Source organism: Rutidosis leptorrhynchoides, chromosome 2, assembly GCF_046630445.1.
Source record: "Rutidosis leptorrhynchoides isolate AG116_Rl617_1_P2 chromosome 2, CSIRO_AGI_Rlap_v1, whole genome shotgun sequence".
Taxonomy (NCBI): domain Eukaryota; kingdom Viridiplantae; phylum Streptophyta; class Magnoliopsida; order Asterales; family Asteraceae; genus Rutidosis; species Rutidosis leptorrhynchoides.
Genome location: NC_092334.1, coordinates 562,911,510 through 563,199,867, shown reverse-complemented (window position 1 = coordinate 563,199,867; position 288,358 = coordinate 562,911,510). Strand labels below are relative to the sequence as shown.

The following is a 288,358-nucleotide window of genomic DNA, read 5'->3' as shown; positions in this document are numbered from 1 at the left end:
TGCACATTAAAGAATTCGGCACCATAAAACTTAGTCTCTCCCAAATACCGCTCTAAAATGAAATCATCCATGTCGGGGTATAAATCCAACGATCGACAAAGATCCATCCTACTCATCTCCCGTTCCATTCCTCCTAATCGAAACTGTAAGAAACTCACATCCGTAGCCGCACGACGAGGATTAAAAGTTAACGTGGAAAAGAATTCCCACACCAACTCATCATAGATAACATCCGTACACATAAACGCCTGCTCCCATGCGCGAATAAAATGATTACCCGGTTGTTTAGCGCATGTCAGCACATTTTGGAGACGAGTCTTTAAATGTCTTCCCACTTGAACTAAGGGGGCCCAGTCCAAATACCAAGTACCAGTGATCAGACGCCTTCTAATATACTCAAATCTTCCGGCATACTCTTCATCATCTCTTAACGCTTGTAACCAATTTTCAGGATTTGTTTGCATTTCTAAGAGCCTTTCTTCCTCCCTTTGAGCAGCTGTTATTCTTTGCCTCTGTATTAACAAACACAAAACAAACAAAACACAAATGCAAACATTGCCATTAGCATTGAAGATTAGTCCCTGCTCATATTCAAAACAATCCACCTTTCAAGCATAAGTCAACCGTGGTCAACAAATTTCTACAAGCATTAAATTATTCATGACTAACGTTAACATCACAAACTATCAACCATAACAAATCATCTTTTCCAAATACTCGAACAATAATCATTCATTGGTAACATCTCAACATAAACTTAAAATGTTCGATGTAATTAACATTAGTGGAAAGATAATTTTAAACCCCAAAATTAGCAATTCAATTCCAAATTTGACAAATAATCTAGCAACAAGTCATCATAGCGTCAATGTCATGGCATCTATATCATATAGAAGCAAGTTAACATAAGAAAGCCACTCAATTAAGACTAGGACCCTAATGACCCAGCCAAATTACCACACCCCACACTATCATTCAAGCCAAACCATATTTAACAAAACCATAACCAATTCTCCCAATTACTCATCTCTAATTCTAAATCAAATCAACCATGAACCCTAGAATCAAAGATATGCATTAAAAACACAAAAAGATTATGAATTTCATACATACTAATCATATTCAACAAAGACCCATGATTTATTTAAGCATTCAAGACCAAAATCAACAACCCCACACTTATTCTAAACCCAATCCAAAATTAAACATCATATAAGCATGTAATTAGGCAAGAACAAGAAAAAGAGAGTCAAAATCGGACCTTAGGTGCCATGGATTAGAGATGTGATGAAGAAATTAAAGCAAAAATTGAAATTAAAGATTAGGGTTTTGAGAAGATTTGTAATCGTGCTTGAGTTAGATAGGATATGTGTGTTTTCAATCAGCAAAAATACCCTAAATATATTGAATTTCCGTCAGGCATAAACCTTGGGTCGGGTTTGACCCACGTTCCTTTAAAAAAAAAAACGAGTTTGGAATTTCCCACAGACGCGGCCCGCGCCGTGGGTAAACTCGCCGCGCCGCGGCTTATAACCTAAAAAAAAAACTGAAATTTTAAAAACCCTCGACATCCATTTGTAGTGTTAACCCGCACCGCGGTAATCCAGGCCGCGCCGCGGCTTATAACGTGGAAACACCCTTCAGATTTTAAAACTGTCGACATCAAAAATAGGCTTTACCCCGCGCTGTGGCCTGTGTCTGGCGAATTTTCCTTCATAAATTTTTAATAATTTCGAACCAAAAACCCATTTATCCGCAACCAACGCACTTAACCAATGATCAAATTGTCGTTTCAACTTTAAACACACACCTGCAAGCTAAAAATACATTAAAATACAACAAATGTGATTTTTATTATCGAGTCGTTCACTCAACTCGCTCCCCCAAATTTAAGCGTTCTTCGGACCGAAGTCGAGGTTAACCTCTTCTTCGATTTCTAGGGGACCATCCACATAGTGCTTAACCCGGTGGCCATTCACCTTGAAACCTTCACCATTCGAATCGAACAATTCCACTGTAACATATGGGTACACCTTCCTAACCACAAACGGTCCCGACCAACGGGACTTAAGCTTTCCCGGTGACAATTTAAAACGCGAATTATAAAGAAGGACACGGTCGCCTTCCTTAAATTCTTTCGGACTTTTGATCCGATTGTCGTGCCACCTCTTTGTCTTTTCTTTATAGATGAGTGAGTTTTCATAAGCATCGTGCCTCAACTCATCTAACTCGTTCAATTGGTTCAATCTAAGGCGACCCGCCTCATGATAATCGAGATTGCATGTCCGAAGAGCCCAATGTGCTTTGTGCTCAATCTCCAATGGGAGATGACATGCTTTGCCATAAACCAAACGAAAAGGAGTTGTCCTGATAGGAGTCTTGTAGGCGGTACGAAATGCCCACAATGCATCATCGAGTTTGTTGGACCATTCCTTGGGATTCGAACCAACGGTCTTTTCAAGAATTCGTTTAAGAGACCGATTGGTGTTTTCAACTTGCCCACTAGTTTGCGGGTGATATGAAGTAGAAATCTTATGGATGACTCCATAGCGTTTCAAAACCTTCTCCATTTGCGCATTGCAAAAGTGGGTGCCCCTATCACTAATTAGGGCTTTTAGAGTACCAAAACGGGCAAAAAGCCCCATCAAGAACATGATTACAACTCGTGCATCGTTAGTAGGAAGAGGCTTCGAATCCGCCCATTTAGACACGTAATCATTTACAACGAGTATGTATAGATAATTATGAGATTTCGGAAACGGGCCCATAAAATCAATTCCCCAAACGTCAAACACCTCACATACTTGAATGCTTTGTTGAGGCATTTCGTCACGTTTGGTGATTTGTTCGGCCCGTTGACAAGCATTACAAGAATTAAAAACGGCATGGGCATCGTTAAAAATACTAGGCCAATAAAAACCGGCCTCATAAACCTCCTTCCCCGTGATTTGGGGACCAAAATGCCCACCCGTTGGACCACGATGGCATTCCAACAAAATACGAGTGCATTCCTCACCGAAAATGCACCTACGAATGACTCCATCCGAACAACAATGAAAAAGATAGGGGTCTTCCCAGAAATAGTGTTTAAGGTCACTAAAGAATTTCTTCCTCTTTTGATGTGACATGGCTCATCCACCTTGTCCAACTTCATGAGGTACTCGTCGGGAAAATCATCATGAATACTCGACTCACGAAGGACTTCGAGATTTGGATTCTCGAGTCAAGACAAGTGGTCGGCCGAGAGATTTTCAGCACCCTTCTTATCCCGGATCTCGATATCGAATTCTTGCAAAAGCAAGATCCATCTAAGCAGTCGAGGTTTGGCATCCGGTTTCGAAAATAGGTACTTTAGAGCAGAATGGTAAGTAAAAACAATAGTCTTAGACAAGATTAAGTAGGACCGGAACTTATCGAACGAAAAGACCACCGCAAGAAGCTCTTTTTAAGTTGTAGTGTAATACAACTGTGCTCCCTGCAAGGTCTTGCTTGCATAATAAATGGGTCGAAAATGTTTCTCGACCCTTTGGCCCAAAACAGAGCCAACAGTAAAATCGGATGCATCACACATAAGCTCGAACGGAAGAGACCAATTCGGAGCAATTATGATAGGTGCATTGATGAGTTTCTCTTTAAGAAGTTCAAATGCCTTTTGGCACTCTTCGGAGAAGTTCTAAGATGTGTCCTTTTCGAGGAGTTTGTTCATAGGGTTAGCGATTTTAGAAAAATCCTTAATGAACCGCCGATAAAAACTGAGAAAACTCCGAACACCCTTAACATTGGTGGGAGGTGGAAGGTTCTTAATAGCCGTTACCTTTGCGGGATCCACCTCAATACTGTTCCTAGAAATCTTGTGCCCGAGAACTATGCCCCCTTGTACCATAAAATGGCACTTTTCCCAGTTGAGCACAAGATTAGATTTCTCACACCTTACCAACATCCGCTCTAAATTAAGAAGGCATGAATCGAAAGTGTCACCAAAGTCCGAAAAGTCATCCATGAAAACCTCCATGCAATCTTCTATCATATCATGGAATATGGCCATTATGCACCTTTGAAAAGTGGCCGGAGCATTACAAAGGCCAAAGGGCATGCGACGGTATGAGAATGTGCCATACGGGCACGTGAAAGTGGTTTTCTCCTGATCCTCGGGCGAGATAGGAATTTGAAAATAGCCCAAAAAACCACCAAGAAAACAATACAAGCTATTTCCCGCTAACCTCTCTAGCATTTGATCCATGAAAGGTAACGGAAAGTGGTCTTTGCGTGTAACGTCGTTCAACTTACGATAGTCAATACAAACACGCCACCCTGTGACAGTCCGAGTGGAAATTAACTCATTTTTATCATTGGTGGTAACAGTCATACCACCTTTCTTAGGTACACAGTGTACCGGGATGATCCACGGACTGTTAGAAATCGGGTAAATCAGACCTGCATCGAGGAGCTTAATGAACTCTTTCTTCACGACATATTGCATGTGCGGGTTCAACCTCCTTTGTCGTTGAACCACAGGTTTGGAGTTATCCTCCATTAGGATTTTGTGGGTGCAATAGGAGGGACTAATACCCTTGATGTCGTGAATTTTCCACGCAATGGCCAGTTTATGGGCCTTTAGCATGGTTACAAGCTCAGTTTTCTGACCTGTAGTAATAGAAGAAGAAATAATTACCGGGAGCTTAGATTCCTCCTGCAAATAAGCGTATTCCAAGTGATCTGGAAGTGGCTTCAATTCTAACTCGAGAGGTTCTTCAATTAAAGACTTGCTCCTGTAATCATCATCACGATCGAGTTCTTTGAACTCCTCCTCAGTCGGCTCATAGCCGTTTTCCATCAAGGCGGTTAAAATGTCCACCTCCTCAAACTGCAACTCTTCATCAATTTCAACCAATGAGCATTCTCCTGAACCCTGTAACTCTGGGAATTCCTGTAAAAACTCAGACTGGACATCTACAGTGTTAAGAAAATAACATGTATCATCAGTGTAGGCAGGGTATTTTAAAGCATGGTCAATTGAGAATGTTGCACTCAAGTCATCTATCCTAAGGGTCAACTTTTGGCTATACACATCGATGATACACCTAGCAGTATTCAAAAATGGCCGACCCAAAATAAGTGGAATCCTTTCATCCCCTTCTATATCCAAAACCACTAAATCAGCCGGGAAAACCAACAACCCGGTCTTAACTAGCATATTCTCTATAATTCCACGAGGGAATTTAATAGAGCAGTCAGCTAGCTGAATAGCCATACGCGTGAGTTTTAACTCACCGGGGTTTAGCTGTAAATAAATAGAATAAGGCATTAAATTTATGCTAGCCTCCAAATCCGCCAACGCCATCACACAATCTAAATTACCAAGTAAACAAGGAATGGTGAAACTTACAGGATCCTCAAGCTTCTCGGGAAGCTTGTTTACAACTACCGCTGAGCATGCGGCATTCAACCTGACTGAAGACACGTTCTCCAGCTTTTTCCTGTTAGTTAGCAAATCCTTCAGAAACCTTGCATACTTTGGCATACCTGCAATCACATCAATAAAAGGCATATTTATCTTAACTTTTTTAATCAAGTCCATGAACTTGGACTTTTCTGCCTCCAGCTTCTCCAATCTCTGCTTCCTCGGGAATGGGAGCAGTAGTTGATACTCTTTAACTACTGATTTCGCAGCAACGGTTTCCGGTTCCCTCACAACCTTCTCAATCACCTGTTCCAGCTCCTTTTCCCCCCTCCGGTTCACTAACAACAACCGGTTCACTATCCTTAGCTAACGGCACTCGCAAATCATACTCATCGGGCTTCCTCGGTGGATCATATGCTAAACACTTCGGGTGGTGATAGCATTAACATACCCATTCTTCGGGTTAGTATCCGTTTTACTCGGTAATTTCCCCGGTTTCCTCTCATTACTCTGATTAGCAAGTTGACCAACTTGTTTCTCCAGATTCTGAATAGCTGCTTGTTGATTTCGAAACATTTGATCATTCTTCTCATTGTTTTAGGTAATAGTAGTAACAAGCTGAGTCTGAGATATCACAAGCTTTTTGATGATAGCCTCAAGGTTGGCATTTTTCTCTTCGGCTTGGGGTTTCTGAAAATATCTGGGAGCTTTATGTTGATAACCTCCACTAGATCCTGGCTGGAACCTCGAACCTTAATTACCTTGAGGGTTATAGGGATTGTTGAAATTCCTATTAAACTGAGCACGTCCCTGAAACTGATTGTTGTTCTGTTGACTAATAAAAGCGATCTCTTCTTTCTGATTCATAGTCAAACCTGCATCACAATATTTTGCTAAATGTAATCCCCCACAATATTCATAACCAGCCTTCATACCATGAATATCCTTATCCAACTTCTCTAAATGCCTACCAAATTTATCTAACTTAGCATTAATGACCCATAATCATCATAAGCACCAGTGGTTTCGGTCCTCTTTACTGAAGCTGAACGGGGTAACTCATAATCTTGATGCCACTCGTGAGTGTAGGCAGCTTGCTTTTCAATAATCTCTAACACTTCCTCTTCTGTCTTATCCATCAAAGTACCTCATGCTGCTTGATCAATACTCTGACGAGTTGGTATGTCATAACCTTTGTAGAAAATCTGGACCTTTTGTAAATCATTCAACCCGTGTTGCGGACACGAGCGTAACATATTAGCATAAAGGTCCCAAGCATCAAATAATGTCTCTGATGTTATGCGAGGTGTATATAAAATAGCTTTATTTTTACTAGGAAAAAACTATTAAATATGATACAATTTTACACAAGATATTTATTTATTTATAGAATGGATATACTTAAACCTTGCTACAACACTTATAGGCAGTGTACCTAATCGTACAGTAGTGTAGTTTTTAGTAAGTCCGGTTCGTTCCACAGGGAATCTTTAAACAAAGCTTAACGCTATATTAGTTTAATTTTATAAAAATACAAATATATATATAAGTACTATTATTATTATAAAGGGGGGTTTTTACCGTTTAATGACCGGTTTGTCGATTTTAAAACTTTAGTCGCAGTTAAAACTAAAATTAAAAATAAATACAAGACTTAATGTAAAGTAAATAACGATAAATAAAAGTGCAATTAAATACAATAATAATAAATAAAAGTGCGATAATTAGAAGTGCAATTAAATATAAAATAAAGGAAATTAAATATGAAATAAAAGAATTATGCTTATTTAAACTTCCGTAATCATGATGTTTGACGTGTTGATTTTAGTTTTATGCCCATGGGTTAATTGTCCTTTGTCCTGGATTATTTAATATGTCCGTCTGGTTTTTGTCCATAACAGTCCATCAGTCATAAATATAAAGTGCGAGTATCCTCGTCAAATTATCCTTATACCCGAAGTTAAATATTCCAACTAATTGGGGACTTAAACTGTAACAAGATTTTATTACTTTTTTTAATAATTACACCAGGATATCGACTGCGTGTAACCCAAGGTTTTAATACTTTGTTATCAATTATGCCAAGTGTCCTTGTACATAATTTCACCCCTGTTTTAATAATTCTAGTGACTATTAATCCATTCCCGTGTCCTGTTAAATGAACGATTATTCGTACATATAAATACCCCGCCCATCGTGTCCGATCGAGTGTATATGGTTATTTATAGGGACGTCCAATTGTAAATATTTATATTAAAATTAACAAACTATCATTTAGTTAAACAAATATAAAGCCCATTAATAGCCCATAGTCTAATTTCCACAAGTGTCGTTCTTTTGTCCAAACCCCAATTATGGTACAAAGCCCAATTACCCAATTTTAGTAATTAGCCCAACATCATGATTACTTCGTTTTAAATAAGCATAATAATAACTTAGCTACGAGACATTAAATTACAAAGGTTGAACATAACTTACAATGATTAAAAATAGCGTAGCGTTACACGGACAGAATTTCGACTTACACACTTACAACATTTGCTAACATACCCTTATTATTAGGATTTAAAATTAAAATTAAAATTAAAATTAAAATTAAATATTACGTATAGATATATTGAGATAGAAAAAGATGTGTTTTTGTGGTGCACCAAAGCTCGATTTTTATAGGCATGTGGGCTGGAACTGTGCACCATGCGATCGCATGGATTTATGCCTTCCAGGCCATGCGATCGCATGGCCAGCTGGGGAGAGTCACATTTGATTGTTTTCTTCTGCCGACGTTTATTTAAATATAATATAATATATATATTAATTTTAAGAATTAATTATATATTATATTATATTCATAAGCATAGTTGACTTGTAATTTTTAGTCCGTTGCGTCGAGCATTGAGAGTTGACTCTGGTCCCGGTTCCGGATTTTCGAACGTCCTTGCGAATAATTTAATATCTTTTACTTTACGTTTTGAATCTTGTACTCTTGTAATTTTGAGACGTTTCTTATCAATAATTGGAACCTTATTGATTGTATTTTGTACTTTTGAGCTTTTTGGTCGTTTGCGTCTTCAATTCGTCGAATCTGTCTTTTGTCTTCACCTTTTATTATTTAAACGAATATCACTTGTAAATAGGACAATTGCAACTAAAAGCTTGTCTTTCTTGAGGAATAACGCTATGAAATATATGTTCGTTTTTAGCATTATCAAATATTCCCACACTTGAGCGTTGCTTGTTCTCAAGCAATATAGTCTTGAAATACAAGAATCACTTCTTTATTCTTCACACTTTGTTCATTAGTGATTTCTTTACGGCGGTATAAACAATGGTAGTAACGATATGGTTTACAGTCCCACATGACTATAAAAATTTAGATCCATTAAGGAAATTGGATCTTTATGAAAACATTTGATCTTTTTAAAAATTCAATCTAGTTTTTACCCTAGATAAGTTTTCAGGAATAACCCTTCACCGGTGTTTGCAAATTATTTTTGTGGGTTTGGTGGGTTTCAGATTTGAAAATTTTAGCTCAAAACTGCGGTTTTGTGTCACCCACTTGCTAACTTTGTATTAGGAAAGCAACACGTCCAGTATACTTGCTCCGAATATTACCTTTCGGTAAACTACCGTCCGGTTGTAAAGGAAAGCGTTGAACAAGCAACTGTTAAGGCAATGTCCCCTGGCATGCTTTTAATTATGGTCTTATAACGTGTTGGATGCAATTACTATCCTTTGTAGGAGCAATAGTAAAGCTCGCCCTTATAATTTTTCGGTCTGGCACAAGGTCCTATCTTTGACCATGCTATGCAACCACCGTTCTTACGGTTGACACCCGATTTGGTTCAGGTGACCAAATGAATTCCAGGTGAATTCCTAGGATTTTACGTTCAATGGTAATGAACGCATTGAAAAATGGGTTTTCAGAAAACAAATCGATTTGTAATTTTGATCAAAATATTTTCTCGTTCAAGCTCGAGTTTAGATATCATTGAATTCCATGAGTTTGTAATTCTCAATCTTTAAGGTCAATCTCTAGGATTGAGTAATATCAGGCTTAAAAGCTGATTTTTGATCTTTTAAGGAGATTATCCTTTCTGGGGGTCTGATTCATTAGTCTTATCAAGCTAATTTGCATGGTGCCCCCATTGTACGAGATAAATCCTTCTCATGGTTAGGATAAATCTGACCACTTGGCGACCCTGTTTTATGCTGAGGTCCGTGGATTTCCTGCTGATTTTAGAGATGACTTTTCTAGATTTTTCATCAACCTACAGCTGGTCTGGACGACAACTTTATGACCTAAATCAAGAAGCGCGTGTCTTTTTCGGAAGACTTTACTTCCTTTTAATGATGGAATTGATTCATCGTGTAGATCCATCTTTTCTTTTCTTTCATCGGGTAAAACAGTTAATTATCGTCCAAAACAAAAGTATTTTCAATTATTTGTACAAAAATATGTGATATATATTTTGAATAACTCGGTGAAAATTTTCCACACTTGACTTTTATTTTCCTTTTTATTGTCCTCTATTCCATTTTAAATGAATTCTAACATTTTGGTTTGTTTCTCAATTTATGTCCTTTCCGAGGTAACAATAATTTCGGTGTTAACACCTAGTTTTATCGTTCATAAATATGTATAAACATGATTTTGAGTTCATTTAATTGAAAATTTTACTAGAATTGGGTAGTCAGTATATAAGAATAGGACTGTTCTTTATTATCAGAGAGCACTAGATTCTAATACAACTACTACTTTACTAGTATTTCTAATGGTAACAAAGTGTATAAAGTAAAAATTTTAAAATCCAAAAGAATTTAACCCCTTCCCACACTTAAGATCTTGCAATGCCCTCATTTGCAAGAAATCAGTAACAATTTAAATTATTGAGGGTGATTAGCGTAAAAATGATTAAATTTTACCAAAGTTTCCAAACATATTGGCGTTTGTTTGCTGAATGATAAATGGTGCATATCATTTGTTCATTCCTTCTTGTTGTTACATCACATTTGTTTTTCGTTTTGTCGTCAAAACTAGCTTTTGCTGAACTTAATGCCAGTCTTTGAAAATGTGATGTTTTACCCTGTTTTGTACAATCGACAATATACATACATACAAATATAAACATGCATGGCAATTTGAAATGGGACTTAATATCCCACTTTCAAATCCTAAATGTGAAATATTAGTACACAATAATAATAAAAATGATAAAGATTACATAAGTATATTCAATAACATAAGTTTAAACATGAATAAGTAAAAAGATAAAAACATAAAAATCATATAAATAACCAAATGGAACTAAATCAGTCTGGATATGGGTTCCAGTTCATCTCGTCAGGTGGGTTCCATTGTTGGTTATAGGTGTTCTGATAGGCTTGGTTATAGTCATACCGGTTAAAGGGTGGTTGGATATCGGGGCTGTGTGGCAAAAAATGAGCAGGTCGAGTAGGTACATAGTTATTTGGTACCTGATATGATAGCTGGCTCATGATTTGGTGCTGATGAACTAACCAGCTATCGTGTTGGCGTCGCCTATAATCCTCGTATACTCGCTCGGAGTTCCACTGCTCATACATACTATGTCTGGCCGCGTTCGTCATTGCTTCCTCATCTATACGAATGTGGACGTCAAGAATAGCATCTCGAAAGACATCCCTAATGTCTTCTGCCTCCTCCATTTCCTCGTCTGAGCCTCTCTCTACCTGAGGATGAGATCCCTCATAGGGTACTGCCTGGTTACGTCTACTTTTCAATACCTTAGCACCCACGTAAACTTTCAATCCTAAGGGTTCAACATGTTCTCTACAAAGCTGTAATGGACCCCCTTGGTTCCTATCAACACCTAAATACTCTCCAATGAGAGTAACAAAAATACCTCCTCCTATTATACTCCCGTCCTGCATTCCCTCTACCATTTTAGATAAATAAAAAGCAACACAGTAAGGGATATTGACAAAGCTTCTAGGATCCCGAATACACTTTAGGTAGAATAAATCATGTAAGGTAATTTTTTCTTTATTATGACCTCTCTGTGTAATCGAGTTAGCCAAAAATCTATGAATAATACGAAGCTCGGCTCTGTCAATATGTGTATAGGAGTGTCCTCCTGCTCGTGTAAAAAGATCAAAATGTGACATACGCCTCCAAATGGCGTCAGCGTCAAAGTTGCTATCTACCCTTTCACCATAATGAATCAAGTTTGTACAATCGGGTAGTAGCAACTCACCAGGAGTATATATCTGTAAAGCCCTGGCCATGTCCAGCATGGACATTCTATACATCCTACCGCCAAGAATAAACCTAAGAAATCTTCTATCATCTATTCTAACTATATTTGTATCAAGTGATATAATACTCATCAACTCAACACACCATTCCTTATATACAGGTCTACGAATGGTGAAAAGACGTTCCCAATATGTAAAAGAAGAACTGCCATACCTTTGAACTAAAAGCTGTCTAACACGGTCAGCTAGATGGACTGTTTCCAAAGGAACCCAATCGATTACCCTTGGCACCTCTACATTTTTTGTTACTAATTTGAATTTGTTCCTTTGATATGTCTCGTAATCTCTCCATCTCCTATCAAATCTCAGATTAGGATGCAGAGTGTGCTCAGGAATCGTTGGGAATTCTACTGGCGGCCTCATTGGGAATACTATGAATTCATTAACAAACTGTACCGGATCATAATAAGGTATGTGCTGATCAGGCTGTTGTTGTGGTTCTTGTTCGTGTTGCATTTCTGGTTCTGGTTCTGGTGCTGGTCGTCTAGATGATGATGCTCCTGAACCTCCAGTATCGACTTTCTGCAAAACACATTAAACACAAAATTTGTGCATCCAAATATGCATTAGTGTTAGCAAAATAACAACTTAAAACAATTACTATAACATGTTAAATCATAATTAAACTTATACACATTTTCACAATTTTTCACAATTCTACACTTTTCAAATAAGCACATATGAAAATGTGTACAAAGTTCATAAGCTTTTAACTCAAATAACATGTCAAAATAGTCATTACTAATAATTAAACAAGTCTCAAATGGCAATTACATCAAATTAATCAAGTTCATGAATTCTGGACTTAAAAAGTCCACTTTAATCTCCAAAAATCATGTTTAGGATCAATGTTTGGATCATTTAACTATCTAAACATGTTACACTACTCAATTTAGCAATAATTCATGACAAAAATCGGCCATAACCTGTTTATATCAAAAAGCCCCAAATTGCTCAAGAACATAAACCCTAGATTTCTAAAAATTTTGAAGTTTTTGGCATACTTTAATTCAATAAGATTAAAAATAATGATAATAAAAGTTCTCGTCCCTCCATCGGGTAAAGCAATTTCGATTCAACGACCTAGTCTTCAACTCACGACGAATTTTAAAAATCATATTTTTAACTTAGCGAAATAAAGTAAATTTTTGTTTTTAAATTCACACCAAACTTAAATAAAAAAATGTATAAAATTAAAAATTCACACCAAACTTAATTAAAAATTCATATTATAAATTCACACCAAACTTATATTATATTTTTGTTGTTTTTATACAAACTTACTTATATTAAAAATATTAATTGTTCAAATATTGACAAACTTAAATATATTGATTTTACAAAGTTCACAATATTAATTTAATATTAATTTTAAAAATATGGTAAAAATAAAATTAAAAATCTTTTTGGCTTTTATCCCACTTTAATCAATCAAATATTATCAAAAATATGCGCCCCTTTTTTCGGTAAAGTAATTTGGGTTCCATGACCTAATTTAGCTCATGACAAATTTTTGAAATATTTTGTGTTGATTGATTAAAGATATTTATACCTTAAGAATAAACGTTAAATTTCGCAGTGATGTAATAAATTTTTGAATGATATCAATAATTTCGGTCGCCAAACCTAATTTTATTGTATATCAATTTACTACTTTATAGCGAAGAAATTAGCGTTTATTATCAAAAGGGTAAAAATAAAAATAAAAATAAAAACTGTACAGACTTACCTGTGAGATAGTATTCTTAGTGATACGATCTATCCCATTCATAAGATAGTCGGTTTAATTGGTTTTCCATAGCTACATAGGCGTAACCTCGAGCATTCAGTGTTTTTTCTTCTAAACATATGAACGATCCGTCTCTGCATAAAGTAACAAATTCGGTATTTGAATAGGTTTGATTATTTGAACATTTACCTCAATGTGACCATTTTCCGCATTTGTGACATCTTTCTAGGTGTCGTGCTCTTCTTTTCGCTGCGGATTTTGATTTTTCTTTACCAAATTGTAACTTATTATCTTCGCATCTGGATTCTTTTCTTACTCCGTCCAATCTTTCTCTGATTACTGATACTATTTCACTCAGAAGTGTGTCATTATTACGTTTAGTGATCAAAGCGTGTAGCATTAGACCATGGTTTAGTTCACAGGAAGTCTTCATTTCGTAAAAACCTAAAAAAAATAAAAATTCAGAATGGGGGGAGAAGACTAGTTCTTTAGGGTCTGCTAGGGAAAGACCATTCGGGTTCCATTTTCGAGAACTATAAGAAAACAGAAAATCTAACTCTAACAGAAATACATATTATCCTTTAAAGACTTGATTCTCCCCACACTTAGTTAGCTGTGGTATCGAAATTGTGATTAACTTCGTTGTCGACTTCCATCGGACTATCTATGTAATGTTTAACTCTGTGACCATTAACCTTAAATTCAATCCCATTTGAATTCATTAATTCTATCGTTCCGTATGGGAAAACTCTTTTGACTATGAATGGTCCAGACCATCTTGATTTCAATTTTCCAGAAAATAGCTTGAATCGTGAATTGAAAAGAAGAACTCTGTCTCCTTCTTTAAATTCTTTTAAACTTCTGATTCTTTTATCATGCCATTTCTTCGTTCTTTCTTTATAGATTAATGAATTTTCGTATGCTTCATGTCTTAATTCTTCTAATTCGTTTAGTTGACTTAACCGTAGACGTCCAGCTTCATGTAAATCAAGATTACATGTCTTCAAAGCCCAAAATGCTTTGTGTTCAATTTCTACCGGAAGATGACATGCTTTTCCGTAAATGAGTTTAAAAGGTGTGGTTCCAATTGGAGTTTTGTAGGCTGTTCTAAAAGCCCAGAGTGCATCCTCCAATTTTATGGACCATTCTTCGAATTTGATCCTACGGTTTTTTCTAGAATACGTTTTAAAGCTCGGTTGGTATTTTCAACTTGTCCACTTGTTTGTGGATGATATGCAGTGGAGATTTTATGAGTTACTCCATATCTTTTAAGAACTTTCTCAAGTTGATTATTACAGAAATGAGTTCCCCGATCACTTATTAAAGCTTTCGGTGTTCCAAACCTTGCAAAAAGATGTTTTAAAAAGTTGACTACAACTCGTGCATCGTTAGTTGGGAGAGCTTGTGCTTCCGCCCATTTAGATACATAATCAATGGCAACGAGAATGTAGAGATTATTATGAGATTTTGGAAATGGACCCATAAAGTCAATACCCCAAATGTCAAATACTTCACATACTTGAATGACATTTTGTGGCATTTCATCACGTTGACTTATTTTTCCGGCCCTTTGACAAGCATCACAGGATTTGCAAAGAAGGTGTGCGTCTTTGTAAATTGTAGGCCAATAGAATCCAGCATCATAAACTTTTCTTGTTGTTAGTTGCGGCCCATAATGCCCTCCTGTTGGTCCTGTGTGACAATGGTTTAAGATTTTACTAGCTTCATCTCCGAATACACATCGGCGTATTATTCCATCTGGACAACTTTTAAACAAATGTGGATCTTCCCAGAAATAGTGTTTTATATCACTGAAGAATTTCTTTCGTTTTTGGTACGACAATCCTTTTTCAAGGTATCCACATACTAAGTAGTTTGCATAGTCTGCAAACCATGGAATTTCAGTATAATCTATCTTCAATAGATATTCATCAGGAAAGTTGTCTTGTATGGCCGATTCATTTAGAACTTCTAATTCGGGATTTTCAAGACGAGAAAGATGATCAGCGGCGAGATTTTCTGCACCTCTTTTATCTCGGATTTCAATATCGAACTCTTGTAAGAGTAAGATCCAACGGATTAATCTTGTTTTGGCATCTTGTTTCGAAAATAGGTATCTAAGAGCAGAATGGTCGGTATAGACCACCGTTTTTGCTAGAACGAGATATGATCAAAATTTGTCAAAAGCAAAGACAATAGCAAGGAGTTCTTTTTCAGTAGTTGTGTAATTCGTTTGTGCTCCTTGTAACGTCTTACTAGCATAATATATAGGTTGAAATCGTTTTTCAATCCTTTGTCCTAAAACGGCTCCCATTGCAAAATCACTTGCATCGCACATTAGTTCAAACAGTAGATTCCAATTTAGTGTTATCATGATCGGCGCATTAGTGAGTTTCTCTTTAAGAATATTAAAAGATTTGATGCATTCATCTGAAAAGATGAATGGAGCATCCTTTTCTAGGAGTTTATTCATAGGAGTGGCAATTTTTGAAAAAACTTTTATGAAACGTCGGTAAAAACCGGCATGCCCTAGAAAACTCCTAACTCTAACATTAGTGGGATGTGGAAGTTTAGCAATTACATCTACTTTAGCTCTATCGACTTCAATTCCTTCCTTAGAGATTTTATGTCCAAGAACGATGCCTTCTTTAACCATGAAATGGCATTTCTCCCAATTAAGTACTAGATTTGATTTTTCGCATCTAATAAGCATTCGTTCCAGATTAACTAGACATGATTCAAATGTATCACCAAAAACTGAAAAGTCATCCATGAAAACTTCCATGCATTCTTCTATCATGTCGTGAAAAATCGCCATCATGCACCTTTGAAAGATTGCAGGGGCGTTGCAAAGTCCAAATGGCATGCGTTTGTAAGCAAAAGTACCATAAGGGCACGTGAACGTGTTTTTCTCTTGATCTTCGGGTGCTATTGGAATTTGAAAATATCCGGAAAATCCATCAAGAAAACAATAATAACTATTTTCGACTAATCTTTCCAACATTTGATCAATGAAAGGTAAGGGAAAGTGATCTTTTCTGGTGGCGTCATTTAATTTTCTATAATCAATACATACACGCCATCCTGTTTCAGTCCTAGTAGGAATAAGCTCATTTTTCTCATTTGTGATGATAGTCATGCCACCCTTCATAGGCACGCATTGAACTGGGCTTACCCATGGACTATCAGAAATTGGATAAATTAAACCTGCATCAAGCAGTTTAATAATTTCTTTTTAACAATATCTTGCATATTAGGATTTAGTCTTCGTTGGCGTTGCACATACGTTTTATGACCTTCTTCCATAAGGATTTTATGTGTGCAATACGAAGGACTTATTCCTTTAATATCATGAATCTTCCATGCAATGGCTGGTTTATGAGCTTTCAACACAGAAATGAGTTGTGATTTCTCATTTTCAGTAAGAGAAAACGATATTATTACAGGTAATTCAGATTCACCATGTAAATAAGCGTATTCCAAATGGTTTGGAAGTGGCTTTAACTCTAATGTCGGAGGTTCTTCTATCGATGATTTGTATCGATATCTGTCTTCTTCTTTTAACATTTGAATTTCTTCTATTGTTGGTTCATATCCATTAGCTATAAGTGTAGCTAACATTTCAGCTTCATCAGTTGGTTCAATTCCTTCTACTAAAGAACATTCTCCTGTTCCTTGTAATTCTGGAAATTCTTCTAACAATTCTGCATGTGAATCTATAGTTTGAATATAATAACATGTATCATCTGCAGATTGCGGTTGTTGCATTGCTCTATCAACTGAAAAGGTAACACTCTCGTCCTCTATACTTAGGGTCAGTTTCTTACCGAACACGTCTATCATTGCTTTAGCCTTGTTTAAGAATGGTCTTCCTAATATGAGAGGAACTTGAGAATCTTCTTCCATGTCCAGAACAACAAAATCTACTGGAAATACTAAAGTACCAACTTTAACTAGCATATTCTCCATTATCCCTCTAGGATATTTTATTGATCTATCGGCTAGTTGTATACTTATTCTGGTTAGTTTCAATTCTCCAAGGTCTAGTTTAGCGTATAGTGAATACGGCATTAAATTTATACTAGCACCTAAGTCTGCCAATGCTTCTATTGAACTAAGACTACCCAGAAAACATGGAATTGTGAAACTTCCTGGATCAGATAATTTTTCTGGTATCTTATTCAACAGCACTGCTGAACAATTAGCATTCATAGTAACGGCCGAGAGTTCTTCCATTTTCTTTCTATTTGTGATTAGATCTTTCAAGAATTTAGCATATCTAGGCATTCCTGAAATCACATCAATGAAAGGAAGATTTACATTTATCTGTTTAAACATATCCAAGAATTTGGATTACTCGGCTTCAAGTTTCTCTTTTTTCATTTTACTCGGGTAAGGAAGTGGTGGTTGGTATGGTTTAACATAAGGTTTAGCCTTAACTGTGTTATCTTCATTAACCTTTTCAACTACCGGTTCTTTTTTCTTATCTTGTTCAGGTTGTGGTTCTTGTGGAGTAGGAATAACTTCATCAGAATTTACAGGTATTTCAGGTGGTTTAAGTGTTGTACCACTTCTTGTCGTAATAGCTTTAGCTGTTTCATTCCGGGGGTTAGCATTTGTATCACTAGGTAAACTTCTCGGTTTTCTTTCACCTATTAACCTTGCTAGGTTACTTACTTCTTGTTCCAAATTTTGAATAAAAGCTTGTTGATTTCTAAATGCTTGAGCATTTTGTTCATTGGTTTGTTTTTGAGATGTGAAAAACTGCGTTTGAGTTTCAACTAGCTTTGTCATCATATCTTCTAAATTCGGCTTTTTATCATCGGGTTGTGGTGGTTTGTTTTGAAAATTAGGTCTTTGCTGGTTGTAAGTATTGTTGGATACTTGTTGATTACTAGGACCTTGTTGGTTGTTGTATGGAATATTTCGGTTATAATTCTGATTTTGATTGTAAATCGGTCTTGGCGGTTGATAATTATTCTGATAATTATTTCCAGGCCTTTGGTTTAGATATGAAACATTCTCTCTTTGTTCCATTGTTAGTTCAATACTGAGACAATCTTTTGTCAAATGTGGTCCTCCACACTGCTCACAACTAATTCGTATTGAGTGAATATCCTTAGTCATCTTTTCCATTCGTCTCTCGACAACATCTGTCTTTGCAGAAATGGAATCTAAGTCATGGCTAGAATCGGCTCTAGCTGCTTTAGATGATCTAACGATATCTTTTTCTTGGTGCCACTCATGTGAGTGGGAAGCAGTGTTATCAATAATTTTATAAGCATCAGTTTCGGTTTTCTTCATAATAGAACCACCAGCTGCTATGTCGATGTCTTTCCTTGTAGTGATGTCACATCCTTGGTAGAATATTTGTACTATTTGACAGGTATCTAAACCATGTTGCGGACATCCTCTTAATAACTTTCCAAATCTAGTCCATGCCTCATATAGAGTTTCATTTGGTTTCTGTGTGAACGTAACAATTTCTCCTTGAAGTCTTACGGCTTTAGATGCCGGAAAGAATTGTTTAAGAAAATTTTCAACTAAAACATCCCATGTATAAATCGCCCCTTCAGGTAACGATTCCAACCAATCTTTGGCTTCTCCCTTTAAAGTCCAGGGAAATAACATGAGATATATCTGTTCATCCTCCACTTCTCTTATTTTAAATAGTGTGCAGATCCTATTAAAGGTACGAAGATGTTCGTTTGGATCTTCCTTCGGCGCACCACTAAATTGGCATTGATTAGTCACCATATGTAAAATTTGTCCTTTGATTTCATAATCTGGTGCATTAATGTCTGGATGAGTAATTCCGTGACCTTGGCCAGTGCGTTTAGCTCTCATTCGGTCTTCCATACTTAAAGATTCTGTTACTTCCATAATTGAATTTGTTGAATCTGAATCACTAGAGGATTCTGATTTAATGGTTCGTTCCTCAACAATTTCTGTTTGAATGATTGGTGGTTCCGGAGGAAAATTTAATGGTTCAGGATCTATGAATTGTCCCTGAATATTCTCCGGATTCTCAATTGTGAGGTCGGGTTCAAAAAATGGATTATCGGAAATTTGAACTGGAGTACTTGGTCGACTGGATGATGATTCTAAAGAAAAATCAACGGCGGTAATATTAGCTAAATGTTTTGATCTAGTTACAGGTGGTGAGCGTACAAAAGGTGGTGAACGTCTTGCTCGGTGCATTCACTGAATATCCTATTAGTTTTTTAAAAGGAAAGAAAAATTATATAAGTTATCCAATTAATAGACTTTTCTGATTTTGCCCACGTTTCGAATAGCCAAAAGATGCAGCAGAGGGGCAGGATTCGTTTGGTCTCAATATAATTGAGGACTATTTGGCTCCAATAACCCGGTCCACGTACAAATCCAACTATTACTACGAACCAGAAAATTTTGATGTCTATCAATTTAACCACTTAAAATAAATTTTCGTAATTTTAAGAAATTTAGATAAGAAGTAGAGAAAATTCTAAGTCCTAAAAACTAGAATAGCGAGAAATAAGAAAGAAAAAGAGCGCGTCGAAAAAGAAAAGGGTTGAAAAATAAAAGGCGTCGAAAAATAAGAAATAAAAAGAGTGACTTATAAAACTTTAAAACACTCGACTAACCCAACCTTATTACTACCACTAACTTAAAATTATAATCACAAATTGAGATTACTAATTGGAATGATAATTGATACATAGGTAAAAGGCGTCTAAAAATATTAAAGCTTATAAGAAAAACTATATCCCAAATGGCAATAACTTAAAAAGGCACTAAAATTTAAAAAGGCGTCGCAAAATTCTAAAGCACCTAAATCTTAGTCTAAAGAAAAAGCACTTAAGGGATTTTACGGCAGAGCCTAAAAATCTAGAAATAAAAATAACTATGGCAAAAACTATGAATTAATAACTAAATACGAGCGAAAAATACAAAACTTACGCTAAAAACAAATAAAAAGGGACAAAATATAAAAATATACTAATAGTTGTAAAAATTACAATTTTTATAAAAATATTATTTTTATATTATTTATTTTATAAAACTATTAAGTTTATATAAATTAATTAACTAATTAAAACTAAATAATACAAAATAATAAAATTAAAACTAAATATTATAATAATAACCTAATTAGGGTTAAAGTAATAATAATATAAATAAACCCCGTAATAAATGCTGAATTAGGGTTGCAGTTGGCGTGTCAGACACTCTCATGCGATCGCATGAGATTTTGCCTTCGGGCTCATGCGATCGCATGAGCTGAGGTTTTGGGCCAGGATACGGGCTGTAACAGTATCTGGACTCGAGTGTTTTTTTTTCTTCTGGTTTTTGCTGTAAAATATATTTATAAAATATATTTATAAATTAAATAAAACTTATATTTTTATAAACTAAAAAAATAGAAATAAAGAAACTTTATAAAACTTAAATATTTACCAAACTTTATAAATCGTATTTTTTTTTATAAAAGTAAACTAAAAAGAAAAATCTTTTTTTTTATTTAGCGTTGCGCTTCCGACTTTTAAGCTAGATTTTGAGTCCCCGGCAGCGGCGCCAAAAATACTTGATGTTATGCGAGGTGTATATAAAATAGCTTTATTTTTACTAGGAAAAAACTATTAAATATGATACAATTTTACACAAGATATTTATTTATTTATAGAATGGATATACTTAAACCTTGCTACAACACTTATAGGCAGTGTACCTAATCGTACAGTAGTGTAGTTTTTAGTAAGTCCGGTTCGTTCCACAGGGAATCTTTAAACAAAGCTTAACGCTATATTAGTTTAATTTTATAAAAATACAAATATATATATATAAGTACTATTATTATTATAAAGGGGGGTTTTTACCGTTTAATGACCGGTTTGTCGATTTTAAAACTTTAGTCGCAGTTAAAACCAAAATTAAAAATAAATACAAGACTTAATGTAAAGTAAATAACGATAAATAAAAGTGCAATTAAATACAATAACAATAAATAAAAGTGCGATAATTAGAAGTGCAATTAAATATAAAATAAAGGAAATTAAATATGAAATAAAAGAATTATGCTTATTTGAACTTCCGTAATCATGATGTTTGACGTGTTGATTTTAGTTTTATGCCCATGGGTTAATTGTCCTTTGTCCTGGATTATTTAATATGTCCGTCTGGTTTTTGTCCATAACAGTCCATCAGTCATAAATATAAAGTGCGAGTATCCTCGTCAAATTATCCTTATACCCGAAGTTAAATATTCTAACTAATTGGGGACTTAAACTGTAACAAGATTTTATTACTTTTTTAATAATTACACCAGGATATCGACTGCGTGTAACCCAAGGTTTTAATACTTTGTTATCAATTATGCCAAGTGTCCTTGTACATAATTTCACCCCTGTTTTAATAATTCTAGTGACTATTAATCCATTCCCGTGTCCGGTTAAATGAACGATTATTCGTACATATAAATACCCAGCCCATCGTGTCCGATCGAGTGTATATGGTTATTTATAGGGACGTCCAATTGTAAATCTTTATATTAAAATTAACAAACTATCATTTAGTTAAACAAATATAAAACCCATTAATAGCCCATAGTCTAATTTCCACAAGTGTCGTTCTTTTGTCCAAACCCCAATTATGGTACAAAGCCCAATTACCCAATTTTAGTAATTAGCCCAACATCATGATTACTTCGTTTTAAATAAGCATAATAATAACTTAGCTACGAGACATTAAATTACAAAGGTTGAACATAACTTACAATGATTAAAAATAGCGTAGCGTTACACGGACAGAATTTCGACTTACACCCTTACAACATTTGCTAACATACCCTTATTATTAGGATTTAAAATTAAAATTAAAATTAAAATTAAAATTAAAATTAAAATTAAAATATAAATATAAATATTACGTATAGATATATTGAGATAGAAAAAGATGTGTTTTTGTGGTGCACCAAAGCTCGATTTTTATAGGCATGTGGGCTGGAACTGTGCACCATGCGATCGCATGGATTTATGCCTTCCAGGCCATGCGATCGCATGGCCAGCTGGGGAGAGCCACATTTGGTTGTTTTCTTCTGCCGACGTTTATTTAAATATAATATAATATATATATTAATTTTAAGAATTAATTATATATTATATTATATTCATATGCATAGTTGACTTGTAATTTTTAGTCCGTTGCGTCGAGCGTTGAGAGTTGACTCTGGTCCCGGTTCCGGATTTTCGAACGTCCTTGCGAATAATTTAATATCTTGTACTTTGCGTTTTGAATCTTGTACTCTTGTAATTTTGAGACGTTTCTTATCAATAATTGGAACCTTATTGATTGTATTTTGTACTTTTGAGCTTTTTGGTCGTTTGCGTTTTCAATTCGTCGAATCTGTCTTTTGTCTTCACCTTTTATTATTTAAACGAATATCACTTGTAAATAGGACAATTGCAACTAAAAGCTTGTCTTTCTTGAGGAATAATGCTATGAAATATATGTTCGTTTTTAGCATTATCAGTCTCACTGCCCTTTTGCCTGAATTCTGAAATTTCTGCTTGAAGTCTAGCAGCTCGAGACGCAGGGAAAAACTTTGATAAAAACTTATCCACCAACCCATCCCAAGAGGTAATCGCTCTCTCGGTTACTTATCTAACCATCTCTTAGCTTCTCCCTTAAGGGTCCTGGGAAAAAGCCTTGTCTTGATCGAAGTATCAGCAACCTCATTCAGCTTGAATAAGTTGCAAAGATCATTGAAAACACGAAGATGCTCGTTAGCATCCTCACTATCCTTGCCATGAAATTGGCAATCAGGAGAAATCAAACTCAGAACTAGATCTGTGATTTGGAAAGGCTGAGTGATGTTTGGTTGAGTAATTGAATTCCCTTGGCCAGCTCGGGTGGCCTTCAACTTTTCTGCCATAGTCTGAGGACGAGGTGGATGCTCAGCCATCTATTCAATCTTAAATATCTAATGAAACGTAAGTGTCTTCCTCTTCGTTGATTTCGGGTGGTGTATCGGACACCACAGTCTCAGAACTTCTACCCAAATGAATTATATTATCACTCGAAGAAACGGGTGAATCCACTGTAGACTGTTGCTCTTGACTTAATGCTCTAAATAACTCTCTTTCGGGTTCGTCAAATGGTTGAAGAATCGGAGAATCTGAAGAGCGCGTATGTGACATACACTACCTGTTATCTTGCAAAACACAAACGATAAAACGCACCGACTCAAGAAATATCTAAAATCTAAGAAAAATAATAATAAACTTCAATTAAAACTAAACTAAGAACAATTAGATAACAATCTTAATTTTCGACACAACTAATCCCCGGCAGTGGTGCCAAAAACTTGATGTGTAAAATCACGTATATAAATTTTGTTGAAAAATACCGCTTTAAAGATTACTACACACTAACGGGCAGTGTACCCGATCGTGCAATAGTATAAAGTTGGTAAATCCGAAATTGTTCCAAGGACAGTTTACGCGTGTGAATTAAGATTGTTGCTAATGAAAATAAACTAAGTTAATCTAAGAAAATGGAAAGTACGAAATAGTTTTGTTGGTGGCTATTTAACGATTAGCAAAATCAAGATTTGATTTGAAAATAAAAACAATATTTTTGAATTTTTAGATTTATAAAACTTAAAACAAGAAAGCAATTAAGATAATTTGATATCAATAGAATAGAAATGCTCGTCTAGACCTTTTACCCTCGGAATTGGATGTTTTTATATTTGAGCCCAATTTAAGACTTAATACATGCAAATTACTCAGTCGACTCGCCAAGAGTTCTCTTTAGCAAGTACTCAAACTAGAATTACTAGATGTAGGGTTCCCTGGCACCTAAAACCTTTTCGTTTGTGACTAATTAATTAACTAGATCAAAGATTTGAATAACAATTGCCTTTGCGTTCGCTCTACACAATTCACCCCGATATCGTCTAATCGTTTAAACTTAATTTACCCCCTTGGTCCGGTTTAGCAAACAATCAATTAAAACAAATCAATTGTAAACTAGTGTATTAAATCAACGAGAGTTCTCTTTATCAAACAAATACACTAATCAATCAAGTTCATAAAGTTAAACATCAATAGGAATCGATCTTTTATTCAAACTATTGAAATAATCATGCATAAGTTCATAAATTATAAATCATAACATCTAAAACCTTGGTTATTAATCTAGACAATCATTGAAAGCTTAGCCAACAATCATGGCTGAAAACAAAATCATAAATAAACAATTAAGATAATTCATTATGTTGATAAGAATTAAACCTAGTTGAAATTGTGATCTTGAACGATAGACGAATCGAAACGCGTTCTCGGAATGATTGAGTTGATTAATTAATGTTGGGATTCCCCAAAAGTCACCAAAAATCGAGAGTTGTGCTTCACTAAGCCTTTTCTCGAAATCCGGTGGAGATCCAATTTACAAGTCTTGTACTCCTTTGTAGACAATAAACCTAATCTTTCTCTCCCTTTGAAAGATTACCTCTAACTTAGATCAAATTGTCTTCACCTTGGACAAGTGTTAATCCCTATTAGAATTAATCAACTTTCTATTTCCCTTTAAGGAAGATGATAGCTAAGCTAGCTTATGCTTCAAGTTGCAAAGTACAAGACTTACCCTTTCTAGTGATGAAAATCCTAAGACAATTTAAAGGATAATACAACACTAAGTAACCTCACAAAGATAGTAATTTCATAATAATTTTACAACCCATCTACAATCTATGAGATCATTGAACTTCTATTGCTAATCACAAATATATGTATGAATTATGATCTTGTGATTCTCTAATGAAATTGAGTTGAAGCATGAAAGAGAGTCAAATCCTCAAAGCTCTCCAAGTCTTGCTATTTATATATGTAGAGAGAGAGATAAAAAACCAGCCGTTGTTGCGGCTCAGCCCACAGTCGACCGGGGTCAACCACACGTTGTCAGGTCATTTTCATCTAGCCGTTGTATGGTCGTTTGAATCCATTCAAACCTGGTTCTTTTGGCCTCTTTACTTCATTTCATACCTGCAAAAGATACCCAACATCCTATACAACTACTATATGCGTTAAGTGTATGATTCTCCTTGGTTATATTCTTTTAATAGTGACTTGTCATAATCAAAGAGGGAACCCTAACATTCTTGGATACAAGTCTTGATAACCAATTGAAGTAATCTCAGATTTGTCATAATATTTTGTTTGTTTTTAACACACTTTCTTAAGTCCTATTGGTTGATCAACATTTCATTGATGAAAAGAACCTAATTAATCACTAAGCATGTCATTTATTCATCTTTAGGTTACACATGGATTATTTAGATGTGTTAATGGTGTCTTACTTAGTGAAACAAATAAGTTCAATTAAGCGTGTTGTAAGACATCATGTTAATCAAGGCTCAACCATTCTTAAACATGTTGCTAAACTAAAGCACGTCTCTTTTGATATCTCAATATGTGTGTTAATAATTCTTTAAGCACTTAAGACTAATTGATTATGACATATCAATTGTTATTAACCAAGTAACACTTAATACTTTTGGGTAGGCAAAGCATACATCTGTAAATCCCTAACCTATGGCTTATAGCAAGACAAAGTTCATACATATAAATATTAAGTAACTACTAGCAAGTTGGCATTTAGCACATAGTCAAATAATACTCATGTAATAATAGTAAGTAGTCAAGTAATATTTATGTAATGACTATCAATAGATCACTAATTAATCTATGATTAAACATATAGTGATGACATAGTGATATCGGCTAAAAACTCACATTTTTACCCCAGTATTGAGGCCCAAAACAATAAAGTTCCGGACTTTATCGCCAAAATACTTGCTTTATCAGTTAAAATTGAAGATCAAGTAATTAAAAAGATGATGCAAGAAGAATCAAGTGAAACGGAGCTAAAATGAAGATTCTAGAGCGAAAACGGTGAAAGACAAGTTACGACCCTGTAAACCAAGTTACGATCCCGGGAATGAGCAAGACGATCCAAGCAAACAGCAAACCAGGAAGCAACACCGGCCTCCTGAGCCGGCTTGCCACATCGGCCTGCCACATGGGCGACGACTTGCAACTTGACTCGGACACCTGGCATGGAAAACGGCCAAGGCAAACGGCTTGCCTGTCACCGGCCACCCACGTCAGCCTGTGGCGCCGGCTTGCCAGGCCGGCTGGCAGCCATTTCCCAGCCAAAACTCATCTATTTAAGGGCCATTTGTCATCCATTTTTACACACACTTCAATTCACTTCTTTCTCTCTTTCTACAATAATTAGTCATAGTTTCAAGGTCTTCGACTCCGAGCGGGAAAATTAGTACCCAGAGAAGAACGCCGAAGATTGTATTAGGAGCGGTCTGGAGTTTGAAGTTGTCACTTTTATATTTTCGGAACTTGTTTAATCTACTGGTACTTATATCCTTTGTCTTTATATAATGTCTTCCATTATTATGATTTATGATATTGTTACCATGATTAGCGAGTAGTTATCTTTAGTGTATGCTATGATGTAATTTGTTATAAAGCCGAAATAATATTATGGTTTGTGTATGTTGTTGAGATGCTGTCTGATTATGCTTTAAACTCAATCATTTTTCCAACTAATAGAACGTAGTTATCGGCTCTGTTATTGGGAAGTTGCGAACCCCAATTCAGAGTACACTATCTGTGTCACCCCTTGGTAAGAGAAGTCTGTCGAATACAATGCAAATTTGACTGAGGCACACCAGTTGTAGTAAGTCCACCGAGCTTTGGATTCCGACTGAGGAATCTTTCGTTGTGAAACATCTAACTAGGCCCATAGTACATTGTCGGTCTTAGACTATGCTAGTGTAGTCACCAAGCATATAAACTTCGTACATGCATGTTGAAGCACAACGGTTGTTGTAAGCTGTACCTCTGCTAAGTAAGGCCATGGAACCCGGTCAGTACTGATTAGTACACTTCACCTTAACGCGGTCTCAAGCATTGTACCCCGATTGAGGGATTAATAGTTAATTAAGGAACTGTTTGTTTAAACTCATACAGGATTGGACCGTTAGGATAACCGGACGTGTTCATAGAAGTCAAACCGACTTGGCCATGGTGTTATTTATGGTTAAACTCTTTTTAAGGGCCTAACTATCTTTTAAACCCAATTATTAACGAAAGCATCGACACACAGAACGTCTCTCGGATATGGCATACCTTGTACTTCATTATGCTTAAAAAAGTTTAGACCTCTTGGAATGTTAATACGTCACCTAACCGAGTCGCGCAATTGGATGAGCCGTTTAAACGTATATGCCTGTAGTCAAGCTGCACGGGCGTCGGGGGTATGGGACGTTGCTGTCTATTCAAAATCTTCAAGCTAACGCATTACCTAGTGACATGTCTTGTAAAAGGCGCGGTAAGACTAGTGTAACAAATACAAGGTCACTACCTATTCATGAGCCAGCATTCCATAATCTCGGCAAAGTAACTAACGAAATCATAGTATGCACTTGCTTTAACCTTATCTGAATTACAAATTTTATCGCATTTACTTTACTTTATCTTATAAACTAGAAAACCCAAAATTAGGTAATTTACAACTACTCCTCTACTTTAGGATTATCTTAAGTTATATAGGTTCGATTCTACTGATTTCTTAAAAATTCGACTCTAGGTCATACTTCCCTTACTCACCATAATAAGGAGTAGTACGATTTAGGCCCCACCAAATATAAACTTAAAACTATCACCCCTCTCCTGATAGCTGATTCTGACATCTTGTGACCTAACAACACCACATAAATAAAACCGTTCATTTTGGTCATATCAAGACGGAGATAAAGTTTTTGGCGCCGCTGCCGGGGAACTGTTATCAGACAATACTGCTTCTGTGACGCCCCGTAAAAAATCATCGTGTACGGATCATCAACAACAGGATCATTACAAGGTCAAACACTATATGCTGTTTAAAAACCAGTTTTGCATTCATGAAAAGATAACGTCAAAAGTTTTACAAAAGAAAATGTGCTTCTACGAATAGAAAGCATAAACATAAGTACGTGACACAAGGTTCATTACAAAACCATTATTCAAAAATAACATAAGTTGTGAATGCAAGATAAAAGTTCCATGATTGAGACATCTCTAAACAATGCAGCGGAAGTCTAACACACCAGTCTATTACAGCGGAAGCAATAAGCGTCTTAGTTACCTGAGAATAAAACATGCTAAAAAGTCAACACGAATGTTGGTGAGCTATAGTTTTTGTAATTAATTATATAATGTAGACTACGAGATTTTGTTTTCAAAAGAGTACGAAAAGTATATGCTTATCCATGGGCACCCGGTAACTAACTTAACGTAAAAATAATATATTACCCCCTAAAAGTACACAGTATTAAACACCCGTTAAATGCTTACGCGACTAGCCCAAGTGGGGATGTCAAAGCCTATGTATCCATATCTAAGATTCGCGTCTACCGGTTCAAAAATCAATAGTTAAACGTTACCGTGCTAAGGGGAAAGTTTATGCCGTTATATAACCCAAACATATATAAAGTTTAAGTACTCTTGTCAAGTAAGTAAAACATAAAAAGCGCATGTATTCTCAGTCCCAAAAATAGTTAAAGTAAAAAAGGGTGCTATAACTCACAGTGATAAATGCGGTAAAAGTCGATATGAAAAGTATGCAAGTAGTAAGTCGGTTCGAAAGGTCCTCAACCTAAGTCAAATGTTACTAAGTCAGTATATTGTCCCAAAAGGTTTTAAAGTAAATAAATTAAGTCTTAAGTATCATCATCATCATCATCATTCGTAAAAGATAAAGTAAGTTTTCAACAAGAATAGAGATTGAAACAAAAGGCTGACTTCGGACAGCTGTTACGACCTCTATACAAACTCAAAAGACGCGTGGTCAGTGGCCAAGGATCCGTATGTGAGTCCTTGTACCGCTGTCCAATTTTCAAATCCTAACTCGATGTCGTTTGACCGTGGCTAAGGTTCAAGCGCGTAGGTCAGAATTTTCAGCACGTCGTTACAAAGGCGTAGTGATTTTCAGAAGGCTATAAATCCTAAACCCTATATCGGATTTAGGCGAGTCTTAAACGAAAAGTCATATAATCGAACCGAACTATCTGAAAATCAACTTTACAGAAGTCTCAGGTTTCTGATCAGACCCCGAAAAATAGTAAACAAGTGCTCCGGTGGGTTTCTTGGTGCTTGATACTCATCACGGTTCTCATCCTTGATGCGTGTAAGCTTCAAGTGTATAACTCTTTGATGTTTTAGCATCATTTTGACCAAGTTTCAACCATCAACACACAATGTCAAGATTAAGAAGTAATACAACTCACTTAAGAGTTTTAGAAGGATGATGGACCAATGTTACATCATGTTCTTAGTCTTAACACAAATACAAGTTCTATTTAAGATTAAAGCTACAAACTTTGATTCAATCAAACAAACAAGACATAAATTTTATAAATCAAAGTAATGGAACCATAAGCTAGAGAGCTTGGATCCTTTAACAATTAATTATGATATTTCAAAGCTAGAAAGCTTGAATCTTTTATGTTCTTGAAGATCTTTAAAGCAAGAAGCTAGATCTTCAAGTTTCATGAAGATCATAAACACAAGTTTTGATCTTTTAGCAAAAACAAAGTGACCTTAAGCTATAAAGTTTAGATCCATCAAAGTAATGAAGATTCAAAGCTAGAAAGCTTGAATCTTTTATGTTCTTGAAGATCCTTAAAGCAAAAGGCTAGATCTTCAAGTTTCATGAAGATCATAAACACAAGTTTTGATCTTTTAAACAAAATAAAGAGATCATAAGCTAGAAAACTTAGATTCAACAAAGTAATGAAGATTCAAAGCTAGAAAGCTTGAATCTTTCATGTTCTTAAAGGATTCAAATCAAAGTTTGAATCTACAAGATATAACAAGATCAAAAAGCTAAAAAGCTTGATCTTTCTATGATGATGATGTCGTGATTATGAGAAGAAGAAGAAGAAGAAGAAGAAAATTTAAAACTTACAATTTTTAGTGTGAGAAATGCAAGAGAGAAAATTAGAGATCAAATGTGTGTAAAATGAGAATGAGATCAAGTGTAAAATGGGTGGAATAAGCTTGGTATTTATAGTGGTGGTGAGGCCTCATGTGTAGTGACCCGAAATTTTCCATGTTTTTATATATTAAATGAAATTGATATTTACATGTTTAAGTGTTTCCAACATGTTAAGCAATCAAACTTGTTAAGACTTGATTAATTGAAATAGGTTTTATATAGACAATTGACCACCCAAGTTGACCGGTGATTCACGAACGTTAAAACTTGTAAAAACTATATGATGACATATATATAATTATATATATAGTTAACATGATATTATAATAAGTAAGTATCTCATTAGGTTTTAAAATGTGTTATATACATAAAATTGAGTTTATTGAATTAAGAAACTCGAAACGATATATATAACGATTATCGTTATAACAACGTCTTACTAAATACATATGAATCATATTAAGATATTGATACACTATGTTTAATCATGATAAATGATAAGTAAACATGTCATTAAGTGTATTAACAATGAACTACATATGTAAAAACAAGACTACTAACTTAATGATTTCAAAACGAGACATATATGTAACGATTATCGTTGTAACAACATTTAACTGTATATATATCATACTAAGACATATTAATATATTATAATATCATGATAATGTAATAATTTAACATCTCTTTAGATATAATAAACAATGGGTTAACAACATTTAACAAGATCGTTAACCTAAAGGTTTCAAAACAACACTTACATGTAACGACTAACGATGACTTAACGACTCAGTTAAAATGTATATACATGTAGTGTTTTAATATCTATTTATACACTTTTGAAAGACTTCAAGACACTTATCAAAATACTTCTCCTTAACAAAAATGCTTACAATTACATCCTCGTTCAGTTTCATCAACAATTCTACTCGTATGCACCCGTATTCGTACTCGTACAATACACAACTTTTAGATGTATGTACTATTGGTATATACACTCCAATGATCAGCTCTTAGCAGCCCATGTGAGTCACCTAACACATGTGGGAACCATAATTTGGTAACTAGCATGAAATATCTCATAAAATTACAAAAAATATTAGTAATCATTCATGACTTATTTACATGTAAACAAAATTACACATCCTTTATATATAATCCATATACCAACGACCAAAAACACCTACAAACACTTTAATTCTTCAATTTTATTCATCTAATTGATCTCTCTCAAGTTCTGTGATGACCCGGAAATTTCTGACCAAATTTAAACTTAATCTTTGTATGATTAACATTTTCGACACGATAAGCAAAGTCTGTAAAACTGAATCTCAAAATTTTTGAACTACTTTTATATATTTAAATACCCTTCGGTTATTTTCGACGATTCGAGAACAATTATATGTAAATAGATACATATATACTATAACATGAAAAGGTAACAATGTATTAATTGTTTGATACCATACATTAAACTTATTGGTTTAAATATCTATTTGAATGTATATGATAAGTTGAAATATTTATTATTAAAATTTATTTATAAATAACTTCCAATGTGTATTTAAAAACTGATTTATGTATATTAAAAAGATATATACATATATATAATAAACGATAGTACCATTCGTTTATTGATTCAATTGATATTTAGATAAGTTAACTAAAGCGTTTAAGATGAACCAGTTAAACACTAATTTGCTACAGTGTTTTCAAATTGCCACATTACTCAAAATGCTACAGTGTTTTCGAAAATCACTATTTGCTACAGTGAAATTGACTTTGCTACAGTGAATTGCTACAGTAAAAATTGACTTTGCTACAGTAACTTTGCTACAGTAAAACACTATTTTAAAAATGTATTTTAGCAAATAGCGAGACGATGATTTATAGAAGTAAATGACCAAAATACTCGAAAGTTTAAGATATACTTTGAGTGGTATAGTTTAGGAATAATTTAAGGCTATATTTTAACAAAGGTACGAGTCACGAAATGTAAAATGCAAGTTTTCTCAGCGTACGAAAGGACATTCGAGAAACCGGAACCGGGACCCGAGTCAAGAAGAAACGCCCGACGCAACGGACCAAAAATATCTAGTCTACTATGCACAAGAATAAAATATAATATATAAATAATTATATTAATTATTTATATATTTATATTTATTTTATATTATGTCGACAAGCTAGGAGCCAAAACAATGTGAGCTGTCCCTGGTCCTCATGCGAGTCGCATGGCCAGAAGGCCATTTCCATGCGAGTCGCATGACTCCAAATTTCAGGCCAAGTGCTATAAATTCTCGAGTTTTGGCCAGATAAATCACACACACATATATATTATTTTTACTCCGTATTTATTTATTTTATTATTATTATTATTATTATTATTATTATTATTATTAATAATAAGATTATTATTAATCTTATTATTTTTATTATTAGTGTTATTATTTTTGCGATACAAAAATAATAATGTACATAAAATATTACGACGGAGTGCTGTCCAAGTAATTTTTCAAAACGAGTTTCCGAGAAAGCTAGAGCTAAGGAAAATATGGGTTATTGCCAAGAAGGTTATGGGTAATATTCGGGGGTATTTTTGTGAATCAAACCTCGTACTTATTATCTCCAATGCGTCTACGTGCTTTCCTACAATATTGTATATCAATATTTAACTGTGAGTTTCATAAGATCCCTTTTACTCTCTACATTTTTGGGCTGAGAATACATGCAAATATTTTATTAACCGATATACAATATTTATATGTGTGAGTTTCATATGCTTCCTTTTTAATTGCTTTTGCAATCTATATTTTTGGGCTGAGAATACATGCACTTTATTTTAAACGCAATGGATACAAGTACATACTAAATTCTACACCGAGTTTGAACCGAAAATCCCTTAGCTTTGGTAACTAGTAACTGCCGGTTATAAGAACTGGTGGGCGCGAGTAGTATTATATGGATCCATAGGGCTTGATATCCCCGTCCGAGCTAGAGCGCTAGCCTTTTAACGGACGTATGCTATTTGAGAAGCGTACACGTTGGTTTGCGTGTATTATTAAGATGATTATACAAAGGGTACAAATAATATAAGCATTAAAGTTTAGTTACCAGGGTGCTCAATTTTGTAGAACCGATTGATAAACGTTTCGGATGAAACAACTGAAATCTTGTGATCCACCTTTTATGTAAAACCTATTGATAAACGTTTTAAATAAAACAACTGAACTTTTGTATTCCACATTGATATACGGATTATGTGTAATATTAAAACTATGAACTCACCAACCTTTGTGTTGACACTTGAAGCATGTTTATTCTCAGGATTCTAGAAGTCTTCCGCTGTTTGCTTATACGTGATACAAGATATGTGCTTGGAGTCATACATGCGATATACAAGAAACTTGCATTCACCAAACCATTACCATGTATCTTATTTTGACTGTATTGTCAACAGATGTATTATTGTAAACCATTAAATGGTGATTGTCTATACGTAGAAATCATCAGATGTTAAAAACCTGGAATTTATATATTCATTTGTGAAATACCTTTTCAAACGAATACAATGTTACAAAATGTATCACATAGAGGTCAAATACCTCGCAATGAAATCAATGAATGACGTGTTCGTCCATATGGATTTGGAGCGATCGTCACAGTTGGTATCAGAGCGTTGGTCTTAGTGAACCAGAATTTGCATTAGTGTGTCTAACCGGTTATTGTTAGGATACATTAGTGAGTCTGGACTTCGACCATGTCTGCATGATAAAAGTTGTTGCTTATAATTTTTTGTTAGAAATTACCTGCTTATCATTCCTTGTGTGGAAAATTACCTGCTTATCATTTGTAGTCTAGACACACCTTATTGCATGGATTGCATGACTAGTGTATAGACAAAATGAATATCTTAGCGTATCTGTTACTGTTACCTTTACTTGACAGTTTCCGAAAGTTTCTCCGTAATTTGCGGATCCTTTGTACTATATAAAGGTATTCTATGTAATTAGAATATCATCCGATATCCGAAAATCATTTCACATCGAAAATTCTTTATCTAACCGTATAAGATGAATTCTACAAGTAATTCGAGTTCTTCGGATTCCGATATGAATTTCCACCTAAGTTCCGAAAGCAGTGTAACCGGAATGAATCAACCAATCAGTCATCACCAATTCTGGATGAATTGGGGATGGGTTCGTAATCAACTTAATCAATGGAGACAAGAGGAAGGCGATCCTTTCCACCAACCGAATTCACCTCTTGGTGAGGAACCTGACGCACTTACCGGCGAACCCGTTCGAAACACTATCTTTACCCTAATTTCCAGGATATTTCGCAACGATTATATGATAACTAGAATTTTAAACTTTATTCATCCTCTCGTACCAACCGCCAATCATCCCGGAATAATAGAAGAAGTTAACGAGCTTCGCGCTCGAGTTGTGGCTTTGGAGAATATGATGCACAATTTGCAGGCATCACAGGCAGCACCGGTAGCACCACCAGTACCAGCAGCACAACCAACAACAGTACCATTACCACCAACAACAACATCCGCACCGGAAACCTCAACCTCACAATCTGTTCCACGAGTATCAACCTCATATGCACCGTAGGCACCGAAGAATACTAATAACCATAAACGATGAAGTATTGATTCATAACTTCATTGGAGAAATATCCTGCGACGATTATGTAATCTTTAATATAGAAGAGATTATTCGTTTCTAGTTCCAACCGAAAATCAAATGAGTTTAATAACTCATTAAATTTGTATTACATCTGAAGGAAATATACATACATATATTTTCATAAAGATTGTAATTGAAAATCCTTTTGTACAAACTGTTAATGATGAGAATATTTTAACGGGTAGGTAATACCCTAGAAATATATAAATTCCACATTAATATGTTACACTATACATTCTTCAATTTTGATTCAACAATCATTAACTATACTGCTCAAACCTATAGATATACGTATCTGTTCATTGCAGAATAACCATTTTCATTCAATTTCATATTCTGATTTCGATAGATCAGAATCCAAGTCAAGATTAAACGAAAAACATCACTCTTAGATTCCTACATCTTTCAAAACCATGCTTCGAAAACCATGCTTTGAATTCAGAACAGTACTAGAACATCATATGATTACATTTTGCGTTCAAACCCATCGAAATTCTTGGAAACACTTCAACTAATGAACAAACGAGAAGACAAACCAACTACACGATATCTACGAGAAGAAAGATTTGTAATTATAATCATATATCTGGAAAGCTCTCGAAACCTAAGTAAAACTTTAACACGTATCTGTGATAAATCCTTCGGCATTATCATTACTGAAAATAACCTTGCAATTCCTTTTTAAAAGTATCCAGTATTATCACCCATTCAACTAGTCAACGACGACCTTTCAGACTTATAACTTTGGCATATACGTTTTTGTTACTGGGGAACCTTTTATGTTCCACCATATTAGCAGTAAATGTACCAGCGACTCCGTCACTCTGCTATTTGAAACTCTCCGGAAATCACTATATATACATTGAAACCCTATCATGTACTCATCCACATCTTGTAACAATAGTTGCCATTCCAACTATCGGGAATTTGCAATCAGTATTTTGAAATCTTGCAGCACGTCTACGCCAACAGTTATATGTGTACATATAACGTCTACCTCCTCGAATTACATACTTCGAATGTGAAGTTTTTGAAAAACACCCCAAACTATGAAACTAGTTCTCTGAAATTAGAACAATGCTGATGAAGCAGCAAAAAACTGTAAACGACCTTAACAGTCAAAAGTTTGATGATAAAGAATAATATGATGGTAAAGCTGAGAAAAAAAGAAGGTTTGAAACTGGAAAACGGATTGAGCAAAGTATGAAGGAGGGCTGTGGATAAATCACAAAGACTAAACCTGCCTTCAAAGAATACAAATGATTCAGTATCTGCTGAAGTCATTAACGAATACCTTGCTACTAACTCAAAATCCGTTACGAACAAATCTTCTTCATCATTCTTCGATATTAGAAATTCTAAGATATCATCGTATCTTTTAAATATCCTCGATATTTCTGAAGATATTTTCATAAGCATTCTTATCTGAAATCATTCATCTCTTCGCGCTATCTGTATTACATCATAAAAGAAACTATTTTAGTTTCTAAATTCTGAAACCTTCAAGTTTAAAATTTGAATGTTTTGAAGTAGTGTTGGGAACTGAAGCATGAATTAGTATAATATAATGACACTTGATCAACGTGATTATATTACAGTAAGTCATGCTGAGTTTCTAATGGAACGTGATAAAGGTTCACAGATCATACCCTCATCATGAACCATGTTACATAAATCTTTCATTCTATTTAACCTCTAAACATATCAAGAAAATATTTTTCTTGATGATTAAGGTCTTTTTCGAGGTATTCTGGTAATTTGACAAGTCAGATTGTGCCATTACCGTTTCTTTCTTAGAATATTAATTATGTTCATTTCAAAATCCATACCTACGAATTTTGGACCATTATTCGCTTGACTTAAAGTCGGGAAAAGAAAACGAAAGCATGAAGCTCCGAAATATAATGGAAAATATAAAGCCCGAAAACAACCCCGAAATTACAAACCGTGTATATCAATGCGTATAGCAATATAAAGACACGGGAGAATGAAAAACACTATAACCTCAAGGTAATAGTAGAAGAAAATAACTTCCTCTGGTGGCAGATGAAAAAGAAGAATGAAGGATACGATAGCCAGGAAAATATCAAGAATCAGAACTGGATTAAGCATTTTCACAATCTATTGGGATGTATGAAATAATAAAGAAAATTATAGGAGTGTTAAAAATAAATGAAACGGAAGAGGTCAATTTATAGCAAAATATCGGACGCAGTAATAGAGTCAGATTACGCATTTAATCAAAGAAAATCCTAATTTCCGCAAATTCCGAAAAATCAAATCTTATTTAAATTATGAAGATTTTCTATTCCTTAAAATCCGGAAATCAATCGTTACTACATCAAGAGATAAGACGCATCTCTATTCTCCATTTCACTTGATTACGATAACTTCTCTCATACGCTTCGAGTAACTGGATTATTTTATCCATATTATTCAAACATAGATAAAACTCTATTATCAACTCATATTCGTCATTAAAACATTTTTATTGTTAGCCATGACGACCTCACTCAAATTTCGGGACGAAATTTCTTTAACGGGTAGGTACTGTGATGACCCGGAAATTTCTGACCAAATTTAAACTTAATCTTTGTATGATTAACATTTTCGACACGATAAGCAAAGTCTGTAAAACTGAATCTCAAAATTTTTGAACTACTTTTATATATTTAAATACCCTTCGGTTATTTTCGACGATTCGAGAACAATTATATGTAAATAGATACATATATACTATAACATGAAAAGGTAACAATGTATTAATTGTTTGATACCATACATTAAACTTATTGGTTTAAATATCTATTTGAATGTATATGATAAGTTGAAATATTTATTATTAAAATTTATTTATAAATAACTTCCAATGTGTATTTAAAAACTGATTTATGTATATTAAAAAGATATATACATATATATAATAAACGATAGTACCATTCGTTTATTGATTCAATTGATATTTAGATAAGTTAACTAAAGCGTTTAAGATGAACCAGTTAAACACTAATTTGCTACAGTGTTTTCAAATTGCCACATTACTCAAAATGCTACAGTGTTTTCGAAAATCACTATTTGCTACAGTGAAATTGACTTTGCTACAGTGAATTGCTACAGTAAAAATTGTACACCGAGTTTGAACCGAAAATCCCTTAGCTTTGGTAACTAGTAACTGCCGGTTATAAGAACTGGTGGGCGCGAGTAGTATTATATGGATCCATAGGGCTTGATATCCCCGTCCGAGCTAGAGCGCTAGCCTTTTAACGGACGTATGCTATTTGAGAAGCGTACACGTTGGTTTGCGTGTATTATTAAGATGATTATACAAAGGGTACAAATAATATAAGCATTAAAGTTTAGTTACCAGGGTGCTCAATTTTGTAGAACCGATTGATAAACGTTTCGGATGAAACAACTGAAATCTTGTGATCCACCTTTTATGTAAAACCTATTGATAAACGTTTTAAATAAAACAACTGAACTTTTGTATTCCACATTGATATACGGATTATGTGTAATATTAAAACTATGAACTCACCAACCTTTGTGTTGACACTTGAAGCATGTTTATTCTCAGGATTCTAGAAGTCTTCCGCTGTTTGCTTATACGTGATACAAGATATGTGCTTGGAGTCATACATGCTATATACAAGAAACTTGCATTCACCAAACCATTACCATGTATCTTATTTTGACTGTATTGTCAACAGATGTATTATTGTAAACCATTAAATGGTGATTGTCTATACGTAGAAATCATCAGATGTTAAAAACCTGGAATTTATATATTCATTTGTGAAATACCTTTTCAAACGAATACAATGTTACAAAATGTATCACATAGAGGTCAAATACCTCGCAATGAAATCAATGAATGACGTGTTCGTCCATATGGATTTGGAGCGATCGTCACAAGTTCTATCTTCAAGTTTTAAGTGTTCTTCGTAAATTCTATAAGCTCTAGTTTCATAAAATCAAGAATACTTCCAAGTTTGCTAGCTTGCTTCCAATCTTGTAAAGTGATCATCCAATCTCAAGAAATCTTTCTTATTTACAGTAAGATATCTTTCTAATACAAGGTAATACTCATATTCAAACTTTGATTCAATTTCTATAACTATAACAATCTTATTTCGAGTGGAAATCTTACTTGAACTTGTTTTCGTGTCATGATTCTGCTTCAAGAACTTTCAAGCCATCCAAGGATCCTTTGAAGCTAGATCTATTTTTCTCATTTTCATTAGGTTTATTCACAAAACCTGAGGTAGTAATGATGTTCATAACATCATTCGGTTCATATATATAAAACTACCTTATTCGAAGGTTTAAACTTGAAATCACTAGAACATAGTTTAGTTAATTCTAAACTTGTTCGCAAACAAAAGTGAATCCTTATAACTTGACTTTTAAAATCAACTAAACACATGTTTTATATCTATATGATATGCTAACTTAATGATTTAAAACCTGGAAACACGAAAAACACCGTAAAACCGGACATACGCCGTCGTAGTAACACCGCGGGCTGTTTTGGGTTTGATAATTAAAAACTATGATAAACTTTGATTTAAAAGTTGTTCTTCTGGGAAAATGATTTTTCTTATGAACATAAAACTATATCCAAAAATCATGGTTAAACTCAAAGTGGAAGTATGTTTTTCAAAATGGTCATCAAGACGTCGTTCTTTCGACTGAAATGACTATTTCTTACAAAAACGACTTGTAACTTATATTTCTGACTACAAACCTATACTTTTTCTGTTTAGATTCATAAAATAGAGTTCAATATGAAACCATAGCAATTTGATTCACTCAAAACGGATTTAAAACGAAGAAGTTATGGGTAAAACAAGATTGGATAATTTTTGATTGTTGTAGCTACGGAAAATATTGTAACAATTCTATACAAATGATATCCTAGCTAACTTATATTGTATTATACATGTATTCTAATATATTATGTAATCTTGGGATACCATAGACACGTATGCAAATGTTTTGACATATCATATCGACCCATGTATATATATTATTTGGAACAACCATAGACACTCTATATGCAGTAATGTTGGAGTTAGCTATACAGGGTTGAGGTTGATTCCAAAAATATATATACTTTGAGTTGTGATCTAGCCTGAGACGTGTATACACTGGGTCGTGGATTGATCCAAGATAATATATATATCGATTTATTTTTGTACATCTAACTATGGACAACTAGTTGTAGGTTACTATCGAGGACAACTGACTTAATAAACTTAAAACATTAAAACGTATTAAAAATGTTGTAAATATATTTTGAACATACTTTGATATATATGTACATATTTGTTATAGGTTCGTGAATCGACCAGTGGCCAAGTCTTACTTCCCGACGAAGTAAAAATCTGTGAAAGTGAGTTATAGTCCCACTTTTAAAATCTAATATTTTGGGATGAGAATACATGCAAATTTTATAAATGTTTTACGAAATAGACACAAGTAAATGAAACTACATTATATGGGTGAATGATCGAAGCCGAATATGCCCCTTTTTAGCTTGGTAGCCTAAGAATTTGGGAACAGACCCCCAAATTGACGCGAATCCTAAAGATAGATCTATCGGGCCCAACAAGCCCCATTCTGGAATTTGGAATGATTTAGTACTTCGAAATTATCATGTCCGATGGGTGTCCCGGAATGATGGGGGTATTCCATATGCATCTTGTTAATGTCGGTTACCAGGTGTTCACCGTATGAATGATTTTTATCTCAATGTATGGGATGCATTAATCTTGTGGTCTATTATTTCGATTGATAAATATATAGGTTAAACCTCTAACTCACCAACATTTTTGTTGACGTTTTAAGCATGTTTATTCTCAGGTGATTATTAAGATCTTTCGTTGTTGCATACTAAAATAAGGACAAGATTTGGAGTCCATGCTTGTATGATATTATGTAAAAACTGCATTCAAGAAACTTATTTTTGATGTAATATATTCTTATTGTAAACCATTATGTAATGGTCGTGTGTAAACGGTATATTTTAGATTATCATTATTTGATAATCTACGTAATGGTTTTTAAACCTTTATCGATAAAATAAAGGTTATGGTTGTTTTAAAAATGAATGCAGTCTTTGAAAAACGTCTCATATAGAGGTCAAAACCTCGCGACGAAATCAATTAATATGGAACGTTTATAATCAATATGAACGGGACATTTCATCATGGCCGTGGGTTACATGGAGGAGATAATGGGACAATTTTTGCTTTTTGCTTAGTGGTGGTCTAAAGGTGGTGCTTATTGTTGGGATCCCATGCAACATTTGTAGTAATGATTAACAAAAATGCTAGTATGTTGGCTCATCTTAATGGGTTTTTCTCCTACATCTTAATGGGTCATAAACTTATTAAAATTGGACTAACTTAAGATTCCATTAGCTAGAGTAGGGTGGGCTTAAGTCCAATAAGGTAGAAAGTCCAACAAGACTAACTAGTGTGCATTAGTAAATTACTAAGCGTAATTAAGCAACCAAATAGCCAAGTAATTGACATTAGAAAATAACAATTAGTATTACGTAGTCATAATATTCCAATTATGACAAAAGTTAAACTTGTACCAAAATACATAGCTCGTTCTAAACGTCAAGTGACACTAACGGTCATAAAAGCATTCGAGGATCAAGTTAAGTAACTAAGTACTTAATAACACGCTCTAAAATATAAACGAAAGTAATCAACATGAAATAAGATCCCAGAATATAATCTAACACAGTACACACAAATACGCAGTTTCGTGAACATAACAAACACAAATAAAAGTCGAAAAATTCAGGTCGTTACAGCTTCTATCAAACCTATTTGCAAGCTTGGAGTGGTGTCTGAGAAAGACAATTATACACGAACTTGGTTGTTGGATTTTTCGAACAATCGCCAATTATATTGGGACCAAAAGGATCCTGCCTCTCCATAGTCGATCTAACGGACTCGGACAATTGGAATCTTGTTGTGTTTCAAGTTTTTGACCTCACGGTCCATGATCTCAACAGGTTCTTCCACAAAGTGGAGTTTTTCATCAATCGTAAGCTCCTCGAGTGGTATGACAAGTTCTGGTTCAGTAAGACATTTATTCAGATTCGACACGTGGAAAGTGGGATGAACTGCGCTCAACTGAGTCGGAAGATCCAAATGGTAAGCAACGGGTCCAACACGCTCCAAGACTACAAAAGGACCAATGTATAGCGGATTTAGCTTCCCACGCTTTCCAAAATGGATTACACCTTTCCATGGTACGACTTTCAACATTATGCGGTCACCTACTTGGAATTCGCGATCTTTACATTTAAGGTTGACATAGCTCTTTTGGCGATCACGGGCCGTCTTGAGCCTCGCTTGTATTTGGACAATCTTCTCGGTTGTTTCATGGACGAGTTCGGGTCCGGTGATTTGCTTTTCACCTACTTCGGCCCAACAGATAGGAGAGCGGCACTTGCGGCCATACAAAGTTTTGAAAGGTGCGGCCTTAATGCTCGAATGGTAACTATTGTTGTAAGAGAATTCGGCCAAAGGCAAATGCATCTCCCAAGCTTTCCCGAAATCAATAACACAAGCTCGTAACATGTCCTCCAAGGTTTGAATCGTGCGTTCGCTTTGTCCGTCGGTTTGCGGGTGATACGCGGTACTCATATCTAAACGTGTTCCCAAAACTTCTTGCAAAGAATGCCAAAATTTAGAAGCGAAATGGGCATCTCGGTCTGAAATAATCGATAAGGGTACACCGTGACAAGATACAATTTCCTTTATGTATAGCTGTGTGAGTCTCTCCATCGTATCGGTTTCCTTTATGGCTAGGAACTGAGAAGATTTGGTCAGACGGTCGATAATGACCCAGATGGTATCATAACCGCCTACCATCTTCGGTAGCTTCATGATGAAGTCCATCGTTATTCCTTCCCACTTCCATTGCGGGATTTCGGGTTGCTAAAGTAATCCGGATGGCCTCTGATGTTCAGCTTTGATCTTTGAACAAGTTAAACACTTTCGACGTAAGTAGCAACATCCCTCTTTAGGTTTGGCCACTAATATTGTTCTTTGAGGTCGTAGTACATCTTACCATTTCCCGGATGAATCGAATACCTTAACTTGTGGGCTTCGTCTAGAATTAGGCTTCGTAAGTCCCCATAACTAGGCACCTAAATTCTTCCGAAAAAATATCGGAGTCCAGTTTCCTTAACCTCGAATCGAGAGACGAGAATGTTCAAGTGTTCATGAGAAATATTCTCCTCCTTGAGAGACTCCTCTTGAGCTACACAGATTTGGCTATTGAGATTGGTGTGAATTGTGATGTTTAAGGCTCGGACACGAAGAGGTACCATTCTTTCCTTTCGGCTCAAGGCATCGGCTACAATATTTGCCTTGCCAGGATGGTAACGAAGTTCACAATCATAATCGTTCAACGTCTCAATCCACCGTCGCTGTCTCATGTTCAGTTGCTTCTGATCGAATATGTGTTGGAGGCTTTTGTGGTCGGTGAAGATAGTGCTCTTGGTTCCATACAGATAGTGTCTCAATAGTTTGAGTGCAAAGACCACAGCTCCAAGCTCAAGATCATGAGTTGTGTAGTTTCGCCCGTGAATCTTCAGTTGTCGGGAGGCGTAAGTAATAACCTTCTTTCGTTGCATCAATACACACCCAAAACCTTGTCGGGAGGCATCGCAATACACAACGAAGTCATCACTACCTTCTAGAAGGGATAAGATAGGTGTGGTGGTTAACTCCTGCTTCAGGGTTTGGAATGCCGACTCTTGCTCGGTTGCCTAAACGAACTTCTTCACCTTATGAGTTAGCGCGGTCAAAGGATGTGAAATCAGAGAGAAACCTTCGATGAATCTACGGTAATAACCGGCGAGGCCTAAAAATTGGCGGATATGAGTAGGAGTAGTGGGGGTTTCCCACTTGCTGATGGCTTCGATCTTTGTGGGATCGACTTTGATACCCTGATCGTTCACGATATGACCTAGAAACTGAACTTCCTTCAACCAAAATTCACACTTGGAGAATTTGGCATAGAGTTGCTCTTTCCTCAAAAGTTCTAGCATGAGTCGAAGATGTTGCTCATGTTCTTCTTCGCTTTTGGAATAGATTAGGATATCATTTATGAAGACGATAACGAACTTGTCTAGGTATGGCTTGCATACGCGATTCATGAGATCCATAAACACGGCAGGTGCATTAGTTAAACCGAATGGCATCATCAAAAACTCATAGTGACCATAACGAGTTCGGAACGCAGTCTTCAGTACATCGCTCTCCTTCACCCTCAACTGGTGATAACCTGATCGCAAATTAATCTTGGAGTAAACGCTGGATCCTTGTAGCTGATTGAATAGATCGTCAATCCTGGGAAGGGGATACCTGTTCTTGATCCTCAACTTGTTCAATTCATGATAATCGATACACATGCGGAAAGATTCGTCCTTCTTCTTCACGAACAAAACAGGTGCGCCCCAAGGCGATGAACTCGGTCGAATATATCCACGGTCTAGCAATTTCTGTAGTTGACTCTGCAACTCTTGCAGTTCGGAAGGTGAAAGTCGATAAGGTGCGCGAGCTACAGGTGCAGCTCTCGGCACTAGATCAATCTGGAACTCCACTGATCACTGCGGGGGTAATCCTGGCAACTCTTCTGGAAAGACGTCGAGAAATTCGTTCACAATTCGTACATCATCCACGCTCTTCTCCTCAGCTTCCAACTTCTTTACGTGCGCCAAAATAGCAAAATGCCCCTTTTTCATGACCTTTTGTGCCTTCATGCAACTAATAAGGTTCGGCTTCGGGCTACATCTTTCCCCATAAACAATTAGTGGCTCACCATCTTCGCGAGGGATACAAAGAATCTTCTTACCACAGATAACTTCTGCCTTTACCTTGGACAACCAGTCCATACCGACTATCACATCAAAGCTCCCCAACTTAATAGGTATCAAATCAATCTCGAAATCCATACCAGCTAAGTTTATAATACCTCCTCGACCAATTTGGTCAACTTTCTCCTGTTTCCCATTGGCCACCTCAACAAGTATACTCTCATCCAAAGGAACTAGTGACCAATCTATCTTAGAGCAAAAGTGTCTACATACATAACTCCTATCGGCACCAGTATCAAACAAGACAGAAACTAAGAGTTTATTGATAGTGAATGTACCTGTGACCAAGTCAGGATCTTCGCGGGCATCTCTGGCGTTCATGTTGAAGACTCTTCCACGTGCTGGCCCACCATCCTTCTTCTTGTTAGGACATTCATTCTTGAAGTGGCCCTGCTGACCGCACTCAAAACACTTCCTTGGCCCATTCGGATTTGTCCTCACAGCTGGGGTGTTGATCTTACAATCTCTGCCGATGTGTCCAGTCCTTTTACACTTCTCACACACTACATTGCAGTATCCAGTATGATGCTTGTAGCATCTCTTACACTGAGGAAGGCTACCTTTGTAGTTAGGGTTAGGGCTAGGGGTACTCCAGTCGTTGTTTCCCTTGAAGTTCTCATGCCTCTTAGCTGGGTTATGATTAAAACCTTTTTCCTTACTTCCGTCCCACTTATGTTTCCCATTACTAGCTCCCGATTCTGATTTCACCTTCTCTGGCTCTTGGCGGGTAATTTGATTCATCAGGGTGTGCGCCATGCGCATAGCTTCCGGAACATTTGCTGGTTTCGAAGAGGACATTTCCCTGGATGTCCTTGGGGAGTCCCCATAGATACCGTTCCATTCGTTTGAACTCAAGAGTAACCATTATAGGGCACATCAAAGCTAACTCTAAGTACCTTCGGTTATAGCCATCAAGGTCATTTCCTACGACTTTCAGTTCCCAAAACTCCGCTTCTATTTTCTGAATTTCGGTTCTGGGGCAGTACTCCTCGATCATAGTCCTCTTAAAATCCTCCCAGGGTGTTGCATTCGATTCATCAATTCCCCGAGCCTGGGCAAACGTGTTCTACCACGTCAAATCACTATCTGACAACGTGCAGGATGTGAACTTGGTCTTATTCACTTCGGAGCAGTTACTCACACGGAACACAGATTCCAACTTTTCAAACCATCTCGTCAGCCCAACTGGCCCTTCCGTTCCACTGAAATTGTGGAGCTTGCTACTCTGAAATTCCTTATAAGTGCACCAGTTCTGAGCAATCCAGTTCGCCATTGGAGCTTGTGCAGGCTCGGCATTCGCCATGGATGCGGTTGAAGCGACTCGTCCTAATCCATAAGGACGAATACAATAATATATGATTACATTGCGAGGTATTTGACCCCTAAATGATACATTTTACAAACATTGCATCCGTTTTTAAAAGACAAACTTTCATTTCAACGAAAGTTGACAGGCATGCACACTATCCCATAATATATCCAGACTATGAATGACTTATTATCAATCTTGATGAACTCAACGACTCGAATGCAATGTCTTTTGAAATATGCCATGAATGACTCCAAGTAATATCTTTAAAATGAGCAAATGCACAGCGAAAGATTTCTTTCATACCTGAGAATAAACATGCTTTCAAGTGTCAACCAAAAGGTTGGTGAGTTCATTAGTTTATCGTAATCAATCATTTCCATAATTTTAATAGACTACAAGATTTCTATTTTCATTTTTCATAAACATCATCTCATATCAGGCATTTTGCACAAACTGCATAGAGATAAAAATCATTCATATGGTGAACACCTGGTAATCGACATTAACAAAATGCGTCTAGAATATCCCCATCATTCCGGGACTCTCATCGGACATGATAAAATCGAAGTACTAAAGCATCCGTAACCCGGATGGGGTTTGTTAGGCCCAATAGATCTATCTTTAGGATTCGCGTCAATTAGGGTTTTTGTTCCCTAATTCTTAGATTACCAGACTAAAAAGGGTGATATTCGATTCGATAATCCAACCATAGAATGTAGTTTTGATTACTTGTGTCTATTTCGTAAGACATTTATAAAAGCAGCGCATGTATTCTCAGTCCCAAAAATATATATTGCAAAAGCATTTAAAAAGGGAGCAAATGAAACTCACAATACTGTATTTCGTAGTAAAAATACATATGACGTCATTGAACAAGTGTAAGGTTGGCCTCGGATTCACGAACCTATACTAAGTGTGTGTATATATATATATATATATATATATATATATATATGTTGGTCAATATCTGTCTAACAATTTAGGTCAAGTCGTAGTGTATCACAATCCTAATGTTCGAGACTGATATGCAAAAGTCAACAAAAGTCATCTTGACCCAAAATGACTTCCAAAATCCATACATGTTTATTATATAACTTAAATTTAGTCATTATATATATTTAAATATATTTATCAGATTTTATTAAAGTAAATAATACAAGTCATTTATTAATAAATAAAAATTTATATTAAAATTTATATATGATAAAAATATTCTTTTATATATCTCAAATAAAATTTATAAAGCTCAGTTAATATCATAAAAATATAGTGGTATGTATTATTATGTTACGTGTGATAAAAATATCTTTGTATCACATATTTATTTGATAAATTAAATTGATAATAATAATAATGAGTAAAGGTTGTATTATTTTATAATAATAATATTAATAATTATTATTCTACTACTAATAATAATAACAATATTTATTTTTACTAATAATGCTATTATAATGAAATGATAATTCTGATTATGATAATTTTAGTAATAACAATACCTTTTAATATTAACTGTAATAATATTTTATATAAAAATAAATCTATTCAAAATGATAATTTTAATTATAATAATACTAAAATGATAATAATAATGATATTTTATAATAACAATGATATTTCTATTAAAAATGATAATTTCAATAAAAATGATAGTTTTAATATTAATGATACTTTTAATAATAATAATAATGATAAAAATAATAAAAACGATATTTTTATCTAATTCAATATCTTACAATATTTTAATTTCATCATGATACTTATACTCATTATTTCCTAAATCGATTTGTTTGATAGCTTTTAGTCATCTTTTATATCACATTTATAATAGTGATAATAATAATAATCATAATAATTAGATGATACTAATATTAGTTTTTAATGATAATGATACTAATAATAATAATTATAATAATACTAATGATAATACTAATAATAATAATAATAATAATAATAATAATAATAATAATAATAATAATAATAATAATAATAACCTTAGTGATAATAACGATAGTATTAATAATAATAATAACAATTTTAATGATAATACGTATATTGATAATGATAACGATAATAATAATAATAATAGTTATTAGATAATAATAATAACGATAATCATAACGACGATAGTAATAATAATTATCATTTTAATAATAATAGTACTACAATTAATAATAATTCAGTTGACCATATCTTTTAATCCGTTCATCGAAACCATAAGCTTTCTAAATGAAAAGTTATTAATTTTTCACCAGCTTTCCAACGACATGCATATAATATACCTTATCTTAGTAGCATATGTATCAAATTCATGATTTATCATAAACTATTTAACGATGAAACTAAGCATACAAACATGCATAATCATATATACTCGAACACTAGTCAGGGATACACTATTAATATATAAAAGATAAGATATGAATGCTCACGTATCAATATTGAGATTCAATATTGCAGGAAAGTACGTAGACGCAACGGAGATGATAAACACTAGGTTAACCTCACGAGCTATACCCCCGAACAATACCCATAACTTCTATAGCTATAACCCATAATTTCCTTAGCTCTATCCCATTTGAAAACTTATTTTGAAATCGCCTGAACATAACTCCATCGTAGTATTTTATGTATACTAATAATATCTTGAAATAATACTGAGTAAATATATATATGTAAATCGATTGAGAGAGTTTAGAGAAATATATTTTCAAGTTTCTATGAAATAATGAAACCTATTGAATTCTATTTATAATAGATTTTTGAATTATTAAAGTAAATTATTAAAGTAAATTATTAAAGTATGAATTATTAAAGTGAATTATTAAAGTATGAACTATTAAAGTGAATTATTAAAGTATGAATTATTAAAGTGAATTATTAAAGTGTGAATTATTAAAGTGAATTATTAAAGTATGAATTATTAAAGTTAAAGTAAAGTAAAAGTAAAGTAAAGGTAAAGTTAAAGTATAGTAAAAGTATAAAACTATATACGTATAATACGCGTATAAATATATATAATATTAATTTAAATAGTTATATATATTTAATAAAATAAAATACAAATATCGTTATCTTTATCATAATGGTTAAGAAATGAGTTGTCAAAGGTGGTTCTAGATATTTATAAAAGTTATATAAGTTTTAATAATAAAGTTATTTTTAAACTGAAAACGTTTTTGTACGTTTAAAACTAAATCAAATAAATATGATAATTTTGTTTTCCAAAACTAAATATATTTAAGAATCATTTTGTTAAAAAGTTAAAATGATGGAAATCGTTATATCATAAAACATTTTAGAAAAGTAGAACTATATATATTCATAATAGGTTTCAAGTTTTTAAATTATAGTCTGTTAGTGAAGCATGTGATAAAGTCCAGAGGTTAAATAAACATATGAAACCATCTTAATGAAAAATATCGAGTTACCTAACTTGTCGATATCCATCATCTAAGTTATTAACACTCCACGTTCTTACTTTTACATTAAATAAAATGAAAGTTAACATAGTTATCTTATCAAGGTCATGAGGAAAATATTATAAAACATGAATTGGAAATTAAACAAGAATTTCCACTAACCCTTGTCTAGTTCCCGTTAATTGACACATTTGTTCTTACTTGTAAATCACTTTACCAATTATTTCGAATACCGTTAAAAAGAATAGATTTCTTAATTCTCAGTGGACCTTACAATAGAGACCCGTAATCATATCACAATATATCTGATAATTCAATCATTTGATATTATCTTATAATCTCGTCGATAATTATAATAAACTTATATTGAAACAAATACGTTCATGTAAAGTATTATACATATAATACTTTGTTAACGTTTTCAATTAATATAACCATATATATATATATATATATATATATATATATATATATATATATATATATATATATATATATATATATACACACACACACACACACACACACACATAAATGTTCGTGAATCGTCGAGTACGGTCAAAGGGTAATTGATTACATGAATGTAGTTCCAAAATTTTGAGATTCAACATTACAAACTTTGCTTATCGTATCGGAAACATATAAAGATTAAGTTTAAATTTGGTCGGAAATTTCCGAGTTGTCATAGTACCTACCCGTTAAAGAAATTTCGTCCCGAAATTTGATTGGAATGGTCATGGCTGACAATAAGTATGTTTTCATGACTCATACGAGTTGGAGATTAGAGTTTTATCATCAGTGAGTAATATGGATAAAACAATTTGATTTTTGTGAAGAGTACGAGTGAAGCTATCGCAAAAGAATGAAATGAGAAGAGTAAAGGTTCGTCATATCTTTTGACGTTGATAGAGTTGATTTCCAGAGTTTAAGGGATTTGGAGAAAATCTTTTGGATAAAATTTGATTCTTCGATAATTAAGGAAATTAGGATCTTCTTTGATTAAATGCAATGATCTATTTCGATTGCTCTGTCGGATGTTTCACTATAAATCTACTCCCTTCATTTTCTTATTTTCCACAGCTCACATCCTCTATTCTTTCTCCCTCAACTCATACTTTAAAGCATTTTTCAATATGCTCCATCCGGTTCTAATTCTTGATATACTACTAACTTTTATATCCGTCATTCTTCTTTTTCATCTGCCGCCAGAAGAATCTATTCACTTCTACTACACTCTTGGTTTTATAGTGTTTTTAGTTCTCCTGTGTCTTTTCGTTGCAATAAATATTGATATACATGGTTTGTAATTTATGTATTGTCGTCGGGCCTTATATCTTTCCTTATTTTTCGGAGTTCCTGTTCCTATTTTTCCATAACCATTGACATCTACGGATAATGATCTTTTCTGTTTGCTGCGATTTATACCCCCTTCTATTTCAGAGCATCATGCTTTTGTTTTCTTTTCACAAGTAATGGTCCAGAATTCGTAGGTATGGAGTTTCGAATTATCATAATATACAAAGTAGAAAGGAAAGGTAATATCACGATTTGATTTGTCAAATTACCAAAATATCCAGAAAAGACTGAATCATCAAGAAGATATTTTCTTGATTTTTTTAGAGATTAAATAGAATACAAGAGTCGTGTAACATGGCACATGATAACGGTATGGTCTGTGAATCATCACGTTCCATTTAGAAACTCAGCATGACTTACTATAATATAATCACGTTGATCAAGTGTCATTATATTATACTACCTCATGCTTCAGTTCCTAACACTACTTCAAAAATATTCATATTTTAAACTCGAAGGTTTCAAAATTTAGAAACTAAAACAGTTTCCTTTATGATGTGATACAGATAACGCAGGGAGATAAATGATTTCAGATAAGAATAGTTATGAAAATATCTTCAGAAATATGGAGGATATTTATAATGAAAGATATGATGATATCTTAGAATATCTAAGATCAGAGGATGATGAAGAATATTTTCCGCAAGAGTTTTGAGTTAGGAGCAAGGTATTTGCTGAGGATTTCAGCAGACACTGAATCATTTAGATTCTTTGAAGGTAGATTTCGTCCTTGTGATTTGTCCACAGCCTCCTTCATAGTTTGCTCAATCCGTTTTCCACTTCCAAACCTTCTCTTTTTCTGAGCTTTGCCAACACACTATTCTTTATCATCAATCTTTTGACTATTACGGTTGTCTACAGTTTCTGCTGCTTCATTCAGCTTTTTCAAAACTTTATAGAACTAAATCATAGATTGGGGTGTTTTTCAGAAATTTCACATTCGAAGTATGGAGTTTTAGGAGATAGACGTTATATGTATATATATAACTGTTAAAGTAGAAACGCTGCGAGATTTCAAAATACTGATTGCTGATTCCTGGTAATTGATATGGCAATTCTTGTCACAAGATGCGGATGAGTATATGATAGGATTTTAATGAATAAATATAATGACTTTTCGAAGAGGCTAAAGTCAAAGGGTAATGAAGTTGCTGGTAAATCTGCTGATAATGTGGTGGAATATAAAAGGTTCTCCGGTAACAATAGGATAATCGTATATGTCAGGGTTATAATAAGACTACTTCGGATGAAAATCAAAGTTGATTTGTTGGAGCTGTGACAAAACTGACTAAATTGAAAAGGAATCGCAAAGTTATTTTTGCTAATAAATGCCAAAGGGTCTGACACATATACGTGTTAAACTATGACTTTGGTTTCGAGGGTTTTTCAGGTACAAGACTGTGGGTAACATGTGGTTGAATCATCATCTCGATTGTTCATTGTTTGAAGTGTCTTCAGGAATTTCGAAGGGTTTGAACACATATCGTAATCGTCCATACACATATGTTGTTCTAGAATTTTGAATGATACGAATATTTTTCTGGACTCTATGTATAGAAATGATGTTCTAGCATAGTTTTAAAATCAAAGTATATCTTTGAAAACTATAGGAATCTAAGAGTAATGATTTCGGTTATATCTCGAATTGAATTCTGAGATTTTAAAATCAGAATATGTAATTGGATTTGAATGAGTATGGTTGTTTTGATTTCTATAAAAGGATGTATTTTGTTGTGAAAGTAGTGAGTATAGTCAATGATTGCTGAATCAGATTCGAAGAATGTAACATATTAATTGTGTATTTATATCTCTCGGGTATTACCTACCCGTTAAAAAAAATTTACAATTAATATTTTGTACAAAAGAATTTTATTACAGTCTTTATGAAAAAATATATATATATATATATGTATATTTTCTTCAGATGTAGCATAGATTTAATGAGTTAATATTAAATTAAACTCATTTGGTTTACGGTTGAAACTAGAATTGAATAATCCCTAAACTTTAGAAATTACATAACTTTTACGGAGTATTTATTCAATGTGATTGAAATTATGAATCAATACTTCGTTATTTGTTGATGCATGATGTTGGTATTTGTGAAATCCTTGTGAACTTCGCAAGGTACGAATGATGTTATCTGAAAAGTTTCGAGTACATCGATAATGAAAGTGTAAAATCAAACATATATTCGATTAATACACTTGATTTATTATGAGTTGGAATTTATTGAATTGAGACAGAGATTGTAATTATCGATGGTTAAGTTGCGGACGAAAGACGTACATCATTGCATATTTGTAATATGAATTAACCGAGTAATATCTACCCTTATTTAATTCATACATAATAGCTTAGTACGAAAAGATTATTTTGATCTCAAAATTCATATGTATATAAATAATATATACATATAATATCTTCAGAGGGAATGAGTTAATACTTCATAACTCATTGATACAATATACTTCGTTGTTGATTCATATGATGTCCATGATGATTCTTGAACTGGCGGAGCTTGTGATGTTATGGGTGCTGATGATGCTGAAGATGCTGACGGCACTGACGGTGTTGGTGATGCTGATGGTACTGTTTGATGCTGTTGGTAAAACGAGTTCAGCTTGTAAATCGTGTACCAATCTAGTCAGGGTTTCATTTTATCATTTCGCTCACTCATCTGGTTTATAATTAGAACTAGAATAAATAATTTCTAAAACTTTTAAAAACTACATATTCTCTGCAGAGTATTTCCTCGATGAAGTTATGAATCAATACTTCATCGTTTGTTGTTGTTGGTACATCCTGGTATTTACGGTGCATAAGATGTTGGTGCTTTTGGGACAGATTCTAAAGTTGAGGTTTACGACGCAGTTGTGGTTGGTGGTGGTAATGGTACTGTTGGCGTTGATGATGGTGATACTGTTGATGCCGGTGATACTGCTGGTGCTTGTAACCTTTGCACCATATTCTCCAAAGCCACCACCCGAGCGCGAAGCTCGCCAACTTCTTCTATTATCCCGGGATGATTGGTGGTTCGGACGAGTGGGTGAATAAGATCTAGAATGAGAGATAGTATATAATCGTGCCGAGATACTCTGGAAATGAGAGAGAAAATGGTGTCTCGAACAGGTTCGACGGTAAGTGCTTCAGGTTCATCATCAAGAGGGCAATGTGGTGGATGGAAAGGATCGCCTTCTTCTTATCTCCAATGATTAAGTAGGCTACGAACCCATCCCCAATTCATCTAGAATAGATGATGGCTAATTGGTTGATCCATTCCGGTCACACTGCTTTCGGAGCTCGAGTGAAACTCCATATCGGAATCCGAGGGACTTGAACTAGTGGCGAGTTCCATTTCGTACAATTGAATAAAGGATTTTTCGATATAAAATGATTTCCGGCTATCGGATGGTATTCTAATTACATAGAATATATATATATATATATATATATATATATATATATATATATATATATATATATATATATATATATATATATATAACAAAAGATTTCGTGGATTACGGAGGATTTTACGGAATATGTCAGACAAAGTTTACAGTAACAGATATGCTAAGATATAGATTAGCAGATACACTAAGATATGAATTTTGTCTATACACTATTCATGCAATTAATGCAGTAAGATGTGTCTAGACTAAAAATGATACGCATGTAATTTCCGACAAGAAATGATAAGCAAAACTTTTTGACATGCAGCTAAGGTTGAAGTCCAGACTCACTAATGCATCTTATCAACTATCAGTTAGACACACTTATGCAAGATTTGGTTCGCTAAGACCACCGCTCTGATACCACATGAAGCTACCCGTCCTAATCCATAAGGACGAATACAATAACATATGATTACATTGCGAGGTATTTGACCTCTAAATGATACATTTTACAAACATTGCATCCGTTTTTAAAAGACAAACTTTCATTTCAACGAAAGTTGACAGGCATGCACACTATCCCATAATATATCCAGACTATGAATGACTTATTATCAATCTTGATGAACTCAACGACTCGAATGCAACGTATTTTGAAATATGCCATGAATGACTGCAAGTAATATCTTTAAAATGAGCAAATGCACAGCGAAAGATTTCTTTCATACCTGAGAATAAACATGCTTTCAAGTGTAAACCAAAAGGTTGGTGAGTTCATTAGTTTATCGTAATCAATCATTTCCATAATTTTAATAGACCACAAGATTTCTATTTTCATTTTTCATAAACATCATCTCATATCAGGCATTTTGCACAAACTGCATAGAGATAAAAATCATTCATATGGTGAACACCTGGTAATCGACATTAACAAAATGCGTCTAGAATATCCCCATCATTCCGGGACTCTCATCGGACATGATAAAATCGAAGTACTAAAGCATCCGTAACCTGGATGGGGTTTGTTAGGCCCAATAGATCTATCTTTAGGATTCGCGTCAATTAGGGTTTCTGTTCCCTAATTTCTTAGATTACCAGACTAAAAAGGGTGATATTCGATTCGATAATCCAACCATAAAATGTAGTTTCGATTACTTGTGTCTATTTCGTAAAACATTTATAAAAGCAGTGCATGTATTCTCAGTCCCAAAAATATATATTGCAAAAGCATTTAAAAAGGGAGCAAATGAAACTCACAATTTAGGTCAAGTCGTAGTGTATCATAATCCTAATGCTCGAGACTGATATGCAAAAGTCAACAAAAGTCATCTTGACCCAAAATGACTTCCAAAATCTATACATGTTTATTATATAACTTAAATATAGTCATTATATATATTTAAATATATTTATCAAATTTTATTAAAGTAAATAATTCAAGTCATTTATTAATAAATAAAAATTTATATATGATAAAAATATTCTTTTATATATCTCAAATAAAATTTATAAAGCTCAGTTAATATCATAAAAGTATAGTGGTATGTATTATTATGTTCCGTGTAATAAAAATATATTTGTATCACATATTTATTTGATAAAATAATATTGATAATAATAATAATGAGTAAAGGTTGTATTATTTTATAATAATAACATTAATAATTATTATTCTACTAATAATAATAATAACAATATTTATTTTTACTAATAATGCTATTATAATGAAATGATAATTCTGATTATGATAATTTTAGTAATAACAATACTTTTTAATATTAACAGTAATAATATTTTATATAAAAATAATTCTATTCAAAATGATAATTTTAATTATAATAATACTAAAATGATAAAAATAATGATATTTTATAATAACAATGATATTTCTATTAAAAATGATAATTTCAATAAAAATGATAGTTTTAATATTAATGATACTTTTAATAATAATAATAATGATAAAACTAATGAAAATGATATTTTTATCTAATTCAATATCTTACAATATTTTAATTTCATCATGATACTTATATTCATTATTTCCTAAATCGATTTGTTTAATAGCTTTTAGTCATCTTTTATATCACATTTATAATAGTGATAATAATAATAATCATAATAATTAGATGATACTAATATTAGTTCTTAATGATAATGATACTAATAATAATTATAATAATACTAATGATAATACTAATAATTATTATAATGATAATAATAATAATAATAATAATAATAATAATAATAATAATAATAATAATAATAATAATAATAATAACCTTAGTGATAATAACGATAGTATTAATAATAATAATAATAATAATAACAATTTTAATGATAATACGTATATTGATAATGATAACGATAACAATAATAATAATAATAATAATAATAATAATAATAATAATAGTTATTAGATAATAATAATAACGATAATCATAACGACGATAGTATTAGTAATAATTATTTTAATAATAATAATACTAAAATTAATAATAATTCAGTTGACCATATCTTTTAATCCGTTCATCGAAACCATAAGCTTTCTAAATGAAAAGTTATTAATTTTTCGTCAGCTTTCCAATGACATGCATATCATATACCTTATCTTAGTAGCATATGTATCAAATTCATGATTTATCATAAACTATTTAACGACAAAACTAAGCATACAAACATGCATAATCATATATACTCGAGCACTAGTCAGGGATACACTATTAATATATAAAAGATAAGATATGAATGCTCACGTATCAATATTGAGATTCAATATTGCAGGAAAGTACGTAGACGCAACGGAGATGATAAACACTAGGTTAACCTCACGAGCTATACCCCCGAACAATACCCATAACTTTCATAGCTATAACCCATAATTTCCTTAGCTCTATCCCATTTGAAAACTTATTTTGAAATCGTCTGAACATAACTCCGTCGTAGTATTTTATGTATACTAATAATATCTTGAAATAATACTGAGTAAATATATATATGTTAATCGATTGAGAGAGTTTAGAGAAATATATTTTCAAGTTTCTATGAAATAATAAAACCTATTGAATTCTATTTATAATAGATTTTTGAATTATTAAAGTGACTTATTAAAGTATGAATTATTAAAGTGAATTATTAAAGTATGAATTATTAAAGTGAATTATTAAAGTATGAATTATTAAAGTGAATTATTAAAGTATGAATTATTAAAGTAAAAGTAAAGTAAAGGTAAAGTTAAAGTATAGTAAAAGTATAAAACTATATACGTATAATACGCGTATAAATATATATAATATTAATTTAAATCGTTATATATATTTAATAAATTAAAATATAAATATCGTTATCTTTATCATAATGGTTAAGAAATGAGTTCTCAAAAGTGGTTCTAGATATTTATAAAAGTTATATACATTTTAATAATAAAGTTCTTTTTTAAACTTAAAACTAAATCAAATAAATATGATAATTTTGTTTTCCAAAACTAAATATATTTAAGAATCATTTTGTTAAAAAGTTAAAATGATGGAAATCGTTATATCATAAAACGTTTTAGAAAAGTAGAACTATATATATTCATAATAGGTTTCAAGTTTTTAAATTATAGTCTGTTAGTGAAGCATGAGATAAAATCCAAAGGTTAAATAAACATATGAAATCATCTTAATGAAAAATGTCGAGTTACCTAACTTGTCGATATCCAACATCTAAGTTATTTACACTCCACGTTCTTACTTTCACATTAAATAAAATGAAAGTTAACATAGTTATCTTATCAAGGTCACGAGGAAAATATTATAAAACATGAATTGGAAATTAAAAAGGAATTTCCACTAACCCTTGTCTAGTTCCCGTTAATTGACACATTTGTTCTTACTTGTAAATCACTTTACCAATTATTCCGAATACCGTTAAAAAGAATAGATTTCTTAATTCTTAGTGGACCTTACAACAGAGACCCGTAATCATATCACAATATATCTGATAATTCAATCATTTGATATTATCTTATAATCTCGTCGATAATTATAATGAACTTATATTGAAACAAATACGTTCATGTAAAGTATTATACATATAATACTTTGTTAACATTTTCAATTAATATAACCATATTATATATATATATATATATATATATATATATATATATATATATATATATATATATATATATATATATATATATATATATACACATACACACACATAAATGTTCGTGAATCGTCGAGTACGGTCAAAGGGTAATTGATTACATGAATGTAGTTCCAAAATTTTGAGATTCAACATTACAAACTTTGCTTATCGTATCGGAAACATATAAAGATTAAGTTTAAATTTTGTCGGAAATTTTCGGGTTGTCACAGCGACTACTCGAGCAGCTATCATCTCCTCAATTTGTGCTGCGGTGGCCTTTTCTCTTGGACCTCTTCCGTTTGCCATCGATCTTCCAAGCAAAAATTTCGACTTAAATGAAAATCCATTTACCAACAACGTCATAGCAAAAGGAAAACAACATGGAACCAACACAATACACGTTAACTAAGCATGGCAAACAAGCAGCAGATAGCACAAAAGCCAACATGTAATAACTTAAATAAAATGCCGTACAATAATTCAGACAACAGTAATTCCATTCATAGTAAGAAAATTGCATACAACTTCATAAAGTTCGTACAATACAAGAATGAAAAACATGAAACTACTAGCGGAGTACATAATGAAATCTAATACAACAATCCTAGGGTGAGGGTGGGTAACCTGGTCCTCGAGCTCAGTCACTCGAGCACGTTAGGTATGCACTTCCCTCGTCAGCTCCTTGATGGTGGGTGGTGCCGGTGGTGCAGATGGTCTAGATGGTGCAGATGTAGCATTAGAAGTAGATGGCATAGTGCGGGCGACCTTACGCACAAATGGATCAGCAGAGTACGGCACAACCCTCTTACGGGCTGTGACCCTAACCCACTGTCCATGTGCGTTCACGAACGGCTTACCTCCATTAACCCCTAGAATAACGGTACCATCGTAGTGGTACAGCTTCTTCGGCGGGGTAGAGGGTGGCTGCACGGGCTCCTCCTCGGGGTCCTCCTCAGAATCCTCCTAGGGATCCTCCTCGCTGGTGTCATCGGATGATGATCCGTCTGAATCGTCTGAAGGTAGTGCAGGTACATCACGGGCAGGAGAAAGCATCTGGCCGATGGTCTTGGCCCAGTATTTGCCAGGTGGAATCGGCACGACTCGTCCGTCAGCGGTGCGTCTAACCCAATGTCTACGCCCGTTACGGAAGGGACCGTCCCCTTTTCCCCTAGGGATCACAGTACCATCGGAATGATGTTGTGGCCCCGGGAGTCTAGGGCTGGGTGGAACTGGAATCTCCTCGGGATCCTCGTCTATGTCTGAGTTGTCCATTAGGTCAGGTGCGTGTCTACTATCTCCAGAAAACGAATCACCAGAGTCGCCGGAGGGTAGCGGTGAGTCAGTAACAATAGTAGGCGGGGTAGCAGACGTATCTGAGTCACTCTCGAAGTCAAAGTTCATGGGCGGCATGTCCGACATCTGAACAAGGAAAAATAACTTTTTTCATGTCAGTAAGACATATAGCAAGCACGTAATCAGGCATAACTACAGCAGCCTAGATCGTCTACAGCAGTACATAGCATGGCAATATTAACAGTATCAAATAGAAGTAACATGCAATCAAAAGCAGATAGTAGCATGCAGTAACGAGAATAAGCAATAGCATACAGCAAATTCACATAGCAATAAAAGTAAGCAGTAGCATGCAGCAAGTTCATACAGCAGTAAAAGTAAGCAGTAGCATGCAACAGTTTTGCAGAAACAAGTAAACGAGCAAGTTATAGATTAGTCCTATTAGTGAATCCTACCCGACTCGGTCAAGACACACTAATGCAACCTAATTCCCTACATCAAATGCTCTGATACCAAATGTGATGACCTATACAAAATCATCCTGTATGGATCATCAACAACAGGATCATTACAAGGTCAAACACTATATGCGGTTTAAAAACCAGTTTTGCATTCATGAAAAGATAACGTCAAAAGTTTTACAAAAGAAAACGTGCTTCTACGAATAGAAAGCATAAACATAAGTACGTGACACAAGGATCATTACAAAGCCATTATTTAAAAATAACATAAGTTGTGAATGCAAGATAAAAGTTCCATGATTGAGACATCTCTAAACAATGCAGCGGAAATCTAACACAACAGTCTATTATAGCGGAAGCAATAAGCGTCTTAGTTACCTGAGAATAAAACATGCTAAAAAGTCAACACGAATGTTGGTGAGCTATAGTATTTGTAATTAACGATATAATGTAGACTACGAGATTTCGTTTTCAAAACAGTATGAAAAGTATATGCTTATCCATGTGCACCCGGTAACTAACTTAACGTAAAAATAATATATTACCCCCTAAAAGTACACTTGGCGAGTGCGTATGTTCTCGAAGTATTAAACACCCATTAAATGCTAGCGCGACTAGCCCGAGTGGGTATGTCAAACCCTATGGATCCATATCTAAGATTCGCGTCTACCGGTTCAAAAACCAATAATTAAACGTTACCGTACTAAGGGGAAAGTTTATGCTGTTATATAACTCACACATATATAAAGTTTAAGTACTCATGTCAAGTAAGTAAAACATAAAAAGTGCATGTATTCTCAGTCCCAAAAATAGTTAAAGTAAAAAAAGGGAGCTATAACTCACAGTGATAAATGCGGTAAAAGTCGATATTAAAAGTATGCAAGTAGCAAGTCGGTCCGAAAGGTCCTCAACCTAAGTCAATGGTTACTAAGTCAGTATATTGTCCCAAAAGGTTTTAAGGTAAATAAATTAAGTCTTAAGTATCATCATCATCATCATCATCATAATTCGTAAAAGATAAAGTAAGTTTTCAACAAGAATAGAGATCGAAATAAAAGGCTAACTTCGGACAGCTGTTACGACCTCTATACAAACTGAAAAGACGCGTGGTCAGTGGGCAAGGCTCCGTATGTGAGTCCTTGTACCGCTGTCTGATGTTTTCGCTAGGGGTATATAAAATAGCTTATATTTTACAAGGAAATACTATTAAATACGATACAATTTTACTCAAGATATTTATTTATTTATTGAATGGATATACTTAAACCTTGCTACAACACTTATAGGCAGTGTACCTAATCGTACAGTAGTGTAGTAAGTCCGGTTCAGTCCATAGGGAAAATCTTTTAAACAAAGCTTAACGCTATATTAGTTTTATTTTATAAAAATACAAATATATATATAAGTAATATTATTATTATAAAGGGGGTTTTTACCGTTTAATGACCGGTTTGTCGATTTTAAAACTTTAGTCGCAGTTAAAACAAAATGTAAAATATTAAATAAATAAAAGACTTAATTTAAAGCGTAAAGTAAATAACGATAATGAAATTGCGATAAATAAAAGTGCGATAAAATAAACTTGCGATAATTAAAAAGTACGATAATTAAAAGTGCAATTAAATACAATAACAATAAATAAAAGTGCTATAATTAGAAGTGCAATTAAATATAAAATAAAGGAAATTAAATATGAAATAAAAGAATTATGCTTATTTAAACTTCCGTAATCATGATGTTTGACGTGTTGATTTTAGTTTTATGCCCATGGGTTAATTGTCCTTTGTCCTGGATTATTTAATATGTCCGTCTGGTTTTTGTCCATAACAGTCCATCAGTCATAAATATAAAGTGCGAGTGTCCTCGTCAAATTATCCTTATACCCGAAGTTAAATATTCCAACTAATTGGGGACTTAAACTGTAACAAGATTTTAATACTTTGTTTAATAATTACACCAGGTTATCGACTGCGTGTAACCCAAGGTTTTAATACTTTGTTAACAATTATGCCAAGTGTCCTTGTACATAATTTCACCCCTATTTTAATAATTCTAGTGGCTATTAATCCATTCCTGTGTTCGGTTAAATGAACGATTACTCGTACTTATAAATACCCCGCCCATCGTGTCCGATTGAGTGTATATGGTTATTTATAGGGACGTCTAATTGTAAATCTTTATATTAAAATTAACAAACTATCATTTAGTTAAACAAATATAAAGCCCATTAATAGCCCATAGTCTAATTTCCACAAGTGTCGTTCTTTTGTCCAAACCCCAATTATGGTACAAAGCCTAATTACCCAATTTTAGTAATTAGCCCAACATCATGATTACTTCGGATTAAATAAGCATAATAATAACTTAGCTACGAGACATTAATGTAAAAAGGTTGAACATAACTTACAATGATTAAAAATATCGTAGCGTTACACGGACAGAATTTCGACTTACACCCTTACAACATTCGCTAACATACCCTTATTATTAGAATTATAATTAAAATTAATATTAAAATTAAAATATATATATATATATATATATATATATATATATATATATATATATATATATATATATATATATATATATATATATATATATATATTACGTTTACATATAGAGAAAGAGAGATTTTAGGATATATTTTTCGTCGAACTGCGTTGGCTTTTATAGGAATTTGAGTCCAGGTGAACTCCGCGAGTCGCGTAATTTTTTGCCTTTAAACTCCGCAACTCGCGGAGTTTGAAATTACAGCTCACCCAGCTTTGGCTCTTTGTTTGCCGATGATTTATAAATATATTATAATATATATATTAATTTTAAGAATTAATTATATATTATATTATATTTATATACATAGTTAACTTGTAATTTTTAGTCCGTTGCGTCGAGTGTTGAGAGTTGACTCTGGTACCGGTTCTAGATTTTCGAACGTCCTTGCGTACAATTTAATATCTTGTACTTTGCGTTTTGAATCTTGTACTCTTGCAATTTTGAGACGTTTCTTATCAATAATTGGAACCTCTTTGATTGTATTTTGTACTTTTGAGCTTTTTGGTCGTTTGCGTCTTCAATTCGTCGAATCTGTCTTTTGTCTTCACCTTTTATTATTTAAACGAATATCACTTTTAAATAGAACAATTGCAACTAAAAGCTTGTCTTTATTGAGGAATAATGCTATGAAATATATGTTGGTTTTTAGCATTATCAAATATTCCCACACTTGAGCGTTGCTTGTCCTCAAGCAATATAGTCTTGAAATACTAGAATCACTTCTTTATTCTTCACACTTTGTACATCAGTGATTTCTATACGGCGGTATAAACAATGGTATTAGCGATATGGTTTACAGTCCCACATGACTATAAAATTTAGATCCATTAAGGAAATTGGATCTTTATGAAAACATTTGATCTTTTGAAAATTAAATCTAGTTTTTTACCCTAGATAAGTTTTCCGGAATAACCCTTCACCGGTGTTTGCAAAATATTTTTATGGGTTGTGTGGGTTTCAGATTTGAAAATTTTAGCTCAACACTTGTGGTTTTGTGTTACCCACTTGCTAACCTTGTATTAGGAAAGCAACACGTCCAGTTCACTTGTCCCGTATATTACCTTTCGATAAACTACCGTCCGGTTGTAAAGGAAAGCGTTGAACAAGCAACTGTTAAGGCAATGTCCCCTGACATGCTTTTAATTATGGTCTATAACGTGTCGGACACAATTACTATCCTTGGTAGGAGCAATAGTAAAGCTCACCCTTATAATTTTTTCGGTCTGTCACAAGGTCTTGTCTTTGACCATGCTATGCAACCACCGTTCTTACGGTTGACACCCGATTTGGTTCAGATGACCTAATGAATTCCAGGTGAATTCCTAGGATTTTACGTTCAATGATAATGAACGCATTGAAAATAGGGTTTTCAGAAAACAAATCGGTTTGTAATTTTATCAAAATATTTTCTCGTTCAAGGTCGAGTTTAGATATCATTGAATTCCATGAGTTTGAATTCTCAATCTTTAAGGTCAATCTCAAGGATTGAGTAATATCAGTCTTAAAAGCTGATTTTTAATTTTTAAGGAGATTATCCTTTCTGGGGATCTGATTCATTAGTCTTATCAAGCTAATTTGCACGGTGCCCCCCATTGTACGAGATAAATCCTTCTCATGGTTAGGATAAATCTGACCACTTGGCGACCCTGTTTTATGCTGAGGTCCGTGGATTTCCTGCTGATTTTAGTGATGACTTTTCTAGATTTTTCGTCAACCTACAGCTGGTCTGGACGACAACTTCCTGACCTAAATCATGAAGCGCGTTTCTTTTTCGGAAGACTTTACTTCCTTTTAATGATGGAATTGATTCATCGTGTAGATCCATCTCTTCTTTTCTTTCATCGGGTAAAACAGTTTAGTTTAGTCCAAAGCAAAAGTATTTTCAGTTATTTGTTACAGAAATATGTGACATATGTTTAAAATATCTTGGTAAATTTTTCCACACTTGGCTTTTATTTTCCTTTTTATTGTCCTCTATTCTATTTTAAATGAATTTTAACATTTTGGTTTGTTTCTCAATTTATGTCCTTTCCGAGGTAACAATAATTTCGGTGTTAAAACCTAGTTTTATCGTTCATAAATATGTATAAACATGATTTTGAGTTCATTTAATTGAAAATTTTAAATTTTTTTACTAGAATTGGGTAGTCATTACATAAGACTAGGGCTGTTCTTTATTATCAGAGAGCACTAGATTCTAATACAACTACTACTTTACTAGTATTTCTAATGGTAACCAAGTGTATAAAGTAAAAATTTTAAAATCCAAAAGAATTTAACCCCTTCCCACACTTAAGATCTTGCAATGCCCTCATTTGCAAGAAATCAGTAACAATTTAAATTATTGAGGGTGATTAGTGTAAAAATGATTAAATTTTACCAAAGTTTTCAAACATATTGGCGTTTGTTTGCTTAATGATAAATGGTGCATATCATTTGTTCATTCCTTCTTGTTGTTATATCACATTTATTTTGCATCTTGTCGTCAAAATTAGTTGCTTTTGCTGAACTTAATGCCAGTCTTTGAAAATGCGTTGTTTTACCCTGTTGTGTACATAAGATAAACTGCAAACATATATACATATTTTTGAAGTTTGGTATATTACCCCACATTCAAATATTATTAAAATCTAAAAATAAAAATTTGTAAATTATAAAAACTAATACAATTCCAACATAAGTATTAAATGTATCAACATTACAAATTATAAAATAAATAAAACTAAGTAGACTAGGGATGATACTGATACCAGTAGGGGTTCCATGCATAACCATATGTGTTATAAAATGCTTCGACTGGGTTATACGTAGGATACGGTGGTTGGATCTCTATAGACCAGGGAGGAAATACGGGCGATGGAGTAAGAATATAATTTCTACCTACATGTTGGCAATGAGCTATGATTTGGTTTTGATGAACTTGCCAATCTTCAAATGCTCGATGTCTAGCATTTTCATACTCTTGTGAAGCTATAAACCTTTGCATTTCTGTCATTTCATTTCCTCCTCCCACATTACCTGGCTGTTGGTTTCTCTCAACCTGTGGATGTCTACCATGGTATTGTACTGCGACGTTATTTCGTCTCTTCAAAACCTTTGCACCATGGTATACATTTAAACCTATTGTATCGCGGGGTTCTGGTTCTTCGACTAATAATCCCCCCCGACTTATATCCACACCGAGATATTCAGCAATCAAAGTAATAAATATACCACCTCCTATTATGCTATGCGGTCTCATCCCCCTAACCATAGCTGATAAATAATAACCCACGCAATAAGGTATACTTACAGCGCTTTGTGGGTCTCGAATACACATGTGGTAAAACAAATCCTGTTTATTTACCTTTTCCTTATTCTTACCTTGTTGTGTAATCGAATTGGCTAAAAACCTATGAATTACTCTTAACTCTGCTCTATCTATATCCAAATAAGAGTAATTTCCCCTTTAAATCAGTGATGGCTAGTCATTTGACTCCATACACCATGCGTATCAAAATTTTCATCAATTTTCCTACCGTTCAATATCAACCCTCTACAATCGGCAGATGCTAACTCCTCAGGCGTATATATACGTAAGGCCTGAGCCATGTCTAGTAGAGACATGTGGCGCATCGAACCTCCTAACAAAAATCTAATAAAAGATCGATCGGTTAAACTAGCTATCCGATCATTTATTTCTATACTACACAATAATTCTTCACACCATACTTTATATACAGGTCTACGCATGTTGAATAAACGTACCCAATCGTTAAAAGTAGAATTACCATACATCTGTGTAAGTAATTCCCTAATTGGCCCGGCTAATTCTACCGCTTCTAACGGTGCCCATTCTATTACCCTAGGTACTTCAACAACTTTAGAATGAAGAGTATGCAAGCCCCTTTGGTATTTTGGATAATCTATCCAACGTCTGTCAAATCTCAAGTTCGGGTGCAACTCTTCCAAGTGCATATCTGAAAATGTCATGACTGGATGAGGTATATCTTGTTTGTAGTAGTTATCAACCTCCTGTTGTTCCGCATTCTCAGCAGGAGCATTGCGAGCTTGGGATGAAGATTCACCCCTTTCAGTCTGCAAAACACATCAAACACAATTTTTGTGCATCCAAATATGCATTAGTGTCAGCAAAATCATCAATCAAAATAATTACAATGACATGTTCAATTTATATCAAACTTAAGCTCATTTTCATATTTTTATCAAATCTACACTTTTTCAAATAAGCAAATACGAAAATGTTGGCCAAGTTCATAAGCATTCAACTCAAATAACATGTCAAAATAATCATTACTAGCAATTAAACAAGTTTCAAATGGCATTATCTCTTAAAAATCAAGTTCATGAATTTTAGACTTGAAAAAGTCCACTTTAATTCTCAAAATCATGTTTAGGCTCAAAGTTTGGATCATTTAACTACCTAAACATGTTACACTACTTAATTTAGCAATAATTCATGACAAAAATCGGCCATAACCTGTTTATATCAAAAAGCCCCAAATTGCTCAAGAACACAAACCCTAGATTACTCAAAATTTGAAGTTTAAGGCTTCTAATCATGTTAAATAGCATCAATCTAGGTTATACAAGCATAATACATAAGCAATTTAAGCATAATTACACTAAAAAGTATCAAAATCGAATTGGGGAAAAAATTGCTCAAGAACACCAATTTTCGGATTAAATGGTGTTTAGGTGTAGAAATTTACCGTTTTTCTTGAGTAATTCCTTGATAGCATCCTTCTCAACATGATTTTAGTAAAAGATTTGATGAAAAACGGTCAAAAATTGCGAATTTGGTGTGTGTTTTTCGGTATTTTCGGGTGTATTTTCGCAGTTTGGAGTGTGGTTGTGGGTGGACTGATCTGTTTCTTTGCGTTTTATTTTTTTTTCTGGGTTTTTGGTCATCCGCGAGTCGCGGCATTTGGCCATTGCAAACTCCGCAACTCGCGGCATTTGCCTTTTTTTTTATATATATAAAACCTTATACTTTATAAAACTTATAATTAATTAAATTTTAAAAATTTGTTTTTCTTTTAGGAGCGAGGGTGTTTCGGATCGATGTCCTAGTCCGTCCCTCGACAAAATTTTAAAATTTGTCAATTCAAAGCGCAGTTTTAAAAGTAAAGATTTTTGGTTTTTTTTAAATATTTTTGGCATTCTTTAGTTTAATAAGATTAAAAATAATGATAATAAAAGTTCTCGTCCCTCCTTCGGGTAAAGCAATTTCGGTTCAAAGACCTAGTCTTCAACTTACGACGAATTTTAAAAATCATATTTTTAACTTAACGAAATAAAGTAAATTTTTGTTTTTAAATTCACACCAAACTTAAATTTAAAATGCATAAAATTAAAAATTCACACCAAACTTAATTAAAAATTCATATTATAAATTTACACCAAACTTATATTTAATTTTGTTGTTATACATACAAACTTATATTAAAAATATTAAAATTTTTCAAATATTGACAAACTTAAATATATTGATCTTACAAAGTTCACAATATTAATTTAAGATTTATATATTAATTTTAAAAACATGGTAAAAATAAAATTAAAAATCTTTTTGGCTTTTATCCCACTTTAATCAATCAAATATTATCAAAAATATGCGCCCCTATTTTCGGTAAAGTAATTTCGGTTCCATGACCTAATTTAACTCATGACGAATTTTTAAAATATTTTGGGTTGATTGATTAAAGATATTTATTCCTTAAGAATAAACGTTAAATTTCGAAGTGATGTAATAAATTTTTGTATGATATCTATAATTTCGGTCGCCAAACCTAATTTTATCGAATACCAATTTAATACTTTATAGCGAACAAATTAGCGTTTATTATCAAAAGGTTAAAAATGAAAATAAAAAAAATAAAAACTGTACAGACTTACCTGTGAGATAGTATTCTTAGTGATATGATCTATCCCACTCATAAGATAGTCGGTTTAATTGGTTTTCCATAGCTACAAAGGCATAACCTCGAGCATTCAGTGTTTTTTCTTCTAAACATATGAACGGTCCGTCTCTGCATAAAGTAATAAATTCGGTGTTTGGATTTGTGACATCTTTCTAGGTGTCGTGCTCTTCTTTTCGCTGCGGATTTTGATTTTTCTTTACCAAATTGTAACTTATTATCTTCGCATCTGGATTCTTTTCTTACTCCGTCCAATCTTTCTCTGATTACTGATACTATTTCACTCGGAAGTGTGTCATTATTACGTTTAGTGATCAAAGCGTGTAGCATTAGACCATGGTTTAGTTCACAGGAAGTCTTCATTTCGTAAAAACCTAAAAAAAATAAAAATTCATAATGGGGGGAGAAGACTAGTTCTTTAGGGTCTGCTAGGGAAAGACCATCCGGGTTCCATTTTCGAGAACTACACGAAAACAAAAAATCTAACTCTAATAGAAATACATATTATCCTTTAAAAGACTTGATTCTCCCCACACTTAGTTAGCTGTGGTATCGAAATTGTGATTAACTTCATTGTCAACTTCCATTGGACTATCTATGTAATGTTTAACTCTGTGACCATTAACCTTAAATTCAATCCCATTTGAATTTATTAATTCTATCGTTCTGTATGGGAAAACTCTTTTGACTATGAATGGTCCAGACCATCTTGATTTCAATTTTCCAGGAAATAGCTTGAATCGTGAATTGAAAAGAAGAACTCTGTCTCCTTCTTTAAATTCTTTTAAACTTTTGATTCTTTTATCATGCCATTTCTTCGTTCTTTCCTTATAGATTAGCGAATTTTCGTATGCTTCATGTCTTAATTCTTCTAATTCGTTTAGTTGACTTAACCGTAGACGTCCAGCTTCATGTAAGTCGAGATTACATGTCTTCAAAGCCCAAAATGCTTTGTGTTCAATTTCTACTGGAAGATGACATGCTTTTCCATAAATAAGTTTAAAAGGTGTGGTTCCAATTGGAGTTTTGTAGGCTGTTCTAAAAGCCAAGAGTGCATCCTCCAATTTAATGGACCATTCCTTCGGATTTGATCCTACGATTTTTTCTAGAATACGTTTTGAAGCTCGGTTGGTATTTTCAACTTGTCCACTTGTTTGTGGATGATATGCGGTGGAGATTTTATGAGTTACTCCATATCTTTTGAGAACTTTCTCAAGTTGATTATTACAGAAATGAGTACCCCGATCACTTATTAAAGCTTTCGGCGTTCCAAACCTTGCAAAAAGACGTTTTAAAAAGTTGACTACAACTCGTGCATCGTTAGTTGGGAGAGCTTGTGCTTCCGCCCATTTAGATACATAATCAATGGCTACGAGAATATAGAGATTATTATGAGATTTTAGAAATGGACCCATAAAGTCAATACCCCAAATGTCAAATACTTCACATACTTGGATGACATTTTGTGGCATTTCATCACGTTGACTTATTTTTCCGGCTCTTTGACATGCATCAAAGGATTTGCAAAGAAGGTGTGCGTCTTTGTAAATTGTAGGCCAATAGAATCTAGTATCATAAACTTTTCTTGTTGTTAGTTGAGGCCCATAATGCCCTCATGTTGGTCCTGTGGGATAATGGTTTAAAATTTTACTAGCTTCATCTCCGAATACACATCGGCGTATTATTTCATCTGGACAACTTTTAAACAGATGAGGATCTTCCCAGAAATAGTGTTTTATATCACTGAAGAATTTCTTTCGTTTTTGGTACGATAATCCTTTTTCAAGGAATCCACATACTAAATAGTTTGCATAGTCTGCAAACCTTGGAATTTCATTATAATCTATCTTCAATAGATATTCATCAGGAAAGTTGTCTTGTATGGCCGATTCATTTAGAACTTCTAATTCGGGATTTTAAAGACGAGAAAGATGATCAGCGGCGAGATTTTCTGCTCCTTTTTTATCTCGGATTTCAATATCGAACTCTTGTAAGAGTAAGATCCAACGGATTAATCTTGGTTTGGCATCTTGTTTCAAAAATAGGTATCTAAGAGCAGAATGGTCGGTATAGACCACCGTTTTTGCTAGAACGAGATATGAACGAAATTTGTCAAAAGCAAAGACAATAGCAAGGAGTTCTTTTTCAGTAGTTGTATAGTTCGTTTGTGCTCCTTGTAAAGTCTTACTAGCATAATATATAGGTTGAAATCGTTTTCAATCCTTTGTCCTAAAACGGCTCCCATTGCAAAATCACTTGCATCGCACATTAGTTCAAACGGTAGATTCCAATTTGGTGTTATCATGATCGGTGCATTAGTGAGTTTCTCTTTAAGAATATTAAAAGATTTGATGCATTCATCTGAAAAGATGAATGGAGCATCTTTTTCTAGGAGTTTATTCATAGGAGTGGCAATTTTAGAAAAATCTTTTATGAAACGTTGGTAAAAACCGGCATGCCCTAGAAAACTCCTAACTCCTCTAACATTGGTGGGATTTGGAAGTTTAGCAATAACATCTACTTTAGCTCTATCCACTTCAATTCCTTCCTTTGAGATTTTATGTCCAAGAACGATGCCTTCTTTAATCATGAAATGGCATTTCTCCCAATTAAGAACTAGATTTGATTGTTCGCATCTAATAAGCATTCGTTCAAGATTAGCTAGACATGATTCAAATGTATTACCGAAGACTGAAAAGTCATCCATGAAAACTTCCATGCATTCTTCTATCATGTCGTGAAAAATCGCCATCATGCACCTTTGAAAGGTTGCAGGGGCGTTGCAAAGTCCAAATGGCATGCGTTTGTAAGAAAAAGTACCATAAAGGCACGTGAATGTGGTTTTCTCTTGGTCCTCGGGTGCTATTGGAATTTGAAAATATCCGGAAAATCCATCAAGAAAACAATAATAACTATTTCCGGCTAATCTTTCCAACATTTGATCAATGAAAGGTAAGGGAAAGTGATCTTTTCTGGTGGCGTCATTTAATTTTCTATAATCAATACACACACGCCATCCTGTTACAGTCCTAGTAGGAATAAGCTAATTTTTCTCATTTGTAATGACAGTCATGCCACCCTTCTTAGGCACGCATTGAACTGGGCTTACCCATGGACTATCAGAAATTGGATAAATTAAACCTGCATCTAGCAGTTTAATAATTTCCTTCTTAATAACATCTTGCATATTAGGATTTAGTCTTCGTTGGCGTTGCACATACGTTTTATGACCTTCTTCCATAAGGATTTTATGTGTGCAATACGAAGGACTTATTCCTTTTATATCATGAATCTTCCATGCAATGGCTGGTTTATGAGCTTTTCACACAGAAATGAGTTGTGATTTCTCATTTTCAGTAAGAGAAGACGATATTATTACAGGTAATTCAGATTCACCATGTAAATAAGCATATTCCAAATGGTTTGGAAGTGGCTTTAACTCTAATGTCGGATGTTCTTCTATCGATGATTTGTATCGATATCTGTCTTCTTCTTTTAGCATTTGAATTTCTTCTGTTGTTGGTTCATATCCATTAGCTATTAGTGTAGCTAACATTTCAGCTTCATCAATTGGTTCATTACCTTCTCCTAAAGAACATTCTCCTGTTCCTTGTAATTCTGGAAATTCTTCTAACAATTCTGCATGTGAATCTATAGTTTGAATATAATAACATGTATCATCTGCAGATTGCGGTTGTTGCATTGCTCTATCAACTGAAAAGGTAATACTCTCATCCTCTATACTTAGGGTCAGTTTCTTACCAAACACGTCTATCATTGCGTTAGCCGTGTTTAAGAATGGTCTTCCTAATATGAGAGGAACTTGAAAATCTTCTTCCATGTCCAGAACAACAAAATCTACTGGAAATACTAAAGTACCAACTTTAACTAGCATGTTCTCCATTATCCCTCTAGGATATTTTATTGATCGATCGGCTAGTTGTATGCTTATTCTTGTTGGTTTCAATTCTCCAAGGTCTAGTTTAGCGTATAGTGAATACGGCATTAAATTTATACTAGCACCTAAGTCTGCCAATGCTTCTATTGAACTAAGACTACCCAGAAAACATGGAATTGTGAAACTTCCTGGATCAGATAATTTTTCTGGGATCTTATTCAACAGCACTGCTGAACAATTAGCATTCATAGTAACGACCGAGAGTTCTTCCATTTTCTTTCTAATTGAGATTAGATCTTTCAAGAATTTAGCATATCTAGGCATTCCTGAAATCACATCAATAAAAGGAAGATTTACATTTATCTGTTTAAACATATCCAAGAATTTGGATTGCTCGGCTTCAAGTTTCTCTTTCTTCATTTTACTCGGGCAAGGAAGTGGTGGTTGGTATGGTTTAAAATAAGGTTTATCCTTAGCTGTGTTATCTTCAATAACCTTTTCAACTACCGGTTCTTTTTCCTTATCTTGATCAGGTTGTGGTTCTTGTGTAGTAGGAATAGCTTCATCAGAAGTTACAGGTATTTCAGGTGGTTTAAGTGTTGTACCACTTCTTGTGGTAATGGCTTTAGCTGTTTCATTCCGGGGGTTAGCATTTGTATCACTCGGTAAACTTCTCGGTTTTCTTTCACCTATTAACCTTGCTAGGTTACTTACTTCTTGTTCCAAGTTTTGAATAGAAGCTTGTTGATTTCTAAATGCTTGAGCATTTTGTTCATTAGTTTGTTTTTGAGATGTGAAAAACTGCGTTTGAGTTTCAACTAGCTTCATCATCATATCTTCTAAATTTGGCTTTTTATCATCGGTTTGTGGTGGTTTGTTTTGAAAATTAGGTCTTTGCTGATTGTAAGTATTATTGGATACTTGTTGATTGCTAGGACCTGGTTGGTTGTTGTATGGAACATTTATGTTATAATTCTGGTTTTGATTGTAGATCAGTCTTGGCAGTTGATAATTATTCTGATAATTATTTCCAGGCCTTTGGTTTATGTATGAAATATTCTCTCTTTGTTCCATTGTTAATTCAATACTGAGACAATCTTTTGTCAAATGTGGTCCTCCACACTGCTCACAACTAATTCGTATTGAGTGGATATCTTTAGTCATCTTTTCCATTCGTCTCTCGACAGCATCTATCTTTGCAGAAATGGAATCTAAGTCATGGCTAGAATCGGCTCTAGCTGCTTTAGATGATGTAACGATATCTTTTTCTTGGTGCCACACATGTGAGTGGGAAGCAGTGTTATCAATAATTTTGTAAGCATCAGTTTCGGTTTTCTTCATAATAGAACCACCAGCTGCTATATCGATGTCTTTTCTTGTAGTGATGTCGCATCCTTGGTAGAATATTTGTACTATTTGACAGGTGTCTAAACCATGTTGCGGACATCCTCTTAATAACTTTCTAAATCTAGTGCACGCCTCATATAGAGTTTCATTTGGTTTCTGTGTGAACGTAACAATTTCTCCTTGAAGTCTTACGGCTTTAGATGCCGGAAAGAATTGTTTAAGAAATTTTTCAACTAAAACATCCCATGTATCAATCGCCCCTTCAGGTAACGATTCCAACCAATCTTTGGCTTCTCCCTTTAAAGTCTAGGTAAATAACATGAGATATATCTGTTCATCCTCAACTTCTCTTATTTTAAATAGAGTGCAGATCCTATTAAAGGTACGAAGATGTTCATTTGGATCTTCCTTCGGCGCACCACTAAATTGGCATTGATTAGTCACCATATGTAGAATTTGTCATTTGATTTCATAATCTGGCGCATTAATGTCTGGATGAGTAATTGCGTGACCTTGGCCAGTGCGTTTAGCTCTCATTCGGTCTTCCATACTTAAAGGTTCCATTACTTCCATAATTGAATTTGTTGAATCGGAATCACTAGAGGATTCTGATTTAATGGTTCGTTCCTCAACAATCTCTGTTTGAATGATTGGTGGTTCTGGAGGAAAATTTAATGGTTCAGGATCGATGAATTGTCCCTGAATATTATCCGGATTCTCAATTGTGAGGTCGGGTTCAAAAAATGGATTATCAGAAATTTGAATTGGAGTACTTGGTTGACTGGATGACGATTCTAAAGAAAAATCAACGGCGGTAATATTTGCTAAATGTCTTGATCTAGTTACAGGTGGTGAACGTACAAAAGGTGGTGAACGTCTTGCTCGGTGCATTCACTGAATATCCTATTAGTTTTTAAAAGGAAAGAAAAATTATATAATTTATCCAATTAATAGAATTTTCTGATTTTGCCCACGTTTCGAATAGCCAAAAGATGCAGCAGAGGGGCAGGATTCGTTTGGTCTCAATATAATTGAGGACTGTTTGGCTCCAATAACCCGATCCACGTACAAATCCAACTATTACTACGAACCAGAAAATTTTGATGTCTATCAATTTAACCACTTAAAATAAATTTTCGTAATTTTAAGAAATTTAGATAAGAAGTAGAAAAAAAATCTATGTCCTAAAACTAGAATTGCGAGAAATAAGAAAGAAAAAGAGAGCGTCGAAAAAGAAAAAGAAAAGGGTTGAAAAATAAAAGGCGTCGGAAAATAAGAAATAAAAAGAAATGACTTATAGAACTTAAAAACACTCGACTAACCAAACCTTATTACTATCACTAACTTAAAATTATAATCGCAAATTGAGATTACTAATTGGAATGATAATTGATACATAGGTAAAAGGCGTCTAAAAATATTAAAGCTTACGAGTAAAACTATATCCCAAATGGAAATAACTTAAAAAGAAACTAAAACTTAAAAAGGCGTCTTAAAATTCTAAAGCACTTAAATCTTAGTCTAAAGAAATGGCACTTAAGGGATTTTACGGCAAAGCCTAAAAATCTAGAAGTAAAAATAACTATGGCAAAAACTATGTTTAAAACTAAAAACTAGCGAAAAACACAAAAGTTACGCTAAAAACAAATAAAAAGGGACAAAATATAAAAATATACTAAAGGTTGTAAAAAAGTACAATTTTTTTATAAAAATATTATTTTTATATTATTTATTTTATAAAACTATTAATTTTTTATATTAATAAAACTAAATAAACTTAATATTACAAATTAAATAAATAAAACTAAATTAATTAAAATTAATTAACTAATTAAACCCTAATTAGGTTTTAAAATTATTAATAATAATAATTATCCCGTAATTAATGCTGTTAGGGTTCCTGTGTGGCCCGTGTCAGACGGCTCCGCGAGTCGCGGTTGGTCCGGTTCAATAACTCCACGAGTCGCGGAGGGTTCAGGCTCAGACGAGATGCAGGTCAAAATTCAACAGGTCAGTTTTATTTATATTTTATTTATTTATTTTTCTGTTTTAAATAAAATATATTTATATAAATTTAATAAAACTTATATTTTAAAACCTAAAATAAAAATAAAAATATTTTATAATTTTATATATAAAACTCTTAAAACTAGATTTATAAATGTTTTTTTTTTCGGTTTTTGATTTTATGTTTTAAATAAAAAAATATTTAAATAAAACTTATATTTTTATAAAATAAAAATAAAGAAACTTTATAAAACTTAAATATTTAACAAACTCTTAAAAATATTTATATTTTTGTTTTTCTTTTTTATATTTTTGAATATTTAAAACGTATTTTTACAAAAGCGTATTTTTTTATATTAGCAAACTAAAAATAATTTTTTTTATATATTAACGTTGCGCTTTCAGCGTTTAAGTTCCCCGTCAGCGGCGCCAAAAATACTTGACTTTTTCGCTAGGGGTATATAAAATAGCTTATATTTTACAAGGAAATACTATTAAATACGATACAATTTTACTCAAGATATTTATTTATTTATTGAATGGATATACTTAAACCTTGCTACAACACTTATAGGCAGTGTACCTAATCGTACAGTAGTGTAGTTTTTAGTAAGTCCGGTTCGGTCCACAGGGAAAATCTTTTAAACAAAGCTTAACGCTATATTAGTTTTATTTTATAAAAATACAAATATATATATATAAGTAATATTATTATTATAAAGGGGGGTTTTTACCGTTTAATGACCGGTTTGTCGATTTTAAAACTTTAGTCGCAGGTAAAACAAAATGTAAAATATTAAATAAATAAAAGACTTAATTTAAAGCTTAAAGTAAATAACGATAATGAAATTGCGATAAATAAAAGTGCGATAAAATAAACTTGCAATAATGAAAAAGTACGATAATTAAAAGTGCAATTAAATACAATAACAATAAATAAAAGTGCTATAATTAGAAGTGCAATTAAATATAAAATAAAGGAAATTAAATATGAAATAAAAGAATTATGCTTATTTAAACTTCCGTAATCATGATGTTTGACGTGTTGATTTTAGTTTTATGCCCATGGGTTAATTGTCCTTTGTCCTGGATTATTTTATATGTCCGTCTGGTTTTTGTCCATAACAGTCCATCAGTCATAAATATAAAGTGCGAGTGTCCTCGTCAAATTATCCTTATACCCGAAGTTAAATATTCCAACTAATTGGGGACTTAAACTGTAACAAGATTTTAATACTTTGTTTAATAATTACACCAGGTTATCGACTGCGTGTAACCCAAGGTTTTAATACTTTGTTAACAATTATGCCAAGTGTCCTTGTACATAATTTCACCCCTGTTTTAATAATTCTAGTGGCTATTAATCCATTCCCGTGTCCGGTTAAATGAACGATTACTCGTACTTATAAATACCCCACCCATCGTGTCCGATTGAGTGTATATGGTTATTTATAGGGACGTCCAATTGTAAATCTTTATATTAAAACTAACAAACTATCATTTAGTTAAACAAATATAAAGCCCATTAATAGCCCATAGTCTAATTTCCACAAGTGTCGTTCTTTTGTCCAAACCCCAATTATGGTACAAAGCCTAATTACCCAATTTTAGTAATTAGCCCAACATCATGATTACTTCGGATTAAATAAGCATAATAATAACTTAGCTACGAGACATTAATGTAAAAAGGTTGAACATAACTTACAATGATTAAAAATAGCGTAGCGTTACACGGACAGAATTTCGACTTACACCCTTACAACATTCGCTAACATACCCTTATTATTAGAATTATAATTAAAATTAAAATTAAAATTAAAATATATATATATATATATATATATATATATATATATATATATATATATATATATATATATTACGTTTACATATAGAGAAAGAGAGATTTTAGGATATATTTTTCGTCGAACTGCGTTGGATTTTATAGGAATTTGAGTCCAGGTGAACTCCGCGAGTCGCGTAATTTTTTGCCTTTAAACTCCGCAACTCGCGGAGTTTGAAATTACAGCTCACCCAGCTTTGGCTCTTTGTTTGCCGACGATTTATAAATATATTATAATATATATATTAATTTTAAGAATTAATTATATATTATATTATATTTATATACATAGTTAACTTGTAATTTTTAGTCCGTTGCGTCGAGTGTTGAGAGTTTACTCTGGTCCCGGTTCCGGATTTTCGAACGTCCTTGCGTACAATTTAATATCTTGTACTTTGCGTTTTGAATCTTGTACTCTTGCAATTTTGAGATGTTTCTTATCAATAATTGGAACCTCTTTGATTGTATTTTGTACTTTTGAGCTTTTTGGTCGTTTGGGTCTTCAATTCGTCGAATCTGTCTTTTGTCTTCACCTTTTATTATTTAAATGAATATCACTTTTAAATAGAACAATTGCAACTAAAAGCTTGTCTTTCTTGAGGAGTAATGCTATGAAATATATATTCGTTTTTAGGATTATCACTGTCCAATTTTCAGATCCTAACTCGATGTCGTTTGGCCGAAACAGACAGTTTTTATTCGCGCGGTGTCGTCGGGCCGCGGCGTGCCAGGATCAGCCACTCGAGGGAGGGGTACTGTTTTAAATTTATATTTAGCGGGGCCTAAATCTTACTACTCCTTATAAGTAAGGGAAGTATGACCTAGAGTCGTATTTTTGAGATATCAGTAGAATCGAACCTATATTTAAGCCTAAGATAGTTAAGACGGAGTAGTGATTACCTATTTGGGATTTTCTAATTTATAAGACAGATAAATTAAATGCGATAAAATTCGTAATCCAGATAAGGTTAAAGTGAGTGCATAGTATGACTTCATCAGTTATTCTGCCGAGATTATGGAATGCTGGCTCATGAATAGGTAGAGGCTTTGTATTCATTACACTGGTCCTAAACGCCCCTGTCATAAGACATGTCACTGGGTACTGCATTAGGCTTAAAGATTCTGAATAGACAACAACGTCCCTTACCCCCGACGCCCGTGCAGTCTGACTATAGGCATACACGTTCAGACGGCTCATCCAATTGAGAGACTCGGTTGGGTGACGTATTAACATTCCACAATGGTCTAAACTTTCTTAAGCATAATAGAATACATGGTTTACCATATACGAGAGACGTGATGTTTTTCAATGCTTTCGTTAATGATTGGTTTTAAAAGATAGTTAGGCCCTTAAAAAAGAGTTCAACCATAAAGAACACCATGGCCAAGTCAAGCTGACTTCCATGAACATGTTCGGTTATCCTAACGGTCTAATCCTTTATGTGTCTAAACAAAAAGTTCCTTAATTAACTAAGAATCCCTCAAGCGGTGTGCAATGCTTGAGACCGCGTTATGGTGCAATGTACTGGTCAACACTAACCGGGTTCCATGGCCTTACTTAGCAGAGGTAAAGCTTACAACAACTGCTGTACTTCAGCGTGCACGTACGAAGTTTATATGCTTGGTGACTACACTAGCATGGTTTGGGACTGACAATGTACTAAGGGTCTAGTCAGATGTTTCACTACGAAAGAGTCCTCAGTCGGAATCCAAAGCTTGATAGACTTACTACAACCGGTGTGCCTCAGTCGATCTTACGTTGTATCCAATAGACTTCTCTTACCAAGGGGTGACACAGATAGTGTACTCTGAATCGGGGTTCGCGACTTCCCAATAACAGAGCCTATAACTACGTTCTATTAGTTGGAAAAGCGATTGAGTTTAAAGCATAATCGGAAAGCATTTCAACAGCATACACAAACCATAATATTATTTCGGCATTATAACTGCTTACATCATAACATACACTAAAGATAACTACTCGCTAATCATGGCAACAATATCACATAACATAATGATAGAAGACATTATATAAAGATAAGGGATATAAGTACTAGTAGATTAAACGAGTTCTGAATACAAAAGTGACAACTTCAAGACTCTAGACCGCTCCTAATACAATCTTCGGCGTTCTTCTCCGGGTACTAGGTTTCCCGCACGGAGTCGAAGGCCTTGAGAGTATGACTAATATTGTACAAGAAAGAGAAAGAAGTGAATTGAAATGTTTGTTGGAATGAATGACAAAGACCCTTTAAATAAACAAGAATTTTTCCTGCAAACGGCTGGCAAGCCATTTGGCATGCCGTATTTGGCAGGCCGTTTGTTAGGCAAGCCGTTTATCGAGCCCGTTTGCCTGACCATTTGGCAGGCCGTTTGCCATACTGGCAATTCGTTTGGCAAGCTGTATGGCAGGCCGTTTTTGTGCCTGGTCAGCCTTGATTCACTGGATCGTAACTAGATTTCATGTCATTCACCGTTTTCGCTCTAGAATCTTTGTTTTAGCTCCGATTCTCTTGATTCTTTTGCACCATCTTCGTAATTACTTGCTCTTCAATTCTAACCGACGAAGTGGGTATTTTGCCAACAAAGTTCGAATCTTTCTTGTTTTTGGGCCTTAATACCGGGGTGAAAACGTGACTTTTTAGCCGATATCAAATATCCCACACTTAGACTTTGCTTGTCCTCAAGCAAACTCTCATTTCCTTAATAATATTTTCGGCATTTCTTTTCTAATAGCCTAAACAGTTTGCTTTTATTATAAGAGAAAAAAGATAAGGTGAGTCATCTATGTTAGGATTGAAATTATCTCTGCAAGCATGCTAGGAGGTTACATGACATAGGCTAGCTTTCACAGGTCATTCAAATCACTCAAGTGTTTAGGGTTCCCTATAGATCTAAGAAATGAATACACTCATAGCCATTCATGCTGCACCCATCATCATAGGCTTGATAAAGACTCAAATCCTTGCTGCTAATGCGAGAACAGTAGTAATCTCAGCTGTATAGGTCATTTATCAATGATGGAAAAGGAATTTTGGAGTGGTAGTGAAGTTGTTTTTGAGGGGTGAGATAAAAGGGTAATGTAGTCTTTATACAGACTTTTATTTGGATAGCTAGGAGTGCTGAAGTATTTTGAGAAGCATTTTTGAACTTTTCTTCGTTTGATAATCATTTTTGGTCGAGTTTTCTTCGGCATTTCTCTTATTAAGTTCTGCTCCTTTTTTCAGAACCATTTTTTTTTGAGATACTTCATCTCGAGAAACTTTTTGTCGGTAAACTTTTTCAAGACCTTTTGCCATGATACTTGAGAGGTTTATAACATCGGGTTTTCGGAAGGAATCTCGTTTTCTGGATTTTTCAAGTAAATAGTAAAGATGATGTGGATGTGGTGGTGGAGTAGAAGTAGTGGAGGTGCGGAAGTCTTATTTTTGACAAATGGCTAGCTCTTTTAATTATGACCGAATCACGTTTCGCTGCTTGGAGATGTAGATCTAAAGCAAGTTCTGATTCTGAGCACAGACATCGGCACTCTCAATGGAAAATAGTGAAGCATTAAAGATGAATGCTAGTCTTATTTGGGGTGCCTCACCATAATCAATTTAGGTCGATAATGCCTTAGTCATGCAATGCTCTATTAGAGATTTGGTTCAACCTAACAAGATTTCCACCTTACTTAAGCCTTATTTTTATTGACAAACGTTTTAGGTTTCAAAAATAGTTTTTCGAAAAGGGGTTCTTTTGCAAAAATTTTGAAATTTAGCTTAAGGACTTGGAATCTTCGTAATGGGTTATTTTAATAGAGCATAAAAAGATTATACCAACATCCCACACTTAGATGAACATTGTCCTTAATGTTCCTAGTGTATCCCACACTTAGGAGTTTTAGTTGAAGATTTGGGAGTATTTGTCTAGTGTTTTGATCAGGTGTTATCTCACACTTAATGATAAGCTAGGATGTGGCATAGTTTGAATCTTGAGCTAGTAACGAAAAGAAAGAAATACCCCTAGCAGATGCGGCTGGCTTCCAATCCTTGCGTCTTTATTGGCTCATTTGTCATCCTCTATTCTTCTACTCTACTTCGTTGCACGGGTTGCTTTTCGAGAAGCGCTTTTGTTTATGGTCATTGGCTCGACCATAGTGATGCTTTAAAATGCAAACATTCTTCGCTGATGGTTGTGATCTTGGTCTTCTCTATCACAACTCGGAAAATTTCAACTAATTTTAAACCAAACTTTCGATATGATTTAATATTCTTGACACGATAAGAGAAATCTGTTTGGTTGAGTCTCAAAAAATTTTGAACTGTTTCATATATTCAATTGACCCTCGACTATTTCTAACGATTCATGAACAATTAATTGTAATTAACTGCGTATATATATAGGTATAGATAAACGTACATATTATAACTTGAAGTAATAGTATACAATTTAATCATTAGAATCAAAATGTAAAGATAATATAGAGAATAATTTAGCTACTATTAAAAATGAATATATATAATTCTATAAAAATTGTAGATTAAAATATGTAAAATAAATACGTAACTTCTATCCATAAATAATTAGGTGATCATATTAATTTGTTATATCAAAACTATTATGATTATTATTATTATTATTTTATCATTATTAATATATTTGATTTTATATTAGTTATTTATAGTTAATATTAAATTATGATATATAAATATCTGAAAACAAGTAGAGTTATGGTAGTCATAATCGGGTTATTATACTTTTCTGTTTACCCGTGACAATTGAAGATTTATTTCTATCTCTACCTATCTTAATTTATCTATATATATAATGCATCATATAATATGTATCATTGAACTAAAGCAAATGATTCTCTTTCTCTTTCTCGTCTAACAAACCACCACTTGCTTTATCTAATTCTTCCTTTCTTTCTTTGTCTGATGCACCCAACCAAAGACACCATACCATCATCTTTTTCATTTTTTTTTGATCAATCAACTTGATCACCATAGATATAAACACAACCCACCATAAATCCATCACCTGCTGCCATTTTGTTTCCGTTATTGTTCGAAGCAGGATCACCGTAAACTACCAATCACCGCCGTTGTTATCTGCTATTCTTACTACTCGATACGAACTATTTCAGTTTTGTTAAAGGCTACTGATACACTACTATTTCTTTAACCATTCGAACACCCCAAACCAAACAACCATGAACAAGGCTACAATTACTTATGCTTCTGTTTCTGTCGATTACCATTGTAAAACACCACTCGACCACCATGAATAATATGATTAAGTGAACCACCATCGACTACATCTATTTCTATATCTACTTCATTTATGTCTACTGTTATTACTTGATATTCCGGGGTTTTATTCTATCGAAGAAAGCAGTTTGAACTGCATCTGTTTTCTGTCTCAGTCGATAACCAACCATCACAAAGGTTGTTGTTGTACTATTTCGGTCAGCCAGGAACCACCCAAAACTATCATAAACCATCATCACTATAACACTAAACAACCCATCATGATTGGTATTTATTTTATTTGTGGCTCGTGGGTTTCTACTTCTGTCATATTCGAAGAACACACCAAACATCATACCCATCATCTTCCATCAACAAACATCACCCAATATCACCAACACACCACCGCTTATTACCAGCCTCCACAGCCACCACAACCACCACGTACAGCCATTCTCTCTTTTCTCTCTCTTCTCTCTCTCTCTTCTCTTTTTCTCTCCTAAACTTGCTCATGAACTCACCCACAAACACCATCGATTCATCACCGAATGCTTCTGTTGCTGCAGCCTCTTTCGATATTGATCAAGCATCAACTGCTACTATTACTCGCTTGTTTATATTTCTATTTTGAAACAATAACGCGAATGATGATTATACGAAACCGATGGTAACAACGTGGTGATGGTGATTACGATTACCCTGATTATTATAAGGGTATAAAGTTTTGATAATGATCTTATGACGATTTGATAATGATCGATTGATATGTTTATTTTTTTATTAACTTCGCCGTCCCACTAATAAAGAATCCAAGGATCGGTTACTTGGGCCGGATATATTGAATTGGGCCGGTAACAATTGGTAATGAACTTGGGCCGTGAAAAAGAAACTTGGGCCGATATTTTTTTTTTTGTTGATGGCCAATATAGAGAAAATAATACGGATTATATAAATTTAATTTAAGAAATAAACAAGAAAACAGAAGCAGATCATTGGTTAGGGACATGGGTGTTAAGCGGGAGGTCGTGGGTTCGAGTCTGGGCTGCGACGTTTATTTGTTTTTTTTTAAAAACCTGGATACATTAAGGTAACCCTTTTTATTATAGTTTTATTATTATTATCATTATTATTATTACTAATATTATTATTATTACAAAGTATTAATATTTAGGGTTACTACTAGTATTATTATTATTATTATTATTATTATTATTATTATTATTATTATTATTATTATTATTATTATTATTATTATTATGTTAGTTATTATTATTACCATGATTTTTGCTAATTTAGTTTATATTATTATAATCAAAATAAATATTATGAGTATTATTATATTTAATATGAACGTAAGTATTAGTATTAAAGCTATTATTATTATTATTATTATTATTATTATTATTATTATTATTATTATTATTATTATTATTATTATTATTATCATTATTACTTTTATATTAACAATATTATCATCACAAATAAATATTTTCCATAAGAGAGTATATTTGTTACAACTACCCTAATATTTCATATAATTATATATATTAAGATTATTTATATAAATATTTACATATTAAAATTTATTTATTTTAATATAATATTAAACTATATAAGTATTAACTATTTTAAATATACACAAATTAAATATATAAGATATATAATTTAAGATATAATATATAAATTTATTTGATTACGAATATATGTATTAATATACATATGAATGATATAGGTTCGTGAATCTGAGGCCAACCTTGAATTGTTCAGTTGTTCAATCTAGTCATATGTATTTTTACTACAAAATACATTAGGTGAGTTTCATTTGCTCCCTTTTTAATTGCTTTTGCAATATATATTTTTGGGCTGAGAATACATGCGCTGCTTTTATAAACGTTTTACAAAATAGACACAAGTACTTAAAATACATTCTACGTTGAGTTGTACCATGGCATATTTCTCTATACTTGGTAACTACTATTTACATGGGGTAGTGTATGAAATGTCCCGTTCTTATTGATTAAAAACGTTCCATATTAATTGATTTCGTTGCGAGGTTTTGACCTCTATATGAGACGTTTTTCAAAGACTGCATTCATTTTTAAAACAAACCATAACCTTTATTTCATAAATAAAGGTTTAAAAAGCTTTACGTAGATTATCAAATAATGATAATCTAAAATATCCTGTTTACACACGACCATTACATAATGGTTTACAATACAAATATGTTACATCGAAATCAGTTTCTTGAATGCAGTTTTTGCATAATATCATACAAACATGGACTCCAAATCTTGTCCTTATTTTAGTATGCAACAGCGGAAGCTCTTAATATTCACCTGAGAATAAACATGCTTTAAACGCCAACAAAAATGTTGGTGAGTTATAGGTTTAACCTATATATATCAAATCGTAACAATAGACCACAAGATTTCATATTTCAATACACATCCCATACATAGAGATAAAAATTCATTCATATGGTGAACACCTGGTAACCGACATTAACAAGATGCATATATAAGAATATCCCCATCATTCCGGGACACCCTTCGGATATGATATAAATTTCGAAGTACTAAAGCATCCGGTACTTTGGATGGGGTTTGTTAGGCCCAATAGATCTATCTTTAGGATTCGCGTCAATTAGGGTGTCTGTTCCCTAATTCTTAGATTACCAGACTTAATAAAAAGGGGCATATTCGATTTCGATAATTCAACCATAGAATGTAGTTTCACGTACTTGTGTCTATTTTGTAAATCATTTATAAAACCTGCATGTATTCTCATCCCAAAAATATTAGATTTTAAAAGTGGGACTATAACTCACTTTCACAGATTTTTACTTCGTCGAGAAGTAAGACTTGGCCACTGTTGATTCACGAACCTATAACAATATATACATATATATTAAAGTATGTTCAAAATATATTTACAACACTTTTAATATATTTTGATGTTTTAAGTTTATTAAGTCAGCTGTCCTCGTTAGTAACCTACAACTAGTTGTCCACAGTTAGATGTACAGAAATAAATCGATAAATATTATCTTGAATCAATCCATGACCCAGTGTATACGTATCTCAGTATTGATCACAACTCAAACTATATATATTTTGGAATCAACCTCAACCCTGTATAGCTAACTCCAACATTCACATATAGAGTGTCTATGGTTGTTCCGAAATATATATAGATGTGTCGACATGATAGGTCGAAACATTGTATACGTGTCTATGGTATCTCAAGATTACATAATATACAATACAAGTTGATTAAGTTATGGTTGGAATAGATTTGTTACCAATTTTCACGTAGCTAAAATGAGAAAAATTATCCAATCTTGTTTTACCCATAACTTCTTCATTTTAAATCCGTTTTGAGTGAATCAAATTGCTATGGTTTCATATTGAACTCTATTTTATGAATCTAAACAGAAAAAGTATAGGTTTATAGTCGGAAAAATAAGTTACAAGTCGTTTTTGTAAAGGTAGTCATTTCAGTCGAAAGAACGACGTCTAGATGACCATTTTAGAAGACATACTTCCACTTTGAGTTTAACCATAATTTTTGGATATAGTTTCATGTTCATAATAAAAATCATTTTCTCAGAATAACAACTTTTAAATCAAAGTTTATCATAGTTTTTAATTAACTAACCCAAAACAGCCCGCGGTGTTACTACGACGGCGTAAATCCGGTTTTACGGTGTTTTTCGTGTTTCCAGGTTTTAAATCATTAAGTTAGAATATCATATAGATATAGAACATGTGTTTAGTTAATTTTAAAAGTCAAGTTAGAAGGATTAACTTTTGTTTGCGAACAAGTTTACAATTAACTAAACTATGTTCTAGTGATTACGAGTTTAAACCTTCGAATAAGATAGTTTTATATATATGAATCGAATGATGTTATGAACATCATTACTACCTCAAATTTAGTAGGTAAACCTACTAGAAGTGACAAGAAATGATCTAGCTTCAAAGGATCTTGGATGGCTTGAAAGTTCTTGAAGTAGGATCATGACACAAAAACAAGTTCAAGCAAGATTTTTACTCAAATTAAGATAGTTTATAGTTATAGAAATTGAATCAAAGTTTGAATATGAATATTACCTTGAATAAGAAAGATAACCTACTATATATAACAAAGGTTTCTTGATCTTAGATGATTACTTGGAATGGATTAGAAAGCTTGGAAGTAAATTAGTAAACTTGAAGGGATTTTTGAAGTGTTCTTGAAGTGTTCTTCCTATGATGATTATAGCTTGATTCTTGAAGTGATTTTTGATGAAGATGATGATTAACTACTGGAAAAATACGTTCATAATAGTGTGTGTGTGTGTTGAGAGAGAATTAGAAAGAGAATTGGAAGTGAAATGGAGTGAATGATGAGTGGTAATTGGTGAGTGGTGAGTGGGGTTAAAAGGAGTTCTAGTTAGTTGACTAGCTCATGGTAGAAGTTAAAATTGATTAGTCATACATGACATAATCAAGAGTGGAATCCCATGCTAGTTCCTATTGGTATATACCCATAGTAAGTACGTTTTGAAGCTGTGTATAATACGAGTAAGAATACGACTAGAATTCTTGATGAAAGAAAAGAATGGGAAAGTAACTGTAACCATTTTCGTTAAGTATGAGTTTTTTGATATAAGTCTTGAAGTCTTCCAAAAGTATTTTAATACATCTAAATACACTACATGTATATACATTTTAACTGAGTCGTTAAGTCATCGTTAGTCGTTACATGTAAGTGTTGTTTTGAAACCTTTAAGTTAACGATCTCAATTAATGTTGTTAACCCATTGTTTATTATATCTAATGAGATGTTAAATTATTATATTATCATGATATTATGATATATTAATATATCTTAATATGATATATATACATTTAAATGTCGTTACAACGATAATCGTTACATATATGTCTCGTTTTGAAATCCTTAAGTTAGTAGTCTTGTTTATATGTATATAACTCATTGTTAATATACTTATGGAGATACTTACTTATCATAATCTCATGTTAACCATATGTATATCCATATATATATCGTCATGTTATTTTTACAAGTTTTAACGTTCGTGAATCGCCGGTCAACTTGGGTGGTCAATTGTCTATATGAAACATATTTCAATTAATCAAGTCTTAACAAGTTTGATTGCTTAACATGTTGGAAACATTTAATCATGTAAATATCAATCTCAATTAATATATATATAAACATTGAAAAGTTCGGGTCACTACAGTACCTACCCGTTAAATAAATTTCGTCCCGAAATTTTAAGCTGTTGAAGGTGTTGACGAATCTTATGGAAATAGATGCGGGTATTTCTTCTTCATCTGATCTTCACGCTCCCAGGTGAACTCGGGTCCTCTACGAGCATTCCATCGAACCTTAACAATTGGTATCTTGTTTTGCTTAAGTCTTTTAACCTCACGATCCATTATTTCGACGGGTTCTTCGATGAATTGGAGTTTTTCGTTGATTTGGATTTCATCTAACGGAATAGTGAGATCTTCTTTAGCAAAACATTTCTTTAAATTCGAGACGTGGAAAGTGTTATGTACAGCCGCGAGTTGTTGAGGTAACTCAAGTCGGTAAGCTACTGGTCCGACACGATCAATAATCTTGAATGGTCCAATATACCTTGGATTTAATTTCCCTCGTTTACCAAATCGAACAGCGCCTTTCCAAGGTGCAACTTTAAGCATGACCATCTCTCCAAATTCAAATTCTATATCTTTTCTTTTAATGTCAGCGTAGCTCTTTTGTCGACTTTGGGCGGTTTTCAACCGTTGTTGAATTTGGATGATCTTCTCGGTAGTTTCTTGTATAATCTCCGGACCCGTAATTTGTCTATCCCCCACTTCACTCTAACAAATCGGATACCTGCACTTTCTACCATAAAGTACTTCAAACAGCGCCATCTCAATGCTTGAATGGTAGCCGTTGTTGTAGGAAAATTCTGCTAACGGTAGATGTCGATCCCAACTGTTTTCGAAATCAATAACACATGCTCGTAGCATGTCTTCAAGCGTTTGTATCGTCCTTTCGCTCTGCCCATCAGTTTGTGGATGATAGGCAGTACTCATGTCTAGACGAGTTCCTAATGCTTGCTGTAATGTCTGCCAGAATCTTGAAATAAATCTGCCATCCCTATCAGAGATAATAGAGATTGGTATTCCATGTCTGGAGATGACTTCCTTCAAATACAGTCGTGCTAACTTCTCCATCTTGTCATCTTCTCTTATTGGCAGGAAGTGTGCTGATTTGGTGAGACGATCAACTATTACCCAAATAGTATCAAAACCACTTGCAGTCCTTGGCAATTTAGTGATGAAATCCATGGTAATGTTTTCCCATTTCCATTCCGGGATTTCGGGTTGTTGAAGTAGACCTGATGGTTTCTGATGCTCAGCTTTGACCTTAGAACACGTCAAGCATTCTCCTACATATTTAGCAACATCGGCTTTCATACCCGGCCACCAAAAATGTTTCTTGAGATCCTTGTACATCTTCCCCGTTCCAGGATGTATTGAGTATCTGGTTTTATGAGCTTCTCTAAGTACCATTTCTCTCATATCTCCAAATTTTGGTACCCAAATCCTTTCAGCCCTATACCGGGTTCCGTCTTCCCGAATATTAAGATGCTTCTCCGATCCTTTGGGTATTTCATCCTTTAAATTTCCCTCTTTTAAAACTCCTTGTTGTGCCTCCTTTATTTGAGTAGTAATGTTATTATGAATCATTATATTCATAGATTTTACTCGAATGGGTTCTCTGTCCTTCCTGCTCAAGGCATCGGCTACCACATTTGCCTTCCCCGGGTGGTAACGAATCTCAAAGTCGTAATCATTCAATAATTCAATCCACCTACGCTGCCTCATATTCAGTTGTTTCTGATTAAATATGTGTTGAAGACTTTTGTGGTCGGTATATATAATACTTTTGACCCCATATAAGTAGTGCCTCCAAGTCTTTAATGCAAAAACAACCGCGCCTAATTCCAAATCATGCATCGTATAATTTTGTTCGTGAATCTTCAATTGTCTAGACGCATAAGCAATCACCTTCGTTCGTTGCATTAATACACAACCGAGACCTTGCTTTGATGCATCACAATAAATCACAAAATCATCATTCCCTTCAGGCAATGACAATATAGGTGCCGTAGTTAGCTTTTTCTTCAATAATTGAAACGCTTTCTCTTGTTCATCATTCCATTCAAATTTCTTCCCTTTATGCGTTAATGCAGTCAAGGGTTTTGCTATTCTGGAAAAGTCTTGGATGAACCTTCTGTTGTAACCAGCTAGTCCTAAAAATTGGCGTATGTGTTTCGGAGTTTTCGGGGTTTCCCACTTTTCAACAGTTTCTATCTTTGCCGGATCCACCTTAATACCTTCTTTGTTCACTATGTGACCGAGGAATTGAACTTCTTCCAACCAAAATACACACTTTGAAAACTTAGCGTACAATTCTTCCTTCCTCAATACTTCTAACACCTTTCTCAAATGTTCACCGTGTTCTTGGTCATTCTTTGAGTAAATAAGTATGTCATCAATGAAAACAATGACAAACTTGTCAAGGTATGGTCCACACACTCGGTTCATAAGGTCCATGAACATAGCTGGTGCATTAGTTAAACCAAATGGCATGACCATAAACTCGTAATGACCGTAACGTGTTCTGAAAGCAGTCTTTGGAATATCATCTTCTTTCACCCGCATTTGATGATACCCGGAACGTAAGTCAATCTTTGAATAAACAGACGAGCCTTGTAGTTGATCAAATAAGTCGTTGATTCTCGGTAGTGGGTAGCGGTTCTTGATGGTAAGTTTGTTCAACTCTCGGTAGTCGTTACACAACCTGAATGTACCATCTTTCTTCTTGACAAACAAAACAGGAGCTCCCCACGGTGATGTGCTTGGTCGAATGAAACCACGCCCTAAAAGTTCTTGTAATTGGCTTTGCAGTTCTTTCATCTCGCTGGGTGCGAGTCTGTAAGGAGCACGAGCTATTGGTGCAGCTCCTGGTACAAGATCTATTTGAAATTCAACAGATCGATGTGGGGGTAATCCCGGTAATTCTTTCGGAAATACATCGGGAAATTCTTTTGCAATGGGAACATCATTGATGCTCTTTTCTTCAGTTTGTACTTTCTCGACGTGTGCTAGAACAGCATAGCAACCTTTTCTTATTAGTTTTTGTGCCTTCAAATTACTAATAAGATGTAGCTTCGTGTTGCCCTTTTCTCCGTACACCATTAAGGGTTTTCCTTTTCTCGTATAATGCAAATTGCATTTTTGTAACAAACGATCTCTGCTTTCACTTCTTTCAACCAGTCCATACCGATTATCACATCAAAACTCCCTAACTCTACTGGTATCAAATCAATCTTAAATGTTTCGCTAACCAGTTTAATTTCTCGAATCCGACATATATTATCTGCTGAAATTAATTTATCATTTGCTAATTCGAGTAAAAATTTACTATCCAAAGGCGTCAATGGACAACTTAATTTAGCACAAAAATCTCTACTCATATAGCTTCTATCCGCATCCGAATCAAATAAAACGTAAGCAGATTTATTGTCAATAAGAAACGTACCCGTAACAAGCTCCGGGTCTTCCTGTGCCTCTGCCGCATTAATATTGAAAACTCTTCCGTACCTTGTCCATTCGTGTTCTCCTGGTTCGGGCAATTTCTAATAATGTGGCCCGGTTTTCCACATTTATAACAAACTACATTGGCATAACTTGCTCCGACACTACTTGCTCCGCCATTACTCGTTCCGACACCATTTGTTCCTTTCGTTCTATTAACCCCTGGTCCGTAGACCTCACACTTCGCCGCGCAATGACCATTTCTTTTACACTTGTTGCAAAATTTGGTGCAGAACCCCGAGTGATACTTTTCACACCTTTGGCATAGCTGCTTCTGATTGTTGTTGTTGTTGCGGTTATTATTGTTGTTGGGATGATTGTTGTAGTTGCCGTTGATGTTGCGATTGTTGGGATAATTGTTGCGATTATTGTTGTAATTGCTGCTGTTGTTGTATTGGTGATTCTTATCACCGTTTTCCTCCCACTTTCTTTTGACTTGCTTCACATTGGCCTCTTCAGCAGTCTGTTCTTTAATTCTTTCTTCAATCTGGTTCACTAGTTTGTGAGCCATTCTACATGCCTGTTGTATGGAGGCGGGCTCGTGTGAAATTATATCTTCTTGGATTCTTTCCGGTAATCCTTTCACAAACGCGTCGATCTTCTCTTCCTCATCTTCGAATGCTCCCGGACACAATAGGCACAATTCTGTGAATCGTCTTTCGTACGTGGTAATATCAAATCCTTGGGTTCGTAACCCTCTAAGTTCTGTCTTGAGCTTATTGACCTCGGTTCTGGGACGGTACTTCTCGTTCATCAAGTTCTTGAATGCTGACCACGGTAGTGCGTACGCATCGTCTTGTCCCACTTGCTCTAGATAGGTATTCCACCATGTTAATGCAGAACCTGTGAAGGTATGCGTAGCGTACTTTACTTTGTCCTCTTCAGTACACTTACTTATGGCAAACACCGATTCGACCTTCTCGGTCCACCGTTTCAATCCGATCGGTCCTTCGGTTCCATCAAATTCCAAAGGTTTGCAGGCAGTGAATTCTTTGTAGGTGCATCCTACACGATTTCCTGTACTGCTAGATCCAAGGTTATTATTGATATGTAGCGCAGCCTGTACTGCGGCTATGTTTGAAGCTAGAAAAGTACGGAATTCCTCTTCATTCATATTCACGGTGTGTCGAGTAGTTGGTGCCATTTCCTTCAAAATAGTCAAATGGATCAAGTTAATCATACAGAATATTAAGAGTAGTTAATAGTATTTCGTAACATAATATGAACTCATTTATAAAAGCTTTTTCTTCATATTAGCATTTTATAAGTTTAAATTCGGGTAGTACCTACCCGTTAAGTTCATACTTAGTAGCTAATATACAATTCAACTACTACAATTCTATATGAAAAACTGATTATAATAATATTTCGCGTTCAAACTTTTATACAATATTTTACAAACTTACAATACCGCTTATTTTACATAAAGCATGAAATATAGCACACAATAACTTTGATACAAGATAGTTGTGAAGATAATTCTAGCTAGTACACAAGTCGTTCATCAAAGGCAATAAAGACATGTAATTCATACGTCCAGAAACAAGTCATGCATTCTGGTTTTACTAGGACTACTTCCCATCCTTGGTCTTGTGGAACATAACCGTTATCGCCGTTGATAAGACAGCGTGTTGTAATGTCGTCAAAGGGACGAGGGTTACGTAATGTCCAACAGTCCCGTAACAATCTAAAAACCTCATTTCTTACCCTAATTACCGACTCCGTCACTTGTGGGAACGTTTTGTTTAATAGTTGTAGCCCGATGTTCTTGTTCTCACTTTGGTGAGAAGCGAACATTACTAATCCGTAAGCATAACATGCTTCTTTATGTTGCATGTTAGCCGCTTTTTCTAAATCACGAAGTCCAATATTCGGATATATTGAGTCAAAATAATTTCTTAACCCATTGCGTAAAATAGCATTTGGGTTCCCCGCAATATATGCGTCAAAGTAAACACATCGTAACTTATGGATTTCCCAATGTGATATCCCCCATCTTTCGAACGAAAGCCTTTTATAAACCAAGGCATTCTTGGAACATTCTTCGAATGTCTTACAAACTGATCTCGCCTTAAATAGTTGTGCCGAAGAATTCTGACCGACTCTAGACAAGATTTCATCAATCATGTCTCCGGGTAGGTCTCTTAAAATATTGGGTTGTCTATCCATTTTGTGTTTTTATACTGTAAAATAGACAAGAGTTAGATTCATAAAAAAAAATACTTATTAATACAAGCAATTTTTACATATATCATAAAGCATAAGCACACTATATTACATATATTACACCACACGAATACAACTATCTTATTCCGACTCGCTTGTTTCTTCTTCTTCAGTTTTGGTTCGTTTTGCCAAGTTTCTAGGGATATATGATGTTCCCCTAATACGAGCCGTCATTATCCACATTGGTTTAGAAAAACCTGGTGGTTTAGAGGTTCCCGGGTCATTATTACAACTTAAGGACTTCGGGGGTTGACGATACATATAAAGTTCATCGGGGTTGGAATTAGATTTCTCTATTTTTATGCCCTTTCCCTTATTATTTTCTTTTGCCTTTTTAAATTCAGTTGGGGTAATTTCTATAACATCATCGGAATTCTCTTCGGAATCCGATTCATCGGAGAATTGGTAATCCTCCCAATATTTTGCTTCCTTGGCGGAAACACCATTGACCATAATTAACCTTGGTCGGTTGGTTGAGGATTTTCTTTTACTTAACCATTTTATTATTTCCCCCACCGGTTCTATTTCTTCATCCGGTTCCAATTCTTCTTCCGGTTCCGATTCTTCTTCCGGTTCCGACTCTTCTTTCGGTTCCTCTTCGGGAACTTGTGAATCAGTCCACGAATCATTCCAATTTACATTTGACTCTTCATTATTATTAGGTGAGTCAATGGGACTTGTTCTAGAGGTAGACATCTATCACATAATATCAAACGCATTAAGAGATAAATATATCACATAATATTCACATGTTAAAAATATATAGTTTCCAACAAAATTTGTTAAGCAATCATTTTTCAAGTAAACACGGTCGAAGTCCAGACTCACTAATGCATCCTAACAAACTCGATAAGACACACTAATGTAAAATTCTGGTTCTCTAAGACCAACGCTCGGATACCAACTGAAATGTCCCGTTCTTATTGATTAAAAACGTTCCATATTAATTGATTTCGTTGCGAGGTTTTGACCTCTATATGAGACGTTTTTCAAAGACTGCATTCATTTTTAAAACAAACCATAACCTTTATTTCATAAATAAAGGTTTAAAAAGCTTTACGTAGATTATCAAATAATGATAATCTAAAATATCCTGTTTACACACGACCATTACATAATGGTTTACAATACAAATATGTTACATCGAAATCAGTTTCTTGAATGCAGTTTTTGCATAATATCATACAAACATGGACTCCAAATCTTGTCCTTATTTTAGTATGCAACAGCGGAAGCTCTTAATATTCACCTGAGAATAAACATGCTTTAAACGTCAACAAAAATGTTGGTGAGTTATAGGTTTAACCTATATATATCAAATCGTAACAATAGACCACAAGATTTCATATTTCAATACACATCCCATACATAGAGATAAAAATTCATTCATATGGTGAACACCTGGTAACCGACATTAACAAGATGCATATATAAGAATATCCCCATCATTCCGGGACACCCTTCGGATATGATATAAATTTCGAAGTACTAAAGCATCCGGTACTTTGGATGGGGTTTGTTAGGCCCAATAGATCTATCTTTAGGATTCGCGTCAATTAGGGTGTCTGTTCCCTAATTCTTAGATTACCAGACTTAATAAAAAGGGGCATATTCGATTTCGATAATTCAACCATAGAATGTAGTTTCACGTACTTGTGTCTATTTTGTAAATCATTTATAAAACCTGCATGTATTCTCATCCCAAAAATATTAGATTTTAAAAGTGGGACTATAACTCACTTTCACAGATTTTTACTTCGTCGAGAAGTAAGACTTGGCCACTGTTGATTCACGAACCTATAACAATATATACATATATATTAAAGTATGTTCAAAATATATTTACAACACTTTTAATATATTTTGATGTTTTAAGTTTATTAAGTCAGCTGTCCTCGTTAGTAAACTACAACTAGTTGTCCACAGTTAGATGTACAGAAATAAATCGATAAATATTATCTTGAATCAATCCACGACCCAGTGTATACGTATCTCAGTATTGATCACAACTCAAACTATATATATTTTGGAATCAACCTCAACCCTGTATAGCTAACTCCAACATTCACATATAGAGTGTCTATGGTTGTTCCAAAATATATATAGATGTGTCGACATGATAGGTCGAAACATTGTATACGTGTCTATGGTATCTAAAGATTACATAATATACAATACAAGTTGATTAAGTTATGGTTGGAATAGATTTGTTACCAATTTTCACGTAGCTAAAATGAGAAAAATTATCCAATCTTGTTTTACCCATAACTTCTTCATTTTAAATCCGTTTTGAGTGAATCAAATTGCTATGGTTTCATATTGAACTCTATTTTATGAATCTAAACAGAAAAAGTATAGGTTTATAGTCGGAAAAATAAGTTACAAGTCGTTTTTGTAAAGGTAGTCATTTCAGTCGAAAGAACGACGTCTAGATGACCATTTTAGAAGACATACTTCCACTTTGAGTTTAACCATAATTTTTGGATATAGTTTCATGTTCATAATAAAAATCATTTTCTCAGAATAACAACTTTTAAATCAAAGTTTATCATAGTTATTAATTAACTAACCCAAAACAGCCCGCGGTGTTACTACGACGGCGTAAATCCGGTTTTACGGTGTTTTTCGTGTTTCCAGGTTTTAAATCATTAAGTTAGAATATCATATAGATATAGAACATGTGTTTAGTTAATTTTAAAAGTCAAGTTAGAAGGATTAACTTTTGTTTGCGAACAAGTTTAAAATTAACTAAACTATGTTCTAGTGATTACGAGTTTAAAACTTTGAATAAGATAGTTTTATATATATGAATCGAATGATGTTATGAACATCATTACTACCTCAAGTTTAGTAGGTAAACCTACTGGAAGTGACAAGAAATGATCTAGCTTCAAAGGATCTTGGATGGCTTGAAAGTTCTTGAAGTAGGATCATGACACAAAAACAAGTTCAAGCAAGATTTTTACTCGAATTAAGATAGTTTATAGTTATAGAAATTGAATCAAAGTTTGAATATGAATATTACCTTGAATAAGAAATATAACCTACTGTATATAACAAAGGTTTCTTGATCTTAGATGATTACTTGGAATGGATTAGAAAGCTTGGAAGTAAATTAGTAAACTTGAAGGGATTTTTGAAGTGTTCTTGAAGTGTTCTTCCTATGATGATTATAGCTTGATTCTTGAAGTGATTTTTGATGAAAATGATGATTAACTACTGGAAAAATACGTTCATAATAGTGTGTGTGTGTTGAGAGAGAATTAGAAAGAGAATTGGAAGTGAAATGGAGTGAATAATGAGTGGTAATTGGTGAGTGGTGAGTGGGGTTAAAAGGAGTTCTAGTTAGTTGACTAGCTCATGGTAGAAGTTAAAATTGATTAGTCATACATAACATAATCAAGAGTGGAATCCCATGCTAGTTCCTATTAGAATATACCCATAGTAAGTACGTTTTGAAGCTGTGTATAATACGAGTAAGAATACGACTAGAATTCTTGATGAAAGAAAAGAATGGGAAAGTAACTGTAACCATTTTCGTTAAGTATGAGTGTTTTGATATATGTCTTGAAGTCTTCCAAAAGTATTTTAATACATCTAAATACACTACATGTATATACATTTTAACTGAGTCGTTAAGTCATCGTTAGTCGTTACATGTTAGTGTTGTTTTGAAACCTTTAAGTTAACGATCTCAATTAATGTTGTTAACCCATTGTTTATTATATCTAATGAGATGTTAAATTATTATATTATCATGATATTATGATATATTAATATATCTTAATATGATATATATACATTTAAATGTCGTTACAACGATAATCGTTACATATATGTCTCGTTTTGAAATCCTTAAGTTAGTAGTCTTGTTTATATGTATATAACTCATTGTTAATATACTTATGGAGATACTTACTTATCATAATCTCATGTTAACCATATTTATATCCATATATATATCGTCATGTCGTTTTTACAAGTTTTAACGTTCGTGAATCGCCTGTCAACTTGGGTGGTCAATTGTCTATATGAAACATATTTCAATTAATCAAGTCTTAACAAGATTGATTGCTTAACATGTTGGAAACATTTAATCATGTAAATATCAATATCAATTAATATATATATAAACATTGAAAAGTTCGGGTCACTACAGTGTAAACGCGAATCCTGTTGATAGATCTATCGGGCCTGACAACCCCAACCGGACTGGACGACCAGTATTCAACGGATGCACAGTACTTCGTTTCGGTAACTACACTTGGTACGGTGTAATGAGATTTCATAATAAAGGGAATATGCGACGTTGATTAAATGTTAAGTATGGTTACCAAGTGCTCAACCACTTAGAATATCTTTATTAAAACGTTTATGTATATGAAATCTTGTGGTCTATTAAAATATTGAAATGATTGTTACGATAAATCTATGAACTCACCAACCTTTTGGTTGACACTTTTAAGCATGTTTATTCTCAGGTACGAATTAAGTCTTCCGCTGTGCATTTGCTCATTTTAAGGACATTAATTGGAGTCGATCATCGCAATGGGGCCAAATGTTGATGACCTCGTCCAGGTGGATAAGGACGGGTTGTTACAGGTGGTATCAGAGCCAGGTTCGTAGCGAACCAGGTCTTGCATTAGTGTGTTTAACTGATAGTTGTTAGGATGTATTAGCAATTCTGGACTTCAACCTAGTAGTTGTTAGGATATGTTAATGAGTCTAGACTTGAACCTGGTCTGCATGTAAAAAGTGTTTGCTTACCACCATTTGTCGAAAAATATCTACTTGTCATTTTCAGTCTCGACGTGTCTTATTGCAATTATTGCATAGACAGTGGACAGACAAATTCACATCCCATCACATTAAGTCCTGTCTGACATGTTTCCAAAATTCTCTCCGTAATCTACGAGATCTTCTGTACTATACATAGATATTCTATGTAATTAGAATATCATCTGATATCCGAAATTCATTTCATACCAAAAACTCTTTATCTAATCGAGCAAAATGGAACTCACCATTAGTTCAAATCCCTCGGATTCCAATATGGAGTCCCACCCAAGCTCCGAAAGCAGTATGACCGGAATGGATCAACCAATTCATCTGATGGGTTCGTAGTCGACTGAATTATTGGAGGCAAAAAGAAGGTGATCCTTTCCACCAACCGAATTCACCTCTTGGCGAAGAACCTGAAGCACTTACCGATGAACCAGTCCGAAACATCATTTTCACCCTCATTTCCTGAATATCTCGTCATGATTATATTCTATCTCAAATTCAAAACCTTATTCACTCGCTCGTTCCTACCGACAATCATCCCGGAGTAATAAGTCAACGAGCTTTGCGCTCGAGTAGTAGCTTTGGAGAATATGGTGCAAAATTTACCAGCTTCAGCAGCATCACCGGCACCAACAGTACCACCAGTATCAACAGCAGTACCATCAACAACACAAGCCTTAACATCTCATTATGTACCTCGAACATAATCATCGTTCTACGTATCGTTCTATCTACTTTATCTTCGTTCTACATATCGTTCTACATCGATTATCTTCGCTCGACATGGCGATTATGTAATTTCTAAAGTTTTAGAGATTATGTAATCTAGTTCTAACGATAAATCAAATGAGTTTAATATCTTATTGACTCATTAAATCCATGATTACATCTGAAGAAAATATATATGTAAGTATATTTTCATAAAGATTGTAATTAAAAACAAATTCTTTCGTACAAACTGTTAATGGTGAAAATATTTTAACGGGTAGGTAATACCCGAGAAATATTTAGATTTCACATTAATAAGTTACATTGTACATTCTTCGAATCTGATTCAACAGTCATTTACTATCCTATTTATATACGAATCCGTTCACCACGAAATAATCATTTTCATTCAATTTCATATTTGGATTTTGACCTATCAGAATCCAACAAGTGGCATAATGAAGAAAAACATTGGACAAAATAAAACTTGTTAGAAACAAACAATTTAACTATGAGAAGAATTTTGTTAAAAATCCACGCTAACTGTTCCTAGCTAACTGTTCCTAGCTAACTGGTTACATTTTATTTACCGCAATTTAATTATCGCAATTTACATTCTCGCAATTTTATTTATCGTCATTTAATTTTTATTATTTACTTTTACGCACATTAAATCGGGACACATGTACACAATACGTCGGATTAATTCTGAGACAATACGTTGTACATGGGTCATGATACATATTTATTTATTTTACGCACTTTAAATAACGGGACACGTATACAAGGTTTCGACCTATCATATCGACCCATCTATATATATATTTCGGAACAACCATAGACAATCTATATGTGAATGCTGGAGTTGGCTATACAGGGTTGAGGTTGATTCCAAAATATATATATGGTTTGAGTTGTGATCAATACTAAGACCGGTACACGGGTTACGATACGTATTAATTAATTCAAATATTATATATTAAATTATATATGAATATATTGGACTATTGGACTATTGGACTTCTAACTTTGGACAATTAAAATGAATTAAAATATTGATTATAACATATAAAACTAAACAAATCTTCAAGTTTGTCACTTGATTTCATCTTAAACCTCATTTGTATCTTGACAATTCCAATCTGAGTTCAAACCTTTCATGATTCTTGAAGATACCTCAATTGAGAGGATGAGCCAACCACACTTCATCTACGGAAGAAAAGATTGATGCATATAGTTATGCATCTGAAAACTCTCGGAAACTGAGTAAACATTTAAACACGTAGCTGTGCTAATTCCTTTAGTGTTATTATTACCGAAAATAACTTTTCAAACTCTTTCCAAATTAGCCAATTTTATCACAGCTCCAGCGAGTCAACTTCGACTTTTCACTCGAAACAACCTTATTATAACCTTGATATATATGCGTACTCTTTATTGTTACCGGGGAACCTTTTATATTTCACCATATTAACATTAGCGTTTAATCATCTAAAAACACAGTTCTCCTGAAACCACCTCAGTTTGATAATCAATGACCCAGATCCGTTAACTTTGAAAATGCTGATGAAGCAGCATGTTGTAGATGGTCTTAATGGCCAAAAGTTGATGATAAAGAAGGAAGTGTTAGGAACGCTCAATAGAAAATTTGGTACTGAAAAACGGATTGAGCAAATCATGAAGGAGATCAAGGACAAATACAAGGATCAAACTCTGTATTCAAAGAACCCAGATAATTCTGAATCCGCCGAAATCTTTAGAGAATATCTTGTTCCGAAGTCATGTTAAAATTTTGCGGGAAATCTTTCTTCATCCACCTTCGAACTTAGAAATTTCAAAACACCATCATAAATATCTTCGATATTTCTAAGGATATTTTCATAAATATTCTTGTCCGAAATTATCTACCTCTTCGTGTTTTCTGTATTCCATTATATTGGAAACTTCTGTAAAACTTAAGTATAAATTAGGAATGAATTCTGGGGAAGTGTGGGAATTGAAGCATGAGTTAGTTTAATATAATGACGTTAGGCCAACGTGATTATATTACAGTAAGTCATTCTAAATTTCTAATGGAATGTGATGATGGTTCACGGATCTTACCCTCATCATGTGCCATGTTACACGACTCTTTCATTCTACTTAATTTCTAAGCATATCACGAAAATATTTCCTTGATATTCCTGTTCTTCCGTAATTCCAACAAATTGCTAATAAATCGTGATATTACATTCCTTTCTGCTTAGAGGATTTCTTTAAATTCCTTGAATTCCGAAATTCAACAGTGACTACGTCAAAAGTTAGAACGAACCTCTATTTACTTCGTTTCACTCTTTTGTGATAGCTTCACTCATATGCTTCGAGTAACTCAATTATTTTATCAATATTACTCAATGTTGATGAAACCCTATTTTGTCAACTCTTATTCGCCATGAAACCAATCTTACTGTTAGCCATGATGATCTCGATCAAATTTCGGGGACGAAATTTCTTTAACGGGTGGGTACTGTCACGACCCGGAAAATTTCAACTAATTTTAAACCAAACTCTCGATATGATTTAATATTCTTGACACGATAAGAGAAATCTGTTTGGTTGAGTCTCAAAAAATTTTGAACTGTTTCATATATTCAATTGACCCTCGACTATTTCTAACGATTCATGAACAATTAATTGTAATTAACTGCGTATATATATAGGTATAGATAAACGTACATATTATAACTTGAAGTAATAGTATACAATTTAATCATTAGAATCAAAATGTAAAGATAATATAGAGAATAATTTAGCTACTATTAAAAATGAATATATATAATTCTATAAAAATTGTAGATTAAAATATATAAAATAAATATGTAACTTCTATCCATAAATAATTAGGTGATCATATTAATTTGTTATATCAAAACTATTATTATTATTATTATTATTATTATTATTATTATTATTATTATTATTATTATTATTATTATTATTATTATTATTATTATTATTATTATTATTATTTTATCATTATTAATATATTTGAATTTATATTAGTTATTATTATTATTATTATTATTATTATTATTATTATTATTATTATTATTTTATCATTATTAATATATTTGAATTTATATTAGTTATTAATAGTTAATATTAAATTATGATATATAAATATCTGAAAACAAGTACAGTTATGGTAGTCATAATAGGGTTGTTATACTTTTCTGTTTACCCGTGACAATTGAAGATTTATTTCTATCTCTACCTATCTTAATTTATCTATATATATAATGCATCATATAATATGTATCATTGAACTAAAGCAAATGATTCTCTTTCTCTTTCTCGTCTAACAAACCACCACTTGCTTTATCTAATTCTTCCTTTCTTTCTTTGTCTGATGCACCCAACCAAAGACACCATACCATCATATTTTTCATTTTTTTTTTGATCAATCAACTTGATCACCGTAGATATAAACACAACCCACCATAAATCCATCACCTGCTGCCATTTTGTTTCCGTTATTGTTCGAAGTAGGATCACCGTAAACTACCAATCACCGCTGTTGTTGTCTGCTATTCTTACTACTCGATACGAACTATTTCAGTTTTGTTAAAGGCTATTGATACACTACTATTTCTTTAACCATTCGAACACCCCAAACCAAACAACCATGAACAAGGCTGCAATTACTTATGCTTCTGTTTCTTTCAATTACCATTGTAAAACACCACTCGACCACCATGAATAATCTGATTAAGTGAACCACCATCGACTACATCTATTTCTATATCTACTTCATTTATGTCTACTGTTATTACTTGATATTCCTGGGATTTATTCTATCGAAGAAACCAGTTTGAACTGCATCTGTTTTCTGTCTCAGTCGATAACCAACCATCACAAAGGTTGTTGTTGTACTATTTCGGTCAGCCAGGAACCACCCAAAACTATCATAAACCATCATCACTATAACACTAAACAACCCATCACGATTGGTATTTTTTTTATTTGTGGCTCGTGGGTTTCTACTTCTGTCATATTCGAAGAACACACCAAACATCATACCCATCATCTTCCATCAACAAACACCACCCAATATCACCAACACACCACCGCTTATTACCAGCCTCCACAGCCACCACAACCACCACGTACAGCCATTCTCTCTTTTCTCTCTCTTCTCTCTCTTTCCTCTCTTTTTCTCTCATGAACTCACCCACAAACACCATCAATTCATCACCGAATGCTTCTGTTGCTGCAGCCTCTTTCGATATTCATCACCGAAACAGATGGTAACAACGTGGTGATGGTGATTACGATTACCCTGATTATTATAAGGGTATAAAGTTTTGATAATGATCTTATGATGATTTGATAATGATCGATTGATATGTTTATTTTTTTTATTAACTTCATCGTCCCACTAACAAAGAATCCAAGGATCGGTTACTTGGGCCGGATATATTGAATTGGGCCGGTAACAATTGGTAATGAACTTGGGCCATGAAAAAGAAACTTGGGCCGAGATTTTTTTTTTGTTGATGGACAATATAGAGAAAATAATACGGATTATATAAATTTAATTTAAGAAATAAACAAGAAAACAGAAGCAGATCATTGGTTAGGGACATGGGTGTTAAGCGGGAGGTCGTGGGTTCGAGTCTGGGCAGCGACGTTTATTTGTTTTTTTTTAAAACCTGGATGCATTAAGGTAACCATTTTTATTATAGTTTTATTATTATTATCATTATTATTATTACTAATATTATTATTATTACAAAGTATTAATATTTAGGGTTATTACTAGTATTATTATTATTATTATTATTATTATTATTATTATTATTATTATTATTATTATTATTATTATTATTATTATTATTATTATTATTATGTTAGTTATTATTATTACCATGATTTTTGCTAATTTAGTTTATATTATTATAATCAAAATAAATATTATGAGTATTATTATATTTAATATGAACGTAAGTATTAGTATTAAAGCTATTATTATTATTATCATTATTACTTTTATATTAACAATATTATCATCACAAATAAATATTTTCCATATGAGAGTATATTTGTTACAACTACCCTAATATTTCATATAATTATATATATTAAGATTATTTATATAAATATTTACATATTACAATTTATTTATTTTAATATAATATTAAACTATATAAGTATTAACTATTTTAAATATACACAAATTAAATATATAAGATATATAATTTATGATATAATATATAAATTTATTTGATTACGAATATATGTATTAATATATATATGAATGATATAGGTTCGTGAATCTGAGGCCAACCTTGCATTGTTCAGTTGTTCAATCTAGTCATATGTATTTTTACTACAAAATACATTAGGTGAGTTTCATTTGCTCCCTTTTTAATTGCTTTTGCAATATATATTTTTGGGCTGAGAATACATGCGCGGCTTTTATAAATGTTTTACGAAATAGACACAAGTACTTAAAATATATTCTACGTTGAGTTGTACCATGGCATATTTCTCTATACTTGGTAACTACTACTTACACAGGGTAGTGTATGAAATGTCCCGTTCTTATTGATTAAAAACGTTCCATATTAATTTATTTCGTTGCGAGGTTTTGACCTCTATATGAGATGTTTTTCAAAGACTGCATTCATTTTTAAAACAAACCATAACCTTTATTTCATAAATAAAGATTTAAAAAGCTTTACGTAGATTATCAAATAATGATAATCTAAAATATCCTGTTTACACACGACCATTACATAATGGTTTACAATACAAATATATTACATCGAAATCAGTTTCTTGAATGCAATTTTTACACAATATCATACAAACATGGACTCCAAATCTTGTCCTTATTTTAGAATGCAACAGCGGAAGCTCTTAGTATTCACCTGAGAATAAACATGCTTTAAACGTCAACAAAAATGTTGGTGAGTTATAGGTTTAACCTATATATATCAAATCGTAACAATAGACCACAAGATTTCATATTTCAATACACATCCCATACATAGAGATAAAAATCATTCATATGGTGAACACCTGGTAACCGACATTAACAAGATGCATATATAAGAATATCCCCATCATTCCGGGACACCCTTCGGATATGATATAAATTTCGAAGTTCTAAAGCATCCGGTACTTTGGATGGGGTTTGTTAGGCCCAATAGATCTATCTTTAGGATTCGCGTCAATTAGGGTGTCTGTTCCCTAATTCTTAGATTACCAGACTTAATAAAAAGGGGCATATTCGATTTCGATAATTCAACCATAGAATGTAGTTTCACGTACTTGTGTCTATTTTGTAAATCATTTATAAAATCTGCATGTATTCTTATCCCAAAAATATTAGATTTTAAAAGTGGGACTATAACTCACTTTCACAGATTTTTACTTCGTCGGGAAGTAAGACTTGGCCACTGGTTGATTCACGAACCTATAACAATATATACATATATATCAAAGTATGTTGAAAATATATTTACAACACTTTTAATATATTTTGATGTTTTAAGTTTATTAAGTTAGCTGTCCTCATTGGTAACCTACAACTAGTTGTCCACAGTTAGATGTACAGAAATAAATCGATAAATATTATCTTGAATCAATCCACGACCCAGTGTATACGTATCTCAGTATTGATCACAACTCAAACTATATATATTTTGGAATCAACCTCAACCCTGTATAGCTAACTCCAACATTCACATATAGAGTGTCTATGGTTGTTCCGAAATATATATAGATGTGTCGACATGATAGGTTGAAACATTATATACGTGTCTATGGTATCTCAAGATTACATAATATACAATACAAGTTGATTAAGTTATGGTTGGAATAGATTTGTTACCAATTTTCACGTAGCTAAAATGAGAAAAATTATCCAATCTTGTTTTACCCATAACTTCTTCATTTTAAATCCGTTTTGAGTGAATCAAATTGCTATGGTTTCATATTGAACTATATTTTATGAATTTAAACAGAAAAAGTATAGATTTATAGTCAGAAAAATAAGTTACAAGTCGTTTTTGTAAAGGTAGTCATTTCAGTCGAAAGAACGACGTCTAGATGACCATTTTAGAAAACATACTTCCACTTTGAGTTTAACCATAATTTTTGGATATAGTTTCGTGTTCATAATAAAAATCATTTTCCCAGAATAACAACTTTTAAATCAAAGTTTATCATAGTTTTTAATTAACTAACCCAAAACAGCCCGCGGTGTTACTACGACGGCGTAAATCCGGTTTTACGGTGTTTTTCATGTTTCCAGGTTTTAAATCATTAAGTTAGCATATCATATAGATATAGAACATGTTTTTAGTTGATTTTAAAAGTCAAGTTAGAAGAATTAACTTTTAAATGCGAACAAGTTTAGAATTAACTAAACTATGTTCTAGTGATTACAAGTTTAAACCTTCGAATAAGATAGCTTTATATGTATGAATCGAATGATGTTATGAACATCATTACTACCTCAATTTCCTTGGATAAACCTACTGGAAATGAGAAAAATAGATCAAGCTTCAAAGGATCCTTGGATGGCTTGAAAGTTCTTGAAGCAGAATCATGACACGAAAACAATTTCAAGTAAGATTTCCACTCGAAATAAGATTGTTATAGTTATAGAAATTGAATTAAAGTTTGAATATGATTATTACCTTGTATTAGAAAGATAACCTACTATAATTAACAAAGGTTTCTTGATCTTGGATGATTACTTGGAATGGATTTAGAAAACTTGGAAGTAAACTTGCAATCTTGGAAGTATTCTTGATTTTATGAAACTAGAACTTTTGGAATTTATGAAGAACACTTAGAACTTGAAGATAGAACTTGAGAGAGATCAATTAGATGAAGAAAATTGAAGAATGAAAGTGTTTGTAGGTGTTTTTGGTCGTTGGTGTATGGATTAGATATAAAGGATATGTAATTTTGTTTTCATGTAAATAAGTCATGAATGATTACTCATATTTTTGTAATTTTATGAGATATTTCATGCTAGTTGCCAAATGATGGTTCCCACATGTGTTAGGTGACTCACATGGGCTGCTAAGAGCTGATCATTGGAGTGTATATACCAATAGTACATACATCTAAAAGCTGTGTATTGTACGAGTACGAATACGGGTGCATACGAGTAGAATTTTTGATGAAACTGAACGAGGATGTAATTGTTAGCATTTTTGTTAAGTAGAAGTATTTTGATAAGTGTATGGAAGTCTTTCAAAAGTGTATAAATACATATTAAAACACTACATGTATATACATTTTAACTGAGTCGTTAAGTCATCGTTAGTCGTTACATATAAGTGTTGTTTTGAAACCTTTAGGTTAACGATCTTTTTAAATGTTGTTAACCCAATGTTTATAATATCAAATGAGATTTTAAATTATTATATTATCATGATATTATCATGTATGAATATCTCTTAGTATGATATATATACATTAAATGTCTTTACAACGATAATCGTTACATATAAGTCTCGTTTAAAAATCATTAAGTTAGTAGTCTTGTTTTTACATATGTAGTTCATTGTTAATATACTTAATGATATGTTTACTTATCATAATATCATGTTAACTATATATATATATATATATATATATATCCATATATATGTCATCATATAGTTTTTACAAGTTTTAACGTTCGTTAATCACAGGTCAACTTGGGTGGTCAGTTGTCTATATGAAACCTATTTCAATTAATCAAGTCTTAACAAGTTTGATTGCTTAACATGTTGGAAACATTTAATCATTTAAATGTCAATCTCAATTAATATATATAACCATGGAAAAGTTCGGGTCACTACAGTACTACCCGTTAAATAAATTTCGTCCCGAAATTTTAAGTTGTTGAAGGTGTTGATGAATCTTCTGGAAATAGATGCGGGTATTTCTTCTTCATCTGATCTTCACGCTCCCAGGTAAACTCAGGTCCTCTACGAGCATTCCATCGAACCTTAACAATTGGTATCTTATTTTGCTTAAGTCTTTTAACCTCACGATCCATTATTTCGACGGGTTCTTCGATGAATTGAAGTTTTTCGTTGATTTGGATTTCATCTGACGGAATAGTGAGATCTTATTTAGCAACACATTTCTTCAAATTCGAGACGTGGAAAGTGTTATGTACAGCCGCGAGTTGTTGAGGTAACTCAAGTCGGTAAGCTACTGGTCCGACACGATCAATAATCTTGAATGGTCCAATATACCTTGGATTTAATTTCCCTCGTTTACCAAATCGAACAACACCTTTTCAAGGTGCAACTTTAAGCATGGCCATCTCTCCAATTTCAAATTCTATATCTTTTCTTTTAATGTCAGCGTAGCTCTTTTGTCGACTTTGGGCGGTTTTCAACCGTTGTTGAATTTGGATGATCTTCTCGGTAGTTTCTTGTATTATCTCCGGACCCATAATCTGTCTATCCCCCACTTCACTACAACAAATCGGAGACCTGCACTTTCTACCATAAAGTGCTTCAAACGGCGCCATCTCAATGCTTGAATGGTAGCTGTTGTTGTAGGAAAATTCTGCTAACGGTAGATGTCGATCCCAACTGTTTCCGAAATCAATAACACATGCTCGTAGCATGTCTTCAAGCGTTTGTATCGTCCTTTCACTCTGCCCATCAGTTTGTGGATGATAGGCAGTACTCATGTCTAGACGAGTTCCTAATGCTTGCTGTAATGTCTGCCAGAATCTTGAAATAAATCTGCCATACCTATCAGAGATAATAGAGATTGGTATTCCATGTCTGGAGACGACTTCCTTCAAATACAGTTGTGCTAACTTCTCCATCTTGTCATCTTCTCTTATTGGCAGGAAGTGTGCTGATTTGGTGAGACGATCAACTATTACCCAAATAGTATCAAAACCACTTTCAGTCCTTGGCAATTTAGTGATGAAATCCATGGTAATGTTTTCCCATTTCCATTCCGGGATTTCGGGTTGTTGAAGTAGACCTGATGGTTTTTGATGCTCAACTTTGACCTTAGAACACGTCAAACATTCTCCTACATATTTAGCAACATCGGCTTTCATACCCGGCCACCAAAAATGTTTCTTGAGATCCTTGTACATCTTCCCCGTTCCAGGATGTATTGAGTATCTGGTTTTATGAGTTTCTCTAAGTACCATTTCTCTCATATCTCCAAATTTTGGTACCCAAATTCTTTCAGCCCTATACAGGGTTCCGTCTTCCCGAATATTAATATGCTTCTCCGATCCTTTGGGTATTTCATCCTTTAAATTTCCCTCTTTTAAAACTCCTTATTGCGCCTCCTTTATTTGAGTAGTAAGGTTAGTGTGAATCATTATATTCATAGATTTTACTCGAATGGGTTCTCTGTCCTTTCTGCTCAAGGCGTCGGCTACCACATTTGCCTTCCCCGAGTGGTAACGAATCTCAAAGTCGTAATCATTCAACAATTCAATCCACCTACGCTGCCTCATATTCAGTTGTTTCTGATTAAATATGTATTGAAGACTTTTGTGGTTGGTATATATAATACTTTTGATCCCATATAAGTAGTGCCTCCAAGTCTTTAATGCAAAAATAACCGCGCCTAATTCCAAATCATGCGTCATATAATTTTGTTCGTGAATCTTCAATTGTCTAGACGCATAAGCAATCACCTTCGTTCGTTGCATTAATACACAACCGAGACCTTGCTTTGATGCGTCACAATAAATCACAAAATCATCATTCCCTTCAGGCAATGACAATATAGGTGCCGTAGTTAGCTTTTTCTTCAATAACTAAAACGCTTTCTCTTGTTCATCATTCCATTCAAATTTCTTCCCTTTATGCGTTAATGCAGTCAAGGGTTTTGCTATTCTGGAAAAGTCTTGGATGAACCTTCTGTAGTAACCAGCTAGTCCTAAAAACTGGCGTATGTGTTTCGGAGTTTTCGGAGTTTCCCACTTTTCAACAGTTTCTATCTTTGCCGGATCCACCTTAATACCTTCTTTGTTCACTATGTGACCGAGGAATTGAACTTCTTCCAACCAAAATGCACACTTTGAAAACTTAGCGTACAATTCTTCCTTCATCAATACTTCTAACACCTTTCTCAAATGTTCACCGTGTTCTTGGTCATTCTTTGAGTAAATAAGTATGTCATCAATGAAAACAATGACAAACTTGTCAAGGTATGGTCCACACACTCGGTTCATAAGGTCCATGAACACAGCTGGTGCATTAGTTAAACCAAACGGCATGACCATAAACTCGTAATGACCGTAACGTGTTCTGAAAGCAGTCTTTGGAATATCATCTTCTTTCACCCGCATTTGATGATACCCGGAACGTAAGTCAATCTTTGAATAAACAGACGAGCCTTGTAGTTGATCAAATAAGTCATTGATTCTCGGTAGTGGGTAGTAGTTCTTGATGGTAAGTTTGTTCAACTCTCGGTAGTCGATACACAACCTGAATGTACCATCTTTCTTTTTGACAAACAAAACAGGAGCTCCCCACGGTGATGTGCTTGGTCGAATGAAACCACGCTCTAAAAGTTCTTGTAATTGGCTTTGCAGTTCTTTCATCTCGCTAGGTGCGAGTCTGTAAGAAGCACGAGCTATTGGAAATTCTACGGATCGATGTGGGGGTAATCCCGGTAATTCTTTCGGAAATACATCGGGAAATTCTTTTGCAACGGGAACATCATTGATGCTCTTTTCTTCAGTTTGTACTTTCTTGACGTGTGCTAGAACAGCATAGCAACCTTTTCTTATTAGTTTTTGTGCCTTCAAATTACTAATAAGATGTAGCTTCGTGTTGCCCTTTTCTCCGTACACCATTATGGGTTTTCCTTTTTCTCGTATAATGCGAATTGCATTTTTGTAACAAACGATCTCTGCTTTCACTTCTTTCAACCAGTCCATACCAATCATCACATCAAAACTCCCTAACTCTACTGGTATCAAATCAATCTTAAATGTTTCGCTAACCAGTTTAATTTCTCGATTTCGACATATATTATCTGCTGAAATTAATTTACCATTTGCTAATTCGAGTAAAAATTTACTAACCAAAGGCGTCAATGGACAACTTAATTTAGCACAAAAATCTCTACTCATATAGCTTCTATCCGCACCCGAATCAAATAAAACGTAAGCAGATTTATTGTCAATAAGAAACGTACCCGTAACAAGCTCCGGGTCTTCCTGTGCCTCTGCCGCATTAATATTGAAAACTCTTCCGTGGCCATGTCCATTCTTGTTCTCCTGGTTCGGGCAATTTCTAATAATGTGGCCCGGTTTTCCACATTTATAACAAACTACATTGGCATAACTTGCTCCGACACTACTTGCTCCGCCATTACTCGTTCCGACACCATTTGTTCCTTTCGTTCTATTAACCCCTGGTCCGTAGACCTCACACTTCGCTGCGCTATGACCATTTCTTTTACACTTGTTGCAAAATTTGGTGCAGAACCCCGAGTGATACTTTTCACACCTTTGGCATAGCTGCTTCTGATTGTTGTTGTTGTTGTTGTTGCGGTTATTATTGTTGTTGGGATGATTGTTGTAGTTGCTGTTGTTATTGTTGTTGTTGTTGTTGTTGTTGTTGGCCCGTTTGGTGTAGTTGCGATTGATGTTGCGATTGTTGGGATAATTGTTGCGATTATTGTTGTAATTACTGTTGTTGTTGTATTGGTGATTCTTATCACCGTTTTCCTCCCATTTTCTTTTGACTTGCTTCACATTGGCCTCTTCAGCAGTCTGTTCTTTAATTCTTTCTTCAATCTGGTTCACTAGTTTGTGAGCCATTCTACATGCCTGTTGTATGGAGGCGGGCTCGTGTGAACTTATATCTTCTTGGATTCTTTCCGGTAATCCTTTTACAAACGCATCGATCTTCTCTTCCTCATCTTCGAACGCTCCCGGACACAATAGGCACAATTCTGTGAATTGTCTTTCGTACGTGGTAATATCAAATCCTTGGGTTCGTAACCCTCTAAGTTCTGTCTTGAGCTTATTGACCTCGGTTCTGGGACGGTACTTCTCGTTCATCAAGTGCTTGAATGCTGACCACGGTAGTGCGTACGCATCGTCTTGTCCCACTTGCTCTAGATAGGTATTCCACCATGTTAACGCAGAACCTGTGTAGGTATGCGTAGCGTACTTCACTTTGTCCTCTTCAGTACACTTACTTATGGCAAACACCGATTCGACCTTCTCGGTCCACCGTTTCAATCCGATCGGTCCTTCGGTTCCATCAAATTCCAAAGGTTTGCAGGCAGTGAATTCTTTGTAGGTGCATCCTACACAATTTCCTGTACTGCTAGATCCAAGGTTATTGTTGGTATGTAGCGCAGCCTGTACTGCGGCTATGTTTGAAGCTAGAAAAGTACGAAATTCCTCTTCATTCATATTCACGGTGTGTCGAGTAGTCGGTGCCATTTCCTTCAAAATAGTCAAATGGAACAAGTTAATCATACAGAATAATAAGAGTTGTTAATAGTATTTCGTAGCATAATATGAACTCATTTATAAAAGCTTTTTCTTCATATTAGCGTTTTATAAGTTTAAATTCGGGTAGTACCTACCCGTTAAGTTCATACTTAGTAGCTAATATACAATTCAACTACTACAATTCTATATGAAAAACTGATTATAATAATATTTCGCATTCAAACTTTTACACAATATTTTACAAACTTACAATACCGCTTATTTTACATATAGCATGAAATATAGCACATAATAAATTTGATACAAGATGGTTGTGAAGATAATTCTAGCTAGTAACCAAGTCGTTCAGCAAAGGCAATAAAGACACGTAATTCATACGTCCAGAAACAAGTCATGCATTCTGGTTTTACTAGGACTACTTCCCATCCTTGGTCTTGTGGAACATAACCGTTATGGCCGTTGATAAGACAGCGTGTTGTAACGTCGTCAAAGGGATGAGGGTTACGTAATGTCCAACAGTCCCGTAATAATCTAAAAACCTCATTTCTTACCCCAATTACCGACTCCGTCACTTGTGGGAATGTTTTGTTTAATAGTTGTAGCCCGATGTTCTTGTTCTCACTTTGGTGAGAAGCAAACATTACTAATCCGTAAGCATAACATGCTTCTTTATGTTGCATGTTAGCCGCTTTTTCTAAATCACGAAGTCCAATATTCGGATATATTGAGTCAAAATAATTTCTTAACCCATTGCGTAAAATAGCATTTGGGTTCCCCGCAATATATGCGTCAAAGTAAACACATAGTAACTTATGGATTTCCCAATGTGATATCCCCCATCTTTCGAACGAAAGCCTTTTATAAACCAAGGCATTCTTGGAACGTTCTTCGAATGTCTTACAAACTAATCTCTCCTTAAATAGTTGTGCCGAAGAATTCTGACAGACTCTAGACAAGATTTCATCAATCATGTCTCCGGGTAGGTCTCTTAAAATATTGGGTTGTCTATCCATTTTGTGTTTTTATACTGTAAAATAGACAAGAGTTAGATTCATAAAAAAAAATACTTATTAATACAAGCAATTTTTTTACATATATCATAAAGCATAAGCACACTATATTACATATATTACACCACACGAATACAACTATCTTATTCCGACTCGCTCGTTTGTTCTTCTTCGGTTTTGGTTCGTTTTGCCAAGTTTCTAGGGATATATGATGTTCCCCTAATACGAGCCGTCGTTTTCCACATTGGTTTAGAAAAACCTGGTGGTTTAGAGGTTCCCGGGTCATTGTTACAACTTAAGGACTTCGGGGGTTGACGATACATATAAAGTTCATCGGGGTTGGAATTAGATTTCTCTATTTTTATGCCCTTTCCCTTATTATTTTCTTTTGCCTTTTTAAATTCAGTTGGGGTAATTTCTATAACATCATCGGAATTCTCGTCGGAATCCGATTCATCGGAGAATTGGTAATCCTCCCAATATTTTGCTTCCTTGGCGGAAACACCATTGACCATAATTAACCTTGGTCGGTTGGTTGAGGATTTTCTTTTACTTAACCGTTTTATTATTTCCCCCACCGGTTCTATTTCTTCATCCGGTTCCGATTCTTCTTCCGGTTCCGACTCTTCTTCCGGTTCCTCTTCGAGAACTTGTGAATCAGTCCATGAATCATTCCAATTTACATTTGACTCTTCATTATTATTAGGTGAGTTAATGGGACTTGTTCTAGAGGTAGACATCTATCACATTATATCAAATGCGTTAAGAGATTAATATATCACATAATATTCACATGTTAAAAATATATAGTTTCCAACAAAATTTGTTAAGCAATCATTTTTCAAGTAAACACGGTCGAAGTCCAGACTCACTAATGCATCCTAACAAACTCGATAAGACACACTAATGCAAAATTCTGGTTCTCTAAGACCAACGCTCGGATACCAACTGAAATGTCCCGTTCTTATTGATTAAAAACGTTCCATATTAATTGATTTCGTTGCGAGGTTTTGACCTCTATATGAGACGTTTTTCAAAGACTGCATTTATTTTTAAAACAAACCATAACCTTTATTTCATAAATAAAGGTTTAAAAAGCTTTACGTAGATTATCAAATAATGATAATCTAAAATATCCTGTTTACACACGACCATTACATAATAGTTTAAAATACAAATATGTTACATCGAAATCAGTTTCTTAAATGCAATTTTTACACAATATCATACAAACATGGACTCCAAATCTTGTCCTTATTTTAGTATGCAACAGCGGAAGCTCTTAGTATTCACCTGAGAATAAACATGCTTTAAACGTCAACAAAAATGTTGGTGAGTTATAGGTTTAACCTATATATATCAAATCGTAACAATAGACCACAAGATTTCATATTTCAATACACATCCCATACATAGAGATAAAAATCATTCATATGGTGAACACCTGGTAACCGACATTAACAAGATGCATATATAAGAATATCTCCATCATTCCGGGACACCCTTCGGATATGATATAAATTTCGAAGTACTAAAGCATTCGGTACTTTGGATGGGGTTTGTTAGGCCCAATAGATCTATCTTTAGGATTCGCGTCAATTAGGGTGTCTGTTCCCAAATTCTTAGATTACCAGACTTAATAAAAAGGGGCATATTCGATTTTGATAATTCAACCATAGAATGTAGTTTCACGTACTTGTGTCTATTTTGTAAATCATTTATAAAATCTGCATGTATTCTCATCCCAAAAATATTAGATTTTAAAAGTGGGACTATAACTCACTTTCACAGATTTTTAATTCGTCGGGAAGTAAGACTTGGCCACTGGTTGATTCACGAACCTATAACAATATATACATATATATCAAAGTATGTTCAAAATATATTTACAACACTTTTAATATATTTTGATGTTTTAAGTTTATTAAGTCAGCTGTCCTCGTTAGTAACCTACAACTAGTTGTCCATAGTTAGATGTACAGAAATAAATCGATAAATATTATCTTGAATCAATCCACGACCTAGTGTATACGTATCTTAGTATTGATCACAACTCAAACTATATATATTTTGGAATCAACCTCAACCCTGTATAGCTAACTCCAACATTCACATATAGAGTGTCTATGGTTGTTCCGAAATATATATAGATGTGTCGACATGATAGGTCGAAACATTGTATACGTGTCTATGGTATCTCAAGATTACATAATATACAATACAAGTTGATTAAGTTATGGTTGGAATAGATTTGTTACCAATTTTCACGTAGCTAAAATGAGAAAAATTATCCAATCTTGTTTTACCCATAACTTCTTCATTTTAAATCCGTTTTGAGTGAATCAAATTGCTATGGTTTCATATTGAACTCTATTTTATGAATCTAAACAAAGAAAGTATAGGTTTATAGTCATAAAAATAAGTTACAAGTCGTTTTTGTAAAGGTAGTTATTTCAGTCGAAAGAACGACGTCTAGATGACCATTTTAGAAAAGATACTTCCACTTTGAGTTTAACCATAATTTTTGGATATAGTTTCATGTTCATAATAAAAATCATTTTCCCAGAATAACAAATTTTAAATCAAAGTTTATCATAGTTTTTAATTAACTAACCCAAAACAGCCCGCGGTGTTACTACGACGGCGTAAATCCGGTTTTACGGTGTTTTTCGTGTTTCCAGGTTTTAAATCATTAATTTAGCATATAATATAGATATAGAACATGTGTTTAGTTGATTTTAAAAGTCAAGTTAGAAGGATTAACTTTTATTTGCGAACAAGTTTAGAATTAACTAAACTATGTTCTAGTGATTACAAGTTTAAACCTTCGAATAAGATAGCTTTATATGTATGAATCGAATGATGTTATGAACATCATTACTACCTCAAGTTCCTTGGATAAACCTACTGGAAATGAGAAAAATAGATCAAGCTTCAAAGGATCCTTGGATGGCTTGAAAGTTCTTGAAGCAGAATCATGACACGAAAACAATTTCAAGTAAGATTTCCACTCGAAATAAGATTGTTATAGTTATAGAAATTGAATTAAAGTTTGAATATGATTATTACCTTGTATTAGAAAGATAACCTACTATAATTAACAAAGGTTTCTTGATCTTGGATGATTACTTGAAACGGATTTAGAAAACTTGGAAGTAAACTTGCAATCTTGGAAGTATTCTTGATTTTATGAAACTAGAACTTTTGGAATTTATGAAGAACACTTAGAACTTGAAGATAGAACTTGAGAGAGATCAATTAGATGAAGAAAATTGAAGAATGAAAGTATTTGTAGGTGTTTTTGGTCATTGGTGTATGGACTAGATATAAATGATATGTAATTTTGTTTTCATGTAAATAAGTCATGAATGATTACTCATATTTTTGTAATTTTATGAGATATTTCATGCTAGTTGCCAAATGATGGTTCCCACATATGTTAGGTGACTCACATGGGCTGCTAAGAGCTAATCATTGGAGTATATATACCAATAGTACATACATCTAAAAGCTGTGTATTGTACGAGTACGAATACGGGTGCATACGAGTAGAATTGTTGATGAAACTGAACGAGGATGTAATTGTAAGCATTTTTGTTAAGTAGAAGTATTTTTATAAGTGTATGGAAGGCTTTCAAAAGTGTATAAATACATATTAAAACACTACATGTATATACATTTTAACTGAGTCGTTAAGTCATCGTTAGTCGTTACATGTAAGTGTTGTTTTGAAACCTTTAGGTTAACGATCTTGTTAAATGTTGTTAACCCAATGTTTATAATATCAAATTAGATTTTAAATTATTATATTATCATGATATTATCAAGTATGAATATCTCTTAGTATGATATATATACATTAAATTTCTTTACAACGATAATCGTTACATATAAGTCTCGTTTAAAAATCATTAAGTTAGTAGTCTTGTTTTTACATATGTAGTTCATTGTTAATATACTTAATGATATGTTTACTTATCATAATATCATGTTAACTATATATATATATATATATATATATATATATATATATATATATATATATATATATATATATATATATATATATATATATATATATATATATATATATATATATATATATCCATATATATGTCATCATATAGTTTTTACAAGTTTTAACGTTCGTGAATCACCGGTCAACTTGGGTGGTCAATTGTCTATATGAAACCTATTTCAATTAATCAAGTCTTAACAAGTTTGATTGCTTAACATGTTGAAAACATTTAATCATGTAAATATCAATCTCAATTAATATATATAACTATGGAAAAGTTCGGGTCACTACAGTGTAAACGCGAATCCTGTTGATAGATCTATCGGGCCTGACAACCCCAACCGGACTGGACGACCAGTATTCAACGGTTGCACAGTACTTCGTTTCGGTAACTACACTTGGTACGGTGTAATGAGATTTCATAATAAAGGGAATATGCGATGTTTATTAAATGTTAAGTATGGTTACCAAGTGCTCAACCACTTAGAATATCTTTATTAAAACGTTTATGTATATGAAATCTTGTGGTCTATTAAAATATTGAAATGATTGTTACGATAAATCTATGAACTCACCAACCTTTTGGTTGACACTTTTAAGCATGTTTATTCTTAGGTACGAATTAAGTCTTCCGCTGTGCATTTGCTCATTTTAAGGATATTTATTGGAGTCGATCATCGCAATGGGGCCAAATGTTGATGACTTCGTCCAGGTGGATAAGGACAGGTTGTTACAGGTGGTATCAGAGCCAGGTTCGTAGCGAACCAGGTCTTGCATTAGTATGTTTTAACCTTTTCATCTTGCTTCTTTCATAACAGCGTCTCGTAATCTTTGATAATCAGATCAGCATGGTGATCAATTATTACGTAAATCACTAGTCGGTCTGGTGTGCTTTCGAAATTATCTCTTTCTAAAAGAGCGAAAAAGCTGTGAATATCCTCGATCATTTACAAATTAGAGTGATAAGTCGGGAGTCCGGTGGAAAGATCCATATGCTTCTGGATGAGAGTCATTAGTGCTCGTTGGTTTAATGAGAATGGAAATGCAGATCTGGCTAAGGCGTTATACACCTTAGAGTAAATGATCTTCTGATCTCGACAGAATCTTGTCTCAAGAATAGTGCGAACCACTGAATTGTGCTCTCGTTGCCTTTCTTCTTGGTAAATATGATCGTGAAGAGAATTGATAAAGTCTTGAATGCATTCTTCTAGGAATCAACATCATTGTCTTCTCTTTGGAGATAGAATTTGTGTTCTTCTCGGATAGCCATAATTCGTTCTGTTAAGCGTAGCTAAAAATCAATGGTTGATTTTCGGATGGCTTCGAGAATGTCTTCAAATTCATCGGTATCATTGATGAAAGTTATCATGTCTACGTGTGTAGATATAACCGGAATCCAATCTGAAGAAGAGTCCGGCTCCCCTTGATCTGGTTCGGTTAGAGAGTGTGAGTTATTCAGAATATCTTCATGTTGCTCTACCTCGTCATCATCGGTGTATTGGTCTTATGAGGATGCGTCTGATGAATGGATTTCTTTAGTATTCTGATTCTCCACTTTGACACTTGCAGGATCAATTTCTATATCCTTAACCTGAGCCTTGTCGGTCTTCTTCTTGAAGCGAATGATTAAACTGTGATCTTCCGTCACAAGCCTCATTATTTCTTCATGACGCTCAATGCTTGGAACGGGAATTGTCGCAATCTCTTTTATGTCTTCCATTTCCTCTTCCTCTTCAGATTCCTCCTCTTCCTCTATTTCTTCGCTGGGATCCTCTTTTTCCATTTCTGGATCGTCTATAGACTGTGATTCGACACCCATCTCGATATCATCGGCCGGTGGTGAAGACTCGTCATCGAAAGTGATCCGTCTGGGGAAATAGCGAACATCTCTGCCTGTCCAGAAAGATGGGTTGGTCGGTCAATTTTGAAGGTAACGCTCTCCCCATGTGATCGTAAGATCAAGGTTTGATTGTACACATCAATGACAGTCCTAGCTGTATTCATGAAAGGTCTTCCTAACACTACTGGTGTGTGTAGGTCTTCCTTAATATCCATTACTACGAAATCCGTAGGATAAAAGAATTTGTCGACTTTCACCAAGACGTTCTCAACTATGCCCTTAGGATATCGAATTGTGTCATCGGCAAGTTGGATTGTCATTTTGGTTGGTGACAAGTCTCCTAACTCTAATCTCTTGTAGAGAGAGAGTAGGGGATTAGGTTGATACTTGCTCCTAAATCTGCTAGCGCATGAATGGCTCCAGATTTGTAGATTGAACACGGGAAAATGAATCGGCCCTTATCTCCTAGCTTCGGATGTATCTTTTCTGGTTTGGAACTTTGGACATAGTGTCCAGGAATCTTTCATCATGTTTGAAGGAATCAAGCTTGGATGGTTCTTCTTGTAGCCTTCCAGGATAGGGTACACGAACTGGAGTTTTAGGGGTCAGCTTCTGAGTATATGTCGATTTGTTCTTGAGCCTGGCTGACCTTCTTAAGCCAGCAAGTTTCCTCACAAGCAACCTCGACAATCCGTTGGGGAGTACTCGTTCCTTTCCACTTGTTTTCAGCTCTAAATCTAAATTATTCCACATCCTAGCTTATCACTAAGTGTGGGATTCCAACCCAATAAACAGTAGGCAAATAATCTCAAAAATCTTTAACTAAAACTCCTAAGTATGGGATACACTACGAACATTAGGTACAATGTTCGTCTAAGTGTGGAATGTTGGTATAACCTATTATATGCCATATCACAATAAACCCATTTCAAAGATTCCTATTCCTTATGCAAACTTTCAAAATTTTTAAACAAAATAAAACCTTTTCGAAAAAGTACTTTTGAAAACGAAAAATGTTTGTAAATAAAAATTAAGGCTTAACTAAGGTAGAAATCTTGTTGGGATGAACCGAATCTCTAATAGAGCATTGCATGACTAGGCATTATCGACCTAAATTGATTATGTGAGGCACCCAGATAAAATCATATAAGCATTCATCTTTAATGCTTCACTATTTTTCGTTGAGAGTGCCGATGTATGTGCTCAGAATCAGAACTTGCTCTATATCTGGATTTCCAAGAAACGAAATGTGATATAGGTAAAATCGAAGAGCTAACCATTTGTCAAAGAAACCTTTCTCACCCTACACCACCACCTCTACCGTTCTCCACATCATCTTTACTATCACCCGAAAAATCCAGAAAAAGAGATTTCCTCTGAAAACCCCAATTTTATAAACTTCTCAAGTATCACAACAAAGGTCTTGCAAAAAGTTTACCGGCAGAAAGTTTCTCGAGTTAAAATCTCAAAAAAATCAAAGTTCTGAGAAAAGGAGCAGAACTTATAAACAAAAATGGAGCAACGCCGAACTCGACTGAAAAAAATGTGTTGCAAAATCACTCCAAAAGGAGAAAAGTTCAAAAGTGCTTCTCGAAAATATCAGCACTCCTATCTATCTTTCCTTTCCTAAATTCAGAATAGAAGTCTTTAAAAAGACTATTTTACCCCTTCACACCTTTAAACAACTTCACCACCACTCTAAAATTCCTTTCCACCCTTCAAAATTGACAAATGACCTAGAAACTATAGTTATTACCGCCTTCACATTAGTAGCAAGGATTTGAGTCTTTATCAAGCCTATGACGATGGGTTCAATATGACTGGCTATGAGTGAATTCATTACTTAGATCTATATGGAACTCTAAACACTTGTGTGATTTGAGTGACCCGTGAAAGCTAACCCAAGTCATGTAACCTCCTCGCATGCCTGCAGAGATAGTTTCAACCCTAACATAGAGGACTCACCTTATTTTTCACTCTTATAATAAAAAGTAAACCGCTTAGGCTGATAAAACGGAAACTTCGAAAAGGTTTCTTGAAGTTAAAAATGAGAAGTTTGCTTGAGGACAAGCAAAGTCTAAGTGTGGGATATTTGATATCGGCTAAAAAGTCACGTTTTTAACCCGGTATTGAGGCCCAAAAACCATAAAGTTCTGGACTTTATTGCTAAAATACTCGCTTTGTCGGTTAAAATTGAAGATCAAGTAATTACAAAGACGATGCAAGAAGAATCAAGTGAAACGGAGCTAAAACGAAGATTCTAGAGCGAAAAATGTGAAAGACAAGTTACGACCCCAGAAACCAAGTTACGATCCTTGGAACGAGCAAGACGATCCAAGAAAATAGCAAACCAGGAAGTAACACCGGCCTCCTGAGCCGGCTTGCCACACCGGCCTGCCACATGGGCGCCGGCTTGCCACTTGACTCGGACGCCGAGCATGGACAACGGCCAAGGCAAACTGCTTGCATGGCACTGGCCACCCACGCCGGCATGTGGCGCAGGCTTGCCAGGCTGGCCTGCTAGCTGTTTCCCAGCCAAAACTCATCTATTTAAGGGCCATTTGTCATCCATTTTTATACACACTTCAATTCACTTCTTTCTCTCTCTTTCTACAATAATTAGTCATACTTTCAAGGTCTTCGAATCCGAGCTAAAAAATTAGTGCCCGGAGAAGAACGCCAAAGATTGTATTAGGAGCGGTCTGGAGTTTGAAGTTGTCACTTTTGTATTTTCGGAACTCGTTTAATCTACTGGTACTTCTATCATTTGTCTTTATTTAATGTCTTCCATTATTATGATTTATGATATTGTTACCATGATTAGCCAGTAGTTATCTTTAGTGTATGCTATGATGTAGTTAGTTATAATGCCGAAATAATATTATGGCTTATGTATGTTGTTGAGATGCTTTTCGATTATGCTTTAAACTCAATCGCTTTTCCAACTAATTTATCAGCTCCGTTATTGAGAAGTTGCGAACCCCGATTCAGAGTACACTATCTGTGTCACCCCTTAGTAAGAGAAGTTTATCAGATACAACGCAAGTTTGACTAAGGCACACCGGTTGTAGTAAGTCCACCGAGCTTTGGATTCCGACTTAGGACTCTTTCGTAGTGAAACATCTAACTAGGCCCATAGTACATTGTAGTTCCTAGACCATGATAGTGTAGTCACTAAGTATATAAACTTTGTACGTGCATGCTAAAGCACAACAGTTGTTGTAAGCTGTAGCTTTGCTAATTAGTAAGGCCATGGAACCTGTTCAGTGCTGATTAGTAAACTTCACCATAACGCGGTCTCAAGCATTGCACCCCGCTTGAGGGATTTATAGTTAATTAAGGAACTGTTTGTTTAAACTCATAAAGGATTGTACCGTTAGGATAACCAAACGTGTTCATGAAAGTCAAACTCTTTTTAAGGGCCTAACTATCTTTTAAACCCAATCATTAACGTAAGCATCGACACACATAGCGTCTCTCGGATATGGCATACCTTGTACTTCATTATACTTAAGAAAGTTTATACCTTTTGGAACATTAATATGTCACCTAACCAAGTCGCTCAATTGGATGAGCCGTTTGAACGTGTATGCTTGTAGTCAAGTTGCACGAGCGTCAGGGGTATGGGACGTTGCTGTCTATTCAGAATCTTCAAGCCTAACGCATTACCCAGTGACATATCTTATGACAGAGGCGGTAGGACCAGTGTAATAAATAAAAGGTCACTACCTATTCATGAGTATGCACTTGCTTTAAGCTTATCTGAATTACAAATTTTATCGTATTTACTTTACTTTATCTTATAAACTAGAAAACCAAAATTAGGTAATTTACAACTACTCCTCTACTTTAGGATTATCTTAAGTTATATAGGTTTGATTCTACTGAATTCTTAAAAATTCGACTCTAGGTCATACTTCCCTTACTCACCATAATAAGGAGTAGTACGATTTAGACCCCGCTAAATATAAATCTAGAATTATCGCCCCTTTCTTGATAGCTGATACTGACGTCTTGCAACCTAACGACACCACATAAATAAAACCGTCTGTTTTGGTCATATCACATAGCATTATGCCAACGCTATGTAAGCTTACTTTCAATGTGGCATTTGCAAGATTAATGTATAAGTATACATTAATGTCCAACACATACACAATGAAGGAGCAACTCTTGGTTGGGACCTGATAACCATCCTAAGTATGTCTAGATACATTTTAGGAGCACCAGTTATCATGTAATACTTATGTGTTATCCTTAATCAAGAATAAAACATTGTTAAGGTGTCATTAGGTGTGAAGAGGGCAACTATTCTAAGCATGTTGAAACAAGTTTCATGAATTATAGAGGGAAACTATTTTAAGCATCTTGAAACAAGTTTCATGAATTATAGATGTCCAGAAGTGGTCAAACTTTATTTGATCAAGAGATTTGGACAGAACATTCTGTAGTCGATCCATGGTCGGTCATGGAGTCAATCGTGTACCTGGTTTCATAAACCAAGGTACAGGATTCCTACGATCTGACATGTGGTCGACTGTGGACCAAACCGTGTGGCATATATTTTATTTTAAGCTTCATTTGGTTTGGTCTTTTGCTAGAGTAAATGTGGATTAGTGAACTTCTATATTTATGTCAAGATGTCTACTATCACTTTTGGTTATGTGCACGTGTTATCATAAAAACACTTATTAATGTTGGTTAAGACTAATATTATCGTTAAGCATAAACCAACATCCTTTCCAACATTCTTCCCCCTTTTGATGATGACAAACACATAAGTGATGATGGACATTTATCTATAAATACGCATAAGTGTTAACATCACGTATATCCAACATTCTCCCTCTTTCGTCGAAGCAAAAAGGTTAGCTCCCCCTGGAACTAAGCGCGCCCTAAGAAAATGCTCCCCCTTGAATTGTACAGGGTGGAAAATATCAACCACAAAACATAAAATACCAAACACACAAATTTTATTCATTCCTACGAAAAGTACAAGATAGGGTCATGCATAGAATCTCACTCGAGATTTGTATGAGAATTACATAGAAGTCGTTTAGTGTCTATCATAGGGATGAGATGTGCTTCCTCCACAAGTGAACTTGACTAAGAATTTTCTTAGAAGTTTGTGGGTTCGTCGATTTTGACGATGAAGCACGACACGTTGGATGGGTGATAATAGTGAGATGAATTGATCATCCTCCACTCTATCATCAGACCCAGTTGTGCTACACACGGGTGTGTTTTCATCTTCAGTCACTTCATTGAAGGCTCTAACCGAATCATAGTTGATTGGAGAGGTGGTTAGATTATCAAGGTGGAAGGCTTGTACACCCAAGTGCATGAAGAGTTTGGTGAGATGAGCTCCGTATGGAAGCGTAAGAGAGTCATCATGAGCAAGTCCAGTCATCCTCTTTGCCATGAAGAATGCCATATTGACCGAAAGATGGTGCTTGAGACACCATAGAAGAGGGGTTTCACTAGCATGAGCTTGATAGGAGAGATCATCAGCTTTGCAAAACATTCTTGCTTATGACTTTGAGCTAAAAGTCATATTTGGGAGCAAGATGATGAGCTTGAAGACCATTTCTTTGAATGGAGATGTGTTTGATAGGATGTTGACAAAAGTTTCGTATGATGTCACCTTTTGATACGAACACAGGAAGACGATTGAGGTTTGGGCTATGATTGAAGAAGTCAACTCCTTCAGATGGAACATGCATGATTTTTCCAAACTCTTTAAGAGTCATGGAATATTCCTTGTGAAACAAATGAAGCTTGATTTTGTATGTTGGAGTAAGCTCATAGTTGGCATGGAACTCTTACACAATAGTAGAATGAATGTGACCTTTTGATGTTAAAAAGGCATCCCATTGGATTGTGGTAAAGTTTTCAACGAGAAACTCGAGAAAATGCTCAACTATGACTTGACAACCTTCAGTTATTGGTCGTGAGCTGACTAATAGCCTATTGTGGTTGATCACATCTGTGACGTCATTGGGATAGGACAAAGGAAGATTATCAAACGAATCAGAAACCAACGATGTTAAATCAATTAGGAAGCGATTGTTAGGAGATTTGTTTGAATGATTCATTTTGAGGGATGAGATTGTGAGGATCTTGCATGTTTGTGCAATCCTAATAAAGAGATTGAGATGAGTCTTCCAAACATCTCTCCTTCCTTTTTGAAGTAATTGAATCATTTAAGAAAATAAATCATAGTTAAGGATGATAGTTTATGTTTATTAATTATGATTCAGCCTGCTGAAGGAATCCTTGTTTGAGAATTTAAAGGAAGTCTGCGGCTCCGACTGGGGTGACCGTGTACTCGACCGCACAGATTTTGTCATCACTTTTTTGTTCAAATCATTCATTCAAGTAACTATTTATTTAAATAAAATAATCTGTCATTACATTGATAAAAAAATTATGATTTTACTATTTACGTCTTTGGATTCCTTCTTCTACATGCCTTGAATATTCCACATCAACATTCTTTTGGCATGATATAGTCTTCATGACTTTCTTTATCAATTTCTTTATCTTGGATTAGTAATTCTCTGCTTTGAATTGATTCTAATATATTCTCTCGAACTTTGAATCAGGGTCTAAGGCATAGAATGAACCTCTTGATTCCTCCAAGATTTCTTCTTCATCACTGTCTGATATGTCTTGCAGATTGATCCGATCATTGACCATTTCTTCATACACTTGCTCGATCATACCAGAATCATTACCTTCATCTTGTTGTCCTTCTGACTCATATCCCATTTTTGTGAATGAATTTTGGTTAAATGGTAGATGAGATGGAGGATAATGATCATTACGAGTGATCTTTAGATGAGAAAATATCTTATTAAGATGCATCCCATATGGAAGAGCTCTAGATGTATCTTTGGGAACATTGCTCATCCTTGTTTCCATAAGATAGGCCATATCAACGTGCTCACTATTCTCCAAGCACCAGAGGAGAGCAAATTGGGTGGCATGGACATTTGCGTGATTAGTATATGTTGTAATCAATCACTTTGTTCCAAATGCCATATCTTTGACGTAAGTGTCTCCCAAAGACTCCATACTCATATATCTCCATTTTAGATACATTCTTTAGACAGAGTTCCTTAATTGCTTGTTCAGCATCTATGGAAGGATGGAAGATAAGTGAGACTGTGGCTTGTGTGGAAGAACCTTCTTCCTTTAGTGGGAACTTCCAATATTCTGCCGAAGTCTTCGTTAGATTGTCTGTCGCTTATTGATCGGAATACAATCTTTCATTCCTTAAATAAGAAGCTTGCATAGAACTCACGAATCAATGAGGGATATATGGGACCCTCTAGATTATGGAATGCATCTCATCCCAGATTCATGAATGCATGAACCTTCTCAGAAAAATCTTCAATGTTGTTCCTCCTTCCCTCAGCAATCTTCTGTGTGCTTATGAAGTCTCTATTATACACTGACTTTCTTTCATTTGGAGGAGGGTTGTGGATACCTTTTCCTTTGCTTGTCATTTCGTACATAATAACACTTTAACTTAATTTAAAGTGTACGTATAAATGACACATTTGTGTAATCAATGTTATGCAAACTTAGTTAACATTAACACAAGAGTGTTTTGATGTTAACTTTCTTCACATTCTCTCCCTTTTTTGGTGGAAATATGTTTGCAATTATATGAACGCTTGTTCTCATAACTTTCATACATGACATTGATTTGCAAACTTGGTTATCATCTATACATAGTGTTTTAATGTTAACATTCTTCACATTCTCACCCTCTTTTGGTGATAATGCATTTGCACTTAGATTAATAATACAACAACAACAACAACAACAACAACAACAACAACAACAACAACAACAACAACAACAACAACAACAACAACAACAACAACAACAACAGACCCAATCCCACATATGTGAGGTATGAGGGAGGTGAGACATAGACAATCCTACCTCTATCCTAGAATAAAGAGAAATCATTTCTCCACCCCGAGTGAAACACTTACAAGAGTAGAGAAAGTCCTCTCTCTCTATTCGACAGATAAAGAGATTGCTTCCAAAAGGACCTCCGACCCAAAAAGTAAGGGAAAAAAGGTAGAATAATTTAAATAAAAAGGAATAAATAAATAAATAAATAGAATCAAATAAAAACAAATGTGATAAAAAGTAATAAAATGAGACGCCATGAAAATGGTAGAATCAGATTTTCATGGGTTTTAAATCAAGCATGGAGTTCAATTTAGCCCTTATGCGGTAGTCAAGTCGCCAATAAATTGACGTTTGATGCTGCCTCACATGATAGGGTCGTAAATATATATATATATATATATATATATATATATATATATATAACGTACCTTAGACTGCTGTACGGAGCTCCAGACATATCGAAAAATGCTAAACTAAAAGAACAATAAACATAGATGAAAACTTAGAAATGCTATACCAACAACCAGAAACACACCTAAACATCCATATCTACAAACGTAAATCTACATACATTCACGCATGCATGCAAACATACATACATACATACATATATACATACCTACATACATAATTCCGTAACTAAACAATACATTAGACATACATACATGAAATATACATGCGTACATACATACATACACACATTCGCGCATACATACAAGCACACTAACATACCTACAACCATAAACATACAAAAACATAGAAATTGCATACGCACACGTAAATACATACAAACACATACTTACATACATCCATAAACATAAAAAAATAAAACATATATGCTCACATAAAAACAACCATAAACATACATACTTAAAAACAACCATACCTAAACATGCCTGCATCCATATCCTAAACCCTAAACATGCGTACATACATACACCCATGCGTACATACATACACATACCTATACACAAGCACACTATACATGAGGATACATACAAACGTAGATCACTCTAAAAGAAGACACATACATACATTCACCCATAACCACAAGCACACAAACAAACCAAAGTCTATTCATCTATTCTAATTCGAGCCCTCCACGCATTCCTATCAGAAGTCATGTCCTCAGTCAATAAAAGCTCCTTCAAGTCGAGCTTTATTCTATCCTCCCGCCTATGTGTAGGTCTATCTTTTCTTCTTACACCATCGACTGTAAGTGCATCGACTCTCCTAACAGACGCATTAAGAGGTCGCCTCCTCACATGCCCAAACCATCGAAGCCATTCTTCTCTTAACTTGTCGACGATGCTTCTAACTTTCAGGTTCTTCCTATAAACACTATTTGGAATCATATCCAACATCGTTTTGCCACATGTCCACCTAAGCATCCTCATCTCTGCCACCTCCATCCTTCTCTCTTGAGCCTTCGTCATTGGCCAACACTCTGATCCGTATAGCATGGCAGGTCTAATTGCCACCTTGAAGAATTTCCCTTTTAACTTTAGGGGGATCTTCCTGTCACATAAGACTCCAGTCGCTGCTCTCCACTTAACCCACCCTACTTTAATACGGTGTGATACGTCATCATCTATCCTCCCTGATTTGTGGAGCATCGAGCCTAGGTGTCTAAACGAGGTTTGTGGATGCAAGATCTGGTCTCCAATGCAGATGTTCACTCCATCATCTTGCTCATTGTCGTTCCTATTAAAATCACATCTAAGGTATTACGTCTTTTGTCTACTACTTTGTAGACCATTACCTTCTAAGGCCACCCTTCATTGCTCCAGTCTTCTATTAAGCTCCTCCTTAGTTTCTGAAATAAGCACAATGTCATCGGCAAAAATCAAGCACCAAGGGATACCCTCTTGTATCCCTCGAGAAAGCTCATCAAGGATCAAAGCAAAAAGAAAAGGGCTAAGGGCCGATCCTTGATGCAGACCCACTTCTATTGGGAAAAGTTCGGTTTTCCCACCAGCGTTCACATGCAAGACTTCACCCCTTTGTACATATCCCTAATAACACTAATATATCTACTCGGGATACTTCTACCATTAAGGGTCTTCCAAATCAAGTTTTGTGGAACGCAATCGTAGGCCTTTTCCAAGTCTAGGAAAACCATCTCAAAGTTCTTTTGCTTTTCTCTATACTTTTCCATAAGGTTCCTAATAATATGGATTGCCCCTATCGAAGAGCGACCTGGTATGAAACCAAACTGGTTTTTCGAAACAAATGTGATGCGTCAAAGTCTAGTCTCAATTACTCTCTCCTAAAGCTTCATAGTATGGCTAAGTAATTTTATGCCTCTATAGTTACCACATATTTGAGCATCCCCCTTATTCTTATAGATGGAAATAATCTTGTTCACTCTCCATTCCATAGGCATTTTAGAGATTTGATACTTCTTGTTAAAGAGGCAAGTCAACCACCTAACACCATCTTCGCCGAGGCACCGCCACGCCTCTATGGGGATCTGGTCTGGTCCCACAGCTTTATTTCTCCCCATCTTTCGTATCGCCGATCTTACTTCCTCTTTCCTGATGATCCCACAATCTATGTTGTTCTGGGATTGTTCTATTTCAGAGTCTTGCGGATCTTCGTGATACTCGGGACTTCCTACAATGAAAAGGGATGAGAAATACCCTTCCCATCTTTTCTGAATTTCATCTTCCTTAACTAAGGTTTGCAGCTTCATTTTTGATAAACTTGATGTTATCTAGGTCCCTATGCCTTCGCTCCGTAGCTTCGGCTATCCTGTAGATATCATTTGCTCCTTCTTTGGAGTCTAGTTTCCTATACAAATCTTCATAAGCCTTTTATTTTGCACGAGTTACAGCCTTCTTAGTGATGGAATACCATATGTAAACAAGTCACAAAACCAATTTGTATGTATACATATTTCGGCCATATATATATGGAACAAGCGGAAGCATTTTACAATTGTTTAATGTGTATTTTAACCTTTCAAAATGTATTCCATGTATGGATCTAGTCTTGTACAATATACTAAAATGTAAATAGAGCTAGTAAGAGGTTATTATACCTTCTCCAAGTTAGGAGGTTAAGTTTGTTCCAAGAAAGATGAATATGAAGATGAAAACACCAAGCTTTGTTCTTCAACACTACCCTTAAGTATGGCTAGACTTTAGAACCTTAATAACCTTGCTAGTCAAGTTTAAAACCAATCCTTTTAGACCCAATAAAATCGGCCAGCAGCAAGGTGAAAAGATGATTATGAATGCTAGCTTCTAATGGTGAAACCTCAAGGGATTATACCCCAAGCTATGCACCAACGCCCTTTGCTATAGTTAGGATTTATTTGACACTTGTAATAGACATGCAAATGAACAAAATGACCTTCTTATTCCAGCTGAAACTCACGACATTCACAGCAACATTGGGCTGGAATTTCCAGCAGATTATTCTATGTATATATTCAAATGCATGTCCTTAATAATATATTACTTGAGAGAAGAGAATGAGTCTTTCTTGGTATATGAATAACCCATGCTCATAAGGACTTGTGTAGACATTGAAAGCAACAAAACATGGCATGGAATGTCTCTCTTGGACTCCAAAAAAACGTCCACCATGAGGACTATAAACAAGTTTCACTTTGATTTAATTTTATAAAACTTGTTTGCAAAAGATTCTATATATTTGTTACTTTCATCTATTTTATAAACCCTTATATAAAATATAACACACATTAATTATTTAAACCTTTAAACAATTAATTCCTTAATACATATAAATTATCCAAATAATTTATCTCAAGTGATTATATTTTAGAAAACCCATTTTCTAAAATTTAAGTGTCGCGTATTCATTTAACGATCCATTCGTTAAGAATAAATACTCATAAGGTGTCGGTAAGCTTGTTATTGGGTATGACCCGACTTGGATCATAACACATTAGCCACATTAATTTAATATGTCTCTCGGGCATACGAAAAACCTACACTTAGCTTCTCTTTTGGCTTCTTTATATCTCTCTTCAACCCTAGTTCTACTCGCCGGAGTCCCCTCCTGACAATTGATGAGGTCCCTAAACCTTAGTTGCTTAAGCGCGACTTTGCTTTGAACCTCATCATTAAGCCACCATGATTCTCTATCCGGCCTATGTCCTCTCGATGTTCCTATTGCCACCCCTAAGGCTTCCTTGGCTGCCTCTCTAAAGGTGGACGCTAGACAATTCCACATCTGGTCCGCATCATCATGAGATACCATATCCACTTCTGCATCAACTCTATCTACAACCAAAGTTTTAAAAGTCTCTGCCTTCTCTCCATTCAACTTCTTCTATAGAATTTTAGGTTGGACGGGCCTTACACTCTTTGTGACCCGTCTTTGGAGAACTACATCCATGACCAACAATCTGTGCTCGGAGGAGCATGTCATGTCAGTCAGGACCTTACAGTCCCCAAATGTCCTAAGATCCCCTTTGCGAAGTAACAAATAGTCAATCTGGGTACTATGACCCTCAATGTGGAAGGTAGCTAACTGAGCATTCATCTTCTTGAAAAACGAATTCGCAACAACTAAATTGTGAGCAACAGCGAAGTCGAGAATAGAGAGCCCTTCCTAATTTCTCACTCCGTACCCAAAGCCCCCATGGGCACCCGGATAACCCTCGACATCCGTTCCTATATGACCATTTAGAACTCCACCAATAAGTAATCGATGGTCCTGGGGGCACATCCTCACAACCTCGTCTAACGATTCCCAGAAGTGTCTCTTTTCAGCTGGGCCAAGGCCCGCATGAGGTGCATAAGTGCTAATGACCGTGTAGGTCACCTCCTGGATTACTAACCTAACTGACATAATCCTATCACTCCGTCTACTCACATCCACGAAATTCTCGTTATAAGGTGGGCCTATTATAATTCCAACACCATTTCTAGCTACTCTCGATCCCGAGAATCATAGCTTGTAGTCCCTTATCTTAACCGTCCCACGATCCTTCCATCTAGTCTCTTGGACACACAAAATGTCCACTTTATGTTTACGTAAAGTCTTGACTACTTCATAACATTTGCCGGTCAAAGTACCCACATTACAACTACCTGCTCTAATCCTAACCGACTTTACTAACCTATTGCCGCTTCTAGATCCTATAAACCTACCCGCCCCTGAGCTAGAAGGACATGACCTCAAGTAACCATGAGAACGACTAAAGTCTATATCCCCTTATGAAACGAGAAATGTAAAATAATAAAAATGTTATAAAAGTAATATAATACTATTAATATAATAATACTAGTAGTAGTAGTAGTAGTAGTAGTAGTAGTAGTAGTAGTAGTAGTAGTGGTAGTGGTAGTGGTAGTGGTAGTGGTAGTGGTAGGGGTAGTGGTAGTGGTCGTGGTGGTCGTAGTGGTAGTGGTGGTGGTGGTGGTGGTGGTGGTAGTGGTGGTGGTAGTGGTGGTGGTGGTGTAGTGGTGGTGGTGGTGGTGGTGGTAGTAGTAGTAGTAGTAGTAGTAGTAGTAGTGGTGGTAGTGGTAGTGGTAGTGGTAGTGGTAGTGGTAGTGGTAGTGGTAGTGGTAGTAGTAATGAATTCAAAAAATAGACCAGCACTAGTAAGAAAAAAGAAACAAAGGATCTAAGCAGAAATTCCGAACTTCAATATTTTAATTCATGTTTAACTTGATGTTGGGCCCATTCGGCATGTGTCTAGTAGTTTTTTTGCGTGCTTGCAAAAATTGTACATTTGAGACTCGTGTTATAACAGATGATGTAATTATGTTATAGCGTATGATGTAATTATAAGCTTGTATCCAACACTGAATAATAAACATTCCAAATTTATTATTCTATGAGACTGTCAAAACGTTTGCAATCACCATCTTATCAACAAAGTCTTGTAATTGTACATGAAAGTCATTCATCAAATAATTTTACCGTAAATTTTCACAAAAATAAAATAATGTTCCATTTCCATATGCATAATAGAATTTCATTATGATACAACACTTGGTGTAATAAACTAGTGATTTTTGGTTTCTACATGCTCTCAATTAATTAAAAAAACACAATTTTACTCCATTAATTGATTCATATACCAAACGCAAATCCTCTACTGAATTATTTTTAAAAAAATAACTCCTCAAACGATAGTAGTATTTCATTAAGATACTAAATAGATATAAGTTATTCATAATCAGTATTCCATTACCATGCTAAACAGATGATCAACACATGAGATTTGAGGTGGTAATTAATTTGAAGCGCGAAGAAAGGCAGAACATAAGTTTAACCCGCAAACAATTGCTAATAACGCAATCCGTACTGCATTGCTCAAATGTACGGGTCAATGTTCAACTGTCAGTGTAACATAACACTGAACAAAGATAATTAAAATTACACCCATCTTATAAAGCTCAAAATCTGCATAACATGACATGTAAATGTAAAATCGATATTAAATAAAAAAAATATACTTACCAGACATAACTACGTTTGTCATCCACCTCAATATATAGCGCGAATCATTGTAATTGATCAATTTCAACTCTTGTAACGAATAACGATATTTGGGATAATCTTTGATGTCTAATGTGATGTGGAATAAACACTAAGAGTACCTGTACAATACATATGTAGCTTTTTTTTTGGGGCAAAAAACTAAAACTATATAAAACACGGGACGTTCATCATATGATACCAAGAACATAGTAAGACGTGAATAACGCCCACTGGAACGCCCATGGATTTTATCATCAACTTGATGAATTAATTTCAAGATAATTGCCCGATAATCGGTAATACTAATAAGACCAACAATATAAAACACGGGACGTTCATCATATATGTAGCTTCTATTATAATAAGAAAATTACACATAATATATATGATACCAAGAGACGCAGTGAGTATACATAAAAAAGTATATCAAGTAATTCAAGTTAGTCATTTGTTCACTTGAATACTAATCATATGGTATCACCGGTACCCGGTCTAGACATACCTTCAATAACATAGACTAATAAGCAAATTACACATATTATATATGATACCAAGAAAGCAGTGACTATACATAAAAAAGAATATCAAATATATCAAGTTATTCGTTTGTTCACTTGAATATTGATTATATGGTATTCACCGGTACCCGGTCTAGACATACCTTCAATAACATAAACATGATAATTGCCCGATAATCGGTAATACTAATAAGACCAACAATATAGGGAGGAAGCTTATTAGAAGAACTCACCTTTTGATGATAGCAACAGCGGACCACGTACTCTTGTGAACCTGCAAATCATCAAAGATGCCTGAATATTTTCAAAGGAAGAAAACAAAATACAATAGAATAAATGATGCAAATAAGCACTGGAAGCATAAGTATGAGTAATTTAGATAAATAAAAGGGAAAGAAATCCAAAAAAGAAAAAACTGATCTAATTGGCAACCGTTATTCTTTTGCCATGGAAGTATTCGTTTTTAGAAAGGTATTTCCAATTTTTCATTGTTTTATGAGAGGCTGACAAATTTTCCAGGCTATTTAAAGTTTTTGACACGAATTTTCTGTGACATTTCATATCCCTTTATTAAAATTTTCGCTCAGTAGTTAAATTAGTTTTACCCTTTGAGATTCTCTTTTGATATCAGTTATCTTCTTATAAAAATCATATTTGTTAAATGATCTCATATTTCACATAAGTGTGGTTTATATTCCACATTTACTTTCTAACGAGATTTGTGGTCCGCTCTTCGCGGCGGATTAGTGTCATTTTAACGCTACAATATGGTTAGACAGTTTTTGGCCTGAAAGTCATCGAAATGTTGTCCACTATTTCCAGACCATTTAAGCAAGATAAAATTTGTTTTTAAGTAAAAATTAAAACCAGTTATCCAAATATTATAAATAGCCTTTGAGTGAATAATTATATTTGTCTATATTATATAATATATATTTATATTTATATATTATTACTCCGTATATTATAGGGCGCATATAATTAATGGAGTATAATGAAAATATTAGACCTTTATTAGTCTTTTTCATCGTACATTTCTTTAAAAAAAAATTTGATAGCAATGTCAATCTAATCAAAGCATATGATAAAAAAAGGAAATAATTACGTAAAAAGTAAAATAATTACAATAATAATAGAGATAATTTAAACACTTGAGGAGTGCTTTGTAAATAGTGAGCACCCAAGGAGTTAGTTTGTAGTTTCTTAATTTTTAGAAGGGTGATAAGTTTACAATGTACAAAATAAAATTCTTTTATTTTTGAGTCCCTTGCCTTATTGATTATATAAAGATCATAGAGTTAATTAACTTATTTTATATTAATAACTATAACTATTATTAAAAAAAAAAGATAGCCAAACTAATTAAATAAAAATTAGTACTAATAATTTAAAATTTTATCCTCTTCACTTATCTATCAACTCACACATAATTACTCAATATCCTAAGAGTTTAAAATACAATGACGACTATGTCTTTCTAAATACTCGATTTTACTATGGAGTACTATGTAATTAAATAATAATATAAATAAAAGTGGATCTTAAAGCCCGTATCCAATTCAACTTTTAGTTTTTGACGTCCTAAACAATCTCAGGATCCCATTTATTTCCCCAAGACCAAAACCTTAAGTTCAACTCATTACCATTGGGGTTGGTAGACCAATTTTACATTTTACCTTCTCTCTTCAATTTCACCAATTGAATGATACTCACAATTTTTTAATTACAGTTGTCCATCTTCTCAGTCTCACATCCGGTCGCCGCTACCACCACCATCACCTTCTTCCTCCTTCATGAATCCGACAACAATCACCTTCTCCAGCCGCCGCCAAAGGTGGTCGTCGGTATGCTATCGTAAACCCTGACGGCTGCTCCGCTATCAATCCATCGCCATCGACCCAAAACCGCCTCCCTTTTTTCTCCACCCAAACGGCCAAACTTTTCTCTTGTCTTCCGGGTATCCACCCTCTACCGCCATGGTGAATACCTTTAAAGATAGCGCTCACCACCACTCAAAAGAGTATGTCTAGATTTATATCTTTGTTATGTATCTTTGATATTTTAACCACATTTTAGGTAGATCTGTATTTTTTTATTTTAGATATGTAATCTGTATTTTTTTTTTTAATTTTAGATATATATTTTTGTAAATTTAAATCTTTAGCTTTGTGTTAAACATATGAGTTTTTTTTCATGGTTGCTTATGTTAATCCTAGTCGTTGGTATGAATCACCGATAGGGAAAAAAAAAGGAAGCTACAGTAAACGCTACAGTATAACAGTGTTTTTGGGTATGTGGCGGGTTCGTATTGGATGATACTTTACGTGAATTAGTATATATAAATGTAGTATCTAGAAGTCGACTTTTTTATATTATTATTATTTTATTATAGTTCTATAACTCAACTTTTTAGATAGTTTACTCATATTTATACCATATTTATTAGACATGTACTCAATTTTTAAAGGGATAAAAGTTACTTATATCATTTATTAACCTCATTTACTTTTCTAGAACTCAATCTTTATATAGTATATAAATAGATAATAATAATCTATCAATACAGCACAAATAGCATCACAACACACAATCTACTCTTAAATAGATTTGTAATAATAAATTATTAATTTATTAATTAATTATAAATATAAAAATGGATATAAATAACTATCTATCCTAAGTCGATCAAAGTACCGGCCAGTCTACCAAAACAATTTCCAAAAAATACCATCAAAGAGGCAATTACTAGCTTACAAGATTATATTAATTATATGATCATGTGCAAATAAAATAAGCAGCAAAGCAAAGTTAAAAAACCTACATTATTACTTTCTATTACTGATAATGTACTTGAAACATGTGAACAATGAATTTATGAAAACCTAATCTAATTGTATGATGAACTCTAGAATTCAAAACTTGAATTGATGCATTATACATCATGATTTCAACGTTATATGGATGTTTTCAAGAACACATTTGATTATTTGCATCAATTTAAAGTTTAGACTATTCTAGTTAGGGTTTCTTTAATTTAGGTTTGAAGATTTCATCATACGAACACAATTGAATGAAGAGAATTCATAGATTAATCTTACCGAGAGTGAATATTAAGATTGAGTGGATGCGAATTCTTCAGTGTGCGGTTCGAAGTCTTGAGCTGTGAGGGAGAATGAGTGAAATAGATTTTGTGGGAAATGAAAAGTGAGAGCTTGAATTGAGATTTAAAAGCCGCCTGAACCCGTGCGGTCGATCTGCGGTCGACCGTGGGTTCAGTAGTGGAGGGAAAACACTTTGCGGTTGAGCGTACGGTCGACCATGGTTCGACCATGCAAATTCTAATGGAGGATTCCGTCCTTTTCTTCAAGTCGAGCGTGTTTTGGTGATTATTTCGTTATATATAATACTTGAGGACAAGTTTTCTTTGCTTAACATTGTATTGTCACATCCAACCGATGTTTCATCACCAATGACACGTATGTAGGCACGTATATGTATATGTATATGTATATATATATATATATATACATATATATACATATACATATACTATATTATACACATAAGGCACTTTGACCTACATCTAGCATGCATTTCAAGTTAAGCATTCATTCCTAAGCTAAGCTTAATCACAATGAGTATCCTTTATAATCACTTTGAGGATGTGCTATTCAAATTAGTGACACATTGACTAATGTACTTAAGAAACATTGAGTTTTAGATGCACTATCCTCTTTCCTTCTTCTTTGATCATTGATTCTCATTAATCCTTAGGTTACCCAACCCTCGACTTATCGCTCCCATTGAATTGCTAGATTGGTTTATCCTTTGTAAGTTTTCAACTTTCCTAATGATTGACATTGGACTTAGAGTACTTGTTTTGTAGGTACTAAAGTTGTGACGAGATTTCAAAATAATTTTGTCTTTATAACATTTTTTTCATTTAAAGATCTTTTCAAATAATTGTTTTCATCAACTAAAAATTTGTTGAATTTATTAACCTTTTGTAATTCTTTTTCCAACAATTTTATTTTGTCACAACTTCTAGTGTATACAAATTTTACCGCTTTTTACTCATCAAGCAATTCTACATAATTAGAAGGATAGAATACATGTACCTCATTATTTGTAATGCTTGAGTTCTCCCATTCTTCTTCTTGGAAGCAAGATTAAACTTCATCTTCACTATAATCTTCTTGACTTGGGGAGTATCTTGAAGCCATGGGACAAAAGTCTTCATCTTCATCTTCATCTCCATCTCCATCTTGAATATGTATCTAATTTCCTCCAAGACTTTCAAGTCTTGTTAGTTCTTCCTTGAACCCAATCTTCTTCATGCAACTTGAGGTCTCTTCAATTTGAGGACGTTGTGTATCCCAACGTGAAACAACCCAACCGCTATTTAAACCGACCCGTAAAAAATGTTGTTAATACATTAATATTTAGGTCCCAATTATGTTTCCGAAAACATCTTTAACACAAATAATAAGTTCGATAAACTTTTAAAACATTTCATACATAGTTTAAATATCCGAATGGGCAAACACGACCCGACTATTTTAATATTCAACAAAACCGAGCATGGTGATTGGGAATACGCTACCCAATCTTAATCGAGTCCAAAAGCAAGATCTTCTAAAGCAACCTAGCCAAGATCTCTAATCCCCACGCTTACCCGAGCCGCCAATCATGCGAACCTATAAAAATAGCAACAACGAGAGGGTAAGCTAATACTTAGTGAATGTAAAGATACTATACACATACATATGCATAAAATGGCTACGCATCACCAAGCATCAAGATAAACACATACCGGCTCCGCATGGTAAATAAACTACAAAAGAGCACATACACAAAGTAGCTACACGCTACGTAATCACCAAGCTAACGCCACAAGATGCTACAACACAACGATAAGTATATACGCGTATACAATAAATATAATCAACAACAACAACAACAAATAAGGTTAACCCCTTAACCCAAACCACATGAAGGTTGGCCGAACTACCCGGACCTTAGTGAATTCGCACTACCCGAAATTCACCTCCTTCACCACTTCAACAACCGAGGTTGGCCGAACTACCAGAGCCTTAGTGAATTCGCACAACCCGAAATTCACCACCTCATCACCAAGATGACCGAACTACCCGAGTCATCATGAATCCGCGCTAACCAAGATTCATTTCCTCAACAACAAATGCTAGCAACCCATCGCCAAAAGGGTTATCCAAAACGCTAGCCAAATCACCACACCAAGGGTAAAACCCAAAACGCATAAGCGTATCACATGGACCTGAAGCACAAGAGGAGTCCATTCACCCACACCAACATAGAGTAAACCCAAGCAAGGGTCACTCTACACACACACGCACCCATTCTACACATACACATGTGCATAGTAAATTTACACTCACCTTAAATGCCTCGATGAAGTGCAATCCAATCCCGTAACTCGCCAATGGAACGTACCTATTCCATTTATCACATAAACAAACAACACAATTAGGGTGGATTACAAACCAACCCATTTCGACAACTAGTGCAAATTTCGACCCAATTGCACTTCCAAGTTCAAACCGCGCCCAAACTAATCAGTAATCACTAACACAAGCGAAAATGGTCCTAATACGCCAATTAAACCCAATCATAAGTGTTAAACACCAATCTTGCCCAAATTGACACCTAGACCCTAATTTTGACCCATTTCAAAATTAGTCAACCCAAATACACCCAAATGGTTTTCAATACTTCCATAATCACTAACACTAGTGATTATACACCATTTACATTCCTTAAATACGGTTAAATCATCAACCAACCCAAAACCCGCCAAATATCAAAATAACAAGTTTCCATAAACCCTCTTCATCATCTAAATGGGTTTTACAACTAACAATCTTAAAACCCTAACATTGAATCTCAAAACAAACAACAAAACTCGGAGTTAGAACTTACCAATACCGTCAAAATGATGCCGTTGAGGAGTAGAACAACTTACATACTTGAGGTTTGACCCGAAACACCCTTCTTCTTCTCCAAATGGAGCTCTCCCTCTTTAAACTGTCTCCTCTCTCTCTAGGGTTTGAAGATGAGAGTGTTTGTGCGTGAAAATGAAGATAATATAAGCCTTGGAACTGATTTGGGGTATAAAACCCGTTCATAAGTGAAATTACCAAAACACCCTCAAAAGATTCCATTAAAATGGGTTAAAATGTCATTACAGCGACAATTGTCGCGTTTCGCGACACTACGCCGCGTTTCGCGACACCAGGACGCGATACACAGCATTCAAACGCGACAAAAGGGACAGAAGTCATCTTCAGAAGTTGTCGCGTTTTGACCATGTTTGTCACGGATCGCGACACACCAGAACGCGACAAACCCCCTTCAAACTCGACAGTTTACCTGATGTACTCCAATTTCACTTTTAAAACATCCCAAAGTCCAACATGGTCAACTCATTAATCCAAACTATCAAATACTCATTCTTGGACTCCGTAGGACGCCACAAGCTTCATGTTTAGAAAAACGGGGTGTTACAACTCTCCCCCACTTAAATTCGATCACGTCCTCGTGATCCTAGTCACTTAACCGATCCGAACCTACACGCTATGGTTCTCAACAAATGTTTCAATCCGACTTCCATCACATTACTCATTAACCCGAAGATTAATCCATTAACTAAATACACACTTGCACGCATTCCGAGAGGTACAACACACATAACATCCGTAGTCTATCATGGTCACCTAGAATACACAGAATCACCTTGTATTCTTCTAACTCCTCTAGGAAATTCTTCTCAAAGAGTCACCTTTAACCACTAAATCGTCACCCCGCGATTTATTAAAATCCACAAAATCCGAGCACAAGAACTTGCTCAATCCATCGCATCGGGAAAGCTCAACCAATCTCGTACCGAGATATCAACTCCTAGCGTACCCATACCAAGTACATTGCTAGTAATAACCACGTACCAAAATAAAGTCAACCATCTAACCGATGAAGACCGAATAGAAACGAATCCTTACGGATAACATGAAAGGACCCGTTCATATACATTATAAACGATTCACAATAGTTGATTACATTGCGAGGTATTTGACCTCTATATGATACATTTTACAAACATTGCATTCGTTTTTAAAAGACAATCTTTCTTTACATCGAAAATTGACAGGCATGCATACCATTTCATAATATCCACTATCCAACTATAAATTGATTTAATAATAATCTTTGATGAACTCAATGACTCGAATGCAACGTTCTTCGAAATATGCTATTGAAGACTCCAAGTAATATCTTTAAAATGAGCAAATGCACAGCGGAAGATTTCTTTAACACCTGAGAATAAACATGCTTTAAAGTGTCAACCAAAAGGTTGGTGAGTTCATTAGTTTATCATAATCATTTATTTCCATCATTTTAATAGACCACAAGAATTTCATTTCCAGTTCTCATAAATATACGTCCCATGCATAGAGACAAAAACAATCATTCATATGGTGAACACCTGGTAACCGACATTAACTAGATACATATAAGAATATCCCCTATCATTCCGGGATCCTCCTTCGGACATGATATAAATTTCGAAGTACTAAAGCATCCGGTACTTTGGATGGGGTTTGTTAGGCCCAATAGATCTATCTTTAGGATTCGCGTCAATTAGGGTGTCTGTTCCCTAATTCTTAGATTACCAGACTTTAATAAAAAGGGGCATATTCGATTTCGATAATTCAACCATAGAATGTAGTTTCAATTACTTGTGTCTATTTCGTCAAAACATTTATAAAAGCGCATGTATTCTCAGTCCCAAAAATATAAAGGGTAAAAAGGCAAATGAAACTCACCATACTGTATTTCGTAGTAAAAATACATATAACGTCATTGAACAAGTGCAAGGTTGGCCTCGGATTCACGAACCTAAATTAATTATATATATTTATGTGTTGGTCAATATTTGTCTAACAAATTAGGTCAAGTCATAGTGTACCACAATCCTAATGCTCGAGACTAATATGCAAAAGTCAACAAAAGTAAATTTGACTCAAAATAATTTCCAAAAATCTATACATGATTAATATATAGTTTAAATATCGTCGTTTTATATTTTTAAATATTTTTAAAAGATTTATTAGAGTAAATAATATAATTTATTTATTAATAAATAAAATTTTATATTATATTTATATAATAAAATATACTTTTATATATATTAAGTAATAAAATTTATAGGGTTCATTTAATATTATAAAGATAATATGATAGGTATTATTAAAGTAAGTTATTACACGTAGTAAAATATGTTTGTATCAAATATTTATTTGATAAAATAATATCTATAATGATAGTAAGTAAAAGTTGTATTATTTTGTAATAATAATTATTATTATAAAAATATCAATATTTATAATTACTAAGATGACATTATGATAAAATGATAATTCTAATTATGATAACTTTAATATTTACGATAATTTTTAATATTATCTTTAAAATAATAATTCTATTTGAAATAATAATAATAATGATATTTTATAGTAACAATGACATTTCTATTAAAATGATAATTTTTGTTAAAATGATAGTTTTAATACTAACGATAATTTTAATAATAATAGTAATGATAAAAATAATAAGAACGATAATTTTATCTAAATCAATATCTTATAATATTTTAATTTCATCATGATACTCTTACCCATTATTTCCTAATCGTTTCGTTTAATTGCTTTTAATCGTCTTTTATATCATGTTCGTAATAATGATAATAATAGTAATCAAAATAATTAGGTGTTACAAATATTTGTTTTAATTACACTAATATTAATAATGATAGTTACTATAACATTATTAACGATAATACTAATAATTATCTTAATGATAATATAGTAATAATAATATTAACAATAACAATAACCATTTTTAAATAATGATATATATATTAATAATGATAATAATAATAATAATAATAATAATACCAATAATAATAATAATAATAATAATAATAATAATAATAATAATAATAATAATTGGATAATAATAATAATACTAATTATAACTTTAACGATAATAACGATAGTAATAATAAAAAAATAATAATTTTTTTTAATGATAAATCCTTTTATTGATAAAGATAATAATAATAATAATAATAATAATAATAATAATAATAATAATAATAATAATTAGATAAAACTGGAACGACGATAATAACGACGATAATAATAATCATTTTTAATAATAATACAAAAATTCGATGGACTATAACTTCAAATCCGTTCATCGAAATCATTCGATATCTAAATGAAAAGTTCTTAATTTTTCGGTAGCTTTCCAACAACATGCATATCTTATACCTTATCTCAGTCGCATATATAACTAATTCAGGATTCAACATAACCTAACTAAAGGCAATATCAAAAGTACAAACATGCATAATCCTATATACTCGAGCACTAGTCAGGGATACACTATTAGTATGTAAAAGTTAAATTATGAGTACTCACGTATCAATATTGAGATTCAATATTGCAGGAAAGGTACGTAGACGCAACGGAGATGATAAATACTATATTGACCTCGCGAGCATACCCATGAACCATACCCAATCACCTCCATAGCTATAACCCATAATTTCCTTAATCCAATCCCACTCGAAAAACAATTTCGAAATCACTCGGACAGTACTCTGACGTAATATTTATGTATACTAATAATATCTTGAAATAATATGGAGTAAATATATATATGTAAATCGATTGAGAGAGTTTAGAGAAAAATATTTTCAAGTTTCTATGAAATAATGAAGCCTATTGAATTCTATTTATAATAGATTTTTGAATTATTAAAGTGAATTATTAAAGTATGAATTATTAAAGTGAATTATTAAAGTATGAATTATTAAAGTGAATTATTAAAGTATGAATTATTAAAGTGAATTATTAAAGTATGAATTATTAAAGTATGAATTATTAAAGTGAATTATTAAAGTTAAAGTTAAAGTAAAGTAAAAATAAAGTAAATGTAAAGTTTAAGTATAGTAAAAGTATAAAACTACATAATACGTATAATACGCGTATAAATATATATAATATTAATTTAAATCATTATATATATTTAATAAAATAAAATATAAATATCGTTATCTTTATCATACTAGTTAAGTAATGAGTTGTCAAAAGTGGTTCTAGATATTTATAAAAGTTATATACGTTTTAATAATAAAGTTCTTTTTAAACTGAAAACATTTTTGTACGTTTGAAACTAAATAGATCAATCGAGTCTTTATGAGATTCAATCTTCCACTATCTTTTGTCTAGTTCTCAATGATTAACAATTTGTTCTTATTTATAAATCACTTTACCATTTTCTGTATATTGTTAAAATAGAAAGATTTCTCAAATCAACGTGGGCTTTTCAACAGAGACTTGTAATCATAATTGAATATATCTGATAATTCAATCATTTGATCTTATCTTCTAATTCCATTGATAAACATTTTGAAACAGATACAATCATATAAAGTATTTAATCTAATATTTTGTTTACGTTTCAAGTTATAATATATATATACACATATACATATATAATCATATTCATTTAATGGTTCGTGAATCGTTGGAACTTGGTCGAGGTCGAATGAATGTATGAACATAGTTTAAAATTCTTGAAATTTAACTTAACAAATATTGCTTATCGTGTCGGAAACATATAAAGATTAAAGTTTAAATTTGGTTGGAAATTTCTGGGTTGTCACAGTACCTACCCGTTAAAGAAATTTCGTCCCGAAATTTGAGTGGAAAGCTCGTGAATGATAATAAGTATGTTTTCATGATGCATACGGGCTGAAAATTAGAGTTTTATTATCAGCGAATAATTTAGATAAACAATCCATTTATATGAAGAGTACGAATGAAGCTAACATAGAAGAGTGAAATGAGTAAGTGTAGATTCATCTTATCATTTGACGTAGATATGATTGATTCCCAGATTTCAAGGGATTTGAAGAAAATCTTCTTAATAAGATTTGACTCTCCGGTAATCAAGGGAATTAGGATCCGCTTTAAATGCAATCGTCCATTTTAATTGTTCTGTCGGAGATTTTCTTATAAATTCACCTCCTTCGTTTCCTTACAACTCAAACCTTCTGTTGATGCATTTTATGCAAGTCCCTAGACATCTACCCACGTCCATTGCAGGTACAACAGTTTACAGGCCACCATGATTGTTCGTTATTATACTATCCGTGTTTGTATGTGGTTACAGGAACTGCAGGAACGAGATTTGGATGTTTGACTATGTTAGACTTAGTCAGACGTCCGAGTGAAGCCTCACTCGTACGGCTGATAGGCTCATACGCACGGTTGATACTGAGCTAAGTCACAGTTACAACCTAAATGAGAAGACACGAGTGAGTGATCACCCGTACAGCTGATGAAGCCAACTCGTATGTGTGATGGATGAATCGTACGGGTGAGTCAACAGCAGGGGTATATAAAGTCTTATGTTCTTCATTTTAGGTTAAGCCTCTCATTTGTTACACACACTCAGATCTGGTGAGCTCCTCCGATTCTCTCTCAACCCAAATCACCCAGGTGGTGAATAATAGCTCTAGGTGTTGATCTAATCACACTTGATTTAGTTATGGTATGACTAAATTAATCCCAAAACGCTTAACCTACTTACTAGAGGGTTTGATTCACTTATTCCGTCATTGTGTGAGTTAAATCTGTTGATTTCTAAGTTCCTAGTCATGTTTCATCACCTTCTATTCTTTCCCCCTCAACTCATATTTTAAAGTGTTCATCAATATGCTCCATCCAGTTCTGATTCTCGATATACTTATAACTTTCATATCGGTCATTCTTCTTTTTCATCTACCGCCAGAAGAATCTATTTACTTCTACTATACTCTTGGGTTTATAGTGTTTCTAGTTCTCCCGTATCTTTATATTGCTATATGCATCGATATATATGGTTTATAATTTTTGGTTTGTCGTTGGGATTTATATCTTCCCTTATATTTCAAAGTCTCTGTTTCTATTTTCTATAATCATTGTCATCCACAGTTAATGCTCTCTTTTATTTACTGCAATTTATACCCCAATTTCTATTTCGGAGTTTTGTCCTTTCGTTTCTTCTTCTTGCGATTAAGCACCGCTTGTAATGGTCCAGAATTCACAGATATGAATTTCGGAATGAACATTGTTAATGTTCTAGGAAGGAAATTGTGATGGCACGATCTTGACTTGTCAAATTACTAGAATACCTTGGAAAAGGCCGAATCATCAAGAAATATTTTCTTGATATTTTAGAGGTTAAATAGAATACAAGAGTCGTATAACATGGCACATGATGATGTTATGATCTGTGAATCATCACGTTCCATTTAGAAACTCAGCATGAATTACTGTAATATAATCACGTTGATCAAGTGTCATTATATTATACTAACTCATGCTTCAGTTTCCAACACTACTTCAAAAACATTCATAGTTTAAACTCAAAGGTTTACAGAGTATAGGAACTAAACAGTTTCCTTTTTGATGTAATCCAGATAGCGCAAAGAGATAAATGATTCCAGATAAGAATAGGTAAGAAAATATCTTCAGAAATATGGAGGATATTTATAATGAAAGATATGATGATATTTTAGAATATCTAAGATCAGAGGATGATGAAGAATATTATTCACAAGGGTTTAGAGTCAGGAGTAAGGTATTTAATAATAATTTCAGCAGACACTGAATCATTTGGATTCTTTGAAGGCAGGTTTAGTCTTTGTGATTTGTCCATAGCCTCCTTCATGGTTTGCTTAATCCGTTTTCCAGTTCCAAACCTTCTCTTTTTCTAAGCTTTTCCAACACACTATCCTTTATTATCAAACTTTTGACTGTTAAGGTCGTTTACAGTTTTTGCTGCTTCATCAGCATTTTTCAAACTTCGGAGAACTAGTTCGCAGTTTAGGGTGTTTTTCAGAAACTTCACATTCAAAGTATATAAGTCTAGGAGATAGACGTTATATATACACCTATAACTGTTGGCAGAGACATGCTGCAAGATTTCAAAATACTAATTGCTGATTCCCAGTAATTGGCATGACAATTCTTGTTACAAGATGCGGATGAGTAAATGATGGGGTTTCGATAAATATAATGACTTTTCGGAAAGTCAAAGATCAGTGAAGTTGTTGGTAAGTTTATTTTTAATGTGGTGAGACATAAAAGGTTCTCCGGTAACAATGACGAAAGGGCAACGTCTATATCAAGGTTATAATAAGACTGTTTCAACTGAAAAGTCGAAGTTGACTTGCTAAAGCTGTGACAAAACTGACTAATTTGAAAAGGAATCGCAAAGTTATTTTTGCTAATAAATGCCAAAGGGTCTGACACGGATACGTGTTAAATTATGACTCTGGTTTCGAGAGCTTTTCAGATGCAAGACTGTGGTTAATATGTGGTTGGATCATTATCTCGATTGTTTATTATTTGAAGTGTCTTCAGGAATTTTGAAGGATTTTGAACACAGATTGTAATCGTTAATATACATTTGATGTTCTAACACACTTTTGAAGTCAAAGTATAGCTTTGAAAGATGTAGGAATCTAAAAGTGATAGTACCGATTATATCTCGAATTAAATTCTGAGATTTTAAAATCAGAATATGTAATTGGGTTTGAATTAGTATGGTTGTTTTAATTTCTATGAAAGAATGTATATTATTGTGAAAGTAGGAAGTATAATTGATAATTTGCTTAATCTGATTCGAAGAATGTAACATATTAATTGTGAATTTATATATATCTCTCGAGTATTACCTACCCGTTAAAAAATTTTCACAATTAATATTTTGTACATAAGAATTTTATTACAGTCTTTATGAAAATATATATGTATATATTCTCCTCAGATGTAACATAGATTTTAATGAGTTAATACTAAATTAAACTCATCCGATTTACGGTTGGAACTAGAATTGAATAATTCCTTGAAGGCTTTAGAGGTTACATAAGTATTTCTTCAATAATATTGAAATTATGAATCAATACTTCGTTATTTGTTGAGATGTGATGTTGGTTTTCGTTAAATTCTTGTGAACTTCGCAAAGTACGAATGATGTTATCTGAAAAGTTTCGGTTACATCAATGATGAAGTGTAAAATCAAATATATACTTGATTTATTAGGAATTGGAATTTGTTGAATTGAGACAGAGATTGTAGTTAACGATGGTTAAGTCGCGGGCGAGGGACGTACATTATTGCATATTTATAATATGAATTAACCGAGTAGTTAAGATTCACACACAATAGCTTAGCACGGAAAGATTTATTTTTTATTTCAAAATATATATATAAAAAATATATATATATATAATTTCTTCAGAGGGAATGAGTGAATTCTTCATAACTTGTTGATACAATATACACGTTATTGATTCGTAATGATGTCTACAGTGATTCTTGAACTGACGGAGTTTGTGATATTATAGGTATTGTTGATTCTGATGTTGACTGTACTGACGATGCTGGTGACGTTGACGGTACTGTTGATGCTGTTGTTAAAACAAATTTAACTTGTTAATCACACACCATTTTTGTCAGGGTTTCTACTCTTCCTTCTATCATTTTGGTTCGCTTAACTGATTTATGGTTAGGGCTAGATTAGATAATCTCTAAGACTTTAGAGATTATATAATCGCCGCGGAATGTTTCTCCAATGAAGTTATGAATTAATACTTCGTCAGTTATTGTTGTTGGTACTCCTTGGTATCTATGGTGCGTATGACGTTGATGCTAGTGGGACAGATTGTGAAGTTGAGGTTTACAACGCGGTTGTGGTTGGAGGTGGTAATGGTACTGTTGGCGTTGATGATGGTGGTACTGGTTATGCTGCTGGTGCTGCTGCTGGTGTTTGTAATCTCTGCACCATATTCTCCAAAGCCACTACCCGAGCGCGAAGTTCGTTGACTTCTTCTATTATTCCAGGATGATTGTTGGTCGGAACGAGCGGATAAATAAAATCTAGAATTTGATGTAGTATATAATCGTGACGAGATACCCTGGAAATGAGAGAGAAAATGGTGTCTCGAACAGGTTCGCCGGTAAGTGCTTCAGGTTCTTCGCCAAGAGGGCAATGTGGTGGATGGAAAGGATCGCCTTCTTCTTGTTTCCAATGATTGAGGAGGCTACGAACCCATCCCCAATTCATCCAGAATAGGTGATGACTGATTGGTTGATCCATTCCGGTCACACTGCTTTCGGAGCTTGAGTGAGATTCCATTTCGGAATCCGAGTGACTTGAACTGATGACAAATTCCATTTCGTACGATTGGATAAAGGATTTTCGATATAAAATGATTTTTCGGCTATCGGGTGGTATTCTATTTACATAGGATATCTATATATAGAGATCAAAAGATTTCATAGATTACGGAGGAATTTGCGGGATATGTCAGGCAAAGTTTAAAGTAACAGATACGATAAGATATGATTTAGCAGATACGCTAAGATATGAATTTTGTCTATACACTACTCATGCAATTAATGTAGCAAGACGTGTCTAGACTAATAATGATAAGTAGATAATTTCCTATGGATGATAAGCAGATGATTTCCGACTAGAAATGATAAGCAAAACTTTTGACATGCAGACACGGTCGAAGTCCAGACTCACTAATGCATCCTAACGACTTATCAGTTAGACACACTAATGCAGACCTGGTTCGCTAAGACCACCGCTCTGATACCAACTGAAAGGACCCGTTCATATACATTATAAACGATTCACAATAGTTGATTACATTGCGAGGTATTTGACCTCTATATGATACATTTTACAAACATTGCATTCGTTTTTAAAAGACAATCTTTCTTTACATCGAAAATTGACAGGCATGCATACCATTTCATAATATCCACTATCCAACTATAAATTGATTTAATAATAATCTTTGATGAACTCAATGACTCGAATGCAACGTTCTTCGAAATATGCTATTGAAGACTCCAAGTAATATCTTTAAAATGAGCAAATGCACAGCGGAAGATTTCTTTAACACCTGAGAATAAACATGCTTTAAAGTGTCAACCAAAAGGTTGGTGAGTTCATTAGTTTATCATAATCATTTATTTCCATCATTTTAATAGACCACAAGAATTTCATTTCCAGTTCTCATAAATATACGTCCCATGCATAGAGACAAAAACAATCATTCATATGGTGAACACCTGGTAACCGACATTAACTAGATACATATAAGAATATCCCCTATCATTCCGGGATCCTCCTTCGGACATGATATAAATTTCGAAGTACTAAAGCATCCGGTACTTTGGATGGGGTTTGTTAGGCCCAATAGATCTATCTTTAGGATTCGCGTCAATTAGGGTGTCTGTTCCCTAATTCTTAGATTACCAGACTTTAATAAAAAGGGGCATATTCGATTTCGATAATTCAACCATAGAATGTAGTTTCAATTACTTGTGTCTATTTCGTCAAAACATTTATAAAAGCGCATGTATTCTCAGTCCCAAAAATATAAAGGGTAAAAAGGCAAATGAAACTCACCATACTGTATTTCGTAGTAAAAATACATATAACGTCATTGAACAAGTGCAAGGTTGGCCTCGGATTCACGAACCTAAATTAATTATATATATTTATGTGTTGGTCAATATTTGTCTAACAAATTAGGTCAAGTCATAGTGTACCACAATCCTAATGCTCGAGACTAATATGCAAAAGTCAACAAAAGTAAATTTGACTCAAAATAATTTCCAAAAATCTATACATGATTAATATATAGTTTAAATATCGTCGTTTTATATTTTTAAATATTTTTAAAAGATTTATTAGAGTAAATAATATAATTTATTTATTAATAAATAAAATTTTATATTATATTTATATAATAAAATATACTTTTATATATATTAAGTAATAAAATTTATAGGGTTCATTTAATATTATAAAGATAATATGATAGGTATTATTAAAGTAAGTTATTACACGTAGTAAAATATGTTTGTATCAAATATTTATTTGATAAAATAATATCTATAATGATAGTAAGTAAAAGTTGTATTATTTTGTAATAATAATTATTATTATAAAAATATCAATATTTATAATTACTAAGATGACATTATGATAAAATGATAATTCTAATTATGATAACTTTAATATTTACGATAATTTTTAATATTATCTTTAAAATAATAATTCTATTTGAAATAATAATAATAATGATATTTTATAGTAACAATGACATTTCTATTAAAATGATAATTTTTGTTAAAATGATAGTTTTAATACTAACGATAATTTTAATAATAATAGTAATGATAAAAATAATAAGAACGATAATTTTATCTAAATCAATATCTTATAATATTTTAATTTCATCATGATACTCTTACCCATTATTTCCTAATCGTTTCGTTTAATTGCTTTTAATCGTCTTTTATATCATGTTCGTAATAATGATAATAATAGTAATCAAAATAATTAGGTGTTACAAATATTTGTTTTAATTACACTAATATTAATAATGATAGTTACTATAACATTATTAACGATAATACTAATAATTATCTTAATGATAATATAGTAATAATAATATTAACAATAACAATAACCATTTTTAAATAATGATATATATATTAATAATGATAATAATAATAATAATAATAATACCAATAATAATAATAATAATAATAATAATAATAATAATAATAATAATTGGATAATAATAATAATACTAATTATAACTTTAACGATAATAACGATAGTAATAATAAAAAAATAATAATTTTTTTTAATGATAAATCCTTTTATTGATAAAGATAATAATAATAATAATAATAATAATAATAATAATAATAATAATAATAATAATAATTAGATAAAACTGGAACGACGATAATAACGACGATAATAATAATCATTTTTAATAATAATACAAAAATTCGATGGACTATAACTTCAAATCCGTTCATCGAAATCATTCGATATCTAAATGAAAAGTTCTTAATTTTTCGCTAGCTTTCCAACAACATGCATATCTTATACCTTATCTCAGTCGCATATATAACTAATTCAGGATTCAACATAACCTAACTAAAGGCAATATCAAAAGTACAAACATGCATAATCCTATATACTCGAGCACTAGTCAGGGATACACTATTAGTATGTAAAAGTTAAATTATGAGTACTCACGTATCAATATTGAGATTCAATATTGCAGGAAAGGTACGTAGACGCAACGGAGATGATAAATACTATATTGACCTCGCGAGCATACCCATGAACCATACCCAATCACCTCCATAGCTATAACCCATAATTTCCTTAATCCAATCCCACTCGAAAAACAATTTCAAAATCACTCGGACAGTACTCTGACGTAATATTTATGTATACTAATAATATCTTGAAATAATATGGAGTAAATATATATATGTAAATCGATTGAGAGAGTTTAGAGAAAAATATTTTCAAGTTTCTATGAAATAATGAAGCCTATTGAATTCTATTTATAATAGATTTTTGAATTATTAAAGTGAATTATTAAAGTATGAATTATTAAAGTGAATTATTAAAGTATGAATTATTAAAGTGAATTATTAAAGTATGAATTATTAAAGTGAATTATTAAAGTATGAATTATTAAAGTATGAATTATTAAAGTGAATTATTAAAGTTAAAGTTAAAGTAAAGTAAAAATAAAGTAAATGTAAAGTTTAAGTATAGTAAAAGTATAAAACTACATAATACGTATAATACGCGTATAAATATATATAATATTAATTTAAATCATTATATATATTTAATAAAATAAAATATAAATATCGTTATCTTTATCATACTAGTTAAGTAATGAGTTGTCAAAAGTGGTTCTAGATATTTATAAAAGTTATATACGTTTTAATAATAAAGTTCTTTTTAAACTGAAAACATTTTTGTACGTTTGAAACTAAATAGATCAATCGAGTCTTTATGAGATTCAATCTTCCACTATCTTTTGTCTAGTTCTCAATGATTAACAATTTGTTCTTATTTATAAATCACTTTACCATTTTCTGTATATTGTTAAAATAGAAAGATTTCTCAAATCAACGTGGGCTTTTCAACAGAGACTTGTAATCATAATTGAATATATCTGATAATTCAATCATTTGATCTTATCTTCTAATTCCATTGATAAACATTTTGAAACAGATACAATCATATAAAGTATTTAATCTAATATTTTGTTTACGTTTCAAGTTATAATATATATATACACATATACATATATAATCATATTCATTTAATGGTTCGTGAATCGTTGGAACTTGGTCGAGGTCGAATGAATGTATGAACATAGTTTAAAATTCTTGAAATTTAACTTAACAAATATTGCTTATCGTGTCGGAAACATATAAAGATTAAAGTTTAAATTTGGTTGGAAATTTCTGGGTTGTCACATAACACATCCCACTTAACAACCCTTGTAGTGCGCAAACACGTCTATTACGCAATTACCGTAACATCATAAGCAAACGGCTAAACCGATAGCGCCCAAAATGACTATAGCAACGCAGATCCCAAGGTGTACAAAATCGACTATTGTCACACCCATAACAACATGTAAGCGAAACACGGCTATCGCATCACTAATCACACAACATGGTCCTTACGATCCCACCATTGGTGTATAAAACAACCAATAGTTCACAATACTAACCACACCAACATGGCCGAAACAACCCGAGCCTAAACACATATGGAGGATGGTCGAAACAACCCGAACCTTAGTGAATTCGCAACAACCCGAAATTCACCAACCCAATCCATATTTCCCACAACGAAATGACCACACAACCCGAGTCATCGTGAATACGCGCAAACCGATATTCGCTACCTCCACCACATAGTATAACCGAGGATGGCCGTGCAACCTGAGCCTTAGTGAATCTGAACTACCCGACATTCACTACCTCGAACTATGAGTCCAACCAACAGGGACAATCGTACTACCCGAAATATTGTGAATACGAACAACCCGATATTCACGTCCCACAACACAACAGATGAATGGTACTCCCATTCCGATAACGTTATACCATGCCGGTACAACACTACTCCCAAGGTGAAGTTAGCGGACCGAGTCAACGGCCATAACCCACCAATCACATACGCTCTTTTGGCCTCAATCAACGAGTAGTGTAACATCGCGCACTGCTACACCATAATGAATCCTAACGGAATACACTAACCATCCACCACAAACAAAAGTATATACGCATACTTAGAATCATTCCACACCGCCTGGAATTTCCGCACAAGAATCATACGCACACGCGAACATCGCTATCACAATCGAGAAAGAACCACCTATATCGCACATTGGTACAACACAATAATTCTCCAGAAGAAAGTCCGACACGCACATCCCTAAACCGAGGGATTTCGCCTTGCTCGTCAAATACGCCCGTTATCTCTCAACGAGATTCAACACATTACCACCTCAGTGGTAATTCAAATTCGAAACCATAAGTACAATTTAACTGAAATTGTACTCTACCACAGATCGATCAAATCTAGGTCTCGACACTAATTCCGGATCTACTATGAGCATTATCCGACATCTCATACTAAAACCTCCACGTGCGGGAGTGTAACTCCCCCACTTGGAACTACGTTCCATAACCGCATCGACGTGGCAACATCATCCGCGATAATTACCACTCTCTGACATATGTGACCAATCTCTCCATCGGTCATAACACTCGAATTCTAATGAATTCATTTCGCACACTAGAAATTGACGCACACCGTCACCCGTTGGCTTTATTTAAACAACGACACAAAACCAACACAACACACACCTTGTACAACCGTACAATGCTACCGAAAGGTAGACCTTTCTACAATTGGGTTCACACGACCCATCACCACATCTTGCTCCAATCTTGAGCACACGAAGGATTTTAACCAATCCTTAAACACTTCGATCGAAAAGTGTACCACAATTACACTAACTCTACTCTCGCAATCATCCAATTGCTATAGTTTGTCAAATTTCCCACCTAGTCTCTCATGTACCGAAGGGTTTCTCCCCGGTACCCTAAGTATGAAAGGGGCACCTATCTTTGCGTTCCGTAGACTCCATTACAACATTCATCGAGGTCCAAAACACTCGATCTCAAGGGTTCTCTCCACCCGACGAACTTCACGGTTCATCAACTTCAACACGAGAGCGAACACGCTCTGACATCTGAACACCAAAGCCCATTCCCATGGCTTGGTAGAAATATTTTCCAAACACTAAGGAATGCTTGGTGCATCCGACAATCAAACGTCACCATAGGGTAATTCCATTAGGAACGTCACCCATAACAATAATATGCACAACACAATGCATCCAACAAACCCGAACGCATCGGCACATAAATAAATATTCAAAGGACATATTTATTAAAACGAAACGTACCTTAACGTCTCCTTGTGGCATTCGCCGCCGCCAACTCGGGATAATCCGGCTTGCGATGTCCCTCCTTATGACAATAGTAGCACATCCCGTCATCACTTCTCGGCATTGTGCACTCCCATAACTTGTGGCCCCTAACACCACAATTGAAACATCTAGGTGCACGAGAAGCCATCGTGCCTTTACCCACATTACACGTACTCGCACTTGCACCCTTATTTTTCTTACTTGGGGCGCCGTACTGTAACAATCCAATCCGTTAACCAACCAAAATCGCGGAATAAAAAAAAATTTTGAACCGCGCACAGGGCCTGGCAGCCCGCTGTCCACTTTTTCCATTTTCCGTAAAAAGATCCTCAACTTCCCGACATTTTTAGACGAAACGCTTTTCACAACATGTTCTAATATGAAAAATTCATACGATTCAATCATAAAATGTGTTTTACAAAATGGGGCCCACATCGGCCGTTTTACGAGTTTCGTTCAAAAAATACAAGTTCGACCATAAGAGTTTAAATTCCAAACGACACTATGAGCATGGTGTTTGAGGGTTAAACTACCCAAATCTCGGTCGAACTCTAAAAGCTATAACATCCAAAAGCGTCCCCTACAACCCAAGCGGGATCTCTAATCTATACAAATGCCCTTACCCTTGTCTCCGCCGGAGCCTATAAAAAGATAAACAACGAGAGGGTAAGCAAAGCTTAGTGAGTGCAACAATTATACATACACATATATAACCCATCTATTTGCATTCGCACCCACCAAATACCTCATACGAAAATATAATTCAAATAGCATGCCGTCTTACTCATAATGCTAACAACTCGTACATTATCACAACATCACATTAGCATATACACAACACAATATATATATATATATATATATATATATATATATATATATATATATATATATATATATATATATATATATATATATATATATATATATATATATATATATATATATATATATATATATATATATATATATATAGCATGCTTGTATAACGTTCAACATCATAATATGGTTAACCATAATGCTATGGTGCTACCGGCTCGTGGTTCACACCATACGCATTTGAGTCTCACTCGTTTATAGTGTTACCGGCTCGTGGTTCACACTTTGGTGCTACCGGCTTGTGGTTCACGCCACATTTTATAGTGCTACCAGCTCGTGGTTCACACTTCATTTTATAGTGCTACCGGCTCGTGGTTCACACTTTGTTTTATAGTGCTACCGGCTCGTGGTTCACACTTTGTTTTATAGTGCTACCGGCTCGTGGTTCATACTTGATGCTACTGGATTCTGGTTTACATCATGACGCTCATCACATACATGGTATGGTACTACCAGCTCGTGGTTTATACCATAACATTCACAAATAAATACATAATTATTCCACTCACCTTCAAGATTCGGTGATGATTTTAACTGTAGTGACCCGAAATTTTCCATGTTTATATATATATATATATTAAATGAAATTGTTATTTACATGATTAAGTGTTTCCAACATGTTAAGCAATCAAACTTGTTAAGACTTGGTTAATTGAAATAGGTTTCATATAGACAATTGACCACCCAAGTTGACCGGTGATTCACGAACGTTAAAACTTGTAAAAACTATATGATGACATATATATGTATATATATATATATAGTTAACATGATATTATGATAAGTAAACATATCATTAAGTATATTAACAATGAACTACATATGTAAAAGCAAGACTACTAACTTAATGATTTTGAAACGAGACATATATGTAACGATTATCGTTGTAACGACATTTAATGTACATATATCATATTAAGAGATATTCATATATCATAATATCATGATAATATAATAACTTAAAATCTCATTTGATATTATAAACATTGGGTTAACAACATTTAACAAGATCGTTAACCTAAAGGTTTCAAAACAACACTTACATGTAACGACTAACGATGACTTAACGACTCAGTTAAAATGTATATACATGTAGTGTTTTAATATGTATTCATACACTTTTGAAAGACTTCAAGACACTTATCAAAATACTTCTACTTAACAAAAATGCTTACAATTACATCCTCGTTCAGTTTCATCAACAATTCTACTCGTATGCACCCGTATTCGTACTCGTACAATACACAGCTTTTAGATGTATGTACTCTTGGTATATACACTCCAATGATCAGTTCTTAGCAGCCCATGTGAGTCACCTAACACATGTGGGAACCATCATTTGGCAACTAGCATGAAATATCTCATAAAATTACAAAAATATTAGTAATCATTCATGACTTATTTACATGAAAACAAAATTACATATCCTTTATATCTAATCCATACACCAACGACCAAAAACCACTACAAACACTTTCATTCTTCAATTTTCTTCATCTAATTGATCTCTCTCAAGTTCTATCTTCAAGTTCTAAGTGTTCTTCATAAATTCTACAAGTTCTAGTTTCATAAAATCAAGAATAGTTCCAAGTTTGCTAGCTTACTTCCAATCTTGTAGAGTGATCATCCAACCTCAAGAAATCTTTCTTATTTACAGTAAGATATCTTTTTAATACAAGGTAATACTCATATTCAAACTTTGATTCAATTTCTATAACTATAACAATCTTATTTCGAGTGAAAATCTTACTTGAACTGTTTTCGTGTCATGATTCTGCTTCAAGAACTTTCAAGCCATCCAAGGATCCTTTGAAGCTAGATCCATTTTTCTCATTTCCAGTAGCTTTATCCAGAAAACTTGAGGTAGTAATGATGTTCATAACATCATTCGATTCATACATATAAAGCTATCTTATTCGAAGGTTTAAACTTGTAATCACTAGAACATAGTTTAGTTAATTCTAAACTTGTTCGCAAACAAAAGTTAATCCTTCTAACTTGACTTTTAAAATCAACTAAACACATGTTCTATATCTATATGATATGCTAACTTAATGATTTAAAACCTGGAAACACGAAAAACACCGTAAAACCGGATTTACGCCGTCGTAGTAACACCGCGGGCTGTTTTGGGTTAGTTAATTAAAAACTATGATAAACTTTGATTTAAATTCTGTTCTTCTGGGAAAATGATTTTTCTTATGAACATGAAACTATATCCAAAAATCATGGTTAAACTCAAAGTGAAAGTATGTTTTCTAAAATGGTCATCTAGACGTCGTTCTTTCGGCTGAAATGACTACCTTTACAAAAACAACTTGTAACTTATATTTATGACTATAAACCTATACTTTTTCTGTTTAGATTAATAAAATAGAGTTCAATATGAAACCATAATTTGATTCACTCAAAACGGATTTAAAATGAAGAAGTTATGGGTAAAACAAGATTGGATAATTTTTCTTGTTGTAGCAACGTGAAAATTGGTAACAAATCTATATTAATCATATCCTAGCTAACTTATATTGTATTATACATGTATTCTAATATATTATATAATCTTGGGATACCATAGACACGTATGCAAATGTTTTGACATATCATATCGACCCATGTGTATATATTATTTGGAACAACCATAGACACTCTATATGCAGTAATGTGGGAGTTAGCTATACAGGGTTGAGGTTGATTCCAAAAATACATATACTTTGAGTTGTGATCTAGCCTGAGACGTATATACACTGGGTCGTGGATTGATTCAAGATAATATATATATCAATTTTTTTCTGTACATCTAACGTTGGACAACTAGTTGTAGGTTACTAACGAGGACAGCTGACTTAATAAACTTAAAACATCAAAATGTATTAAAAGTGTTGTAAATATATTTTGAATATACTTTGATATATATGTACATATTTGTTATAGGTTCGTGAATCGACCAGTGGTCAAGTCTTACTTCCCGACGAAGTAAAAATCTGTGAAAGTGAGTTATAGTCCCACTTTTAAAATCTAATATTTTTGGGATGAGAATACATGCAAGTTTTATAAATGATTTACAAAATAGACACAAGTACGTGAAACTACATTCTATGGTTGAATTATCGAAATCGAATATGCCCCTTTTTATTAAGTCTGGTAATCTAAGAATTAGGGAACAGACACCCTAATTGACGCGAATCCTAAAGATAGATCTATTGGGCCTAACAAACCCCATCCAAAGTACCGGATGCTTTAGTACTTCAAAATTTATATCATATCCGAAGGGTATCCCAGAATGATGGGGATATTCTTATATATGCATCTTTTTAATGTCGGTTACCAGGTGTTCACCATATGAATGATTTTTATCTCTATATATGGGATGTATATTGAAATATGAAATCTTGTGGTCTATTGTTACGATTTGATATATATAGGTTAAACCTATAACTCACCAACATTTTTGTTGACGTTTTAAGCATGTTTATTCTCAGGTGATTATTAAGAGCTTCCGCTGTCGCATACTTAAATAAGGACAAGATTTGGAGTCCATGCTTGTATGATATTGTGTAAAAACTGCATTCAAGAAACTTATTTTGTTGTAACATATTTGTATTGTAAACCATTATGTAATAGTCGTGTGTAAACAGGATATTTTAGATTATCATTATTTGATAATCTACGTAAAGCTTTTTAAACCTTTATTGATGAAATAAAGGTTATGGTCTATTTTAAAATGAATGCAGTCTTTGAAAAAAAAAACGTCTCATATAGAGGTCAAAACCTCGCAACGAAATTAATTAATTTGGAACGTTTTTAATCAATAAGAACGGGACATTTCATTAACTTCCGCAAGCCTCAAAGCAAAGTACCTAATACAATAAGTACTCGATTAACACACCAAATAGTTGGGCTAAAAGCCAACAACTTACACATGTGCATTAAATGACTTAAATGTATTAAATGCCTCATTTACATCAACACCGACCCTAAAGGTCAAAACCACCACATATCACTAAAAGCTAGGGATTTAGGTCTAACAACACTAACTAATACATAATTTAGGTGTTTCATACCCATCTATTTCAATTAGGTCAATTATCACCCATTTGACCACTTTAAGATCAACACACCTATTTCGGGTCATCCACAATCCCACATAACACCCATTTACCAAACATCTAGGTGTGCTAGTAATTAACTAACCAATTTAGGCTCATAAACCCCAATTAACCGTTTGAAACCCTAGGTTAGTTACTATTGAGTCTTCATGACTCAATCTTACCCAAGAACACCCAAAGTCACCAAATATGAGTTTTGTGTTCATTACTAACCCAAACCCTAACCCTTAACAAATTAAAATAGGGAAATCAAGGTTATAACATACCACCACAACCAAAACGTAGCACAAGAGTAGATGAACAACTTTTAAACTCGAGCTAAGACCCAAACATAGCTCCTCCTTCCTTTGCTTGAGCTTTCTCACACAAGAATCTCACACTCTCTCTCTAAAATTGAAGTGAAAAGGATAAGGTTGTCGGAATTGGAGTGAATGCTACCCCAATATCTGCTCTACTGTCCTTAAACTCGTCCACAAGTGAAATTACCAAAGAGCCCTTCAAAATATCTCAATAAATGAAACAGAATCGGGCTACAGTAAAGGGTGCGCGGCGCGCTCCCTTAGGTGTGCGCGGCGCGCACAAGGTGCTGGACAGTTTCTGACTTCTGTTTAATTATACAACAATACCCACACTCTATGTACCATATTTACACTGCTGTACAATGATGATTAGGGTCTTACAACTCTCCCCCACTTGAATCAGAACGCGTCCTCGTTATCCAAGCCGCGTGACAAGAGGGAAGATAAACTAACACGAACTCTTCGGGCTCCCAAGTAAACTCGGAACCTTTAGTCTGACGCCATTGAACTTTAAAAGTTCTCACCTATTTATTTCTCAACTTTTTGACTTTCTCATCGAGTATAGCAATCGGCTCCTCAATATACTCTAACTTATTGTTTAGCTCGATCTCGTCTAATGACACCCAAGATGAATTATTCGCAAGACACTTACGGAGATGGGAAACATGAAATGTATTATGGATCCCCACAAGCTCTTCAGGTAATTCCAAATGATACGCAACTTCACCAACACGAGCTAAAATTTTAAAAGGACCAATAAACCGAGGAGCTAACTTTCCCCGTTTTCGAAACCGAATAATACCTTTCCATAGTGAAACCTTAAGCATCACCATGTCACCTTCTTGGAATTCGATCAGTCTCCTACGTTTGTCGGCATACGACTTTTTTCTATCTTGCGCCTTTTTCAAATGAGCCCGAATCATATCAATCTTGCTATTCGTCTCTAAAACCAAATCGGTACTCCCGATTTCCTTTTGTCCCACTTCACCCCAACAAATTGGAGTTCGACACCTCCGCCCATAAAGCATCTCATAAGGTGGCATCCCGATACTAGTATGATAACTATTATTGTACGAGAATTCCACCAAAGGTAAGTGCTCATCCCAAATACCACCGAAATCAATAATACACGCCCGTAACGTATCCTCCAAAGTTTGATTCGTACATTCGGTTTGACCGTCCGTTTGAGGATGATACGCCGTGCTCAATTTCAATTGTGTGCCCATATCTTCATGAAACTTTTCCCAAAACCGAGATGTGAAACGAGTATCTCGATCCGAAATAATAGATATAGGAACTCCATGCCTCGATATCACCTCCTTGATAAATAACTTAGCCAAGGTCTCCGATGATATTGCTTCCCGAATGGGAAGAAACAAGGCACTTTTCGTCAATCGATCAACTATCACCCAAATCGAATCAAATTGGGTTCTCGCCGTTTTAGGTAACTTTGTAATGAAATCCATGGTAATGTGCTCCCATTTCCACTTCGGGATTTCTAACAGTTGTAACTTACCATACGGCTTTTGGTGTTCGACTTTAACTTGCAAACACGTGACGCATTGCTCGACATACTTAACAACATCACGTTTCATGCTCGGCCACCAATACTCTTTCCTCAAATCAAGATACATTTTCATCATGCCCGGATGAATAGAATACTTTGACTTATGCGCTTCATTAAGTAGCACTCGTCGATGATCACCCATTTTAGGTACCCACACCCTTCCTTGAAAAGATAACAAACCATGCGAACCTAAGGTAATAAACTCCATTTGTCCTACGATTCGTTCCTCATGCTTATTGTTAATAAAAGCTTCGATTTGAGTCTCGCCAAGCTTTGCAAGAAAATCGTTAGTAATAATCATGCGTAACGATCCTACTTGTATCGCTGGATGTTGACTCTTTCGACTTAACGCATCCGCGACCACATTCGCCTTACTCGGATGATAAAGTATTTCACAATCATAGTCTTTCACCACATCTATCCACCTACGTTGACGATAATTCAAATCTCTTATTATCCGAATAAATCGTACACTTGACACCATACAAGTAATGGCGCCAAATTTTCAACGCATGAACAACCGCCGCCAACTCAAGATCATGAGTCGGATATCTCGTTTCGTGTTCCTTTAATTGTCGGGAGGCATACGCGATGACTTTACCTCTTTGCATTAGAACACACCCGAGCCCATTTAAAGAAGCATCACAATAAACCATCATGTCTTCTACCCCTTCCGGCAACACTAACACCGGATCTTGACATAACTTCTCTTTTAACAATTGAAAAGCAATTTCTTGCTCGTTCTCCCAATTAAATCTTACGTTCTTTCTCGTCAATTTCGTCAATGGAGAAGCGATCTTAGAAAGTCTTGGATAAACCGACGATAATAACCAGCCAATCCGAGAAAACTTCGGATTTCCGTAGGCGTAGTCGGTCGTCCCAACTCTTCACCGTCTCTATCTTCCCTGGATCTACTTGAATACCATCTTTGTTCACAATGTGGCCAAGGAATTGAACTTCCCTTAGCCAAAATTCACATTTGGAGAATTTAGCATACAACTTCTCCTTCCGCAACGTCTTTAACACACTCCGCAAATGATGTTCGTGTTCCTTCATACTCTTTGAATAGACAAGTATGTCGTCAATGAACACAATTACCGACTTGTCCAACATAGGTTGGCATACTCGGTTCATAAGATCCATGAATGCCACCGGTGCATTCGTAAGACCAAAAGGCATTACCACAAACTCAAAATGCCCATAACGCGTTCAAAAAGCCGTTTTCTCAATATCGTCACTTTGTTCAACTCCCGATAATCGATGCACATCCGCATACTACCATCATTCTTCTTCACGAATAAAACTGGAGCGCTCCATGGCGAAGCACTCGGTTGAATAAAACCCTTCTCAAGTAACTCTTGGGTTTGATTTAACAACTCTTGCATTTCTGTCAGTGCTAAACGATAAGGGGTTTTAGCAATGGGAGTAGCACCCGGAACCAACTCAATGCGAAATTCAACTTGTCTTTCCGCCGAAACACCCGGTAATTCATCCGAAATAATATCTTCGAATTCATTAACCACTGGAATTTCACAAATGGGTGATCGCTCATCACGAGTATCAACAACATGGGCAAGAAAAGCCATGCCACCACTAACAAGGAAACGACGTGCCCGTACAAAAGTGCATATCGGCACAACTCTTATTCGCTTATCACCATGAATAATTAACTCTCCCCCACTTGGGGTCTTCACACGAATAGATTTTTCATGGCATGCAATATCGGCTCTATTATGATCGAGCCAATCCATTGAAGGTATTTCGTATGCCCGAGAGACATATTAAATTAACGTGGCCACTATGTTATGATCCAAGTCGGGTCATACCCACTAACAAGCTCACTGACACCTTAAACGTATTTAATCTTAATGAATGGATCATTAAATGAATACGCGACATTTGGATTTTAGAAAATCGATTTTCTAAAATATTATTACTTGAGATGAATTATTTGGATAATTGATATGATAAAGGATTTAATTATTTATAAGTTTTAAATAATTAAGTTGTGTTATATTTTATAAAATGGTTTATAAAAATATAACAAGTTTTATATAAATTACACTTGTTATTTAAATGATATATATGAATGCAGTTTTTGGGACTCCTAGGTGAGATTCCCATGCTTGCTTGGTTACTTGGAACAACATATTCCTTAAGCATGCAAGACTCTCTTTAACCAAGGGCTTCCTTGACTCAAGACAAGGACTTAACAAGCAATACACTAAAAGAAAAACTGCAATTTTTCTGCTGAAAGAGTGCTGCTGGCCGTGGGCCTTTTAGTGGGAAAGGAGAGTGTTTTTGCTTGGTAATCTAGTTGATCAAGTGTCTTAAATCCTAACCAAATCCTTGGTGGTGTTGGCAACAAAAGGCTTGTGGGTATAACACTCTTGAGGCTTTAAGTTAGAGGCTTTCATTCCATCATCTTCATCATCTTCTAGCACATTAGAAAAAACCCTCAACTAGCTTGAGGAGGTATATTTATCTTCTCTACTTGTTTTATATGTAAGCATAAATTCATGACTTGATATTAATATGGGATTTAACAAAATGGCTTAACAAATATACTTGTTCTATTATTGCTTCCGCTTGCTTTAACTATCTTAAAATTGGTTTTATGATTGTGTAAACTAAATGAACATGTCACTTGTTAAATGTTAAATTCCATCAATGGTATCAAGAGCCGAAGTCTATGAAATATGCTTCTTATATATGGTCTTTAAAACCCACCAACTTTGCATTTTATTAACATGCATGAAAGTAGAATGCAAAATTGATGGATTTGGGTGGGTTAGTCATTTTGGCCGAATTCTAAAGGGGTCCAAAAGTGGTTTTGGGTTTGCCTTCTGATTCATATTTGTTGATAAATTGATGTTCACAATCATAGCCAAGACCTTGTGTTTGAATGGATATTTGTTTGGTTGATTTATTATTTTGATATGGTTGTAATATTCATTCATTTTGGTTTGTAATATTATTTATTCAATTGGTTTGTAATAATATTATTTTAGTTATGTAATTTATTTTATATTTGGTATGTAAAATATATTAGGTTGTAATTTCATTTTTTAGACAAAATGTATTAGGATATATTTTGTAAAAGATGAAGATGATGAAGACTTGAAGAACACAAGAAGAAGCATTTGGATGCAAGATTAAGTGGGAGATTTAAAATCGGCTACTTTGTGTTATAACCCCTTATCCGGTGGCATTTGTTTTCAGTTAAACAAATGTCTACCAAAATGGCTTGATTGTGAACATATTGATTTGCATGCATGGTTGTTTGATTGATTTTGGATTGTATGTTTGGTTGCTACAAGTTAATCACACAAGTTAAAAACAAGCAAAATGACAATTTAATTGGTTAAAATTAGACATTAATAAACGACATGCAAAACGACAATTTAATTGGTTAAATTAAAAATGGCCAAAAGGACATTAACAAATGGTTATTAAGAACATGATAAGGATCATATATATAAAATGGTTTATATCAAGTAATTGACTAAATTACTAGACATGAAAATGGTTTTTCATAAGTACCATACACTAAATGCGTGTTGGTGTATGGCATAAAAGTTTTCTTAAACTAGAAATAATGGAAACTTAAAATCCCTTTAATTAACAAGGTAAACAAGTTAAACGCCATCCTTTTGTGCAACACTTAAAAATATTAGGAAACTTTTAATGGGATAGAGGTCACCTAACCGTTATGAGCAAACTAATATGATTAAGGTGAATTTCGCACACTTGTGGGATAAAGGTCACCTAACCACTTGTATGTTAAATTTACACGTTTACACAAGTAGGACGACTTGATTTGGGAATCATGAACTTAGGGTCACCGAAGCATGAGGAACATATAGGCATTGATGGGATAAGTATGCCATGCAAAAAGATTGCATGATCCCATAACTTAGAAGTTGCAAAAGGATTGCAATTGTCATACAATGACTACCTAGCTAAATCAAATGACGGGATAAAGGTCACCTAACCGAAATTTGGTTTACCGTTGGATTCTAAAATTTAATAAATATCAAATTGGATTTAAAGGGTATTGATTGTTAAATTAAAATTAATACTTAAACAACTTTGTTAAATTTTGTAGATGGCCGCCAATAACAACAACATCCCAAACGCACCAATCAACTTTAACAACCTATCGTTGAGGTCAATCCTCGAAAAGGAAAAACTCAACCATACGAACTTCATGGATTGGTTTCGCAATCTAAGAATTGTCCTCAAACTAGAGGATAGGGCGTATGTGTTGGAAGACCCCATTCCCGATTAACCGGACGAGGATGATACGGAAGGTATGGCTTATTGGGAGAAATATTGCACCGATTCGTTGCAAGTTTCTTGCCTCATGCTTGAGACTATGATACCCGAACTCCAAAAGGATTTTGAGCATCATAGTGCATATGACATGATTACACAGTTGAAGGAGATTTTCCTTCAACAAGCTCGTGTCGAGCGCTTCATGCATGTCAGATGGACGACTCCCAATCCGTTTCATCTTATGTCCTTAAGATGAAAAGCCTAAGTGATCGAGCAAACCGTCTAAATTGCAATGTGTCTAATGAATTAGCCACGGACCTTATTCTCAACTCATTGTCAAAAAGGTTTGACACATTTGTAATGAATTACAACATGAATGGTTGGGATAAGAGCATTGGCAAATTACATGCCATGTTTAAGACGGCAGAAGCAAGCATGGGTAAAAGGGCTTCACCCGTGTTTACGATCAATGAAGGTGGGTCCAAATACAATAACACTTCTAAGCAGAAGGTGGCTAAGAGGAAAGGACCCACCTACCAAGGCAAGGGCAAGGGAAAGGGGAAGATGGTTACCCCAACCAACAACAACAAGAAGCAAAAGGTTGCCGGAAAGGCTAACCCCAAGGAAAATCCGTGCTTTGGTTGCATTGACATGGGTCACTGGAAACGCAACTGCCCGGTCTACCTTAAGGAGTTGAAGGAAAAGAGGGATGCAGGGCAAACTTCAGGTAATGTATATATGGTATACATTGAGCTTAGTATTACTTCTTATAATACATGGGTATTAGACACAGGATGTGGAACTCTTCTTTGCAGGGGTTCAAAAGAAGTAATCTAGATGCGGGAACAACAAGTCTCTTCATGGGAAATGGAGTAAGGGTACAAGTGAAAGCTCATGGAGACTTTGTTTTAAAGCTTCCAAGTGGTTTGGAGCTTATTTTGAAAAATGTTTTGTATGCACCCGATTTATCACGAAACATTATTTCTGTATCCCGTTTGAAACAATATGGTTTTAATCTTAATTTTATTAATGATGATATCCATGTTTCTTTAGATAATGTGTTCTATTTCAAGGCTTCGCCTTCGAATAGTATTTATGAATTGGTTCATGATGACACATCATACAATAGCTCAATGTTCCATGCAAACACCAAGAGACTCAAAAGGGATTTGAGTGATTCCTACTTATGGCATTGCCACCTTGGTCACATAAACAAGAATCGTATGCATACACTTCAAAAGAATGGACTTTTGAAATCAAATGAACTAGACTCGTTTGATGTATGTGAATCTTGTTTACAAGGTAAAATGACTAAAGCACCTTTCGAAGGGACCTATGAAAGGGCTAAAGTGTAGTGACCCGAACTTTTCCATGTTTTTATATATTAAATGAAATTGATATTTACATGATTAAATGTTTCCAACATGTTAAGCAATCAAACTTGTTAAGACTTGATTAATTGAAATAGGTTTCATATAGACAATTGACCACCCAAGTTGACCGACGATTCACGAAGGTTAAAACTTGTAAAAACTATATGATGACATATATATGGATATATATATATATAGTTAACAAGATATTATGATAAGTAAACATATCATTAAGTATATTAACAATGAACTACATATGTAAAAACAAGACTACTAACTTAATGAATTTGAAACGAGACAGATATGTAACGATTATCGTTGTAACGACATTTAATGTATATATATCATATTAAGATATATTATGTAACGACCCGGAAATTTCCGACCAAATTTAAACCTTGAACTTTATATATTTCCGACACGATAAGTAAAAATCTGTAATGTTGAGTCTAGAAATCTATATTCGGATAATCAATTTCCCCTTTGACTATTATCGACGATTCACAAACCATTACTTGTAAATAAATATGTATATACAATATGAATATAAATATAAGAATATACAATGTTATGATTTAATAAATAATACTTTAATTAATAGGAATGTAATAACTAGGATAATTAGATTATTAATAAAATAAATATATATATATATATATATATATATATATATATATATATATATATATATATATATATATATATATATATATATATATATATATATATATATATATATATATATATATTTGTATAAATATATATGTTATTATCAAACTATATGAGATTTCTAGTAAATAAATACATAAAATATATAAATATTAACTATTCAGTAAATGACATCACGTAATACAATATTTGAATAATAAATGATGTTATATTGAAGGACAAGTTTGAATATCATTCATAATATTAATATTAATTTTTGTAATATTATTACTTCAAATATTAAATATAAAATTTGATATGTTTAAATTGTGTTAGTATTATTATTATTATTATTATTATTATTATCAGTATTACTAATCATTTGTTATTCTTATTAATAAAATTATTATTATTATTATTAATTTAACTAGTATTATTATTAACTTGGTTAGTATTAATTATTAGTTACTAAAATTATGGATATAATTATCATTATTAATAATGTTATTATTATTATTACTTATATATCTATTATTAATATAAAATAAGGTATATATTTTTTTTTAACAGATAGATATACATCTGCATACACAGTAATATATTAAAAAAAAATAGATATTTACAAGATATAATTAAGGATATAAGGAGATAATATTGATATATATAGATTTACATTTAAACATTAAACAAATCAGTTAAATATATGTTATAAAACGTGTCAATTCCTATCTGCATTATTTTTTTTTTTCCTTCTGATAATGTGTTGCTCGTGATAATACAGTGGGAGACTTTGTCTTCTTTTATTGTTTTTATTTTGTTTTTCTCCTCTGCTAAATGAATCGGTTTTGCTATAAATTTATCCAAGACCTCTGTACTACTAGAACATTACTTCAACAAATAACAAAGAAAGATACACACCGCTAATCCCAGTTTTATTCGGAACTCAAACTAAATTACAGGGAAACTAACCCGTCGACCCTGTTCCTGCTCATTTAAATCAAAAACTCAAATTCCAATTTTATTTTGAAAAGTAAAAATACGATTCTGTTAGGATTAGTCTATGTAAACTTTCTTCAAAACTTCAAATCCCAATTATTAATACCGAGCTTTAATTTTGGAGTCAAATTATTTATCTAAAAAGTCAACCTTCGTGTTCATCACAGAAATTCGCTTTCGTTCTAATGTTTCTGTTAAGATTTATGATCTAAAAACTTTCTATGAATGTTTTAGAAATTATTTCATGTTATAACCTCAGACAAATAAGCGACCAAACTCGAAAAGCTATTTTTTTTTTCTTTATTCAGCGGCAACAGGAGGCATCAGTTTAATTTAATTTTTTTGTTGTTTTCAAATTATTCAAGAGCAATATTCTAGTTCCCAGATTAGTTTACAAGTGTTAATTGAAATTGCAAATTCGCTACTTTGATTTTAGAACTGTTATAGTCGATGTGTTGTGATGAAGATGATGAATATGGGAATAAATAATATGGGTTAAGTTGTTTAGTTTAGAATACAAATCAGAAATGAATCGATAGCTCAGATGGTTTAGAGGGTTGACGGGTATGTAAGGGATCGGGGGTTCGAACCCCTAATGAAGCATTTCTTTTTGACAAGCCTTTTCATTTAAGGTAGTTTATATTTTTATCATTTTAATTATTAATTATTAATATTATAATTATTATTATTATTGTTATTATATGGCAAGTATTATTATTATCATCATTCTTATATTATTAATAGAATTTATTACTTTTATTAAAATTAACATTTTTTTTTTTTAAAAGATAACATCCTCATTAAGATATTACCACTAAAATTAATAATATTATTAATAATATTACTAACAATTTTGCGACTATCACTCTTATCATTCTTAGTATTATTACAAGTAAATATTTTTATGAAAAGCTACACTACGATAATATTAATATTATTTATCATTATATTTGTATCAATCAATACATATATATATCGATATCATATATGAACCTTAATATAGAAATTTTTATTATTAATATACTAAAGAATGATAAATAATAATTATATAAGATATATAATTTAGATATATTAAACTAACTATATCTATATAACGTATAATATAAAGAGTATATTATTAATAACAAAAATATATAAACTTACTTGATTACGATTACATGTATATTAATAAATATACAAATGATATAGGTTTGTGAATCCGAGGCCAACCTTTTACGTGTTCAATGATGTTATATGTATTTTTACTACAAAATACATTAGGTGAGTATATAGATCCCTTTTAAACTCTAAATAATTTTTGGGCTGAGAATACATGCGCTGTTTTTATAAATGATTTACGTTATGGACACAAGTGATCAAAAATAAAATCTACGTTGAGTTGTACCATGGCATATTTCTTTATACTTGCTAGCTAATATTTACGCGAGGAGCGTAAACGCGAATCCTGTTGATAGATCTATCGGGCCTGACAACCCCAACCGGGCTGGACGACCAGTTTTAAACGGTTGCACAGTACTTCGTTTCGTTACTACACTTGGTACGGTGTAGGGTTTATTTAAGAATATGCTGCTGTGATTTAAATGTTAAGTATGGTTACCAAGTGCTCAACGACTTTTCATACACGAGGAGTGTATTATATATAAACATGAAATCTTGTGGTCCATAGTTATAACGCTGCTAGCATCAAACCTATATATCTCACCAACATTATGTTGACTTTTTAAAGCATGTTATTCTCAGGTACAAATTAAGTCTTCCGCTGTGCATTTGCTCATGTTAAGGACATTACTTGGCGTCGATCATCGCAATGGAACCAGATATTGATGATTCCGTCCAGGGGGACTTGGACGGGGTTTGACATATTAATACATCATGATATCATGATAATGTAATAATTTAACATCTCATTTTATTTAATAAACAATGGGTTAACAACATTTAACAAGATCGTTAACCTAAAGGTTTCAAAACAACACTTACATGTAACGACTAACGATGACTTAAAGACTCAGTTAAAATGTATATACATGAAGTGTTTTAATTTGTATTTATACACATTTGAAAGACTTCAAGACACTTATCAAAATACTTCTACTTAACAAAAATGCTTACAATTACATCCTCGTTCAGTTTCATCAACAATTCTACTCGTATGCACCTGTATTCGTACTCGTACAATACACAGCTTTTAGATATATGTACTATTGGTATATACACTCCAATGATCAGCTCTTAGCAGCCCATATGAGTCACCTAACACATGTGGGAACCATCATTTGGCAACTAGCATGAAATATCTCATAAAATTACAAAAATATGAGTAATCATTCATGACTTATTTACATGTAAATAAAATTACACACCCTTTATATCTAATCCACATACCAACGACTAAAAACACCTACAAACACTTTCATTCTTCAATTTTCTTCATCTAATTAATCTCTCTCAAGTTCTATCTTCAAGTTCTAAGTGTTCTTCATAAATTCTACAAGTTTTAGTTTCATAAAATCAAGAATACTTCCAAGTTTGCTAGCTTACTTCCAATCTTGTAGAGTGATCATCTAACCTCAAAAAATCTTTCTTATTTACAGTAAGATATCTTTCTAATACAAGGTAATACTCATATTCAAAATTTAATTCAATTTCTATAACTATAACAATCTTATTTCGAGTGGAAATCTTACTTGAACTTATTTTCGTGTCATGATTCTGCTTCAAGAACTTTCAAGTCATCTAAGGATCCTTTGAAGCTAGATCCATTTTTCTCATTTCTAGTAGCTTTATCCAGAAAACTTGATGTAGTAATGATGTTCATAACATCATTCGATTCATACATATAAAGCTATCTTATTCGAAGGTTTAAACCTGTAATCACTAGAACATAGTTTAGTTAATTCTAAACTTGTTCGCAAACAAAAGTTAATCCTTTTAACTTCACTTTTAAAATCAACTAAACACATGTTCTATATCTATATGATATGCTAACTTAATGATTTAAAACCTGGAAACACGAAGAACACTGTAAAACCGGACATACACCGTCGTAGTAACACCGTTGGCTGTTTTGGGTTAGTTAATTAAAAACTATGATAAACTTTGATTTAAAAGTTATTCTTCTAGGAAAATGATTTTTCTTATAAACATGAAACTATATCCAAAAATCATCGTTAAACTCAAAGTGGAAGTATGTTTTCTAAAATGGTCATCTAGACGTCGTTCTTTCGACTGAAATGACTACCTTTACAAAAATGACTTGTAACTTATATTTTTGACTATAAACCTATAATTTTTCTGTTTAGATTCATAAAATATAGTTCAATATGAAACCATAGCAATTTGATTCACTAAAAACGAATTTAAAATGAAGAAGTTATGGGTAAAACAAGATTGGATAATTTTTCTTGTTGTAGCAACGTAAAAATTGGTAACAAATCTATATTAATCATATCCTAGCTAACTTATATTGTATTATACATGTATTCTAATATATTATGTAATCTTGGATACCATAGACACGTATGCAAATGTTTTGACATATCATATCGACCCATGTGTATATATTATTTGGAACAACCATAGACACTCTATATGCAGTAATGTGGGAGTTAGCTATACAGGGTTGAGGTTGATTCCAAAAATATATATACTTTGAGTTGTGATCTAGCCTGAGACGTGTATACACTGGGTCGTGGATTGATTCAAAATAATATATATCAATTTTTTTTTTGTACATCTAACGTTGGACAACTAGTTGTAGGTTACTAACGAGGACAGCTGACTTAATAAACTTAAAACATCAAAATGTATTAAAAGTGTTGTAAATATATTTTGAATATACTTTGATATATATGTACATGTTTGTTATAGGTTCGTGAATTGACTAGTGGTCAAGTCTTACTTCCCGACGAAGTAAATATCTGTGAAAGTTAGTTATAGTCCCACTTTTAAAATCTAATATTTTTGAGATGAGAATACATGCAGGTTTTATAAATGATTTACAAAATAGACACAAGTACGTGAAACTACATTCTATGGTTGAATTATCGAAATCGAATATGCCCTTTTTTATTAAGTCCGGTAATCTAAGAATTAGGGAACATACACCCTGATGTGCAGCGGGGTGTATATAAAATAGTTATTAAATTTTTGCAGGAAATACTATTAAATACGATACAATTTTACACAAGATATTTATTTATTTATAGAATGGATATACTTAAACCTTGCTACAACACTTATAGGCAGTATACCTAATCGTACAGTAGTGTAGTTTTTAGTAAGTCCGGTTCGTTCCACAGGGAAAATCTTTAAACAAAGCTTAACGCTATATTAGTTTACTTTTATAAAAATACAAATATATATATATATATATATATATATATATATATATATATATATATATATATATATATATATATATATATATATATATATATAAGTAATATTATTATTATAAAGGGGGGTTTTTACCGTTTAATGACCGGTTTGTCGATTTTAAAACTTTAGTCGCAGTTAAAACCAAATGTAAAATATTAAAAATGAATACAAGACTTAAATTAAAGCATAAAGTAAATAACGATAATGAAATTTCGAATAATAAAAGTGCGATAAAATAAACTTGCGATAATTAAAAAGTACGATAATTAAAAGTGCAATTAAATACAATAATAATAAAAATGCGATATTTAGAAGTGCAATTGAATATAAAATAAAGGAAATTAAATATGAAATAAAAGAATTATGCTTATTTAAACTTCCGTAATCATGATGTTTGACGTGTTGATTTTTGCTTTATGCCCATGGGTTAATTGTCCTTTGTCCTGGATTATTTAATATGTCCGTCTGGTTTTTGTCCATAACAGTCCATCAGTCATAAATATAAAGTGCGAGTGTCCTCGTCAAATTATCCTTATACCCGAAGTTAAATATTCCAACTAATTGGGGATTTAAACTGTAACAAGATTTTAATACTTTGTTTAATAATTACACCAGGATGTCGACTGAGTGTAACCCAAGGTTTTAATATTTTGTTATCAATTATACCAAGTGTCCTTGTACATAATTTCACCCCTGTTTTAATTATTCTAGTGGTTATTAATCCATTCCCGTGTCCGGTTAAATGAACGATTATTCGTTGGTATAAATACCCCGCCCATCGTGTCCGATCGAGTGTATACGGTAATTTATAGGGACGCCCAATTGTAAATCTTTATATTAACATTAACAAACTATCATTTAGTTAAACAAATATAAAGCCCATTAATAGCCCATAGTCTAATTTCCACAAGTGTCGTTCTTTTGTCCAAACCCCAATTATGGTACAAAGCCCAATTACCCAATTTTAGTAATTAGCCCAACATCATGATTACTTCGTTTTAAATAAGCATAATAATAACTTAGCTACGAGACATTAATGTAAAAAGGTTGAACATAACTTACAATGATTAAAAATAGCGTAGCGTTACACGGACAGAATTTCGACTTACACCCTTACAATATTCGCTAACATACCCTTATTATTAGAATTATAATTATAATTAAAATTAAAATATAAAATATAAATATATATATATATATATATATATATATATATATATATATATATATATATATATATATATATATATATATTTTACGTATGAGGAGAAGAAGAAAAAGATGGATTAAAATGATCAGAATTCGGTTGGCTTTATAGGCAGTTTTTCATTTTGGGGCTCCGCGACTCGCGGCATTTTTGCCTTCAAACTCCGCGAGTCGCGGAGATTGAAATTACAGCTCACAACTTTGGAGTCTTTCTCTGCCGACGGTTTTTATTTATAAATATAATATATATATAATTAATATAATTAATTATATATTATATTATATTTATATACATAGTTAACTTGTAATTTTTAGTCCGTTGCGTCGAGCGTTGAGAGTTGACTCTGGTCCCGGTTCCGGATTTTCGAACGTCCTTGCGTACAATTTTATATTTTGTACTTTGCGTTTTGAATCTTGTACTCTTGTAATTTCGAGACGTTTCTTATCAATAATTGGAACCTTTTTGATTGTCTTTTGTACTTTTGAGCTTTTTGGTCGTTTGCGTCTTCAAATCGTCGAATCTGTCTTTTGTCTTCACCTTTTATTATTTAAACGAATATTACTTGTAAATAGAACAATTGCAACTAAAAGCTTGTCTTTCTTGAGGAATAATGCTATGAATTATGTGTTCGTTTTTAGCATTATCAAATATTCCCACACTTGAGCGTTGCTTGTCCTCAAGCAATATCGTCTTGAAATACTAGAATCACTTCTTTATTTTTCACACTTTGTACATCAGTGATTTTCTATACGACGGTATAAACAATGGTAGTAACGATATGGTTTACAGTCCCACATGACTATAAAAATTTAGATCCATTAAGAAAATTGGATCTTTATGAAAACATTTGATCTTTTGAAAATTAAATCTAGTTTTTACCCTAGATAAGTTTTCCGGAATAACCCTTTACCGGTGTTTGCAAAATATTTTTGTGGGTTTGGTGGGTTTCAGATTTGAAAATTTTAGCTCAAAACTTGCGGTTTTGTGTCACCCACTTGCTAACCTTGTATTTGGAAAGCAACACGTCCGGTTTACTTGTCCCGTATATTACCTTTCGGTAAACTACCGTCCGGTTGAAAGGAAAGCGTTGAACAAGCAACTGTTAAGGTAATGTCTCCTGACATGCTTTTAATTATGGTCTATAACGTGTCGGACGCAATTACTATCCTTGGTAGGAGCAATAGTAAAGCTCACCCTTATAATTTTTCGGTATGGCACAAGGTCCTGTCTTTGACCACTATGCAACCACCGTTCTTACGGTTGACACCCGATTTGGTTCAGGTGACCTAATGAATTCCAGGTGAATTCCTAGGATTTTACGTTCAATGGTAATGAACGCATTGAAAATAGGGTTTTCAGAAAACAAATCGGTTTGTAATTTTGATCAAAATATTTTCTCGTTCAAGCTCGAGTTTAGATATCATTGAATTCCATGAGTTTGTAATTCTCAATCTTTAAGGTCAATCTCTAGGATTGAGTAATATCAGGCTTAAAAGCTGATTTTTAATCTTTAAGGAGATTATCCTTTCTGGGGATCTGATTCATTAGTCTTATCCAGCTAATTTGCATGGTGCCCCCCCATTGTACAAGATAAATCCTTTTCATGGTTAGGATAAATCTGACCACTTGGCGACCCTGTTTAATGCTGAGGTCCGTGGATTTCCTGCTGATTTTAGTGATGACTTTTCTAGATTTTTCGTCAACCTACAGCTGGTCTGGACGACAACTTCATGACCTAAATCAAGAAGCGCGTGTCTTTTTCGGAAGACTTTACTTCCTTTTAATGATGGAATTGATTCATCGTGTAGATCCATCTTTTCTTTTCTTTCATCGGGTAAAACAGTTTAGGTTAGTCCAAAGCAAAAGTATTTTCAGTTATTTGTTACAGATATATGTGACATATGTTTAAGATAACTTGGTAAATTTTCCCACACTTGGCTTTTATTTTCCTTTTTATCGTCCTCTATTCCATTTTAAATGAATTTTAACATTTTGGTTTGTTTCTCAATTTATGTCCTTTCCGAGGTAACAATAATTTCGGTGTTAAAACCTAGTTTTATCGTTCATAAATATGTATAAACATGATTTTGAGTTCATTTAATTGAAAATTTTAAAATTTTTTACTAGAATTGGGTAGTCAGTATATAAGACTAGGGTTGTTCTTTATTATCAGAGAGCACTAGATTCTAATACAACTACTGCTTTACTAGTATTTTTAATGGTAACCAAGTGTATAAAGTAAAAAAATTTAAAATCCGAAAGAATTTAACCCCTTCCCACACTTAAGATCTTGCAATGCCCTCATTTGCAAGAAATCAGTAATAATTTAAATTATTGAGGGTGATTTGTGTGAAAATGATTAAATTTTTACCAAAGTTTCCAAATATATTGGCGTTTGTTTGCTGAATGATAAATGGTGCACATCATTTGTTCATTCCGTCTTGTTGTTATTTCACATATATTTTGCATCTTGTCGGCAAAATTAGTTTCTTTTGCTGAACTTAATGCCAGTCTTTGAAAATGCGTTGTTTTACCCTGTTGTGTACATAAGATAAACTGCAAACATATATACATATTTTTGAAGTTTGGTATATTACCCCACATTCAAAAATTATTAAAATCTAAGAATAAAAGTTAGATAATTATAAAAATGATTACAATATTAACAAAAGTATTAAACGTATCAATAATTACAAATTACAAAAAAAAAATAAAACTAAGTATACTAGGGATGATATTGGTACCAATAGGGGTTCCAGGCATAACCATAGGTGCTATAGAATGCTTCGGCAGGGTTATACGTAGGATATGGTGGCTGCATCTCTATAGACCAGGGAGGGAAGATGGGTTTCGGTGTAGGAATATAGTTTCTACCTATATGTTGGCAATGAGCTATGATTTGGTTCTGATGAACTTGCCAATCTTCAAATGCTCTCTGTCTAGCATTTTCGTATTCCTGAGAAGCTATAAACCTTTGCATTTCTTGCATCTCATTCCCCCCTCCTACATTACCTTGCTGTTGGTTTCTCTCCACCTGTGGATGTCTACCATGGTATTGTACTGCGGCGTTATTTCGCCTCTTCAAAACTTTCGCACCATGGTATACATTTAAACCTATAGTATCGCGGGGTTCCGGTTCTTCTACTAATAATCCCCCCCGACTTATATCCACACCGAGATATTCACCAATCAAAGTAATAAAAATACCACCTCCTATTATGCTATGCGGTCGCATCCCCCGAACCATAGCTGATAAATAATAACCCACACAATATGGTATACTTACAGCGCTTTGTGGGTCTCGAATACACATATGGTAAAACAAATCCTGTTCATTTACTTTTTCCTTGTTCTTACCCCTTTGTGTAATCGAATTAGCTAAAAACCTATGAATCACTCTTAATTCGGCTCTATCTATATCCAAATAAGAGTAATTTCCCCCTTTGAAACGGTGATGGCTTGTCATTTGACTCCACACACCGTGTGTATCAAAATTTTCATCTATCTTTCTACCGTTTAGTATCAACCCTCTACAATCGGCATATGCTAACTCCTCAGGCGTATATATACGTAAAGCCTGAGCCACGTCTAGTAAAGACATGTGGCGCATCGAACCGCCTAACAAAAATCTAATAAAAGAACGATCGGTTAAACTACCTACCAGATCATTCAACTCTATACTACATAACAATTCTTCACACCATACTTTATATACAGGTCTACGCATGGTGAATAAACGTACCCAGTCATTAAAAGTAGAATTACCATACCTCTGTACAAGTAATTCCCTAATTGGCCCGGCCAATTCTACAGCTTCTAAGGGTCCCCATTCTATGACCCTCGGTACCTCAACAACCTTAGAATGAAGAGTATGCAAACCCCGTTGATATTTTGGATAATCTATCCAAAGTCTGTCAAATCTCAGGTTCGGGTGCAACTCTTCCAAGTGCATATCAGAAAAGGTCATGACTGGATGAGGTATATCCTGCTTGTAGTAGTTATCCACCTCCTGTTGTTCCGCATTCTCAGCAGGAGCATTACGGGCTTGGGATGAAGATTTACCCCTTTCAGTCTGTGAAATAGATTTCTTAGTTATATGATCTATCCCATTCATAAGATAGTCGGTTTAATTGGTTTTCCATGGCTACATAGGCGTAACCTCGAGCATTCAGTGTCTTTTCTTCTAAACATATGAACGGTCCGTCTCTGCATAAAGTAACAAATTCAGTGTTTGAATAGGTTTGATTATTTGAACATTTACCTCCATGTGACCATTTTCCGCATTTGTGACATCTTTCTAGGTGTCGTGCTCTTCTTTTCGCTGCGGATTTTGATTTTCCTTTACCAAATTGTAACTTATTATCTTCGCATCTGGATTCTTTTCTAACTCCGTCCATTCTTTCTCTGATTACTGATACTATTTCACTTGGTAGAATGTCATTATTTCTTTTAGTGATCAAAGCGTTTAGCATTAGACCATGGTTTAGTTCACAGGCAGTCTTCATTTTGTAAAAACCTAAAAAAAATAAAAATTCAGAATGGGGGGAGAAGACTAGTTCTTTAGGGTCTGCTAGGGAAAGACCATTCGGGTTCCATTTTCGAGAACTACACGAAAACAGACAATCTAACTCTAACAGAAATACATATTATCCTTTAAAGACTTGATTCTCCCCACACTTAGTTAGCTGTTGTGTCAAAATTGTGATTAACTTCGTTGTCGACTTCCATCGGACCATGTATGTAATGTTTAACTCTGTGACCATTAACTTTAAATTCAATCCCATTTGAATTTATTAATTCTATCGTTCCGTATGGGAAAACTCTTTTGATTATAAATGGTCCAGACCATCTTGATTTCAATTTTCCAGGAAATAGCTTGAATCGTGAATTGAAAAGAAGAACTCTGTCTCCTTCTTTAAATTCTTTTGAACTTCTGATTCTTTTATCATGCCATTTCTTCGTTCTTTCTTTATAGATTAACGAATTTTCGTATGCTTCATGTCTTAATTCTTCTAATTCGTTTAGTTGACTGAATCGTAGACGTCCAGCTTCGCATAAATCAAGATTACATGTCTTCAAAGCCCAAAATGCTTTGTGTTCAATTTCTACTGGAAGATGACATGCTTTTCCATAAACAAGTCTAAAAGGTGTGGTTCCAATTGGAGTTTTGTAGGCTGTTCTAAAAGCCCAGAGTGCATCCTCCAATTTAATGGACCATTCCTTCGGATTTGATCCTACGGTTTTCTCTAGAATACGTTTTAAAGCTCGGTTGGTATTTTCAACTTGTCCACTTGTTTGTGGATGATATGCGGTGGAGATTTTATGAGTTACTCCATATCTTTTAAGAACTTTCTCAAGTTGATTATTACAGAAATGAGTACCCCGATCACTTATTAAAGCTTTCGGTGTTCCAAACCTTGCAAAAAGATGTTTTAAAAAGTTGACTACAACTCGTGCATCGTTAGTTGGGAGAGCTTGTGCTTCCGCCCATTTAGATACATAATCAATGGCTACGAGTATATATAGATTATTATGAGATTTTGGAAATGGACCCATAAAGTCAATACCCCAAATGTCAAATACTTCACATACTTGGATGACATTTTGTGGCATTTCATCACGTTGACTTATTTTTCCGGCCCTTTGACATGCATCACAGGATTTGCAAAGAAGGTGTGCGTCTTTGTAAATTGTAGGCCAATAGAATCCAGCATCATAAACTTTTCTTGCTGTTAGTTGAGGCCCATAATGCCCTCCTATTGGTCCTGTGTGACAATGGTTTAATATTTTACTAGCTTCATCTCCAAATACACATCGGCGTATTATTCCATCGGGACAACTTTTAAAAAGATGTGGATCTTCCCAAAAATAGTGTTTTATATCACTGAAGAATTTCTTTCGTCTTTGGTATGATAATCCTTTTTCAAGGAATCCACATACTAAATAGTTTGCATAGTCTGCAAACCATGGGATTTCATTATAATCTATCTTCAATAGATATTCATCAGGAAAGTTGTCTTGTATGGCCGATTCATTTAGAACTTCTAACTCAGGATTTTCAAGACGAGAAAGATGATCAGCGGCGAGATTTTCTGCTCCTCTTTTATCTCGGATTTCAATATCAAACTCTTGTAAGAGTAAGATCCCACGGATTAATCTTGGTTTAGCATCTTGTTTTGAAAATAGGTATCTAAGAGCAGAATGGTCGGTATAGACCACCGTTTTTGCTAGAACGAGATATGATCGAAATTTGTCAAAAGCAAAGACAATAGCAAGGAGTTCTTTTTCAGTAGTTGTATAGTTCGTTTGTGCTCCTTGTAACGTCTTACTAGCATAATATATAGGTTGAAATCATTTTTCAATCCTTTGTCCTAAAACGGCTCCCATTGCAAAATCACTTGCATCGCACATTAGTTCAAATGGTAGATTCCAATTTGGTGTTATCATGATCGGTGCATTAGTGATTTTCTCTTTAAGAATATTAAAAGATTTGATACACTCATCTGAAAAGATGAATGGAGCATCCTTTTCTAGGAGTTTATTCATAGGAGTGGCAATTTTAGAAAAATCTTTTATGAAACGTCGGTAAAAACCGGCATGCCCTAGAAAACTCCTAACTCCTCTAACATTGGTGGGATGTGGAAGTTTAGCAATTACATCTACTTTAGCTCTATCCACTTCAATTCCTTCTTTTGAAATTTTATGTCCAAGAACGATGCCTTCTTTAACCATGAAATGGCATTTCTCCCAATTAAGTACTAGATTTGATTTTTCGCATCTAATTAGCATTCGTTCCAGATTAACTAAACATGATTTAAATGTATCACCGAAGACTGAAAAGTCATCCATGAATACTTCCATGCATTCTTCTATCATGTCGTGAAAAATCACCATCATACACCTTTGAAAGGTTGCAGGGGCGTTACAAAGTCCAAATGGCATGCGTTTGTAAGCAAAAGTACCATAAGGGCACGTGAATGTGGTTTTCTCTTGGTCTTTGGGTGCTATTGGAATTTGAAAATATCCGGAAAATCCATCTAGAAAACAATAGTAACTATTTCCGGCTAATCTTTCCAACATTTGATCTATGAAAGGTAAGGGAAAGTGATCTTTTCTGGTGGCGTCATTTAATTTTCTATAATCAATACACACACGCCATCCTGTTACAGTCCTAGTAGGAATAAGCTCATTTTTCTCATTTGTAATGACAGTCATGCCACCCTTCTTAGGTACGCATTGAACTGGGCTTACCCATGGACTATCAGAAATTGGATATATCAAACCTGCATCTAGCAGTTTAATAATCTCTTTCTTAACTACATCTTGCATATTAGGATTTAGTCTTCGTTGGCGTTGCACATACGTTTTATGACCTTCTTCCATAAGGATTTTATGTGTGCAATACGAAGGACTTATTCCTTTAATATCATGAATCTTCCATGCAATGGCTGGTTTATGAGCTTTCAACACAGAAATGAGTTGTGATTTCTCATTTTCAGTAAGAGAAGATGATATTATTACAGGTAATTCAGATTCACCATGTAAATAAGCGTATTCCAAATGGTTTGGAAGTGGCTTTAACTCTAATTTCGGAGGTTCTTCTATCGATGATTTGTATCGATATCTGTCTTCTTCTTTTAGCATTTGAATTTCTTCTGTTGTTGGTTCATATCCATTAGCTATAAGTGTAGCTAACATTTCAGCTTCATCAATTGGTTCATTACCTTCTCCTAAAGAACATTCTCCTGTTCCTTGTAATTCTGGAAATTCTTCTAATAATTCTGCATGTGCATCTATAGTTTGAATATAATAACATGTATCATCTGCAGATTGTGGTTGTTGCATTGCTCTATCAACTGAAAAGGTAACACTCTCATCCTCTATACTTAGGGTCAATTTCTTACCGAACACGTCTATCATTGCTTTAGCTGTGTTTAAGAATGGTCTTCCTAATATGAGAGGAACTTGAGAATCTTCTTCCATGTCCAAAACAACAAAATCTACTGGAAATACTAAATTACCAACTTTAACTAGCATGTTCTCCATTATCCCTCTAGGATATTTTATTGATCTATCGGCTAGTTGTATGCTTATTCTGGTTGGTTTCAATTCTCCAAGGTCTAGTTTAGTGTATAGTGAATACGGCATTAAATTTATACTAACTCCTAAGTCTGCCAATGCTTCTATTGAACTAAGACTACCCAGAAAATATGGAATTGTGAAACTTCTTGGATCAGATAGTTTTTCTGGTATCTTATTCAACAGCACTGCTGAACAATTAGCATTCATAGTAACAGCCGAGAGTTCTTCCATTTTCTTTCTATTTGAGATTAGATCTTTCAAGAATTTAGCATATCTAGGCATTCCTGAAATCACATTAATGAAAGGAAGATTTACATTTATCTGTTTAAACATATCCAAGAATTTGGATTGCTCAGCTTCAAGTTTCTCTTTCTTCATTTTACTCGGATAAGGAAGTGGTGGTTGATATGGTTTAACATAAGGTTTATCCTTAACTGTGTTATCTTCATTAACCTTTTCAACTACCGGTTCTTTTTCCTTATCTTGATCAGGTTGTGGTTCTTGTGGAGTAGGAATAGCTTCATCAGAAGTTACAGGTATTTCAGGTGGTTTAAGTGTTGTACCACTTCTTGTGGTAATAGCTTTAGCTGTTTCATTCCAGGGGTTAGCATTTGTATCACTAGGTAGACTTCCCGGTTTTCTTTCACCTATTAACCTTGCTAGGTTACTCACTTCTTGTTCCAGATTTTGAATAGAAGCTTGTTGATTTCTAAATGCTTGAGCATTTTGTTCATTGGTTTGTTTTTGAGATGTGAAAAACTGCGTTTGAGTTTCAACTAGCTTCGTCATCATATCTTCTAAATTCGGCTTTTTATCATCGGTTTGTTGTGGTGGTTTGTTTTGAAAATTCGGTCTTTGCTGATTGTAATTATTATTGGATACTTGTTGATTGCTAGGACCTTGTTGGTTGTTGTATGGAATATTTCGGTTATAATTCTGGTTTTGATTGTAAATCGGTCTTGGCGGTTGATAATTATTCTGATAATTATTTCCAGGCCTTTGGTTTATGTATGAAATATTCTCTCTTTGTTCCATTGTTAATTCAATACTGAGACAATCTTTTGTCAAATGTGTTCCTCCACACTGCTCACAACTAATTCGTATTGAGTGAATATCTTTAGTCATCTTTTCCATTCGTCTCTCCACAGCATCTATCTTTGCGGAAATGGAATCTAAGTCATGGCTAGAATCGGCTCTAGCTGCTTGGTGCCACTCATGTGAGTGGGAAGCAGTGTTATCAATAATTTTGTAAGCATCAGTTTCAGTTTTCTTCATAATAGAACCACCAGCTGCTATATCTATGTCTTTTCTTGTAGTGATGTCGCATCCTTGGTAGAATATTTGTACTATTTGACAGGTGTCTAAACCATGTTGCGGACATCCTCTTAACAACTTTCCATATCTTGTCCACGCCTCATATAGAGTTTCATTTGGTTTCTGTGTAAACGTAACAATTTCTGCTTGAAGTCTTACGGCTTTAGATGCAGGAAAGAATTGTTTAAGAAATTTTTCAACTAAAACGTCCCATGTATCAATCGCCCCTTCAGGTAATGATTCCAACCAATCTTTGGCTTCTCCCTTTAAAGTCCAGGGAAATAACATGAGATATATCTGTTCATCCTCCACTTCTCGGATTTTAAATAGTGTGCAGATCCTATTAAAGGTACGTAGATGTTCATTTGGATCTTCCTTCGGCGCACCACTAAATTGGCATTGATTAGTCACCATGTGTAGAATTTGTCCTTTGATTTCATAATCTGGCGCATTAATGTCTGGATGAGTAATTGCGTGTCCTTGGCCAGTGCGTTTAGCTCTCATTCGGTCTTCCATACTTAAAGGTTCCAGATTCTCCATAATTGAATTTGTTGAATCGGAATCACTAGAGGATTCTGATTTAATGGTTCGTTCCTCAACAATCTCTGTTTGAATGATTGGTGGTTCCGGAGGAATTGTTAGTGGTTCAGGATCTACGAACCATTCCTGAATATTCTCCAGATTCTCAATTGTGAGGTTGGGTTCAAAAAATGGATTATCGGAAATTTGAACTGAAGTACTTGGTTGACTGGATGACGATTCTAAAGAGAAATCAACGGTGGTTATATTTGCTAAATGTCTTGATCTAGTTACAGGTGGTGAACATACAAAAGGTGGTGAACGTCTTGCTCGGTGCATTCACTGAATATCCTATTAGTTTTTAAAAGGAAAGAAAAATTATAATAAGTTATCCAACCAATAGACTTTTCTGATTTTGCCCACGTTTCGAAAAGCCAAAAGATGCAGCAGAGGGGCAGGATTCGTTTGGTCTCAATATAATTGATGACTGTTTGGCTCCAATAACCCGGTCCACGTACAAATCCAACTATTACTACGAACCAGAAAATTTTGATGTCTATCAATTTAACCACTTAAAATAAATTTTCGTAATTTTAAGAAATTTAGATAAGAAGTAGAATAAAAATCTATGTCCTAAAACTAGAAAAGCGAGAAATAAGAAAGAAAAAGAGTTCGTCGAAAAAGGTCGAAAAAGAAAAATGGTTGAAAAATAAAAGGTGACGGAAAAATAAAAGAAACTTATAAAAACTTAAAAATACTTGACTAACCTAACCTTATTACTACAACTAACTTAAAATTATAATCGCAAATTGATATTACTAATTGGAATGATAATTGATACATAGGTAAAAGTCGTCTAAAAATATTAAAGCTTACAGGAAAAACTATATCCCAAATGGAAATACCTTAAAAAGAAACTAAAACTTAAAAAGGCGTCGCAAAATTCTAAAGTACCTAAATCTTAATCTAAGAAAAAGCACTTAAGGAATTCTACGGCAAAGCCTAAAAATCTAGGAGTAAAAATAACTATAGCAAAAACTAAGTTTAAAATTAAATATGAGCGAAAAATACAAATATTACGTTAAAACGATTGAAAAGGGACAAAATATAAAAATATACAAAAAGTTGTAAAAAGTACAATTTTTATAAAGATATTATTTTTATATTATTTATTTTATTAAACTATTAATTTTACAATTTAATTAAACTTAATAAACTAAAATATAAATTAAATAAAACTTAAATTAAACTAAAACTAATTATAATAATAATAATAATTAGGGTTTATAATAATAATTAATTAATAATTACTCCGTGATTAATTGCAGTAGGGTTTCTGTCGGTGTCAGAATTACTCCGCGAGTCGCGGTATTTCAAACAACAAACCCCGCGAGTCGCGGGGTTTCAAAATTCAACCCTGGAATAGTTTAAAACTCGACGTTTTTTTTTTTTTTTTTTTATATTTTCTGTTTATATTATCTTATTAAAATATTTATGTAATCTAAATAAAACTTATCTTTAATAACTAAGATAAAAATAAAATACTTTATAACAATAAAAAAAAACAGATTTATATATATATTTTTTTTTCTTTTTTTTCGGTTTTTTTTTTATATTTATAAAATATATTTATAAAATAAATTAAATAAAACTCATATTTTTACAAAATAAAACTTATATTTATCAAACTCCTAAAAATACATAAATTTTTGTTTTTCTTTTTATATTTTCGAATAATTAAAACGTATTTTTACAAAAACGAATTTTAATAAAAGTTAACTAAATTTTTTTTTTTTTTTATATTAGTGTTGCGCTTCCGGCTTTTAAGAGAGTTCCCTGGCAGCGGCGCCAAAAATACTTGATGTGCAGCGGGGTGTATATAAAATAGTTATTAAATTTTTGCAGGAAATACTATTAAATACGATACAATTTTACACAAGATATTTATTTATTTATAGAATGGATATACTTAAACCTTGCTACAACACTTATAGGCAGTGTACCTAATCGTACAGAAGTGTAGTTTTTAGTAAGTCCGGTTCGTTCCACAGGGAAAATCTTTAAACAAAGCTTAACGCTATATTAGTTTACTTTTATAAAAATACATATATATATATATATATATATATATATATATATATATATATATATATATATATATATATAAGTAATATTATTATTATAAAGGGGGGTTTTTACCGTTTAATGACCGGTTTGTCGATTTTAAAACTTTAGTCGCAGTTAAAACCAAATGTAAAATATTAAAAATGAATACAAGACTTAAATTAAAGCATAAAGTAAATAACGATAATGAAATTTCGAATAATAAAAGTGCGATAAAATAAACTTGCGATAATTAAAAAGTACGATAATTAAAAGTGCAATTAAATACAATAATAATAAAAATGAGATATTTAGAAGTGCAATTAAATATAAAATAAAGGAAATTAAATATGAAATAAAAGAATTATGCTTATTTAAACTTCCGTAATCATGATGTTTGACGTGTTGATTTTTGCTTTATGCCCATGGGTTAATTGTCCTTTGTCCTGGATTATTTAATATGTCCGTCTGGTTTTTGTCCATAACAATCCATCAGTCATAAATATAAAGTGCGAGTGTCCTCGTCAAATTATCCTTATACCCGAAGTTAAATATTCCAACTAATTGGGGATTTAAACTGTAACAAGATTTTAATACTTTGTTTAATAATTACACCAGGATGTCGACTGAGTGTAACCCAAGGTTTTAATATTTTGTTATCAATTATACCAAGTGTCCTTGTACATAATTTCACCCCTGTTTTAATTATTCTAGTGGTTATTAATCCATTCCCGTGTCCGGTTAAATGAACGATTATTCGTTGGTATAAATACCCCGCCCATCGTGTCCGATCGAGTGTATATGGTAATTTATAGGGACGCCTAATTGTAAATCTTTATATTAACATTAACAAACTATCATTTAGTTAAACAAATATAAAGCCCATTATTAGCCCATAGTCTAATTTCCACAAGTGTCGTTCTTTTGTCCAAACCCCAATTATGGTACAAAGCCCAATTACCCAATTTTAGTAATTAGCCCAACATCATGATTACTTCGTTTTAAATAAGCATAATAATAACTTAGCTACGAGACATTAATGTGAAAAGGTTGAACATAACTTACAATGATTAAAAATAGCGTAGCGTTACACGGACAGAATTTCGACTTACACCCTTACAATATTCGCTAACATACCCTTATTATTAGAATTATAATTAAAATTAAAATTAAAATATAAATTATAAATATATATATATATATATATATTTTACGTATGAGGAGAAGAAGAAAAAGATGGATTAAAATGATCAGAATTCGGTTGGCAGTTTTTCATTTTAGGGCTCCGCGACTCGCGGCATTTTTGCCTTCAAACTCCGCGAGTCGCGGAGATTGAAATTACAGCTCACAACTTTGGAGTCTTTCTCTGCCGACGGTTTTTATTTATAAATATAATATATATATAATTAATATAATTAATTATATATTATATTATATTTATATACATAGTTAACTTGTAATTTTTAGTCCGTTGCGTCGAGCGTTGAGAGTTGACTCTGGTCCCGGTTCCGGATTTTCGAACGTCCTTGCGTACAATTTTATATTTTGTACTTTGCGTTTTGAATCTTGTACTCTTGTAATTTCGAGACGTTTCTTATCAATAATTGGAACCTTTTTGATTGTCTTTTGTACTTTTGAGCTTTTTGGTCGTTTGCGTCTTCAATTCGTCGAATCTGTCTTTTGTCTTCACCTTTTATTATTTAAACGAATATTACTGGTAAATAGAACAATTGCAACTAAAAGCTTGTCTTTCTTGAGGAATAATGCTATGAATTATATGTTCGTTTTTAGCATTATCACACCCTAATTGACGCGAATCCTAAAGATAGATCTATTGGGCCTAACAAACCCCATCCAAAGTGCCGGATGCTTTAGTACTTCAAAATTTATATCATATCCGAAGGGTGTCCCGGAATGATGGGGATATTCTTATATATGCATCTTGTTAATGTCGGTTACCAGGTGTTCACCATATGAATGATTTTTATCTCTATGTATGGGATGCGTATTGAAATATGAAATCTTGTGGTCTATTGTTACGATTTGATATATATATATAGGTTAAACCTATAACTCACCAACATTTTTGTTGACGTTTAAAGCATGTTTATTCTCAGGTGAATACTAAGAGCTTCCGCTGTTGCATACTAAAATAAGGACAAGATTTGGGGTCCATGTTTGTATGATATTGTGTAAAAACTGCATTTAAGAAACATATGTCGATGTAATATATTTCTATTGTAAACCATTATGTAATGGTCGTGTGTAAACAGTATATTTTAGATTATCATTATTCGATAATCTACGTAACGCTTTTGAAACCTTTATTGATAAAATAAAGGTTATGGTTGTTTTAAAAATGAATGCAGTCTTTGAAAAAACGTCTCATAAAGAGGTCAAAACCTCGCAACGAAATCAATTAATATGGAACGTTTATAATCAATATGAACGGGACATTTCAGTTGATATCCGAGCGTTGGTCTTAGAGAACCAGAATTTTGCATTAGTGTGTCTTATCGAGTTTGTTAGGATGCATTAGTGAGTCTGGACTTCGACCGTGTTTACTTGAAAAATGATTGCTTAACAAATTTTGTTGGAAACTATATATTTTTAACATGTGAATATTATGTGATATATTAATCTCTTAACGTGTTTGATATTATGTGATAGATGTCTACCTCTAGAACAAGTCCCATTGACTCACCTAATAATAATGAAGAGTAAAATGTAACTTGGAATGATTCGTGGACTGATTCACAAGTTCCCGAAGAGGAATCGGAAGAAGAGTCGGAACCGGAAGAAGAATCGGAACCGGAAGAAGAATCGGAACCGGAAGAAGAAATAGAACCAGCGGGGGAAATAATAAAATGGTTAAGTAGAAGAAAATCCTCAACCAACCGACCAAAGTTAATTATGGTCAATGGTGTTTCCGCCAAGGAAGCAAAGTATTGGGAGTATTACCAATTCTCCGATGAATCGGATCCCGACAAGGATTCCGATGATGTTATAGAAATTACCCTAACACAATTTAATAAGGCAAAAGAGAACAATAATGGAAAGGACATAAAAATAGAGAAATTTAATTCCAAACCCGATGAACTTTATATGTATCATCAACACCCGTATTTCTTAAGTTGTGACAATAACCCGGGAACCTCTAAACCACCAGGTTTTTCTAAACCAATGTGGAAAATGACGGCTCGTATTAGGGGAACATCATATATCCCTAGAAACTTGGCAAAACGAACCAAAACCGAAGAAGAAGAAACGAGCGAGTCGGAATAAGATAGTTGTATTCGTGTGGTGTAATATATGTAATATAGTGTGCTTATGCTTTATGATATATGTAAAAATTGCTTGTATTAATAAGTATTTTTTTATGAATCTAACTCTTGTCTATTTTACAGTATAAAAACACAAAATGGATAGACAACCCATTATTTTAAGAGACCTCCCCGGAGACATGATTGATGAAATCTTGTCTAGAGTCGGTCAGAATTCCTCAGCACAACTATTTAAGGCGAGATCCGTTTGTAAGACATTCGAAGAACGTTCCAAGAATGCCTTGGTTTATAAAAGGCTTTTGTTCAAAAGATGGGGGACATCACATTGGGAAATCCATAAGTTACGATGTGTTTACTTTGACGCATATATTGCGGGGAACCCAAATGCTATTTTACGCAACGGGTTAAGAAATTATTTTGAATCAATATATCCGAATATAGGACTTCGTGATTTAGAAAAAGCGGCTAACATGCAACATAAAGAAGCATGTTATGCTTACGGGTTAGTAATGTTCGCTTCTCACCAAAGTGAGAACAAGAACATCTGGCTACAACTATTAAACAAAACGTTCCCACAAGTGACGGAGTCGGTAATTGGGGTAAGAAATGAGGTTTTTAGATTGTTACGGGACTGTTGGACATTACGTAACCCTCGTCCCTTTGACGACGTTACAACACGCTGTCTTATCAACGGCCATAACAGTTATGTTCCACAAGACCAAGGATGGGAAGTAGTCCTAGTAAAACCAGAATGCATGACTTGTTTCTGGATGTATGAATTACGTGTCTTTATTGCCTTTGCTGAACGACTTGTGTACTAGCTAGAATTATCTTCACAACTATCATTTATCAAAGTTATTGTGTGCTATATGTAAAATAAGCGGTATTGTAAGTTTGTAAAATATTGTGTAAAAGTTTGAACGCGAAATATTATTATAATCAGTTTTTCATATAGAATTGTAGTAGTTGAATTGTATATTAGCTACTAAGTATGAACTTAACGGGTAGGTACTACCCAAATTTAAACTTATAAAACGCTAATATAAAGAAAAAGCTTTTATAAATGCGTTCATATTATGCTACGAGATACTATTGACTACTCTTAATATTCTGTATGATTAACTTGTTTCATTTGACTATTTAAAGGAAATGGCACCGACTACTCGACAAACCATGAATATGAGCGAAGAGGAATTTCGTACCTTTCTTGCTGCAAACATAGCCGCAGTACAGGCTACGCTACATACCAACAATAACTCCGAATCTAGCAATGCAGCTAACGGCGCAAGAAATCGTGTAGGATGCACCTATAAAGAATTCACTGCCTGCAAACCTTTGAAATTTGATGGAACCGAAGGACCGATCAGATTAAAACGGTGGACCGAGAAGGTCGAATCGGTGTTTTCCATAAGTAAGTGTACTGAAGAGGACAAAGTGAAGTACGCTACGCATACCTTCACAGGTACTGCGTTAACATGATGGAATACCTATCTAGAGCAAGTGGGACAAGTTGATGCTTACGCACTACCGTGGTCAGCATTTAAGCACTTGATGAATGAGAAGTACCGTCCCAGAACCGAGGTCAATAAGCTCAAGACAGTACTTAGAGGGTTACGAACCCAAGGATTTGATATTACCACGTACGAAAGACGATTCACAGAATTGTGCCTATTGTGTCCGAGAGTGTTCGAAGATGAGGAAGAGAAGATCGACGCGTTTGTGAAAGGATTACAGGAAAGAATCCAAGAAGATATAAGTTCACACGAGCCCGCCTCCATACAACAGGCATGTAGAATGGCTCATAAACCAGTGAACCAGATTGAGGAAAGAATTAAAGAACAGGCGGCGGAAGAGGCCAATGTGAAGCAAGTCAAAAGAAAGTGGGAGGAAAACGGTGATAAGAATCACCAATACAACAACAACATCAATTACAACAATAATCACAACAACTATCCCAACAATCGCAACATCAATCGCAACTACAACAAATGGCTCAACAACAACAACAACAACAACAACAACAACAACAACAACAACAACAACAACAACAACAACAACAACAACAACAACAACAACAACAACAACAACAACAACAACAACAACATCAACAACAACAACAACAACAACAACAATCATCCCAACAACAATAATAACTGCAATAACAACAACAACAACAATCAGAAGCAGCTATGCCAAAGGTGTGAAAAGTATCACTCGGGGTTCTGCACCAAATTTTGTAACAAGTGTAAAAGAAATGGTCATAGCGCGGCGAAGTGTGAGGTCTACGGACCAGGGGTTAACAGAACGAAAGGAACAAATGGTGTCGGAACGAGTAATGGCGGAGCAAGTAGTGTCGGAGTAAGTTATGCCAATGTAGTTTGTTATAAATGTGGAAAACTGGGCCACATTATTAGAAATTGCCTAAACCAGGAGAACACGAATGGACAAGGTCATGGAAGAGTTTTCAATATTAATGCGGCAGAGGCACAGGAAGACCCGGAGCTTGTTACGGGTACGTTTCTTATTGACAATAAATCTGCTTACATTTTATTTGATTCGGGTGCGGATAGAAGCTATATGAGTAGAGATTTTTGTGCTAAATTAAGTTGTCCATTGACGCCATTGGATAGTAAATTTTTACTCGAATTAGCAAACGGTAAATTAATTTCAGCAGATTATATATGCCGGAATCGAGAAATTAAACTGGGTAGCGAAATATTTAAGATTGATTTGATACCAGTAGAGTTAGGGAGTTTTGATGTAATAGTTGGCATGGACTGGCAGAAGAAGGTGAAAGCAGAGATCGTATGTTATAAAAATGCAATTCGCATTGTACGAGAAGAAGGAGAACCCTTAATGGTGTACAGAGAAAAGGGCAACACGAAGCTACATCTTATTAGTAATTTGAAGGCACAAAAACTAATAAGAAAAGGTTGCTATGCTGTTCTAGCACACGTCGAAAAAGTACAAACTGAAGAAAAGAGCATCAATGATGTTCCCGTCGCAAAAGAATTTCCCGATGTATTTCCGAAAGAATTACCCGGACTACCTCCACATCGATATGTTGAATTTCAAATAGATCTTGTACCAGGAGCTGCACCAATAGCTCGTGCTCCTTATAGACTCGCACCCAGCGAGATGAAAGAACTGCAAAGCCAACTGCAAGAACTATTAGAACGTGGTTTCATTCGACCAAGTACATCACCATGGGGAGCTCCTGTTTTGTTTGTCAAGAAGAAGGATGGTACATTTAGGTTGTGTATTGACTACAGAGAGTTAAACAAACTTACCATCAAAAATCGTTATCCACTGCCGAGAATTGACGACTTATTTGATCAACTATAAGGCTCGTCGGTTTATTCGAAGATCGATTTACGTTCTGGATATCATCAAATGCGAGTAAAGGAGGATGATATTCCAAAAACTGCTTTTAGGACGCGTTATGGTCATTACGAGTTTATGGTTATGCCGTTTGGATTGACTAACGCACCAGCTGTGTTCATAGACCTTATGAACCGAGTGTGTGGGCCATATCTTGACAAATTTGTCATTGTTTTCATCGATGACATACTTATTTACTCAAAGAATGATCAAGAGCACGAAGAATATTTGAGAAAAGTGCTAGAAGTATTGAGGAAAGAAAACTGTATGCTAAGTTTTCAAAGTGTGCATTTTGGTTGGAAGAAGTTCAATTCCTCGGTCACATAGTGAACAAAGAAGGTATCCAGGTGGACCCGGTAAAGATCGAAACCGTTGAAAAGTGGAAAACCCCAAAAACTCCGAAGCATATACGTCAATTTTTAGGATTGGCTGGTTACTACAGAAGATTCATCCAAGATTTCTCCAAAATAGCAAAACCCTTGACTGCATTAACGCATAAAGGGAAGAAATTTGAATGGAAGGATGAACAAGAGAAGGCGTTTCAATTATTGAAGAAAAAGCTAACTACGGCACCTATATTGTCATTGCCTGAAGGGAATGATGATTTTGTGATTTATTGTGACGCATCAAAGCAAGGTCTCGGTTGTGTATTAATGCAACGGACGAAGGTGATTGCTTATGCGTCTAGACAATTGAAGATTCACGAGCAAAATTATATGACGCATGATTTGGAATTAGGCGCGGTTGTTTTTGCATTAAAGACTTGGAGGCACTACTTATATGGGGTCAAAAGTATTATATATACCGACCACAAAAGTCTTCAACACATATTTAATCAGAAACAACTGAATATGAGGCAGCGTAGGTGGATTGAATTGTTGAATGATTACGACTTTGAGATTCGTTACCACCTAGGGAAGGCAAATGTGGTAGCCGACACCTTGAGCAGAAAGGACAGAGAACCCCTTCGAGTAAAATCTATGAATATAATGATTCACACTAACCTTACTACTCAAATAAAGGAGGCGCAACAAGGAGTTTTAAAAGAGGGAAATTTAAAGGATGAAATACCCAAAGGATTGGAGAAGCATCTTAATATTCGGGAAGACGAAACCCGGTATAGGGCTGAAATAATTTGGGTAACAAAATTTGGAGATATGAGAGAAATGGTACTTAGAGAAGCTCATAAAACCAGATACTCAATACATCCTGAAACGGGGAAGATGTACAAGGATCTTAAGAGACATTTTTGGTGGCCAGGTATGAAAGCCGATATTGCTAAATATGTAGGAGAATGTTTGACGTGTTCTAAGGTCAAAGCAGAACATTAGAAACCATCAGGTCTACTACAACAACCTGAAATCCCGGAATGGAAATGGGAAAACATTACCATGGATTTCATTACTAAATTGTCAAGGACTGCAAGTGGTTATGATACTATTTGGGTAATAGTTGATCGTCTCTCCAAGTCATCACACTTCTTGCCAATAAGAGAAGATGACAAGATGGAGAAGTTAGCACGATTGTATTTGAAGGAAGTCGTCTCCAGACATGGAATACCAATCTCTATTATCTCTGATAGGGATGGCAGATTTATTTCAAGATTCTGGCAGACATTACAGCAAGCATTAGGAACTCGTCTAGACATGAGTACTGCCTATCATCCACAAACTGATGGGTAGAGCAAAAGGACAATACAAACGCTTGAAGACATGCTATGAGCATGTGTTATTGATTTCGGAAATAGTTGGGATCGACATCTACCGTTAGCAGAATTTTCCTACAACAACAGCTATCATTCAAGCATTGAGATGGCGCCGTTTGAAGCACTTTATAGTAGAAAGTACAGGTCTCCGATTTGTTGGAGTGAAGTGGGGAATAGACAGATTACGGGTCCGGAGATAATACAAGAAATTACCGAGAAGATCATCCAAATTCAACAACGGTTGAAAACCGTCCAAAGTCGACAAAAGAGCTACGCCAACATTAAAAGAAAAGACATAGAATTTGAAATTGGAGAGATGGTCATGCTTAAGGTTGCACCTTGGAAAGGTGTTGTTCGATTTGGTAAACGAGGGAAATTAAATCCAAGGTATATTGGACCATTCAAGATTATTGATCGTGTCGGACCAGTAGCTTACCGACTTGAGTTACCTCAACAACTTGTGAATGTACATAACACTTTCCACGTCTCAAATTTGAAGAAATATTTTGCTAAAGAATATCTCACTATTCCGTTGGACGAAATCCAAATCAATGAAAAACTTCAATTCATTGAAGAACCCGTCGAAATAATGGATCGTGAGGTTAAGAGATTTAAACAAAACAAGATACCGATTGTTAAGGTTTGATGGAATGCTCGTAGAGGACCCGAGTTCACCTGGGAGCGTGAAGATCAGATGAAGAAGAAATACCCGCATCTATTTCCAGAAGATTCGTCAACACTTTCAACAGCTTAAAATTTCGGGACGAAATTTATTTAACGGGTAGGTACTGTAGTGACCCGAACTTTTCCATGTTTTTATATATTAAATGAATTTGATATTTACATGATTAAATATTTCCAACATGTTAAGCAATCAAACTTGTTAAGACTTGATTAATTGAAATAGGTTTCATATAGACAATTGACCACCCAAGTTGACCGGCGATTCACGAACGTTAAAACTTGTAAAAACTATATGATGACATATATATGGATATATATATATATATATATATATATATATATATAGTTAACATGATATTATGATAAGTAAACATATCATTAAGTATATTAACAATGAACTACATATGTAAAAACAAGACTACTAACTTAATGATTTTGAAATGAGACATATATGTAACGATTATCGTTGTAACGACATTTAATGTATATATATCATATTAAGATATATTAATACATCATGATATCATGATAATGTAATAATTTAACATCTCATTTAATTTAATAAACAATGGATTAACAACATTTAACAAGATCGTTAACCTAAAGGTTTCAAAACAACACTTACATGTAACGACTAACGATGACTTAACGACTCAGTTAAAATGTATATACATGTAGTGTTTTAATATGTATTCATACACTTTTGAAAGACTTCAAAACACTTATCAAAATACTTCTACTTAACAAAAATGCTTACAATTACATCCTCGTTCAGTTTCATCAACAATTCTACTCGTATGCACCCGTATTCGTACTCGTACAATACACAGCTTTTAGATGTATGTACTATTGGTATATACACTCCAATGATCAGCTCTTAGCAGCCCATGTGAGTCACCTAACACATGTGGGAACCATCATTTGGCAACTAGCATGAAATATCTCATAAAATTACAAAAATATGAGTAATCATTCATGACTTATTTACATGTAAACAAAATTACACATCCTTTATATCTAATCCATATACCAACGACCAAAAACACCTACAAACACTTTCATTCTTCAATTTTCTTCATCTAATTAATCTCTCTCAAGTTTTATCTTCAAGTTCTAAGTGTTCTTCATAAATTCTACAAGTTCTAGTTTCATAAAATCAAGAATACTTCCTAGTTTGCTAGCTTACTTCCAATCTTGTAGAGTGATCATCCAACCTCAAGAAATCTTTCTTATTTACAGTAATATATCTTTCTAATACAAGGTAATACTCATATTCAAACTTTGATTAAATTTCTATAACTATAACAATCTTATTTCGAGTGGAAATCTTACTTGAACTTGTTTTCGTGTCATGATTCTGCTTCAAGAACTTTCAAGCCATCTAAGGATCCTTTAAAGCTAGATCCATTTTTCTCATTTCTAGTAGCTTTATCTAGAAAACTTGAGGTAGTAATGATGTTCATAACATCATTCGATTCATACATATAAAGCTATCTTATTCGAAGGTTTAAACTTGTAATCACTAGAACATAGTTTAGTTAATTCTAAACTTGTTCGCAAACAAAAGTTAATCCTTCTAACTTGACTTTTAAAATCAACTAAACACATGTTCTATATCTATATGATATGCTAACTTAATGATTTAAAACCTGGAAACACGAAGAACACTGTAAAACCGGACATACGCCATCGTAGTAACACCGCGGGCTGTTTTGGGTTAGTTAATTAAAAACTATGATAAACTTTGATTTAAAAGTTGTTCTTTTGGTAAAATTATTTTTATTATAAACATGAAACTATATACAAAAATCATGGTTAAACTCAAAGTGGAAGTATGTTTTCTAAAATGGTCATCTAGACGTCGTTCTTTCGACTGAAATGACTACCTTTACAAAAATGACTTGTAACTTATATTTCTGACTATAAACCTATAATTTTTCTGTTTAGATTCATAAAATAGAGTTCAATATGAAATCATAGCAATCTGATTCACTAAAAACGAATTTAAAATGAAGAAGTTATGGGTAAAACAAGATTGGATAATTTTTCTTGTTGTAGCAACGTGAAAATTGGTAACAAATCTATATTTATCATATCCTAGCTAACTTATATTGTATTATACATGTATTCTAATATATTATGTAATCTTGGGATACCATAGACACGTATGCAAATGTTTTGACATATCATATCGACCCATGTGTATATATTATTTGGAACAACCATAGACACTTTATATGCAGTAACGTGGGAGTTAGCTATACAGGGTTGAGGTTAATTCCAAAAATATATATACTTTGAGTTGTGATCTAGCCTGAGACATGTATACACTGGGTCGTGGATTGATTCAAGATAATATATATCAATTTTTTTCTATACATCTAACGTTGGACAACTAGTTGTAGGTTACTAACGAGGACAGCTGACTTAATAAACTTAAAACATCAAAATGTATTAAAAGTGTTGTAAATATATTTTGAATATACTTTGATATATATGTACATATTTTTTATAGGTTCGTAAATCGACTAGTGGCCAAGTCTTACTTCCCGACGAAGTAAAAATCTGTGAAAGTGAGTTATAGTCCCACTTTTAAAATCTAATATTTTTGGGATGAGAATACATGCAGGTTTTATAAATGATTTATAAAATAGACACAAGTACGTGAAACTACATTCTATGGTTGAATTATCGAAATCGAATATGCCCCTTTTTATTAAGTCTGGTAATCTAAGAATTAGGGAACAGACACCCTAATTGACGTGAATCCTAAAGATAGATCTATTGGGCCAAACAAACCCCATCCAAAGTACCAGATGCTTTAGTACTTCGAAATTTATATCATGTCCGAAGGGTGTCCCGGAATGATGGGGATATTCTTATATATGCATCTTGTTAATGTCGGTTACCATGTGTTCACCATATGAATGATTTTTATCTCTATGTATGGGATGCGTATTGAAATATGAAATCTTGTGGTCTATTGTTACGATTTGATATATATATATATATATATATATATATATATATATATATATATATATATATATATATATATATATATATATATATATATATATAGGTTAAACCTATAACTCACCAACATTTTTGTTGACGTTTAAAGCATGTTTATTCTCAGGTGAATACTAAGAGCTTCCGCTGTTGCATACTAAAATAAGGACAAGATATGGAGTCCATGTTTGTATGATATTGTGTAAAAACTACATTTAAGAAACATATGTCGATGTAATATATTTCTATTGTAAACCATTATGTAATGGTCGTGTGTAAACAGTATATTTTAGATTATCATTATTCGATAATCTACATAATGCTTTTGAAACCTTTATTGATAAAATAAAGGTTATGGTTGTTTTAAAAATGAATGCAGTCTTTGAAAAACGTCTCATATAGAGGTCAAAACCTCTCAACGAAATCAATTAATATGGAACGTTTATAATCAATATGAACGGGACATTTCATAAAGACTTATTAGGATTAATACATTCGGATGTATATGGACCCTTTAAGCCCATGACTAGGAAAGGTGAAAGATACTTCGTCACTTTCATTGATGACTTTAATCGTTTCGGATATGTCTACTTGTTAAGACATAAGGACGAAACTTTTGAAGCATTCAAGGAATATCAAAACGAAGTACAAAATCAACTCAGTAAGACAATCAAGGTACTACGTACCGATAGAGGAGGTGAATTCTTAAGCGATGCTTTCCAAGATCTTCTTAAAAGTTGTGGGATTATCTCGCAACTCACTCCTCCTGGAACACCCCAACTTAATGGAGTTTTCGAAAGGAGGAACCGAACCCTAATTGATATGGTTCGATCTATGATGGCTAGAAGCTCGTTGCCTCTATCATTTTGGGGTTATTGTCTATGCTCCGCGGCTCGTATTCTAAATATGGCCCCAACCAAGAAAGTGGAACGAACTCCTCATGAGATGTGGTTTGGAAAACCTCCATCTCTATCATACTTAAAGGTATGGGGATGTGAAGCTTATCCTAAGCGTTACATCCCTAATAAGTTGAATGCTCGATTCACGAAGTGTATTTTCATAGGATATCCCAAGGATGATATGGGATATTATTTCTATGATCCATCCGAGCAGAATGTATTTGTTGCTCGGAAGGCTGAATTCCTTGAAACTAAGTTCCTAATGGAAGGTAATAGTGAAAGGAAGGTAGATCTTGAGGAGGTTCAATATCAAGTTGATGATACACAATTGTTTGACACTAGCACTCAACATGAAAATATTGAGAATGATCAAATGGATGATCAAAATACACATGACGTTCGCAGATCTGGTAGGATTAGTAATCCTCCTGAGAGATATGATTTTCTCATGGATGGTTGCTATGTGGTTGATTTGGATGAACCAACAAACTACCAAGATGCTTTATCAAGGATTGATAAAGATAAATGGTAGGAATCCATGAACGCTGAGATGCAATCCATGTATGACAACCAAGTTTGGGAACTTGTTGCGCAACCTCCTGGCTCTAGGCTAGTTGATTGTAAATGGCTTTTCAAAATTAAAACCGACATACATGGAAACTTGGATACATATAAAGCTAGACTTGTAGCAAAAGGTTTCACTCAAACTCAAGGGGTTGACTATGATGAAACTTTTTCGCCTGTGAAAATGCTAAAGTCTATTAGGATATTACTTGCCATTGCTGCTCATTATGATTATGAAATATGGCAAATGGATGTCAAGACCGCTTTCCTGAATGGACATCTTGAGGAAGATGTATATATGGTTCAGCCTGAAGGTTTTGTTGATCCGAAATATCCTAAAAAGGTATGCAAGTTAAAGAAGTCAATATACGGATTGAAACAAGCATCTAGAATGTGTAATCATCGTTTTAATGAGGAAGCCAAGAAATTTGGCTTAATTAAAAATGGTGATGAAGCTTGTGTATACAAGAAGGCTAGTGGGAGCACAATCATGTTCCTTGTACTATATGTGGATGATATATTGTTATTTGGAAATGATATTCCGGCAATGCAAGGAGTTAAAACTTGGTTAAGTAAATGCTTCTCCATTAAGGATCTTGGAGAAGCAAAATACGTTTTGGGGATTGGGATCTACAAGGATAGATCCAAGAAACTGATAGGTTTGAATCAAAGTGCATACATTGAAAAGATCTTGAAAAGGTTCAAGATGGAGAACTCTAAGAAAGGTTTGGTACCTATTCAAAAGGGAACACTTCTCAGTTCATCTCAGTGCCCCACCACGAAAGATGAACAGGAGAGAATGAAGAAAGTCCCATATGCGTCTGCCATTGGGTCAATCATGTATGCAATGATATGCACTAGACCGGACGTGTCATGCGCTCTTAGCCTGACAAGTAGATACCAGAATAACCCAGGAAACAGTCATTGGATTGCTGTCAAAAGTATATCGAAATACCTTAGAAGGACTAAGGATATGTTTCTGATATATGGGTCTGGTGAGGAGGAACTCGCTGTAAAAGGTTACGTGGATGCGAGTTTCCAAACTGATCGAGATGATTCTCGATCACAATCCGGTTATATCTTCACATTAAATGGAGGTGCGGCCTCTTGGAAGAGTTCAAAACAGGATGTTGTTGCTTTATCCACTACAGAGTCGGAGTACATCGCCGCATCATTGGCAGCTCAGGAAGCTGCATGGATGAATAAATTCATCGACGACTTAGGAGTAGTCCCTTCCATTCAGGACCCTCTTGAGATCTTTTGTGACAACGAGGGTGCGATTGCTCAAATCAAGGAGCCTCGTGCTCACCAAAAGACCCGTTACATTGAGCGGAGATTCAACTACATAAGGGATGAAGTTGAAAAGGGAAAGATATGTATTCGCAAAGTTCACACAGATCTTAATATAGCGGATCCTCTCACGAAGCTCTTACATGGAGCAAAACATGCAGGACATGTTTGGGCATTAGGGCTTCGATATTCTAGTGATTGGTCATGATCTGTTTTAAGTATTGTAATGGAACGAAATTGTTCAAACTCATTAATATAATTATGGTATTAATTTATTTTGAGTCATGTTCCTATTTTGCATATTTTATCCATGAATAAGTAATTATTCTAAATTCCGTAGTCGATCACATTTGTGGGAGCAAGTGTAAGGTTTAGACTATTATGAACTTGGATTGGTATACATTCACGGGATGAATGTGGAGCAAGGTTGCAACCAAGGTTCATAGATATTTGTGGGATACAAATATTGGAAGACCCGCCCTCAAGATTTACTAAATGGAGCCTTTGTGGTTGATCACATGTAACCTTGAGTAAAGGCGAATATCATTGTATCCTCTGACCTGAGATACATATTGGGTTCAGATATTTACCAAGTATTGTACCTTAATTCTTTCCTTCGCAATTTTGAAATATGGTAGTTCATAAGGAAGAGCTCAGGTATAATACAAAGTACATATTTAGGACGTATGTAGTTAAGATGGAATTTGTCCCTCTCATTCGTTGAAAGTCAGATGTCTAAGGCCTGATAAAGTTAAATCTAAAAGAGAGTGATCACTCTGTATCTCTTGAAATTAACATGACATCTAGGACGAAAGGATGTAATGAAAAGATTCACCTATTCATATTCGAGATGGGAACTCGAAAGGGATGATGTTATTGAATGGCACAAAGTCATAACATATTGGGGGTGATGGATGGTTGTTAGGTGGTATCCATCACTTACATTAATTTCTTATGTTCTCGTGCAAGTGGGAGATTGAAGGTATTTCGTATGCCCAAGAGACATATTAAATTAACGTGGCCACTATGTTATGATCCAAGTCGGGTCATACCCAATAACAAGCTCATTGACACCTTAAACGTATTTAATCTTAATGAATGGATCATTAAATGAATACGCGACACTTGGATTTTAGAAAATCGGTTTTCTAAAATATTATTACTTGAGATGAATTATTTGGATAATTTATATGATAAGGATTTAATTATTTATAAGTTTTAAATAATTAAGTTGTGTTATATTTTATAAAATGGTTTATAAAATGAAAGTAAATAAACAAATAAGCAAGTTTTATATAAAATATAACAAGTTTTATATAAATTACACTTGTTATTTAAATGATATATATGAATGCAGTTTTTGGGACTCCTAGGTGAGATTCCCATGCTTGCTTGGTTACTTGGAACAACATATTCCTTAAGCATGCAAGACTCTCTTTAACCAAGGGCATCCTTGACTCAAGACAAGGACTTAACAAGCAATACACTAAAAGAAAAATTGCAATTTTTCTACTGAAAGAGTGTTGCTGGCCGTGGGCCTTTTAGTGGGAAAGGAGAGTGTTTTTGCTTGGTAATCTAGTTGATCAAGTGTCTTAAATCCTAACCAAATCCTTGGTGGTGTTGGCAACAAAAGGCTTGTGGGTATAACACTCTTGAGGCTTCAAGTTAGAGGCTTTCATTCCATCATCTTCATCATCTTCTAGCACATTAGAAACAACCCTCAACTAGCTTGAGGAGGTATATTTATCTTCTCTACTTGTTTTATATGTAAGCATAAATTCTTGACTCGATATTAATATGGGATTTAACGAAATGGCTTAACAATTATACTTGTTCTATTATTGCTTCCGCTTGCTTTAACTATCTTAAAATTGGTTTTATGATTGTGTAAACTAAATGAACATGTCACTTGTTAAATGTTAAATTCCATCATCCATACCAACGACGATATCAAAATCGCCCAAAGTCATCGGAATGAGATCAATTTTAAAGTTTTCGGCACCAAACACATCACAATTTTTACACACATCAACCACTAGCACCGTCTTACCATCCGCTATTTCGACTTCTACCGCACGACTTAACTTAGCTAATGGTTTATTAAGTTTAGGCACAAATTTTGGTGACACAAACGACAAGTTAGCACCACTATCAAAAAGTATCCTCGCCAGATTAGAATTAACCATGAAAGTACCTGAGACAACTTCATTGGATTGCTTGGCTTCGTCATTAGTCATCAAATAATTGCGACCCCTAGCCGTACCCGCCGCCTTCTGTAACTTCTTAACATGATCAGTATTCAAATCGGGACACTCCGGCCATTGGTGCCCTTCCTTACCACAATTATAACAAGTAAGCTTGATCGTCGCCTTGGTACAATCACGGGCCATGTGTCCTCTTTGATTACAATTATAACATGTGGGTCCGAAACCCTCGGAAGCACCCTTCTTCACACTATTAACACTTTCGGAGCCTTTCTTGTTATTTTTTTTTTGAAAAGTTCGAATGACTCGAACCTTCAAACTTCCTCTTAGAAAAAGAGAAATCACTTCTTTTCGAAACCTCCGGTTCAAAACCCCGAGCTAATTCAAATAACTCATCAAAAGACTTAGCCATTCCCTGACTAATCTTACCCTTCAACTCATCATTCATGGTACGGTAGAAATCCTTCATCAACTTGTGATCGTCGCCAACATATTCCGGACAAAAACGAGTCTTTGCCAAGAAGATAGACTTGAGAGTAACCAAGTCCATTGAACCTTGTCGCAAATTGTGCAACTCGTCCCGGATTCTATCAAGGTCGGAAGAAGTTCGGTATTCTTTGAAGAATTCCTTCTTAAACTCCTCCCACGTCAAGCTCATGCATTGCTCTTCACCATATAATTGGATTTTATCATCTCACCACAACTTCGCCTCTTCTCGTAACATGCTAGAACCATACCTCGCCTTCTTCTCGGGAAGACATTCCGTGGTACGGAAAGCTCCCTCGATATCAGAAATCCAACATGTGCTTTTCAACGGATCTCGTACCCCATTAAACATCGGGGGTTGAGCATCCTTGAAATTTTTTCAATGGAAGTCCCGCCTTCCATTCCCACCATTACCATCACCCCCTTCGCCACGAGGATGAATGTTTCTAGCCTCTGATGCCTCCTCGATCGCGGCATTCATTCACTCATTGATCATTTCGGTTACTTGCCCATCAACCGATTCTTGGAAAACCTTTCGGACATCGTCAAGAAATTCCGTTTTTAGCTTTTTAAAGATGGCCTCAACCTTGGCCGTGAGTTCAACGTCCTCGCTCGTGCCCCCTTCATTGGTATCATGTTCATTTCTCATCTTCATTCTATAAAACGAAGTAAATTAATTAACGAACGAAAAGACATGACACAATATACATGAACACCTCACCGCCCCATCTTGCTCAACAATCGTCGCACATCGCTTGTTCGACACGATTTGAACCCGTAACAATGGTAGCTAATCATTGTTACACGAGCACGTCGCATTAACTCGCTAATACAACGTCTATTTCACTCGATGATTGCAAAAACATAACACAAAATAATTAGCGCATAGTTAGTTCACCTAAAACTAGGCACTAACCAATCCCCGGTCCGACCCGTCTCCTACAAGTCCCGCATAACGTGCATACACAATAAAGTCTAAGTCTAGGCACCTATCTCAAGTCGCCTAAATCCCTTAGACCATGCTCTGATACCACTTGTAACAACCCAACCCGTTAACCAACCAAAATCGCGAAAAAAAAAAATTAAACAGGGCTGTCCAGATGGGGAGCGCGGCGCGCAGCCCCACCTGTGCGCGGTGCGCACAGGGCCTGGCAGCCCGCTGTTCACTTTTTCCATTTTTCGTAAAAAGATATCCCACTTCCCGACATTTTTAGACAAAACGCTTTTCACAACATGTTCTAATATGAAAAACTCATACGATTCAATCATAAAATGTGTTTTACAAAACAGGGCCCACATCGACCGTTTTACGAGTTTCGTTCAAAACATACAAGTTCGACCATAAGAGTTTAAATTCCAAACGACACTATGAGCATGGTGTTTGGGGGTTAAACTACCCAAATCTCGGTCGAACTCCAAAAGCTATAACATCCAAAAGTGTCCCCTACAACCCAAGCGGGATCTCTAATCCATACGAATGTCCTTACCCTTGTCTCCGCCGGAGCCTATAAAAAGATAAACAACGAGACGGTAAGTAAAGCTTAGTGAGTGCAACAATTATACATACACATATATAACCCATCTATTTGCATTCGCACCCACCAAATACCTCATTAGAAAATACAATTCAAATAGCATGCCGTCTTACTCATAATGCTAACAACTCGTACACTATCACAACATCACATTAGCATATACACAACACAATATATATATATATATATATATATATATATATATATATATATATATATATATATATATATATATATAGCATGCTTGTATAACGTTAAACAACATAATATGGTTAACCATAATGCTATGGTGCTACCGGCTCATGGTTCACACCATACGCATTTGAGTCTCACTCGTTTATATTGCTACCGGCTCGTGGTTCACACTTTGGCGCTACCGGCTCGTGGTTCACGCCTCATTTTATAGTGCTACTGGCTCGTGGTTCACACTTCATTTTATAGTGCTACCGGATCGTGGTTCACACTTTGTTTTATAGTGCTACCGGCTCGTGGTTCACACTTGATGCTACCGGCTCGTGGTTCACATCATGACGCTCGTCACATACATGCTATGGTACTACCGGATCATGGTTCATACCATAACATTCACAAATAAATACGCCATATACATATACGCATAATTATTCCACTCACCTTAACGATTCGGTGATGATTTTAACTTCCGCAAGCTTCAAAGCAAAGTACCTAATACAATAAGTACTCGATTAACACACTAACTAGTTGGGCTAAAAGCCAACAACTTACACATGTGCATTAAATGACTTAAATGCATTAAATGCCTCATTTACATCAACACCGACCCTAAAGGTCAAAACCACCACATATCACTAAAAGCTGGGGATTTAGGTTTAACAACACTAACTAATACATAATTTGGGTGTTTCATACCCATCTATTTCAATTAGGTCAATTATCACCCATTTGACCACTTTAAGATCAACACACCTATTTCGGGTCATCCACAAACCCACATAACACCCATTTACCAAACATCTAGGTGTGCTAGTAATTAACTAACCAATTTAGGCTCATAAACCCCAATTAACAATTTAAAACCCTAGGTTAGTTACTATTGAGTCTTCATGACTCAATCTTACCCAAGAATACCCAAAGTCACCAAATATGGGTTTTGTGTTCATCACTAACCCAAACCCTAATCCTTAACAAATTAAAATAGGGAAATCAAGGTTAGAACATACCACCACAACCAAAACGTAGCACAAGACTAGATGAACAACTTTAAAAGTCGAGCTAAGACCCAAAACTAGCTCCTCCTTCCTTTGTTTGAGCTTTCTCACACAAGAATCTCACTCTCTCTCTAAAATTGAAGTGAAAAGGATAAGGTTGTTGGAATTGGAGTGAATGCTACCCCAATATCTGCTCTACTGTCCTTAAACTCATCCACAAGTGAAATTACCAAAGAGCCCTTCAAAATATCTCAATAAATGAAACAGAATCCGGCTACAGTAAAGGGTGCGCGGTGCGCTCCCTTAGGTGTGCGCAGCGTGCACAAGGTGCTGGACAGTTTCTGACTTCTGTTTAATTATACAACAATACCCACACTCTATGTACTATATTTACACTGCTGTACAATGATGATTAGGGTCTTACACGTACGAATCATGTGACGACCCGAAAATTTCCGACCAAATTTAAACTTGATCTTTATATGATTTCGATGCGATAGACAAAGTCTGAAATGTTAAAGTCTCAAAATCTTGGAAGTGTGTTCATATATACATTTGACCTTCGACTATATCCGATGATTCACGAACAATTATTTGTAAATAGATATGTATATATTTAATTACATATATGTATAATAATAAATTGAAATATTAAATGACTTAATTGTTAGAATGTAATATATAAATAACTTACGATAAAATAAAACGTGCTATTTAAAACGTGTTTATATTTACTGAATATGTTTATATAGTTTTGAATCTATTTAAGAAAACGATAGTAACACTCGAATGTCTTTTCATTAGTATTAATATAGATCCAATATATACAGATGGAGGTTTAAAATAAATGTTGGACTGTAAATTGATTTCAAAGATTATAGGTTTAATGGAAATATTGTTCTCTTTTTAGTTTAAGTATTAGTACTCGTATATATTAATTTGGAACATAAAACAAATAATTAACGCACCCTTTTGATTATGTTTCAAACAGTTAATGATCAAAATAATTATATATATAAAAAGATGGAATTTTTATATATACTTTTACCTGTCACTATTTAACAACGAATCACGAAATAATCAACTGTGTATAAGTGTTGGCATAAAATATCAGATAAAATGACTAGCATCTTTCTTTCACACTTTTCTTTCTACTCGTTGATTTTTTTTATGTTATTGTGTCGGCAAACCAAACATGTATTATTCACATGTATATAAAATACAAAAAATGGCAGCTGTGTTTCTCTTTTATTTCTTGTCATATACACAAGTAGGGAATTATTTTATAAGTATCACTATTTTTCTTTTGACAAACACAACTCATATAATTACTCTCTTATTTTTTACTTATATAATATACATATATCCATATCATGCCCAGGAACTGATTTCTATTTTCGTTTTCTGTTTTACGCACAACATAAAGTCACACCATGCTATCATCTTAACCCTCAAACATCTAAACCTATTACTACTTCTACTTCTTGTTCCTTTGAGAACCCACAACCACAACTATAAACTAACCATTATTAATATTATTTTTTTTGCTCTGGTCAGACTAATCATTCATTGGAAACAATTGTGTGATAGCATTTTCCAACGGGCTTCAGTTTAGTCTAGTACCAAGAGTAAACTAATTATCTATTTGGGTTTTCTTTTCTCGCATACTGATCTGGGTCATTTCAACTATGTTCATATCTTAAGCAAACACATAAACCTGACTACTATGTAACATGTCACCCTTCTTGTTCTTGTTCGAAACTGGACAACTTTTGTTTCAGTTTATTCTATTTCCTTTTGAACCTGGCTGCTAGTTCTATCTCCTTTTCTGCTTGAGTTTTAACCATATATTACTACCAATCCATCACTTTTCATCACCAAAACACCACCATGAAAATCACCATCGTCTCCCTTTTTCTGTTCGCTGTTAGACAGCTGCAAAACACAGCTTATTCCTTATGTTTTCTGTTCAAATTACAACAACAAACACCATCACACTCTCCTGTTTACTACTGGAATTATTGTTGTTACTTCCGCTTCTGTTTAACCACCGCAAACAACCATCAAACCACCACTACTACGAGTTTCGTTAATTATTACTGCTATTACAATTTTATTTCCTGTTGCAGCCCAAGAACCATCCTTGTTGTCTACTAGTACAGTCATTTGTTTCGGTTGCCAAAGACCCAAAACAACCCATCATCATCGAATATCATTACCACCAACTTGTAAACCGTAGGTTATAGTCATTACAACTGCTACACGTTTTGTACTGTACGAATAGCCATAAAATCCACGAACCATCGAATATTAATGTGCTGCGTGTTGCAGCTACAGTTTCTTTTCTATCTCATTCTAACCATAACAAACCGAACCCACTTGGGTTTTACTATTGATCGAACAACACTTGTTGTTTACTGTTTTGTATTCAATTAAACATGCCTCTCAACAAACCCAGAACTCAATTCATCGCATGTGATTAAATCACCAACAAAGGTTGTTCTTTTTCAATTAAAATTTCTGCCGATCAAGCCTCCCAATCATTCACCATCCCCACCACTTGCGAAATTACTGCAATTACATCTTGTTTCATTTATAGACCACAAAGAAAACCACTGCTATTGTTTTACCAAATATGTATACAGATATAAAATAATAATAATAATAATAATAATAATAATAATAATAATAATAATAATAATAATAATAATAATAATAAAAATAATAATAATAATAATAATAATAATAATAATAATAATAATAATAATAATAATAATAATAAGGGAATATCTATAAGTCGATTACATACTTGGTTAATTGATGAACCGATTTCACGATCGATTATATCGATGATGATGATTTGATGCAAACACTATTATTCATTCTGCTGAGTGTAATTCTTCTTCCTAGTTGAACATGACACAAGCCGAACATCACCTGCTAACGACTGCTGCTCCTCCTTTCGCAATTTGTTACAGCTATCTCCTTCTATTTCTGATTGATTGATCGATTGCTGAACCGAAGACCTAGATCGATCGACTTGTTCCTGCTATATCTGTTTGGGCTAAACGAAATCATCTCACACACACCCATCGATTTAAGTGAGGATACAAATCGGGCCAATTAAACCTTAATGGGTTTGCAAATTTTGGGCTTCTTTCTAAATGATAATGGACTTCCCAATTTTCCCACTTGATATTTAAGGTATAATGTTTATTGTTATTACTAAATATTATTAACATTTTTAATATTATTAATACTACTAATATTATTATAATTAGTATTATTATTGTTATTGTATTATAATTATTATATTATAATTGATATGAGTATTATTATTGTTAATTTTTTTTTTATTATTATTAACATAACTTACATTATTATCATTTATATAAGTATTATAAGTAGTATCATTATTATTTTATCATTTTTATTATTAGTGTTATTATTAGTATTCGTATCATATTTATTATAAGTATTAATATTATTATTAATAATATTATTATCATTCTTATTAGTAATATCATTTTTATTATTAAAATTATCATTATTATTATTAAAATTATCATGATTTTTATCATAATTAGTATTATTTTTATCATTACTTTTATTAATATAACAAATAAAGAATTTTCTATATTAAAATATATTTATTACATAAAATATACTATTACTACATAAAATCTTGTTTTTAACTAGTAACATTAATTAAATATCAAATAAGTATCATAATGTATAATAAGTATTAATAAAATTATATATAAAATAATATTAATCTTAATACCTAAAATAATATCTATACACTTGTTTGATTACGATTATGTGTTTTAATATACATATATATAAATGATATAGGTTCGTGAATCCGAGGCCAACCTTGCATTGTTCAGTTTCGTCGTATGAATATTTTTACTACAAAATATTGTAGGGTGAGTTCATTTGCTCCATTTTACTCTTTACATTTTTGGGACTGAGAATACATGCGCTGTTTTTACAACTGCTTATTTAAATGCTTTTGAAATATATTTTGAACTGCGAATACATGAAATGCTTTTATAAATGTTTGACGAGATAGACGCAAGCAAAACATTCCTCGAATGAATTATTATGCAGACAGAAGTTCTGCGGATTATTATTGAATTATGTGGACATGATAATTGCCACCATTGAATTATGTGGACATGATAATTGCCACCATTGAATTATGTGGACATGATAATTGCCACCAATTGATGTGAATGTTATGTATCGAGAGAATGATTTTATACACAAGTTATGTGTATGTTATTTTGTGCACGAAATATGTGTACGGTTACTAAGATTTATGAAATATGTTTTCGTACACGATAAAGGTGTACTGTATTTAAAAGATATCGCATGTACATTATAGGTGGGTATAGGATTCGGGCCCATTTATACCATGCAGCATTTAAATCTTGTGGTCTATCAAAATGTTGAATTTTATTAGTTTATGATAAACCTACGAACTCACCAACCTTTGGTTGACACTTGAAAGCATGTTTATTCTCAGGTATGAAAGAAAATCTTCCGCTGTGCATTTGCTCATTTTAAGGGCATTACTTGGAGTCGATCATCGCTCTGGGATCAAATGTTGATGACTTCGTCTAGTTGGATTAGGACGGGGCATTTCAGTTGGTATCAGAGCGGTGGTCTTAGTGAACCAGGTCTTGCATTAGAGTGTTTAACTGATAGTTGTTTAGATGCATTTGTGAGTCTGGACTTTGACCGTGTCTGCATGTCAAAAGATTTGTTTATCATTTAGTGTCGAAAATTAATTGTTTATCATCCTTAAAGTTTAGACACGTCTTACTGCCTCTATTGCATAGGCTGTGTATAGATAAATTCATATCTTAGCATATCTGTTATTGTTACCTTTGCATGACAGCTTACGTAGATTCCTCCGTAACTTATGGGATTTTAGTATTATATTGCATATGTAAATTATGTATTGCAGGGTACTAATCTACATCCTATAATCTATTTCTTATTGAAAAATCCTTCATCTGATCGTACGAGATGAATCCCTCAACCAGTTCGAATTCCTTGGATTCCGACAGCTATTCCAATATGGAGTTTCACCTAAGCTCCGAAAGCAGTGTCACCAGAATGAATCAACAAATCATCCATTCCTAATTTATCTGATGGGTTCGTAGACGACTTAATCAATGGAGGCGCGAAGAAGGCGATCCCCTCCACCAACCGAATTCACCTCTTGGCGAAGAACCTGAAGCACTTACCGGCGAATTTATCCGAAACACCATTATCACACTCATTTCCAGAGTACCTCGCCATGATTATATTCTATCCACAATTCTAAATCTTATTCATCCGCTCGTTCCAACCGACAATCATCCTGGAATAATAGAAGAAGTCAACGAATTTCGCGCTCGAGTAATCGATTTGGAGAATATAGTGCAAAATCTACCAGCTTCAACAACATCATCGGCACCAATAGTACCATCAATAATAGCACTAGTACCATCAACAATCCATGCTTCAATATCATCATATGTACTTTGAGTATGATCTTCGTTCTACCTCATTTATCTTCGTTCGACATGGCGAATATGTAATCTCTAAAGTTTTAGAGATTATTTATCCTAGTTTCAACCGAAAAGCAAATAAGTTTAATATCATATTAACTTATTAAATCCATGAATACATCTGAAGAAAATATATATATGTACATATGTTTTCATAAAGATTGTAATTAAAAATTCTCTTGTACAAACTGTTAACGGAGAAAATATTTTAACGGGTAGGTAATACCCGAGGACTATTTAAATTTCACGTTAATAAGTTATATTGTACGAATCTGTTTCAACCGTCATTTATTATTCTACTTACATCCACCAGTATACAAATCCGTTCACCACAGAATAACCATATTCATCCAATTACATATTTGGATTTTGACCTATCAGAATCCAACAAGTGGCATAATGAAGAAATAATGGTCACACAAAAAAAAAATTGATTAGAAACAGATTAATTAGCAATATGAAATTCTATTAAGAATCCACGCTAACAAAATCCTAGCTAACTGTTCCTAGCTAACTGTTAATTCCGTATTACCATTTAATTATCGCAATTTATTTATCGCAGTTTATTTATCGCAATTTATATTCTCGCAATTTTACCTATCGTCATTTAATTTCTATTATTTACTTTACGCACTTTATTATTTGTGACGATCGCTCCAAATCCATATGGACGAACACGTCATTCATCGATTTCATTGCGAGGTATTTGACCTCTATATGATACGTTTTGTAAACATTGCATTCTTTTGAAAAGGCACACCATAAATGAATATTTAAATCAAAGGTTTTCGACATCTGCTAATTTCTACATATAGACAATCACCGTAAATAATAGTTTACAATAGTAATTCCGTTGACAATGCAGTCAAAATAAGATACATGGTGATGATTTGGTGAATGCAACGTTTCCTTGATAAATATGCCATGTAAGACTCCATGCACATAGCTTGTCTACCATATAAGCAAACAGCGGAAGACTTCTAGGGAACCTGAGAATAAACATGCTAACAAGTGTCAACACAAAAGTTGGTGAGTTCATAGTTTTAATGTTTCGTATAATCTGTATATAAAGGTGGATCACAAGATTTCAGTTGTTTTATCCAGAAACGTTTATCAAAATATTCTACGAAATTGAGCACCCTGGTAACTAAACTTAACGTATATATAATTTATACCCTTTGTATAATCATCTTAATAATACCCGCAAACCAATGTGTACGCTTCTCAAATAGCATACGTCCGTTAAAAGGCTAGTGCTCTAGCTCGGACGGGGATATCAAGCCCTATGGATCCATATACTACTACTCGCGCCCACCAGTTCTTATAACTGGCAGTTAACAGTTACCAAAGCTAAGGGATTTTCGGTTCAAACTCAGTGAAGAATTTAGTATGTACTTGTATCCATTGCGTTTAAAATAAAGTGCATGTATTCTCAGCCCAAAAATATATATTGCAAAAGCAATTAAAAAGGGATCAATGAAACTCACGTATATAAATATTGTAAATCAGTTAATAAAGCATTTGCATGTATTCTCAGCCCAAAAATGTAAAGGGTAAAAGGGATCATATGAAACTCACCTTAGCAGCACATAAGGTCATTCACCGAAATGGGACCGAAACTCGGAATACCAAATAACCGTAGATCTCAACGTATCAATATTGAGATTCAATATTGTAGGAAAGTACGTAAACGTAACGCAGATGATAAACACTAGGTTTGATTCATAAATATACCCCCAAACATTACCCATAATTTCCTTAGCTCTATCCCGCTTGAAAACCCATTTTGAAAGTGACACGCTCAAGACCTCGTCGTAGTATTTTATGTATAATATTAATACTACTAATAATAATAAGATTAATAATAATATTAATCTTAATAATAATAATAATAATAATAATAATAATAATAATAATAATAATAATAATAATAATAATAATAATAATAATAATAATAATAATAATAATAATAATAATTCTAATATAAATAATAATAATAATTACAGAGGGAGTAATATGTATAAGAAAAACTCGAGCAGAAACTGGCATTTTATAGGCAACTTTTTGGAATCTGATGCCCATACGATCGCATGGGTTTTATGCCTATTTCTCATGCGATCGCATGACCCCAAAATCCAGCTCACAATTTTTTGTTGTTTTGTTTGTCGACATAATTAAATATAATATTAATAATATATATAATTTAAATAATTAATTATATATTATATTAAATTCATGTGCATAGTTGACTTGTAATTTTCGTTCCGATGACTCGTACGTTGTCACTCGACTTATGTCCCGGTTCCGGTTTCTCGAACCCATTTTCGTACGCTTAGAAAACTCGCAATTTATGTTTTGTGACTCGTACCTTTGTCAAAATATAGTCTTAAATTATCAATAAACTATATCATTCAAAGTGTATCTTAAACTTTCGAGTGTTTTGGTCATTTACTTCTATAAATCATTGTCTCACTATTTGTTGATATATATATAATAACAAATCGTTTTATGACCAAGTTAATATATATTTTCAACATTCATAAACAAGTTTTAAATATACGTCGCAAGTTATTCATACAATTAATATTCCAACTTATCATATATATTCAAATAAATATTTAAACCAATAAGTTTAATGTACGGTATCAAACAATTAATACATTGTTACGTTTTCAAGTTATAGTATATATATATGTATCTATATACATATAATTGTTCGCGAATCGTCGAGAACAACCGAAAGGTATTTGAATATATGAAAGTAGTTCAAAAATTTTGAGATTCAGTTTTACAGACTTTGCTTATCGCGTCGGAAATATTAATCATACAAAGATTAAGTTTAAATTTGGTCAGAAATTTCCGGGGTCATCACAGTACCTACCCGTTAAAGAAATTTCGTCTCGAAATTTGAGTGAGGTCGTCATGACTAACAATAAAAATGTTTTCATGCCGTATATATGTTGATAAATAGAGTTTTATCATCGTTGAATAATATGGATAAAACAATCCAATTATTCGAAGCGTATGAGAGAAGTTATCGTAAAAGAGTGAAATGAAGAATAGAGATGCGTCTTATCTCTTGACGTAGTAACGATTGATTTCCGGAATAGAAAATCTTCGTAATCTAAATAAGATTTGATTCTTCGGAATTTGCGGAAATTAAGATTTTCTTTGATTAAATGCGTAATCTGCCTCGATTGCTATGTATGATATTTCACTATAAATTGACCTCTTCCGTTTCATTTATTTTCACCACTCCTATAATCTTCTTCCTTATTTAATACTTCTTAATAGATTGTGTAAATGCTTCATCCAGTTCTAATTCTTGATATACTCCTAACTTTCATATCTATCATTCTTTTTTTTCATCTGCCGCTGGAGGAATCTATTCACTTTTACTATACTCTTGGCTTTATAGTGTTTTTAGTTCTCCCGTGTCTTTACGTTGCAATACTTATTGATATTCATGGTTTGTAATTTATGTGTTTTTATCGGGCTTTATATTCTCCGTTATATTTCGAAGCTTCATGCTTTCGTTCTCTCTTCCCGACTTTAAGTCAAGCGAATAATGGTCCAGAATTCGTAGTTATACATTTCGGAATTAACATAGTTAATGTTCTAAGAAAGAAATTGTAATGGCACGATCTTGATTTGTCAAATTACCAGAATATCTGGAAAAGACTGAATCATCAAGAAAAGTATTTACTTGATATATTTAGAGATTAAATAGAATGAAAGAGTTATGTAACATGGTTCATGATGAGGGTGTGATCTGTGAACCTTTATCACGTTCCATTAGAAACTCAGCATGACTTACTATAATATAATCACGTTGATCAAGTGTCATTATATTATACTAACTCATGCTTCAATTCCCAACATTACTTCAAAAAATCTATTTTTTGAATTTTTCAGATTTTAGAAACTAAAATAGTTTCTTTTATAATGTAACACAGATAGCGCGAAGAGATGAATGATTTCAGATAAGAATGGTTATAAAAAAATATCTTCAGAAATATGGAGGATATTTATAATGGAAGATATGATGATATCTTAGAATTTCTAATATCAGAGGATGATGCGGAAAATCTGTCTGTGAAGGTTTAGAATAAGAAGTAAGGTTCTTACTAATGGTTTCAGCAGACACTGAATCATTTGGATTCTTTGAAGGCAGGTTCAGTCTTTGTGATTTATCCACAACCTCCTTCATACTTTACTCAATCCGTTTTTCAATTCCAAACCTTCTCTTTTTTTTCCAACTTTACCACCATACTATTCTTTATCATCAAACTTTTGACTGTTAAGGTCGTTTACAGTTTTTGCTGCTTCATCAGCATTATTCCAATTTCAGAGAACTGGTTCATAGTTTGGGATGTTTTTCAGAAACTTCACATTCGAAGTATGTAAGTCTAGAAGATAGACATTATATGTATATATAACTGTTGTCGTAGAAAATGCTGCGAGATTCAAAATACTGATTGCTAATTCCCGGTGGTTGGTATGGCAATTATTGTTACAAGATGTGGATGAGTACATGATAGGGTTTCAATGAGTATAAGGATTTTTCGAAAGGTCAAGGATTAATAAAGTTGTTGGTAAATTTACTGCTAATGTGGTGGAACATGAAAGGTTCCCTGGTAATAAGAACGTATATGTCAAAGTTACAATAAGGCTAATCTGAAAAGTCGAAGTTGACTGGTTGGAAGTGTGATAAAACTGGATACTTTGAAAAGGATTACAAGATTATTTTCAGTAATAACAATGCTAAAGGATCTTTCACAGTTTTGAAGTCAAAGTATAGCTTTGAAAGATGTAGAGATCTAAGAATGATGTCACTTGTTAAATCTTGACTTGGATTCCGTTCTGTTAGGATATATAATTGAATTTGTATGAAAACGATTGTATATCACTTTGAGTATAGTTAATAATTTTTGAATCAAAGTTGAAGAATGTACAGTGTAACATATTAATTGTGAACTTATATACTTCCCGAGTATTACCTACCCGTTAAAGATTTCACAAGTAATATTTTGTACAAAAGAATTTTCATTACAATCTTTATGAAAATATATGTATGTATATTTTCTTCAGATGTAATACAGATTTAATGAGTTAATATCATATTAGGCTCATTTGATTTTTGGCTTGAATTAGAAATGAAAAATCTCTAAAACATTAGAGATCATATAATCTGCGCGGAATATTTCACTAATGAAATCAATACTTCATTATTTATTCTTATTGATATTCCTTGGTGAAGGATGTTGTTGCTCGTGGAATTTTTTTTTTGTGAACCTTACAAGGCACAGATGATGTTTTCTGGAAAGTTTCAGGTACATCGAAAATAAAAGTGTAAAATCAATCATGTATTTGAATAATACACTTGATTTATTAGGAAATGGAATTCATTGAGTTGAAACAGAGATTGTAGTTAACGATTGTTAAGTCATTAACGAAGGATGTATATCATATTAGTAACATGAACTAACCGAGTAGTACCTACCAGTTATGATTCACATGTAATAGCTTAGTACGAAAAGATTTATTTTGTTTTCAAATTTCACATATATATATATATATATATATATATATATATATATATATATAATATACATATAATTTTTTCAGAGAAAATGAGTTAATACTTCATAACTCGTTGATACAATATACGCGTTGTTGATTTGTGATGATGTTGGTGATTATGAAATTGGCGGAACTTGTAGTGCTACAGGTTTTGCCGGTGTTGGTGATACTGACGATACTGTTGATGCTGCTGGTAAAACAAGTCTAGCTTGTAAATCGTGCACCATTCCGGTCAGGGTTTCTACTCTTCCTTCTATCATTTCGGTCCACTCATCTGATTTACGGTTACGGCTGGAATAGATTATCTCTAAGACTTTAGAGATTACGTAATCGCCGCAGAATATTTCTCCAATGAAATTATGAATCAATACTTCATCGGTTATTGTTGTTGGTACTCCTTGGTATCTATGGTGCGTATGACATTGATGTTCAAGGTACATGTTGTGATGTTGAGGCTTGCGGTGCAGATGTTGTTGGTGGTGGTAATGGTACTGTTGGTGTTGTTGTCGGTGGTACTGTTGATGCCGGTGATGCTGCTGGTGCTTGTAACCTTTGCACCATATTCTCCAAAGCCACTACCCGAGCGCGAAGCTCGTTGACTTCTTCTACTACACTGGGATGATTGGCGGTTCGGATGACCGGATGAATAAGATCCAGAATTTGAGATAGTATATTATCGTGACGAGATACTCTGGAAATGAGAGAGAAAATGGTGTCTCTAACAGGTTCGCCGGTAAGTGCTTCAGGTTCTTCGCCAAGAGGGCAATGTGGTGGATGGAAGGGATCGCCTTCTTCTTGTTTCCAATAATTAAGTAGGCTACGAACCCATCCCCAATTCATCCAGAATAGGTGATGGCTGATTGGTTGATCCATTCCGGTTACACTGTCTTCGGAATTCAGATGAATATCCATATCGGAATAGCTGTCGGAGTTTAAGAAATTTGAACTAGATACGGGATCCATCTTGTATACTTAGAGAGATGATTTTTGATATGAAATAGATTATAGAATTTAGATTGGTACTCTTCAATACATAATTTACATATGTATATATAATACCAAAATTCCATAAATCACGGAGGAATTTTCGGAAAATATCAGGAAAAGTTTACAGTAACAGATACACTAAGATATGAATTTTGTCTATACACTATCTATGCAATCAATGCAATAAGACGCGTTTAGACTTAAGATGATAGACAGGTAATTTCTGACAAGAAATGATAAGCAAAACTTTTGACATGCAGACACAGTCGAAGTCCAGACTTACTAATGTATCCTAACAACTATCAGTTAGACACACTCATGCAAGACCTGGTTCACTAGGACCAACGCTCTGATACCAACTGTGACGATCGCTCCAAATCCATATGGACGAACACGTCATTCATCGATTTCATTGCGAGGTATTTGACCTCTATATGATACGTTTTGTAAACATTGCATTCTTTTGAAAAGGCACACCATAAATGAATATTTAAATCAAAGGTTTTCGACATCTGCTAATTTCTACATATAGACAATCACCGTAAATAATAGTTTACAATAGTAATTCCGTTGACAATGCAGTCAAAATAAGATACATGGTGATGATTTGGTAAATGCAACGTTTCCTTGATAAATATGCCATGTAAGACTCCATGCACATAGCTTGTCTAACATATAAGCAAACAGCGGAAGACTTCTAGGGAACCTGAGAATAAACATGCTAACAAGTGTCAACACAAAAGTTGGTGAGTTCATAGTTTCAATGTTTCGTATAATCTGTATATAAAGGTGGATCACAAGATTTCAGTTGTTTCATCCAGAAACGTTTATCAAAATATTCTACGAAATTGAGCACCCTGGTAACTAAACTTAACGTATATATAATTTATACCCTTTGTATAATCATCTTAATAATACACGCAAACCAACGTGTACGCTTCTCAAATAGCATACGTCCGTTAAAAGGCTAGTGCTCTAGCTCGGACGGGGATATCAAGCCCTATGGATCCATATACTACTACTCGCGCCCACCAGTTCTTATAACTAGCAGTTAACAGTTACCAAAGCTAAGGGATTTTCGGTTCAAACTCAGTGAAGAATTTAGTATGTACTTGTATCCATTGCGTTTAAAATAAAGTGCATGTATTCTCAGCCTAAAAATATATATTGCAAAAGCAATTAAAAAGGGATCAATGAAACTCACGTATATAAATATTGTAAATCAGTTAATAAAGCATTTGCATGTATTCTCAGCCCAAAAATGTAAAGGGTAAAAGGGATCATATGAAACTCACCTTAGCAGCACATAAGGTCATTCACCGAAATGGGACCGAAACTCGGAATACCAAATAACCGTAGATCTCAACGTATCAATATTGAGATTCAATATTGTAGGAAAGTACGTAGACGTAACGCAGATGATAAACACTAGGTTTGATTCATAAATATACCCCCGAACATTACCCATAATTTCCTTAGCTCTATCCCGCTTGAAAACCCATTTTGAAAGTGACACGCACAAGACCTCGTCGTAGTATTTTATGTATAATATTAATACTACTAATAATAATAAGATTAATCTTAATATTAATCTTAATATTAATCTTAATAATAATAATAATAATAATAATAATAATAATAATAATAATAATAATAATAATAATAATAATAATAATAATAATAATAATAATAATAATAATAATATAAATATTAATAATAATTACAGAGGGAGTAATATGTATAAGAAAAACTCGAGCAGAAATTGGCATTTTATAGGCAACTTTTTGGAATCTGATGCCCATGCGATCGCATGGGTTTTATGCCTATTTCTCATGCGATCGCATGACCCCAAAATCCAGCTCACAATTTTTTGTTGTTTTGTTTGTCGACATAATTAAATATAATATATATAATTTATATAATTTAAATAATTAATTATATATTATATTAAATTCATGTGCATAGTTGACTTGTAATTTTCGTTCCGATGACTCGTACGTTGTCACTCGACTTATGTCCCGGTTCCGGTTTCTCGAACGCATTTTCGTACGCTTAGAAAACTCGCAATTTACGTTTTGTGACTCGTACCTTTGTCAAAATATAGTCTTAAATTATCAATAAACTATATCATTCAAAGTGTATCTTAAACTTTCGAGTGTTTTGGTCATTTACTTCTATAAATCATTGTCTCACTATTTGTTGATATATATATAATAACAAATCGTTTTATGACCAAGTTAATATATATTTTCAACATTCATAAACAAGTTTTAAATATACGTCGCAAGTTATTCATACAATTAATATTCCAACTTATCATATATATTCAAATAATTATTTAAACCAATAAGTTTAATGTACGGTATCAAACAATTAATACATTGTTACGTTTTCAAGTTATAGTATCTATATACATATAATTGTTCGCGAATCGTCGAGAACAACCGAAAGGTATTTGAATATATGAAAGTAGTTCAAAAATTTTGAGATTCAGTTTTACAGACTTTGCTTATCGCGTCGGAAATATTAATCATACAAAGATTAAGTTTAAATTTGGTCAGAAATTTACGGGGTCATCAAATTATTTGTCATTTAAATTTCTGTTATTTATTTTTAAGCACTTCAAATATCGGGACATGTATACAAGGTTTTGACATATCATATCGACGCATTTATATATATTATTTGGAATAACCATAGACACTCTATATGCAGTAATGAACGAGTTCTCTATACAGGGTTGAGGTTGATTCTAAAATAATATATATAATTTGAGTTGTGATCGAGTCTGAGACATGTATACGGGTCACGATACGTATTAATTAATTCAAATACTATATAGTAACTTATATATGAATTATTCTTTGTACACTGCTAACTGTGGACTATCAACATTGGACAATTAAAATGAATTAAAATATTAATTATAACATATGAAACTAAATAATTCTTCAAGTTTGCCACTTGATTTCATATTAAACCTCATTGTATCTCGACGATTACAATCTGCGTTCAAGCCTTTTGTGATTCTTGAAAATACCTCAATCGAGAAGATGAACCAACCGCACTTCATCTACATAAGAAGATATTGATACATATAGTTATACACTTGAAAACACTCGGGACCTGAGTAAACGTTTAACACGTATCTGTGCTAGCTCTTTTGGCGTTGTTATTACCGAAAATAACTTTGCAATCCTTTTCCAAAATTAGACAATTTTGTCACAGCTCCAGCAAGTCAACTTCGATTTTCATTCGGATTAACCTTATTATAATCTTGATATATATGCGTGCTCTTTTGTTGTTATCGGGGAACCTTTTATGTCCCACCATATAATCAGTAGACGTATCAACAACCTCGTTGCTCCTTGGCTTAAATCTCTCCGATAAATCGCTATATTTATCTATTGAATTCTTATCATATACTCATCTGCATCTTGTAACGAGGACTGCCATACCAATTATCGGGAATCAGCAATCAGTACTTTGAAAACTCACAGCATATCTACATCAACAGTTATATGTATAACATTTATCTCTTAGAATTATGGTCTTTCATTCTAAAATTCTGAAAAGCACTCAGTCTACAAATCAATACTCTGAATGTCAAAAAAGTTGAATGAAGCAGCAGAAACCGTAGACAACCGTAAACGACCTTAATCATCAGAAGTTTGATGATAAAGAATAGTATGTTGGAAAAGCTCAGAAAAGTTAGAACTGGAAAACGGATTGAGCTAACTACTAAGGAGACCAAGGACAAATACAAGGACCATACCCTATATTTAAAGAGTCCAGGTAATTCTGGATCCGTTGAAATCTTTAGAGAATATCTTGCTCCGAAGTCATGTTAAAATCTTGCGGAAAATTTTTCTTCATCAACCTTCAAACTTAGAAATTCCAAAATATCATCATCAATATCTTCGATACTTCTGAGGATATTTTCATAAATATTCTCGTCCAAAATTATATACCTCTTTGTGCTTCCTGTGTATCATTATATTGGAAACATTCAATAGAAAATTTAGGACCGAAAAGCAGATTATGCGAAACTAGGAAGAAAGCCGTGAACAAATCACAAAGAATAAGTTTGACTTCAAAGAATCCAAATGATTCAATGTCTGCTAAAGTCTTTAGTGAATATCTTAATCCTTACTCTAAACCCTTGCAGATAATAGTTTCTATCATCCTCTGATCTTAGATATTCCGATATATTATTGTATCTTGCATTATAAATATCCTCCATATTTCTGGAGATATTTTTATAACTATTCTTATCTGAAATTATTAATCTCTTCCTGATATCAGTGTTACATCATATAGAAACTGTTAGTTTCTATATTCTGTAAACTTTCGAGCTTAAAATATGAATGTTATTGAAGTAATGTTGGGAACTAATGCATGAGTTAGTATAATATAATGACACTTGATCAACGTGATTATATTACAGTAAGTCATGCTGAGTTTCTAAATGGAATAGGATGATTCACAGATTATAACATCATCATATGCCATGTTACATAACTCTTTCATTCTGCTTAACTTCTGGACATATCAAGAAAATATATTCTTGATAGTTCTATTCTCAGTGATTCAGGTAATTTGACAAAACAAATCGTGCTACTACCTTTCCTTTCTACCTTGCATATTATGATAATTCGAAACTCCATACCTATGAATTCTGGATCGTTAAATGCGAAAAGTAAACAAAAGCATGAAGCTCCGAAGTAGAAGGGGGTATAAATCGCAGCAAATAAGAGAGCGCATTAACTGTGGATGTCAATAATTATAGGAGACAGAAGCAGAGACATTGAAATATAAAGGAAGATATAAAACCCAATAACAACACGGAGGTTACAAACCATGGATATTAATAGGACTAGCAAAATAAAGACACGGCATAATTAAGAATAGTATCACCCCAGGGTAAAAGTAAAAGTAAACAAATTTTTCTGGTGGAAGATTGAAAAGAAGAATGACAGATGTGAAGGTTAGGAAAGTATCGAGAATTAGAACTGGATTAAGCATTTTCACAATCTTTTGGATGTATGAACTAAGAAGGAAAGTATATGAATGGTGAAAATAAGGGAACGGAAAAAGATTAATTTATAATGAAAATATCAGACAGAGTAATCGAGGCAAATCATCATATTTAATTCTAGAGATCTTAATTTCCTTATTCGCTAAACAATCGAATCTTTTAGATTTCGAAGATTTCCTCAAAACCCCTTGAATTCCAGAAATTAACCATGACTGCGTCACCGGTTAAGACGAACATGCAAATATTCATTTCACTCTTCAGTGATAGCTTCATTCGTACTCTTTGAATAATCGAATTGTTTTATCCATATTACTCAATGATGATAAAACTCTATTTATCAACTAATATTCGTCATGAAAGCATTTTTATTGTTAGCCATGACCACCACACTCAAATTTCGGGACGAAATTTCTTTAACGGGTAGGTACTGTGACGACCCGGAAATTTCCGACCAAATTTAAACTTGATCTTTATATGATTTCGACACGATAGACAAAGTCCGAAATGTTAAAGTCTCAAAATCTTGGAAGTGTGTTCTGTAACATCCCAGATAAACGTTCCCCGTAGCATGATATTGTCCGCTTTGCCCGTAGGCGCACGGATTTTTCTTGGCAACCACACACGACGAGCACTTTCCCAGGAGGTCACCCATCCTGGTAGTGCTCTCGCCTTAGCACGCTTAACTGCAGAGTTCTCATGAGATCTGCTGCGCTTGTGGTCCCAAAACGCGTCATGCTAGGAAAGGTCTCCACACCCTTATAAGGCATGCTTCGTTCCCCTCTCCAACCGATGTGGGACGGATGTAACACGGATGTTACAATCCTCCCCCCTAATGGGACACAGCGTCCTCGCTGTGCACGTTTGGTCCGGGGCCTGGCTCTGATACCATCTGTAACATCCCAGATAAACGTTCCCCGTAGCATGATATTGTCCGCTTTGCCCGTAGGCGCACGGATTTTTCTTGGCAACCACACACGACGAGCACTTTCCCAGGAGGTCACCCATCCTGGTAGTGCTCTCGCCTTAGCACGCTTAACTGCAGAGTTCTCATGAGATCTGCTGCGCTTGTGGTCCCAAAACGTGTCATGCTAGGAAAGGTCTCCACACCCTTATAAGGCATGCTTCGTTCCCCTCTCCAACCGATGTGGGACGGATGTAACACGGATGTTACATGTTCATATATACATTTGACCTTCGACTATATTCGACGATTCACGAACAATTATTTGTAAATAGATATGTATATATTTAATTACATATATGTATAATAATAAATTGAAATATTAAATGACTTAATTGTTAGAATATAATATATAAATAACTTACGATAAAATAAAACGTGCTATTTAAAACGTGTTTATATATACTGAATATGTTTATATAGTTTTGAATCTATTTAAGAAAACGATAGTAACACTCGAATGTCTTTTCATTAGTATTAATATAGATCCAATATATACAGATGGAGGTTTAAAATAAATGTTGGACTGTAAATTGATTTCAAAGATTATAGGTTTAATGGAAATATTGTTCTCTTTTTAGTTTAAGTATTAGTACTCATATATATTAATTTGGAACAGTAAACAAATAATTAACGCACCCTTTTGATTATGTTTCAAACAGTTAATGATCAAAATAATTATATATATAAAAAGATGGAATTTTTATATATACTTTTACCTGTCACTATTTAACAACGAATCACGAAATAATCAACCGTGTATAAGTGTTGGCACAAAATATCAGATAAAATGACTAGCATCTTTCTTTCACACTTTTCTTTCTACTCATTGATTTTTTTTATGTTATTGTGTCGGCAAACCAAACATGTATTATTCACATGTATATAAAATACAAAAAATGGCAGCTGTGTTTCTCTTTTATTTCTTGTCATATACACAAGTAGGGAATTATTTTATAAGTATCACTGTTTTTCTTTTGACAAACACAACTCATATAATTACTCTCTTATTTTTTACTTATATAATATACATATATCCATATCATGCCCAGGAACTGATTTCTATTTTCGTTTTCTGTTTTACGCACAACACAAAGTCACACCATGCTATCATCTTGACCCTCAAACATCTAAACCTATTACTACTTCTACTTCTTGTTCCTTTGAGAACCCACAACCACAACTATAAACTAACCATTATTAATATTATTTTTTTTGCTCTGGTCAGACTAATCATTCATTGGAAACAATTGTGTGATAGCATTTTCCAACGGGCTTCAGTTTAGTCTAGTACTAAGAGTAAACAAATTATCTATTTGGGTTTTCTTTTCTCGCATACTGATCTGGGTCATTTCAACTATGTTCATATCTTAATCAAACACATAAACCTGACTACTATGTAACATGTCACCCTTCTTGTTCTTGTTCGAAACTGGACAACTTTTGTTTCAGTTTATTCTTTTCCTTTTGAACCTGGCTGCTAGTTCTATCTCCTTTCCTGCTCGAGTTTCAACCATATATTACTACCAATCCATCACTTTTCATCACCAAAACACAACCATGAAAATCAACATCGTCTCCCTTTTTCTGTTCGCTGTTAGACAGCTGTAAAACACAGCTTATTCCTTACGTTTTCTGTTCAAATTACAACAACAAACACCATCACACTCTCCTGTTTACTACTGGAATTATTGTTGTTACTTCCGTTTCTGTTTAACCACCGCAAACAACCATCAAACCACCACTACTATGAGGTTCGTTAATTATTACTGCTATTACAATTTTTTTTCCTGTTGCAGCCCAAGAACCATCCTTGTTGTCTACTAGTACAGTCGTTTGTTTCGGTTGCCAAAGACCCAAAACAACCCATCATCATCGAATATCATTACCACCAACTTGTAAACCGTAGGTTATAGTCATTACAACTGCTACACGTTTTGTACTGTACGAATAGCCATAAAATCCACGTACCATCGAATATTAATGTGCTGCGTGTTGCAGCTACGGTTTCTTTTCTATCTCATTCTAACCATAACAAACCGAACCCACTTGGGTTTTATTATTGATCGAACAACACTTGTTGTTTACTGTTTTGTATTCAATCAAACATGCCTCTCAACAAACCCAGAACTCAATTCATCGCCTGTGATTAAATCACCAACAAAGGTTGTTCTTTTTCAATTAAAATTTCTGCCGATCAAGCCTCCCAATCATTCACCATCCCCACCACTTGCGAAATTACTGCAATTACATCCTGTTTCATTTATAGACCACAAAGAACACCACTGCTATTGTTTTACCAAATATGTATACAGATATAAATAAAAAAAAAAAAATAATAATAATAATAATAATAATAATAATAATAATAATAATAATAATAATAATAATAATAATAATAATAATAATAATAAGGGAATATCTATAAATCGATTACATACTTGGTTAATTGATGAACCGATTTCACGATCGATTAGATCGATGATGATGATTTGATGCAAACACTGTTATTCATTCTGCTGAGTGTAATTCTTCTTCCTAGTTGAACAAGACACAAACCGAACATCACCTGCTAACGACTGTTGCTCCTCCTTTCGCAATTTGTTACAGCTATCTCCTTCTATTTCTGATTGATTGATCGATTGCTGAACCGAAGACCTAGATCGATCGACTTGTTCCTGCTATATCTGTTTGGGCTAAACGAAATCATCTCACACACACCCATCGATTTAAGTGAGGATACAAATCGGGCCAATTAAACATTAATGGGTTTGCAAATTTTGGGCTTCTTTCTAAATGATAATGGACTTCCCAATTTTCCCACTTGATATTTAAGGTATAATGTTTATTGTTATTACTAAATATTATTAACATTTTTAATATTATTAATACTACTAATATTATTATAATTAGTATTATTATTGTTATTGTATTATAATTATTACAATTGATATGAGTATTATTATTGTTAATTTTTTTTATTATTATTAACATAACTTACATTATTATCATTTATATAAGTATTATAAGTAGTATCATTATTATTTTATCATTTTTATTATTAGTGTTATTATTAGTATTCGTATCATATTTATTATAAGTATTAATATTATTATTAATAATATTATTATCATTCTTATTAGTAATATCATTTTTATTATTAAAATTATCATTATTATTATTAGAATTATCATGATTTTTATCATAATTAGTATTATTTTTATCATTACTGTTATTAATATAACAAATAAAGAATTTTCTATATTAAAATATATTTATTACATAAAATATACTATTACTACATAAAATCTTGTTTTTAACTAGTAACATTAATTAAATATCAAATAAGTATCATAATGTATAATAAGTATTAATAAAATTATATATAAAAGAATATTAATCTTAATACCTAAAATAATATCTATACACTTGTTTGATTACAATTATGTGTTTTAATATACATATATATAAATGATATAGGTTCGTGAATTAGGCCAACCTTGCATTGTTCAGTTTCGTCGTATGAATATTTTTACTACAAAATATTGTAGGGTGAGTTCATTTGCTCCCTTTTACTCTTTACATTTTTGAGACTGAGAATACATGTGCTGTTTTTACAACTGCTTATTTAAATGCTTTTGAAATATATTTTGAACTGCGAATACATGAAATGCTTTTATAAATGTTTGACGAGATAGACGCAAGCAAAACATTCCTCGAATGAATTATTATGCAGACAGAAGTTCTGCGGATTATTATTGAATTATGTGGACATGATAATTGCCACCATTGAATTATGTGGACATGATAATTGCCACCATTGAATTATGTGGACATGATAATTGCCACCAATTGATGTGAATGTTATGTATCGAGAGAATGATTTTATACATAGGTTATGTGTATGTTATTTTGTGCACGAAATATGTGTACGGTTACTAAGATTTATGAAATATGTTTTCGTACACGAGAAAGGTGTACTGTATTTAAAAGATATCGCATGTACATTACAGGTGGGTATAGGATTTGGGCCCATTTGGACCATGCAGCATTTAAATCTTGTGGTCTATCAAAATGTTGAATTTTATTATTTTATGATAAACCTATGAACTCACCAACCTTTGGTTGACACTTGAAAGCATGTTTATTCTCAGGTATGAAAGAAAATCTTCCGCTGTGCATTTGCTCATTTTAAGGGCATTATTTGGAGTCGATCATCGCTCTGAGATCAAATGTTGATGACTTCGTCCAGTTGGATTAGGACGGGGCATTTCAAATCAACCCTTCTCTTACTTGAAGGCTCACACATCTTTGATTGCGAATACCATTCGAAACCCCTAGCCACCGCGAATAACTCCGTAAATGACTTCGCTTGACCCCTGCTAATTTTATTCTTCAAGTCATCATTCAGGGTTCGATAGAAATCTTCCATCAACATACGATCATTTCCCATATACTCCGGGCAAAAACGAGCCTTCGCCATAAAGGTCGTCTTGAGAGTATTCAAATTCATAGATCCTTGTCGTAAATTTCGTAACTCATCACGCAATTCCATCAAGTCGGCTCCAGTTCAAACTCTTCAAAGAATTCCTCCTTAAATTCGTCCCACGATAACGCCATAAACGGCTCACCAACGACAAGATCAATCTTACCATCCAACCAATCCTTCGCCCTACCCCGCAACAAGCTAGTAGCGAGTCTTGTCATCTTCTCGGGAGGGCAATCAATAGTACGAAAACACCCTTCGACATCCGAGATCCATGTTGTACTTACCAAAGGATCCGGTTTCCCGTCATACATCGGGGGTTTAGTCCTCATGAAGCTCTTATGACAACGCTCCATTTCACCCCTACTTTGAAATTCGGAATACTTCCTATCCATTTCTTCTCGAAACACACCCATTTGCTCCGCAACGGCGGCCGCAACTCTAGCGTTAAACTCATCGTCATTCGTCTCGATCTCGTTTCGCGTCGTCATTCTAAAGAATGCAAACAATTGTCCATGAACGTATAAACCACACATACAACACTGCCCCATCTTGCTAAACACTCGTCTTACATCACTTGTTAGACACGATTTGCACCCGTAATAAGGTTTGCAAGTCCTTATTACGCACACACGCCGTATCGAATCGTTAGTACAACGACCGCCTCGTTTGATGATATAACCAACACAAACAAAATTTCTACGCCATAAAAACACACGCAAGAAGTAATATCATAACACGAGTCACAGTCCCCGTCTGACCCGTCTGACCCGTTCACCTACAAGTCCCGTAACAAATAAGCACACACAAAAGTCTAAGTCTAGGCACCTATATAAAATCGCCTAAATCCCTTATATCATGCTCTGATACCACTTGAAACAACCCAACCCGTATTTAAACCGACCCGTAAAATTTTTTGTTAATACATTAATATTTAGGTCCCAATTATGTTTCCGAAAACATCTTTAACACAAATAATAAGTTCGATAAACTTTTAAAACATTTCATACATAGTTTAAATATCCGAATGGGCAAACACGGCCTGACTATTTTAATATTCAACAAAACCGAGCATGGTGATTGGGGATACGCTACCCAATCCTAATCGAGTCCAAAAGCAAGATCTTCTAAAGCAACCTAGCCAAGATCTCTAATCCCCACGCTTACCCGAGCCGCCAATCATGCGAACCTATAAAAATAGCAACAACGAGAGGGTAAGCTAATGCTTAGTGAATGTAAAGATACTATACACATACATATGCATAAAATGGCTACGCATCACCAAGCATCAAGATAAACACATACGGGCTCCGCATGGTAAACAAACTACAAAAGAGCACATACACAAAGTAGCTACACGCTACGTAATCACCAAGCTAACGCCACAAGATGCTACAACACAACGATAAGTATATACGCGAATACAATAAATATAATCAATAACAACAAATAAGGTTAACCCCTTAACCCAAACCACATGAAGGTTGGCCGAACTACCCGGACCTTAGTGAATTCGCACTACCCGAAATTCACCTCCTTCACCACTTCAACAACCGAGGTTGGCCGAACTACCCGAGCCTTAGTGAATTCGCACAACCCGAAATTCACCACCTTATCACCAAGATGACCGAACTACCCGAGTCATCATGAATCCGAGCTAACCGAGATTCATTTCCTCAACAACAAATGCTAGCAATCCATCGCCAAAAGAGTTATCCAAAAAGCTAGCCAAATCATCACACCAAGGGTAAAACCCAAAATGCATAAGCGTATCACAATGACCCAAAGCACAAGAGGAGTCCGTTCAGCCACACCAACATAGAGTAAACCCAAGCAAGGGTCACTCTACACACACGCACCTAGTTTACACATACACATGTGCATAGTAAATTTACACTCACCTTAAACGCCTCGATGAAGTGCAATCCAATCCCGCAACTCACCAATGGAACGTACCTATTCCATTTATCACATAAACAAACAACACAATTAGGGTGGATTACACACCAACCCATTTCGACAACTAGTGCAAATTTTAACCCAATTGCACTTCCAAGTTCAAACCGTGCCCAAACTAACCAATAATCACTAACACAAGTGAAAATGGTCCTAATACGCCAATTAAACCCAATCATAAGTGTTAAGCACCAATCTTGCCCAAATTGACACCTAAACCCTAATTTTGACCCATTTCAAAATTAGTCAACCCAAATACACCCAAATGGTTTCCAATACTTCCATAATCACTAACACTAGTGATTATACACCATTTACAAGCCTTAAACACGGTTAAATCATCAACCAACCCAAAACCCGCCAAGTATCAAAATAACAAGTTTCCATAAACCCTCTTCATCATCTAAATGGGTTTTACAACTAACAATCTTAAAACCCTAACATTGAATCTCAAATCAAACAATGAAACTCGGAGTTAGAACTTACCAATACAGCCAAAATGATGTCGTTGACGAGTAGAACAACTTAATTACTTGAGGTTTGACCCGAAACACCCTTCTTCTTCTCCAAATGGAGCTCTCTCTCTTTAAACTGTCTTCTCTCTCTATGGTTTGAAGATGAGAGTGTTTGTGTGTGAAAATGAAGATAAGATAAGCCTTGGAACTGATTTGGGGTATAAAACCCGTCCATAAGTGAAATTACTAAAACACCCTCAAAAGATTCCATTAAAATGGGTTCAAATGTCATTACAGTGACAATTGTCGCGTTTCGCGACACTACGTCGCGTTTCGCGACACCAGGAAGCGATGCACAGCATTCAAATGCGACAAAAGGGACATAAGTCATCATCATAAGTTGTCGCGTTTTGACCATGTTTGTCACTGATCGCGACACACCAGAACGCGACAAACCCCCTTCAAACTCGACAGTTAACCTGATGTACTCCAATTTCACTTTTAAAACATCCTAAAGTCCAACGTGGTCAACTCATTACATCCAAACTATCAAATACTCATTCTTGAACTCCGTAGGACGCCACAAGCGTCATGTTTAGAAAAACGGGGTGTTACACAACATTCCTTTGCACTTTCACAGGAAAGCATTTTAATCATTTCTTCACTTGGAAGAACTCTATGAAGTAGTGATATAACATCAAATTGTTTTAGCACTTTTTTCATTACTTCACCAATTTAGAATGATGAGTTCACCACATTTAGAGATTCTCGAGGAACAAGGTTTCCTCCCTTAATGATCCTCCACATGTCATAATCCTTTGATTTGACATAGATCTCGAATCTTATTTTCCACACATAGGCATCCTCTCTATCAAAGATTGGTGCATCTCTAGCCAATCCTTCAAGGTATGCTATTGTTTGAGTTGATCCCAAGAACGTTTGACTCAGATTTTTGCACAAATTGATTTTTGACTCAATAAAAAATGTTTATAGAGTAAAGGTTCGAGCAACCGCTCTGATACCAATTGTAAGTAAATAGGGGGGAGGTGAATAGTTACTTAATACGATTTTTAAAAGTTTTTCGATGATCAACAAGATTTGAACAATCCTTGATCAACTTAAACTCAATGTGTGTAGTGTTTATGTTTGAAGTAATGTGGAAAGTAAAGTAAAGAATACAAACACAATGATTTATAGTGGTTCCCATGGATGTTAACTAATCCACTTTAATCTACTCCCCGATTCACTAATTTTAGAGCAAACTTGATTATTATTATTATTATTATTATTATTATTATTATTATTATTATTATTATTATTATTATTATTATTATTATTATTATTATTATTATTATTCAAATATGGGTTCTCTTTACGGGATTAATTATGTTACATATGTATACAAAATACACGTCTCAATAAAATCTTGTAATGTAGGCTTTTATGACAATGAAAATAGTAATTGTGACGAAATTGAAAGAAGGTCGTGGGAAAACAAATGTAGTTCATTTATTCTGACCAAGTTAAGTATATCAATATGTTTGTAAAAACAATGACAAGTTTCTTAATGAGGATATATGGTTCCACTGGTCATTAAACTAAATGACTTTAGCATTTACGTTCACTTAATACCTAAAATATATCATTAAACTATTTCGTTTAAACAAATTCGTGGTTATACGGCTCATTTCACTACTACTATACTAAAGTCCTTTAAAAAAGAGGGATATGATTGGATAGATTGGGCAGTGGTAACTATTCACAAGTATTTTTTTTTTTAATCTAATGTCAGCATGACAGCATGCATAGTTTTTGTTTTTTATTGTACACGATTTTTTTCATTCTTTGAAACGTTGAAAATGTTGACGACAGCCTATGTATAGTGTCTTCTTATTAATTTAAATAATTTTCATGACATTAATTTTTTTAGCGATTTTATCATTAATTTCTTTTTCTTTTCTTGGAGATGACATAAACATTACCTCATTATTGGTATATGAATTTCATAAAACAATTTTATCATTATTTTTTTATTAACATAATATTATATATTAAAACTTTATTGTTTACTTTTATATTTTCTATTTCATTCATTATATATGATCGCGGCACCCATTCAGATGACACAATTTGACAAGGGTTTTAGTATATAAGGAGTAATGCTTACTTATATACGGAGTAATAGTTTAAACATTTGTTTACAGTTTACATACAGTGTTATCAAATTTGAAATTATTATCATTCGCGTCAGAGTTTGTATTTGAAATTTTTTAAATAGTTAATATAGTAATAAATATAAATTTAAAATTTGCATAAAATCTGATCAAACCAAAATCCTTTTGCTTGATGAAATGGATTTGGGTTTGAGTGCTTGATTTGTGGAAAAATGTGAATCGAATGTTTTAACTCCAATAACTGTGAAAACTCTGATTTAGAATCTGGATTCCAAGGGTGTTAAACAATCGATGAGACTAACCTTATTCGATTTGGGTCAAATAAGTTAATATCTAAGAGTAAAAGCTAACTCCGATATAGACCGAAATCTCTATCGGAGTTGTATTTTTAGCTGGAGAGTTTTACTATAATAGATTTGGGCAGAGTAACATTAATGCATCCAGTGTTGTGTAATGAATGATCTTGTACGTGTATTTATAGGTGTTATGAGGGAATGACGACGTGGCACATGTCCCTTTCATGGTTATAACAAACTTCATCAGATTTGAGGGCTGACGTGGCACCTGTCCCTTCATTAACGTAACAAACAGATCCTAATAAACTTTTCTAGATTCATGGGCTGATGTGGCGTATGGCCCCTTTGTGCATTTGTTCTGTAGCGACCCGAAAAAATCGTCATTGACGGCGCCGTCTACTTAGGTCCCATTACGTGGTCATAAGTCTTTAAAACAACGTTTAACCAAAAATATGTCGCATTCATTTCAAATGTAAAGATTGTTTCAAAGTTTACAAGATTAGTTCAACCACAAGTTACGTTACAAGTACAATTGATACCTATGCGACACAATTTAAAAGTAGCCAAAAGACGCTCCATGTATGCATATATACTCGACATCCAATGCTAGTATCAAAATAATGAGCGGAATCATGTATCACAAAACGTTCAAGGACCTGAGAAAAACATAGAAATCTGTCAACGAAAACGTTGGTGAAATCATAGGTTTAAGTAAGTAACTACAAATGAACCACAAGATTTATATCATTGAAATAATAGTAAACCATTCTAAAATTTGTTATCACGAGCACCCAATTATCAAGGCTTAACTTTCCATTCATAGAACCCCATCACAATAGTGTTAGAACATACACTGTTTCTCGAAAATATATTTCATCAACGATAGCGAACCGTCCGAATGAGGGTTTGTCAAACCCATATGGCCATACAACATAAGTTCTCGCTTACACCCGGCAAGTGTAACTAATGATAATCGAATTGAGGATTTTGTTCTAACTCGTATGTAGAATGTTTGTTTACGTACTTGTGTTCACTTTGTAAAATGAAACGTTTATGTTTTCTCATCCCAAATGTAAGTTTAAAAGAGTAAAGGTGGAACTATGATCTCACCTTGAGTGCACGAGTAATAAAGTACTTCACAAGTAAACGTGTGCAAGAAAGAATGCTAGTCTCGACCTAAACAAATAGGTTGTATCAATATCGATAAACACGGTTGGTCAAAGTGTTTAATTAGTCCTATGGCTCGTTACAACTCGATAAATATAGCATGTGAGTCAACTTGACAATTTTCATGCAAGATACAAAGATAAAAGCATGTTAGAATGATTGCATAAGTATTTAGTTAAGTTTGGGCAAAAGTCAACTTTGATCAAGTCAAAGTCAATGAAAAAGTCAACACGTTCGGGTCGGGTCCCGAACTATTTTTCTAAGTCTAATAATCATATATGAGCATGCTAGAACAAGTTTCATGTTAATCGGAGGTGCGTAGCATAGTTAGAATTAAACGAAAAAGTGCACTTTTGAACAGCAAGGTTTGGAGCGCCGCTCAAGGTTATGGAGCGCTGCTCGATGTATCTGTTCAGCAATTCTGGGCAGTTTTAACACTTAATGCACGAATCCAACTTCAAACAACCATAACTATGGAACCTTAAACATTCAAAACACGTATCTTATATCGTTGGAAAGGTAATTTAACAAGGAATACAACTAAATGCTTTTCATCAAACAAAAACATCATTTACAATAATCGAATTCCCGTCGATTGATCATTTAAAGCTCGTTATCAAGGTTTCAAGTTCGTAAAACGCATAAGATGATTAGGTAACTTACTACACACATATTATACGCCGTTTCGTAGGTAATTATGCATACAATACTACTAAACACTTACAAACAATATCGCAAGGCTTTTAATGCATCAAAGATCACATTTAAGGCTACCAAACCCTAACTAAAAATTATAAAATCCTTAATCATGTTAATGAGGCTTTTCCAAGTCATCTTACATACCAAATTGAAGCTAGTAATGCTAGTAACACATTTAATACATGCACTTTTAACATCTAACAACATATGATCTACCAAAACTCAAGATTAGCACACTCTTTCAAGTTTAAGCTAGTTACATCAAAATGACAAGAACAAGCATACAAATCATATATTCATGTTAGACTTGAGCCATAGACACTAATTAACACTTTTATAAGTTAAAAACATCAAGAACACAAAATCTAGTGTTTTTAGAAAGTTACCCAAATGCAATAAAGTTGGTATGGATTCGAAGAGGAAGATGCAAGGATTCCAAATATGTAATTTGTTTGAATTGATGCTTGCTAGATCTTGAATAGATGATGAATATTTGATTGAATGTTGAGAGCATTTGGAAGTATCAAAAGGAGAAAGAAGAGATGAATGAGTTAGTGGAGGAGAAAGGTTTGACTAGTTGACCTACTCAAATCTTTGGTCTCTTGGCAAGTTTAGTCCCTCAAGTTTAAAAGCTGGTGCATGAATTACCTAAACGAAATATTTTAAAACCCATATTAACGGAAGATGTTATAATTATATAACGGATTTTAAAATAGTATAACGGAAAGTAAACAGAAAAAGACGGGATGTTACATTACCTACTCCTTAAAAGAAATTTCGTTCCGAAATTTAAGTAGACGTAGTAGTCGTTGTTTCTTCCTCGATATCTTATGTTTCAGTATCCACGAATAAATGAGGGTATTTCCTTTGCATTTGATCTTGCCTTTCCCAAGTAAACTCGGGTCCCCTTTTGGCATTCCAACGAAACTTAACGATCGGGATTCTACTTTGTTTTAGCGTCTTGACGGAGGCGTCCACAATTTCAACCGGTTCCTCCACAAAATGAAGGTTGTCATCAATAGTAAGCTCTTCAAGAGGAATGACAAGTTCGGGTTCGGCAAAACACTTCTTTAAATTTGCACATGGAAAGTAAGATGAACGGAGCTCAGTTGAGGCGGGAGATCTAAACGATAAGCAATGGTTCCAACACGCTCCAAGATTTCAAAAGGACCAATATAACGCGGATTTAGCTTTCCGCGTTTCCTGAAATGAATTACACCTTTCCAAGGTGCGACTTTTAACATTACGTGGTGACCGACTTGGAATTCGAGGTCGTTGTGTCTTTTGTCGGTATAGCTCTTTTGACGACTACGGGCCGTCCTGAACCTATCTCGGATTTGAACAATCTTCTCGATTGTTTCATGAATGAGTTCGGGTCTAGTGATTTGTGTGTTGCCTACTTCGGCCCAACAAAGAGGTGAACGGCATTTGCGACCATATCACGCTTTGAATGGTGCGGCGTTAATACTCGCGTGATAACTATTGTTGTAAGAGAATTCAGCGAGAGGCAGGTGCTTGTCCCAAGCTTTTCCAAAATCGATAATGCAAGCTCGTAGCATGTCTTCCAAGGTTTAAATTGTGCATTCGCTTTGTCCATCGGTTTGTGGATGATATGCGGTGCTCATGTCTAAACGCGTTCCCAACGCTTCTTGTAAAGTACGCCAAAATCTAGAAACAAAACGGCCATCTTGGTCGGAGATAATCGATAATGGTACACCGTGACGGGCTACGATCTCCTTAATGTAAAGTTGTGCAAGTCTCTCCATTTTTTCGGTTTCCTTCATGGCAAGGAAGTGAGCGGATTTGGTGAGACGGTCTACAATAACCCAAATAGTATCATAACCCCTTGCAGTTCTTGGTAGTTTTGTGATAAAATCCATCGTTATTCTTTCCCACTTCCATTGCGAGATTTCAGGTTGTTGAAGCAATCTGGACGGTCTTTGATGTTCGACTTTGACTTTGGAGCAAGTTAGGCACTTCCCAACATAAGTAGCAACGTCCCTTTTAATGTTCGGCCACCAATATTGTTCTTTGAGGTCGTGGTACATCTTTTTGGCACCGGGGTGAATCGAATATCTTTACTTATGGGCTTCGTCTAAAATAAGGTTTCGCAAGTCTCCATAACTAGGCACCCAAATTCTTCCGGCGAAATATCGGAGTCCGGTCTCCTTAACTTCAAATCGAGAGGTGAGGACGTTCAAGCGTTCGAGAGAGATTTTTTCATCCTTGAGAGCCTCATCTTGGGTTACACGAATTTGGTTGTTGAGATTGGTGTGGATGGTGATGTTTATGGCTCGGACACGAAGAGGCACCACTCTTTCTTTTCGACTTAAGGCATCGGCTACTACATTTGCCTTTCCCGGGTGGTAACGAAGCTCACAATCGTAATCATTCAAAGTTTCAATCCACCGTCGTCGTCTCATGTTTAGTTGCTTTTGATCGAAGATGTGTTGGAGGCTTTTGTGATCGGTGAAGATGGTACTTTTGGTCCCATAAAGGTAATGTCTCCACATTTTGAGTGCAAAGACAACGGCTCCGAGTTCGAGATCATGGGTCGTGTAGTTCCGTTCATGAATTTTTAGTTGTCGAGATGCATAAGCAATGACATTCTTTCGTTGCATCAATACACACCAAAAACCATGTTTCGAGGCATCGCAATATACAACAAAATCATCATTGCCTTCGGGTAGTGACAAGATAGGGGTGGTGGTTAGCTTTGTCTTCGAGATTTAAAACGCGGATTCTTACTCGGTTGCCCAAACGAATTTTCTTCCCTTGTGAGTCAATGCGGTTAGAGGACATGCAACCAAAGAGGAGTTTTTGATGAATCTACGATAGTATCCAGCGAGACCCAAGAATTGACGAATGTGAGTAGGAGTAGTAGGAGTCTCCCATTTACTAATGGCTTCGATTTTTGTGGGATCGACTTTAATACCTTGATCACTTACAACATGACCAAGAAATTGAACTTCCTTCAACCAAAATTCACACTTGGAGAATTTGGCATAGATTCGTTCCTGTCTCAAGAGTTCAAGCACAAGTCAGAGATGTTGTTCATGCTCTTCTTCTCTTTTAGAATAGACCAAAATATCATCGATGAACACGATAACGAATTTGTCGAGGTATGGTTTACACACGCGGTTCATAAGATCCATGAACACCGCTGGTGCGTTAGTGAGACCAAATGGCATTACAAGAAATTCATAACTACCATAACGAGTCCGGAAAGTGGTTTTGGAGACATCTTCCCCCTTAACCCTTAATTGATGATAACTCGAGCGGAGATCGATTTTTGAATATACACAAGACCCTTGTAGTTGATCAAAGAGGTCGTTGATGCGCGGAAGAGGATATCAGTTCTTAACCGTCAATTTGCTTAGTTTACGATAATCAATGCACATTTGTAGGGATCCATCTTTCTTCTTAACGAATAAAATCGGAGCGCCCCATGGTGAATGGCTAGGTTGGATAAAACCACGGTCAAGTAGTTCTTGGATTTGATTTTGCAATTCTTGAATTTCGGATGGAGCAAGTCTATACGGTGCACATGCTATGGGTGCGACTCCCGGAATAAGATCGATTTGGAATTCTACCGGTCGATGAGGTGGAAGACCCGGCAATTCATTGGGAAATACATCGGAAAAGTCACTAATAATTGGCACATCATCGATATGTTTCTTGTCGATCTCGACTTTCTTAACATGGGCTAGAATCGCGAAACAACCTTTACGAAGGTATTTTTCAACTTTAAGGCACGAGACGAGGTTGAGTCCGGTGCAACTCTTATCGCCATAAACAATCAAGGGTTCACCATTCTCGATAGGAATTTGAATCGCTTTAAGATCGTAAAGAATGTGGGATTTCGTTTTGGCTAGCCAATCCATACCAATGATTACATCAAAGCTCCCTAGTTCTATAGGTATTAAGTCAATTTCAAACTCTTTACCCAATAAGTTTAACGTACACCCCCGATAAAATTTGTCGGCACTCAATAGTTTCCCGTTGGCCACTTCAATGTTATAAGTAGTATCTAGTGGGAGTGGTGGAGTGCTAAAAGAATGAGTCAAATTCTTGGATACAAAACTCTTATCGGCACCCGAATCGAATAGACAAGAGACATAAGAATTGTTGAGAAAAAACGTACCCGTGACTAGTTCATTGTCATCTCGGGCTTCCTCGGTGTTAATGTTGAAAGCTCGGCCGCGCGTATTGGGGTTATCTTTCTTCTTTGGGCATGCATTTCTATAATGACCCGTTTGGCCACATTCGTAACAAGTAACCGTATTTGGTGTATTGGGCCCCTTTCGAGCGACGGGGGCGGCACTTTTACAATCGTTGGCCTTATGACCAATTCCTTAGCACTGATGGCAAATTAGCTTGTCACATTCACCAAAGTGATGCCTGTTGCATTTGTTGCAAAGAGGTAGGTTTCCGGCATAACCTTTCTTGCCGTCGGAGGTGAAAGGCTTCTTGGAAAGGTTGTTGTTGCTTGAATGGGGGGTTTCCCATTTTCTTTTGTTGTTACCCAACTTATCCTCGGCTTTAGGTTCCGGTACTACGATTTCCTCCACCGTTTCTATCAATTTACGGGCCATATTCAAAGCTTCTTGCTGATTAGTGGGTTTGGATGACATGACTCCGTGCTTGATGCTCTTTGGAAGACCATCTATGTAAAGTTCAACCCTTAAAGACACGGGGTTCACAAGGTTTGGGCATATCAAGGCTAGTTCGGAAAATCGTTGATTATAGGCCTTGAGATCGTTTTCGACCGCTTTTAAAGTTCTTAGCTCTTGTTCGAGCCTTTGGATTTCTTCACGAGGGAAATACTCGATGATCATCTTTTCCCTTAAATCGGCCCAAGAGAGGGCGTGGACTTCATCGGTACCCACCGATTGCACATAGGTGTTCCACCAAGTGAGAGCGACACCGGCGAATGTGTGAGTGGAGTACTTGACCTTGTCTTGGTCCCGACAATTGCTTATGCTAAAGACGGCTTCCGTTTGCTCAAACCATCGGGTGAGCACAACCGGTCCCCCGGTTCCATCGAAAGTGTGAGGTTTGCACCCCATGAAAGATTTATTGGAGCATCCCTCGTTTGAATTACCAGCTCCATTGTTGTTGTTGTTTTTGTTGTTGTTGTGGTTGTTGTTATTGTTATTGTTGTTGGATGAGTGATCGGCCATGGCCGCATCCACGGTGGTGGCTATCATTCGTTGTAGAGCTTGTTCGGGAGTCTCATGGCGTGGTACCAGGCGAGGAGGCATTGTTCCTTCAAAACACAAAAATATCGTTGATTATTATTCTCAATAATACTAACCGTGATATGGAATAAGGATAAAGAGAAAATTTTCCTTGACTCGCCTTAAATTCTTTATGTCATAAGGTCGGAACGTCCATATGAGTCACCGTAATATAATCCCGGCAATTATATTACCCTAATTCATATATGCATTCGACATTATTTCATATAGTCAAGGTGGCGTGTCAATCAAATTATAAAAGTTAGATATGAATAGAAGAGTTCGAGTATAAATGCACAAGTAGTCAAGTAATTCCTACTTCAAGTCTATATGCCGGTTGTAGTCTAGACTCACTAATGTACCCTATGACTCGGGGTTGACACCAATAAACTCTAAATCCCTACAACCAACGCTCTGATACCATCTGTAGCGATGCGACAAAATTATCATTGACGGCGCCGTCTACTTAGGTCCCATTACGTGGTCATAAGTCTTTAAAACAACGTTTGACCAAAAATATGTCGCATTCATTTCAAATGTAAAGATTGTTTCAAAGTTTACAAGATTAGTTCAACCACAAGTTACGTTACAACGTTATAAGTACATTTGAAACCTATGCGACACAATTTAAAAGTAGCCAAAAGACGCTCCATGTATGCATATATACTCGACATCCAATGCAAGTAACAAAATAATGAGCGGAAGCATGTATCACAAAACGTTCAAGGACCTGAGAAAAACATAGAAATCTGTCAACGAAAACGTTGGTGAAATTATAGGTTTAAGTAAGTAAGTAAGTACAAATGAACCACAAGATTTATATCATTGAAATAATAGTAAACCATTCTAACATTTGTTATCACGAGCACCCAATTATCAAGGCTTAACTTTCCATCCATAGAACCCCATCACAATAGTGTTAGAACATACACTGTTTCTCGAAAATATATTTCATCCGAATAATGGTAGCGAACCGTTCGAATGCGGGTTTGTCAAACCCATATGGCCATACAACATAAGTTCTCGCTTACACCCGGCAAGTGTAACTAATGATAATCGAATTGAGGATTTTTTCTAACTCGTATGTAGAATGTTTATTTTCGTACTTGCGTTCACTTTGTAAAATGAAACGTTTATGTTTTCTCATCCCAAATGTAAGTTTAAAAGAGTAAAGGTGGGACTATGATCTCACCTTGAGTGCACGAGTAATAAAGTACTTCACAAGTAAACGTGTGCAAGAAAGAATGCTAGTCTCGACCTAAACAAATAAGTTGTATCAATATCGGTAAACACGGTTGGTCAAAGTGTTCAATTAGTCCTATGGCTCGTTACAACTCGATAAATATAGCATGTGAGTCAATTTGTCAATTTTCATGCAAGATACAAAGATAAAAGCATGTTAGAATAATTGCATAAGTATTTGGTTAAGTTTGGGCAAAAGTCAACTTTGGTCAAGTCAAAGTCAACAAAAAAGTCAACACGTTCGGGTCGGGTCCCGAACTATTTTTCTAAGTCTACTAATCATATATGAGCATGTTAGAACAAGTTTCATGTTAATCGGAGGTGCGTAGCATAGTTAGAATTAAACGAAAAAGTGCACTTTTGGACAGCAAGGTTTAGAGCGCCGCTCAAGGTTATGGATCGCCGCTCCATGTATCTGTTCAGCAATTCTGGGCAGTTTTAACACTTAATACACGAATCCAACTTCAAACAACCATAACTATAGAACCGTAAACATTCAAAACACGTATCTTATATCGTTGGAAAGGTAATTTAACAAGGAATACAACTAAATGCTTTTCATCAAACAATAACATCATTTAAAATAATCGAATTCTCGTCAATTGATCATTTAAAGCTCATTATCAAGGTTTCAAGTTCGTAAAACGCATAAGATGATTCGGGAACTTACTACACACATATAATACGCCGTTTCGTAGGTAATTATGCATACAATACTAATAAACACTTACAAACAATATCGCAAGGCTTTTAATGCATCAAAGATCACATTTAAGGCTGACAAACCCTAACTAAAAATCATAAAATCCTTAATCATGTTAATGAGGCTTTTCCAAGTCATCTTTTATACCAAATTGAAGCTAGTGATGCTAGTAACACATTTAATACATGCACTTTTAACATCTAACAACATATGATCAACCAAACTCAAGATTAAGCACACCCATTTCAAGTTTAAGCTAGTTACATCAAAATGACAAAATCTAATATATTCATGTTACAAAATCTAGTTACAAATCATATATTCATGTTAGACTTGAGCCATAGACACTAATTAACACTTTTATAAGTTAAAAACATCAAGAACACAAAATCTAGTGTTTTTAGAAAGTTACCCAAATGCAATAAAGTTGGTATGGATTCGAAGAGGAAGATGCAAGGATTCCAAATATGTAATTTGTTTGAATTGATGCTTGCTAGATCTTGAATAGATGATGAATCTTTGATTGAATGTTTAGAGGATTTGGAAGTATCAAAAGGAGAAAGAGGAGATGAATGAGTTAGTGGAGGAGAAAGGTTTGACTAGTTGACCTAGTCAAATCTTTGGTCTCTTGGCAAGTTTAGTCCCTCAAGTTTAAAAGCGGGTGCGTGAATTACCTAAACGAAATATTTAAAACGCATATTAACGGAAGATGTTATAAATATATAACGGATTTTAAAATAGTATAACGGAAAGTAAACGGAAAAAGACGGGATGTTACATGTTCAGGGACCGTGTGTTTGTTCCGGGACCAAGTGTTCGTTCTGGGACAGAGCACCTAACTTAGAATGGTGCAGTTATTCTGAGACGGTGTGATGGATCCGACTATAGCATGACGGACGACGGTCTTGCTCTTGGCTTAGGTAAGAAGATTTTACCTCATGTTTATTCCAAGTGCTTTTTCAGGTATCCTATTGGTCCGGTAAGATTGTAACTGGTTCGTATCTCTTCGTAATGATCTTGTAAAGATTGTCGGGTGACCGGTGTGTTTGGTTGAGTAGGCCTTGATGTGAAAATATGATTCGTAATCTCTTGGTGCTTTGTACTTGTAGTGACCCGAACTTTTCCATGTTTATATATATTAATTGAAATTGATATTTACATGACTAAATGTTTCCAACATGTTAAGCAATCAAACTTGTTAAGACTGGATTAAATGAAATAAGTTTCATATAGACAATTGATAACCCAAGTTGACCGGCGATTCACGAACGTTACAAAATTGTAAAAACTACATGTTGTGGTATATATAGACATATATATATATATGGTTGAGATGAGATTATAATGAGTAAGTATCTCACTAAGTATATTAACAATGTGTGATATACATAAGAAATGAGATTACTAAGTTAAGAAACTCGAAATGATATATATAACGATTATCGTTATGATAACGTCTACTAAATATATATGTATCATATTAAGATATTGATACACTATATTTAACATGATAAAATGATATTTAAATATATCATTAAGTGTGTTAACAATGAACTACATATGTAAAAACAAAACTACTAACTCAAGAATTACGAAACGAGACTTATATGTAACGATTATCGTTGTAACGATATTTTAATGTATATATCATATTAAGAGATATTCATACATCATAATATCATGATAATATAATAATTTAACATCTCATTTGATATAATAAACATTGGGTTAACAACATTAATTGAGATCGTTAACTTAAAGGTTTCAAAACAACACTTACATGTAACGACTAACGAAGACTTAACGACTCCATTAGAATGTATATACATGTTGTGTTTTGATATGTATTCTTACACTTTTGAAAGACTTCAAGACACATATCAAAGTACTTCTACTTAACAAAAATGCTTACAATTACATCCTCGTTCAGTTTCATCAACAATTCTACTCGTATGCACCCGTATTCGTACTCGTACAATACACAGCTTTTAGATGTATATACTATTGGTATATACACTCCAATGATCAGCTCTTAGCAGCCCATGTGAGTCACCTAACACATGTGGGAACCATCTGAAATGTCCCGTTCTTATTGATTAAAAACGTTCCATATTAATTGATTTCGTTGCGAGGTTTTGACCTCTATATGAGACGTTTTTCAAAGACTGCATTCATTTTTAAAACAAACCATAACCTTTATTTCATAAATAAAGGTTTAAAAAGCTTTACGTAGATTATCAAATAATGATAATCTAAAATATCCTGTTTACACACGACCATTACATAATGGTTTACAATACAAATATGTTACATCGAAATCAGTTTCTTGAATGCAGTTTTTACACAGTATCATACAAACATGGACTCCAAATCTTGTCCTTATTTTAGTATGCAACAGCGGAAGCTCTTAGTATTCACCTGAGAATAAACATGCTTTAAACGTCAACAAAAATATTGGTGAGTTATAGGTTTAACCTATATATATCAAATTGTAACAATAGACCACAAGATTTCATATTTCAATATACATTCCATACATAGAGATAAAAATCATTCATATGGTGAACACCTGGTAACCGACATTAACAAGATGCATATATAAGAATATCCCCATCATTCCGGGACACCCTTCGGATATGATATAAATTTCGAAGTACTAAAGCATCCGATACTTTGGATGGGGTTTGTTAGGCCCAATAGATCAATCTTTAGGATTCGCGTCAATTAGGGTGTCTGTTCCCTAATTCTTAGATTACCAGACTTAATAAAAAGGGGCATATTCGATTTCGATAATTCAACCATAGAATGTAGTTTCACGTACTTGTGTCTATTTTGTAAATCATTTATAAAACCTGCATGTATTCTCATCTCAAAAATATTAGATTTTAAAAGTGGGACTATAACTCACTTTCACAGATTTTTACTTCGTCGAGAAGTAAGACTTGGCCACTGTTGATTCACGAACCTATAACAATATATACATGTATATTAAAGTATGTTCAAAATATATTTACAACACTTTTAATATATTTTGATGTTTTAAGTTTATTAAGTCAGCTGTCCTCGTTAGCAACCTACAACTAGTTGTCCACAGTTAGATGTACAGAAATAAATTGATAAATATTATCTTGAATCAATCCACGACCCAGTGTATACATATCTCATTATTGATCACAACTCAAACTATATATATTTTGAAATCAACCTCAACCCTGTATAGCTAACTCCAACATTCACATATAGAGTGTCTATGGTTGTTCCGAAATATATATAGATGTGTCGACATGATAGGTCGAAACATTGTATACGTGTCTATGGTATCTCAAGATTACATAATATACAATACAAGTTGATTAAGTTATGGTTGGAATAGATTTGTTACCAATTTTCACGTAGCTAAAATGAGAAAAATTATCCAATCTTGTTTTACCCATAACTTCTTCATTTTAAATCCGTTTTGAGTGAATCAAATTGCTATGGTTTCATATTGAACTCTATTTTATGAATCTAAATAGAAAAAGTATAGGTTTATAGTCGGAAAAATAAGTTACAAGTCGTTTTTGTAAAGGTAGTCATTTTAGTCGAAAGAACGACGTCTAGATGACCATTTTAGAAAACATACTTCCACTTTGAGTTTAACCATAATTTTTGGATATAGTTTCATGTTCATAATAAAAATCATTTTCTCAGAATAACAACTTTTAAATCAAAGTTTATCATAGTTTTTAATTAACTAACCCAAAACAGCCCGCGGTGTTACTACGACGGCGTAAATCCGGTTTTACGGTGTTTTTCGTGTTTCCAGGTTTTAAATCATTAAGTTAGCATATCATATAGATATAGAACATGTGTTTAGTTAATTTTAAAAGTCAAGTTAGAAGGATTAACTTTTGTTTGCGAACAAGTTTAGAATTAACTAAACTATGTTCTAGTGATTACGAGTTTAAACCTTCGAATAAGATAGTTTTATATATATGAATCGAATGATGTTATGAACATCATTACTACCTCAAGTTTAGTAGGTAAACCTACTGGAAGTGACAAGAAATGATCTAGCTTCAAAGGTGAAAGGACCCGTCCTAATCCATCCGGACGAAGTTCGTATCGATTATGAACGATTCACAACAGTTGATTACATCGCGAGGTACTTGACCTCTATATGATACATTTTACAAATATTGCATTCGTTTTTGAAAATACAATCTTTCATTACACCGAAAGTTGAAGGCATGCATACCATTTCATAATATATCTAACTATAATTGACTTAATAATAATCTTGATGAACTCAACGACTCGAATGCAACGTCTTTTGAAATATGTCATGAATGACTCCAAGTAATATCTCTAAAACGAGCAAATGCACAGCCGAAGATTTCTTTCGTACCTGAGAATAAACATGCTTTCAAGTGTCAACCAAAAGGTTGGTGAGTTCATTAGTTTAACATAAATAATCATTTCATAATTTTAATAGACCACAAGATTTCATATTTCCATTTCTCATAAACATACGTCCCATGCATAGAGACAAAAATATCATTCATATGGATTGAACACCTGGTAACCGACATTCACAATATGCATATAAGAATATCTCCATCATTCCGGGATCCTCCTTCGGACATGATATAAATTTTGAAGTACTAAAGCATCCGGTACTTTGGATGGGGCTTGTTGGGCCCGATAGATCTATCTTTAGAGTTCGCGTCAATTAGGGTGTCTGTTCCCTAATTCTTAGATTACCAGACTTAATAAAAAGGGGCATATTCGATTTCGATCATTCAACCATATAATGTAGTTTCGATTACTTGTGTCTATTTCGTAAAACATTTATAAAAATTGCGCATGTATTCTCAGCCCAAAAATATAAAGGGTAAAAAGGAAAATGAAACTCACGCATATAGATATTGTAAAACAGTTAATAAAGCATTTGCATGTATTCTCAGCCCAAAATGTAAAGAGTAAAAAGGGTTTAAATGAAACTCACCTAATGTATTTTGTAGTAAAAATACATAGAACGACATTGAACAAGTATATGGTTGGCCTCGGATTCACGAACCTATATCATTTGTATATTCATTAATACATATAATCGTAATCGAATATTTTATATTTATTTTGTTATGTATTACAATTATAATTCCTATATATATTTTATTACTACTTATAATAGGTTATAATACTTATTTGATATATAATTCAATTAACGTTATAATAATTGTATTAGTTAAACATAATTTTATGTAATATTAGTATACTTATGTGATAAATATATTTTATATAAATTTTTCTTGTTTGTAAAATTTTAATTATAATAATAACAACATAAGGATAGTAATAATAATACTTGTAATACTACTAATAATAATAATGATAAAGATAATAATTTTTAACAATACTAAGAGTAATAATAAAAGTGATAATAATAATAATTAAAACATTAACAATTAACAATAACAATAATAACAATAACAATAATACTAATAATAATAACAATAATAATAATAATACTAAAAGAAGTTGTACCTCAAAAGAATAGGAGAAAAAAAAACGCCATCTGCAGGGTTTGAACCCACGACCTATTGATATCTAAACAACATCCCAAACCATCCAAGCTAACTTGGTTATCTGATTTAACTCCTACCTTATTTCTATATAACCCGGTTAACCGAAGCCTGCTTGCATATTGGGTCACAGCCCAACATCAATCGGCCCAACAGTAATTACAATACTCGGCCCAACAGCTAATTATAAATCTCAGTCCATTACATGTTGTAAATCAATTCATTGATGATTAGTGGGAGTGGGTACCGTGATTCATCCAGAAACAACAAACGTAATCATCTATCACTTTATCATGTACATCTCACATCATCATCATCATACGATTATTACTCCATCATCATCATGCATGTGTTAATCATCATCACCTTCTAAACACTAACATCATCGTCATACATTATCATCATCATCGTATCCATCATCTCATCGTCGACTTCAAACCATCATCACTATCATGTTGCAGGTTCACGGTCTCATCATCATCGTTAATTCATCACCATTTATCATCATCTTCTTTTATTTCATTCTTAATGATGTTTTGATTTGATTGGAATAAAACTGAAACGAAGAGATCGAATCAAGTGAGTTGTGTTTTTCGAACGAAGCAGGCAGCAACAACAATGATCAAACGTGAGAAAAAAATATATAAAAACAAGAACAAGGGCATCCTGGTTCACTGTTTTGTCGAAAAAAAATAAAATAACCTAGTGGGTTTTTACAGAGATTATGAAGAGGGTTTTTAATGGATTCCACCATCCTCGTTTTATCTTTATCGTTTATCACCATTATTCATTATCTTCGTCAAGTGAGTTTCGAGAAAGATAAAAATAATAAAACAGGAGCTGTGCAATAGCAATTGTTGCAGATTTCGAATTAAACATAAACAGTAAGCGTTTGTTGCAGGTTTTGTTTTGTGTCTCGAACTGTAGCAGACAGAAGTAGATAGTAGTAGCGGTTGATGTTTTGATGTGATGGTTTTCAGTGAAAAGGAACAAGAAACAAGGGTGGAAACTCAAGTAGCAGCTGTATAGTAAGAAGTGGGTTTCGATTGATGGGTTAAAGTTGTTCTCGAATAACACATAAACAAGAATTAAGCTGGTGGTTAAATGGGTGGTCTTGAGGTGATGGGTTGTTTGAATGAAGGAGGTTGCACGACAGAAAAACGGAAACGGATAGTATGCAATAAGTGGTGGTTTTGGTTTTATGTTCATCCAATATGATATAATATGCATATGATATATTATATGGAGATAGTTGGTGGTGATAAAGTAGAAGTCAAAGGTAGAATCTCAATTACTAATATTATTATCTCTCATAACTTTTAGATGTCAGTATACTACCGACGGTTTACGCGGATATTATTTCGTGTCCATTGCTAAACAGTTAAAATACAAAAGTGTTCCTAAAAATCCTAAATTTTTAGATTAAACATATTTAATTATTTCACTCATTACTTATTTGAAACCTGATCAAAAAGGTTCGAAAATTACTTATTTTCAGTTCCAATTTATATGTACGGAGTGCTAATATTTAATCTTAAAAAGGTAAAAATATTTTTTTGACAATTCTAAAATCTTCGTAATCAATTTACACTCCAACTTTCATTTTAACACTTCATAAACTCATGTTAAATCTATATGAATGCTAATGAAACGTTAACCGAGTAATACAAACTTTGACAAATTAAGCTCGAAATTAATTATATTTAATATACTATACAAATACATTTTAAGATCAGGTTTTATTATATAACTAAATATATTAAATATATATATATCTTCAAATAGATCTAATATTTAATCTTATATATTTAAAATTTATATTCATGTATATATACATATACATATCTATATATATTTGTATTTAATAAAATTTCTCATTACATCGTATTTTATTTCAAGTTATGATTCAAATTAAAATATAATTATACCTATATATATATATATATATACATATTTAAATATATATGTATCTATTTACAAATAGTTGTTCGTGAATCGTCGGGAATAGTTACAGCTTAAATGATTTGGTATAAACAGTTCAAGATTTTGAGACTCAACCTTATAGACTTTGCTTATCGTGTCAGAATCAATTAAAGATAAAGTTTAAATTTGGTCGGAAATTCCCGGGTCATGGAAATTCCCGGGTCATCACAGTACCTACCCGTTAAAGAAATTTCATCCCGAAATTTGAGTGAGGTCGTCATGGCTAACAATAAATATGTTTTCCTGACGAATATGAGCAGATAAATAGAGTTTTATCATTATTGAATAATACAGATAAAATAATTCGATTATTTGAAGAGAACGAATGAAGCTATCACAAAAGAGTGAAATGAATAAATGAAGTTTCATTTTAACTTTTGACGTAGAGAGTTGAATTCCAGAACTCAATGGGATTTAAAGAAAATCTTTGAAATCTAAAAGATTTGATTCTTCGGCGAATAAGGAAATTAAGATTTCTATAATCAAATACGGTGATCTGCTTCGATTACTCTGTCTGATATTTCCATTATAAATTAAACTCTTTTGTTTCATTATTCTCACCATTCTTATACTTTCCTTCTTGTTTCATACATCTAAAAGATTCTGAAAATGCTTAATCCAGTTCTGATCCTTATCCTCATCCTTACTATCGTAACAGTCATTGTACTTTTCCAGCTTCCACCAGAGGAATCTGCTTTCTTCTACTTCGCCCTTGGAATTATAATGTTTTTAATTCTCCCGTGTCTTTATGTTGTGATGAACATTGATATCCACGGTTTGTAATTTATGTATTGTTATCGGGCTTTATATTTTCTCTTATATTTTGGATCTCTTTGCCTTTTTATTATCCTCTCGACCTCTAGTAAAGCGAGCAACGGTCCAGAATTCGTAAGTACGGAGTTTCGAATGAACTTAATGTTCTAACCAAGAAAGAACGTAATTGCACGCTTTGATTTGTCAAATTACCAGAATCACTGAGATAGAACTATCAAGAATATATTTTCTTGATATGTTCAGAAGTTAATCAGAATGAAATAGTTATGTAACATGGCACATGATGACGTTAAGATCTGTGAATCATCACGTTCCATTAGAAACTCAGCATGACTTACTGTAATATAATCACGTTGATCAAGTGTCATTATATTATACTAACTCATGCATCAGTTACCAACATTACTTCAATAACATTCATATTTTAAGCTCAAAAGTTTACAGAATATAGAAACTAACAGTTTTTATATGATGTAACACTGATAGCACGAAGAGATTAATGATTTCAGATAAGAATAGTTATGAAAATATCTTCAGAAATATGGAGGATATTTATAATGAAAGATACGATGATATCTTGGAATTTCTAATATCGAAGGATGGTGAAGAAAATTTGTCCGCAAGAGTTTGGAGTCAGAAGCAAGGTATTCGCTAAAGATTTCATCAGAAACAGAATCATCAGGATTCTTAATGTACAAGTTTAGTCCTTGTGATTTGTTCAGAGACTCCTTCGTAGTTTGCTCAATCAGTTTTTCAATACCAAATTTTCTATCTAGCGTTCCCAACATTCCATTCTTTATTATCAAAATTTTGGCCGTTTAGACCATCTACGATTTTGCTGTTTCCTCATTTAATGCTACCATATCTGAATCATTGGTTACCAATTCGAGGTGATTTCAAGAGAATTGTGTTTTTAGAAGATTAAACGTTGATGGTAATATGGTAGAATATAAAAGGTTCTCCGGTAACAATAAAAGAGCACGCATATATATCAAGGTTATAATAAGGTTGTTTTAAACGAAAAGTCGAAGTTGACTTGTTGGAGCTGTGACAAAAATGGCTAATTTGGAAAGGAATAACCAAGTTATTTTGGGTAATAATAACACTAAAGGAATTAGCACAGATACGTGTTAAACATTTACTCAGGTTTCGAGAGTTTTTCAGGTGCAAATCTATTTGCATAAATCTTTCCTTCCGTAGATGAAGTGCGGTTGGTTCATCCTCTCGATTGGGGTGTTTTCAAGAATCGTGAAAGGTTTGAACGCAGATTGTAATCGTCAAGATACAAATGAGGTTTAAGATGAAATCAAGTGGCAAACTTAAAGAATTGTTTAGTTTCATATGTTATAATCATTATTTTAATTCATTTCAATTGTCCAATGTTATTAGTCCACAGTCGATAGTTCACAGTTGACAGTTCAATAATTCATATATAGTTTAATATATAATATTCGAATTAATCAATACGTATCGTGACCCATGTACATGTCTCAGACTCGATAACAACTCAAACTATATATATTATTTGAGAATCAACCTCAACCCTGTATAGAGAACTCGATCATTACTGCATATAGAGTGTCTATGGTTATTCCAAATAATATATATAGATGCGTCGATATGATATGTCAAAACCTTGTATACGTGTCCCGATATTTAAAGTGTGTAAAATAAATACAGAAATTAAATGACGATAAATAAAATGCGTAAAGTAAATAACAGAAATTAAATGACGATAAATAAAGTTGAGATAATTAAATTGCGATAAATAAACTGCGATAAATAAATATGTAACCAGTTAGCTAAGAATAGTTAGCTAGGAACAGTTAGCGTGGATTCTTAACAATTTTTTTTTTTTTTATGGTTAATTTGTTTATTTCTAACAAAATTTTATTTTTGTCCAATGTTTTTCTTCATTATGCCACTTGTTGGATTCTGATAGATAAAAATCCAAATATGAAATTGAATGAAAAGGGTTATTCTGCTGTGAATGGATACGTATATCGATGGTTGTAAGTAGGATATTAAATGACCGTTAAATCAGATTCGAAGAATGTACAGTGTAACTTATTAATGTAAAATCTAAATATTCCTCGGGTATTACCTACCCGTTAAAATATTTGCATCACTAACAATTTGTACGAAAAAAATTTCAATTACAATCTTTATGAAAATATACTTACATATATATTTTCCTCAGATGTAATCATGGATTTAATGAGTCAATATGATATTAAACTCATTTGATTTACCGTTAGAACAAGAATATATAATCTCTAAAATATTAGAGATTACATAATCGCCATGTCGAACGAAGATAAATGATGTAGAACGTCATGTAGAACGGTGATTATACTCGAGGTACATAATGAGATATTGAGGCATGTGATGTTGAAACTTGAGTTGTTGGTGGTACTGTTGGGGCCGGTGATGTTGTTGAAGCTGGTAAGTTTTTCACCACGTTTTCCAAATTGATTACTCGAGCGCGAAGTTCATTGACTTCTTCTATTATTCCAGGATGATTGTCGGTCGGAATGAGCGGATGAATAAGATTTAGAATTGTGGATAGAATATAATCGTGACGAGCTATTCTAGAAATGAGGCTGAAAATGGTGTTTCGGATAGGTTCACCGGTAAGTGTTTCAGGTTCTTCACCAAGAGGTGAATTCGGTTGGTGGAAAGGATCGCCTTCTTCGCGTCTCCATTGATTAAGTAGACTACGAACCCATCAGGTGAATTGGGGATGGCTGATTGATTAATTCATTCTGGTGACACCGCTTTCGGAGCTTAGGTGAATATCCATGTCGGAATAGCTGTCGGAATAACTATCGGAATAGCTATCAAAATCTGAGGGACTCGAACCGGTTGAGGGATTCATCTCGTACGATCAGATGAAAGATTTTTGATAAGAAATAGATTATAGGATATAGATTAGTACCCTGCAATACATAATTTACATATGCATATATAATACTAAAATCCCATAAGTTACGGAGGAATCTACGGAAGCTGTCAGACAAAGGTAACAATAACAGATACGCTAAGATATGAATTTATCTATGCACTGTCTATGCAATAGAGGCAATACGACATGTCTAGACTAAGAATGATAAGCAGGTAATTTCCTAAGGATGATAAGCAGATGATTTCCGACAAAACTGATAAGCGAAAATTTTGACATGCAGACACGGTCGAAGTTCAGACTCACTAATGCATCCTAACGACTTATCAGTTAGACACACTAATGCAGACCTGGTTCGCTAAGACCACCGCTCTGATACCAACTGAAAGGACCCGTCCTAATCCATCCGGACGAAGTTCGTATCGATTATGAACGATTCACAACAGTTGATTACATCGCGAGGTACTTGACCTCTATATGATACATTTTACAAATATTGCATTCGTTTTTGAAAATACAATCTTTCATTACACCGAAAGTTGAAGGCATGCATACCATTTCATAATATATCTAACTATAATTGACTTAATAATAATCTTGATGAACTCAACGACTCGAATGCAACGTCTTTTGAAATATGTCATGATAGACTCCAAGTAATATCTCTAAAACGAGCAAATGCACAGCCGAAGATTTCTTTCGTACCTGAGAATAAACATGCTTTCAAGTGTCAACCAAAAGGTTGGTGAGTTCATTAGTTTAACATAAATAATCATTTCATAATTTTAATAGACCACAAGATTTCATATTTCCATTTCTCGTAAACATACGTCCCATGCATAGAGACAAAAATATCATTCATATGGATTGAACACCTGGTAACCGACATTCACAATATGCATATAAGAATATCTCCATCATTCCGGGATCCTCCTTCGGACATGATATAAATTTTGAAGTACTAAAGCATCCGGTACTTTGGATGGGGCTTGTTGGGCCCGATAGATCTATCTTTAGAGTTCGCGTCAATTAGGGTGTCTGTTCCCTAATTCTTAGATTACCAGACTTAATAAAAAGGGGCATATTCGATTTCGATCATTCAACCATATAATGTAGTTTCGATTACTTGTGTCTATTTCGTAAAACATTTATAAAAATTGCGCATGTATTCTCAGCCCAAAAATATAAAGGGTAAAAAGGAAAATGAAACTCACGCATATAGATATTGTAAAACAGTTAATAAAGCATTTGCATGTATTCTCAGCCCAAATGTAAAGAGTAAAAAGGGTTTAAATGAAACTCACCTAATGTATTTTGTAGTAAAAATACATAGAACGACATTGAACAAGTATATGGTTGGCCTCGGATTCACGAACCTATATCATTTGTATATTCGTTAATACATATAATCGTAATCGAATATTTTATATTTATTTTGTTATGTATTACAATTATAATTCCTATATATATTTTATTACTACTTATAATAGGTTATAATACTTATTTGATATATAATTCAATTAACGTTATAATAATTGTATTAGTTAAACATAATTTTATGTAATATTAGTATACTTATGTGATAAATATATTTTATATAAATTTTTCTTGTTTGTAAAATTTTAATTATAATAATAACAACATAAGGATAGTAATAATAATACTTGTAATACTACTAATAATAATAATGATAAAGATAATAATTTTTAACAATACTAAGAGTAATAATAAAAGTGATAATAATAATAATTAAAACATTAACAATTAACAATAACAATAATAACAATAACAATAATACTAATAATAATAACAATAATAATAATAATAATACTAAAAGAAGTTGTACCTCAAAAGAATAGGAGAAAAAAAAACGCCATCTGCAGGGTTTGAACCCACGACCTATTGATATCTAAACAACATCCCAAACCATCCAAGCTAACTTGGTTATCTGATTTAACTCCTACCTTATTTCTATATAACCCGGTTAACCGAAGCCTGCTTGCATATTGGGTCACAGCCCAACATCAATCGGCCCAACAGTAATTACAATACTCGGCCCAACAGCTAATTATAAATCTCAGTCCATTACATGTTGTAAATCAATTCATTGATGATTAGTGTGAGTGGGTACCGTGATTCATCCAGAAACAACAAACGTAATCATCTATCACTTTATCATGTACATCTCACATCATCATCATCATACGATTATTACTCCATCATCATCATGCATGTGTTAATCATCATCACCTTCTAAACACTAACATCATCGTCATACATTATCATCATCATCGTATCCATCATCTCATCGTCAACTTCAAACCATCATCACTATCATGTTGCAGGTTCACGGTCTCATCATCATCGTTAATTCATCACCATTTATCATCATCTTCTTTTATTTCATTCTTAATGATGTTTTGATTTGATTGGAATAAAACTGAAACGAAGAGATCGAATCAAGTGAGTTGTGTTTTTCGAACGAAGCAGGCAGCAACAACAATGATCAAACGTGAGAAAAAAATATATAAAAACAAGAACAAGGGCATCCTGGTTCACTGTTTTGTCGAAAAAAAATAAAATAACCTAGTGGGTTTTTACAGAGATTATGAAGAGGGTTTTTAATGGATTCCACCATCCTCATTTTATCTTTATCGTTTATCACCATTATTCATTATCTTCATCAAGTGAGTTTCGAGAAAGATAAAAATAATAAAACAAGAGCTGTGCAATAGCAATTGTTGCAGATTTCGAATTAAACATAAACAGTAAGCGTTTGTTGCAGGTTTTGTTTTGTGTCTCGAACTGTAGCAGACAGAAGTAGATAGTAGTAGCGGTTGATGTTTTGATGTGATGGTTTTCAGCGAAAAGGAACAAGAAACAAGGGTGGAAACTCAAGTAGCAGCTGTATAGTAAGAAGTGGGTTTCGATTGATGGGTTAAAGTTGTTCTCGAATAACACATAAACAAGAATTAAGCTGGTGGTTAAATGGGTGGTCTTTAGGTGATGGGTTGTTTGAATGAAGGAGGTTGCACGACAGAAAAACGGAAACGGATAGTATGCAATAAGTGGTGGTCTTGAGGTGATGGGTTATTTAATTATTTCACTCATTACTTGTTTGAAACCTGATCAAAAAGGTTCGAAAATTATTTATTTTCAGTTCCAATTTATATGTACGGAGTGCTAATATTTAATCTTAAAAAGGTAAAAATATTTTTTTGACAATTCTAAAATCTTCGTAATCAATTTACACTCCAACTTTCATTTTAACACTTCATAAACTCATGTTAAATCTATATGAATGCTAATGAAACGTTAACCGAGTAATACAAACTTTGACAAATTAAGCTCGAAATTAATTATATTTAATATACTATACAAATACATTTTAAGATCAGGTTTTATTATATAACTAAATATATTAAATATATATATATCTTCAAATAGATCTAATATTTAATCTTATATATTTAAAATTTATATTCATGTATATATACATATACATATCTATATATATTTGTATTTAATAAAATTTCTCATTACATCGTATTTTATTTCAAGTTATGATTCAAATTAAAATATAATTATACCTATATATATATATATATACATATTTAAATATATATGTATCTATTTACAAATAGTTGTTCGTGAATCGTCGGGAATAGTTACAGCTTAAATGATTTGGTATAAACAGTTCAAGATTTTGAGACTCAACCTTATAGACTTTGCTTATCGTGTCAGAATCAATTAAAGATAAAGTTTAAATTTGGTCGGAAATTCCCGGGTCATCACAAAAGGATCTTTGATGGCTTGAAAGTTCTTGAAGTAGGATCATGACACAAAAACAAGTTCAAGTAAGATTTTTACTCGAATTAAGATAGTTTATAGTTATAGAAATTGAATCAAAGTTTGAATATGAATATTACCTTGAATAAGAAATATAACCTACTGTATATAACAAAGGTTTCTTGATCTTAGATGATTACTTGGAATGGATTAGAAAGGTTGGAAGTAAATTAGTAAACTTGAAGGGATTTTTGAAGTGTTCTTGAAGTGTTCTTCCTATGATGATTATAGCTTGATTCTTGAAGTGATTTTTGATGAAGATGATGATTAACTATTGGAAAAATACATTCATAATAGTGTGTGTGTGTGTGTGTGTGTGTTGAGAGAGAATTAGAAAGAGAATTGGAAGTGAAATGGAGTGAATGATGAGTGGTAATTGGTGAGTGGTGAGTGGGGTTAAAAGGAGTTCTAGTTAGTTGACTAGCTCATGGTAGAAGTTAAAATTGATTAGTCATACATGACATAATCAAGAGTGGAATCCCATGCTAGTTCCTATTGGTATATACCCATAGTAAGTACGTTTTGAAGCTGTGTATAATACGGGTAAGAATACGACTAGAATTCTTGATGAAAGAAAAGAATGGGAAAGTAACTGTAACCATTTTCGTTAAGTATGAGTGTTTTGATATATGTCTTGAAGTCTTCCAAAAGTATTTTAATACATCTAAATACACTACATGTATATACATTTTAACTGAGTCGTTAAGTCATCGTTAGTCGTTACATGTAAGTGTTGTTTTGAAACCTTTAAGTTAACGATCTCAATTAATGTTGTTAACGCATTGTTTATTATATCTAATGAGATGTTAAATTATTATATTATCATGATATTATGATATATTAATATATCTTAATATGATATATATACATTTAAATGTCGTTACAACGATAATCGTTACATATATATCTCGTTTCGAAATCCTTAAGTTAGTAGTCTTGTTTATATGTATATAACTCATTGTTAATATACTTATGGAGATACTTACTTATCATAATCTCATGTTAACCATATGTATATCCATATATATATCGTCATGTCGTTTTTACAAGTTTTAACGTTCGTGAATCGCCGGTCAACTTGGGTGGTCAATTGTCTATATGAAACATATTTCAATTAATCAAGTCTTAACAAGTTTGATTGCTTAACATGTTGGAAACATTTAATCATGTAAATATAAATCTCAATTAATATATATAAACATGGAAAAGTTCGAGTCACTACAGTACCTACCCGTTAAATAAATTTCGTCCCGAAATTTTAAGCTGTTGAAGGTGTTGACGAATCTTCTGGAAATAGATGCGGGTATTTCTTCTTCATCTGATCTTCACGCTCCCAGGTGAACTTGGGTCCTCTACGAGCATTCCATCGAACCTTAACAATTGGTATCTTGTTTTGCTTAAGTCTTTTAACCTCACGATCCATTATTTCGACGGGTTCTTCGATGAATTGAAGTTTTTCGTTGATTTGGATTTCATCTAACGGAATAGTGAGATCTTCTTTAGCAAAACATTTCTTCAAATTCGAGACGTGGAAAGTGTTATGTACAGCTGCGAGTTGTTGAGGTAACTCAAGTCGGTAAGCTACTGGTCCGACACGATCAATAATCTTGAATGGTCCAATATACCTTGGATTTAATTTCCCTCGTTTACCAAATCGAACAACGCCTTTCCAAGGTGCAACTTTAAGCATGACCATCTCTCCAATTTCAAATTCTATATCTTTTCTTTTAATGTCAGCGTAGCTCTTTTGTCGACTTTGGGCAGTTTCAACCGTTGTTGAATTTGGATGATCTTCTCGGTAGTTTCTTGTATAATCTCCGGACCCATAATTTGTCTATCCCCCACTTCACTCCAACAAATCGGAGACCTGCACTTTCTACCATAAAGTGCTTCAAACGGCGCCATCTCAATGCTTGAATGGTAGCTGTTGTTGTAGGAAAATTCTGCTAACTGTAGATGTCGATCCCAACTGTTTCCGAAATCAATAACACATGCTTGTAGCATGTCTTCAAGCATTTGTATCGTCCTTTCGCTCTGCCCATCAGTTTGTGAATGATAGGCAGTACTCATGTCTAGACGAGTTCCTAATGCTTGTTGTAATGTCTGCCAGAATCTTGAAATAAATCTACCATCCCTATCAGAGATAATAGAGATTGGTATTCCATGTCTGGAGATGACTTCCTTCAAATACAGTCGTGCTAACTTCTCCATCTTGTCATCTTCTCTTATTGGCAGGAAGTGTGCTGATTTGGTGAGACGATCAACTATTACCCAAATAGTATCAAAACCACTTGCAGTCCTTGGCAATTTAGTGATGAAATCCATGGTAATGTTTTCCCATTTCCATTCTGGGATTTCGGGTTGTTGAAGTAGACCTGATGGTTTCTGATGCTCAGCTTTAACCTTAGAACACGTCAAACATTCTCCTACATATTTAGCAACATCGGCTTTCATACCCGGCCACCAAAAATGTTTCTTGAGATCCTTGTACATCTTCCCCATTCCAGGATGTATTGAGTATCTGGTTTTATGAGCTTCTCTAAGTACCATTTCTTTCATATCTCCAAATTTTGGTACCCAAATCCTTTCAGCCCTATACCGGGTTCCGTCTTCCCGAATATTAAGATACTTCTCCAATCCCTTGGGTATTTCATCCTTTAAATTTCCCTCTTTTAAAACTCCTTGTTGCGCCTCCTTTATTTGAGTAGTAAGGTTATTATGAATCATTATATTCATAGATTTTACTCGAATGGGTTCTCTGTCCTTCCTGCTCAAGGCATCGGCTACCACATTTGCCTTTCCCGGGTGGTAACGAATCTCAAAGTCGTAATCATTCAACAATTCAATCCACCTACGCTACCTCATATTCAGTTGTTTCTGATTAAATATGTGTTGAAGACTTTTGTGGTCGGTATATATAATACTTTTGACCCCATATAAGTAGTGCCTCCAAGTCTTTAATGCAAAAACAACCGCGCCTAATTCCAAATCATGCGTCGTATAATTTTGTTCGTGAATCTTCAATTGTCTAGACGCATAAGCAATCACCTTTGTTCGTTGCATTAATACACAATCGAGACCTTGCTTTGATGCGTCACAATAAATCACAAAATCATCATTCCCTTCAGGCAATGACAATATAGGTGCCGTAGTAAGCTTTTTCTTCAATAACTGAAACGCTTTCTCTTGTTCATCATTCCATTCAAATTTCTTCCCTTTATGCGTTAATGCAGTCAAGGGTTTTGCTATTCTGGAAAAGTCTTGGATGAACCTTCTGTAGTAACCAACTAGTCCTAAAAACTGGCGTATGTGTTTCGGAGTTTTCGGGGTTTCCCACTTTTCAACAGTTTCTATCTTTGCCGGATCCACCTTAATACCTTCTTTGTTCACTATGTGACCGAGGAATTGAACTTCTTCCAACCAAAATGCACACTTTGAAAACTTAGCGTACAATTCTTCCTTCCTCAATACTTCTAACATCTTTCTCAAATGTTCACCGTGTTCTTGGTCATTCTTTGAGTAAATAAGTATGTCATCAATGAAAACAATGACAAACTTGTCAAGGTATGGTCCACACACTCGATTCATAAGGTCCATGAACACAGCTGGTGCATTAGTTAAACCAAATGGCATGACCATAAACTCGTAATGACCGTAACGTGTTCTGAAAGCAGTCTTTGGAATATCATCTTCTTTTACCCGCATTTGATGTTACCCGGAACGTAAGTCAATCTTTGAATAAACAGACGAGCCTTGTAGTTGATCAAATAAGTCGTCGATTCTCGGTAGTGGGAAGCGGTTCTTGATGGTAAGTTTGTTCAACTCTCGGTAGTCGATACACAACCTGAATGTACCATCTTTCTTCTTGACAAACAAAACAGGAGCTCCCCACGGTGATGTGCTTGGTCGAATGAAACCACGCTCTAAAAGTCCTTGTAATTGGCTTTGCAGTTCTTTCATCTCGTCGGGTGCGAGTCTGTAAGGAGCACGAGCTATTGGTGCAGCTCCTGGTACAAGATCTATTTGAAATTCAACGGATCGATGTGGGGGTAATCCCGGTAATTCTTTCGGAAATACATCGGGAAATTCTTTTGCAATGGGAACATCATTGATGCTCTTTTCTTCAGTTTGTACTTTCTCGACGTGTGCTAGAACAGTATAGCAACCTTTTCTTATTAGTTTTTGTGCCTTCAAATTACTAATAAGATGTAGCTTCGTGTTGCCCTTTTCTCCGTACACCATTAAGGGTTTTCCTTTTTCTCGTATAATACGAATTGCATTTTTGTAACAAACGATCTCTGCTTTAACTTCTTTCAACCAGTCCATACCGATTATCACATCAAAACTCCCTAACTCTACTGGTATCAAATCAATCTTAAATGTTTCGCTAACCAGTTTAATTTCTCGATTCCGACATATATTATCTGCTGAAATTAATTTACCATTTGCTAATTCGAGTAAAAATTTACTATCCAAAGGCGTCAATGGACAACTTAATTTAGCACAAAAATCTCTACTCATATAGCTTCTATCCGCACCCGAATCAAATAAAACGTAAGCAGATTTATTGTCAATAAGAAACGTACCCGTAACAAGCTCCGGGTCTTCTTGTGCCTCTGCCGCATTAATATTGAAAACTCTTTCGTGGCCTTGTCCATTCGTGTTCTCCTGGTTCGGGCAATTTCTAATAATGTGGCCCGGTTTTCCACATTTATAGCAAACTACATTGGCATAACTTGCTCCGACACTACTTGCTCCGCCATTACTCGTTCTGACACCATTTGTTCCTTTCGTTCTATTAACCCCTGGTCCGTAGACCTCACACTTAGCCGTGCTATGACCATTTATTTTACATTTGTTGCAAAATTTGGTGCAGAACCCCGAGTGATACTTTTCACACCTTTGGCATAGCTGCTTCTGATTGTTGTTGTTGCGGTTATTATTGTTGTTGGGATGATTGTTGTAATTGCTGTTGTTGTTGCTGTTGTTGTTGTTGTTGTTGTTGTTGTTGTTGTTGTTGTTGTTGTTGGGCCGTTTGTTGTAGTTGCGATTGATGTTGCGATTGTTGGGATAATTGTTGCGATTATTGTTGTAATTGCTGTTGTTGTTGTATTGGTGATTCTTATCACCGTTTTCCTCCTACTTTCTTTTGACTTGCTTCACATTGGCCTCTTCAGCAGTCTGTTCTTTAATTCTTTCTTCAATCTGGTTCACTAGTTTGTGAGCCATTCTACATGCCTGTTGTATGGAGGCGGGCCCGTGTGAACTTATATCTTCTTGGATTCTTTCCGGTAATCCTTTCACAAACGCGTCGATCTTCTCTTCCTCATCTTCGAATGTTCCCGGACACAATAGGCACAATTCTGTGAATCGTCTTTCGTACGTGGTAATATCAAATCCTTGGGTTCGTAACCCTCTAAGTTCTGTCTTGAGCTTATTGACCTCGGTTCTGGGACGGTACTTCTCGTTCATCAAGTGCTTGAATGCTGACCACGGTAGTGCGTACGCATCGTCTTGTCCCACTTGCTCTAGATAGGTATTCCACCATGTTAACGCAGAACCTGTGAAGGTATGCGTAGCGTACTTTACTTTGTCCTCTTCAGTACACTTACTTATGGCAAACACCGATTCGACCTTCTCAGTCCACCGTTTCAATCCGATCGGTCCGTCGGTTCCATCAAATTCCAATGGTTTGCAGGCAGTGAATTCTTTGTAGGTTCATCCTACACGATTTCCTGTACTGCTAGATCTAAGGTTATTGTTGGTATGTAGCGCAGCCTGTACTGCGGCTATGTTTGAAGCTATTAAAGTACGGAATTCCTCTTCATTCATAATCACGGTGTGTCGAGTAGTCGGTGCCATTTCCTTCAAAATAGTCAAATGGAACAAGTTAATCATACAGAATATTAAGAGTAGTTAATAGTATTTCGTAGCATAATATGAACTCATTTATAAAAGCTTTTTCTTCATATTAGCGTTTTATAAGTTTAAATTCGGGTAGTACCTACCCGTTAAGTTCATACTTAGTAGCTAATATACAATTCAACTACTACAATTCTATATGAAAAACTGATTATAATAATATTTCGCGTTCAAACTTTTATACAATATTTTACAAACTTACAATACCGCTTATTTTACATAAAGCATGAAATATAGCACACGATAACTTTGATACAAGATAGTTGTGAAGATAATTCTAGCTAGTACACAAGTCGTTCAGCAAAGGCAATAAAGACACGTAATTCATACGTCCAGAAATAAGTCATGCATTCTGGTTTTACTAGGACTACTTCCCATCCTTGGTCTTGTGGAACATAACCGTTATGGCCATTGATAAGACAGCGTGTTGTAACGTCGTCAAAGGGATGAGGGTTACGTAATGTCCAACAGTCCCGTAACAATCTAAAAACCTCATTTCTTACCCCAATTACCGACTCCGTCACTTGTGGGAACGTTTTGTTTAATAGTTGTAGGCCAATGTTCTTGTTCTCACTTTGGTGAGAAGCGAACATTACTAATCCGTAAGCATAACATGCTTCTTTATGTTGCATGTTAGCCGCTTTTTCTAAATCACGAAGTCCAATATTCGGATATATTGAGTCAAAATAATTTCTTAACCCATTGCGTAAAATAGCATTTGGGTTCCCCGCAATATATGCGTCAAAGTAAACACATCGTAACTTATGGATTTCCCAATGTGATATCCCCCATCTTTCGAACGAAAGCCTTTTATAAACCAAGGCATTCTTGGAACGTTCTTCGAATGTCTTACAAACTGATCTCGCCTTAAATAGTTGTGCCGAAGAATTCTGACCGACTCTAGACAAGATTTCATCAATCATGTCTCCGGGTAGGTCTCTTAAAATATTGGGTTGTCTATCCATTTTGTGTTTTTATACTGTAAAATAGACAAGAGTTAGATTCATAAAAAAAAATACTTATTAATACAAGCAATTTTTACATATATCATAAAGCATAAGCACACTATATTACATATATTACACCACACGAATACAACTATCTTATTCCGACTCGCTTGTTTCTTCTTCTTCGGTTTTGGTTCGTTTTGCCAAGTTTCTTGGGATATATGATGTTCCCCTAATACGAGCCGTCGTTTTCCACATTGGTTTAGAAAAACCTGGTGGTTTAGAGGTTCCCGGGTCATTGTTACAACTTAAGGACTTCGGGGGTTGACGATACATATAAAGTTCATCGGGGTTGGAATTATATTTCTCTATTTTTATGCCCTTTCCTTTATTATTTTCTTTTGCCTTTTTAAATTCAGTTGGGGTAATTTCTATAACATCATCGGAATTCTCGTCAGAATCCGATTCATCGGAGAATTGGTAATCCTCCCAATATTTTGCTTCCTTAGCGGAAACACCATTGACCATAATTAACCTTGGTCGGTTGGTTGAGGATTTTCTTTTACTCAACCATTTTATTATTTCCCCCACCGGTTCTATTTCTTCATCCGGTTCCGATTCTTCTTCCGGTTCCGATTCTTCTTCTGGTTCTGACTCTTCTTCCGGTTCCTCTTCGGGAACTTGTGAATCAGTCCACGAATCATTCCAATTTACATTTGACTCTTCATTATTATTAGGTGAGTCAATGGGACTTGTTCTAGAGGTAGACATCTATTACATAATATCAAACGCGTTAAGAGATTAATATATCACATAATATTCACATGTTAAAAATATATAGTTTCCAACAAAATTTGTTAAGCAATCATTTTTCAAGTAAACACGGTCGAAGTCCAGACTCACTAATGCATCCTAACAAACTCGATAAGACACACTAATGCAAAATTCTGGTTCTCTAAGACCAACGCTCGGATACCAACTGAAATGTCCCGTTCTTATTGATTAAAAACGTTCCATATTAATTGATTTCGTTGCGAGGTTTTGACCTCTATATGAGACGTTTTTCAAAGACTGCATTCATTTTTAAAACAAACCATAACCTTTATTTCATAAATAAAGGTTTAAAAAGCTTTACGTAGATTATCAAATAATGATAATCTAAAATATCCTGTTTATACACGACCATTACATAATGGTTTACAATACAAATATGTTACATCGAAATCAGTTTCTTGAATGCAGTTTTTACACAGTATCATACAAACATGGACTCCAAATCTTGTCCTTATTTTAGTATGCAACAGCGGAAGCTCTTAGTATTCACCTGAGAATAAACATGCTTTAAACGTCAACAAAAATGTTGGTGAGTTATAGGTTTAACCTATATATATCAAATTGTAACAATAGACCACAAGATTTCATATTTCAATATACATCCCATACATAGAGATAAAAATCATTCATATGGTGAACACCTGGTAACCGACATTAACAAGATGCATATATAAGAATATCCCCATCATTCCGGGACACCCTTCGGATATGATATAAATTTCGAAGTACTAAAGCATCCGATACTTTAGATGGGGTTTGTTAGGCCCAATAGATCTATCTTTAGGATTCACGTCAATTAGGGTGTCTGTTCCCTAATTCTTAGATTACCAGACTTAATAAAAAGGGGCATATTTGATTTCGATAATTCAACCATAGAATGTAGTTTCATGTACTTGTGTCTATTTTGTAAATCATTTATAAAACCTGCATGTATTCTCATCCCAAAAATATTAGATTTTAAAAGTGGGACTATAACTCACTTTCACAGATTTTTACTTCGTCGAGAAGTAAGACTTGGCCACTGTTAATTCACGAACCTATAACAATATATACATGTATATTAAAGTATGTTCAAAATATATTTACAACACTTTTAATATATTTTGATGTTTTAAGTTTATTAAGTCAGCTGTCCTCGTTAGTAACCTACAACTAGTTGTCCACAGTTAGATGTATAGAAATAAATCGATAAATATTATCTTGAATCAATCCATGACCCAGTGTATACGTATCTCAGTATTGATCACAACTCAAACTATATATATTTTGGAATCAACCTCAACCCTGTATAGCTAACTCCAACATTCACATATAGAGTGTCTATGGTTGTTCCGAAATATATATAGATGTGTCGACATGATAGGTCGAAACATTGTATACGTGTCTATGGTATCTCAAGATTACATAATATACAATACAATTTGATTAAGTTATGGTTGGAATAGATTTGTTACCAATTTTCACGTAGCTAAAATGAGAAAAATTATCCAATCTTGTTTTACCCATAACTTCTTCATTTTAAATCCGTTTTGAGTGAATCAAATTGCTATGGTTTCATATTGAACTCTATTTTATGAATCTAAATAGAAAAAGTATAGGTTTATAGTCGGAAAAATAAGTTACAAGTCGTTTTTGTAAAGGTAGTCATTTCAGTCGAAAGAACGACGTCTAGATGACCATTTTAGAAAACATACTTCCACTTTGAGTTTAACCATAATTTTTGGATATAGTTTCATGTTCATAATAAAAATCATTTTCTCAGAATAACAACTTTTAAATCAAAGTTTATCATAGTTTTTAATTAACTAACCCAAAACAGCTTGCGGTGTTACTACGACGGCGTAAATCCGGTTTTACGGTGTTTTTTCGTGTTTTCAGGTTTTAAATCATTAAGTTAGCATATCATATAGATATAGAACATGTGTTTAGTTAATTTTAAAAGTCAAGTTAGAAGGATTAACTTTTGTTTGCGAACAAGTTTAGAATTAACTAAACTATGTTCTAGTGATTACGAGTTTAAACCTTCGAATAAGATAGTTTTATATATATGAATCGAATGATGTTATGAACATCATTACTACCTCAAGTTTAGTAGGTAAACCTACTTGAAGTGAAAAGAAATGATCTAGCTTCAAAGGATCTTGGATGGCTTGAAAGTTCTTGAAGTAGGATCATGACACAAAAACAAGTTCAAGTAACATTTTTACTCGAATTAAGATAGTTTATAGTTATAGAAATTGAATCAAAGTTTGAATATGAATATTACCTTGAATAATAAAGATAACCTACTGTATATAACAAAGGTTTCTTGATCTTAGATGATTACTTGGAATGGATTAGAAAGCTTGGAAGTAAATTAGTAAACTTGAAGGGATTTTTGAAGTGTTCTTGAAGTGTTCTTCCTATGATGATTATAGCTTGATTCTTGAAGTGATTTTTGATGAAGATGATGATTAACTACTGGAAAAATACGTTCATAATAGTGTGTGTGTGTGTGTGTGTGTGTGTTGAGAGAGAATTAGAAAGAGAATTGGAAGTGAAATGGAGTGAATGATGAGTGGTAATTGGTGAGTGGTGAGTGGGGTTAAAAGGAGTTCTAGTTAGTTGACTAGCTCATGGTAGAAGTTAAAATTGATTAGTCATACATGACATAATCAAGAGTGGAATCCCATGCTAGTTCCTATTGGTATATACCCATAGTAAGTACGTTTTGAAGCTGTGTATAATACGGGTAAGAATACGACTAGAATTCTTGATGAAAGAAAAGAATGGGAAAGTAACTGTAACCATTTTCGTTAAGTATGAGTGGTTTGATATATGTCTTGAAGTCTTCCAAAAGTATTTTAATACATCTAAATACACTACATGTATATATATTTTAACTGAGTCATTAAGTCATCGTTAGTCGTTACATGTAAGTGTTGTTTTGAAACCTTTAAGTTAACGATCTCAATTAATGTTGTTAACCCATTGTTTATTATATCTAATGAGATGTTAAATTATTATATTATCATGATATTATGATATATTAATATATCTTAATATGATATATATACATTTAAATGTCGTTACAACGATAATCGTTACATATATGTCTCGTTTCGAAATCCTTAAGTTAGTAGTCTTGTTTATATGTATATAACTCATTGTTAATATACTTATGGAGATACTTACTTATCATAATCTCATGTTAACCATATGTATATCCATATATATATCGTCATGTCATTTTTACAAGTTTTAACGTTCGTGAATCGCCGGTCAACTTGGGTGGTCAATTGTCTATATGAAACATATTTCAATTAATCAAGTCTTAACAAGTTTGATTGCTTAACATGTTGGAAATATTTAATCATGTAAATATCAATCTCAATTAATATATATAAACATGGAAAAGTTCGGGTCACTACACCATCATTTGGCAACTAGCATGAAATATCTCATAAAATTACAAAAATATTAGTAATCATTCATGACTTATTTACATGAAAACAAAATTACATATCCTTTATATCTAATCCATATACCAACGACCAAAAATACCTACAAACACTTTCATTCTTCAATTTTATTCATCTAATTGATCTCTCTCAAGTTCCATCTTCAAGTTCTAAGTGTTCTTCATAAATTCCATAAGTATAGTTTCATAAAAATCAAGAATACTACCAAGTTTGCAAGTTTACTTCCAAGCTTTCTAATCCATTCCAAGTAATCATCTAAGATCAAGGAACCTATGTTATTTACAGTAGGTTATCTTTCTAATTCAAGATAATATTCATATTCAAACTTTGATTCAATTTCTACAACTATAACAATCTTATTTCGAGTGAAAATCTTACTTGAACTGTTTTCGTGTCATGATTCTGCTTCAAGAACTTTCAAGCCATCCAAGGATCCTTTGAAGCTAGATCCATTTTTCACATTTCCAGTAGTTTTATCCAGAAAACTTGAGGTAGTAATGATGTTCATAACATCATTCGATTCATACATATAAAGCTATCTTATTCGAAGGTTTAAACTTGTAATTACTAGAACATAGTTTAGTTAATTCTAAACTTGTTCGCAAATAAAAGTTAATCCTTCTAAATTGACTTTTAAAATCAACTAAACACATGTTCTATATCTCTATGATATGCTGACTTAATGATTTAAAACCTGGAAACACGATGAACACCATAAAATCGGATATACGCCGTCGTAGTGAAACCGGGGGCTGTTTTGGTTTGGATAATTAAAAACTATGATAAACTTTGATTTAAAAGTTGTTCTTCAGGGAAAATGATTTTTCATATGAACATGAAACTATATCCAAAAATCAAGGTTAAACTCAAAGTGGAAGTATGTTTTCTAAAATGGTCATCTAGACGTCGTTCTTTCAACTGAAATAACTACCTTTACAAAAATGACTTGTAAATTATATTTCTGACTATAAACCTATACTTTTTATGTTTAGATTCATAAAATAGAGTTCAATATGAAACCATAGCAATTTGATTCACTCAAAACGGATTTAAAATGAAGAAGTTATGGGTAAAACAAGATTGGATATTTTTGATCTTTTTAGCTACGGGAAATGTTTAACAAATCTATACAAATCATATCCTAGCTAACTTATATTGTATTATACATGTATTCTAATATATTATGTAATCTTGGGATACCATAGACACGTATGCAAATGTTTTGACATATCATATCGACTCATGTATATATATTATTTAGAACAACTATAGACACTCTATATGCAGTAATGTTGGAGTTAACTATACAGGGTTGAGGTTGATTCCAAAATTATATATACTTTGAGTTGTGATTTAGCCTGAGACGTGTATACACTGGGTCGTGGATTGATTCAAGATAATATATATCGATTTATTTCTGTACATCTAACTGTGGATAACTAGTTGTAGGTTACTAACGAGGACAGCTGACTTAATACACTCAAATCTTTAAAACATAATAAAAATGGTTGTAATTATATTTTGATCATACTTTGATATATATGTACATATTTGTATAGGTTCGTGAATCGATCCGTGGCCAAGTCTTATTTCCGAGGAAGGAAATATCTGTGAAAGTGAGTTTCCGAGGAAGGAAATATCTGTGAAAGGGAGTTATAGTCCCACTTTTAAAATCTAATATTTTTGGGATGAGAATACATGCAGGTTTTATAAATGATTTACAAAATAGACACAAGTACGTGAAACTACATTCTATGGTTGAATTATCGAAATCGAATATGCCCCTTTTTATTAAGTCTGGTAATCTAAGAATTAGGGAACAGACACCCTAATTGACGCGAATCCTAAAGATAGATCTATTGGGCCTAACAAACCCCATCCAAAGTACCGGATGCTTTAGTACTTCGAAATTTATATCATATCCGAAGGGTGTCCCGGAATGATGGGGATATTCTTATATATGCATCTTGTTAATGTCGGTTACCAGGTGTTCACCATATGAATGATTTTTATCTCTATGTATGAGATGTGTATTGAAATATGAAATCTTGTGGTCTATTGTTACGATTTGATATATATATAGGTTACACCTATAACTCACCAACATTTTTGTTGACGTTTAAAGCATGTTTATTCTCAGGTAAATACTAAGAGCTTCCGCTGTTGCATACTAAAATAAGGACAAGATTTGGAGTCCATGTTTGTATGATATTGTGTAAAAACTGCATTCAAGAAACATATGTCGATGTAATATATTTCTATTGTAAACCATTATGTAATGGTCGTGTGTAAACAGTATATTTTAGATTATCATTATTTGATAATCTACGTAATGTTTTTAAAACCTTTATTGATAAAATAAAGGTTATGGTTGTTTTAAAAATGAATGCAGTCTTTGAAAAACGTCTCATATAGAGGTCAAAACCTCGCAACGAAATCAATTAATATGGAACGTTTATAATCAATATGAACGAGACATTTCAGTTGGTATCCGAGCGTTGGTCTTAGAGAACCAGAAAATTTGCATTAGTGTGTCTTATCGAGTTTGTTAGGATGCATTAGTGAGTCTGGACTTCGACCGTGTTTTCTTTAAAAATGATTGCTTAACATTTTTGTTGGAAACTATATATTATTAACATGTAAATATTATGTGATATATTAATCTCTTAACATGTTTGATATTGTGTGATAGATGTCTACCTCTAGCACAAATCCCATTGACTCACCTAATAATAACGAAGAGTCGAATATATATTGGCAAGATTCACAAGTTCCCGAAGAACCGAAAGAAGAAGAAACGGAACCGGAAGAAGAGGAACCGGAAGAAGAGGAACCAGAAGAAGAGGAATTGGAAGAAGAAGAAGTTTCGGAGGGGGGAATATTAGGAACCACAGAAAAACGGTCAAATAAAAGAAAATCCTCAACCAATGGACCAAAGTTAATAATGGTCAATGGTGTTTCCGCTAAGGAAGCAAAATATTGGGAAAATTACCAATTTTCCGATGAATCAGATCCTGATGAGGATTTCGATGATGTTATAGAAATTACCCCGACCCAATTTAATGAGGCAAAAGAAAATAATAAGGGAAAAGGCATCAAAATAGAGAAATCTAATTCCGACCCTGATGAACTTTATATGTACCGTCAACACCCGTATTTTCAATATCGTGACAATAACCCGGGAACCTCTAAACCACCAGGTTTTTCTAAACCAATGTGGAAAATGACGACTCGTATTAGAGGAACATCATATATCCCTAGAAGATTAGGAAAAAGAACCAAGTCCGAAGAAGAAGAAACCAGTGATTCAGATTAGAGGGGTGTGAGCATGTTGTGTAATAAATGTATTGTAGTATGCTTGCACTTTTATGTTCTATGTAAAAATTGCTTGTATTGTTTGTTATTACGAATCTAATCCTTGCCTATTTTACAGTATAAAAACAAAATGGACGTTAAGGGTAGACAACCGAATATTTTAGAAGACCTACCAGAGGATATGATTGAGGAAATCTTGTCTAGAGTCGGTCAGAATTCATCAGCACATTTAGTTATGGAGAAATTAACTTGTCAAATATTTGAAAGACTTTCCAGAAATGCCTTAGTTTATAAAAGGCTTTCCTTTGATAGGTGAGGTATATCACATTGGGGAGACTTTAAGTTATGCCGTGTTTTCTTTAAAGCGTTAAAAGCGGGGAACCCAAATGCAATTTTACGCTACGGATTAAGAACCTATTTTGACTCAACATATCCCAACATAGGATTTTGTGAATTAGAAAGAGCTTCTAACATGCAATATAAAGAAGCATGTTATGCTTACGGGTTAGTGATGTTCGCTTCTTACCAAAGTGAGAAAAAGAACATCGGATTGCAGCTTTTAAATAAAACTTTCCCACAAGTGATGGATTTAGTAGTTGGGGTGAAAAACAAGGTTTTTAGATTATTACGGGACTGTTGGACATTACGAAACCCTCGTCCTTTTGATGACATTACAACATGCTGCCTAGCCAATGGTCATAAAGGTTATTTTCCACAAGACCAAGGATGGGAAGTCGTCTTAGTAAAACCAGAATGCATGACTCGTTTCTGGACTTATAAATTACGTGTCTTTATTTCCTTTGCTGAACAACTTGCGTATTAACTAGATTTATCTTCAAAACTGTCCAGTATCATAGTGTACTATATTTCATGTTATATGTAATATAGCGAAGTTGTAAATTTGAAGAATATTTGTATGTGATATATTATTATAATCAGTTTTTCATATGGAATTGTAGTAGTTGAATTGTATATTAGCTACTAAGTATGAACTTAACGGGTAGGTAGTACCCGAATTTAAACTTATAAAACGCTAATATGAAGAAAAAGCTTTTATAAATGAGTTCATATTATGCTACGAGATACTATTGACTACTCTTAATATTCTGTATGATTAAATTGTTTCATTTGACTATTTTAAAGGAAATGGCACCGACTACTCGACACACCTTGAATATGAGCGAAGAGGAATTTCGTGACTTTCTTGCTTCAAACATAGTCGCAGTACAGGCCGCGCTACATACCAACAATAACTCTAAATCTAGCAATACAGCTAACGGCGCAAGAAATCGTGTAGGATGCTCCTACAAGGAATTCACTGCCTGCAAACCTTCAGAATTTGATGGGACCGAAGGACCAATCGGATTGAAACGGTGTACCGAGAAAGTTGAATCGGTGTTTGCCATAAGTAAGTGTGCTGAAGGAGACAAAGTGAAGTACGCTACGCATACCTTCACAGGTATTGTGTTTACATGGTGGAATACCTATCTAGAGCAAGTGGGACAAGATTCTGCTTACGCGCTACCGTGGTCAGCATTCAAGCACTTGATGAACGAGAAGTACCGTCCCAGAACCGAGGTCAATAAGCTCAAGTCAGAACTTAGAGGGTTACGAACACAGGGATTCGATATTACTTCGTACGAAGGACGATTCACAGAATTGTGCCTATTGTGTCCGAGAGCGTTCGAAGATGAGGAAGAGAAGATCGACGCGTTTGTGAAAGGGTTACCGGAAAGAATCCAAGAAGATATAAGTTCACACGAGCCTGCCTCCATACAAAAGGCATGTAGAATGGCTCACAAACTAGTGAACCAGATTGAGGGAAGAATTAAAGAACAGGCGGCCGAAGAGGCCAACGTGAAGTTAGTCAAAAGAAAATGGGAGGAAAACGGTGATAAGAGTCACCAAAACAACAACAACTATCCCAACAATCGCAACATCAATCGTAACTACAACAAACGGCACAACAACAACAACAACAACTACAACAATCATCCCAACAACAATAACAACCGCAACAACAACAACAACAACAATCAGAAGCAGCTATGCCAAAGGTGTGAAAAGTATCACTCGGGGTTTTGCACCAAATTTTGCAACAAGTGTAAAAGAAATGGTCATAGCGCGGCGAAGTGTGAGGTCTACGGACCAGGGGTTAACAGAACGAAAGGAACAAATGGTGTCGGAATGAGTAATGGCGGAGCAAGTAGTGTCGGAGCAAGTTATGCCAATGTAGTTTGTTATAAATGTGGAAAACCGGGCCACATTATTAGAAATTGCCCGAACCAGGAGAACACGAATGGACAAGGCCGCGGAAGAGTTTTCAATATTAATGCGGCAGAGGCACAGGAAGACCCGAAGCTTGTTACGGGTACGTTTCTTATTGACAATAAATCTGCTTACGTTTTATTTGATTCGGGTGCGGATAGAAGCTATATGAGTAGAGATTTTTGTGCTAAATTAAATTGTCCATTGACGTCGTTGGATAGTAAATTTTTACTCGAATTAGCAAACGGTAAATTAATTTCAGCAGATTATATATGCCGGAATCGAGAAATTAAACTGGGTAGCGAAATATTTAAGATTGATTTGATACCAGTAGAGTTAGGGAGTTTTGATGTAATAGTTGGCATGGACTGGCTAAAGGAGATGAAAGCAGAGAACGTATGTTACAAAAATGCAATTCGCATTGTACGAGAAGAAGGAGAACCCTTAATGGTGTACGGAGAAAAGGGCAACACGAAGCTACATCTTATTAGTAATTTGAAGGCACAAAAACTAATAAGAAAAAGTTGCTATGCTGTTCTAGCACATGTCGAGAAAGTACAAACTGAAGAAAAGAGCATCAATGATGTTCCCGTCGCAAAAGAATTTCCCGATGTATTTCCGAAAGAATTACCGGGACTACCTCCACATCGATCTGTTGAATTTCAAATAGATCTTGTACCAGGAGCTGCACCAATAGCTCGTGCTCCTTACAGACTCGCACCCAGCGAGATGAATGAACTGCAAAGCCAACTGTAAGAACTATTAGAATGTGGTTTCATTCGACCAAGCACATCACCATGGGGAGCTCCTGTTTTGTTTGTCAAGAAGAAGGATGGTACATTTAGGTTGTGTATTGACTACAGAGAGTTGAATAAACTTACCATCAAGAACCGTTATCCACTGCTGAGAATTGACGGCTTATTTGATCAACTACAAGGCTCGTCGGTTTATTCGAAAATCGATTTACGTTCTGGATATCATCAAATGCGAGTAAAGGAGGATGATATTTCAAAAACTGCTTTTAGGAAGCGTTATGGTCATTACGAGTTTATGGTAATGCCGTTTGGATTGACTAATGCACCAGCTGTGTTCATGGACCTTATGAACCGAGTGTGTGGGCCATATCTTGACAAGTTTGTTATTGTTTTCATCGATGACATACTTATTTACTCAAAGAATGATCAAGAGCACGAAGAACATTTGAGAAAAGGGCTAGAAGTATTGAGGAAAGAAAAACTGTACGCTAAGTTTTCAAAGTGTGCATTTTGGTTGGAAGAAGTTCATTTCCTCGGTCACATAGTGAACAAAGAAGGTATCCAGGTGGACCCGACAAAGATCGAAACCGTTAAAAAGTGGGAAACCCCAAAAACTCCAAAGCATATAAGTCAATTTTTAGGATTGGCTGGTTACTACAGAAGATTCATCCAAGATTTCTCCAAAATAGCGAAACCCTTGACTGCATTAACGCATAAAGGGAAGAAATTTGAATGGAAGGATGAACAAGAGAAGGCGTTTCAGTTATTGAAGAAAAAGCTAACTACGGCACCTATATTGTCATTGCCTGAAGGGAATGATGATTTTGTGATTTATTGTGATGCATCAAAGCAAGGTCTCGGTTGTGTATTAATGCAACGAATGAAGGTGATTGCTTATGCGTCTAGACAATTGAAGATTCACGAGCAAAATTATACAACTCACGATTTGGAATTGGGTGCTGTTGTTTTTGCATTAAAGACTTAGAGGCATTATTTATATGGGGTCAAAAGTATTATATATACCGACCACAAAAGTCTCCAACATATATTTAATCAGAAGCAACTGAATATGAGACAACGCAGGTGGATTGAACTGTTGAATGATTATGATTTTGAGATTCGATACCACCCGGGGAAGGCGAATGTGGTAGCTGACGCTTTGAGTAGAAAGGACAGAGAACCTATACGGGTAAAAGCTATGAATATAATTATTCGTACTAACCTTACTACTCAAATAAAGGAGGCGCAACAGGGGGTTGTAAAAGAAGGCAAGTTGAAGAATGAGATACCCAAAGGATCAGAGAAACATCTTAATATTCTGGAAGACGGAACCCGATATAGGGCTGATAGAATTTGGGTACCAAGGTTTGGAGATGTGAGAGAAATGATACTTAAAGAAGCACATAAAACCAGATATTCAATACATCCCGGAGTGGGGAAGATGTATAAAGATCTCAAGAAACACATTTGGTGGCCGGGTATGAAAGCCGATATTGCTAAATATGTAGGAGAATGTTTGACGTGTTCTAAGGTCAAAGCTGAACATCGGAAACCATCAGGTCTACTACAACAACCTGAAATCCCGGAATGGAAATGGGAAAACATTACCATGGATTTCATTACTAAATTGCCAAGGACTGCAAGTGGTTATGATACTATTTGGGTAATAGTTGATCGCCTCACCAAGTTAGCACACTTCCTGCCAATGAGACAAGATGACAAAATGGAGAAGTTGGCGCGATTGTATTTGAAGGAGGTTGTCTCCAGACATGGAATACCCGTCTCTATTATCTCTGATAGGGATGGTAGATTTGTTTCAAGGTTCTGGCAGACGTTGCAACAAGCATTGGGGACTCGTCTAGATATGAGTACTGCCTATCATCCACAAACTGATGGGCAGAGCGAAAGGACGATACAAACGCTTGAAAACATGCTACGAGCATGTGTTATTGATTTCGGAAATAGTTGGGATCGACACCTACCGTTAGCAGAATTTTCCTACAACAACAGTTATCATTCTAGTATTGAGATGGCGCCGTTTGAGGCACTTTATGGTAGAAAGTGTAGGTCTCTGATTTGTTGAAATGAAGTGGGAGATAGACAGATTACGGGTCCGGAGATAATACAAGAAACTACCGAGAAAATCATCCAAATTCAACAACGATTGAAAACCGCCCAGAGTCGACAAAAGAGCTACGCGGACAGTAAAAGAAAAGATATAGAGTTTGAAATTGGAGAAATGGTCATGCTTAAGGTTTCACCTTGTAAAGGTGTTGTCCGATTTGGTAAACGGGGAAAACTAAATCCAAGGTACATTGGACCATTCAAGATTATAGATCGTGTCGGACCAGTAGCTTACAAACTGGAGCTACCTCAACAACTTGCAGCTGTACATAACACTTTCCACGTCTCGAATTTGAAGAAATGTTTTGCTAAAGAAGATCTCACTATTCTGTTGGACGAAATCCAAATCAATGAAAAACTTCAATTCATTGAAGAACCCGTCAAAGTAATGGATCGTGAGGTTAAGAGACTTAAGCAAAACAAGATACCGATTGTTAAGGTTCGATGGAATACTCATAGAGGACCCGAGTTCACCTAAGATTGTGAAGATCAGATGAGGAAGAAATACCCGCATCTATTTCCAGAAGATTCGTCAACACCTTCAACAGCTTAAAATTTCGGGACAAAATTTATTTAACGGGTAGGTACTGTAGTGACCCGAACTTTTCCATTTTTATATATATTAATTGAGATTGATATTTACATGACTAAATGTTTCCAATGTGTTAAGCAATCAAACTTGTTAAGACTTGATTAAATGAAATAAGTTTCATATAGACAATTGATCACCCAAGTTGACCGGCGATTTACGAACGTTACAAAATTGTAAAAACTACATGTTGTGGTATATATAGAGATATATATATGGTTGACATGAGATTATGATGAGTAAGTATCTCACTAAGTATACTAACAATGTGTGATATACATAAGAAATGAGATTACTAAGTTAAGAAACTCGAAATGATATATATAACGATTATCGTTATGATAACGTCTACTAAATATATATGTATCATATTAAGATATTGATACACTATATTTAACATGATAAAATGTTATTTAAATATATCATTAAGTATGTTAACAATGAACTACATTGTAAAAATAAGACTACTAACTCAGAATTACGAAACGAGACTTATATGTAACGATTATCGTTGTAACGATATTTTAATGTATATATCATATTAAGAGATATTCATACATCATAATATCATGATAATATAATAATTTAACATCTCATTTGATATAATAAATATTGGGCTAACAACATTAATTGAGATCGTTAACTTAAAGGTTTCAAAACAACACTTACATGTAACGACTAACGAAGACTTAACGACTCCATTAGAATGTATATACATGTTGTGTTTTGATATGTATTCTTACACTTTTTAAAGACTTCAATACACATATCAAAGTACTCCTACTTAACAAAAATACTTACAATTACATCCTCGTTCAGTTTCATCAACAATTCTACTCGTATGCACCCGTATTCGTACTCGTACAATACACAGCTTTTAGATGTATGTACTATTGGTATATAAACTACAATGATCAGCTCTTAGCAGCCCATGTGAGTCACCTAACACATTTGGGAACCATCATTTGACAACTCGCATGAAATATCTCATAAAATTACAAAAATATTAGTAATCATTCATGACTTATTTACAAGAAAACAAAATTACATATCCTTTATATCTAATCCATATACCAACGACCAAAAACACCTACAAACACTTTTATTCTTCAATTTTCTTCATCTAATTGATCTCTCTCAAGTTCCATCTTCAAGTTCTAAGTGTTCTTCATAAATTCCATAAGTATAGTTTCATAAAAATCAAGAATACTACCAAGTTTGCAAGTTTACTTCCAAGCTTTCTAATCCATTTCAAGTAATCATCTAAGATTAAGGAACCTTTGTTATTTACAGTAGGTTATCTTTCTAATTCAAGGTAATATTCATATTCAAACTTTGATTCAATTTCTACAACTATAACAATCTTATTTCGAGTGAAAATCTTACTCGAACTGTTTTCGTGTCATGATTCTGCTTCAAGAACTTTCAAGCCATCCAAAGATCCTTTGAAGCTAGATCTATTTTTTTCATTTCCAGTAGTTTTATCCAGAAAACTTGAGGTAGTAATGATGTTCATAACATCATTCGATTCATACATGTAAAGCTATCTTATTCGAAGGTTTAAACTTGTAATCACTAGAACATAGTTTAGTTAATTCTAAACTTGTTCGCAAATAAAAGTTAATCCTTCTAACTTGACTTTTAAAATCAACTAAACACATGTTCTATATCTCTATGTTATGCTAACTTAATGATTTAAAACCTGAAAACACGATGAACACCATAAAATCGGATATACGCCGTCGTAGTGAAACCGGAGGCTGTTTTGGTTTGGATAATTAAACACTATGATAAACTTTGATTTAAAAGTTGTTCTTCTGGGAAAATGATTTTTCATATGAACATGAAACTATATCCAAAAATCAAGGTTAAACTCAAAGTGGAAGTATGTTTTCTAAAATGGTCATCTAGACGTCGTTCTTTCAACTGAAATTACTACCTTTACAAAAATGACATGTAACTTATATTTCCGACTATAAACCTATGCTTTTTCTGTTTAGATTCATAAAATAGAGTTCAATATGAAACCATAGCAAATTGATTCACTCAAAATGGATTTAAAATGAAGAAGTTATGGGTAAAACAAGATTGGATATTTTTGATCTTTTTAGCTACGGGAAATGTTTAACAAATCTATACAAATCATATGCTAGCTAACTTATATTGTATTATACATGTATTCTAATATATTATGTAATCTTGGGATACCATAGATACATATGCAAATGTTTTGACATATCATATCGACCCATGTATATATATTATTTAGAACAACCATAGACACTCTATATGCAGTAATGTTGGAGTTAGCTATACAGGGTTAAGGTTGATTCCAAAAATATATATACTTTGAGTTGTGATTTAGCCTGAGACGTGTATACACTGGGTCGTGGATTGATTCAAGATAATATATATCGATTTATTTCTGTACATCTAACTGTGGACAACTAGTTGTAGGTTACTAACGCGGACAGCTGACTTAATACACTCAAATCTTTAAAACATAATAAAAATGGTTGTAATTATATTTTGATCATACTTTGATATATATGTACATATTTGTATAGGTTCGTGAATCGATCCGTGGCCAAGTCTTATTTCCGAGGAAGGAAATATCTGTGAAAGTGAGTTATAGTCCCACTTTTAAAATCTAATATTTTTGGGATGAGAATACATGCAGGTTTTATAAATGATTTACAAAATAGACACAAGTACGTGAAACTACATTCTATGGTTGAATTATTGAAATCGAATATGCCCCTTTTTATTAAGTCTGGTAATCTAAGAATTAGGGAACAGACACCCTAATTGACGCGAATCCTAAAGATAGATCTATTGGGCCTAACAAACCCCATCCAAAGTACCGGATGCTTTAGTACTTCGAAATTTATATCATATCCGAAGGGTGTCCCGGAATGATGGGGATATTCTTATATATGCATCTTGTTAATGTCGGTTACCAGGTGTTCACCATATGAATGATTTTTATCTCTATGTATGGGATGTGTATTGAAATATGAAATCTTGTGGTCTATTGTTACGATTTGATATATATAGGTTAAACCTATAACTCACCAACATTTTTGTTGACATTTAAAGCATGTTTATTCTCAGGTGAATACTAAGAGCTTCCGATGTTGCATACTAAAATAAGGACAAGATTTGGAGTCCATGTTTGTATGATATTGTGTAAAAACTGCATTCAAGAAACATATGTCGATCTAATATATTTCTATTGTAAACCATTATGTAATGGTCGTGTGTAAACAGTATATTTTAGATTATCATTATTTGATAATCTACGTAATGTTTTTAAAACCTTTATTGATAAAATAAAGGTTATGGTTGTTTTAAAAATGAATGCAGTCTTTGAAAAACGTCTCATATAGATGTCAAAACCTCGCAATTAAATCAATTAATATGGAACGTTTATAATCAATATGAACGGGACATTTCAGTACTCGAGTAAATGGTGCCGGTGGCCTGCACAATTGTCCGGGTAGGATGGGCTTATGTGATGTCACGGCCAGCCTTTGCCCGGGACGCTCTTTCCCGGGTGTGCACATGAATAACCTTCTGGCCGGTTTACTAAAGTGGGGCCGGGAAGAGGTTCTTCACCCTGGACCGTTCATAACGGTTATAATCCAGACGGAACGTTTGTCAATAATGTGTTTTTTGATATGGATCATTAATCACATAGACGGAGCTTATATAGGGCAGGGGGTGGCCTTGGCACCCCAGAAAGTTTTGGACTTATTAGCAATTTTTTAACTTTTAAAGTTCATATATTGTAAATTTTTGTTACTGGCCATTCTTTATAGAGGTGTTCAAAATATCCGAATCCGAAATCCGAATCCGAATTATCCGAAATCCGAATCCGAAAATATCCGAAAAATCGGATATCCGATTTTTCGGATTCGGATATCGGATGGAGTTTTTAAAATTTTCGGATATTCGGATATCCGAATATCCGAAAATTTTTAAAAAATCCGAAAAAATCCGAAAAAAATCCGAAATATATCCCAAAAATATTCGAAATATCCGAAAATTATCCGAATATCCGGAAAATTATCCGAATATCCGGAAAATTATCCGAAAATATTCGAAGTTCTTCAAAAATATCGGATATTCGGATGGGGTTTTTCACTATCCGAATTTTCGGATATCCGAAATTTCGGATATCCGAAAATGAACACCCCTAATTCTTTATGCAATTACATTTTTTGAATTAATAATTTCAAAATCCCTTGTCTTATTCTCCATTCATATCAGTTACTAGTCAAAAATTAGCTTCAAATGCGTATGTCGTCTATACACGAATAGATAGAAATTTGTTTTAATCGTTATAAAATCTTGTATTATATATGCTATTTCATTCAATTATAAATACTTTCTTACTTTCATATTTCCGTTCGGCTAAGTTTAATTTATAAGAGATTCTTTGAATGACTTCGGCCCCCTTGATATTACTATTCAAGCTCCGTCCCTGATTTCTTTGAACAGCGATTGGGATCACCCGAGGGGACTTTACCACCCGTTGCGATCATCTCCTGTTTCGACTATGCCGATACAGCGATAATAACCCCGCCCCCATCGCTGCCCGGGAGGAAACCTTGAAACCGATCCAAGGGCACGGCCAAGTAAAACCCCCCTCCCCTTTACCCCTCAAACTATATGGGAAAGGTGTCATGGGTGGATACTTCATGGCAGAGATGAAATTGTGTTTTTTAATATGTAGCCAATAGGGGTCGAACTCCTGACCTCGCCTAAAGGAAGCAGGCCACCAACCGCTGGGCCACATCACAACTTCCCGTCCCTGATTAATCATTGTGTGCATCATCAAAATTACAATATCAAACAAGGATTACCTATAATTCATTTAAGCTGCATTCTCGAGTTTTTTTTTTTTTACAGAAAAGAAAGGAAACAGACAGATTATAAAATAATAGTGATTCTCGAGTTTTTATTTTAAGTGGAAAGGAGAGGAGAGTAAAGGATTAGAGGGGATAGTACAGTTATAATTTGTTAACAACACTCTCCGCCCATATTTGGGCGGATTAGGAAGGATAGTAAAACACTCTCATCCCCTTTCTTTTCCACTCCTTTCCGCTTAAAAATAAACTCGAGAATACAGCGTTAAGATAATTAATTAGTTTTTTCGTTATATATATATATATATATATATATATATATATATATATATATATATATATATATATATATATATATATATATATATATATATATATATATATATATAAGGATCAAGAGGGAAGTAACCAATCGGGGAAAGCGGGGGGAAGCAAAAACTTTTTTTTTTCATTTTTAAAAAAAACTTTGTTCACGAACATTATAGATGAGATGAAAATATGAACATTTAGTAGAGACACTTTGTAATAAATGTTTTTATTTTGGCGGGAAAACGCTCGAAGAAGTAATATATAACAATTATCGTGTTTTTCGAGCGTATTTTGAGGTTTTAGCTATTGGGGTTTAGATATTAGGTTTTATAGGGTTTAGATATTAGGGTTTAGAAATTTAGGGTTTAGGGTTTAAATTTAGGGTTTAGATTTAGGGTTTAGATTTAGGATTTAGATTGAGTTTTTAACACGAACGGTTTAGGGTTTAGGTTTTAGGGTTTAGGGTTTGGTGTTTTGGGTTTATGGAATAAACCCAAAACACCAAACCCTAAACCCTAAACTCCAAATCGGGCTAAATTTTACTTCACAAAACATGGGAAAAAAAAACGTTCATATTCTTCACGAACAATATTATCTTGAATGTTATTTTTTTCGATCGTTTTTCCACCTAAATAATAACATTCATCACGAAGTGTCTCTTCTAAATGTTCATATTTTCGTGTGATCTTGATGCCGGAAAAAAAATTCAAAAAAAACGAGAAAAAAAAATTTGCTTCCCCCGATTGGTTACTTCCCCATTGATCCTGCCCATATATATATATATATATATATATATATATATATATATATATATATATATATATATATATATATATATATATATATATATATATATATATATATATATATATATATGTATATATGGACAGGATCAATGGGGAAGTAACCAATCGGGGGGAAGCGGGGGAAAGCAAAATTTTTTTTTTTTCATTTTTTTTGAAAAAAAAAATTTTCGGCATCAAGATCACACGAAAATATGAACATTTAGAAGAGACACTTCGTGATAAAAGTTATTATTTAGGCGGGAAAACGATCGACAAAAATAACATTCAAGATAATATTGTTCGTGAAGAATATGAACGTTTTTTTTTTCATGTTTTGTGAAGTAAAATTTAGCCCGATTTAGAGTTTAGGGTTTAGGGTTTGGTGTTTTGGGTTTATTCCATAAACCCAAAACACCAAACCCTAAACTCTAAACCCTAAACTCTAAACCGTTCGTGTTAAAAACTCAATCTAAATCCTAAATCTAAACCCTAAATCTAAACCCTAAACCCTAAATTTCTAAACCCTAATATCTAAACCCTATAAACCCTAATATCTAAACCCTAATATCTAAAACCCAATAGCTAAAACATCAAAATACGCTCGAAAAACACGATAATTGTTATATATTACTTCTTTGAGCGTTTTCCCGTCAAAATAAAAACATTTATCACAAAGTCTCTCTATTAAATGTTCATATTTTCATCTCATCTATAATGTTCGTGAACAAAGTTTTTTCAAAAAATGAAAAAAAAAAAGTTTTTGCTTCCCCCCGCTTCCCCCCGAATGGTTACTTCCCTCTTGATCCTACCACTATATATATATATATATATATATATATATATATATATATATATATATATATATATATATATATATATATATATAGGGGCACGATCCATGGATAAGCTTAAAAGGAGTACAAACGGGATAAACAAAATAAATTTTTTTTTTTTTAATTTTTTTTACATTCATAAATCTGCATTAAAATGCACCTCTAATCAATTTTTTTCATAAAAAAAAAGTTCAAAATCTTTCAAAAATCGATGATGAATGGTAAAATTAACCATTCATCGGGTTAATTTATCATTCATCTTGTTTACGATGAATGATAAAATTAATCAATGCTAAAACAAACCAGATGAATGGTTAAATTAACCATTCATCTGTTTTTTTATCATTCATCATAAACAGGTGAATGGTTAAATTAACCATTCATCTGCTTTTTTTTAGCATTGATTAATTTTATCATTCATCGCGAACAAAAATGAATGATAATTAACCAGGTGAATGGTTAATTTTACCATTCATCATCGATGTTTACCATTCATCATCGATGTTTACCATTCATCATCGATTTTCGAACGATTTTGTTAAAAAACTTTTTAAAATTTTTTCGTTTTCTTTTATTTGCATATTAAAGGATCGTTTTTTTTATAAAAAATTTTTTTTGAAATTTTACTTATCCAGTTTGTGCCCCATTTAGTGCTTATCCATGGATTGGTCCAATATATATATATATATATATATATATATATATATATATATATGAGACGGCGGAACTAAGGATTAAAATTGATGAGACGGCGGCAAGCGGAACAAAGGATTAAAATTAATGTAGTTGGTCTGGAGATCGCATCTCACGTTCATTTACAATTAAAATTTGATAATATAAAAATAGTATAATTAGGTTTATCCAAACCTAATAAGCTTGACAACTTACAAATGTTATATTTAGATCTTTCAAAACCAAACACAAATAATAAATAATTTCTTTTAAATCATTTAGTTCAGTACCTATCGTATTTACGAAAATATTCACGAGTCATTCTTAGTTGAAAAATAATTAAAAGTATTGAAAGAAGTATCAAGCCGCAACAAGTAGCCGTATTAAAAGGTGCAACTGGATCCCCTTTTTTTTCAGATAACTAATAGTACTTGTTTAGTATTTTGGTTGATACTGTTTCACAATTAAAAAGAAGAGAGCTACGTCCATCTTAAACCTTCATAACAAAAATCCACGAACGCTCGCACACCAAGAGAGACACCGCTTTTTCAAAGTGATACAACATCGGCGAGCTTTTTAGATGATCTCGAATGAAACATGAAGACCTCTCGAGCTTTCCTTTCACCAAGCTACAAAGCAGTCCTGAGATAAGACAATTTATTATTATTATTTTTTTTTTT

General features: G+C 33.9%; 2 protein-coding genes across 2 annotated transcripts; both read right to left on the bottom strand.

Moving 5' to 3' along the window:
- Positions 1-128,967: 128,967 nt before the first annotated feature.
- On the bottom strand, positions 128,968-129,291 carry LOC139889743 (uncharacterized). The gene has a single exon (XM_071872679.1). The coding sequence runs from the start codon at positions 129,289-129,291 to the stop codon at positions 128,968-128,970; it is 324 nt and encodes a 107-aa protein (XP_071728780.1).
- A 381-nt stretch (positions 129,292-129,672) lies between these two features.
- On the bottom strand, positions 129,673-132,718 carry LOC139889742 (uncharacterized). Its single transcript, XM_071872678.1, has 5 exons — positions 132,526-132,718; positions 132,308-132,435; positions 131,846-132,196; positions 130,263-130,583; positions 129,673-129,909 (listed from the first exon to the last, which is right to left on the bottom strand). Exons 1-5 carry the CDS (start codon positions 132,716-132,718, stop codon positions 129,673-129,675), a joined length of 1,230 nt encoding a protein of 409 aa, XP_071728779.1.
- Positions 132,719-288,358: the final 155,640 nt, after the last annotated feature.

Excerpts from the sequence above, each read along its gene's own strand:
- LOC139889743 (XM_071872679.1), bottom strand. The coding sequence starts at position 129,291 with ATGAGGATGCTTAGGTGGACATGTGGCAAAACGATGTTGGATATGATT.
- LOC139889742 (XM_071872678.1), bottom strand. The coding sequence starts at position 132,718 with ATGTCAGTTAGGTTAGTAATCCAGGAGGTGACCTACACGGTCATTAGC. Across the intron at positions 130,584-131,845 it reads AAGCTAAGTGTAGGTTTTTC|CTGCAAACCTTAGTTAAGGA; the intron begins GTATGCCCGAGA and ends TCAAAAATGAAG. Across the intron at positions 129,910-130,262 it reads AAATGCCTATGGAATGGAGA|GGATATGTACAAAGGGGTGA; the intron begins GTGAACAAGATT and ends TAGTGTTATTAG.